At 36.1% G+C, this 246225-nt stretch overlaps 8 protein-coding genes across 30 annotated transcripts; 6 read left to right on the forward strand and 2 right to left on the reverse strand.

Moving 5' to 3' along the window:
* The first annotated feature begins 1483 nt into the window (after positions 1-1483).
* On the forward strand, positions 1484-87062 carry cadpsb (Ca2+-dependent activator protein for secretion b). Of its 16 annotated transcripts, XM_051896492.1 has the most exons (32): positions 1503-2343; positions 23626-23739; positions 26522-26854; positions 37800-37880; positions 38988-39221; positions 40443-40564; positions 49608-49719; positions 51201-51340; positions 51960-52026; positions 52224-52332; positions 52625-52837; positions 60478-60614; positions 61694-61881; positions 62237-62341; positions 63681-63782; positions 64494-64557; positions 64788-64911; positions 67153-67221; positions 68027-68059; positions 70140-70246; positions 70755-70784; positions 74093-74249; positions 74765-74906; positions 75906-76067; positions 78054-78209; positions 78344-78491; positions 79028-79102; positions 79198-79281; positions 79458-79490; positions 79581-79688; positions 84605-84709; positions 85740-87062. In XM_051896492.1, exons 1-32 carry the CDS (start codon positions 2005-2007, stop codon positions 85914-85916), a joined length of 4170 nt encoding a protein of 1389 aa, XP_051752452.1. In that variant the 5' UTR covers positions 1503-2004; the 3' UTR covers positions 85917-87062. The 16 variants fall into 16 exon arrangements, with proteins under 16 accessions (XP_051752462.1, XP_051752464.1, XP_051752467.1 ...); XM_051896502.1 differs by lacking the exon at positions 75906-76067 and having other exon boundaries at positions 1484-2343; XM_051896493.1 differs by lacking the exon at positions 70755-70784.
* Positions 87063-88072: 1010 nt separating this feature from the next.
* cplane2 (ciliogenesis and planar polarity effector 2) lies at positions 88073-93964 on the forward strand. Of its 4 annotated transcripts, none has more exons than XR_007930559.1 (8): positions 88075-88303; positions 88460-88612; positions 89684-89808; positions 89902-90038; positions 90195-90435; positions 90904-91002; positions 93240-93337; positions 93913-93964. XR_007930559.1 is itself a non-coding variant. In XM_051896529.1 (5 exons), exons 1-5 carry the CDS (start codon positions 88198-88200, stop codon positions 90231-90233), a joined length of 537 nt encoding a protein of 178 aa, XP_051752489.1. In that variant the 5' UTR covers positions 88073-88197; the 3' UTR covers positions 90234-90527. The 4 variants fall into 4 exon arrangements, 2 of the variants coding, with proteins under 2 accessions (XP_051752489.1, XP_051752488.1); XR_007930560.1 differs by having other exon boundaries at positions 90909-91002; XM_051896529.1 differs by lacking the exons at positions 90904-91002; positions 93240-93337; positions 93913-93964 and having other exon boundaries at positions 88073-88303; positions 90218-90527.
* LOC127514107 (heat shock protein beta-7-like) lies at positions 90791-91922 on the reverse strand. Of its 2 annotated transcripts, XM_051896537.1 has the most exons (3): positions 91406-91922; positions 91165-91281; positions 90797-90948 (listed from the first exon to the last, which is right to left on the reverse strand). In XM_051896537.1, the coding sequence occupies exons 1-3, from the start codon at positions 91424-91426 to the stop codon at positions 90811-90813; spliced, it is 276 nt and encodes a 91-aa protein (XP_051752497.1). In that variant the 5' UTR covers positions 91427-91922; the 3' UTR covers positions 90797-90810. The 2 variants fall into 2 exon arrangements, 1 of the variants encoding a protein (XP_051752497.1); XR_007930561.1 differs by having other exon boundaries at positions 90791-90990; positions 91165-91922.
* wdr82 (WD repeat domain 82) lies at positions 92101-96183 on the forward strand. The gene is made up of 9 exons (XM_051896525.1): positions 92101-92482; positions 93240-93337; positions 93913-93979; positions 94100-94199; positions 94277-94393; positions 94481-94636; positions 94726-94795; positions 94891-95033; positions 95244-96183. Exons 1-9 carry the CDS (start codon positions 92322-92324, stop codon positions 95271-95273), a joined length of 942 nt encoding a protein of 313 aa, XP_051752485.1. The 5' UTR covers positions 92101-92321; the 3' UTR covers positions 95274-96183.
* A 4700-nt stretch (positions 96184-100883) lies between these two features.
* LOC127514097 (twinfilin-2) lies at positions 100884-114654 on the forward strand. 2 transcript variants are annotated; one of them, XM_051896521.1, is made up of 9 exons: positions 100884-101251; positions 106237-106415; positions 107773-107868; positions 108648-108752; positions 108870-108884; positions 110309-110434; positions 110530-110680; positions 110785-110906; positions 113068-114654. In XM_051896521.1, the coding sequence occupies exons 1-9, from the start codon at positions 101155-101157 to the stop codon at positions 113233-113235; spliced, it is 1059 nt and encodes a 352-aa protein (XP_051752481.1). In that variant the 5' UTR covers positions 100884-101154; the 3' UTR covers positions 113236-114654. The 2 variants fall into 2 exon arrangements, with proteins under 2 accessions (XP_051752481.1, XP_051752482.1); XM_051896522.1 differs by lacking the exon at positions 108870-108884.
* Positions 114655-114965: 311 nt separating this feature from the next.
* Positions 114966-117893, forward strand: cish (cytokine inducible SH2-containing protein). 2 transcript variants are annotated; one of them, XM_051896530.1, is made up of 3 exons: positions 114966-115543; positions 116134-116291; positions 116787-117893. In XM_051896530.1, exons 1-3 carry the CDS (start codon positions 115524-115526, stop codon positions 117275-117277), a joined length of 669 nt encoding a protein of 222 aa, XP_051752490.1. In that variant the 5' UTR covers positions 114966-115523; the 3' UTR covers positions 117278-117893. The 2 variants fall into 2 exon arrangements, with proteins under 2 accessions (XP_051752490.1, XP_051752491.1); XM_051896531.1 differs by having other exon boundaries at positions 115016-115531.
* Positions 117894-119030: 1137 nt separating this feature from the next.
* Positions 119031-128157, reverse strand: hemk1 (HemK methyltransferase family member 1). The gene is made up of 12 exons (XM_051896524.1): positions 128036-128157; positions 127883-127961; positions 127585-127761; positions 127315-127406; positions 126429-126522; positions 126145-126276; positions 125986-126050; positions 125816-125865; positions 122581-122686; positions 122381-122476; positions 121538-121648; positions 119031-119834 (listed from the first exon to the last, which is right to left on the reverse strand). Exons 2-12 carry the CDS (start codon positions 127943-127945, stop codon positions 119792-119794), a joined length of 1029 nt encoding a protein of 342 aa, XP_051752484.1. The 5' UTR covers positions 127946-127961; positions 128036-128157; the 3' UTR covers positions 119031-119791.
* A 6150-nt stretch (positions 128158-134307) lies between these two features.
* srgap3 (SLIT-ROBO Rho GTPase activating protein 3) lies at positions 134308-225815 on the forward strand. 2 transcript variants are annotated; one of them, XM_051896917.1, is made up of 22 exons: positions 134308-134871; positions 160023-160200; positions 171490-171652; positions 179390-179452; positions 186608-186793; positions 191394-191522; positions 193763-193984; positions 194407-194508; positions 197923-198120; positions 198686-198770; positions 201529-201556; positions 203040-203142; positions 205004-205064; positions 205723-205800; positions 206727-206861; positions 207590-207695; positions 208414-208641; positions 210151-210224; positions 213900-214080; positions 216615-216764; positions 217015-217324; positions 220556-225815. In XM_051896917.1, exons 1-22 carry the CDS (start codon positions 134805-134807, stop codon positions 220991-220993), a joined length of 3285 nt encoding a protein of 1094 aa, XP_051752877.1. In that variant the 5' UTR covers positions 134308-134804; the 3' UTR covers positions 220994-225815. The 2 variants fall into 2 exon arrangements, with proteins under 2 accessions (XP_051752877.1, XP_051752878.1); XM_051896918.1 differs by lacking the exon at positions 203040-203142 and adding an exon at positions 203657-203687.
* The last annotated feature ends 20410 nt before the right edge of the window (positions 225816-246225 follow it).

Below are 246225 nucleotides of genomic sequence, written 5' to 3' on the forward strand. Positions count from 1 at the left end.
ATGGCAAACAGCTTGTGAAGACTATATGTCTTTAATGTAGAGTAAAAGTCAAAGTTTTATCCATGTTTAGCCAACTGTGCACAAACTACTGGAGGATGTCATATCTACTAAAAATTAAAGAGCTGCACAGATTTATATATATATAATTTTATTTTATTTTTATTTTTTTGATAGAATAATCTGTAAATCCTCCAGAAGCTTTTTCTACCTGACCTTTAAAATCACTTTCATTTGTGTAACCTAATATTCAGGTTGATATAGTCAATAAAAAGGGTGTTAATGGCAAAGAAGCACATTTTAGATTACTTTTAAATAGCGTTAAAAACAAAATGTATATGGGCCATTGACGGATAAGTTTTTTTAAAAGTGTCAAAAAATATAATGGAGATATAATCAATTTTGAAGTTTTATTCAATGTTAACAATGAGATTATGTGGTTTTTATAATCAATTAACACTGCTTTTGTCATTTATTATGAGATGGACAAAATTTGTCACCAAAAAAAGTCATTCAGTTTAACCAAAAATTTGGTTTTACCAAATGACTCTTTTGGTTATACCGAATGACAATATTTTCAAACAATGTTAACAGGCTGATAGGCTAGCAAAAGGACAATCAAACATTTTATATTTAGTACAAGTTTTTAAAATATTACAGCGTTTTCCATGTTTTATAGTGGTTGCGGGATATGCGTATGAGCAAATGAAAACATGAATTTTTCAAATAGTTAAGAGAGAGTTAGTTACTTTGCTTCACGACCATGTGGTCCTTTGCAGGCGTCTGAATGATGTCACATCCTGTCACATGATATTGATCGCATGACTTGATCCATAATACTCCGAATGAAATTCAATGAAATTCATTTTTCCGGACATTCTTTCTCACAACAAAGCAACGACTTCTACACATTTTAATACCATTTTGCACTATGTTGATATATGATGTTATAAAATCATGCCAGAATAAAAAATATATACATTTATTACATTTTAAGATATTTTAATCACAAATGAAATGGCTGAATTGGCCTTTGGATGGTTAAACCGAATGACCTTCTGAACCTTCAAAATCTTTAAATACCTTTATATGTATCAAAATATAATTAAAAACGTTTGGATTCAGTAAAAGAGATCAAGTTGTAATACCTTACATACTTTGGATGTCTTATCTTTGTTTACTATTATTATTGTCATTGACCCATAGGCCTATATATATAAAAAATCACACCATACACATGTATGTATGTATGGTGTGATTTTTTGTATGGTGTGAAGTATTCTTGTAATTTTGGTTTTATTGTGTTTATAGGGAAAGTCTGCTAATAAATAGTTGATGCATTTATTTATTTCTTCTAAAAAAGTTAAATGAGATATAAGAGACTATAAATATAGTCTAATAATTACATAAATATTTCAAATATTCGATTATGACTTATGAAATTTTTTACTATGTTTTTAGACTAAAAACAGTTCAATAAAGCAAGCAAGCATACATTTAAAATGAAATATGTCATGTGGTGATCTCATATGGCAAGTCCCTGCTTTGCGAGTGAAATACAGAGGTCAAATGAAATAACAGCACATTCTCGGTGTCATCCACCCTCACCATTTTTGCGACCGAAATGACCCGCTCTCTCAACCAGCACCGCGGACAGCGCCTGCGTCTCACGCGAGACTCAGCAGGAAGTGGCCATCATTCGCTCTTTTCATTGCGCGCGCCCCTCCCGTCCCCTTTCCTCTTCAGTCCCTCGCAATGACTGGCGAACGGAGGCACAGCACGGAACACGTATGCAGCAGCAGCATCTTTGCTCTGGTCGAGTGAAGAGATTGCAGTGTCTGCTTCCGCACCCGAAGTGTGTCAGGATATTAAAAATTCACCAACAGTCGAGCAGCCCTCTGAATGCCGAACACTACGTCAACAAACTGATACCTTTCCACGCCGTAAATATCCCATCGTGCGTTTAATTCGCTTGTACGGTTAGGCGAGCACTGCCCGAGAGCAAAAATGTTGGATCCATCCTCCAGCGAAGAGGAATCGGACGGGATAGTGGAAGAGGAAAGCCGAGAGGTGATGGCTCCTCAGTCCGGAGCCACTCGCATCTCCCCCAGCAGGACCAGCGAGAGCACCGATAGGCTCCAACCCACCAGCCGAGGCTCCAGCGCGCGACCATCCAGCCCGAGCCCGTCGGCCGCCAGCGAGCAAGACAAGGAGGACGTGGAGAAACTGCAGAGGGAAGAAGAGGAACGAAAGAAGAAGCTGCAACTCTATGTCTTTGTGATGCGATGCGTCGCCTATCCTTTCAACGCCAAGCAGCCTACCGACATGGCAAGGCGACAGCTGAAGGTAAGAGCACGAGGTGTCCGGGTCTCACCTTGAGAAAAACGTTATGCATCATATTGTTCCTTTTATGTCATGCCATTATCAACAAACATAGCTTTGAATCTCTTAAATATGTCAGGTGATATTACTCTTAAAGTGAGGGAACATTTGTAAAAAATCACCATATCCTTCACGGGACACCTATAAAATCACAGTCTTCATTGTCAGCTTGTTTTTAAAGCTCAGAAGGTCCTGTCGCGAGCCCCCAAACCCGAAGGAATTCGTGCACATTCGGTCAAATTCGGCCGCACGAGACGAGCTCTAATTATAGATATTCTTCAAGAGGTTGATGGACCAAAATAAAGCGGTGTCATTGCCGTAGTACAGTCATGTGACTCGTTCACATTGGAAGTCAGTGGTTGTGTGCAGTCTTGCGGCCATAGGATATTCAGTTCCGTTTGCGCCATCTCTCGCGCCACTCATTCATCTTCCAAGGTGACTTTTGGTGTAACAGATGCAAACGCTGAATCCACTGTTCAGAAGGTCGACAAACCATAACGAACGTATTTGTCATGTCACCTGGTGTTGGAAATACCTAATCGTATTTTTACGAGTTTCTCTTTCCTTTTTTTTTTTAGTTATTTCACGCAATTATTTAATTTAGGCATTTTTACTCAAAAGCCCGTTGATAAACAACAAGTCTGAATGAAATACAACAAATCTAACGTGTGTTTAGAAATTATCCTGAGAGTTTTATTTGCTGACAATTGACTTAAGGCTGGAAGAAACAAAAGAAACCTGTTATAGACTTCAGTTACTGCCATAAAAATGTTTCCTTGTTCAGAGAGGTGTCTTTCAGAGGTCCCATCCAATTTCCCTCAGTTATTGATCCAAGCTGATCCTTGACTATTTACAACATGCTCAGAAACCACCGTTAACAGCTATTACTGCTATAGTAAGTGACAAAAAGAAAAAAAAAAGCAGTGTTTTTGTCCAGTCTTATACTTACATTCATATTTGCTTCACTTTTAACTAAATTAGAAAAAAGCTAAAAGATTTTGATAAATAAACATTACAGTTATAGAAAGCCTGCTGTCAGTGTATGGATTTGACCTGACATTATTTTAGTGTTATTTTCATAGTATAAGAAAAAAAAAGTATATGAAGATTTAATTTGGGGCATATAGTAGGCTATGTGTAATATGTAAATATCACATTTTTAATAAAAAGCTATCTGACATTGTCACCGTAGCTGCAGATTTGGTTATGCAATATGGCTTAGTCAGATGAGAACACAATAGACTCACTGAAAAGCTGTGGAAGTATGAGTCCCATGTTGTCGTTCAATGCTAGGCAGCCTCACGTGAGGTTGAAGAGGTCTTTGTAGATGTAAAAGCTTTGATCAATAACATTGTATTGGAATACCTGCTGTTTGTCATTACAAGAAGTCAAAGCTCTGATCTTCACAATGCGTGCCGGTTCAGTTGAGTGAGTCAGGGCTGGTGGTATTTGGGTCATTACAATGAATTCCAGAGTTGAGTCACTGTTGGGGTCCTTTAGGTTCAATAGAATCATTGCAGTCAATCACTTCAGTGACTCAGAATCATCCATGTGAATCATCGACATGAAGGACGTCTATCAAGAGCAGGGTCGAAAGAATGGTATAACTCGTTTTTTTGTTGACTGCGTTTAAGACAGTACATTATGGTGAATGGTAAAGATCAGTGGCTTTATTAAAAAGCTTCTACATAGATTCATGCACCATATTGCACTATAGTAGTTTTAAGATTATCTATTCCCAATAGAATTCAAAAAGTAAATTAGTCAAAAATGGAACTCAATTAGTTGCTAAATGATGGCATTACGTTTGCTTGTTTACTCACTAAATATAAATGTGAAAATAAACTCATTGCATATGGGCCTAGATAACAGATGGGAAATTAGAAAAAAAGACCTTCATATGTATATATTAACTCTCATTTATTATACAAAATAACATACTAAAGGTAAAAACAATAGGTTCACACCATTAAAATGCATTTTTTTCTGAAGTGTCAGATGAAAAAGATAATTTCATATTAAAAAATAGCAAAAATTGGATACTCACATTAGCATATTGGGGTTAAGATATCACCACTAAAATCATAATTAAGTGTTTTTTTAATCTCTTTAGGCTGCACTAATTTATTTGCAGAAAGCTTAACTAGTAGTTTTATGAGTGCTTATTCAGCTAATGTGATATCAGAGGAGCTCAGGGGATTGAAGGTAATGGCTCCAGCATATGTCTCATTAAGTAATCACAGTTTTTCTATCATGAAGAAAATCAAATCTCCTTCATGCATTATTTCTTATATATATGGAGTAGCTTGATTTTCTTTCTCTGCTTTTTGACTGCAAAAGCAGGGAAACAATATGATCTTTATCAGGTTGATGCTCACATGTTGATTATAACGTTACCTAAAACGTTATGTAGTACTATAAAGACAATTTGGTCATGCAAGTTATTTTGTTGCTGGGAGAATGACAAGTACTGTGCTTCTATTCTTAGTCAGTATGAAAGTCCTTAAAGGGTCTATACTGTATGTAGAATTCAGAAACCCTTGTTATTAGCAACACCAGGGCCATTAAGTGAACTGCAGCCAGCAACTTATTGCTCACGCTCGCGATAGTAACAAACAAGAGACTGAATATGATTCAAGACCCCGATATACCCATGGCGTTTTTCGCTTAGAAGTGAAAAGAAGTTAAAAAATCCTTTGACGTAATATACTTTTAACGAACGTCCCAATGCTGTCCACGTTGCTGAGAGCGACGTGTAAATGAATATGTAAATATGTGCTGCACGCTTTCCTCTCAATAACAAAATAATTACACAACTAAAATAATAGTGGAGAGAAAACCGCTGTTTTAAGAAAGAATCTGATTGTAGCGATGTGGATATGTGTGCACCAGCACTGCAAGGTCAGGGAAAGTCTTGTTTTTTAAGTTTCGTTACAAGCTGTTCACACATTGACAATAAAAAAAAGTTAAAAGTCATTAAATTTGCTGTCAGTTTTACATTCATTTCTACTCTTGGGTGTCACTGAGTGTAGCTGCTAGCTAATAACAAAACTTATTAATTTTTTTTTTTTTGTTTATTCACAAAATACCTTGAAGCATCCGAGTATGTAGTGAATGTTTACTGTGGAAAGAAATCAAATCCAGAATTAGATTTAAAATCTTTGCTCTTCTAAAAAGCTGCCTTCCTAGCTTGGATGAGTTTTTCATTTAAGTTTGGTGCATCTGAAGGGCTTATCATGGTTCATGTCTCCAGCAAACTGCTTATTAGTCAGCTGTCCTCTGCTCAGTCAGTCCATTATAAAATTCAATAATGTTGAATGACAGCCTCATTGTTTCTATAGCGTGTGAATCACATTTCATTCTCTAAGTTTTTAGTCCAGGAGGTCACTTTTACTGTGGGTTTTGCCTTAGACTAATTTGTATGCTGTCAGCAGCATCTCCTGTACTCACCCTGTATCTGCTCTCGAGCCTCTGGTCTGGGCTGGCAGCCCTTGCTTGAACCCCAGATGATACAGGCACACGATAGAGATCTCTCAGCAGTTTTGTTCATGGGCCTTGGGGAGGATAGAATTTCAATTATCTGTATCCTTCCCGTGTTTGATTTCATCACTGATAGATGGTAGATGTCCCCCCATTTCAGCAGATAAGGTGGTCTCGTAACAAGGACACATCGTAAGGATGTAGAGGCCCTTACAGTCTCCAGACCCTCTAGCTTTTTGTTGCATCCATAAAATGAAACGTTAAGTTTTTCATCAGATCAGTACATACAGTGTGTACATCCCGCTGAAATATCACTCCTCGCCGAATAATACTGGTGGTGACAGCTTTCAAGGGCTCATTGTCTTTTACTTAGCTGGCTAAGCAAATCTTTGTGTCATTTCAGATGAACTTATCTGCAGATGAGGTCTCCTTTCCTACCCTTTTGTCCTTTAGCTTTATTTTGATCTTTCTCTTCTTCTGTGTTTTAACTAATTACCTGCTATTTTGGGTCACAATTACCTGTTCACGTAATAGGATGGGCTTTTAAAGGATATTAAAGGGGATTAAAGTCTGTGAAGTTTCAGCTCAAAATACCCCATCATTTATTATAGCTTGTCAAATTTGTCCCTATTTGGGTCTGAGCAAAAACACGCTGTTTTTGTGTGTGCCCCTTTAAATGCAAATGAGCTGCTGCTCCTGGCCCCCTTTCCAGAAGAGGGTGGAGCTTTTACAGCTTGCGCTTCAGTTGCTCAACAACAACAAAGCTGGAGAATCTCACGCAGCCAAAATGACAATTGTCAGTAATCGTGTTCAGCCTTACTGTTCAAATCGGAGTCGGACACTGATGGAGAGACTCAGGAAGAAGTTACAACTTTTAGAATGCAGCTGGACGTTTCTGAACGGTTAGTGGATAAATTTATGTAGTTGTTTTGGAGTTTATTCAACTCATTGACTAGCATGTGCCGTTATGTTAATCTTTTGTGCAAATCCAGCGTTGAATTGACCCTAGTTTGTGAAGCAGTCTGGCGTAAAATGATGACATGGCAACAACACTCTTCTACAACAACTCTTCCTCTTCTCTAAAGCAGCCCAACATGGCCTCGCCCCCTTTGTTGTGTGTTCCTGGGGGCAGGGAAATTTTGAGGTTTGTGATGTTACCAACCCGGGAGGAAGAGCGTTGTAGTCCCTAAAAAGTGATTTCTTTTAAAGAAATATCTCCCTTTGAATTGAACTTTGCGCATCGTAACTTTGCAGATGTTGTTTATGCTCAAGCAGCAACATTACACAATAACTAAAGTTAAAAAAGTGAAATCACAATCAAGGACCCCTTTATGGTTGGAATCTATTGTTATTATCAAATTTCAATAGGCCTACACTAATTTCAACTGTCATGTAAAGAAAAAATATTACATCATATATTGCATTTTAAAAATGGCACATACAATATATCTATAAATAAAACATAATAAATATTTATGATTAAATATGTACGGAGCCCCGCACATGACATGCAGGGAAAAAATATTAGGCTAAATCGTGTGCACGCTTTACTAAGTCGTTCCCTCAATTTACTAAATCATGCGCAGGATTTACTAATTCGTTCCATTGATTTATAAATGATGTGCACGATTTACTAATTCGTTCCCTCAATTTGTTAAATCATGCGCATGATTTAGCAAATCAACGGAATGAAATAGTAAATTATACTGCAAGTTACATCATTACGCCAGTAGGTGGTGACAAGTGATTGTTTTTATGGGTTACTTGAATCATTTTCACTCAAACAATTTGTTCAAACACGCTGACTGATTTAGGAACCAACCAGGTCTGATTCATTTAATTGTTCAATCAACCAATTCATTCAAAACACACAGGAATTACGCAACAGTAATTTTTCTGTGGATTTGTTCGCAACTTTTTTGTTTGGCATAGCAAAAATAAACGAAGTATCTACCAATGTTGTGTCTAAAATGGAAGTTTAAATGGAATAGTATTTACGTCTTGTTTACTGAACTGGTATATTAAAGCACAAAGCAGTATTAAGTGTGGAGGAAATGTCTTTGAAAGTATTTTGTAGAATAAAATAGTTCAATAAAATAATAAAAAATTGCATTAAATGGATAAATATGTCAATTTCTATTAGGTTCTACCATCCTTAAATTGAGTCAGGCTAAAGCTTATACACATCAGTCTTGAGAGGTTACACATTTGCATTGTCATGCGTTGGCGTGTGCATTTGCATGTGATACCACATGTTGACAGGTTTAGCTTGACTATTGTTTGTGTTGCACAGTCACACCTTGTAAAGGCTGTTGACCTTGTGAAAAACGGCACAAAGGGACTGCAGTGTTATACTGTCACTCACAGCTAGGCCATTTATCTATGTACAAGCCTTCAGTGGATGTGTATTTGAAATCTAAAACCAATGGCCCTGTTTAGGTGCACAGTGGGTCTACTGTTGCAGTGCAAGGAATCATACTGTATGCACATAAATGTGTAAAATGTAGCCTATCACTCACATTAGGTTATAAATGAATGGGATGGAAATATACTGAATTGCTGGTCTCAAATGTGATGCATCACCTAGAGAGTCTTTTATTAATGCAATGTCTGGTGTTCACACATTAAAATGAGGGTCTGTTTATTGTGTGCCTATCTTGGAGAAATAATGCCTGTCCCACATAAAAGGTTTTACAAACCTGTTAAATGTCTGCATTGCTGTAGGGCTTGCAAAAGGAGATAGTGAAAGATTTTTTCCCTTTATTACAAGAGGCAAGCACAAGAAAGATGGGTGAATGGGGAATGAACTCAATCAAACCCTGTGTTTCAGAGTATTTAGCACAATCAAACCCAATGAGAATGACCCTACAGGCTTTCTCTATGGTCTGAGAGCCCCACTGGGTTGGCCTGCTGGCCACATGATTTTATTCTTGTTCAGACAGGAAGGCAAATCAGAGTAGCTTTGTGTGATGGATGAAGTTACCATGCCTGTATCGAGTTGCCAGGCTCACAAATTCAGTTTCATTCTCCACTGATTTCCAATTGAGGTCTTTTTTACGGAGCGACGGTAGCTTGTAGTGTGTGAAACCTCTGCCGCAATCCCACACGCACGTGTTGAAAGACAGGTTAGTTTTCAAGGCAAAAGCAGAGCTTCTGGTCAGTGTGAAATATAAAACAAGAGGAGAGGATGAGACTGGAAAGCGAAAAACTTAGGATAGACAGCTATAAAAATGTCTGATGGAAATTTAACAAGACCAAATATTAATAAAACAAATTACTTGATCCATGTCCATTTGAAGTTCATGAAGATTTGCAACAACATATTTAATTTTAAAGCTTAAGCTGAAGTAACCATCTTTCATAAATCAACCATAAATCAAATTTGTAGAGCAGTGAAAACTGAAAAATACGAGGGAAGAAAAACATAAAAATCCCTCAAGAAAAAAATCAGATCCTTTTGGTCTGTGATGGGCTTTGAAATGAAAAACAAAATGTAAAACTGAATTTGCATTAATATGCCCAAATACATATTACTGTAAATTGCAAATTGAAGTGTTTTCTAGCAAAACAAGAATTCCAGGCAAATGTTGCACACATGAAACGCAGTCTGTAACATTAGTAATACAGTGTGGGTTGTGATTTTATGAGGGATTTCATTTAAAACAGGTCAGTGAGAATGGGAGAGATTAATGGATCCACATTATATTTGCTATTTTGGTTTCTGTGTATGTCAAATCACTGACAAATGTCTTTTATAGAACAGTTATGTAAGCAAATTCTGTTTTTTTCACAATGCTTGAAACAAGGCATTTGCTGTTGCAGTATGAACAGACACACCCCCATCTTTCCAAAGCCCCGCCCTCAAAAATTAATTAGAGATGGAGCATGAGAACGGCAGCACATCTCAGTGTTGTCTAAAACAACAGGAGGAAAATAGAATTCTCTCATGACAAACTAACAACTGACAACAGCTTATGAAAGTAAATATGGCATTTAATGAGAATGATCTGCTTCAACTATCACACTGTCAGATTCCTGCTTCTCATATATGGGCTGTCTGATCAATCACTTAAAATGATTGACAGGCAGAAAGCACCTCAATGTCTTCAGATTGGCTCAGAAAAGAATTTGACCTTTGACCTTTGATTTAATTCACAGGTGTGATCATTTTTGTCCATAAAAAAAAACATTAAAAATACCTTTAAATTCGACATGAAATGTAAGTTGCTTTTCTTTCCTATTGTGACATATATCTGAGTGTAATAGCCTAGAAAAAATGTAGAGCAGGACTTGATTTTGTCCATCAGAAATTGATTGGATCGTTGGACCATTGTGGTTTGCTATTGCTGTGATCTCATGTGAGTTACATTTTTATTTAAAATATTAATTTTGAAAAATAATTTAAAATAAACAGAAATGATTGTTTAATTCTAGTGCTTCATAATACAGAAAGGGGAATATTAAGGGTAGAGGAGAGACATAAGGGTCTCTAGTGAAGGGAACAGGTTGAGGACACAGCAATGACAGCGACACTAATAGAAAGAGAGTGGAGGTCAGACAGGAGATTAGGAGAGCCTGAGAGACGGCAGCGGTTATGGCAGCTGGATGGAGCAGGAGTTAGTTAGGAGAGGTTCCCGTGGAGATAAGAGGATGTTTGATTGAAAGGCCAGAGCTGGATCTCCTCAGATGAGATTTGGAGATTCTGAAATTACCTTATTAATATAACAGGGTAAGAGGGATGATATTTATCGGTTCATTAAGCACACTGAGAAAAAAGGACAGGTGAGGAGAGGAATAGAACGTGAGAGACTGGCAGATTCATTTTGTCAGAAGTAATAAACATCCAACTGGAAGGTCCTTAAACCTCCTTTAGCAGGTCATTCACATTTGAGTGTGAATTATTAAATAGTGGAATAAATGGTGGCTATTTTTAGTGCTGCTTTAATTAACTTATGACCCAGAGAGTAAATTTAGCCTAGCGCTCTTGAAATTATAAATTCAGATTTATGAATGATATTGATTCATCAATACATAGATAAATGGACACACACACACACACACACACAATATTCAAATACCTAATTAATTTAATTGTAATAATATACATGCATAGACATTTCAAAGACTTCTTGGTTAAAAGCCATTTCAGTGCAGTGTGAATGTGGACAGCAGAACATTTTATGCATCCATATTCATTAATCAAAGCTCGTTCTGAAATCTGTGTTTGAACTTTTGGATCAGTGTATTTACATTTCTAAATAGCCAGAGCAGTGTGTGTTTGAAAATGTTTGCTTTTGCTGAAAAAGTGTTGATTTTTGTTCATATTTTGAACTTTTGGAACAGTGTATTTGCATCTCTAAAGTGCCAGAGCAGTTTGTGTTTGAAAATGTTTGCTTTTGCTGAAAAAGTGTTGATTTTTGCTCATATTTTTAGGGGCATTGCAGTACGTGTGGAAGTCTGTATTTGTACGGGTTTGTACATGTGTGATTTTTCATGGCTATTTAAATAAGTGTTGCTCCGAGAGAAGTCTGAGAAAGACACTGTGATGAGGGACATCTGCTCAAGCTATTTCAGCACTTTTCTGTAAAGATAAAGAACAGAATTAGAGACCCAAGGATACCATAAAGTGCATTTACATAACAGAGATGATGCGACAGAATTCAGGAGAGGTGATGTTTTTTCTTTCACATCTTTATTTTGGTTATTGCAGATGATACCTAATTTGTAAAAGTTGTTGAAAGTATATTCATTATGTTGTTGTTTTATATGCTAAAGAAGATCATGAATGTGTATTCACACTTACCATATTTTAGGCACTATGGATAACTTACTTCGGCCCTAATAAAGCTCTTAATGAGACTTCTAATAATCACGGAAATAAAGTGTCCTAGCTATGATGATAAATTAGAGGCAAAACTTATGTGTAATTTATGTTGCTGGTTAGTACTAATTGGCTTCTCATATTTGTGCACTTTGAAAATAGGTGGCTCAATTAGGAGTAAGAGAAATAATAACAGCCCTAGTGAAGAAGCAAACCAAAAACTAAACTTTGAATTGGCGCACAAAGGAATATATTGAATTTTTTACTAAATAACAATGCAACTAAAAGTTGTGTTGTTCACCATATTGTATAGCGTTTAAAGGAATTATTTAATTATAAATTGTAAAATGTGTACATGTAAATTATATTATCTGCTAATGTGCTCACTAAAATGTTTAAAGAAAAAATGAAAAATGTTTATTATTAATCTTTAAGGCTGTTTGTAGATTCTGGACACAACTGACACAAGGGAGAGTTAATTAGCCAAGTGGGAACAGTTATTGGCTGTCTGATGCTAATAATCTCAAAACAGTCTGGCCAATATATATAGGTCCATCAATAGCCTTGAGCCAGAACAGTAGTTTAGATAAGTCTGCAGTTTTTTTCGCCTAGAGGCATGGAGAGTAGGATGAAAGGAAGTAGTATTAGCCAGAGTGGAGGAGGAGGATTGTGTCACAATCTAGTGTGATGAACAGCAGTAGCTACTAGTTGTTGTGGCACTACAGCCGTGTCTCTCTAGGAGAGCTGCCTGCACCCTTATTCTAAAGCATGTGAACGATTTTTCTCATGCCGTCGCTGCCACACACCCACTTGTGAACCAGAAAACACACACACTTTCTCTCCCTCCCTCCATCCCATCCAGCTTTTTCCATATCCTATAATCCATTAAGCAGCACTAGCACTCCTTCCTTTCACTCCCTGTCTCTCCCTCTTCCTGGCAGGCCGACATGACCTTCTGTTTTTCTCAAGGTCTCTATTTTGACTTTGAGCACGTGAAGAGAGCATCTATTACGTTTTAGCATGAAAGCTCCCTCTAATCCCCTTTCATCCCATGATTTTTAAGGGGGCAGCAGGAAAAGTGTTGGCCCATTTTGTGCCCTAGATGAGACAAGACATGGCCAAATGAGAAAGAAAAACACTTTTTAGCAACTTTGTAGTTGATCGCATAATTACTGTATAAGATGTGAATAGGACCTGGGTTCATATCCCGACATTATATATATATAGTACAGATTTGAGTTCTATTTTTGAATGGTTTAATAGCACTTCAATGAATGATAGCGTCATCAAATAATGTTATGCTAGCCAAACGATGCCAGGAAAACAAATGCTGCATTAATTGCGTTAAAATATTAGTTCACTTCTGAATAAAAATTTCCTGATAATTTACTCACCCCCATGTCATCCAAGATGTTCATGTCTTTCTTTCTTCAGTCAAAAAAAGAAATTAAGGTTTTTGAGGAAAACATTCCAGCATTTTTCTCCATATAGCAGACTTCAGTGGGGTACAACAGGTTGAAGGTCCGAATTGCAGTTTAAATGCAGCCTCAAAGTGCTCTACACAATCCTAGATGAGGAATAAGGGTCTTATCTAGCTAAACGATTGGTCATTTTCTAAAAAAAATAAAAATTTATATACTTTTTAACCACAAATGCTCGTCGTGCACTGCTTGTCCACGCATGACTTTCACGTTAGAAAGGTCATATGTGTCGTAGGTGAAAGTACAGATCCAGTGTCTACAAAATGAATGTGCAAAGACTAAGCCAAACGTCCTTTACAAAAAAAAAGTAAAACAACAATGTCGGATGATTTTAAAGTTGGCGGAGAAAAATGAGATGGAGTTTTTCGTCATACAGAGGTACTTCCGCCTACATCACGCGTGACCTTTTTAACGTGATTACGTCATGATTGGCGAATCGCAGAGCAGTGCAAGACGAGCATTTGTGGTTAAAAAGTATATAAATATTGACTTTTTTCTAGAAAATGACCGATCATTTCCTGGAATGTTTTCCACTAAAAACATAAATTTCTTCTCGAATAAAGAAAGAAAGACATGAACATCTTGGATGACATGGGGGAGAATAAATTTTAATTCTGAAGTGAACTAATCCTTTAAATATTTTTAACGTTTTAAATGAAAAATTAATCATTAATCACAAGCCTTAACGAGTTAATTTTGACATGCCTTATATATATATATATATATATATATATATATGAACCCAGGCACATGCATGTCGTTTTTGTCACAATCTGTTTGATCTGACCGCATCTTTCCTGTCAGGGTAGCATTAATTCTTCACAGGAGGAAGCCATCTTACAGAGTCTGTGTGTCACATGGCACAAGTTCTTATTTTTAGGATTAGTAGAGTTTCAGGCAAGTGCTTTCACCCACACACACGTTAGCTCTCTCTGAGACAGACACACACACGCCCATTAACTCTAATACTGAGCACGCTGTAGCTTTTCTTTCTGTCACACACTCTGTCTCATACCTAGATACCTCTCAGCTCACACAGAAGCACCAAAAGCCTTCTAAAGGCACTCTCTCTGTCTTTCCATCACATGAGACTTTTTGCTTTTCCCATCATTTCCCCCACTTTACTCCCTTACTCACTCTGAACATGTCCTTTTTTTCTCTCGCGCACTTCTGTCAGAGAAAAGGCTGGCTGTGGGCTCTGTCTTTTGGAAGTGTGATTAAAATGCTACGGTTTCAAAATTCATTGAAACGCTATAGACTACTCTATGTTCTGATGATAGATACTTCACCAGCGTCCAAATCCTACATCGCATAGTCTTATTGTGCTGTCAATACTACGCCGATAGAATGTTAGTGAGACAATGTGCGCACACAAAGAGACACATACACACATACCAGTCAAGGTCCAGGGATTGAATTAAACATATTTAAGAAGGCATTTTGGTGTGTGGTGAAGTTTTGTGTAAGCAAATGCAAAGTAATCCATTTGCATTTCCTCTAACATTACTGCTCTGAGACAGGCTTCTCCTGCTTGAGGCTTTATGTTTCTCCTAAAATTCTGTATGCTTGGGGTTGTTACAAAGGAATATTTTATTACAGTGTTTGCAAGGTAGCAAAAGAGCTGTTGTACTGGATGTTAGCACAGCTGTTACTGAGAGTAATTTTTGCTTTTATCAGTTCTATAAACAGTTCCTTTAACCGATTCGTTCAACTGATTCATTCAGTAACGAAACAAGTCGTTATGAATGAGTCATTGAATCATCCGCTCAACTAATTCAAAACACTGATTCATTCAGGAAGGAACAAAACACATCGCCGCATGTTGCTCTGTGATCATGTTTGTAAATATGTTCCTTGTTGAAACAAAAACAGGCAAAGTAACTGGAAATATCATGTCTAAAATGTAAGTTAATGTTAAGTATAAATGTTTATTGAACTGTTGTATAAACGCAATGTTACACTCTCAAGCGTGCTATTTTTCTGAATACCTGCTGTTTGAAATTTTCTTCCTTTTCTTCATCCTCTTATTTTAATAATACTTTTTTGACTCAATCAAGAGTTGTTTTGACGTTCAGTCATGCTGAAGGACACACATTCAAATGAATTCCAAAATGGAGATATTAGCATGCCTTTCAAACAGCACATATGAGGTGGCAAATGCTGGTTTGCACGGTTATTCATTTTTGATGTAATGTGCTTCTGGGGACTGCACAGTAGAGGGCCGGTCTCTGCCTTGTGGCTCAGAGACACCAAAACTAACCAGCTGCTATCTTCAGCACTGGCTTTGTGGGTTCATAGCCCCTCTGCGCTCCGAGCATCATACTAAACATAGAAAATGCCATGGAGGGACGCAGGGAGGGGAGAGGAGGAAAGAGTTGCGGGCTCCAGGACAATGCAGAACACTCTGTTCCCCTTTTGGCAGATCATTATCCCTGAGTTTCAGGGAGTCCGATCAAGCTGGGGAATGATTCGTTAGGACAGTTTTGCGATGCTGATGTTGATTGAACCCTGTATTAGGAGGGTTCATATTATTTGACGCTATTTGTGTGTATTGCTGCAGTACTGCTGGTTTCTTTCATTTATTCAAGGATATTGTTTCTGTAGTGTGGTGTTGGTTTTGTGTAGATGGTTTTCTATGTGCTTGTTTGCTTATTGTCCTGATTGTTAATTACATCCACTGCACAGCAAGCATTAAGAAAGTATGTTACATGACTCATTTGGTGTTTGATATGTGGATATTCTCAATGGCACACCATACAAATAGCATCATAAATATGACAAAATTAGTTTGTGTGTATTAAGTATGCAGTATCACATTATTTGTGTCTCTTAACCACACTATCTCATTCATTCATCCTCTTATATTATAGATGTGTGATTGTATAATACAACGTATGTCTTATGTCATAAATTTTAAATATCATTTTTATTTAATATTATATTAAAGGGATATTTCAAATATTTTGGCAGACTGTCAAAGTGAAAATGACTGTTAATTATTCATGTTACATATAGTGTGTTTGCAATGGGATAATGTCTGCATAAATTACTCTATTAAGTAGGATTAATATAATATAATATAATATAATACTTTCTCTCTTTAACAAGAAAGTGTAACCAAACATGGATAGCATGTTGACTTTCAACATGTTAAAAGAACTGCAGAATACTGTCAAAAGTCGATAAGATTTAAAAAAAAAAAAAAAATCATCAAATTAATTATTTTATTCCTCAATGATACATTAAATTGACCAGAAGTGATATACTTCTACACAGTTAAAAAAAAAAAAAAAATTCTTTATCTCATAAATACTTTTCTTTTAAACAGTATATTTATCTAAGTGTTCTGGAAAAAAGTTTCACGTTTTCCACAAACAATTTAAGCAGCTCAAGTTTCTTCAATGTAGATAATAATAAGAAATGTTTCTTGAGCACTGAATCAGCATATTAGAATGATTTCTGAAGGATCATGTGACACTGAAGTCTGAGTAATGGGCATGGCTGCTGAAAATTCAGCTTTGTTATCACAAGAATAAATTACATTTTAAAATATAGGCTATTAAAATAGAAAAAAAGTTATTTGAAATTGTAATAATATTTCTTAATATTACTGATTTTACTGTATTTTTTTTTTTATCAAATAAATGCAGCATTGGTGAGCATAAAAGACTATTTTAAAATTTTTTATAATTTTTAAAAAAATTTTTTTATTTAATTCTTGAATTTAGCGCACAATATCTCAGCAAAATCAAAATGCATTCATTTGTGTCTTTGTTTTAGATAAACTTTAAAAGAAAGTCTGAAGATCCATTTAAGTTGCACATGATGTATTTACAAATGATTACGATGAGAGTGTTATATTGAATTTGGGCTTTGTGTGTTATATTCAAATTTAGCCTCTTGTTCCATTTCATTTAGGTGTCTGGGTCTAAATTTAACAAACACCTCCATTTTTCTCTGCCCCATTCATGTTTTTTTTTTTCACCTACCCCTTTTTTGGTGCCAGGTTTGTATATAGGAAATTGAAACCCCAAATCCCAAAACAAATTTACATTGAGATAACTTAAAATTAAATTAAATTTTTACGAAAAAAATAATTAAGATGCGCAATTAAGATTGACTGCAAACGTGATACTTCCCCCTCTGTGGAGTAATACTGAAATCACTCGTCCATATTTCCTATCTCTCTCTCTCTTATGCATCATCTCTGGCCCACAGCAAAAGCTGCTGCACTCATGCAATTATCATAATTACTAACGACTCTGCAGTCTGCTGCTGAGTGTGCACACGCACACACTGAAAGAGTGCCTCATTTTCTTCTGCTGTTTCTTCATTCACACAAAAGAAAATGAACACTTTTGTTTTTCTTGCGAATGAAATGTAAATGACTCTATAAATAAGATACGGCTGCTGAAATTATAACGTTATAGCAGGAGAATGGATTCATCAGGTGAGGCTGAAGTAAAAAGCACTCTTGATAGTATTTCCAAAGAAAGAGTGTCTCGAGTCTGATTAGGTGAAGCTGAAAAAGACAATAAGTCAACAATGTTCAAACCCAGATGAACCATCTTTTATTTCTGTCTTGTTAGGTGATTCTGCCGAATTGCTCATTGGAGAAATCACTTGACTAGTGCAGTTTTCCACCCTGTGTTGACATATTTATTGAAGGAAGTTATGGCTAGATATATTCTTGCTTGTCGGTTGCAGAGGAGGAACATTCTTATTCTAGCTATTATTTATTTGGACAGTTGGACAATTTGGGAAAAAATTTAATTGCAATCTTATTGTTGTTGGGTTTAAAAAAAAAAAAATTTCGATCGTGATTTTAAAATGCAATATTTTTTTAAAGAGATCCAGGTTTGCTGTGCTTGTTTGTAGGGCAGCATTACTTAAAATTAACTTGCGTTCTCCCCCAGTAGTGACATATTGAGGTTGAAATATGTGTTTGACTGAATGTGTACAAATGAATCAGGTTGTTACAGGGCAATCATGATAAGAGGTATCCAGAGGGAATCAATGGGAATTCTACTTGGGAGGATGGGGGTGGAGGTACCATTAAAGTACTGGTGGATATTGGTCACTCCGCATCTAGGGGCTCAATAGAGAGAAATGTAAGGTTGCTTTGTACAGCCTAATGTAATTATATATATATATATATATATATATATATACACACATATATATATATATAAATGTTTATAATCTGTATTTTTAAACCTTTAAACACAAAAACACATAAAACACAGTTGTTATTTTAGTATTATCTATACACTATTGTAGTATTTGTTAATATTTTGAATAGGCTTTTATTTTTATATTTTCAGTTTAATTTTAGTTTAAAGGCTGTGGTATGAAGCAGGGCGGGGCCGAGAGCCTGGGACATTTTACTTAGCTGTTTTCATTTTGCTTATATGTCAAAGTCGTCCACTGCCACTCCTTTCGTTTTGTTGTTGTTTATTTTATGATTAAAGTTACGTTTAACTTTCACCGTCTCCTTCCCTGGAGGAGTTAAGCTTGATCACCTAAATTCACATTATTTTATTTCATTCTAATGAAATAGCTGCAAGTGCTGAATTACTACTCATACAGTTTACTTTATTTGACGAATTAAAATCGTGGGGTAATGCAGTGCTGTTTTACTTGGTCAGAACAATCATACTAAAAATCCTTTTGAGTGTGTTGAATGTTATGTTATAACATTACTCAGTGCATTTGCTCGCTTTGTGGCTGGTATGAGACACGTGTTGCACATTGCATTAACTAGATCGATATTATTTAGAATATCATATTAATAAAAGCTGGGTTACTTGTGTTGCTAAATGGCATGCAATTAATTTTAAAATATTGTATGGTGAAGAAAATGCTGCATTACCGTTACTAAAAATATTAAAGTTCTTTCTGATTTTGCTATGTTAGCTACTTGACAAACTAGTCTCTGTCTCTGAGGCATGGTAAAACCATGTTACTCACAGTAAGTCAAGAAAACAAGATTCAAACAATAAGACTAACCATGTTGAGCTATTTAACAATGATTAGTTTTCTGTCAATAAACAGTATCCAAACAGTTGCTCACCTGTCTGATAAAATACATAATATGTTAAAGCATCTTTGGTGTTTAGATGGTTTTTACGGAAATCGAGGGTAACGTGGATATGACGTCATTGACTTCATCGACGTAATCACACGGTTTGTTACACTGGTTAAAATACCTGATTTCTCTGGATTTAAACATTGTTGGAAACATTGTTTAGTCCTTATCTGTTAGTTTTGAAGCTATAGATATGTTAAAGTAGTTGACAGAACAGAACTGATGCATTTAAAATTTAGTATTATCTAGTATTAAAGTAGTATTATCTTTCTCTTCGAAACAGTGTGCCCTCCCTTTGATGTGCACCTTGTTTTCAGCTTCAAGTATTAAATATGTCAACACTGGGAAAGAAAATGAAGCCTGTAAACACTTACATTAGAATGTCTTCATCATGTATGGATGTTAGATACACATTCATATCATGCAGAGCACGTGCACACACACACACACACCCACACACACACACACACACACACACAGAAACTAGAGCTGTCAAGTTAGAGTGTTAACATACATCAACTCCGGTATGACTGTACCCGGCCTTCATAAAAACTATTCTGGAAATAAGAAAGAGAAAAGCACACTCTGAAATATTAAGGGCTGCAAGCTGTTCTTCAGGGTTATAGTATTCTCTGTACAGACAGTTCAGAAGGCCGATAAAGTCAACTGCTCTATGTGTGTGTGAAGAAGAGAGGACAGTAGCAGAGAGATGAACACACAGATGGTGCTGTGATGCCTCACAGGCACATGCTACTTTGTACTTTTCCACCTTCCTCCTACACACTTGCACACAGAAAACCCTGTTTCCTTTAGATTTTGTCACACTGGTGGTTTGAAGATGAACAGCAACATAACATCTTGTTAAACTTATTTTTTGGTATGTGTAGCAAGCCACCATATGCATGACAGCGCAATAGAGCACAATCGGAGATTTTGAATGTTTCAGTGAGATGATCAAAACAGTGATGTTAGCTAGATAAAAGGAATACAATAATGCATATCATTGTCCCATTCATTGTATCATTTTACACACTTTACAGTATATATAATAATATAGTATATGTAAGGGATAAGGTACAGTGTCATTTTTTTCTAATTATACTCTGACAAAATCATTAGGAGAGGAGGGGTGTTATATTTTGTGATAATGACTGGCTCACTGTAAACTCTTTTGCTTATTACACTGGTAAATAAAAAGCCATGAAATATTGATTTGAGTTTATTTTATTGTCTGAGAAGAAAGAGTGGAGGTGTACAAGAGACATGAAACTAGCACAGCTGTGTAGAACAAAAATTACCAGAGAATATGGTCCTGACTCCTTTTACAGTATGGACATTATACAAAAATGTTTGACCACAGAATAATCGACCAGTCAGAATGAAGTATTCCAAAGAGCCATGTAGTACATAAGCTATCAATGCTTTACAATAAAATAGTGGTTTTCAACTAGTGCACCTGCTCTGAGGACAGGGGTAAACAAAGCTAAATGCAAATAACAAAATTCAACATAGACAATTATCTTTTAAAATTTTTCAAAAGATCAACCCTTAAAAAACAGATATATAAACAAAAATATTTAAATATTTTGTTGTTGATGTCAAATGTAGTGTGTCCAAATGAAAAGAAAACACGACCCAGGCTACATTAAATACTGGTTTAACAAGGATGGCTTGTGCCGACCACAATGCGTTTGTGCTGTTAGTTATTGCCTCTGTTAATTGCACTGACATTACATGGGTATGTTTATGCACTTAATGGCTGTTCCCTCTTCGTATTAAGCAGCCTAATATAATATTTGGCCCAATGTGTGCTCCATTTGTTAGGCTGATAAATCACATTTTGCTGTTTGTGCATTTACAGAATTGAAATTTCCAATTCAAACTGTTGTGTCATAATTTTGCATATTGTTGGGCACTTCATGGTAATGTTAAAGGGATAGATAGTTCACACAAAAATGAAAATTCTGTCATTATTTACTCACCCTCATGAAGGTCATGTTTTTAGTGGAACACAAAAGTAAAACCAAAATTAAAAAAGTGCAACATCGCTGATTTTCAAGCCACTTTGTATTGTTACAATGTCAGTAGTATATGTAAATGAACAATGTTTACTTGTTCTCCGTGTAACTTGGATCTGAGATTTTTTTTTTTTTTTTTTGTCAACAAAAGACTTTTGACAGCTCCAGGGTGTTTGTGAAAACTGCAATTTCTTTCAGTTTTTCCCCTCCATTTGGCCTAAAACACTGTGTTCATGGTCATCCAGTTTGAAATGTTGACTACAAATCTGTTTTTCAGATTTTCTGTTGTGGCATTCTCTCCATATTTGCGATTCTTTGCAGCCTTTAGCCATTGCCTACAACGGGCTTGATCCTTCACTGGAAACCAAAACTAACTCACTCCCGCTAAACATTTACTCATTGAATTCTTGCACCCGTGAGCAATACAAGTCGACACCATTATGACTAAAAGTTTGCTATGAAGTATTTCCTACTAAAGCAAGGTGGTATTTGACTCTGGTAAGCGTATCCATAGCAGACTGGTAGGAGTGGCCTTGGATGGCAATATGCCCAGTGCATTATGGGTGTTGGAGTTTTTCTACATATTTGGCAAAAGGGAAGACAACAGCCTTTTTTTCTCTGTTTTCTCTAGTCAAGTAGCACTGATTTCAAATGTTCTTTCATCTTTCTACTGTATAGGCAGCCATGTTTTATTAAAAACCTATTTTGCCAGTGGTAAAGTACCCCTTTAAGACAGTGCTTTTAATTGAAGTAATAATATAATATAATGTATTTTAAAATTAGGGCTGCACGATTTATCGCAATTAGACCGCATGCGATTTGGCAAAGGCTGCGATTATTTTATGCGCAGCTTGTCAGAGCTGTTCGGCTCTGTGATCAGTAGTAAATGCTTCTCTATCTGAAAGTCAGAGGGCGCTCTTGTGCAGAAACTGTAAATATGCCCTGCAGTAGAAGTAGATAACACGCGTCATATCGCTGTAGCTGAATAAACAGAACACTGAAACGCTTTGATTGATTAAACATGACTAATAAACACATGACTGCCTTATTCTGTGTAAGAAGCCACATCATCTAACAGAAGGATGCTCAACTGTCATTATGAAGTGAGTTTGGAGTAAAAACATGTTATTAAATGTTGTCTTTTGTTGGACAAGATGATAATAAATGCCTGGAAAAGATGTCTGGAAAGATGTTGCTTTTTCAAATGTACATTATAAGTGACTCAAACTCGCAGTGCTTTAAGATGGATTAGCATTTGGAGCCATACTTCATTGATAAGCTGCACATAAAAAAACGCAGCCTTTGCGGTTTAAGCGATTTTTTATTTTTTATTTTCAAGATCCACCTAAAAATAAATATAATTTTAAAATGTATAAAATAATTTTTTTAATGGACTTTTCTTTTTTGTTTGCTTTTTTATAGTGAACAATTTTATTGTGTTGGTGCGACATTATATGCATTTTAAAATCTGTACCCTGAAGCAAAACCAGTTGATAACCACTGCCATAAAACACAGTGGCACTGTAACTGTCAGGGCTTTGCTCCTCTGCTTTTTATGAGGAGGAGGAGGAGGATACTGTTTGGTCTGCTCTTTTTCTCCTTCACAACACTTCTCTCATTCTGTTGCTTATTCGTTCATCACTCTGTCATTCTGTGCCCTGATGACATTCAGGGAGTGTGATGAATCACATCGGAAGAGAGAGAGAGAGAGAGAGAAAGAAGTAGAAGAGGCGTGCAGTGAGATATAAGATGTATTGTGCATGAAAAATTAACATATTTAACAAATATGAAGGATTTAAGTACACAATTTCTGTAAGGGAAAGTTAAAATTAGAGCGTGCAAGTGAGAGAATGAGTGTGAGAGAGATGTAGCTAGAGATATCTGGCTGTGAGAATAGAGAGAATGTGTGTTATTGAGTTTGAAGGTGGGTGTTTTTATTCTTAAAGCAGAAAGAGTATTTTTAAGCGTAGACTTGAGAAGAGACTATACTTGTGGGAGTGTTTTGGGAAAAACAAGGATGAATTAAATGTCTCTTGCTAAAAAAAAAGAAACCCACTGTGCTTTGTCATCTGTTTTTGAAAATCTCTAACCCTTTTCAGCAGCACATCATTTACTTTAGTCCTGAACCGCTATAGCTCAGGATCCATATCTGAATGTGCAAAAATCTGATAACAGATTCAACTGAGGAGACCATTTTAGATTGAGTCACTGATTAAAAAGCTCTCATTTATAATGTTGTATTATCTATAATAACTACAAATGAATGCATTGGTCTTGTGAAATATTTTTGCGGTTTTTTTTGCAATCACAAATCATCTGAATTTTGACATTGTTTTATTTTTTCATTTCTCCTTGTAGATCACCAAGCAGCAGCTGCAGACCACTAAGGACCGCTTTGAGTCTTTTCTCAAAGGAGACACGCAGATTGTGGCGGATGAGGCCTTCATCAACGCAGTTCAGAGCTATTTTGAGGTGAAGTATCAATGAAACAGTACAACAAAATTGACCCTTGTCCTGCTCAAGTAATCACCCATGGCATTATTGGTTGCTCAGCCTTTTTTTTTATTTTTTTTTTTTTTATAAAACATCCTTTTTAAACATCTTTGGTCTCAAACCTGTTGGAGAACTTTTTTTTTTTTTTTTTTTTTTTTTTTAATTAGACATGTTATGTTGCTGATGTCCCATCATTTCAAATAATGCTTTTATTTAGCAAGGATGCATTAAATTTATAATGTTACAAAAGATTTCCATTTGAAAATAAATGCTGTTCTTTTGATCTTTATATTCATTTAAAAATCCTGAAAAAATTTATCCATTCCCACAAAAATACTGAGCTTATTTAGATATTTAAATATTGAACTGTTTTCAACATTGATAATAATAAGATTTATTTTTTTATTTTTTTTTGTGAGCACCAAATCAACATATTAGAATGATTTCTGAAGGATCATATGACACTGAAGATGGGAGTAACGATGCTGAAAATTCAGTTTTGCCATAACAGGAATAAATTATATTTTTAAACATTAAAATAAAAAAATAAAAAAGTAGAAAACAGTTATTTTAAATTGTAATGATAATGACAATATCGCTCTTTTACTGTATTTTTGATCAAATAAATGCAGCCTTGCTTAGCCTAAGAGACTTTTAAAAAATATTAAAAAATCTTACCAACCCCAAACTTTTGAATGCTAGTGAATTAATCCATTTTCTGATTAGCTTAAAATGAGCAGATTATTCCCTTTTTGTGCCTACCAGAGCCTGCTATCACAATGACAATTGTGCTTTCCCAACAACACATATTTCATTGATATCTGACATCTATTTTATGCTTGCTTCCCAAAAACAGCACCTTTAAACTGAAATCTCTTACTGTTAAAACAATAGGTGATGTATTGAGACATTTAAGCAGCCAAGATAATCTAAGTGCTTTGCTATTAACATTTTTTCTGTGAATTCACCAAATTGTCCTCTATAGAATAGTGCACTGAATGAAAATGAGTTTGGTGTCTCTGTCCATGTGAGGTCGTGGCATGATAACCTCTCCTTCAGGCGATTACCTCGGGCTAATGATAGCAAACAACAATGATATCATGAACCGGCGCCTTACACTGTGTGTCCTGAAATGTTGCATAGCCAGTTGTAGTTACCACACTACAGATTAGTCAAAACATTTAAATCATTACATGCCTTCCTAAGTGAATTATCATGGAGATGAGAGAGCCTAAATAGCCCTTCAGGGCTCTCCTTAGCTAAAACGCATCTCAAACACAAGTGTTCACACATGCTTCGTGAAGAGATTGCTATTCTAATGGATTCAAGTATTGTGGTAAGGTCACTACATCAGTACATCCTGTTTCTGTGGTTTGGGCCTCTGTGAATGCTAATTACTTGTGCAATATGGCTGAAAGTGGTTATTAGAACACTTAAGACTGCCTCACATATGAAATCATTAATACAAATGCTTTGTGTTTAATTGTTATAGTTGTAAATAATGATTTCATGTAGCCAGTAGCAATTTCAAGATTCTCAAGTGTTGTATAATAGTGCTAACTGAGAAATGTTTAGAATTATAAATGTATACAGTACAAAAAAATAAATATGTATGTGTAATGTTTTCTATAGTGCTAACAAGTCCCAGTTTTACTCCTACTTCTGAAACCTCTGAAATTAGACTCAGGCTACTGTAATGTTTCAACTAGAAAAGTCATTGCAGAGCTTGTTTGCAGAACTGTTCGTTTCCAAATCAGTTTGTCATAGCAGGCCACAGAGAGAAGCTCACTGTAAACTGCAATCTGGATTGGGACCAGACAGCAATTTAAAGCTCTATTTGTCTTCTTGAATGGAGAACGATAGAAGGGCTTTTTAAATGGAACGAAGAAAAGCAGCTGCCAAGCGCACCAATTGTTGAGAAAAACATAAATCATGTTTTACTCTCACCTCTATAAAACCAGATTTGAAACACTGCGAATAGGAAAAGAGGAGGCAGTTGGAACTCAATAGCCATTTCGGTTGGACTAAAGAATAAAATCACAAATGTTCTCTTCCTTTACTCTGGTTTGAATTAGGAAATATCTTCTGAATAATTCAGAGGGAGAGAGAGAGCGAGAGGGAGCCCATAGGACTGCAACATTTTTGCCCACACTGATCCCATCATTTCAACGCAGTGAAATTTTACAGTTACCATTGCTTTCCATGGCTTTAATGGCATTGGTTATATTACTGCAGTATATCACTGTAGATGATGTTGTATCTATCACAGCATTGAATATTAAAGCAAAGCACTGAGGCATAATTTTCTCTAGCAGATTGAAGTGATTGAAAACAAAGTGAATGTTTTAAAGTCACCCAAGTGAAACTTTTTGAAGGGCAGAATTGTTTTCCTGTTTTTATCACCACCTCACCTTTAAAGGTCCAATGAAATGGCTTGCCGAGTGCAGAATTCTTTCTTATGTTAATCATATTTCCTATAGAAACAGGAGGTTTGGATGGGACATATCTATTTGCCAAGAGTCTTTAGTTATTTACTTACATTAGAGCCATATACCATACTTGGTAGTCAGAATCGCCAATATTTGTTTTTAAACATGTCTTGAAAAGAATAAACTTTAAATGTGTATATTTAACCACACACATATATATATTTGTATATTTAAAAGTGAATTAAGTCAATGTTTAGGTATAGATTACTTAAAAAAGGTTTTTAATATGTCTTGAATTATTTTTGCCTTCCCCTTGTCTGTATGACCCGCAGGTTTTTCTAAAGAGCGACCGTGTTGCTAAGATGGTCCAAACAGGAGGTTTATCAGCTCTGGACTGTCGTGAGGTGTTCAAGCGCCATATTGAGAAACGTGTCCGGAGCCTGCCTGAGATCGATGGTCTGAGCAAGGAGACCGTGCTGAGTTCCTGGATGGCTAAGTTTGACACCATCTACCGCGGAGATGAGGACCCGCGAAAGGCGCAGCAGCGCATGACAGCCAGCGCCGCTTCCGAGCTCATCCTAAGCAAAGACCAGCTCTACGAGATGTTCCAGCAGATCCTGGGGATCAAGAAGTTTGAGCACCAGCTGTTGTACCAGGCTTGCCAGGTGGGTGGGAAACATCAGAGCGAGTGGAGGTGCTATTTGAGTCACAATTTGACAATGAGATGCTAGGAAAATTGTTACAGCATTTTGGTTATATGAAAAATTTTTGGTTGTACATACAGTAAGAGGTCTGAGACTCTTTTTTTCCTTTGTTTTGCCATTCACACAAGTTGCGATCTAGCATTCCACTTTAATTGTTGGTTTATGTACAACATATGCATCAGAATGATGTTTGGCTGTTGCGACGCTCCTCGTTGTTTTGTGTTGTTCATATCAAGACTCCTGCATTCTGTTTCAAGTCTTTGCGCTTAATCTACTCTGAATGCAAATACACGTGTTGTGTTAACAGCCACTTACTGTTCACAGTGTAATGTTATGGTAAGATCCCCACTGTACCGAGATCTAAGTAAGGCAAAGATCCCTCATGACTACTTCAAACAACATAATATTTTTAGATCTAAAATGATATGTTCTTCTCAAGTGAAGGACGTGCTTGGTTTTATTGTCCTTGAGTTCATAATAAATCAAATTTCCCTGCCTTTCAGAAACTTCGATACTGGCACAGTTATAATATTTGTCTAGAAGTTCAGAAATTACTGTCTTTGGGGAATAAAAAGAGTAATAAAGAGAAATTTACATGTGTATCTGTATTCACACACTGCTGAACTGCAGAAAGTAAAATGGCTTCATCTCTTTGGTCGGAAGTTTTTATTACTGAGGTAGAGTTTTCTGGGGGTTTTTAAAGTCATGTTTGATTGTGGTTATGTAGTTGTGCAAAAGATATAATCGTTTTCATACAGCTTTTCCCGAACTCTACCCCGTCTTCCATTGTTTGGTCAAACAGGTAGTTCCACCACAAACTGTCACCATTGGCTGAACCAGAAGTTGACATGTCAGCACAGCATTTTCATTCTTTTAGAAGTTAAGGTGAAGTTGTTTCTTCACAAAAAACTGGGTTAGGAGAATATATTTTAACGCTAAAAAAATACATACGTCACCTTAAGACAGCATCGTTAAAAAGTATTTAGCCAAAAGGTACAGCAGTACGAAAACGCTTATTAAGCACTGGGCTTAAAAAAATGCAGACTCTTATAGTCTTCATATTTTAGCACATTTTCCTCAGCTATATTGAGAGAGATCTCATCTGAGCCTCCACCATTAAATCTCTCTCTTTCAAATGTGCTTTGAAGATGGCTAACCCACTTTTTCTTTTTCTACTTTTCCTGCTAGCTCAGACTTCAGGGTGGGGAATTAGCATACAGTCTCCCCATGTTCGTCACTCAGAAAGCCAAAAAACACAGCTATAGTTACAGAAAATCAGTTCTTGTCCATTTTGTTCTTAATGGATCTTATATCGCTCAGATGGGATGCTACAGAGCATTTACTTGGAGACTAAGTTTATTTCCTAATTAAACGTCCTCAGTTTGTAAAAATGGGCATATAGGCATTTGTCGAAAGCACTTAAGGGATCTATAACACGTTGAAAAATGCCTTCAGGGAAACGTGATGTAAGAAATCACTAATATATCAACCGGTCTTCTTGATGGACAGACAAACAGTCAGAGAGGGGAGGAGGGAAGTTCAGCATAAAATCTCTTCAGTCCTGGCAGTGTTCGTGTCAGTGTAGTCAAAACATCACAGTGCTGGCAGGGGCAAAATTGCTGCATCTGCCAGCAAATAAGCCCACAACCAGCATTTTTCACCATTTCTGTGTGACAAGTATACCTCCAAGCACTGTTTCTGTGACAAACAAACAATGTTTTGCCTCTGATTTTCTGCCAGTTTCACAGGCATTTTTTTTTATATTGTTGAATGCAGATGGTACATACACTTACAGGGATAGTTGAAAGTTCTGTCATCATTTAGTTACTCATGTGTTCATCACCCGTGCTTTTTTTTTTCTTCTGTGGAATATTATTTCACAGTATCACAGTTTTTTTTTTTTTATCAAATAAATGCAGCCTTGTTGAGCATAAGAGACATTAAAAACATTAAAAAGTGATCCTAAACTTTTGAGCAGCAGAGTACCTGGGACCTTATTTAATGATTGAAATTCATTAATAGGCTTAGTGGATACAAAATGAAAGCGTCATAAATCTATAGCTTCAGGATTTTGGCTTGTAAGAGATTATTTTACAGCATCCTCCAAGGCATATGCTTTCTGGTGTAGATGAAGAATTCCATGGCACAGCTAAAAGAGCTAATTTAAACCCACATTGGATATATCACAGGCGTACATTTGGGATGACTCAGAGGCTAGGGTGTCATATCATCCTGTTGGCTAGTTATGTTATGATCAAAAAGCCCTTGTAATTGCTTTGGGAGATCATCAATTAGCTGGTCGATCAGTACTGATTTATTCTAGCTTTGAAAAACTAATTTGATGAAAGGTTACTTGCGTTTTTTGATGATTTCAGAAATGTTACAACTTGCACTCTCTGCTGATCTCAAAGAAGGGCAAATGAGTTTCCGAGACGGCGTCAGAAACATGTTTACCATGAGTTTGTTTACACATTAAACAAGAATCGATCGGGCCTCTCCACATCAAACCAAGCAAATTTTGCTTTTGTAGAGTTACGAAAAGCCTCTCTCTTGCTCTTTCCCTTTATCCTCAGGAAGGACTCTGTTGTGTGGGTCGCAAGGCCATGTGTGGGAGGCGTTTTCTCTTGGCTGCCAAAAGATGCTTCATACACCACCTGCAGTGTATTTAATGAAAGCACAATCACACATAATTGGCAAAAATTGTCTGCCGCTCTGTGCATTCAGCTGGAGCAACTGCGCTGTTGACTGCCCTGAACATCATCGCAAATAAAAACAAGCGATCCATTGCATTAACTTCACAACCAGCCTTTTACTCTGGCACTGTTTTTAATTTTTCGGAGCTGAAATCATACAGTCATACCAAAAGTATTTTGACACATAAAATGTTACATCTACAAACAAATGATGCAAGACTCGATGCTAGTTTTTTTACTTTTATCATTTAAAACCAAACAATATTTGTTAACACTTTATAGTAAGTACATGTACACTGTAAAAAGAATTGTTGGTTTAACTTAAAAAAGAAAGTTATCTGGTTGCCTTAAAATTGAGTTCATTGAAATTAAAAATGTGAGTTAATACAATGAAGGCGATTGGTTTAATCAACAAAAACTCAAAATATTATGTTATTTAACCCAAAATAAATTATTAAAGTTGATTTGACTTTTGAATGTTGTGATAACAAATCATGAAAATAATATTACTCAGTACTTAAATGTATAATTACACTGTAACAAGGACACCTTAAAATAGTGTAACCCACTATATTTTAGTGTCCTTATTACACATGTAGCTACTATAGTAATATAACTATAAATTATGCATAATTACATGCAACTAACCCTAAACCAAACCCTAACACTATAGTAAGTACATGTAGTTAATTAATATTACTCAGTATTTAAACCTTGAAATAAAGTGTAAGCCAATTTTTTTTTGTCTTTGAAATGTGACTTTGTTTGATATTGTCTAATCTAATACAGTGGCAGACATACAGTACAAGTGTGGCTTAAATATTCAAACATTTTTGGGGTTACTGTGTGTTCAGATTTACTTCAGCAGCAAATATTGCAGGTCATTTGAATGCAGATAACCACCAACCTGAACGTTATTATAAGCCATTTGTGCATTAATAAACAGAAACCTTTTACAGGAAACCTGTCAAATTAGGATGGATGAGTATGAGTGTAGGATTGCTTTCTGATTATTTTGCCACGCAATGGTTAATGAACCATGGCGGGCAGTTGTGGCGGGAGTGTTTTGTCAAATAATGTTTGCAAACAAAGCAGCGGAGATTGCGTATTTAATGTTTGCCGGTGCCATAGCGACTGAGAGTCAACAAGTCTTACTATAACGCAGCGTTTCTATTAGTCATACAGATAACATGAAACTGCATTTTATGGGTAACATGTTGGTATTCAATTATCATAGAAGATATTTTTTGGATTACTTTTAAATATTACTGCTTGAATCACTTAGTGAAGTTAAATTGAAAATAGTGAATGTTCTGTGCACTGTAGTTAGTGCTAGCTCATAAACTGGTCCATTCACGCTCATCTCCCTGCAGTCACAAATAGATTTTCCCTGTGATGTACACCTCTGGTGCTCTCAAGAGTCACCTCATTGAATTACTGAATAGATTCATTCAGCCTTTCCTGTTTCTTCTCTCTCATTGTTGTCTGTTCTTTGTTGTTTAGAGGACATGTATAACTATGAATGTTGGCTTCCCTGACAGCTTAGAAAACGAATGTAAAGAACTGTCTGATGGTATTTACAATCTAGATAGATATTGGGGAAAAAAACTCATTATCTTGTTATATTTTTTTATTTTCTGCGATATACACTGCGTCTTGAATAGCTATATTTGGAAAGAATTAGTACTCTTTATTAGTTCTCTTTATACACTTTATAAGAACCAACTTGAACCTGTTTTCAGTAAATGTGAACTGAGTTTAAAAAATATTAAACAAAATAAAAAGATATATTGCAATAATACTATTATTGTAAAATAAAATAAAAATAATAAGAATAACAATAATATTATAGTACAACTGTAAAATTACAGTACCAATGTTTACGTCTTAATTTCTTAATTTCCAAAAATAAAAAAAGAGATTTTATTTTGGCAAATTACTGGAAAAAATATATATTTTTAAATTTTTTTGTGTGCTGCTGTTTCATCATTTACACACGTGCAGCTCATGATACAGCATTTTAGTGTCTCAGAACAAAGCCGTTCTGAGACAATGAAACACTTGTAGTGAAAACTGACGTAAGTTTATACAATAACAGTATGTTGTCTTTGCCAAGCCTACATACAGACTTCCTCTTTCTGAAGCTCCATTAATTTGTCAGGCCAATTGCTTTGCATTTAAAGCTCCTGTTCTCCTCCTCGAAAGCAATTGGAAAAGTTGATACAACCCATAGTCTAGCTGTCCAGTCCAGTCCAGCTGACCCAACAACAAAAGCAGTTTCTTAGCGTGTGTTAGAAACAGTAACAGTGCAAAAATAGAGAAAAAAGAGAGGTTGGTTCATTGCTGCCGGTGACAGGAGCTGATTATGTGCTCCACTAATCAACAGCTCAGAATGAACCAGCAGGGTTACAGCACACACACACACAGCAAATTATCATTCATATTTCTATGCTATCATGCACCGAAACGATCCATTTGTTCTATATAATAATGTGCATAATTGGTTGTCTTTATTCTCATTGTCCCTCAAAAGAAAGTGTCAGCCTCTGCCCTTTTTAAAAGAACAGTTCTGATGTTCTGTCCTTTCATTATTTTACAGTACATGACGAACTGTGCCATATTTGACTCTTAACTATTAAAATGGAAACCATCAGTCTGCGTATCTCTGTCTACGTGTCTCTTTTTTCTCTTTCTCACTTACTTTTCTTTCTGTCTTATAGGCATTTTACACAGTGCATGCTTGGCTGTAAACTTGTGTTTTTTTTTATTTAGTTTTTTGGTATTTGGCATTTTCGTCAAGGTGGTGTTGAGCATGGCAATGCAATGCCCACTACTGCATTTTTGCAGCTTGGTTTTAATAAAAGTGTCTTGCAGGATGTTTTTTTATATTACAATGACCTCTTATATGTCAAAAAATCAAGGAAATTTGATTTCTCAATTCATGACCCATTTAAATCTTTTATTTATTTTTCCACACGAACAACAAATCAGTAGGATTTTTGAGCACAAGCGTGGCAACCAGTGTCGCTTTCAGTGCCGCCTCCGTTCTGCCGCCTCTGTCCCATTGAAAACCAAATGTAAACCCTTTGTAATGGTGTACTGTGTAAAATGGCCTTTTTACACGGTACACCAAATCCTTCCTTTTTCTTCTTTTTTTGGTGTCTTCATTGCCTGTCTTAATACCCTGCTTTTGTTGACCACTGCAACATGTTTTCTAATCTAACCACACAAACACACACACACACACACACAAAACCTCTGTCACTTCCTATCTGCCAGATTGACCAGTAGATCAATAATAAAGTAGCCAAGATGTTCAGCCTTTCGAATATATCAGTGGACAGCCGAAGGTCATGCTGTAGGGTTTAGTCACATGACTCGATCTTGTGCTGTCTGCCCTATTACTTCACACAATGTCACAGATGTCACTCTCCCACATGCAGCAGAGGAACCTTGAAGGGAAGAGAGAGAGAGAGAATCAAGACAGGTGGAGAGGTGTTTGAGAGAGATGCCGTGAAGGAGTGTGGTGACAGCAGAAAATGGTGAGAAAGAGAGAGAGGAGGAAGAAACGAGCGAGGCTGCGAACACAGTCTGCCATCAGCAAATCTAAATGTGTGAATGCATTATTGATGCGGTGAGTCTCTGAGTTGCACTTGCTCCTTTTTGGTGAGGACTGAGGAATTGGGGTAACAGCTGTCGGGAGCTCCCTCTGCTGAGATGCCGTCTAACTCCATCAGATCACGGCACGGAAGCGAACGTTACCGTTTGAACCTTGTGCCTGTTGTGTTGGGATTCAGTGTCTTTTGAATTAAAGGGTCCAAACTAACCCAATAACAGTCCAACTCTTAAGAACCTTTGAATTTTATTTCAGTGTCCTGAGTTGGAGATTATACCAGACCTCTTTTTTCCTTCTTACTGCTTGCAATAGAGAACAACAATAGCAAAGAGAGCTTTTTAATTAATTACAGTGCCTTCATAAAGTATTTACCTAATTGAATTTTATTTCTGCTAAACCTTCAAATGTACACACATTGAAGTCCCTTTCTTAAAGGGTTAGTTCACCCAATAATGAAAATTATGTCATTAATTACTCACCCTCATGTCGTTCCAAACCCATAAGACCTTCGTTCATCTTCGGAACACAAATTAAGATATTATTGATAAAATCCGTTGGCTCAGTGAGGCCTCCATTGCCAGCAAGACACTTTCAGATGCCCAGAAAGCTACTAAAGACATATTTAAAACAGTTCATGTGAATACAGTGGTTCAACCTTAATGTTATGAAGCGACGAGAATACTTTTTGTGCGGCAAAAAAAACAAAATAACGACCTTATTCAACAATATCTAGTGATGGGTGATTTCAAAACACTGTTTCATGAAGCTTTGGCAGTTTGATAGACGCTCCAAACCACTGATTTGAAACAAAAGTTTTGTAAAGCTTCGAAGCTTCATGAAAACTAGATGATTGTTGAATAAAGTTGTTATTTAGTTTTTTTGGCACACAAAAAGTATTCTCGTTGCTTCATAACATTAAGGTTGAACCACTGAACTCACATGAACTGTTTTAAATATGTCTTTAGTAGCTTTCTGGACATCTGAAAGTGTTAATTATCTTGCTGGCAATAGAGGCCTCACTGAGCCATCAGATTTCATCAAAAATATCTTAATTTGTGTTCCGAAGATGAGCGAAGGTCTTACGGGTGTGGAATGACATGAGGGTGAGTAATTAATGACAGAATTTTCATTTCTGGGTGAACTAACCCTTTAAAACAATCCATACATTTTCATACAATCTTTGAATAAAAGGTAAACAAATTTGTCTTACTGGAGCACAAGACATGACTCAAGCTGTAAATATTTTATTTTATTTTATTTACCTGCATTTAAAATATACATTTGAATGTGAGATTGCATTATTAGATAGAAGATTTGGTGGTATTCTACCAAATAATGCAGTTGTCTCTCTAACCACAGGTCGCAACATAACAATTTTAAATGACATTAATTATTTATTGAACATTAATGCATTTTATGCTGCTTTTTAAGAGTAATAATTTACTTAAAGCTGTGCATTACAGTGATTTTAGCAAGGACTTCCCATGGCTTGTTGTTTTGTTATGCTTTGATGTGAAATGTCACACATGTATTAGTCATGTCACAATATGTATTAATATTAAACATATGCCCATAACATGGCCTTTACACCAGAGTTACAGCTGTTAAATGAAGAACTGAGGTAAATACACTAATGATGACCTCTATACAGACACCCGACCTCCATGTTTTATTTGTCATCTATTATTAAGGCCAAGCTTTTTGATGAAAGAGGTGTTTACCTCCAAACAGAACAAAAGCATGCAGAATAAATGAGGAAATTGAGCTAGTTTGTACTTGGATCTACCAGGCGATTCCTAAACCAGCATTTCAGTTGTGTTTGCAGATGTCTCCTGTAAATTATTTATAATGGCTTGTTTGTTAGCTACGTGCATAAAATGCTTGAGAACTATAGAGAGATAGTCATTTTGCATAAACTGAGAGCAGAGGTTGCCTGTTTCCAATTAATTATGGCACACCCTTCCACAGCTACTCTGACCCGAGCAGCCCGGAGAACAATGCGATCATGAAACCGGTCATTAGGTCATTGTACTGCTCCCAGTGTGCCATTAAAGTTCATTCTGGTATTTTTAGCTTCAAAAAAACCCATGTGAGAGAAACTTTTGAAGACCAAAGGAGTTATGATCAATAATTTAAACAAAAGCTTTTAGTCGAACACAATGCAGCTGAGAATTCTGCTCTGTACAACTAGAAATACAGACGTCCTCTTTTCGTTAGAATCGCAATGCCGTCTTTCACACTGTTCTGGGGGCTGCGCTAGCACAAATGCGCACACAAGAGGGTTGCTGTATTTGCTGAGCCATGCTTAATTAGAACACATCCCCTGGAGAGCAGGGCAGAAGATAGACAGGGCTCTGGGGACGAGGACTCAACTCTGCCCCATGTGACAGGGTTTCCCACTCCAGACTGACTGTCGCCATGGCAAGGGTTGCCTTGGTGCTGTCGCCCCTGGATTCTGTGTGGACAGGAGCAGGAGAGTGACAAAGACAGGAAGTGATGGCTTTGGATGGGGAGGCTTCAGATGTCATAACACACAAACAGACAGTGACACGCTCGCACACCCACACACATGCAACAGAGTTATCAGGGGTGAAGAGATTATTTCCTATTCCATCACATCAGATTTTCCTCTCCATAGGGGTTCTCCATCTTTCCCGGGGTCCTTGTGGATGTGAGATAGTTTATGCTTTACAACAGGATTTATGGCCATATATTTATGTATGAGAGGCTGTATATCTGAGCAGTGCAAAAATTGGTTACAGATGGAATATATTAGATTTTTTTTATTGATGCTATGTGTGGGCTACAGAATTCTGTGGAATTTGGGCACGAAACAAAAATAAAAAGATGTACATTTTGACATAACAGTTGGAAAAAAATGACAAATATGAATTAAAATTATTTGAATTAATTTAACTAATTTTGCTATTAATCTCTAATTTTATTCAAATTAACAGATCTTCAATTAATGTAACGGTAACTTGAACTAAACTTACTCTAATTTAAATTAAATTAACTAGAATTTTATTTATAGAAATGAACATAACCGCAAATGTTCCTTTAATCACTGAAAGTCACCATGAAATCAAAATTGACAATTCTTATTCTTTTATGGAATATTGAATATTATAAAACGGTTAGTTCCTGTCCTTGATTCCGATTGGTCAATAGCTGTGTTTTATTCATGATAAAATACGGCTATGACCGCTTCACCCAACGGTTCTGTGTATCACTACACAACACCCTTAGCATCCACTCTTAGCAACGTAAACTGTATGTTCTCAATTGATGTTGTTCATTGAAGCTTACTGTATTATGTAGAAGAGTGTTGTGAGAAAGAGATCGAGTGAGCGAGTTTATTACCTGCATTCAGATTTTGCATTTTCCTTCAGGTCAGTCCTATGTTCATAATAAAAAATCTGTTTAAATGTCCGATGTATTATCTTGTCCTTTTAACAGTTAAGGGGTGACTGACAGCGCTAGTCAAAGCATTTGTCAGTTGCGTCTTGTTCCTTGTTCACAACAATTCAGTCTTTTCAATGTAAAAGTCTTCGCTACTGACTGACACACTCATAAAGACAGCCTTTGCCGCCATCTAATGGTGTAATAATGTAACTTCTGTTGCTGTTCATGGTCAGGGACTATTTTTTCCGGCGGAAGGAAGGCTTTTAGAAAAAGTTTACTTCATGAAAGTTGCATTGATACATATTTCTGGCTTTAATATTTGTATTGTGTGGTAACCGTTTTATAAAAGCTTACTTACTTTTATAAGTAAGCAATAAGGTACTCGAGGCTAGTGCTGTATCGTGAATAAGTCACAGCTGAAGGGGTTGCAACGCCCTTCAGCCGTGACTTATTCACGATACAGCACAGCCTCTCGTACCTTATTGCTTACTTATAAATGATATTTTCATCTTTCACATCTTTTTTTTTTTAATTCATATGCCCCCATAATCTTTAATCAAATTACTTCCCCTTTGAACGAATGAATTTGACTGGATTGCTTTTGTAGTGTAGACACTCATGTGGCTGAATGTGTTTGAACAGCACAAAAGACCACCTTACTGACTTAATGCGTAAACACTATGGGAAGCGCGCTAGCCAGGCAGGATTTAAATGGGTGCAATTGGGAATGTGTCTCCCTCGTCTACTTGTGATTCGATCGACCAAAACGCATCTTAATACCAGGTGTAAACAAGGCCTCACATGAGATCACAGCAATAACAAACCACAACGATCCAGTCAATTCCCAATGGACAAAATCAAGTACCGTCCTACATTTTTTTTCTTGTTCGAGAAGCCATTTCACTTGGATATACATCATAATAGGAAAGAAATGACTATCACAAGTTTTGTTTCATGGCGACTTTAAAGTAATAAGGAACAGTTGCATTTCTGCTTTCAGGATGTGTGTGACCACTTATCTTTTCAAAGTGTGACCCCTGGTGACCCCAGTTATATCACATGTGGGGTGCAGGGAAGCTTTTACAGGGATCAGAACTGATTAGCTGCCTTCTGGAGATGTATAGGTTGGTATTAGTGTGTTGAGTTGTGAGGGCTGATGGTAACCAATGTAACTTTGTGTGTGTTTTTGCAGTTGGATAATCTGGACGAGCAAGCAGCTCAGATCAGGAGAGAACTGGATGGGCGTCTGCAGATGGCTGATCAGATTGCCCGGGTAAGTCTCATCATTTGATCACTTACACGTGGACAGAGATGCTCCGGAGGTGCTGTAAACAGAACTGGCATCCGTTCCAATGCAATTCAGCCAAATTCAGTATATGTATCCACATTCTCTTCATAATTCAAACCGGCTGACTGCGATTTTGCCAAGTAGGACCTGTTCCGTAAATGATATTTTTTGGGTTATACTGTTGAGTTTGTGAATTACAAAAAAGTTTTTGAATTTGAAATTCAGTTCAGACATTCCATATTCAGTTCAGTTTAGTTTTCTCTCATACAAGCTGATGGTAAGTAAAAACATCTTGAGATTAATACTAATCGTAAAGGAGTTTTATTTTATTATATTTTATTATATATTTTATTGTTCATTCATTTTATTTTTTATTTCACCAAGAATATTATTAATATTATTAATACTATTTATTAATATTTTTAACTAGCTGGTATTTTTATATCTTTATATCTTATATAAGCGTTAGTAATTTTGTTATATACTTTTGTCAATTTCGTGAGTTTTTTTAAATATTTTTATTTAGCTATATAATTAGAGTTTGAGTAATTTCAGTACTTAACATTATTATATATATATTTTTTATTTTATATATTTTTTTATTATATGTATTTATATTTTATTATTATTAACATTATTTTTAATTTTTGTTTTAAATTTAAGTTGTTCATCTTATATTTATATTTTATATATATTTTATTATTTTATTTTAACCCCTGTGCCAAATTCTCATAAAATAGTCATAAATAGTATCTCACACACGCATACACACACACACACACACACACTTATCAGACTAAAATCATAACAATATACCATTAACTGCTTTTTTGTGATATATTTTTTTTCCCACACAAACAATGACAAAAAATAACTTTAAATACTTTTTCAGTATGGTGGAAAAATCACCATGTAACTATTTGAACAACCTCTTCCTCTAAGCTTTGAGCTTGAAAGTCCTTTTCTATATTTTTTTATATTTTCAAAATACTAGTTCTTAATAGTGTTAATACCAGTGATCTTTTAAAATCGTTAATAACAATTATTAAAAATTGTATACATTTTGTTCTGCTATTTTTTTTACAACTTCAGGCTGGCAAATTCCCCAAGTTTGTGTCGAAGGAGATGGAGGCTATGTATATCGAGGAGCTGAAAAGCTCAGTCAACCAGCTGATGGCTAACCTGGAGAGCATGCCGGTTTCAAAGGGAGGAGAGTTCAAACTGCAGAAGCTAAAGAGGGGACACAACACCTCCATCATTGATATGGGGCAGGAAGATGAAAACCAGCTGTCCAAGTCTGATGTTGTGCTGTCTTTCACACTTGAGGTAAAAACTGTTCCAGCCTTCAGGCAGTGTATTAGTTTTGTGCTCAAGGGCAGGGTTCAGTATAGTATGCCTTTTCATCGGGCCCAGGGGATAAAGAGTGATTTTTAGTAGTGGCCATACGTTTGCTTCCATACTTTTGACTTTCTTTGGTGAAGGTTTGTGACATTTAACCTTACTTAGATGTTCTTGATGTTTCTCACACAATTAACCATTAAGTATAAAACATATAACCAAAATTGTGAGACAGTGGCAGATGCAAAAGGGGTGGAAGGATTGTTTGAGAAGCCCGTTTAGGAAACAGTAAGAATTTTTGGTTCTAGTGGCAAGTATGTTTTTTGGGTTTAGCTGTTGTTTTATCCATTGAAATGTACTGATTTGAACACTAATTACGGTAGTCAGTAGCCTGTGTTATATAGTCGAAAACAAATTGCAACTTTTTAACATTAAATATCAAGTAGCGCTTACTACCACAGATCGTAAATATCTTTTGGGAGTCTAAGGGTTTGCCTCTCATCATTTCGAATTAATGAACCCCCCTTAGTTTTGATAGATAATTTAAATGTGAAGTAATGACAAATTTAGCAACATTAGCAGCTGCAGCGTTAGTTTAACACATGCGTCTATGAGATTTTAATCTTTACTGAGTTTCCAGCCCTTCCTTTTGCATAAATTATAGATAGACTGCAGCCAGAAATGGCTGCAGCATATTAGAAAAAGGTTATACTGCATTTTTGATAAATGATTCCCGAGAACATTGAATGCCTCTGAGAAATCTCCCCTCTCAAGTCTGAGGTTTTGCTATAATTATACTATCTTGAGCTAGCTCATTTTCAGGGCAGTTGATTATAACATGGCATGGCTTTAGTAGTCACAGAGGCTGACAGAGCAGTGTTTTATGGATTTGATAGCCTGGCTTGTGTCTTTGGAGTCTATTTTGTTTTGAGGAGCTACGAGCTGGCAAATTTTATGGGTGCTCTGGGTGTGTGGATTGATTTTCGGTCCAGACGTAAACAGTGCTTATTCAATGAGTGTCAAGAGCAAGAAAGTTAATAAAATAAAAGTTTATAATGTGGTCAAAAGGTTGAGCTGGATCCTGATTGGCTGCTAATGACATGGTAAATGATAGCATCCAAGGTAACTTGTAACTGCTTATGTGAGTATTACAACACATACGAAATATGAAACACATATGAAATAAAACCAAATGTTCCTCCTATGTAGGTGGTGATTATGGAAGTTCAGGGGTTGAAGTCGCTGGCTCCCAACCGCATTGTGTACTGCACGATGGAGGTGGAGGGCGGGGAGAAGCTACAAACGGACCAGGCTGAAGCATCCAAACCAACGTAGGCCATTAATATTTAGATTCAAACAATTTTAATGATCATAATTAACATCTACAGTGCCATTTCAAAAGTTTGGGGCTGGAAAGATGTTTTTAAAAGAAGTCTCTTATGCTCACCAAGGCTGCATTTATTTGATCAAAAATACAGAAAAAACAGTAATATTGTGAAATATTATTACAATTAAGCATAACTGTTTTCTATTGTAATACATTATAGTGCTGTCAAACGTTTAATCACGATTAATCGCATCCAAAATAAAAGTTTGTGTTTACATAATATATGTGTGTGGATATTTATTATGTATATAATATAAATAATATAAATACACACACATACATGTATATATTTAAGAAATATTTACATGTAGGCCTATACGTGTATATATACATATATTTATATTTAATTTATATTATATATAAATATAAATATTTTATATATAAATATAATGTATTTTTTGTTAAAAATATACATGCATGTGTGTATTTATATATACATAATAAATATACACAGTACACACACACATATATTATGTAAACACAAACTTTTATTTTGGATCCGATTAATCGCAATTAATCGTTTGACAGCATTAAAGGATTAGTTCACTTTCAAATGAAAATTACCCCAAGCTTTACTCACCCTCAAGCCATCCTGATTTTCTTCTTTCTGATGAACACAATCGGAGATATATTAATAAATCCTGACACATCCAAGCTTTATAATGTCAGTGAGCGATACCAACGAGTATGAACTGAAGAAAGTGTCTCCATCCACATCCATCCATCATAAACATATTCCACACGGCTCCGGGGGGTTAATAAAGTCCTTCTGAAGCGTAGCGATGCGTTTGTGTAAAAAAAAAAAAATCCATATTTGAAGTAAAATATCTATCTTTCGCCAGACCGCATTCCGTATTCAACTTACAAAGAAAGTGTAAACTGGCGTTGCATCAGTTAAGATTTTTCCGTAAGTTGAATAGGGAAGGTGTAGGACGTAGCGCAAGTTTTTTGAACCGCGAGAGTTTTACACTTTCTTCGTAACTTGAATACGGAAGGCGGTCTGGCGGAAACTAGATATTTTACTTCACAACTTGTTAAATATGGATATTTTTTTACACAAACGCATCGCTTCGCTTCAGAAGGACTTTATTAACCCCCCAGAGCCGTGTGAAGTACGTCTATGATGGTTGAATGTGGATGGAGACACTTTCTTCAGCTCATACTTGTTGGTATCGCTCACTGCCATTATAAAGCTCGGATGCGTCAAGATATTTATTAATATATCTCTGATTATGTTCATCAGAAAGAAGAAAGTCATATACACCTAGGATGGCTTGAGGGTGAGTAAAGCTTGGGGTCATTTTAATTTGAAAGTAAACTAATCCTTTAACTTTAAAATGTAATTTATTGCTGTAATGGCAAAGCTGAATTTTCAGCATCATTACTCCAGTCTTCAGTGTCACATGACTCTTCAGAAATCATTCTAATATGCTGATTTGGTGCTCAACAAACATTTCTTACTATTATCAATGTTTAAAACACTTAATATTTTTGTGGAAACCATGATCATTTTTCAAGTTTCTTTGATGAATAGAAAGTTCAAAAGAACTTTTGTGACATAATAAATGTCTTCACTGTCACTTTTGTTAAATGTAATGCACCTTTACTAAATAAAAGTTTATTTTTTTATTTTTTTAAATCTTACAGACCCCAAACTTTTAAACCCTAGTGTGTGTTGTTAAAGTGTTACAGCCATGTGTTAAATTGCCTTTAAAATATGTGTACATGAATGCAGATATGGTTCTTTGAGTGGCTAGTGCCGATATCTGGGTGACCAAGGTGGACGGCATCAGCTTATTACTTATAATTAAGTTAAGCTTATTAATAAGCTACATTTTATTTACACGCTCTGCAGATTTCTTCTGAATGTATCTATAATTATTAGACAACTGTCATGGCTATACAAAATACAGTCTTTACCATTTTCAGCATGCATTAAATCCACGATATGGGACAGTTTTCTAGCAGTGCCGTTTCAGGTGCTGTGTCCTCCAACTAGATCTCTCTTATTTGGCCAGAGGCAGTTACTCAAGGGATGAGCACATGATGTGGTGCTATTTTTGGGCCCTACGTTCCATCATTGGATCAGATGCCAATTTATAACGAGCTAAAGAGTGAGAGGGAGCCTGGTAGAGCGAGAGAGAGTGAGAAAGAATCAGAGAATACAAGACACAGCCTCCATGTCCCCTCAGAAAAGTAATCAGCTGTGGAGAAACTGATTAGGAGTGCGTATCCCAGCGGAGGGGGGAGCAGGGAAAGAGAGAGCGAGCCTCCAGCACTGCCGAAGAATAATGACGTCACGTGAGAATTAGCATTTAGATTCTGTCATCACACACACGACAACCTTCACGTGTGTGTGTAAGTGAGAACTTGCACACATACACACCATATAGCATGTTTCATATACAAGGTCACCTTCTTGGCCCTCATAGGGAGGAAAACCTACAATGAAGCATCGTTTTCAAGGTCGTTTTCTTCTCCCTGTTTTATCCCTTTTTGCTTTCCATTCTTTCCTTACAAGGCTGGGAAATAAGGCAAAAAATATATATCTCAATATATTTTGACAGTATTCAATATACATTTTTCCACATAGCTTTTCACTGTTTGAATACAAGGAAGAATGTATTTGTTTATTAATTTATTTTGCACCAATATGTATCAATAAACATTAATATATACTTACATATATTTTACAATTATATTACACTATTTTTTATTTTTTTAAATGATAAGAATAATGCCATGTAGAGTCATTTTTAAGTGTAAATGAACTATTGAATCAGTTTGAATCTGTATATATTGATACTACTGATTCATTTGAACTGATTCACTAAATGAATCACAGATTAACTTTTTTTTTGCTACTGAAGTTCAAATTAGATGCTATTGAAACATTCACAATGTTGTTTTCTTTTACATCACCAACAAAATCATAAATTTATCATGAATATTCAGTATATCTCCCAGCTCTATTCCTCTTCCCATATCAGAGCTCCCCTGCTCCTCTTTTATTCTGCATCCACGATTCTGTTCCATTCTTTTCCTCTTTTTGTAACTTAAATTTTGCTTCTCGCTCTCTCTCTCTGTCTTCTTCTTCTTTCAACTGTAAAGCACTTAGCTCTTATAAAAGCCTTATGATTATGAGTCATAGAACTCCGTCTATATTCATGTATTCATGCTGTCACTGGCGGTTGGAAACGGAGAGAATTGGCTCATTTTGGCAAAGCATAACAGCGCTAATGGACACACAAGAATGTGTCACATCAAACAGACATGCTGAAGGAGAGAGATTAAGAGGAGGAGGAGATCGAGGAGAGCGAACGAGGCAGAATCAAAGAGAAAAGGAAATTTGACATTCGGATGTACTTCGAAAATGTTATTCAGTCAGCTGTTCAAGAATCAACATATCTTACGCTGTCCCAAAGGCGATCTCACACATACACACACGGTTCAGTCATGCATGGCCTTGTGCAGTGTCAGCAACCTCCCTGACACTCGCCGTTAGCACTGTTAGAATACTAACCCATCTGTATCCATGGAAACCATACATACACTTAACCAGAATCTAAACTTTTTTTCATTCATAAACATAAGACGTTTTATTGGTGCAAAAACCTGCTTTATATTGACTAAACATCTGCAATCCTGGTCAACCAGGTGCTAAATTCAGTGAAATAGAGCTCCAGTGTATTTAAATTAAGTCTTTGTAATAATTTTTAGTGCTAACAAGTCTCTTTTTTTCTATATACAGTAAATAAGGTTCACCCTCTATTATATAAATTATAGATTCTGCTTAATTCACAATATTTACATTTAACATTGTGCTGTTACTGTCTGCAGTAAGTACATTTCATAAAATTTGTGGATGTATTGCTCCATTACCTACTGTAATTTGCATAGTTCATTTTGTAAATCTGATGCTACAGCAATGCAGACAGCATGTGAAAATGATCAGCGCGTACAATTAATTCTTAGTGAATTCTTCCCTTTGTGTTATAAAATATTTAATATCCCTTGTAGGCCTTTAGAAGAATATAGTGGCAAACATTTGGCCAACACTTTTCCCTAAAACTCATATTTTCTCATGCAAATTGTGTTTGTTGCAAATAAAATAATGGCTGTTGGTCTCTATCCATCCTCAACCTCCCAGACGTTACATGATTATCGCCCCCTGGTGGTTATCAAGCAGATTAACGATTGTGTTCTCCCATCGTTCAGTCTGCATTTGTCACTTCTCTATGTGATAAATCACACTTCCCACCACACACATAGCAGTTTTTTTCCCCCTTCTTGCACTAGCTTTCCCTTTTTGCCCTCTTTTTCATCCCTTTTTCTCTGCCCCTTTTTCTTTCTGTATCATTTGACTACTGCCTCTGAAACGTGCAGCCTGTTTCCACGGCAGCAGATCATCACGTGTTCCGGTTTTACTAGGCCAACTCTACCCCTTACCCTTTGTGTGTGTGTGTGTGTGTGTGTGCAGGAGAGAGTGTATCCATGTTTTTCTAGGTGAACGTTTCTATACTGTTGCATCATATTGTTCTGAGATTGTGTCCATTTATTATTTATAATATCAATACTGATTGTATAAAGCATGGTGTGAGTCTTTTCTCACTCTTGCTGAGCACCGCTACAGTCTCTCGTACATGCATGAGTTATTATATTGCTCCCTTTATGACGGCTTTACACTACATACATATGGATTAGTGGCCATACAGCGGAGGAAAGCGTAAAGAGATTATAACAAGGGCGTTTTCTTCAAGGAAGCAAAGCAGGCAGTGATTCCTCAGAAAAATTTGGATGAAAAAATAATCAGTCGTACATAAAAATAAAATATTATGAAATATGAGATGTAAGTCAGTGACACTAGCAGATAAAGTTTTAGATGGATGCACCATCTCTTTAGCCTCAATAGCCGCTTTTCCACTGTCGGGCCAGTGCGAGCCAGGGCTTTCATCGGGCCAGGCTAGGCTAATAGCCCCAGACTTGTAGCACCAAGCCCAGAATCATGCTGCATTTCCACCGTCGGGCCAGAAGCTCTGCAGCGTTTCACTAAAACCCGCCCGTAACACTCCTCTCTGGAACAACGTCACACAAACCCATCATTTCACAAACAAATGGAAGTTTTATCAGAAAAATAATCAGAAAGAAATCACTGGAAACTAGCGAGATCGTAAAGTGAACATGATAAAAGCAGGCGTTTGTTGGCATTTTGTTGTTTACTTAAAGATTTAAAAACCCAAGCATCGATGTTTTACCAAACAATGAATTAATTTGTGTCAAGATTAAACATTTGTCACAAAAATAAAGTGGTATTTACTGTTATTTCACAAAGGAAAGAGGACACACGCACTTATTCAGTCATGTCTGTTTGTTTATTTGTAGTCATGGGACAGTATGTTTACATTACGTTTACAAAGAATGATAATTTCTACAAATTACCATTTGTTTTTACCAAAAAATACTAAGGCACAGTGTAGGGGGTAATGCATTACAAGTAACATGAGTTATGTAATCAGATTACTTTTTTGAAGTAACTAGTAAATACATTACTTTTAAAGTTACGTTTTCAAATAAGTAATGCAAATTACTTTGTTTTCACAATTATTGAAGGACATCTCTCTTTTCCCCATGTTGAGAGAAATTGGGAATAAGGTGCAGTTTGTGCGCTGTGAAAAAAATAAGGTTATTGTTGCTCTAGACTAAATGGGAGCATGCATTTACTTATCTCACATGCACAAAAAAATTCAGTAATTCTCAAAATGAATAAAAACTGAAATGCAAACTCAAAATATTACGCAAACCTGCAACAATTAAAGGGATAGTTCACACAAAAATGAAAATTTGATGTTTATCTGCTTACCCCCAGAGCATCCAAGATGTAGGTGACTTTATTTCTTCAGCAGAACACAAATGATGATTTTTAACTCCAACCGTTGCGGTCTGTCAGTCGCATAATGCTTGTCAATGGAAACTCCATCTATAAGAGTCAAAAAAACATGCACAGACAAATCCACATTAAACCCTGCGGCTCGTGACGACACATTGATGTCCTAAGACACGAAATCGGTTTGTGCAAGATCAGTTTGTGTGAGAAACCGAACAGTATTTATATCATTTTTCACCTCTAAAACACCACTATGTCCAACTGCCTTGCGCATCCGGTTGGTGAGGTCTGAAAACGCGTTCTGATGACGGAAGTGATGTCTCGCGCTTATACTTCAATGAGGGCGAGACATCACTTCCGTTATCAGAGCACGTTCAGACCTCACCAACCGGATGCGCAAGGCATCATTTGTGTTCTACTGAAGAAACAAAGTCACCTACATCTTGGATGCCCTGGGGGTAAGCAGATAAACATCATCATTCATTTTTGGGTGAACTATCCCTTTAAATGTTAAATAACACAAATATACTGTATGTATTTAATTTTACATTATTAACCAATGACAGCTGCTGACCTTCGATGATCCAGTTCAACCATACAGGCTTGCCGAAAGGTTGGGGACGTATTGAAAGGTTTCTCATTGGTGAAAGCAGCTTCTTGTTGGCAACTTCATTGGCCAATCAGCATTAACCATACATATACGTCATTCCTTTAGATTGGAAGAAGATGGCAGTAAGACATGGTGTGATGCTAAAAGTAAATATGTATTTTACAATTAGGGCTGTCGATTTTACATGTTAATTTAGTGCAATTAATTATGGAAAAAAATAATGTGTTAAAATGATTAACGCATTTAATGCACCCCTCCTCTGCTAAGAACTGTACGTCATCTTACATTGCATGCAGGGCAACAACTGACTTTGTGATGAAGCCTATTAGAATGCAGTTATATGCCCCTAAAATTCAAGATATTATATTTATATCATATGATGTAGTTAAGCACTATCACATGAGCAAGAGTGCTGTTTTTTTCCTGAATATCTGCACGATTACAAATGTGATATTGATTTTATACAACAGTTCAATAAACAAGAAATTAATATTGTTACATTTTAGACACAATATTGTCTGTTTTTGCTCTATTTCACCAACAAAAAATAGTTCCAACAAAGCCATAGCAGATGTATTGTGCATCTCTGAGCAGCACACATCAGTGTTTCATTACTGAATAAATGTGCTTTTTAACGAAACGAGTGAGTGAATGATTCAGTGACACATTCATTAAGACAGCCTGTGTCTCAATGTGCATACTATCCATCCTAAATACTATGTGACATTAGTAATTTTCAGTACTATTTAGGACGGATAGGGTGGATTGTATGCACATTTGGATGCAGGGACGGTTTCATTTGTTTCATTCCTGAATGAATCAGCCATTTGAATGAATGAATGACTAAATGACTCATTCATTAAGACAGTGACTTGCCATCACCTACTGGCGGTTTTAGTTTCATATTTAGATCATCATTTCATTTTTTTAATCATTTCAAATTTCAATATTCAGTTGTTTCTAAAACCCATTAATACCCGTTTAAAACTCATTAATCTCAGAGCATTATTTATGCATTCATGCCACCGCTCTGAACTAAACAGTCTGTGTAAATAAACCTGTACAGTAATTGCCACTTCAGATGCAGTTTCTGAAAAAAAAAAAAGTTAGATTAAAATGTTTACTCATTTGACAGCACTACTTACAATAGCTTGTTAAAATACAATCATCATTTATTATTTTGTTTGCATTATATCTTGCAGGATTAGTCATTATTTTATCGTTGTTGATGACAGACATGTTACAGAGAGACAAAAACACTGACTGTATTAATTTGTATCAAAGCCTTCAGAGTTGCCAATTTGTATAATTGTCCGTTTGTGAACAAATAAATGAATGTATGTGTATATGTATATGAATGAATAAATGTTTTATTGGATAAATTTGGATGTGTGTTTTATCAAACACACACACTAAACAGTTTTTACTCATATACAAACAGCAGTCTACATTTTTATTATTCTGTGGTGAATGATTTATGATCAACCTTGTCAGGCAAAACATTTAGGTCTTAGTTTACATGCACTTTTAGCGAAAGTACAGAAAAACATTGTAAATCTGCTGTATTACAAGTGAAACAGTAGCCTAGAAAGAACAAAAAAATTAATTTCAAACTTATGAACAGCTTGTGCAACTCTAACAGTGTTATTTAAGAGACATTTGTATCCTTCGAATAAAATTGTAATTTGATTATTTATATTGACTACGATTACTGATACACTATAAGACCAAATCACTATAAGGCCAAAACAATAACTGCAAATCAAAATTATCTATACGTCAGACAGTTTTTAGCAAAAACTCACAGATTAGACTAAAAAAAACAAATGCAGAGAGAGAACTTTGCCTCAGGTCTGCCACACGCCACTGATAATGAATGGGTAAAGAAAGAGTAAATAATGGTGGACTGCGAATGTGAACCCTCGAAATCTTCTTTAGGTTATTCATTTATTTATTTCTTTTCCAAATGTCAGACTTGTCTGTATTGTGGGAGAATCTCGTACGAGTAATCACCAGAGAATATCCTCGGCTGAATGCGTTATGTAGAAAACGTCAGATGATACACTTTACCCAGTGGTCTGTCTCTCATGCACTTGACATTCAGTATTAGATTTTTTACGACCTTATCAAATGATTTGTTAGTGAACGATTTCATCAGCCCTGCCGTGTAGCCGAATAGGACTGCAGAGATTGTTTTCCTCGCTGATCAAAGTAATACAATGAAAACAAGGGTTGCGAGATATCTCTGTGCGCAGTGCTAAAGTAATAAAGAGCGGCTGAGTGTCAAGGAGATCTATTATACCTGGAGAAAGCTATACGTTAACATCTCAATGGGAGTTGTTTGGCTGGCGCAAGAGCCCCTTGAAGTAATCCTTGGTGGTTGTACTTTTTGTGTTTTTTTTGTGTGTGAGATGCATGAAAATGAATGTAGAAAGTACATAGAAGGCTATCATCAAAGACATGAATGGTGTTTGTATGTATGTGTGTTCTCAGTTGGGGAACCCAAGGAGACTTCACCACCACACACCCCCTGCCAGCGGTCAAAGTGAAGCTCTTCACAGAGAGCACAGGGGTTCTTGCCCTGGAGGACAAGGAGCTGGGCCGGGTAACACTCAGTCCTTCTTTTCTTTCTGGTGGCTTTAGACATCTGTCGTTCTGTTTGGGTTTTTTTGGAGTTTGTATGAGGTTGTTATGGTGGAGTTGTAGAAGTGACGTCTTACTTTGTAACTTTTGCTTTATTTTCCTGCTGATTGATGCCTGTGAATCTCCAGTCTTGAAAATCCCTGTAAAATAAACGAGAAGTTTGGCTTTTAAGGTGAACCTCTGTTTTTCTTACAGAGGTTATATTCTCAAAGAATGAAACAGCCTTCCTTTTAATTCATGAGTTAGAATTTGAATTGAATTAACCATGCCCCTCCAGATGTTGAATTGTTGTAATAAAACAAATGATTAACCAAATGATAATTAGCTTTGGCTAATTATGCCTGTTCATTAATTATGCCATGATAAGAACAATACTGTCAAAACAATTAAACACTGGCATCAAAACAGATAATTTTGTCCACGAATGTCCAAATTTTTTTCCAGATTAATTTAAATACAAAATAAGCAACAAAATTCCAATCTACTGGTTATATAATATGTTCTGGGAAATGGCATGTTTTTCTACATAAAAGCTATGTTATTAAACATAATAGAGACATACATTACCGTTCAAAAATTTGGGTTAGTACATTTTTTTTCTTTTATGAAAAATGAATATGTTTATTATCTGATAGATAGATAGATTCTGCATTTTTAAATTCAGATTTAAATTGCAGTTGTCCTTTACGTTTGCAACCTTAATTAGAACTCATGAATTGGAATTTTAAAAAAAACATTCTACATTCAAGGACTCAGAGGTCCTCTAATTATGAAATTGTTAACATGATTTTTGACCTTGACTAATGCTGGATGTTTGGTACATGGTTTTTAAATGTGTCTGTGTCTTCATCAAGACTGAGGTAGGCAGGCATCTCTAAGCATTCAACTCTAGCTAAGAAATAGTTTAAGGCAACTTATCAGAGAGAGAAGAGCGAATAAAAAAGCACAAGAGACAATATGAGAGAAACTGGCTCTTCTCTGATAAGGTGCCAAGAGAAGAGCTGCACAACTCTCAGTACACAGAGGCTTGAGCCAAAATTAATTGAATGTTGAGAATTTCACTGAATGTTGAGAGCTGACTGGCAAAGTAATATGTCATTATCAGCTCACACCCAGACTCAGGGATATTTTCCCACACCCACACAACCTGTTTATCCGTTTACTGAATGCTTCATGTGTGAAAATGTCTTAGCGTTTCTAGGGCAGACACTGGCTATAGGATTACATGTTAAAGGGACAGTTCACCCAAGAATGAAAGTTTTGTCCTGAAAGAAGGTCATACGGGTTCGGAAAGACATTTGGGCAAGTAAATAATGACAAAATTTTCATTTTGGGTATGCTGTTCCTTTTACTGGTGAGTGCTTTGTCTCTCAGTCAGTGCTTGTTCAGTGTGGTCTGATGAGTTGTGATCATAATAAAGGTTCTCTCGTGTTGAATGATTAGGTGGTTCTTCACCCAACTCCAAACAGCCCAAAGCAGGCAGAACTCCACAAGATGACTGTGACCAAGGCCTGCCCCGATCAAGATCTGAAGATCAAACTTGCCGTCCGCATGGACAAGCCTCAGAACATGAAGGCTTGTGGGTAAGGGATTTTGTGGGTACAGGAATACTTCTCTGTAAAAGTCTTCTGTTCATATGGAGATTACATTCTAAAACAGTATCATACACATATAACGTCTTTTGTTTCATGATTAAATGAAACAAAAGTTTGGGGTCGTTAAGAAGTTTTTGAAAGAAGTGTCTTATGCTCACCAAGGCTACATTTATTTGATCAAAAATACAGTAAACCTGTAATATTGTGACATTATTGCAATTTAAAATAACTGTATATTTTAAAATGTAACTCATTTATTTGATGGTAAAGCTGGATTTTCAGCAGTGTTGCTTAATCCTTCAGAAATAATTTCTGTTAAAAAACAGTTTTGCTGCTTGATATTTTTGTGTAAACTGTAATTTTTTCAGGATTCTCTGATGAACAAAAAGTTTAAAAGAGCAGCATTTATTTGAAATAGATTATTTTTTTATTATAAATTCTTTATAAAAGTCTTTACTATCATTTTTGATCAATTTAATGCATCCTTGTTGAATAAAAGTAATAATTTCTTTAAAAAAATCTTATTGACCCCACACTTTTGAACGGTAGTGTATGAGTTTAAATTAATGAAGTAATATACTGATGAAGCCTGTGATTATTCCATCAGGTATTTATGGGCTGTTGGCAAAAATGTTTGGAAACGCTGGAAAAAGCGCTTCTTTGTCCTGGTCCAGGTATATCTTTTTATACATTAAAATTGTGAGTGAAGAATAGTTTGGTTTGACTTTGTAATTCCACGTGATACTCTGAAGTTCAGTGTTTTTAGTGTCTTGATGAACCATGTACAATTTTAGGTAGTGTATATGACACATATTTACCTAATGCTTTCATATTAAGCATTTTAATACTATATATTTCTCTTTTGCTATAGGTAAGTCAGTATACCTTTGCCATGTGCAGCTATCGAGAGAAGAAGTCAGAACCACAGGAGCTGCTGCAGTTAGATGGCTATACTGTGGACTACACTGACCCACAGCCAGGTAATACCCTCGCATTCACAGATTACTCTTTATTTACCACTCCTTAATGAAACTATTCTCAGTTTCTGGTTGTCAAACGTTAGTGGAATATGTCCATAGTAAATGTAAAAAAAAAAAAAACTACATCTTTGTTTACACCTGTGTGCACCTGACTTCATACATCTAGCATAATTTCAGATTTGCAGATGCTTTGAAATTTTGTTTATAATGCAGCTAAAGTGCATTTTTAAGTGTATCTTCCACTGACAAAATGAATGTACGTGAATTTGACATTTTTTTTCTGTGTGTGCAGGTCTGGATGGAGGCCGGGCTTTTTTCAATGCAGTGAAGGAGGGTGACACTGTGATCTTTGCCAGTGATGATGAGCAGGACCGCATCCTATGGGTGCAGGCCATGTATCGAGCTACTGGCCAATCACACAAACCTGTCCCGCCCACCCAGGTCCAGAAACTGAATTCTAAGAGCGGAGCTGCGGCACAGATGGACGCCCCCATCTCTCAGTTCTGTAAGTACACATACCAGTAAAGCATTTCATTACACTGTCAATCAGGATAAAAATTGACTGAAGCTGAGATGGCAAGTAAATTAAATACATAGCAAGGCTTGTTAATCTCCATCTTTATAAACCGGTGACGTTCTGTTATTTAGGCCCTCAACCACTTACTTACAGTGACATTGTTCTCATGACAACATGTCACAAAGCAGATAGTTATTAATAAATGAATTCAGGTTGTTGTCAGGTTGAGTTAGTAACTCATGATGTCATAGTGATGTCACCTTGCACTCTCAGCACACTGCACAAGTAGCAGGAAAAGGTAAGAGAAGTGTGTATAGTGGAGCAATGTGTTTATTTCAATGTCCATGTCTTCGTTTCTGCCCGTACGCAATCCTGATTAGCTTTAACAACCGCGTGTAAGAATTTTCAGCAAATTTAAAATAGTTAAAATAATTTAAATTGGTCAATTTTTTCTATAAAGATACCCAAAAATGAAAATTATGACATCTTTTACTCACCCTCATGTTGTTTAAAACTCTTTCTTCTGCAGAACACATACATTTTTGTCTGTTTCTCACACAAAGCTATTATATGGCTTCAGAAGATTTGGAAATTAAACTTGAACCCTGTTTATTTGCAGGCAAAACAGTTTTCATATTTTGTCCTTTTGTGTCCCACAGAAGAAAGAAAGTTCTAGGAGTTTGGAATGACATGAGAATCAGTAAATAATGACAGAATTTTCATTTTTGGGTGTACTGTGCCTTTAAGACTTAAATGGCAAATAAGATTCTGCCACAAATATTCTCATCAGTAATTGAAACACCTGTTTAAATTATATAAAAAAAATAGTACTTTACACTAATATCAAGTCACTTTGAAGCATCTAAATAATAATAGATCCTGCTATTCAGAACCTTGTCTTTTGGTGTGCACCTACTTCAGCATCTGTCCATAGCAATGTCTTATATCACAAAATGTCTCTTAACAGAATTTATACACTGTTAAAATAAGTTCAATAAAATATAGCTCATGTTTTAACCTCATACAAAATCTAAAGGTAGAGGTTCTGTGTTGTTTTTCCATTGATTTATTTGTCCTGTTTGTGAATGTTTCTTGTGGTCAGATGATTCCCTCACAAGTTCAGATGCCATTCAATTTTCTCACTATAAGACAGACCCTCTCCCCTCTGAAACATTATTACACTGTGTAAATGTTTCACCCTCCACCTTAACACACCCCAGGTGGTCTTGAATGGCACAGAGTAGTGGAATATAACATGCTGTACACACACCCACGAGCAAACATTCCTTTGCTGCAGAAGGTTTTCACAGATTCTAGAATACTATGAAGGTTCTAACAACAGATTTTTTCATATGTATATAGAATATACATCAATTACTCTGATTGAATACAGAGTACATGTATCATAATAACATGCAATGATTTAAGGTAATATTAAAAGGGAAATGGATACCCACGGGGAGTTTTGGTAACACTTTACAATAAGATTCACTTTACTTAATGCTTTAGTTATCATGGTCATTAATCTATGTTAATGTTAATTTAAATACACAGTTGTTCATTATTATTTCATGTTCATTCATTATACCTGACTATTGTTAATTCATACAACTGTTACTTAAAATGTATGTGTATGTAGAGATAAACATTAAAGGGTTAGTTCACCCAAAAATGAAATTTCTGTCATTAAGTACTCACCCTCATGTCGTCCCAAACCCGTAAGACTTTCTTTAGTCTTTTTTTCGGAATACAAATTAAGATATTTTTGATGAAATCCAAGGGTATCTGATCCACACGTAGGCAGCAGCGACATTGCACCTTTTGAGGTCCAGAAAGGTACTAAAGACATTGTTAAAACCGGCGACGTGACTGGTGGTCAGCATCAGCATCACACACATGCGTCGTGCTGCTCACGTGACCAGAGCCGGCCAATACTGAGCCGCCATTCAGACGTAAACACTAGGGATGCAACTAACGATTATTTTGATAATCGATTAGTTGGCCGATTATTTTTTCGATTAATCGGATAAAAATCCTTTTTTTTTTTTTTTTTTTTTATTGACAAAAAACACACTATTGCACATCCTGCCCAATGTACAAACAAATGTGCCAATTGAATGCTATGAAAACATACAGTGTTTAATTTATTAGACTATCTGTCATAATAAAGAGAGAACACAAATATTTTAGGAATTTATCAAAAACTTGTTTAAAACTAAAAATGTTATTGCCATTTATTAGGCAAATACTGAAACAACTAAAAAGTCATTTTTCACATATAATATCCAAAAAACAATAACAGTCTCTGTTATTGACTGTAATTGGGCATCTTAAAAAGAAAAAGACAACTATAAAGTGCTTTACTTTTTTTTCCTGCCTTTCTTGTAAAACAGTAAAATCGAAAATTCATGGATAACATCAATAATTATATTGTGTGAATTTGTAATATTTACAGATAAGGATATAGCCGTAGTATGAACGTTTTGCACAGTGGACGCACATGCATTTGCCAAAGCGCCTGACAGGGCAAGCCATTACGCTAATGAATTAGCTTAAAGCTTAAAATAAAGAATTCTCATGTTTTGGGCAGCTTGGATCACGTACCTTTCCTGCAGCTGCTCAATCTGTGTCCTTCAAGATTTTTAGATGCATTTTTGCCAATAGAAATGCGTTATTCGGTGCTGTAATTTGACGTGACTGGAAGAAGTTTTCAGTGCACGGTAGACAGACCTGACTAAACGAGAATCGTTGTCAATGATTTTCATTATCGATTATTATCAATTTTATCGAATAGTTGTTGCAGCCCTAATAAACAATGAAGCTCTGCAACAAAAATAGAGTAGCAGTATGACAGGGGACAGAGGAATTTGTTGAATAAAGTCATTATTTTTGTTCTGTTTTTGAGCACAAAATGTATTCTCGTCGCTTCATAACATTAAGGTTGAACCACTGTAGTCATGTCGCCGGGTTTAACAATGTCTTTAGTACCTTTCTGGACCTCAAAAGGTACAATGTCGTTGCTGCCTATGTGTGGATCAGAAACCCTCAGATTTCATCAAAAATATATTAATTTGTGTTCCGAAGACAAACAAAGGTCTTACAGGTTTGGGACGACATGAGGGTGTGTACTTAATGACAGAAATTTCATTTTTGGGTGAACTAACCCTTTTTACATGTAGATAAATACATGCTTAAAATGTATTGTTGATTTTATTTTTAATGAATATTTCAGCATATACTTTATTGTAAAGTGTTAGCGATGTTTTTGTACTTTTGAAAGCAATGACATTTCAGGGTAGGCTGACAGTCTGAATTTTTTTCATACTTTAAAATGTTAACTTTTAAATGGTGACTGGATTTATTCTGCAAGCAATTTATATGCTCATTTGTTTTTACCGGATTCAGTACCTTCATAGAATCATTTTAGAAGCTGATACTGGCATCAAATACACATTTGACCAGCATTCAAATATATGTCTGAAGGTAAGTGTATTTGCCAGTACAGTATTAGTAAATGTTCCAGTGATCTAGTTGAGTCTGATTTAGATTGTATCAGTGTTTGGCAATCCAGTGAGAATCCTGTCAAAATCAGCTGCAGCAGAGCACAACATAATACACCGAAATATAGTCTTCTTTCTTTCTTTCTTTCTTTCTTTCTTTCTTTCTTTCTTTCTTTCACTACTCGATCTGACCTCCCACCAGTTCAAACTGCACTATCATGTCGGTACAGGTCGTTGTATTTTACGTTGTGTTTTTTCTTCGTTCATGCTTTGCTTGTACCCTTCTTTAGTCCTGCAGCTGTAGTGGAGTCAGGGTTTTCGTGTCTGCTTTTTCCTTCAGCCTTGTTGCTAGTCTTTATGTTATTCTGGTTTGTCCCTTCTTACCCTGCTGTCTTCTAGCTGGACTCAAGGGTAAGTGCTAACCTGTTAGCTAGCACCAGTCAGATAATCCTAAAACCATTATCTGACCTATGCAACGTGCTCTCTTTATCCTTTTTCTCTCGTTCTTTTTCTCCTCCTTTCAAATCTCACTCCTCATGCTTTAGACCTAAGTAGATTATTTTACTTTTCCGTTGAACTTTTTTTGATGATGGTTAAAACTACAAACTTTCATTATTCTTGCCAGTTTAGGTTGCATGTAAATAATAGTGCTTATTATTTAGCTAAGTTAATATGGTTTATGATTTATTTGCATAATTGCCTTCTCTACATAAACATCACTAGCATCACAAGACCCCTCAGAGTAAAGTAAAAGATGGGGTTTGACTTGTTCTATTGGTTACATAAACTAAAGGATTTGGTGGCATTTCATTCTAAAAATGTGATTGCTAAACTTATGAGACAATTCAGAGTTTATTTTGTCACCTAAATGACAATGAATGTGTTTGGATTGACTGACTAAGTCAAGTTTGACAATCAATTCTGTCTACAGTAACAGCAGCAGTGAAGCACTGTACATTTTTTTGACTACTTGGACTTTACTCTCGAGGGTTCAGTTGCCTTTCAACTGATTTCTTTATTTTTGAATTTGAGCTTCACAAGAGTTGGCAAATATGTAAGTGGAGTATTCTGAATGCCAATGTGAAGGAGCAGGCACTGCCGTCCCTCCTCACCAAGAAATACTCCTAATTATCTTTCGTCCGGAGGAAATGGGCCTCTTTGAAGTAGTCCCTAAACCCAATGTAGAACTTAGCAAAGATATAGTTCATTATTTGCACCTGTGTGTGTTTGCCCTTATACTGCTTGAGTAGGTGAGCATTTTGATGTCATGTTATCCATTCAGATGCTGATGGAAAGACAAGTTCATTTTCTTCCTTTTTGATTATTCTCCATTCTTTTACAGAGAATGAATTAATTACTTTTTAGCCTTTGTTGGCTTCCTGCTAAAGCCGTGTATCTGCACTAGAACAGTAATGCTAGCCTGTTGGCATGCCACTGAAGTGGCTTGCTTGTCAGTGTGCTCAGCAAACCTTATGAATACACTGAAAATTTCTCCAGTATTGTCAACTTGCAAATGCTAAGAGAAAAATACGGAATGCTAATAGATAGGCAAGCGGAAAATGTTACTGCAGTTTTTTTTTCTTGCATGACATTGGAAAGCGCAGTGGAGTGTCTCACTGTGTTCCTGCATGTAAAAGACATCCATTTTCAATGAAATATCATACCTATGTAACCATTAAAAAAGCATTAGGAGTTATTTTATAGTAGTAAAATAATATTAATACCAGGGTAGGAAATGGTTCCTAGCTTATTAGTATCCCCATAAGTCCTAGTCTTATTTGAATGCAGCACAGTGGTTTGTGCATAAGCCGATTCAAAACTGTGGAATGTGGAAGTACATTATTTTAATTAATGTATAATTATGAAATGTAAAAATGCAAATGAATTAGGCACATCCTTTAATCCCATAGGTTTACCCTGTAATTAGGACACCTTTTCTTATTTCTTCCCTTCAGTTCCACGGTTCATATAGCTCACATAATCTGTTATGCAGTTTTACACTTCCTTTTTCTCATTTCTTTATTCTGAGTTGCTCAATTATAAGGCTTCTTTGCCATTCATTCTGATGTTTATTTTTTCTCAGTTTGTCCGTTGTCTATCCTAGCTCATTTCCTTACTGAGTTCTTCATTCCTACAATCCCGTGTCTTTTCCTGTGCCTCTATTCTTTCTTTTTTGTCCTCTCTTTTAGTTTAGTCTACGTCTTTATAATTGTAGCAATGTTTACTTGGCTAAAGGATAACAGAACTTGATACAAGTTCCTCTAATTAAGCAGATCCAGATAGTATTTATTTGTTTTTGCACTTTATTTTTAGCCATATGTATTCATAAAAAAGGTGTTTGATTATAGTTGTTATCTAGACACATGCCTTAATCATTGGTGTAGCACGATGCACATTCTTTCCTCACATTTTCTCTCATTAGAGCACCTCATCACTGCACAGATTTAGATTCTATCATTCTGTTTCTAGTACCGAATAAAAGTTATATATTAAAGTATAACTTAACGTTTCTTCTACTACTTTCTCAAGCATGTGCATAGAACTACATAAACTACATAGTAGTTTTGTCAAAAGTACTTCGGTACCAAGTCGGTACTGAAATGTTCAAAATGTGACGATAACAGCATTTCCCTCTAGCATTCTGAGCGCTGTTGAGTGGATTCTTAAACACCTCTGATTGGCCATTGTGTTCATGCGCTCAACAGATATCAAACGCTCCTGTGTGTATCTGTTTAACTGCTCAGTGAAAAACGTCAAACATTCTTGCGTCTAATTACATCATGTTTTTGAAGCGCTGATCATTGTAGCGAATCACAGACATGTCTGTTGAGCGTGTGAACACAGTGGTCAATCAGAGGTGTTTAAGAATCCACTCAACAGTGCTCAAAATGCTAGGGAAATGCTGGTATCTTCACATTTTTAAAATTTCAGTACCGACTTGATACCGAAGTCGGTACTTTTGACAACACTACTACATAGACTATATAGCTGATTTTGGTTACATTTAACCTATAACATTAAGCATATTAAAGAACCCATGAAATAAAAAATATTAAGCAGCACAACTGTTTTCAATAATAATAATAATAATAATAATAATAAGTGTTTCTTGAGTAGCAAATCAGCACATTAGAATGATTTCTAAAGGATCATGTGAGGCTGAAGACTGACAATTCAGCTTTGCATCACAGGAATAAATTACATTTTAAAATATATTAAATTAGGAAACTTTTTTAAATTACTGTTTTAACTGTTTTTTTGATCAAATAAATGTACCCTTGTTGAGCATAAGAGACTTCTTTTAGAAAACATTAAACCCCCAGACTTTTGAACGGTAGTGTATATGCTAGTAAATATTTAGACAAAAAAAAAAAAACTTGTAACAGTATTAATTCTTTTAAAGGAAAACAGAGCAAAAATATTCATGACTCATGCTGTACCGTACATATTTTTATCTAATCAAATGGTTCTCTAGAATGAAAAAGTAAATTGTGCTTGTCAGGCCATTTCATGGGGTCTTTAAATATTATCTTAGAGATAACTTTTGAGTACTTTTGTAGACTTAGTTGTTGCTGTTGCACTATTAAATCACATTAGAAAATACCAGGTTAGTTAATTATAATATATCAAAAATGAAACATATCACCCCTAATTTCTTTTTTGGCATTTGTACTTTTACAAGCACACAATCCATCTTCTTTCTTAAAACGAGTGACATTAATCAATTGCGAATGGCAGAATCTATTGTATTCATGTTAAAGAAACTACATTTGGAATTGCGCCACTTCCTCAAAGCCATCGGTGGCTTTTACGTTCCAAAGCTTTTGATTGAGAGAACAGGAAGAGACCACGCCCTGATCAGCTCATGCATGCACGTCCAGAATGAATGTGAGCTGAGGGTTATCACTCAGTTCCACATTTGCTAGGTCCGATTGAACTCTGCTTGACTTTTGCTGCAAGTTGACAATGTGAAAGCTCAATGTCCTTGATTTGCCATAAAGGGCTCATTCTAGGTGTTTAGTTTTTTTGTGGTGAGAGGAGAACAATTCATTCTCCTTGCTGTTTGCTAATTTCCTCTTCCTTGAACCCACCCCCTCTCCCTTCCTCTCCCATGAATGGCTGGAATAGATGCTGACAGAGCACAGAAGCACGGCATGGATGAGTTTATCTCAGCTAACCCATGTAGCTTTGATCATGCCTCATTGTTCGAGATGGTGCAGAGGCTCACGTTGGACCACAGGCTAAATGACAACTTTGCATGTCTGGTAAGTGGTGACTTTTTTTTTTCTGCTGACTTAAATGCTGTTTTCAGCAGTGATAATAAAAAGAAATGTTTCTTGAGCACCAAATCAATTTGTCGAGCACACATCCCTTTTTCACAGACATCCCTAGAAAGTTTGTAGTTCGGTCAGATATGGCAGTAGCATAGAGAGTAAAACGAGGAGCATATTACTAACGTTAACTGACGGTAAAGAGAGAAAGAGAGAGTGCTTGAACAGACAAATTCCCACAAAATTATGTCTAAATGCCTCTATAGGCAAATATCCTTGTGAAACATAATCGGTTATGTCTTAAGTGAACGTAAACAGTTGAAAAAGAAAATGCGTGTGTAACAGTATGTTGGTTACCTGCAGCTCTTAAAGTGACAGCAGCCTAATAAACCTACTGCTGTCTTTGTCCTCAATGTTAATCTAACAACAAAAGACAAAGAGAAAATCACTCACTGCTCTTGACTGGATGAGCCCTGCTGGAGCAGCTCTAAATATTTACTGTGCTATTAAATTAAAGATAAAATATGATAGAGCAATAATATGAAAAGTGAAAGTAACAGTAGCTCCAATACATTTTAACAGGCATAATTAGGCATGAAAAATAACTGAAGGAAATATCTATTTGCTAAGCCAACTAATTTGATTCATATTCTTTTGGTTTCTCTGCCCAATATTTTTAAAAATTAAAAACACAATGAATATACAGGCTCAGTACTCTGTAATGTCAAGTGCTAAAAATAAAAGTATCATTCTGGAAAAAGTGGTATTGGTGCATCCCTAAATTTAACATATTAGAATGATTTCTGAAGGATCATGTGACACTGAAGACTGGAGTAATGACTGAAAATCACAGGAATAAATTCCATTTTAAAATACATTAAACATTTATTATTGCACAATATTACTATTTTTACTGTATTTTTGAATAAATGCAGCCTTGGTGATCGCTTTTCAAAAACATTAAAAAAATATTACCATAAACTGTTATACGGTAGTGTTTATGCGGAGTTTCTACGGAGCCCCGCACATGACATGCAAGAAAAAAATTAAAACTGTCTTTCCTTTTTTTTTAGGGATGGTTTAGCCCAGGTCAGGTGTTTGTTCTGGATGAGTACTGTGCTCGGAATGGGGTGAGAGGATGCCATAGACATCTGTGTTATCTTGGCGACCTACTGGAGAGGGCGGATGCTGGGCACATGATTGACCCGACGCTGTTGCACTATAGCTTCGCGTTTTGTGCCTCCCATGTTCACGGCAACAGGTACAAGCTTGCATAAAGATATACTGCGTTACTGGGATTTTAGATGCTGGGAGAGATACAATCATGGAAGCAGGGTGAACGAGAGTGCAGAACTAAGGGCTCTTTGCAAGTCATCAGCATATTTTTGTACTTTTGCTTTAGCATTTATTATATTTTCCCCTGTGAATGTTCTTTATAATTTTGCCAAATTTTGTTTGATTTGTTGTGTCTTTTGTTCTCAATCATTTTTCATTTCTTTTCCACTTTCCAAACCTCAGCAGTATTCTTTCAGTCACTACACTTTCCATCCTCCTTTTTTTGTTATTTTAATTTCCAAATCTCATTGTGTTGCTCATTCATTACATGTTCCTGATAGTCAGAGGGGGTCTGAGTTACAGGGGGCTGGCTCAAAGTCAGGAGGGAAAAAGGAGTCTAAAAAAAAGAGGAAATGTAAAACACAGCTGGCCCTTGAAAGCATAAGGTAAGAGGGCTTATCAAGGATATATTCATATCAACAGCATCATATTTTACATTGTGCAATAGCAGCAAATGTATCTCACACAGAGTGAAATTGTTTAAACAGCTTAGGATATCTTAAATGTATACTGCAGTGCACCCCAAAATATTTTTTGAATCTCATCCTTATAAGTCTTAGTGGAACATGAGGCATTAAAGGGTTAGTTCGCCCAAAAATGAAAATTCTGTCATTAATTGCTCACCCTCATGTCGTTCCACACCCGTAAGACCTTCGTTCATCTTCAGAACACAAATTAAGATATTTTTGATAAAATTCGATGGCTCAGTGAGGCCTGCTTTGCCAGCAAGATAATTAACACTTTCATATGCCCAGAAAGCAACTAAAGACATATTTAAAACAGTTCATGTGAGTACAGTGGTTCAACCTTAATGTTATGAAGCGATAAGAATACTTTTTGTGCGCCAAAAAAACAAAATAACAACTTTATTCAACAATATCTAGTGATGGGCGATTTCAAAACACTACTTCATGAAGCTTCATAGAAATCGCCCATCACTAGATGTTGTTGAATAAAGTCGTTATTTTTTTTTTTTGGTGCACAAAAAGTATTCTTATCGCTTCATAACATTAAGGTTGAACCACCGTAGTCATCATTTTTTGGGTGAACTATTCCTTTAAAGTCATCATGATATTGCATAATGTGACATTTCTCTTCACAATAAGACCAAGATCCTGCATTAAGTAAATATTTAGGATCAATTTTGATTTCATTGAATTCATGCCTTAAAAAACTGTATGTACTTATACAGAATGTATAGTTTAGGTTTCTCTTCCCACTGACTTGTTGAAAGTATATTTATTATTGTGCTGCAGCTGGGTGTGTATTAAATATATTTTAATGCAATATGGTGCCCAAGTGGAGTTTTGTGACATCAATAGCTGTAAATTTAAAAAAAAAAAAATGGATTGGAAACAATGTCCCCCAAGAGTATCACAACAGGGTCCCATCTGCTGGGTACAAATACATTTAGAGCCAGTGTATTAGATTTAAGAAAGCCAGACATTGCTTCTGGTTAGATGTTCTTTCTGGGCTCAGTGTGCCAGGCCTGTATTTTATTGTTACAAGTGTGATATACTGCATACTGAAATGTTAATGTGCTTTGATTAGCTTTCACAGAAAATATACAGGGCTTTATAAAGCAATTATGTAGTATCATAATTAGTTGTAATAATAAATCAGTTCAAGACTTTCTTTTGATTTGTATTACTTTAGTCTTGGCTCAAAATTGATCTTTCTTCCTAATCAATTTGCAAATAATGGCATGTTTTGCTTGTAAAATAGGCCTGATGGTCTTGGAACAGTAACGGTGGAAGAAAAAGAACGCTTTGAGGAAATCAAAGAACGATTACGTGTCCTTCTGGAGAATCAGATCACGAACTTTAGGTGAGTATGTAGACGTAAGGCCTTTATTGAACATTTCACGACCTGTACTATAGCAGGAAGACTGCGTACATCAGTGGTTCTCTTGGTTTGTTTCAAGAACATCGAGTGCAATCCAACATCTCATTCAAATTTTAGTAGACAAAAATGTCCTTTAAAATCATACATTAAAAATTATATCACCATGGACTGGATAGGCCCAACAATATGCAAATTATTAGGCCGAGTAGGGAAATTGACAATTTTGTAAACACAAAAACAACAGCAGAGGTGATTTATTCGCTTAATGCATAGAACAAATGCTGGGCCAAATATTGTATTAGGCTGAATATGAGAAGTGCATTAAGAGCATAAACGTATCAATGTGATTTCAGCAACAGAGCTCAAATTATAGCCTGTGCAAATCAAACAAGACACTTGCATGTGGTTTCATTTTTCTCAGTGCGTTTTTTACCTTGTACAGATTTGTTTGTGGTTTTCAGCATTTGACGTCAGCCACAAAAGATATGGGAAGCATATTCTTTAAAGAGTTGCACTGTATTATTCACATTTAGCATTGTGTTTTTTTCCCTTGCTTCCATAACCCATTTTTGGTTCTCGGCCCACCAGTTAAGAACCGCTGATGTACACCGTTCTGTTTTTTCTCAACATTGCATCCAAAAATATAAGTGTATAGGATTTTCTACAGACACAATGCAATTTTTGTTGTTGTAGGTATTGCTTTCCGTTTGGTCGCCCTGAGGGAGCATTGAAAGCCACTCTGTCTTTGCTGGAGAGGGTAATGACAACATTGCTTATATTGATTCAGAGTAGCAGCAGTAGAAGGAAAAGAGAAGCAATTGATGGTATTTTGTTCAGTACCGCCTGCCTCTGTTTACTTGTTCTGCCATGCATCATTATTTCAAATTAAAAAAAAAAAGTTTTAAAAAGTATGACTCATTCATACCAGGACAACAACATTTATGTCACTCACAAGATAAAAAAATTTGGATTTGTGTTTTTTCACAGGTGCTTATGAAGGACATCGTGACCCCAGTGCCGCAGGAGGAAGTCAAGGCTGTCATTCGTAAATGCTTAGAGCAAGCAGCTCAAATTAACTACCAGCGCATCACTGACTACGCCAGAGTAGAAGGTGACTAGCATTACCCTCTTCTTTCACAGCGTTATGATTTTAAAGCACTTAACCATATGATTTGAACCAGCAGGGAACTTTTGTACTTTTTTCAACTTTTTTTACTCCGTTTCCATTCATTTTAATCAATTTAAAGCATAAACTGTGGTCCATATTTGAATAATGTGCTTTGAGTAAATCATCTGGTCTTCTACTTTCAGTTTGTGAAAGGAAAAGAAATTTAGGTTTGGGTAATTAAGCTTTTGTTTAAATTATAGATGTATTTTGATGGTTTGCAGTTAAGCACATACATGGGATTTTTTAATTTTTACAATTTCCCCCCCAAAAAATTACATAATGAAATGCCTGCTATTTTATTTTGTTTTATTTTATTTTACACCACAGCACATTCTTGAATTACGCAGCATCTGTCTTGTTTGAAATAATATACTTGTTTATTCTAAGGTCAATTACTGCTTTTGTTTCTTTCTCTGTTTTCAAGAAAAGTTTAAATGTCTTCTTGTCCATTCTCCTTTTGTGGACTTGTGTGTAAAAATGCATTCAAATCCACACAAAGAAGAGCTTCTGACCATTTCCTATGTGTTGCAATAACATAGAAGATTGGATATTGGACATTTTTCAGATGCTCTCCACACATTCTCTTTTCTATTATTATGGCTCATATCAGGATGATAAACGACATCAGGGTAGAGAAATGGTTACAGAGGAGGAAAAGGAACAAGGAAAATGAGTCAGTGAACAGAAAGGAATGCAGGAATGAGGACGAATCTTGCGGTGAAATAAATTAAGTATGAGGGAAGGAGCGCTTGAAGGGTGGAAGAGCCCATTAGAGGAAAACAGGTTGAGGGAAAGAGCGATGAGATGAGGAGGGAAGCGTCCATGAAACAATGCCAGGCTGGGCAACAAGCGTGAAAGAGGATTAAAAAGAAGCAAAAGATGGGCAATAAGGATGGGTTTATGCTTGTACAGGAGTAGAAGGCATTGTGGGCTGGTTTTGAGGAGGATGTTTGTGTTTAGATGTTTGAAGATATTTTTAAATCATCTCTCTGAATGAATGCTCAAATCATTGGTTCTGTCGCTTATTTCGAACAAGGTGACAAACCAATGATACAAATGGCACAAATGGCTGACAATCTTTTAGAACACAGTATCTGTTTACAAGTGTGCCTCTCTAATGGGCCATGACTGCTTGTTCCCTGATGAAATTAAGTGACACAATTTCCTTAAAAGAATAGCTCACCCAAATATGATTCTGTCATCAATTACTCCCCCTCATGTCATTTGAAATGCACATGGTTTTCTTTTCTTTAATGGAACACATATGAGATATTTCGCTCACTGTCTGCTGCCCTTTTCCATACAACAAAAGTGGCTGGCGTCTCTGAAAAGGTTTTGAAAAGCACAAAAACACAATAAAAGTAGCATAAAATCAGTCAGAATTTGAAATCCATGGAAGAAAGAAAAATATGTGTTTCAAGTGACAGAGTTTTGATTTTGGGTGAACAATACACTACTGTTCAAATGTTTGGGGTCGGTAAGATTTTTAAATGCTTTTGAAGGAAGTCTCTTATGGTCATTAATGGTGCATTTGTTTTAAAGGGATAGTTTACTCAAAAATGAGTTGGGGGGGGGGGGGGGCTTGATTACAAACATTCTTCCAAATATTGTCCTTTGTGTACAGCATAACAAAGAAATTTATATAGGTTTGGAACAACTCGAGGAGGAGGAGTAAACAGTGACAGAATTTTCATTTTTGAGTGTCTTCAGTGTCACATGTTCCTTCAAAAATCATTCTAATATGCTGATTTGTTAAAAACACTTGTGATGTTTCAAAAGAACAGCATTTATTTGAAATAGAATTTTTTGTAATGATACAAAAGTCTTTACTGTCACACTTGATCTATTTAAAGCGTCCTTGCTAAATAAAAGTATTAATTTCTTCCCAAAAAAAATAAACCTTTCTTACCCCAAACGTCTGAACAGTTGTGCACCTTTAAAAGTTTTCCACTTCCACTTTATACTTCATTTTTAGTATCTCTTAATGAGAATTTAAAGGTGATTGTGGTTTAAGGGTTTTAACCATTAAATCATGTTGTATTATCTAATCCTTTCCAAAAACTGATTTTATTTGTCTTTATGAGAACTTCCCTTAACACAAGACATCCCTTCACCATATCCAACCCTTGACCCCCTTTCCTCTGACCCCAAACTCTTGCATGCCGCAATCCTCTTTTTCTTCAGGAAAAAAGAGGGAAATGTATGATCATCCTGTCTACTCCTTGGCAACACAAGTGATGGATTTAACCATCCGTGAGTAACAACTCCTCACCCCTCATTATTTACCTCTTTCATCAACTCAACCCTCCATTTCGCATCCTTCTCTGAAGTTTTCTGTTTTGCCATTTTCATACAGATGACAGACACTGAGTAGAGAACGATACGTAATGTTCCGATTCCAATTTCTTTGGCAGCGATGTTCCATCTGTTTGTAATACGACATGACTGATGCATTCGTTCTGCTTCCTCTTGTTCATTTTTGGTTGAAGCTCCTGTTTGTGACTTGAATGCATTTTTACTTTGCTCGCTATTTTACTTTGTCTGAGTGTATATCGTTACTGTGGTGTGGTAGGTGGTTTCACTGGGGGGTTCCAGACACATCAACAGGTGACTGAGCTACCGGGAGAGCAGGAGTTAGTACACGTGTACGAGCTATAACTTATGTGTTCCAACATCACAAGTTTGTCTTGTTCGTGATTACTACAGCTGTGTTCAATTTGTCACGCAACCGAACAATGGCTATTGTCTCTTTGTTCAGTATGTTGTTCAGTTGCTACTTTGCTATGAGTTTTTGTTCTTGTCGTTCCAGGTAAATTTCTACATGTGTGTTTATTTGCCATTGTTTTTTTTTTATTATTCTATATCCAATACATATTAATTCATTGGAGAGCGACCAAGAGTGAAATTACCAGGGATTCTGCAGTGACTTTGGGCTAAAACATGCCACCTTGAGGAATAATTCTTTTTCCCTCCAGTTCTCCCTTCTCTCTCTCCCTTGTTTCTCCCTCTCTTTATGTTGCTCTGACTCTCTTTTCTCTTTCTCTCTCTCTCTCTCAAGTTGAGAAAACTCTAAAGGATCAGAAGGATCCAGGTGAAGCTATGTTTGACGTCATCCCCTGTCCCCTTCAACACATCCTGGCATATGCACATGACACGATTACAGAGATGACTTTTTTAGTCTGAAAGTCCTGTATACACCATGACACAAGGTCCTCCCTTGTGCACTTCTTTTTTTGTGAAGATAGTATTCTTCTATAAATATATGCACAAAATTTGGGTGAAAACTTATTTTGTGTTACATTGTGACTTTAGAAATTGAAGCTGAGCCTTTTAGCACCGCACAGTCTGCCTAATGGTGTTACATTATGCAGACTTACAAGAAGTAATACTATCTTTCACAAATATTTAGTGGCAGTTTTTTCAATGTGTTAAAATGTGAGTAGAGAATGATTTGCAAATGTTTCTCACTAAAGCACTGGGAATAAGATAACTGAAGTATATCTGAATCTTGACATCAATGGATTTTCTAAATAAGTGGTTCTCAACTGGTTTTGCTTCAGGATTTAGATGTTTAATTGGACACCAAGTGGTAAATCTAAAGTATCAAACAGTTTTTCATGTGAAAGTAAAACAAAAAATAGAATTTTATTAATATTACTCCAAAATATATGATCTTCAAACTTAAAAAATAAGTTTTTATTTGACTTTTTAGTTTTGAGGTTAAAATTATGCGAAATACTTGGTCTAATTTGGCTAGATTCGATCCAATAACAAATTAAGTTTCTTCTAAAGTGTCGTAGAGTTTGATTGGACGCAATACATTTGGCATCAACAACAAAATGGAAAGCCAGTTTGTTGCATTTAGCTGTGTTTTTTCCTATCAGAACCACAACCCACCAGTTGAGGACCACTTTTCTAAATCACCATCCATTTAAGAGATATTTCGCATCTTTAATTCCCAGTCCTGGTTTTAGAAATTTGACATTTTGGACACATTGAAATTAGATAAAGTATGAAATTTGGATAATGATAATCATAGATTATCATTAGATCCATTGTCATTACTTTATCATGTTGTGTTGATGACATCATGGCCTTAGGAAGAGTTAGAATGAGCTTCTATCAGATATTAATGGTTCAGAGTGTAGTAAATTTCAGTATAGTTCCCCACAACCCCATTAATAACCCACAAATTTAACAGACTGATAAATCAATGGCATAAAAGTGAACATTTCACACTCTAGACACCAAGATTAAAGAGTCAGACAAAATGATAAATAAGTAATGTCCTTCAAGACTGAAGTAGCATTTCAGTCAATAAATTAAAGATTTTTTTTTCTCCTTCAGTGGAGACCTCAGCATTGCTGAGTTGGTCGGTATTTTACTTTATTTCTTTAGCTTTTTTTTCTTCTTTTGGTTTTCTGTCTTATTCATTTCATCTTGTTCAGACAAAAGTTGATTATATGTTAAAATCAGAAACACTATTGTGTGTCCTGATGTCCTCATTTCATCAAAGTCTTGCATATGTCTGACAATCCGATCTGCTCTTTCTCTCATATGTTGGCCTTAAATGAAATGTCCTACTAATTAATAGTAATATACCGAGATAGATAAAAATACAGTATTAGTATTAAATGTATATGCAGTGGGGTATAAAAGTCTGTGTCCACATTAAATATCTAGAATTCAAACCTGGAATTAAAGTTTTAGGGTTTAGGAAATGTTATGATGTGAAATAAACATGGCAAAAATTATTTCTTCTGTTCCAGTTTTGTAGAAATTTAAGGGTCAGATGTTTTTGCTATGTTGATATCATTTGTAATGATGAAATGTATATTAAATCAGAAAAATGCAAAAAAGAACCGCTTGTGGTCTCAAGACTTTTGAACCCCAATTTAGTTGAAAGCTTTTTTTTTTTTGCCTCAAAGATTACAAATAACTGATTTAGAGGAGCATTCTAGTGTCTCTGACATCAGTTAGGCATCTTTTCTTGAAGTGTTATGAGTGTCATCAACAGTGTTGTCATTTCTGCATGCTCAGTTAGGTATTTATGACCTTAGCTTCTTCAGACTGCATTGTAGTGCTCATGACATCACAGAGTCATAGAATAAATATATTAATCAACCACTGTAATATTAATTGTCCCTCTTCTCCCCACCATTCTGCTCCAGAGAATGTAGCTAACCTAGCTACGCCTGCTAAAAAACTGGAGCATGTCATCCGCCTGGCGGAGTTAGTCATTGAGGTTCTACATCAGAACCAGGACCACCACGCAGAGGTGAGTCTGGACTCACTTTCTCTTTCCCTTACATTCACTCTCTTTTTTCTTTATCTGGAATAAAATAGGGTTGATTTAAAAGGACCAGTGGCTCCTCTGTTTCAAAAAAGGCAGCTGTGCAGTTTGCACAGTGCAATTTGTATTAGTGTAAATTAGTGAAACAGCAAGAGTTCACTCTCCCGTGAGATCCAGGTCTCTAAACCACTTTCCCTGGATCTATACTCTAAAGAAAGCCTCAGAATACAGATTGTTTCTGTGTTCTGAATGTTAGATAGATTCCTTTGGAATGCCTATGAAAAAAATCTAAGGAAAACTGAAGATGCATTATAAACAGTGAGCCAAGTACGTGTTTCAGCCGTAATGATAATAATTGACCTGTTTCAACAGTTACTACTCTAAGAACAAATGCATAATTGGCATTATCCGAGATGCAATTTAAAGTATTAGTAAATCCATGGTCTTCCTGAGATTTATAGATTTACTCTATCTTTCTGAATATGCTTAACAGGCTGCGGTCACAAGTACAGGAGACCAATCGGTACAGTATCATGTTTCTTTTTTTCTTAAGTTGTCATCACATAGTGTACCTTTTCCCTCAAGCATGTCGATTCACGCAGTTAAGGGCTTTTCTGTTATGTCTGGGTGGATGGGGCAAGGCGATGCTTAAAGAACATGATGGAATTGACATAAAGTGTTTAGCTTTGGTCTCTTTTTTGGATTTCTGGGAAATGAAATATCTCCCCCCACACACACTGATCAAAATGCACAAATGAGCAAAATATTTGAGTTTAAGCACTTTATCTTAAAGACATTATGATAGAACCATCTGTAAATCATACTGTTAACATTTGTGAAACTACAATGCTAGAACTTCATTGCTGCCCAACTGGTGGCATCATACTATATAACTATATGAAGCTCATTTCAACCTTAAAGTAAAAATATCTCCCAATTGTGACTTTAAATCTCACCATTGCGACTTTGTTTCTCATTATTGTGACTTTATAATTCACAACGTGACTTTAAATCTCGCAAATGTGACTTTTTTTTATCCAAAAGTTTTGGAAAAAAATTGTTTATAATCAACACTTTGCACATACATCACTCTCTACATGTTCATGTTTTTCCTCACCATTCACTCCATGGTGTTGTTGCAGGGAAAAGAGGTATGTGGTTAAAATGAATGCAATGAAAAAAGCCCCTTACTGGCTTGTGCATGAGCTATGAAGGATTCCCTTCCCCTGTAATGTCCCATTCCTCACAACGTGAGGGAATGTATTGCCGCGTCCGACGTGGGTTTGTCTCAATTCCTCAGCATTGTGCCTGTCAAGTCTCCCTTCAAACTTCTTGAAAGGCTTGCGTCCCCCACTGGCGAGGTCAATGCTCAATGATTCCTTTGCTTCCAGGGGGGAATGTTTACCCACCTGCCACACTAGTTGTGCCACCCTAACCTTTCCCAATTAGACGTGTTCCCTTCTGCTAGTGTACTTGAACTAGAGGTCTTCTCAGGTCCTAAGATCTGTACCCGACCCAAATCAATTCTTTTCTGAACCCGATGTGCATAAATTCATTTTTTAAAAAGGAAAACCTGACCGAAACAGACCTGATGAAATCGAGAAAAATCAGAGTTCGACGCGACCTGATGACAATTTCCTGTCAAACCCAACTTAGAACCGAATGTAATAGGCAGCAACGTCTACACATGCCCGCAGCTCTGCATGCCAGTGGCAAGTACTTACTTTTTCAACCTGGTTTGACACAGGTAAAAATCAGAGACAACAAATAAGAAACACCACGACAGGTGTAGATTTAAAAATATTACCATCTTCCAACTTTATGTAGATGAAATTCATTCTCCGATCTGTTTATGTTAGTTACATTGTTAAGCCATGTTGCCAGATAATGTAGACTATACTTATATCCAAAATGTGGGAGAATATGTTTTCTGTGTATGAAAATATACAGTTATGGTTTAATTTTTGTTAATTTGATTTACTTTATCAACTGCATTTAGATAGTTTTGTGTAATTGATATCTGGCAACAGTACAAAGTTTTCCACTTGGGTGAGGAATGAAAATTTGTTAAACGAATGAAACAAATAATGGAAAGTTGGCAATTTTTTAAACAAATTAGGTTCTTCTCTGGTCCATACTGAAAAAGCACATTTATTGAAAATTACTCAAGACCAGAGACTACTACTATCAGACGTTACCCGTGTCCAAGGCACTCTCCAAAGTTTTAGACCCAAACCTGCTCAGGTCTTGGGTCGGACGTTGAGTTTTCTGATTGAAGTGGATCCGTGAAGACCTCTAATTTGGACTTAACAACCCCACGAAATGACCAAACCAATGTCATAACATAGCCCTCTTCCCAGGACCACTCTTGCTGATTTTAATTTACAGTAAAGTTTTTTTTTTTTTTTTTTAGGTTCAATCAGTATGTTAATGTTAACACCTACCCAGCGCTCCCAGATTAGCAAGAAGGGCCTTGGGGAAGGATTCATGAGTTGCTTGGATTTGGTGTCTCTTATCGCTCTTTTCCCCACTTTTTTAATCGTCTGTCTGGTTAAGCTCAGCCATATGCATTGCCCTGCTATACTAGCAAATGCTATATTAAATGCTAATGTTATGACCCAAGTAGCTTTTTCAAGAGTTAATTATGAAGCATGCAGGTAAGTGCTATGGTAAGTCTGGTGTTAGAGCTTGCTATCCCTTTGTAGCAGAGCGGATTTGGGGGAAATGTTTCGGGGCTCTTTGAAGCTGTGGGTTTAGAGGGGTAAAAAAGGACGTAGCATGCAACCAAAGGGAAGGATTAAGCCTCTTAAAAAGGCTGATCAGATCCCTGAATGGGTTTATCACTGGTCGGTTGTTTTAATTAGAAGAAAAGCGTTTTATGCCAAGACTGCAAGTAAGCCTGATTGATCCAAGAAACTCCTGCTCAATACCTCACTACAGGCCCAAAATTTATGGTCACTTTAAGAGATTAAAGAAGAAATATTCGTCAAACCATATTACTTTGCCAAGTAAAGAAGCCTGCTGCTTGCTTGCAGTCTTTGGCGTATCAGGGACGGCAATGTTGCATGATCGCAAGACACATCCCCATCCCGACGGTAGGGATGCAGTGATGTGAACGGTTGAACTACATCTTCCATTTGGAGGGCAAAAGCATGCAGGGATTTCTACCTCACTTGCATGAGAACTGCACCTCCTCTGGCATCTTGACTCCACTGGGAATTGACCTGATATAGGAAAACTTGAATGACCTCTGGTCACAAATATACGAACATTTGCAACACAAGATTTATGGTGTATTGCCATTATTTAGATTTGAATGACAGGCCCTCTTATTAAAGGAGTTTCTCTTATTTTGATTAACATGTTTAATTCAGAGGGCCTCAGAATTCTTGAGATATGCAGCTTTTTATGGAATATTCATACATTTCTTCTTATGGTGAAATGTTTTTCACGATGTTTAGACTTCGTTTTAAAGATATATAGTAGAATTTTCTGTGTTGCAAATTTACAAATGGTTTAATGTAAGTCCAGTTTCAAAGTCCATAATGCTAAACTTTTTACCTCAACCCTTTACCCTTGTAAACTGGTTACTTGAATGCCTTATCTATTTAATTAACATTATGACCTCGAACACTAAAGCAAAATATGAAGCTCTTATGGCTCAAATGAAGGGCCATTAAAAATGATTTACAAAGTGAATGTGTGAAATTTCATATGGCGGACTCTTAACCAGTTTACAGTCTTTTTCTTGCCTGAGCTTATCTTATACACTTATGATTTCTAATTCTCTGCTTCTTTTTCCATTTTTTCTTCCTTTCCTGAACTATCAAGGCCTTTGCATGGTGGTCAGACCTGATGGTGGAACACGCTGAGAACTTCCTGTCGCTCTACGGTGTCGATATGGATGCTGCTCTTGAGATCCAGTCTCCTGAGAGCTGGGACAGTTTCCCACTCTTTCAACTTCTAAATGATTTCCTCCGTGCCGACTGTAAGCACTTCTGCCATCACTTGTGGTGCTTTTCCGCTGCATGGTGCGGCTCGCTTAAATAGTACCACCGAGGTTGAGGTTCCAAGCGAGGCATACCGAACCTAAAAAACGTGACAAGCAAACACTGCAGATCACTGATTGGTCAAAGAGAATTGTTACTTAAAGCATCATTGGATTTGCGACACGAGACACCAAACCCGCTAGCAGCATTATAATTTGTTTGCATGACGAGGTGCAGACGTTCCTCTCGTTGGTAGCCGAGGAGCGGATCCATGGCAGTAGAGGCGGCACAACTATAACAATCAGTCTATAATCCCACGCACTTTGGAGTGGTACTAACTGGAGTAGAAAAGCAAAGCGAGCCTAGTCGTACCACACAGTGGAAAAGCGCCATTGGTTAAGAGATCTGAAAGTAAAAGTATTATAATTCTGGTTAAATTGGCTATTATAATGTAAAAGTTGGGTATGTTCTTTTCAAAATTGTCATAACTTGGTATTTTCTCCTGTTTTTACAGATCACCTGTGTAATGGAAAGTTTCACAAACATCTGCAGGACCTGTACGCCCCTCTTGTGGTGCGATATGTGGATCTTATGGAGTCCTCCATCGCTCAGTCCATTCACAGGGGATTTGAGCGGGAGTCATGGGAACCTGTAAAGTAAGACACCACTTTCTCAACAATGTGTGCAGTGACCGGGAGCCAGGGCCTTTCAGGACAAAAACATCACCAAAAAAATCAAATATACATGAGATAGCAGGTGCAGGCATATCCTCATCCTTTGACGGATATTGTTCTCTGCAAAATCTATGCAGTTAATTGAATGAAACCGTTCAGTATCCAGTTAGATTTCTCAGGTAAAGTCTAACACCAGTTTGTTTACACAATTGGAACCATTATAATTCATTTTTCTAAAGAGAGTGACCTCCTTAACCATGCCTTACATGAGAAAGCTGCTGAACATCAGAGGAAGTTCACCAAATCCACAATCTATCAGAATAATCTTCAGTCAGTGTCTTGCCGGTTTCCATCTTTTTTTTTTGTGAACTAACCCTCATATTGTGTGCTTAAAAAAATGCTTTTTATGTCCTAATCAATCGTTCTGTCATGCTTGATTTTGGTTTGCATGTTGATTTTAATGATTTTGAACCAGATCCCAGTGAACAGATAACAAAATTTAGATGACCTGCTATCTTTAGAAAAGATACAGCCTACTCAAATATTCCCAGCCTAACACAATACTCTTCTGTCAGTTAAGCTGATGCCCCTTGAGAAATATGTCAGTATGGTTTCCCTCATTTGTTTGCTGTCTGTTTGTATGTGTAAAAACCCCACCATCGTCCTATAATATTTCAAGCTGCTGTTCGTTCTTGCTGTGGAAAAATTCAGCTTTTACTTCCTTTTTATATAAGTGTGCTGTTGTCTATATTATTGACCACATGTTTCTTTCTACTCAGGTCTTCTGTTTAAATGTGCTATAGATTCCCTCCATACATTTAATGACCAGTTTTTATGTGTCTGCTCTTTATGTGTAAAGATGGTCTTTTCCATTTCTCAGTTTCTATTTTTGTACTGTATGTCTTACATTGCTTATTTGCAGCATTCCACACTGCCACTGTTATGGAATTTTTTTGTTTCTTTTTTTGTCTGTTTCTGCAGGAGTTTAACAAGTAATCTGCCCAATGTGAATCTACCAAATGTGAACCTCCAAATTCCCAAAGTACCAAATCTTCCCGTGCCAGTAGCAGGACTATCTGTTAACCTTCCACAAATGCCTAGCTTTTCCACTCCGTCCTGGATGGCTGCTATTTATGACTCTGAGTGTGTATTCAATGCATTTACCTGAGATCTGATGCATTTAAAAGTCTTCTTGGCATGAAAATGTTTTGAGTGGGGTTAGTTAACTTATCGCCATATAAGCATTATTGCACTGCAAGATATTTGCTAAATTTGACAATAGTTAAATGACGTTCAGACCATGGCTGTGTATAAGATAACTACAAGTCAAGATGACTTGTCTCTAGAATCATTCTCATGTCAAGTAGCCTGCAAAGGGTTCCTGACAGGCTTATGTGATTTTGTTATTTGAAATGAGAACTGAAAAGCTCTTCATTTTCCTCAATGTGCATGCCATTGAGGTTAGTCTGTGGTGGTGAGATCTGGATTGCAACCCAAACCTACAGTCAAGCCGATGTTTCTTATTCAAATACAATTCTATACATTCCATACAATATAGCAAGTACTATAGATGGCCTTAAAGCTAAGACACATTGACTGACAGCTATTTATTTTTGACTAAAACTGTAAGTAAACAACTCATTATGGAATACAGTTCTTTTTGATATCATGGGGTCTTTAAGTTTAGTTATCCCTCTCATTCCTCCTCTTAGTATTCAGTTAGGCTATTAGAAAAAGTGTCATTGTAGTCAATATTTAGCTACTATTTTATTCTCTTTTAGCAAGTGATTGATGTTGATTCTTTATTCAGAACTACTGGTAGAATTACCAGAATTTCAATGTTCCTCGAGAATAGCTGAGACAAAAAGGTGTTCTAAAAAGTTAAAAGACATCGGGTTTTGTTTTGTGTGGAAGGTACCAGTGGGTGTGGGTTGGTGGAACTCCCTGCCTGGTCGTAGCTCTGTCACTGCGTTGGTAGCTGATGCTCTGAAGTAGGCGTTACTTCAGTGTAGCTGGCATCCAGGGCAGTAGAAACTAACACCCAAAGAGTTCAAACATCAGAGTGGGCTTCTTTTTCAACAAATACACTAGAACGGCATCACATTTACAGTTGATCACCAAATCATACCCATTTTAATAAGGAAATTAAAATTTCGAGCTCACTTCATACTCTACATTTCTTGAACCTAACCAATTCCAAAATAGCAGCATGATTCACTCTTATGTTTTAACTCTTCCCTGGCCCTTACGACACATCTTTCTACTCAGGATGGCAGCGTCCTCAGAGTCGACTGCATGGTGTGTTTTGATCTTGGGAGCTCCTTTAGTTTTGGTGGGCATGGGTGGTGAGAGAGAGCCTTTACCTACTTTAATACTTTGGCTTAAATGTATAGTTCACCCAAAAGTGAAAAATCACTAACTCAGTTCATGTCATTCCAAACCTGTCTGATTTTCTTTCACACATTTTTTTTGTTGTTGTTTTTTGTCCACACAATGAAAACTCAATGTTTTGGACCCCATTGACTTTCATTATATGGACAAAAACATTCTTCAAAATGTCTTTTGTCTTCCAAGGAATTTGAAATGACATGGGGGTGAAAAAATGATACAGAATTTCCATTTTTGGGTTAAACTTTCTTTAAGAATTATATTGTATATTTGAGAAGTCTTTAACGTTAACTCCAAGGAGTAATGATTCTCCTACTGGGTAACCAAGATCTTAAGATGGCTTCACCTTAAAGCACCATCTTGCTTACCATCTGTTAGTTTGCAGCTGAACCTGTGTAAGCCTTCTCTCGCCATGACATTCCCAGACCCCTCTCCTTTAGAGCAAGTTGACAGAGCAAACTATGCATGAATTTAGGTCAGTCCTACAAGGTTTAATAACCACGCAAAAATGCAAGGTTATTGATGTGTTTTGTAAACACACCTTATCTTTTATTTTGCCATGCACTGATTGTGCAATCACATTCATAAACTACTCATTCCATTTCTGAGGGTCAAACTTTAGGACTGCCAGTTGGTGTATGGCTAAAATAAAGCGATCTTAAAAGCTTAGAGCCTCTGCATCTTCCTTAATACCTGAATATCTTGAACACTTGACATCTAATGTCTTATTATACCTGGCAGCAATGGCTCGGGAACATCAGAAGATTTGTTTTGGAAGTTGGATGCCCTACAGACCTTCATCAGGGACCTACATTGGCCGGAAGAAGAGTTTGCCAAACACCTGGATAACCGTATGAAGCTCATGTCAAGTGACATGATTGAGACAAGCGTTAAACGGTAAAATAGTATCTTGTAACTAAACAGACTCAAAATGATTGATGGTACACGTGAATATTTGAAACATATTTTAAATATGAATGAAATTTAATGCAAGATGACTCTTTTATTTCACACCCTTTGCTGGTCAACAGCACCAGGGGAGCGTTTGAATCGAAGCTGACCAAAAGCAGCCGTTCCACAGACTTCCGCATCCCACTGTCCTTATGCACCATGTTTAATGTGATGGTGGACGCCAAGGACCAGTCTGCCAAACTGTGTGCAATGGAAATGGGCCAGGAGGTAATTGGCAGAACTTTTTCTGATTGTTGTGATAGACAAAAGCTTTATCTATGTTGGTACTTTCACACATCATCCTCAGGAATGCCAGAAACTTTTTCTGAGATTTAATAACATTATACAGTCGTTAATGAGAATACTTTCATAGAATTGGAAGTGTGTAAAGAATATGTTCTTTTCCAAAAGAGTTTTGTATAATATATCAAAAAGCTGTGAGAGAAATAATATTATATACATATTTTGATCTCCATTAATTACAAGTTCATGTTTGGTCAACCTTGTTAGTATTTATTTTGCAAGACTGCATATTTTAATGAGTAAACCAGTATATTTAGTATATTTATATTTTGACATACAAGCATGAATTTGGTCATAGGCATCTGCATCTTCATAATAAATCTGAATTTGACCATACTTTCTATTTCTATATAGAATTATCTTTGGTTTAAACAGCTGTGCAGTGAACACAAGCTACAGCTGTCTTTATATATGCACTGTATAAGCTTGTCTAAGTATTTAAACCTGTCTCCACCTTTTAGAAACAGTACCACTCTCAAATCGATGAACTTATTGAAGAGAGTGTAAAAGACATGATTTCTCTTTTGGTGGCAAAGGTACGTTTTGAGAAAATGGCTGACATTACTGGATTGGTATAAGTCTAGTTGAATGGTTTGGTCATTGAGTTATTGGTTTTGTGCCACCTTATCAGTTTGTGGCCATTCTGGAGAGCGTACTTGCCAAGATCTCCAGGTATGATGAGGGAACCCTCTTCTCCTCCTTCCTCTCCTTCACGGTAAGAATGATCTCTTATCCTATTTTCAATATCAAAGTAATTTTTGTTTATGTATTTCTTTATTTCAATATGACAGTGGTACTGAGATTTACTGAAAATTTCTTTAGGTGTTAAACTTATTTAAGAGGAGCAAAAAATTCTTATTGCACCTTGAAGGAACTTTTTATTCATTTCAGGTGAAAGCAGCATCAAAATATGTGGAAGTCCCTGTGAGTATTAAAAATTCACTGATATTTCTTCCAAATCTTTCCAAATCCATTTAATGCAAAACTAACTTTTTCTCTTTCCGACTCCCACAGAAACCAGGGATGGATGTTGCGGATGGCTATGTGACCTTTGTCCGTCACTCTCAGGACATTCTGAGAGATAAGGTCAATGAGGAGGTGTATATAGAGAGATTATTTGATGTAAGTAAGATGCCGTAGCCTCCGTGCCTAACAAAGGAGGGCCCATCCAAAATGTGGCAAAACAGTGGGGCATATGAGGGATAAGTCACATTTTGAGTGCCGAGCCTGGAGACCTTACATCCAGACGCATAAGGCCAATCATGACCTGAAGCTTTCAGTCAGCTCCCTAATGTCTCGTTGCTGTGACTTCCTGTTCCAGCTCTCTGTGCTCTGGTGTTTCATTAGCCACGATGCATTGGACCTTTTTGTGCTCTGGTGTTGTGTTAGCTAATGTGCGTTGGGCTTTATGCTCACAGCAGTTTCTTGTTTAAGAGGCAAAGTGTCACCAAGTGGATTATTTATAAGACAGTGCTCTCAAAAGAGTGAAATTTATTTAAAACCCAAAAATGTGACATTACACACTTAGTTTTTTTTTTTTTTTTAAACATACATACATATATATATATATATATATATTATCAACATCGCTGACACAAAAACAGCATAGAGAAATAAGAGGGCAGATTTTTAAATTGGGCTGTCAATACATACTGAAATATTCATTTATGTAATTATAAAACACGTTATTAAAGGGATAGTTCACCCAAAAATAAAAATTCTGTCATCATTTACTCACCCTCAAGTTGTTCTAAATCTGTATGAGTTTCTTTGTTCTGTTGAACACAAAAGAAGATATTTTGAAGAACGTTGGTAACCAAATGGTTTCTGGACACCATTGACTTCCATAGTATTTTTTCATACCATGGAAGTCAGTAGGGACCAGCAACTGTTTGGTTAACGTTCTTCAAAATATCTTTGCGTTCAACAGAACAAAGAAACTCATACGGGTTTAAAACAACATGAGGGTGAGTAAATGATGACAGAATTTTCCTTTTTTGGGTGAACTATCCCTTTAATAAAAATTATTTATTATATAATAACAATTTTACCCATATGGTAATAAGGGATTTTCAAACCATCAAAGCAATTCAAGCTTATAATATCAGTTTTGTGTTTTTTGCAACTCCAGAAAACCAATTCCCCACTGCTTTAATTAACTTTATTTGGAGACTTTTCTCAGCAAATATTAATATGCAGCTAAATCAATGAATGTTATTAATTTGATTAAAATTTGTAATTGATTGACAGCACTAATTTTAAATACCAACTCTCAAAGGGTATAAGAGAGCACTGTTCGATTTAGAAAAATAATCCTTTGTGATTTTGTGAACATGTGTCTTCGTTACACAATGGCATATATGTGTGTTTATATATTTTAATAAGAAATGTAACAGATGTGTGGACCAGTGGTTGTTTTGAATACGTGAGTGTGTCTGAGGGTTTGTCAGCATTTTTATTATTATTATTATTTAAATTTCTGTTTTGTTTCTAGTATAAATGTGTGTGTGAACATTTGTATCATACCATACTGTAATAAGAAGTGTGTATCAGAATATTGTGGGGAAAAAAGTGTGTGTGTGTGAGTGTCAGTTTGACTGTTAGGAAGTGTATTACGTAACTTTTTGCTGCTTTACTTGCTTGTGTTTGGAACATTTGTGACACACATCTTATGCATGCCTGTTGGATCTGCCTTTTTTATTTAAAATTTAGTGCTTGTTATGTGTATTATGTTTTTTTTTTTTTTCTCACCAAGTTTGTAATAATGCATCTAACATCCAACCTGAAAGACTCACACTGAATCAGGCATGATTCCTCTGGTTTTTGCTCTATAGTTTCAGTCTGGCCCTGTTAAAACGTCTTCTCAAGAATTCTGTCCAAACTAATCATCATCAGTGAAAGGCTTAGAGGCATGAAATCAAAAGCAGTTATTAAAATAGTAAAATCTAGAATGGCAGCTGCCATGTAATAATAATTGTTACTGAACATTTTAATGGCAAGAACAGAATGGCAGATAGAAACATGCAGGTTTCTGAATGTAATGATTCACTGAGTCATTCCAGTTCAGTTAATTCTTGCTTGGACATTTGTGTCAAACAGACTGAAACTGTGGAACTTCGTAAGATTCAGTGTGGTCTTATGAGGTCAGTTGTCAAAAGGCATATTCAGCTGAGGGCTGTTCGTCAAAAATAATTTCCAGGATTGACTAGTCACTGTTAATTGCTAATTCAACTATTAAACTTGCATTCAAGGTTAGATTTTTGAACAAACCACTTACCCAAAGTTTTCAATTTTAAAACATACGTGACTGAAAGTGTACGTAACTTAAAGCATACGTAAACATAATTTGTACTGCACTGTAAAAATAGATTTTTCAAAGTTGTAAATAAATATTATTACAGTACGTTTTACAAGAAAATCCTATTTTAGTAATTCAGTGTATTACTTGCAGTTTCTTTGTAATTATTTGTGAAATGAGCAATTTCTGAGTGAAACATGTTTCAACGTAAATCCTATGCTAAATTTTTTCAGTGTATGGACATGAATGATACTTCAAATTGCGTGGCTTGTTGGTGAAAAATTGGGACTAGAACATCAACGGGATCAACAACCCTCCATCTTACAAGCTGAATATATCTCTCTCAGCATTATGGTCTGAATAGGGAACTGTGGTGTTTTTTTGTTTTGTTTTTTTTAATATGCAACTTGTTTTACAGATTGTGGTTGCATGCAACTACATTTCTTTATGTCTGTTATATCATTTTCATTACATTTTCCCTCTCTAAACACTTTGTACTCACGTTATCCTAACCCTAAGACAGCATCCTGACTCATTCTGCATTCCTTCTAGGACAAAGTGGAACTTATCTCTAAATGTCCTGATGTTTGATCACATTCTGTCGAGTGGCATGAGTTCTAATCAAATAATCTTCCTGTGTACATCTTCTAGCATGACCCACCTCCTAAAAATCCCCACTCATGCACAAACACACACAGCTCTCAGCCCTGTACACTCACCTGCACTCTCTGCATGCACTGCACGCTCCAACCAGTCACCTCTTTGAAGTGGACAGGCCAAAACAGAAATCGCCGATCAAACCATCAAATGACCCTAATACAACAAGAAATCTGATGTAATCCACATAATTAATCACATATCAAGCAATCATATTTATAATACTTATGAAATTAAACATGAATTGGCAAGCTCTTGAGAACTGATTATAGCCCACTTCAAAACTCACAGATTGATCTGTTCACATACAGTAGGATACAGCACTTCCTCTTCTAGATGGTAGTTTACATCATTCATTGAACCACACATGTGCTGTTCTCTTTGAACTACAAAGCATTTAGGTCATTCTGAATATGCATGGTTCTCAGATTTAGAGATTTTCATAAAGATAAATATGGTTTAAGATAACAGTACAACACTTTTGCCTGCAAGTGCCGTATTCTCACTTTTTTATTAGTTTGTTTCTGAGAATTTTGATTGTGATTGCATTTAATTTTTTTTGCATCTTGGGGAGTTGCTTTTGGGTTCTAGGGTGATTTTCAAACTTTTAACTTCAGTGTCATTCATACATAAGTGCTGTTTTATAACAGTAAATATGATTAATGGTATGGAAGCTTGTTTCTGCAAAGAAATAAAAAAAAAGGTAATTGCGACTTTTTATCTCACAATTCTGAGTGATATAAAGTCAGAATTGCGTGATATAAAGTCAGAATTGTGAGTCATAAGGTCAGAATTGCGTGATATAAAGTCAGAATTGCGAGTCATTGAGTCAGAATTGTGTGATATAAAGTCAGAATTGCGTGATATAAAGTCAGAATTGCGAGGTATAAAGTCAGAATTGCGAGGTATAAAGTCAGAATTGTGATATAAAGTCAGAATTGCGTGATATAAAGTCAGAATTGTGTGATATAGTCAGAATTGCGAGGCTTAAAGCCAGAATTGCATGATATAAAGTCAGAATTGCGAGGTATAAAGTCAGAATTGCATGATATAAAGTCAGAATTGCGAGGTATAAAGTCAGAATTGCATGATATAAAGTCAGAATTGCGAGGTATAAAGTCAGAATTGCATGATATAAAGTCAGAATTGTGATATAAAGTCAGAATTGCGAGCTATAAAGTCAGAATTGTGTGATATAGTCAGAATTGCGAGGCTTAAAGTCAGAATTGCGAATCATAAAGTCAGAATTGCGTGATATAAAGTCAGAATTGCGAGTCAGAATTGCGAGTCAGAATTGCGAGTTATAAAGTCAGAATTGCGAGATATAAACTCGCAATTCTAAGGAAAAAAAGCCAGAATTGCGAATTCCACGATTCTGACTTTATAAGATGCAACTGCGAGTTTATCGTGCAATTCTGACTTTACTTTAATTCTGACACAATTGTGTAAATATCTCGCAATTCTGAGAAAAAGAATTGTGAGAAGTCAGAATTTTGTGATTAAAAACTCCATAAACCATAAAAAGTAATAATTGTCTTTTTTTTTTTTTTTTTATTTAGTGGCGGAAACAAGCTTCCATGTAATGGTGAAAGGAGGAAAGCATTGGATTTAATGTTTTTTTTTTTTTTTGGCTTTTAAAAGCTAAAGACTTTTGATTTGAATAAGGCTTTTATTTAAGCTTATGTCAGATAATCAGATTTTTATTAAGTCGTTTGAACCTTAGGTTACGGGCTAAGATGTAAATGTAGGGCAGATTAAGTAATTGTTTTATATTAATTATGCAGTTTCCTAATGCATGATTTATTTTTTCAGATGGTCGTACTGCTGGCTCTTGAAATTAATTTCAAATTGTCTGACTAACCTTGGTTCTAAGTGAGGGTGTGATCTTGTAAATGTTGGTATCAGGTGTGTGTGTGTGTGTATGAATGGTGTGCGTAAGTTTGTGTTTTGTAAGATTACTTATGTCTGCCTGTGTGGCTGTTACTGTATGTCTTAATGTATGTCTACACATGCTGGTCTTTTGCATGCGTTTGTTTGTCTGTCTGTGTTTTGCTGGAGAATGCTGTGTTTTTGTGCTTTGCAGCAATGGTATACAGCCACTATGAATCTGCTGGCGACCTGGCTGACTGAGCGCATGGACCAACAGCTTCATGTCTATCAACTCAAAATCCTCATCAGGATTGTAAAGGTATTTCTTTCTAACTTACATGGAAGTGTTTATGCTCTGAAGCTGGAGTCATATGATTCTAACCACATCGTCTTGTTCTAGATTTCAATCTGTGATTCAGGTCTTGCTTAGGGATGCGCAATATTGTTCTCATATCATTTATTGGCCGCGTTTTTTAATTTAGGTCTATTGGATTTCCCTATATTATATTAGATATTAAATTATGCATGCTCATTTACCATGTTTTTACATTTAGATTACCTTTGCTGCCATCTCGCTGAAGTTAAGCTTAATATTAACTTAATAACACTGCAAATCTCAACATGCAACATCCATTTTGCATACTGTACATTACAGTATTGTGCTTCCTAAATTCACTTTCAGCTTTTAAAATTATTGATTTGAAATTAATTTAGACAAAATTGTACAGCATATATGTGCAATATGAGGCAAAATTGGTACCATATAGTTTATTATATGGTACCATATAATAAACTATATGGTACCCGTTTTTTTTTTATTATTATTATTATTTAATTTAGGTCTATTGGAAATTCACTAGGTTATATTAAATATTAAATTATGCATGCTCATTTACCATATTTTTAAATGACCTCTAACACTCAAAGTTAAGCTCAGTAGTAGTAATTTAATAACATTGCAAATCTCAACATAAACATCCATTTTTCATGCAGTACATTATAATGTTGTGCTTCCTAAATTCACTTGCAGCATTTAAAATGATTTATTCGAAATTAATTTAGAAACAGTATCTGTACCATATTGTTTTTTACTGAGTTTTAAATTTAGGTCTATTGAATATGCATTATATTATATTAGAAATCAAATTATGCATGCTCATTTCCTCCATTTTTAGATGCTGTCGTCTAAGTTAATTTTTCATACTGTGCATTATAATGTTGTGCTTCCTAAATTCACTTGCAGCATTTAAAATGATTTATTTTAAAGGAATTAATTTAGAAAAAATAGTATAGAATTTTAATATCAGCTATTTATTGGTATTGTCGGCTGATATCTCTCATTCTTGTAGAAAAAATACCGAGATTTTAGGCTGCAAGGCGTTCTTGACTCTACACTGAACAGCAAGTCGTACGATACGGTACGGAACCGGCTGACTCTGGAGGAAGCCACCGCCTCTGTCAGGGAGGGGGGCATGCAGGGCATCTCGATGAAGGACAGCGACGAGGAAGACGAGGAGGACGATTAGAGCATCGAGCCATCCGGTGCCACCCACCACCCTGAACCTGACCCATCTATCCAATCCAACCCTACCCTACCCTACCCCAACACTTTAAACTTAGCCTGATAACGTAAGATGCATGTAACAACTCTGATTACCCAGTTAGCCACTCTAGGATTTTCCCCTATCAGCTCGAATTGCCCACAAACGAAGCTAAAAAAAACAATAAAAATCAAATAATTGTACTAAAGAGTAAAAAGAACGTTGCAAAGACCATGATTGGCAATTTTAGCTGTGTCATATCATAATAAAGAACAACAAACTAGCACCAATTTTTCAACTCATTTATTTGAGGAATTTGTTTCTATGTGTTCCTAAGCAATATGGAGTACCATTTGTTTGATAATGTCGAGTGAGATTATTAGGTGTGTCCCTGTCCAATGCGATAACATATATGGCGCTTCTTTGACGTACTCTTACATACATTAATGGTACATTGTTGTGAAGATGAGTGTATGGACCCTTTTCTTTGTCTTGTCTGTTTTCAAAGTGGATGCCAACTGCTTCAAAACTAAAAATGAACCTCTGTATTTAAGTTCAAAACTGTTAACTGTAATTGTCTTCTGTGTCTGCACACTTCCATTGTACTTTTTCCTTATTTGTGTCGAGGCTCTGTGGCCCTATGTTGCAAATATCCAACTAGCCATTGTCTCACAGGCATCTTAAAATGAAAATGAATTGGTATTCTAGAAATGCAATATTGTCATACCTCCATTTTGATATCTCATTGGAGACGTCTTTTAATTAGATGTCAGAAATGACAACAAAAACGGCTATATTTTTGGTTCAGTTTCACTTTTACAGAGGATCTCTCTATCTCTCTCTTTTTTAAGTTTATATGTCCAGTTAAAGTCATTCTCTTTATGTAGATCTGTTGAAATTGCTACGTGCCATTTTTGGGGTCTCACTATTGTTTTTGTATATATGATGCTGTACATTGCATTCTGAGCCATTGCTGCATGCCTGTGGGATCCACCTTCTCCAAAAGCTTTTTTGTTTTTCTGTGTCAATTAGCTGGTGGATTAATTCTTGCGTTTGCCTTATCAAAGCCAACAGTTGTAATATGCAAGAGCTGTGGCCTCTCAATAAAGATAACATGATGTACTAATTTAACTGTAGAATATGTTTCTTTGTTTTCAGATGTTGCCCTTAAATTCAGGTTTGAGAGTCTGAATGCAATATTTGCATTCAATATTCAGTGACCCATTTCATTAGACAATATTAGCCTACTAATTGGCCCCCTTTTTATTGCCTTTTTTCCTATCACATATTTTAGTAAAAATTTAATCGTAGATTAGTATCATTCCAAAGCTTAAATGCTCAAAATTCATGTGAACTGAAATTTACTGCATTATTTTATCATTTAATCTTTTAATGTCTAATTTTGACAAAACATACCGTTGGAGAGCTCTAAAAAGGTTCCATATAAGTTGACTGTTCTGTGATAGAAGTGACAATTTGTGACAAGAGAATGCGTCTAAATAAATAAAAATCAATGGAATGTGTGTGTCACCCGGTGGCTATTTTTGGTAGGCTATGGACGTTATTATTCAGAGTACGACGAGTATGAAAGCGAGGCTGTTATGGATAGACTTGCCGTGTTTTCAATGGCATCGGCTGTAAAAAGCTGTAGATCACTTGGAAATATATTTTGCCATGTTTAGTCAGCAGAACAATCCAAAAAACATCAAATAACAGTACAAACCACTGATGAGATAAATGTCTATCCCTTACTGCCTCGCTTCATTAGAAAAAAGATGGCGCCAAACAAACGAACTTCAATTTTTTTTTTTCAACTTCAAATTTGGAACACTTGGTTAGACATATTGCTTTGATTTTATATTATTTTATAGTATATAAATAGTAATTTAATATAGTAATTTTTGAACTATATATTTGTATAAAATGTTTTTAAATTAATTTTACAATATATATTTTGTATAAAATAAAAATGTTACAGTTTTTAAGCTTTCTTTTTTCTCCCACTTCTGTATTCCAAAGTATTCATGAATAACCATTTAAAGTAGGACAGTGCATTTTCACGTCTGTATTTAAAAAGGGACAGTTAATGGGTTAAATTAAATGTACTTTTAAGTTTTTCCCCCCGAGTAGCCTCTCTGGATAATGGACTTTTATTTTGACGTATTTTATCTTGGCACTTAACCTAGTTGGCTTCACGTTCGCGCAGATAAAAGTTATTTGATATGACATATAAAGCGCAATAGTCTCTTCATTTATCTAATTTAAAATGTCTATCCCACCTGGATCTATAATCGTGTCGGACTGGCACCGCTGTGCAGACAGCAGAGAGTTTTTCAGCAAAATACTGCATAAGAAGAGGCGGCGAAAGTTTGGTAAGGATGATTACCATGGATACAGCAGTTAGGCATCACTGTATCTTAGCTCTGGTTTTTCTTATTTTGTTCATTTGGGGGGGAAAAACATAAAAAAGAATGATTGTCAGTATATGAACTTCTTTATAAATTACGTGGTTTTCATATATTGTGAAGGGCTCTTGGAGGCGCCGATGATGCCTCCTCATATGAATGTGGACATCGTTCGCTACAAGGTTCTTATTTCGGGTAAAACTGGAGTCGGGAAGAGCGCTCTTGCTGCCCGTCTCGCTGGCCTAGATCTCCCCAAAATGCATTATGAGACCACAGGTAAACAAACCAACACATTTAAAGCAGTTTTATAATTGTAAAAAGTTTTTTTTCTCCTCAATAAATTCATAGTACTTGTAATAAATACGTTTAAAATGATCTATACACCATATGAGTAATCCATAAAAAGCGGTTCTTTTCAACTTGGTGCGGGTCGCCATAGATATACATACATAGATACCTGCTGTTTCTATATATAGCTTCGTCTCATTTCGAAGGCTGCGTCCTCCGGAAGTCGCAACTTGCATATTGAGGAGGTCTCATTTAAGAAAAGTAACCGTTAGATTGCAAAGTAAGAAAGAAGTGACAGTATTTTACACCTCACGAATAATAACAGTTATTACGGTTACTTTTCTTAAATAAGACATCCTTGATGACATATGCAGCCTTCAAATGCGACCCTCCGGAAGAACGCAGCCTCCGAAATGAGACGAAAGTTTACGTAAACCGTACCGCCATATTGGAACGGTCAAAGTCCTTGAACACTCGAGAGCTATATGAATATATCTGCAATAGACTTAAGCAGATGATTTTGCTAATCTAACATAATACAAACAGACGAAGTCGTCATTAAAAAGTTACCATAGTTTATGCAATATTGAGTTAATACATAAAAAAAAAAAAAAAAAAAAACACAAACCAACACATTTTGTGAAAGGTCATCGCATTTCTTCGGGAATTTTAATCTCAGTGGTTTTTGCAATGTTGTGGCATCATTGGTTCTTACTGTGAGTGATGACACGCTGACTGTTCTAAGATGGCGGGCGGGCGCGCCGACGTGTCTGGAGCAGTTGAATGTGGTTTCTATGTATGCATAATATCTATGGCCTCCTCATGGTGGCCTTAAATTGACCGGCTACATAACACACCTTTTGTTATGAGATTCTTTTAGTGGTGGATTAAATTAATAATGGATGATGACAAATATGCTTGCTACAGTATTTGAATGTCTACAATGGCATTGGTAATAGAAAGCCTTTGAGTTACGCTGCTTTCCATCCACACCAATAGGTGTCAGTGCGCATCAATAAAAGAACATCAGTGATCATTGTCTGTCATTGATTCCTGTAGGAATAGAGACAACAGTGGTCTTCTGGCCTGTAAGACTAAAGGACACTGGGCGTGTGCTGTTTTTCCGCTTTGAGCTTTGGGAATGTGGGGAAAGTGCCATGCGAAGATTTGACCACATGTTACCGGTCAGCATCTCCAGCACTTAAGCTACAAATTCTGTTTCACATTTTAATATAGGCTGTGATTTTTAATATATGGTGTCAATCTTCTCTCTTCAGTCATGTAAGGAACAGGTGGATGCCATTCTTTTCCTGTTCTCCTTCACTGATCGTGGCTCCTTTGATGATCTTTCAAACCAGATATCACGGATCACAGAATCTTTAGATCGAGTGGTTAAATTGGTGGTTGGCACCAAGTATCCTTCAGCTTTAGCATCTGTACTCAGGCCTGGTTTCACAGATAGGCTCACAGATTATTGTATCTCAATGATACTAAAACAACATTGATGTGTTGTTATAACAGCATAATAGTATATTGTCGTGTGATATTGTCATGGCCCTTAACAGTGCAGATTTGACTTATTTATGCACACAGACGTGACGGAGAGTGATGTAACACATTTTCAAGAGGTGTGGGGTCTTCCGGTCTTCCGAGTGGGAGGTGATGTGAGTGCGGGGCTTGGTGAAGTAGCGCCCCTCCTAAATTCCCTTGCAGAAAACCTGTGGCACCAGGACTGTATGGCTGCTTCATCAGTCTCCATCTCCCCACAGGCTGCTGTCAGAGAAACAGGCTCAGAGATCATTGTATAGCTTGTACGTGTATTGTAGATCAGTTTCAAATGTATTGGTCAGTATAAGGCAAAATTTATTTATGCTGCTATGGAAATACACTGAATACCCAATTACTTAAATGCCTATAAGTTTATTAGCCATTTCAGTCCAGTGACAAGTACAAATATCCGTGAGTCAAGAAATAGTCTTTTAAATGATGAACAATAATAATAATAATAAAAAAGTCTCAAATGAGTCTGCTTATTGTTTAAGTACGGCTGCAACAAAAATATTGTTATATGCATATATTCATAGGCCTCAGATTATACACATTGAAGTCAAAAACCTTGTAATTACAACAATTTAAAGGGGAAAACAGACTCAAGTTCCGAAAATGCTCAGACATACATCCATGCATTAGGTCTTCACTTCTTTGATTGAATCTGTGATTACTGGGCCTTTTGCTGTGTGTTTTTGAGCTTTAATACTCAACAAACCATCTTTCCCTAGAGAAGATGTGACTGACATTGGATCCACATCAGCAGGGAATTGGCACTTCTGACAAACAGTGTCCATAATTGTGCCATCTGATGCCAACTGATTTATAAGGTAGGGAAATGGAAAAGAAAATAAAATAAATTAAACCAATCATAAGAACTTCAGAACAAAATAATATAAAAACATGCCAAGAGATTTCAATCCTATCCGATTTTTAAAAGAAAATGCCTTACAGCAAAAACTTCTTTTGCCATTACAGTTTATTTTGCTTACCTTTTCTGCACAGACTTGTATTGAATTATTGGTGGAGGTTACAATAACTTCTTCTGGTGCAAACTCACTTACATTCACTGTGAATATATAAATATCTCCAACAGTGCAAATTTCCCCCTTTGAAAAACAGATTCATGGTTAGTTCTTTATTAAGTTCGTATTAATATGTTCATTGTGTTAGAACGAGTTATCTGCAGAGGTCTACAGACACAATACTTAAAAGATTTTTAACAAAACTTACCTTTGAATCACCGCTTGCCATTGTAGATTTGTTTGGTTAGAAAGGAAACAAAGATAAGGACACTTAATCCAGCTCTTTAGTTCACTTCAAAAGATTTTGCCTGCTTTGTAATCTGTAAGTTTTTGATGCTCATTTTCTCAGTGTAATTGTCTAGATAGAACAATGCAGTGCTTACTTTTATACCACTGGCTGGTTTTGGGTGAGGCTTGTATGATGTCTATGTGCAGAATGTATCATATAATAGAAGAGTAGATTCATCTTGTAGGATGATAATAATATCCTCTGTCTGTTCAGCACTGCATTTATTTAAAATGGTCTGTTGGAGAACACCTTAGAAATTTGGGACAAAAAAAGTATAATTGAGAACTAAATGCCATGTTGATTGATTACAAATATGTGATTTGATCATGATTTAATAAAAACAAGACTCGACCTAGCAACAAATACAAATTAACAACAGAGAGCTGATGTGAAATTCCACATCCGCATTACAGCTGTCATATCAATAATAAATAACCAAAAGTTCCCTTGTCGTTTTTCGTGTACGTGATGGAAAGTTAATATAAGAGGGTAGAGTAAACAGACCCCTAACTAACTTAGAAATCTTTCCCTCGCTTCGACATTCAACTCAACTCGATATGGGACTTTTATTCTAAAACGCTCGCAGGTGTGGTGGCCATTTTGTAAACCGCATTACTACCTCTAGCTTCATCTCGTCTTCCGTAATCCAGTTCATTGACGAATTTTGTCGGCGGGCTTTTTTAACGTGACAGAAATGCACATCTGAAAACTATTTTCATTTAAAAAATAACATCACGACACACTCGCAACCCACAGCACTGATTAACCAGATCTAGATCTACTCGCTGTTTTTAATTTGACGATCCCCAACGCCTGGCCAGGCAGAAAGGCCACAATGAAACTCACAGACAATGTGCTGCGGAGTTTTAGGGTTGCGAAGGTTTTCCGAGAGAATTCGGACAAAATCAACTGCTTTGACTTCAGTTCAAACGGCGAAACTGTAATATCGAGTAGCGACGATGACTCGATTGTCTTATACGATTGCCAGGAGGGAAAGTAAGTCGCAAATGAATATGATATTCCTACAACTGTCTGGTGGTGTTCCGTTTCGTTCTTAACTGGGGGTTTAAAACACTGATCTTGGTTACAGGCGCATTACGAGACATGTGAAAGATTAAGATCGACTACTTCCGTAATAAGAAATGAGATTTATGGATTTTACTGTTCATAGCGAGTGTTGCGGTTTGAATGTGTTTATGTACAGTAGGTATGTCCGATTCGTGAATGAATCTTTTGAGTCGGATCTTTTTAATGAATCAGTTGAACCGGTTCACTGACTTACCATTTTTATTATCATGAGGTTTACTAAAACCTACTAAAATCTTTCATATGCATTTAGTATTGTTTATTAAAAATGCTAATTATATTTAAATTCTAAGTTAATTTGTAATAAAAACCGTTGTTAATAACGCTGGTATGGTTTAATCGGAATGATTTAATGTAAAATGCCAATCTCGTATGTCAAGGACCATGTAATAACGTAAAGAATCGCTGATCCTTTAACCGGATCTTTTCGAAATGAACATTTCGAAAGAACCGATTCGCTTAAACGAATCGAAATACAGTCCAAGTAGAGGTCGCATGCTAACCATTAGCATCCACGCCTCTTTCTGATATAATTGCCCGCCTTGTGAGTGTAAAGTCAAATATATTGTTTTTAAGGTGAAGTGTTCCGTGTATATACACAGACATTTCATGTAACGTCATCTAAGCAAGCAGATTAACTTATTTACTCTTCTGTCCTTTATATCAGACCCAAACGGACGCTTTACAGTAAGAAGTATGGTGTGGATCTCATCAGATACACCCATGCCGCCAACACTGTCGTCTACAGCTCTAACAAGATTGATGGTAGGACTTTATAAACTCAAAGTATGATGTTGTTTTTCAGTTCCTATGCCTTTCAGGGTTGTCACGATGTGGATAAAACGTTATCCAGATGTTTATGCAGAAGAAGGTTGTTCAGTATACATTTTTTTACATATTATGACAGCAGTGTCCAGCAATGTGATATGCTTCACCCAAAAGTACATAATTGTTGTCAAATTTTAATTTTTATATTTGTTGTATAATAGCGTGCAGTTATATGACTTCATATTAGAGAGATTAATGGCATGTTTGTAAATGAATTTGTCGTTATTCATTCTTTTATTTTTATGTTGGGTTAGTGGTTTCCTCCTGCTGTTTGTGTGAGGCTGTCTACCTGTGCCTGCTCTGGGTTGAGGTAGTTGTTTGTACAGTTTTTAGGGTCTGTTATTCTGCCCTGTTAAGGAGCTAACTGTACAGACTACTGCCTTGCCCAGGGTTGAGCCCGTTCATCTGACACCGTATACCTTACGTTTTACATATTCACTTATATAATCTTGTTTTTGTAGCTTTACTTTGATATTTGACATTTTCTTCTCACTACCAATGTGGTTCAACAGATACTATACGATACCTGTCCCTACATGACAATAAGTACATTCGCTACTTTCCTGGACACAATAAGAGGTGAGGATCTGTGACATTAAATTATGTCTGTTCTTGGTTTCATACGTTTTTTTTTTTTTTTTTTTTTCTAATTGTTTATAGGCATTTGAGTTATAGTACTCATTTTTAATGCCATTTCAGGGTTGTTGCTCTGTCTATGTCTCCTGTTGATGACACATTCATTTCTGGCTCACTTGATAAAACTATTCGTCTGTGGGACCTTCGCTCACCTAACTGTCAGGTAAGCAGTATTTTTATTTTGGGTTGGTGTTTTTCTTCTTAGTCTATCTTTGATTCTAATCTTGGTTGTGTTCACAGGGCCTCATGCACCTGCAAGGGAAACCTGTGTGTTCTTTTGATCCTGAGGGGTTGATTTTTGCTGCGGGAGTGAACTCCGAGATGGTCAAACTTTATGATCTACGGTCCTTTGATAAGGTAACACTATAAAACTGCATTTAAAAAGCAGAAATGATATGACTTTTAAAATGATAAAAATTAATACATTTGTATCTCCTACCTCAGGGCCCATTCGCCACATTTAAACTACAATATGAGCGAACATGTGAGTGGACGGGTCTCAAGTTCAGCAATGACGGAAAGCTCATTCTGGTCTCCACCAATGGAGGAACGCTCAGAGTGCTGGATGCTTTCAAAGGAGCCGTTCTCCACTCGTTTGGGGTGAGAAAATAATTGAGTTTTTTTTATTTAGTTTTGTCCAAGTTTGTGTTTAAGTGTCTCATGGAGTGTGTCCCTCTTCTTTACTGCAGGGCTATAACAACAGTAAAGGTGTCATTCTGGAGGCTTCTTTCACACCAGACTCTCAGTTCATCATGATCGGTAAGTCTTCACCAACGCTCCTCAACGGATTGAGAAAGGACTAGAGATTAGTTTACAGAGGGTGATGCCTGTCTCCTCAACATATGGATTTTCAGGATCAGAAGATGGGAAGATCCATGTGTGGAATGCTGAGAGTGGGATGAAAGTAGCACTTCTTGATGGGAAGCACACTGGTCCTGTCACCTGTCTGCAGTTTAACCCCAAATTCATGACCTTTGCCAGTGCCTGCTCTAACATGGTAAGGCTTAACCATCAGGTAGAAACTTATCTGATATATTTGTTATAGCCCAGCCCAAATGTAATATGTGCACCGTTTCACATTTTCTGCACTGGTTTTAGGGGAAATTTGCCAAAAAAATAATTTGGTTATAACTGTATAAATACTGCAGTGGTCACTGCACCAGTTTACAATAATCTGATATGTCCATCTAAAATCTCACTTCCACAGGCGTTCTGGTTACCCACGATTGATGACTGATTGGCAGCTGTCAGAAGTGTCGTGTTCTTCCAGCAGGTGGCAGCATTAACCCTTCTCTTGGCACACATGGGTTTGCTCACCCTAGGACTTTTGGACTGTAAATAGATTGGCCTTGATGCCAAGTTGTATTTCTTTGTTCATTTTATATCTGTATCATTAAACTTTTTTTGTAAAACATTGTAAAGTAATTTGTTAACATTTGTTTTGTTTGAGATTGCAACAAAGTTCTTGATAAAATTGGCTTGTGCAAGAGGTGATGAAAAACTTTTCTGCAGAACTGATCTTAGCTAATCAAACTATAGCAGAACTCAGCATATGTAGATTTCGTATCTTGTGCGGTCTGAAGAAATGTCAATGAAACATTTTTAAAATAAACATGTCAATTACAATACAACTGTCTAAAGATATGGTTTTGAAGCCTTTCCAACATTTAATGTTCATAGCTTGATGTTTGTATCTTAATATACTTGTGTGTGTGAGTGAAAATTGCTTTTATGCCATTCTTTTTCAGGTTTTTATAATAATACCAGCATTCTTGTGAATTGCTCATAAAACAGAAATCTGATAACCAATATCCATTGACCACCCTTCTCTCAAGTTTGATTTTATTTTGTTCAAGTTACTTTGCACTTATTGAGGAAATAGTTGTCTACTCTAGTTTTTTGGGGGGAAATGGGAGAATGTGAGTTACTTCAATGTTTCAAATGAAGATTGTGCAGTGGCAGCTATCTGTTCTCTTTAATCCATTAAATATTTCCAGAGGTTACTTTGCAATCCATATGAGTATTTTTCATTAGCTTTCTTAGTTTAGTTGTCAGAATGACCAACATGGGCACTTCAATGCCGCAGGGTTTAGTTTTATTAACAGGCTTCAACTGTTAATTTTTTTTTTTTTTTTTTTTTAAGAAAATCACATTAAAACTGCCCTCAGAACTGTTTAAAATGACTATTGTTATTGTTTTCTGCTACGTTTTAAATTCCTTTTATGTATAGAATGTTTATCTTTGTCCCAAACTATGAAATCCATCATAATATAATTTTTAAATGTTTTTAAAACTGAAAATATACTCAAAAAGTGAAATAAGCAGTTTTTATTTTTGTATGAATAATGTTTGCACCAATAAAGAGTTTTAAAAAAGTGTGTACAAAACAGTTACAAAAGAACTAGCTGTGTCAGTGAACCCCAAGCTTGAGATGTGTGAAGAAAAGGTAACTATTACTTGTAAAACAATATATTTAATTTGTCGTTGACAATCAAGCTGTAATCTTGTCAAATTGATCAAAAAGTGAAATATTTAATTGTGTATATTTAGGATACATAACATGAATTTATCATTGCAAGACGATGATTTGGCCTTATTCAAAGTACAATGTGGTAAAAATGTGGTAAAAATTACTTTTTAGACAAAAATATAAGGGATTGATAAGTGATACAGATGTCAAATATTGTCATTACCTCAGCCTTTGTATTAGAAACACCCTTAGGCAGTGGTTTAGTTTGTAATTTAATGCCAAGGTAACAACTCTAAGGATAGTGTTGTAAATGTTTATAATTTTTTTAATGAAAATGTCTAGATACGATCTTAACCATGTGAAGCCAGTGAACTGTATAATGTTTTATAATTTTACAATAGGCTACATGCAGCGATACCAGAAAGAGACTAGTTATAAAATGTACGAATTACGTCAGCATATGAGTTTGTCGCTTTGAACAGTAATCTCGCTGAATAAAGGACGACTTTACAGCATCATGCCGTCAATTAACACAGAAAATGATTTTGCCTGATTTTAAAAAGTTAGTTAAACTAGAACGTTATTTGTACAAAAAATATTAGAAACAAAAAAATCATGAATGAGTGTGAAATTGTCGTTATGGTGGTAAGATGCTGACCAATGACGTCACAGCAAAGTACATCATTCAGTTATGCAGTTCCTTACCTGCCCAATAGAGGGTGGTACGAGATTTGAATTGAGTCTAGTTTGGGGGAATGAATTGATCCTAAATACATTACTTTCAAATCCAAATCAAATTAAAGCTGCAAGCAGTGCTGAAAGGGCCCTCGCACCTGGGGCCACCACCACCCGGTGGCCTTAGGAAAACAGTGAATAGTGGGTGACATGCAAAGTTTCATGAGTTTTTCGAGCATGTTTAGGCCCTCAAAAATGCGATTCATTTTGGAGAAGAATAATAATTGACTGAGCAATTACAATAGGGTCCTCACACCACCGGTGCTCGGATCCTAAAAATAACCTTCTGGGAACCAAAAACTAACATTCTGGAAATGTTATAAGAACATTACATTAACGTTAGAATAACGTTATACAAACCAAAAACTAACATTCTGTGAACGTTAGATTAACGTTAGAATAACGTTCTGAGAATATTAAGAAAACTTTCCTGGCTAACCATACGTTAGATTAACGTTAGAATAACGTTATACAAACCAAAAACTAACGTTCTGGGAATGTTAGATTAACGTTCTGGGAACGTTAGATTAATGTTAGAATAACGTTATGTATACCAAAAACTAATGTTCTGGGAACATTAGATTAACATTAGAATAGCGTTCTGGGAACCAAAAACTAACATTCTGGGAATGTTAGATTAATGTTAGAATAACGTTATACAAACCAAAAACTAACGTTTTGGGAACGTTAGATTAACGTTAGAATAATGTTCTGGGAATGTTTGATTAATGTTAGAATAAAGTTATACAAACCAAAAAGTAACGTTCTGGGAACGTTAGAATAACGTTAGAATAATGTTAGAATAACGTTATACAAACCAAAAACTAATGTTCTGGGAACGTTAGATTATTGTTAGAATAATGTTATAAGAACGTTAGATTAATTTTTTTGGGAACGTTAGAATAATATTCTGGGAACGTTAGATTAATGTTAGAATAACGTTATACAAACCAAAAACTAACATTCTGGGAACGTTAGATTAATGTTAGAATAACATTATACAAACCAAAAACTAACATTCTGGGAATGTTAGATTAATGTTAGAATAACGTTATACAAACCAAAAACTAATGTTCTGGGAACGTTAGAGTAACGTTCTGGTAACGTTAGATTAACATTAGAATAACGTTCTGGGAACGTTAGAATAATGTTAGAATAACGTTACACAAACCAAAAATTAATGTTCTGGGAATGTTAGATTAACGTTAGAATAACTTTCTGGGAACGTTAGATTAATGTTAGAATAACGTTATACAAACCAAAAACTAACGTTTTGGGAACGTTAGATTAACGTTAGAATAACATTCTGGGAATGTTAGATTAATGTTAGAATAGCGTTACACAAACCAAAATGTAACGTTCTGGGAATGTTACATTAACGTTAGAATAACGTTCTGGGAACGTTAGATTAATATTAGAATAACGTTATACAAACCAAAAACTAACGTTTTGGGAACGTTAGATTAACGTTAGAATAACGTTCTGGGAACGTTAGATTAATATTAGAATAACGTTATACAAACCAAAAACTAACGTTTTGGGAACGTTAGATTAACGTTAGAATAATGTTCTGGGAACCAAAAACTAACATTCTAGGAACGTTAGATTAACGTTCTGGGAATGTTAGATTAATGTTAGAATAGCGTTACACAAACCAAAATGTAGCGTTCTGGGAATGTTAGATTAACATTAGAATAACATTCTGGGAACATTAGATTAATATTAGAATAACGTTATACAAACCAAAAACTAACGTTCTAGGAACGTTAGATTAACGTTAGAATAACGTTAGAATAACGTTCTGGGAATGTTAGATTAACTTTAGAATAACATTATACAAACCAAAAACTAGCGTTCTGGGAACGTTACATTAACGTTAGAATAACATTCTGGGAACGTTAGATTAACTTTAGAATAACGTTATACAAACCAAAAACTAATGTTCTGGGAATGTTAGATTAACGTTAGAATAACATTATGAGAACGTTAGATTAATTTTAGAATAATGTTATACAAACATTAGTCACATAGTCATGCAATGCTTATGTTGTTAACATTAACAATTTGAGAACAAAGTATAACAACAATAATAATTTGCACGGTTTGATGTGATATCCGCTAAGCGATCGTTATATTTAATCACCATTGGCAGCGCGATTTATTGTAGGCTAATGCTTCTTTCCTCAGTTGGTCAGAACAAAAGTGGCAGACATGTTACTTACTTGTTCAGACATTTTCTGGTGAAAATTCTTACTTTGATCATACTTCCAAGACGTTGAATCTGTGATTCCGAAGTATAGTATCCACCGATGTGTTGACTGACAGCAAACATTAGATTCGTCCGCGCTGAGGAGCTGTGCCGATGCACAACCCACATAAAGATGATAATTCCGCATATAACTGCAGTTGCAGGTTTCAAACAGAGATGGCGACAAAGAGGCAAAACTTATGGACAGCAGCTTTAAGAAAACTTTCCTGGCTAACGAAAAAAACAAACCAAAACAAACCAAAAAAAGCAGTGATGAATGGGCCCTTGCACCCTGGCTTACCGCCACCCGGTGGCCTTAGGACAGCTGAACAGTGGGCGATATTCATTTAAGGGGATAAATAGAGGAGAAATATGGCAAAGTCATTTTGATGCACAACAGTACCTGCTGCCAGCAGGTGGCGCATTGACTATCACTGAATATTGCCAAGTAGATGTCTTCAGGCCAGGACTATTATCAAATGTGAAGTTTGGAGCAGATTGAACATTGTATGCTGAGTTACAACAACTTCTTGTTTCGTGGCGTTAATCGCATACATTAGCACTTGTGCCAAGTGTTGCATGATTTAACGTGTTTCTAGCATGTTTGGTACTTCATGGCATATTTAAATGTGTTTCTGGGAGTGAATTATTGTGCAAAGCATGCCACTTCCTGTTGTCAGCAGGTGGCGCTATGACTAACTGAATATTAACATAGAGATGTCTTCAGGCCAGGACTCTTATCACACATGTGAAGTTTGGGGCAGATCAAACACTGTATGCCTGAGTTACAACAGCTTCCTCTTTCATGGCGAAACATCAGACTTTGTCAGGCCGCCACAGACTTGCCCTTCAGTGAAAACTCAAGATCTTTGCAATGTAACATCGCTAAGGCCTTAAGATTAGACTGACCATATATGACCTTGATCTGATTAAAGTTCTAGGAGTTAATCAAAGTGTAAAACATGCCATTTCCTGTTGCCAGCAGGTGGCGCTATGACTGTAACTGAATATTGCATTGTAGATGTCTTCAGGTCAGGACTCTAATGAATCATGTGAAGTTTGGGGCAGATGGGACATTGTGTGCCCAAGTTACAACAACTTCCTGTTTCATGGCGAAACATCGAAATTCGTCAGGCCGCCACGGACATCGAGCATGTTTAGGCCCTCAAAAATGCGGTTCATTTCGGAGAAGAAGAAGAATTGACTGAGCAATTACAATAGGGTCCTCACACCACCGGTGCTCGGGCCCTAAAGATTTAAACGACTGGCCCCGGACCTGTGCTGGGGGATGGTCAGGCTGTTACCCGAGGCCAGACAGTGTGCCTGCTAAATTTGGGGCAAGAGGTATCGGGTTCCTTCTGCAAGCACACACGATCCTGTCCTAGTTACAGGAGCCTTCTCTCACACATTTGCTGCTCTCACATGCCCTCTAACTTGGATAGCACACAGTCTCTCAAACACCAAACTCTTCCATCATAAACTCTTACTGCTGCTTGTATATCGTTTAGTTTCTGATAGGTTAACACACAAATCTGGCACTGACCATTGCTTGAAGATAGTTTGTAAAAAGAAGATCTTCCAGGTGACCTGACCTGTGCGTCCAGCTTCATCCGACTTCAGAAGGATCCTTGGCGGGTAGGAATTAAGGCACCACACTGACCCGCCATGTTTCTGGTTCTGGTGGTTACAGAGGAGCTGAGGGAGTTCCTGGCCCGGGCACGAAGTGGAACCGGTCGCCTCATCCAGGTGTTGATCAGAGACGGTGAGTGAGCAGGGGGTCTGAGGGGTTCACTCAGTTCAAAGGGAATTTAATGAATTAGAAAGGTGAAGGTGCCAATATTAGTATCTTGAGAACAAAACAAATCCAACAGTAATGCTAGTGCACATTTGTTGACCAATAAACCACGTTCACATTCATTTTTTTAACTAATTTCTAACCGCCTGTAGATCAACTCTTAATGAATCTTAACCATCCTAATCTTAATGAGTCCTAGAAAATACTAGCATTCATTGGGATAAAATGTTCCAATAGTATTCCTGGTCTTGTCAACACACTAACATACCATTGTATCATGGTACACTGAGGGTGTCAGATTGTGAATACAATGATTCCAAATGATTACCATATTAATGCAATGCCGATTTCAACAAATACTACATTATATATATTCAAAAATCATAGTATAACCATAGTACCTTGTCCAAAAAACATGGTTGTATCATGGTACTTTTTAATACCTTCTGTTAGTGGAAGATCAATGTTTCAGTCAGTCAATGGCTTTAATTTTCACTTCCTAAATGTTCAAGAACCCTACAGGAGAATTAAAATGATCATAAATCAAAATGGTGTAAATATGTAACAATATTTTCCTTCATATGATTCAACTAGTGGCAATTAATCTGTTAAAATAGAAATACACTCAGACCATTAGATTAATTAAAATTATGAATTCATGTAGGCTACTGTCAATGAATACTTTATTGATATTTACTTAAATTCATATAGTATCACATTATCCACTGACTCTGTTCCTTAGAGTTTACAGTAATTTATTTTAATGTTATATTAATCAATAATTTGTTGTGTTGTAATGCTTCTTTGTAGGTGTTTATTTGTTGTTGTTTTACCGCCCAGGCATCAGCTGACATGAGGAAATAGGACCAAAACACATTTCACAATGTATTTTGATTCTGCATTCACATGTTGCTGTTGGTCAGATGACACGCCATTTGACGTCGAACCTGAATGGTTCTCGAGGGCTTAACTGTGCAGAGGTCATGGAACGATAAACTGTTCTCTGTTGCAATAAAAGCGCATGTGTGAGCATGGGTTTGCGTACGAGGCCGAGTGTCAGGTACTGTTGAAATGTTAGCTCACTATCAGATGACGAGATCCAGTTGCTGGGAAGGAAAGGGCAAAACACTATCAAATTTGAGTGAAGTCACTCTGTTATTACCTAACATGACTTCTTGATGTGTGTAGGCCTACGTACTCTCACAAAGCTCCGACGGAATAAAACAGAATGCGTTCTTCGACAGTTTGTGACTGAAGTTGCCTATTAAACCGTTCAAAAGTTCGCGCGATTTTTTTTTACGGAAAGAAAAGGACACATTAAACTGATCAAAAGTGACAGTAAAGACATTATAATGTTACAAAAGATTTCTGTTTTAAATATGCTAACGTTCTATTCGTCAAACTATCCTGAAAAAAAAAAATGATCACGGTTTCCACAAACATAATAAGCAGCAACTGTTTTCAACATTGATAATAGGCCTAATAAGACATGTTTCTTGAGAAAATCAGCATATTAGAATGATTTCTGAAGGATAATGTGATACTCAAGACTGGAGTTAATAGCGACTAAAAAATCAGACTTGCCATCACAGGAATAAATTAGATTTTGAAATATATTGAAATAGAAACACTTATTTTAAATTGTAATAATATTTCACAATATTACTATTTTTATCGTATTTTTTATCAAATAAATGCAGCGTTGGTAAGCAGAAGAGATTTCTTTCAAAAACATTAAAAATCATAGGCCTACTGACCCCGAACTTTTGAACAGTATAAAAGCCATAGAAGTGCAAATTTCTAGAAGCAAATTATTTGGTGATTGTACCATTGAGTTTACATTAGCTTACTATTAGCGATATAATAACCTTGTGTAACATTTAGCATGAAACTGCGCAATTATGTTGGACAGTTTTGTCCAGGATACATGATGGTTGCTAATAGGCTACATAAGATTTCTTGTCAGGTAGCCTGCGTAGCCATATTGGACAACTCCAGCTGTTCTGACACCTAATGGCTGCCTAGTCACAGGTGGATGATGCAATTTAGGCTGGTTGTTGCTATATGTCTCTTCTACTGTCTGTTTGACGCCTGGGCCGTATGAACACGTCTGGATCTGAATAGATCGGGTTGTTTTGGGTTCACAGGCTGCCTTTGAGTCTCACAGAGATGATATTTCAGGAAACATAAAACAGGTCAACACAGTTTTGGATCTTTCTGGCGACCAAGTCACATGTGTATCCCACCTCTTATTGGTGGGTAGAGCAGACCACATGGTCAGGTGCCAGTCAGTGTTCATGGTGATAGAAAAACATCGAAGCCATAGCTTTGTGGGCACTGTGCCGACATACGGTTTAGAAACTATGTGTGATATTCTTTGAAATGAATGTACTTGAATGACTCAGGGAGGAAGACATGTTTATCTTTTCATAATGACACATATATGTGTGCAAACAGCTTTCTGTACGTGTGTTGTTAAGGGGTGAGTAAAAGGCTGATGGAAAGTATGTGTCTGTGCTGATAGTTGGAATGTGTGCAACCTCAGAATAGCAGCTGCTGCAAAAGACCATCAGGAAATCCCCCTCCAAGGTCATTTGGACTAGTGACATGCATGTGGGTGGATGATGTTTGCATTAGATGTGGTTAGCTGTTTTTGACGGTGTGCTCATTAAAGGTTTATTTCAGTTAGGTGCAAAATCTTTCAATCACTCTGCACAACCTTTAGATGTTTTAATCCACCGGCCTTGACTGTGATTGCACTCGTCTAACCTGTTACAGCAGGAATGTTTCATTCAGTATACAGCAGTCCAACCAACAGCTTTGTCAATACTAAAATACACTTTGAATCACTTCTCCTCTACATAAAGTAATAGACAGATTGTTTTTTAATAAAGCCTCTTTTAGGACCATTTACCCATGGTTTACCCCCCCCCCCCCTCCCCCCCTCCAAAAAAAAAAAAGTTCAAATGTTTGGGGCCAGTAAGATTTGTTTAAATGGTTTTAGTATCTTATGATCACCAAGGCAGCATTTATTTAATCAAAAATACAGTAAAAATATTACAATTTTTAAAATGTAATTTATTCCTGTTATGGCAAAACTTAATTGCCATTGCCATACTCTTCAAGTAAACAGTTCACAACTTTTGATTTTGTTGTGAGCTGTCATCTGTTACATAACATTCACCCAAGAAAATTCAAAAACCTATTCAAAAAATAAAAATATACTTAAAAATGTTTAACATTTACACAATAGGTTTTTAAACAAAAACTGCATCATCTGTTAGATTAGCACTTTTATGTCTGTGTACAAAGAAAAGCTGAGGACAGCAGGGAGGGAAGTGAACAGATGTACTGGTAAGTAGATTATTGATGTGATAAGAGATGCGTACTGAGAACCATAGCTGTTAATCTGAGTATTGACGCCTGAAAGCAGAGGGCGGGGCTCTGGAGGACGTGCACCAGCACAGTGCACTATTCTCAAGGAATGATAAAGAGGGTGGGAAGAAAGATGACCCATTAGAAAAGATGAAGCCTTCCAGTGCTTCAGTACAGAGGGTGTTCTGGCTGTATGTTTCAGTGTGATGTGATCAGTGTGAAGTTTGTAAACTGAGACAATAGACCAAAGGACATGAAGAACCAGTAGGATCAGGTGTAACATCTGTAACATTAAATGTGCTTACATCAGTGCTATTACCTTCCTGTTTTTCATGTGGGTGTGTGTTTTTGTGTTGCTTAACTGTCTGATGGGTGAATACGGTCATGAAAAAACAGGAAATTATTGAAAGATCTAATTATTTACTATATTAAAATGGTTACCAGTGGATTCTTACTGGAGTATTGTTTGAAAACCTGTGTCTTACAAGTGTTACAGAGAATTTATAAAGCCCAGAGTCTCATAAATATGAACACTACTTTTTATATGGGCATGAACTGTTTCTTAGAACTGTTGTGATGAGCATTTTATGACGCCAATTAAGTTTTTCATAGCAAAAGGCCCTTAAAATCACATCTGATTGTTATCATTCTCAGTGGAACTCTAATCTTTGTGTAACTTTGCTGTGTCTTTAATTATTTTATGATATATTTGCAAATGTTGCCACTAAAATTTTATTCAAAATACCATCAGCCACTGTGAATAGTGTGCACTTTTGGAGTACACACATTATTCATGCAAATGACAGCAAGAGCATACTAAATTCATTCAAATTATATACTCCCCAAGGAGACATGACGATGAAAAAAAAAAAAAAAGAGATCAGAGAAAAAATATAATTAATTAAATTATTCAATAACACTTGCAAAATTTTGCATTCCCTCAAGAAACTTTTGCTCACAAAACTTTCAGGTTCTCTCGAAAAGTATTGCATTCCCTTGAGAAACTGCTTTGTTCGCTCACAAAGCACTGAAAAATAGTATGTTATAAAATTATATTATATTATATCTGAAATAAAAATATCAGCAGTATCTAAGTGACCATATTCCAATGACCAATTTTATCAAAAACAAAGTGTATGATTTAATATACACTAAATATGTTTCAGTTCATTAAAGATTATATGATTATCAGTTCATTGTTGACAAGAATATATTGTGTTATCAGACATCTCCCCAGTACTGGATTGTTTGATACACTATATATAGGCTATGACTGAAGATTAAATTGATGTGTATTATTGTGTATGTGTCTCTAGGTGAACTAAACAGCATGTGCTATATTGGGTGTAAGATACAAGGTGTGTCATACTCTTTTTATAGCAGGATGTAGATAATGGATAATATTTCACTTATTTGTTATCAGCAGTAGGCCATTACTCAAGGCCAGCCTTGTAAACACATTTAGATTGATCTATTTGATGCGATATAAATTACGCAACAGTTTTTTTCTGGATAGTTGTGTGCAATGTTGGTTGCATGAGGTTTGTAATGAGAGAGCTTTTTTATGTGTGTTTCAGAGCAGCTGGTGCTGGGGGCATATAGAGAACCGCGTCAAAACTGGGAAAAAGACTATGACCACTTCCTGCTCCCCCTGCTGGACCCTCTCGAGCCCTGCTACATTTTATACCGGTTGGACTCTAAGAACGCTCAAGGCTATGAGTGGCTCTTCATCTCCTGGTCACCTGACCAGTCTCCTGTAGGTTTTAACATCCAGACATGATGTAAAGCTTGTGACCTGATTAGCAGGAATAGCTTATGCAGTTGTTCATATAGAAGCTTACATTCAAAAATAATAAAGGTTCTATTTATAGAATAAAAAACAGATTTATAGTTGGTGAACCTAAGAAAAAGAACCGATGGATAACCTTTATTATTTTTAAATAGAACAATCAAAACATGGTTCTTTGGACCTTGGCTTTTAAGCACCCTTCTAGTAACCAGTTATAACACCATCACTCTTAAGACAAAAATGGGGATATATAAAGGACCCTATAGGGTTCTTGGGCCTCATTTATAAAATATTGTGTAGAAACCATCCTACATTTGATCTAAGATCATTTCTCAAATGTGTGTACGTGTGATTCAGAGAAAATGAATGTACGCACAAAAACCATGCATAGATTATACCAGATGTGAAAACTATTTTTGCATAATAGGCCATTTTATAGCCTATAGATTGGCCGACATAATTTACAAGTGTGGAACCACACTTTGCATACTAAATAATTTAACTTTTATGCTGTGTAATTAATTGTGCTAACAGGGTTTTATTATTATTCCATTATTAGATTTTCAAATACTTGCAGTACTCCGACTCTGCCACAAGGAAATAGTGTGTATGCCTGCTTAGAACCTGATGTGGCGCTGGTTTTCCCACGTCAAAGACCTATTTTATAAATCAGCGTGGATTTTAGCGTACGCACACTCTAAGATAAAATCTGTGCGTATTCACGTTTTACAAATGAGGCCCCAGGACTCAATTTTAAAGAACCTTTTATGCCAAAAAGGAGAAATGTTTTAAATGACTGCATAATACTTTTACATGTTTATTTCTGTTTTTTTATCTTGATAAATTATGTTTGTTTTCATAAAATTTGATTAACACTAAAAATAAATTAAAACAAAATCCATAATATAGCTGCAAGCAGCGATGACGGGCCCAAGCCCTGGCGCCATCGTCACCACGGAGGCTTTAGGGAGACTGTGCATGACAGGCAATATGCATTTAAACTGGGTGAATACTGGGTGAATGTAAAAGGATTATGTCAAGATTTGAGACTCTTCCTGTTTGTCATTACTTCAAAATCCATAAAATGATGGGAACCTCTAAAAGTTTCTATATATATCAAACTCCTGACAGAACCCTTTAATGTTCTATATAGAACCTTTTCTTCTAAGAGTGTAGCATCCACAACAAACTAGCAACTGCATAAATATGTATTAAAAAACAATTTTAGAAACTGAACAAAAACTTCATTGTGGTTAGAGCTGTGAGTGTTTATTTTGTTACTGTTTATTTATTTCACAAAGAAAGCATTAACCTTTTTCTACAGGTCCGACAAAAGATGCTGTATGCTGCCACTCGTGCCACAGTTAAGAAAGAGTTTGGTGGTGGACACGTCAAAGATGATATGTTCGGCACAGTTGAGGTACTAGTATACACAGGAATATCAAGAACAAGAAATATTTGAGGGTAGTAAAATGGGCAAATGGTTTTCTCTATACTCTCCAGATTTACAAAGGGAGCTTTATCTATCATTTTCAATATTTTTTATTAATTTTAATTATTATTATTATTATATTCACTTCTACTAATTTTATATATGGACTATAGTTAATTTGTTTCTACAATTTTGCCTCTGTGAAGTCCTAATAGTTATAAAGTTATAATGAGGGATCTGCTGATAAATGGACTCAGTCCACCTGTCATCTGTCTTCAGCTGTCAATCAAATACCCTGAAGCTGTATTATTTACAGTTGAAAAAGTTTGCAGAGTCGACCACCTTGTGCCTTAATTTAGAAACTGGACACTTTGGGCTGTTGGCAGTGTTCTTGGAAATGATTTCCAGTAATGGTCAACACAGAGAAGACTAAATATATACTCTACATTCATACAATATTGAACAAACAACAACAAAGTGTTACGGGAGGAAGTTGTAAATATAGCTAAGAATCTATTAATATTTTTTACATATTGAAAGGACCAAATTTAGGTTGTCTAAGAATTATTCTGTTATTAATTAATTAAATTAAGTGTTTATCATTTTTAATCAATTAATAATAAACCACACTGGTGAAAACAAATATCAGAGAAATTAAAAAAAGGAATTCTATTACTTCTAACAAATTGAAATAATTGCTAAATTAATATAAAAAATACACGTAAAATTTGTGAGTCAATTTTTTTGTCTTTTTCCCCCATCACCAGGAGGACATTTGTCTTCAGGGCTACCTGCGACATGTGACTTCATGTTCTGCACCAGCACCCTTGACTGCGGCCGAGCAGGAGCTACAGCGAATCAAAATCACAGAGGTGAAAAACGACTGCAGAGTGCAGACATCCATCTAAAATCATAATTATAGTATACATCCATGAATTACTTCAGCTCTTTGTTTTAATATATTCTGTGTTCAATCTTTATGGTTGCAGGGCAGAGTTAAACAGGTGAGCACTGTCGGTATTGTGTAAAACACAATACTGTGTGTATGTGTGCTAATTGTATGCTGATTGTACACAACAGTGTTCTTTAAAATTTATTAAATTTATCAAATCCTTAAATTAATTATTATATTACCAAAGACTTTTGAATCTTTTTGACTGCAACATACATGTGCAGTAAGAATATAATCTTCTTAAAGAAACTTTTTTACGAACATTAAAGGGATAGTTCACCCAAAAATTAAAATTCTGTCATCATTTACTCACTCTCATGTTGTTCCAAACCCATAAGACTTTTGTTCATCTTTGGAACACAAATGAAGATATTTTTCATGAAATCCGAACGATTTCTGTCCCTCTATTGACAGCTACGCAACTGACACTTTGACGCTTCAAAAAGTTCATAAAGAGATTGTAAAACTATTGAATGAATTGAGTGATTTTCTGAAGCAACATGATCACTTTATATGATGAACAGTTTGAATTTAGGCTTTTATTCACATATACAAATTGATCAGCGAATATAAACAGAAGCTTAACCAAACCTCATTGGTTCTTGTGGAAGCTCAAACGTAGAGCGTAACATATGAGAATGAACCTCATTGGTATTCGCATGTCAAGTGAACACGCTTGAACTTTTACCACAACTGATGTGTGCGTTGATGAATGTTTATGTGGATAAAAGCCTAAATTCAATCTGTTCATCATAAGCGTTCGTTTCTCTTCAGAAAATTTGGACTAAACCACTCAATTCATATGGATTTTTTTTACGATCTCTTTATGAAGTTTTTGAAGCGTCAAAGTGGTAGTTGCTTAGCTGTCAATGGAGGGACAGAAATCGCTCAGAATTGTTCCAAAGATGAACGAAAGTCTTATGGGTTTGGAACGACATGAGGGTGAGTAAATGATGGCAGAATTTTCATTTTTGGGTGAAATAACCCTTTAAGTTTTGTTTTTTTATTATTGGCATTGTCACACTATCTTCATGACAATAAACACATTTGAAATGTTTCTTTAATGTAAGGCATCTGGATATTTTACTTTAGTTTTTATTGTAATTTTCAATTGTGATTTTCACTATTTTCTACACTAAAACATTTTAAATCAGGATAAAATAAAGATAATTGAAATGTCATGAAAATAACATGTTCTTGATAGGTTTTGTGTGATCCACCCATATGGACATTGTCATCTACACTCATCCAGCATGTTAAAGCTTTTCTTTTCTTTATACTCTTATCCACCATCTCTCACCCTCATAAACAAATTTATCCAAACAACAGAACTGGCATATAATAAGTCTACCAAGACAGAGTCCAGGTTAGCTCATTGGAATTGTTTGGGAAAATGTTTTTAATAGATTGACAGGAACTGTTTAGATCATAATTTACAATGCTGGAATCCAAAATTGGTTGTGTCTTTGTCTGTAGGTGAAAACTGAGATCAGTGTGGACCCCAAACATCAGACTCTGCAGGGTCTTGCCTTCCCGTTACAGGCTGAGGCCAAACGTGCTCTAAAGCAGCTCGCAGAGAGACGCATTAACTACATTCAACTAGTACGACACAGGAACACACATTTATATTTACAATATGTTCTTACCAGATACTTTCTTTCCAAACTTACTAGATATTTTTTTGTTTCTATATATAGAAGTTAGATACAGAGAAGGAAACAATTGAACTCGTGCACACCAGCCCGACAGACATCCGTGATCTACCCTGCCGGATCCCCCTGGATACACCCAGATACCACTTCTTCCTTTACAAACATTCACATGAGGGAGACTACCTCGAGTCTGTGGGTTAGTCACTCCGTCCTCCATTCCTTATACGTATCTCATCTATATCAATCTGTGTAACTGTTATGCAAATCTATTTACATGTATTCCTCTATCACTCTCCATAGTGTTCATATACTCCATGCCAGGATACAGCTGCAGCATTAAGGAAAGGATGCTGTATTCCAGCTGTAAGAGTCGACTTCTGGAAGAAGTAGAGAGGGACTTCCACTTAGAAGTGGCTAAAAAGGTAAAAACACACTCAGTCACACTTCTCACATGTTCATTTTGATTTTTCTCCCAACATGAGATATTAAAGCCCAGAACTTTGTTTAAAGTCAACATGAAATTAAAGGTACACTATGCAACTTTTGGGCCTCTAGCAGTTAAAAAACAAAACTGCATGCATTTTGCGGAAGAACATTGTTTTGGTTGTGCTTCGTCTCTGCGTCACTGTGCAGATAAATATGGTAATCTTACTCCTCATAAAACATTTACTACTAGGCTTAAGAGATATAACAAGTTTAGATGGAAAGGATCTCAAGCTGACTAGCTGAACAGACATGGTACTTCATTGAAAATAACTTCTAGCACAGCGCTACAAAAACCATAATGAAATGACCCTTCGCAATAGCCAATGCTTTACTATTAACTCTGTTAGAGAGCTACATATGACAATTTATCTTTTGAATAAAATACCTTACCTTGCTTTTACAACTCTTCTAATCTCTCCGTTCTTGCCATCTTCAAAAAGCCAAGCCAATGTTGATTCTGGTTTTATTACGAGCTCTGCCATGTTCTCTTTTAGCCAGCAGACTCTCCTCTCTACAGCGTTTTTTAAAAACAGGTGATTCCCTGACAGTTCGAGATTTAGATGCTCCATGTCAACCTTTCTCGCTCGTTGTGACAACTAACCTATGCCACTCCCACACCAAACACGTGTCAAAGTAGCTGGAGCAACAGATATGACTAGACGCACTGGCGAGTGACACATGAATGCAATTTCCTGTGAAAACCATCCCGAGAGGTCTAAAATCTGTGGGGCATCTGTGGGGCATCTGTGGGGCATCCTCAAACGGAAGGTGGAGGAGCGCAAGGTCTCTAACATCCACCAGCTCCGTGATGTCGTCATGGAGAAGTGGAAGAGGACTCCAGTGGCAACCTGTGAAGCTCTGGTGAACTCCATGCCCAAGAAGGTTAAGGCAGTGCTGGAAAATAATGGTGGCCACACAAAATATTGACACTTTGGGCCCAATTTGGACATTTTCACTTAGGGGTGTACTCACTTTTGTGGCCAGCGGTTTAGACATTAATGGCTGTGTGTTGAGTTATTTTGAGGGGACAGCAAATTTACACTGTTATACAAGCTGTACACAATCACTACTTTACATTGTAGCAAAGTGTCATTTCTTCAGTGTTGTCACATGAAAAGATATAATAAAATATTTACAAAAATGTGAGGGGTGTACTCACTTCTGTGAGATACTGTAAATACTTATAATAGGCTTACCATGTGAATCTGAGTAAGACAAAAACACGTTTTGTAAGAGGGATTTGTGATGTATTGTTAATTTTGAACAAAAAAAGTTATATATTGTACCTTTAAACTTGACCTATTTACTTGCTGAATATTCCTAGTCATATTGTACACAATTTATCAGTGCACATTAAAAAAAATAAAATTAAAAAAAATATGATAAATGTATTTTTAGATTTCATATGTATTTTTCATATTTTATATATATTTTTATTTTATATATCTGTTCCTTTTAGAAATATTAGGGCTTTTCATACTGCACATAACCCAGGGTTATCGTCATTCTAAAACCCGCTTTTAACCCTGGGTAAAGGAATATTTCACACAGAAGCAGGGTTAGCACTGCTTTTGATGTGTTAACCCCACATTGCAAACTTGTACAGTGTGAAATGATGAGGGGGGATGAGGGGGGTCCATTCAGTACAAACTCGATAGCATAATCAGCAATATATGAGGATGCAAATTCGTAAACAGACTTGAGTTTACCTTTTTGTAAACAGACTGACGTTTGTCCAATCAATGACATTGATGCCACAAATATGCAAATAAGAATGTTAACCCAGGGTTTAGGGATACGCAGTCTGAAACAGCAGTGTATGAATACCCAGTATTAATTGTTAACCCTGGGTAAATTATGAGCAGTGTGAAATGTGAAACAAGATAACCCAGGATTTTTTTTTTGTTGTTTGTTTGTTTGTTTTGTTACCCAGGGTTTAGAATGACCCCAGGATTAACTATTTCAAAGTGTGCAAAGCCCTAATATGGACAAAAATGCATTGTGAATGTCTTTTCGGACAATTTATATACAGTTATACTAAATTTTTTTTTTCTTCTGTTTTTTATTTTTTTTGTGTGTTTGTAAATGTGTCTTCAGTTGGAGATAGATAGTGGAGAGGAGCTGACAGAGGAATATCTGTATGATGAGGTCCATCCTAAGCAGCATGCCCATAAGCAAGCGTTCGCCAAACCTCGTGGTCCTGCTGGGAAGAGGGGAAACAAACGTCTAATAAAAGGAGGGGGAGAGAATGGTGGAAACAGCTAGGAAGGACAGAGAGTGAGAGAGAGAGACAAATGAACTTCAGTAGTACCCTAAATGTTCCACAGTTCCATTTTTCCACCTGTTTGCAGGCTAATTTGTGCATCCTGCAGTTAGAGTGAAAAAAAAAATGGAATTCTGTGCTCAGTTGTTGTTAATTTTGATTTTTTTTTTTTTTTTTTTTTTTTTTTTTACTTTCTTTGGCTTGTATTTAATCAATGTTATCAGATGCTTATTCATTTGGTGTGTTAATGTGCATATATTTAAGAGAAAAACTCAGGAATTAATTTTGTCTCTGTAAAATTTTCTGAGCATATTTTTGTTACATAATCTCGTACATGCATACACATTCAACTCAACAAAATTTTAAGCATATTAAAAGTGTTTATTGTAAAGATGGTAGATCGCTCTTATTTTAAGTGTTTTTTAAAAGTCTAGAAAAGAAGTTTTGTCCAAGAAGCTTTTTTTTTTTTTTAAACTGAAGAAACTGTCACAAGTCCAAGAACCTACAGCCATTTCATAGAAAAAGGCACATTTAAATATACTGTACATGTATATATCAGAACCAAATGTGACAAGCAGACAGAATGTTATACTTGGCATTTTTGTGTCAAACATCAACATTTTTCCAGCATTGAAAATATGAATGTCTAATTGTGTGAATAGTTCAACAACTAGCAATTGAAATGTTTAAAGTCATCATGGTAAGCAGAAGGTAAAGTTGTATCTAAACAAAAACATGTTTAATTGGTTTAGTGAATTTTATTTATGGTTGCCCTGGACTTTGTTGACATGGATCATTTATATTTATTTATTTATTTTATTTTTTTGTTTGTCAGTGATTAGAGTGAAAGGTCATACACAAGATAAAATATGTAATGAAAATACATTTTAACAATCAGTAAATGAAAATCTAAGCCCTCTCTTGCATTGTTTATGAATATACTGGTGCATAAATAAAAACAACTTTCACTGAGTGGTGGTAATTATTATTTGGTAAATCAAGATCTTTTGATAAATTAAGTAAAATCACAAAAGAAAAGAGGGCATCCATGCAAAATACTGCAATTTACAATGCGATACCCCTTAGAGCCTCTAGATGGCAGTAAAAACAAGCGTTCAGAATAAATTCTCCGTCAGAAACACTAATAAATCAAGTGCCTACTAAAATATATCAGTTTTGGGGAAGTTCCACATACACAAAGAAGAAATGGTCAGGGTCCAAGCCAAATTTCATTCACTTTCTCCAGGACATCAAGGACTACATCACTTGTTTGGAGAACATTGTCAATAAAAAAGCAAAAGAGACTTGTAATATTTTTTTAATGACTATAATTTTTGATTAATGAATGGATGTTCTGTACACTCTGGCATTTTTCTGTACATTTCTGTATACTTTGATTTGTTAATAAATAATAAAAATGACTAGAATATATCAATCGCTAAGATGAATATATATATATGCACAAAATATCACAATGTTTTAACGAAAGGGCCTATTTAAATGTTTAAATTTCACATTTAAAATAAATATTTTTTCCGGGGTCCCAAGAGTTTATGTCTTTTTTGAGAAACTCATTTCAGCAGTAAACAAATGGTTAATTCGGTGACCGCTAGAGGGGGCGGGGCCTCAGCGAATGGGAGGGACCTGATTGGCTTAACTCAGGGCAGGCGCTCAGTTTTCCTGGAAAGTTCTTGGAACGCTTGACGTGCGGTTTCTCGAGAAACGCCGTTTTCATACTCAAACGTCAATCACAAACATCAGGAAGCAATTTCCGACCATCATCATAATAAAACTCCCAAATGAGTCATTCAAGGATCATTCCAGTGCTAGTTCATTACTCACGAGACTGCTGTATGCTTGAATGAGAAAGTAGAGGGGATTGATTCTGTGGGTTCACAGAGCTGTACTGCCGATGGCGTCAGAGGCGCTAAACAAGGGGGGAGTTCTCAGAAAACCCGTTCTGGGAAGTCAGACGAACTGAACAAGCCAAACCCTGGAGTGTTCCTCTTCTTGTTCAGTTTTAGTGCACGAGCTGAACAGAAACGCCGCTCGTTGTCGAGAACCATGTTCGTCTTATCTACTCGCATAGTTTGTTAAACAAATCCGTCGCGCACTTATATGACAAACGGCGATAGACTCCTGACCCTGTTGTACAACCTTCCTAGGGTTGACAAATATCATTATTGAGCTGTTTATCATCGGTCAAGGAAGACCATATTATTTTTCAAGCCCGAGTATAACCTCAGGAACAAAGAAACTTTAAGGAATCCGGCAAGATATCATCTTCACAATGATTCTGTGCGTTCAAGGGTGAGTTTTAGCGGCTCATCTTTCTTAAAATATCACAACAAAAAAGAGAATATTTATATCTAATAGTTCATTAAATACCACACATTCTTGCTGATGGCGCTAAGCATCCTGTTAAAGACATATAAATTATCTTATTGTATTAGTAAAAAATAGTGAAACATCAGGCAGGTTACAGTCTTCTGATATTTAAAGCTGTCTGCAATAATTCGTATAAATAATTTTGTTAATAGTACCATTATAACATACATAATATGTGGCATTGCTATACATAAGGTAACAGGGCAATTTCATACTATATTTGTCTTTCTCACGATCTCTATGCTTCTGAGAACTGAAACTGTTGAAATTCATGATGGCTCAGAATTACCATAAAAAAATTGAACGAAATTAAAAAGCTGAATAAGCAATTTCTGAAAACGTATGTGTATTTTTTTGTATTTCTGTGCACATTTGAACAGACAGTAATTGGTTCTAAGACAAATATTGTTTAAAAAAACACATATGTGCCTTTAGTATTTTAATAGGTTTTATTTTTGAGAGGATTGTAAACTTTTAAGTCATTAAAATAATTTTAACTTTTTTTTTTCCAGCCCAAGAGCTCATTTGCCTGATACCTCGGATCCAACGGGCCGGTTTCCGGTGGTGACTTTCTCTTCTCCTCGCTGCATTCACACGACCGTTACCTTATGGGACCCTAGCAAAGATTTCAGAGCCATCTCTGAAAATTTCTCCTATCTGGATGCCTCAGGTAAGATCACAATTCTAATTATTACATCTATGTTATTGTTGTTATTATTATTGCAATTAGGATTCATTCATAAATCCACAAATAATTCAAGGGTCATTCTGTAAAACTGGTGCCTTTTCCATTATGATTTTCAAAGTAAGATTTTTATCAGACAATGTGTCTACTCTCAAGCTAATATATATTACATATACATACATACATACATACATACATACACACAGATAGAATTATGCTTTCAGAAAGGTCAATTTTGATAGCTAAAAAAAAGACCTTTATGAAAGCATAATTCTATCTGTGTGTATGTATGTGTAAAGCATAATTATCAAAATGTGTATACAGCAATGAGAAGCTGGACATCTTTTTTTTTTTTTTTTTTTTTTAGAGGCACCCATTTTCTAGAATGACTTATTATGTTGTTGTTTTTAACTGAAATTATAATTTTTCTATCCATTAAAGTCTCCAGTAATAACTAATTTCAATAATCCTTTTTTCCAGGTTGGTACTGGGGTGCCATCTCTGCCAGTGAGGCCCACTCTGTCCTACAGGGGGCATCGGAGGGTACTTTCCTGATACGGGACAGCAGCCACCCTCTCTATATGTTGACACTGTCCGTTAAAACCGGTCGCGGGCCTACAAATGTACGCATCGAGTACAGTCTCGGACGTTTCCGTCTGGACTCCAGTTCCCCAGCCAGATCTCGCCTGCAGTCCTTCCCCGACATCCCCAGCCTCGTGCAGCACTATGTGGGCTCCAGGAGCAAAGAGGAGGGGGAAAAGACTGAGGAGTCTGATCCCATAATTTCGCCAACACCCAAGGAATGTGCGGTGTTGCTAAAACTCAAAAAGCCTATCCATCGTCCTCAAGCCTTTCCTTCTTTGCAACATCTCACTCGCTTGGTAATCAACAAAAACACACAGAGCACAGAGCGCCTGCCTCTACCGAGACCGTTACTTCAGTATCTTCAGGATTACCCTTTCCAGCTCTGATGTCGCCATGGAAACGCACACCACGGCCAATCACGAGGTGGATGCTGATGTGTTAAAGGAGGCAGTTAAATGCACAGCCCCAACAAGAGGTTTGGGGTCGAAAAGCAGTGTTAACCACTTGAAGAGTGACTCGTTTCTGGAGCAAGTTTTTGATGGTCAGCAAATAGATACTTTGTTTATACCCAAGTGGGACTGAGTCAAACCATGTCCAGAAATTGACTCAAGAAGAAGCAAGTCGTGACTTAACCTTCATGTCATACTGTTAAAAGTGTGACAGGTTAAATCACAGGCTTGAAGTTAATGTTCATGAAACTTTTGTACGGGTCACGTGACCCCTTTAGAAACGGTTTGAAAAGAGATCACACAGCTTGTCTGAAACTCTGAGCTAACGAGAAGCACATACGTAGCTTGGTCTTCAGCACTCTATAAAGGCGAGCTTAGTCACTGCGCTGCCTTGACTGGAATTGTTTCTTTCCTTGAAAGTGAAATGCAGTGAATTTTTTTTTTTTTTTGACTAAAGATTTACATATTTTTTCTATGCCCACAATGTGGAGTTTGTATGTATTTATGGATGAAAAATCCTTTCATTTTATAATAAAAGTGACAATCAAATTTACTTGATGTCATAATGTTTTATCAAACATTTCAAATTTGTGTCATTTGCCACTTCTGAGAATAATTATAAGAATTATTTATAGAAGAGTATAATTATGGAAAATGCATGGCATGGGGGAAAAAGCCTAGAATGATGAGGGCAGGTGCTGATTAACCTTGGCAGAGAATAAATTGGACCTTTTCGCAGAATGAAACATCCAGAATGCAGACGTGATCCACAGAATCAAACAATCTGACTCACTCCTCTTCTAAGTACTGGCTTTCCAGTAAGACTATCAAACAAGGTCATTCAGAACTGTAATCTCAGAATAATAGGATTATTAGACGAACAAATGTGCATGAAATTGCTGTGCAATTTAGTTAATTTCAGGACAAAATTAGTGTTATACAAGATTATTAGATGGCATTCTGATTGCATCCTGATCCACGGCCATAATTGTTTGACAGCTGAACACTATGTCCAAGAAAAGATGAAAATTTATGTGTATTTACATTATTATGTAATTAATTGAAAAGAAATATTTTACATATTTAATTAAGTTTTTTTAATCTTCTATTTGTGTTTTATAAATGAAAATAAGCCTTGATGAAATATTTTAATTAAAATGTTTTATAAATAAATTTAACAATATGGGATTTTTAAATACTTGCAGTTTATTAATGAATAAGCATTTTAATCAATACATTGTTGCACTTTTTATGTTACAGGCAGAGCTTTGGTTATTTTAAATGCCTACAATTTTGAGGTGTGCTGAAATGAATGTATAGAAAAGAAAGCTGAGAAATAACAAAACATTAATAATGAGAAGTGAAAAACATATATGGGAACATAAATATCCTATTTTTCTCATAGTGAATCTTTCTTACTGCGCACCGTGATTAGGACTTCCCAGAAACCAAGGCAGAGCTTTCTCTGAAACTCGATCTCAGTGCTGCGCAAGCTTACATAAATTTGCTGGTGACATAAACATGTAAATAATCTTTATGTGCAATAATACATGGAAGAACAGCATTAAAAAGGGTGATCAATAAGAATCATTTTAACAGTTGCACTGCAAAAGGTTCTTATTTAATGATCTAATCGATAAAATTGCCATAGGTGCAAGTATTAATTTATCAGCATAAAGACAACAAAAGGTATTAAAAAAATATTTTATTCATTATGGCATTGCATGTCTACAAGAACAATAAATATATAATGACTCTGCAATATTTTATACACATTACTAAAACAGAGAAGAGAGGCAGTGCATGTAAAATTTGGTTTCACTTGTTCAAAGACAAGAACAGACCGATTTGGTGTATACTTGTATACATTGTGGTAGTGGAGCATGTCAGGTTTGTCTGTCTGTCTGTCTTTGTGGGCTAGCTGAGCGAGCGAGGTAGCGGCAATGGGCCAGCTGTTTCGCAGAATGAGCGCATTACTTCCAGGGAGAGACTAGCGCAGGGTTGGGAGGGGGAGTTCTTAGAAAAGGCCTCAATAATTACCTTCAGCCTACTGCACCCTGACACTTGCACAGTGAGCACAAACTCACAATCAATGCAATCTCACCACAACAAACCACAGCCACACACACACACGCTTACCAATTAAAAGGAAAGTGAACATAGAAACTATAACAACAGTAGGTTACAGCACAAAACAAATAGAAACCCGTAGTCTGCGAATTTCAGGAAGTAGATTCTTGGTAGGATTGGCAGGTTTTTAACTCAGTGCATGCTGGGAACAGGCGGGACAGTGAGGAGACTGGCAGTGTGCCACCTTCAATTTGACTAAAGGCATTTTAAATGGGGAATTGCTTATGGTAAAAACTCTAGCTGTACTTAGTATGCTGTCATACCAGCCATGCGATCATCTCCCTGCAGTCTTTCCCAATGTATTTTTCTCTGTCCTTTATTTCAGTCATTCTCTCCTTTCTTCTGTAAAATGCAAAATCGTGGCCTGTAAAATAAAATAAAAAAAAAAGTACTGTGTTTATCAGTATACTGTAAACATGTGATAAGGTTGACTCAGCATCCAGAGATAACAGGGCACTTGAGTTGCCTACTGAGGTTGCATCAGTTTTATTTACAAGAGTCAGTTTTGGTATGTGTGTGTGTGTGCGCATATATAAAAAAAATTTAAAATATACATTTATACATACAAATATATAATATATATAATATATTATATATATATAATTTTTTTTTTTTTTTTTTTTCTTCACACACAGGCCACTTTATCAGGTACACTTGTTCAACTGCATGCATTAAGCCATGGTCAAGACGAATGAAGTTGAAACTGAGCATCAGAATGGGGAAGAAAGGTGATTTAAAGTGACTTTGAACGTGGCATGGTTGTTGATGCCAGACGGTCTGGTTTGAGTATTTCAGAAACTGCTGATCTACTGGGATTTTCACGCACAACCATCACTAGGGTTTACAGAGAATGGTCTAGAAAAGAGAAAATATCCAGTGAGCAGCAGTTCTGCGGACGAAAATGTCTTGTTGCTGCCAGAGGTCAGAGGAGAATGGCCAGACTGTTTTAAGCTGATATAGAAAGGCTCAATAACCACTCGTCACGACCGAGGTATGCAGAAGAGCATCTCTGAACACACAACATGTCGAACCTTGAAGCAGATGGGCTACAGCAGCAGAAGACCAGACTGGGTGCCACTCCTGTCAGCAAAGAACAGGAAACTGAGGATACAATTTGCCTGGTCTGAGAGTCTCGATTTCTGCTGCGACATTCAGATGGTAGGGTCAGAATTTGGCTTAAACAACGCAAAAGCATGGATCCATCCTGCCTTGTATCAACGGTTCAGGCTGCTGGTGGTGTAATGGTGTGGGGGATTTATTCTTGGCACACTTTGGGCCACTTAGTACCAATTGAGCATCGTTTAAACGGCACAGCCAACCTGAGTATTGATGCTGACCATGTCCTTTTGTGACCACAGTGAACCATCTTCTGATGGCTACTTCCAGCAGGATAACGCACCATGTCACAAAGCTCAAATCATTTCAAACTGGTATCTTGAACATGACATTGAGTTTACTATACTCAAATGTGGTGGAATGGGAGATTTGCATCATGAATATGCAGCTGACAAAATCAGCAGCAACTGCATGATGCTATCATGTCAATATGGACCAAAATCTCTGAGGAATGTTTCCAGCACCTTGTTGAATATGCCACAAAGAAATAAGGCAGTTTTGAAGGCAAAAGGGTGTATATACACACACACACACACACACACAAATATATATATATTATTTCTTAATTAATTAAAAAAAAAAATCTATTTTAGCTATGCATAACTAGTTAAAATATATTTCACTATTAAGACACGCCATGCTTAAAAAATAAAAAAAAAATGATTTTTTTTTTTTCCTCAGGGTTTTTCTTTCACGGGAACACTGAACAATAATATTTAGTTTTAACAATCCACAAAAGACAAATACCCAAGTACATATTTGCTATTTGCTGTTGAGCAAGTAACTACTCTGTAACATGGACTCTAAGAACAAACATTCACAGAATTAAAATGTATTACTTCTGGGGGAAAAAATTCCACACATCTGACAGACATTTGTAGCAGAGCTTCATTGAAATCAAGGAAACAACAACAAAACAAAGGACAGGTCATGTTAACAGAAGAACCTGACCTGTTGGTGAGGTCACAGTGGGTTTCCAAATAAAGCAACCCCGGCATCATATCCTTGATCAACTGCTGAATGACTGGAGGATGGCATGGGGCAACTTCGAGGTAAACACGCCTGGGCAGACAAAAGCATTTAAAAGCAAGAAAAGGTTGGGTGGACAGGATGCTTTACCACGTAAACAATCTCGCAAGCATTAGTCATGAAGAATAGTACGTCTGAGACGGAAAACCTGAAAGCTAATGCTAGGATAACCCCGTTCAATAGAGGTTCTTAGTATCTATGAAAGGACAGCATGTGTCATTTCTGCGAAAGAAACAAATCTTGACTGGACACATAATAAGAAACCCTCAAGGAAATCTGAAACTCCATATAGATCACTGGAAGTTCACAGCATGCACTAACGAGAAAAACTACACATGCAATGCTCTCCAGTCCATACAAGTTTATTACTCATCCGTTCGATGAAATACTTACTGAATTTGTCATTTTACAGGCATGGAACCTTACACAAGACAGGTTTTGCAACTGTCGTCACCAAAAGCTAATTGTGCTTTTGTGTATGCATGTGCATATGTATGTGTGTGTGTCTTGGGAGTGATGAGGGTGGGGAGGAGTACTGGGAGAACGATCTGGTCCCTGGAATACTGTTATCTACTGAACTACAAAGAACTGTGTATCACTCAGTTCCCTGAAGCATTTAAGATATGCTGGGAAAGCTTCTTAGCACGATTATTCCATACTATTTATACTACATTTGGCCACTCACACAAGACTTTTCAAAAGAGAACCAGACACTCTGCCAAACCACATATGATGGCTTCAGACAAACACACACTTCTCACTTACCCTCGCTTTTTTAAGAGCTTAGAACCCAGACCTAAAATTGAGCGAATCACAGACAGCCCGTCCAAACCCCCGTCCAATGCGGCGTGGTCTTCAAACCTTCCAGGGAAGAGATGGGGCCGTTTAAAAGGTTACATGAGGAATTTTCAAGCACACGTCAAAGGTTAAAGCACATGTTGAGTGTGTCCGCATGTTGGCCTAACCTGAATATCTCTGTTTGTAAAGTCTTCATGTCCTGGCTGAGCAAGTAGGGAGGGTTGCTCACAATAAAGTCAACAGGGTCACATTCGCTCAGTATCGCATCTGCATCTGGGAATACAAAACACATTTTGTTCTCTTGTTGTCATATGTAAAACACATATTTGTACTGATGTGGCTATATAACTATATTAGAAAATATCATTTATATGGAAATTCAAAGCTTGAAACTAAACAACAATGTTGGCCAATGAGGAAAATAATTACATTAATGTTGAATTACATGCTTGTAATGTCTGGAATATATTCAGTTCAACAGTTCACATCAAACACTATCATAATATACATACATAAACAGTAAAGTTTGGGGTCAGTAAGATTTTTTAAAGAAATTAATATTCAGCAAGGATACAACATTTATAATGTTATAAGGGATTTAAAAAGATCAGCAGCATATTAGAATGCTTTCTGAAGGATCATGTGACACTGAAGACAGCAGTAATTCTGCTGAAAATTAATCTTTGCCATCACATGAGTAAATTACATTTTAAAATATCTTAAAACAGAAAAGTTTAAAATAGTTATTTTAAATAGTAATATTTCACAATATTACTGCTTTTTGTTCAAAAACATTTAAAAATCTTCCTATTACCGACCCTAAACTTTTGAGCGGTAGTGCAAATATTATTTATAAATAATATAATCTGTGTTAGGTTCCATTTGTATATACAGTACTAAAACGGTATTTGATTTTTTTCATATAAAGTAGTGGCCAAAAGTGATGTTTGGAGGAGATTGGTATTTAATGACCAAATAAACCATCAAAATATGAGAAATATATTTTAAATATGAGGGAAGAGCAACACACTAAACTTGGTATTTATCTAACAAAATTATTTTACGATGCAAAAAATGCTCACAGCAAAGAGCATTCATTGACAACATAATCGGTAATTAATATTTTGTTGGTTCTCTCTTGTTTTTGCATGCGTTCATAATTTTTTTGCATGACAGCCTGACCAAAAGTTATGTCCGCACAATTTGGCATGTTTCATTGCATTATCACAAATAAAACAATTGACTCGAAGCACAACTACACAATATGCTTACAAAATCTTTAACAAATTTTTAATAAATTAATGAAGGGTGAAGATGTAAGTTTTGGCCACTACTGTATATACTGTACACACATCCATATGATATATTACTTATACAATAGGCTAATTATAAACACTGCCAAAACAAATACATTTGTGTTAATGATCCATGAAACTCCTGAAAAGCCTCCATTTATGTTTGCTAGCTCAATAAAAACAACACTTGCAAAGATCTTTAACTAACATTTCTGCAGAAGTACCTTCATTTATTCAGTCATTGAAGTGCAGCGAATAAAGAGAAAACAAGTTCATCTCAGAGCCTAATAATAGTAATGTGGGTAGGTCACAGAGTTAAAAAATCTGATATTTAGCATTCAGGAGGGCTGTTTTTAATGCCATCTAGTGGGAAGAGAGGCACAAGCTTTAACAGGAAAAGCCCAATAAATCCCTGGAATTAGCTGAACATTTCCATGTCACTACCTTAGAGGCCCTTCTAGGATTTGGGCTGAACCGTCTGGCTTGATCCCTCAAAGTCTCGATTATCTACTAGCACACAAGTCGCACTAATACTAAATCAATTATGAATGTTATGACAAGGTCCACAATGAATCTTTGCACTTTTAAGTTTTTTCACGGATTGTGGGTGAAAAAATTTTGTGGCATGGATTTATGGGATGATAGAAATGGAGCTTATTACCGGCAGCTGTAAGCATGATGAAATTAGCCAAGATATTTAGTAAACAAACATACAAGGAGAGTGGGATGCATAGAATGGATGACTGACATTCAAGTTCTACAGAAATCCGTGGAGTTTTCTGTGGATTTCTGAGCTGTGAATTACGTGCAGGTCTACTTGGGACTCATGCACTGGTCAGTCATAACAAACAGACATTGGGACAATTAAAAATGCCAGTTACTCCCTCATGCTGCATTTTCCCTCCATTTATTAATCACTAATTTGCAAAGAAACAGGAAAAATAATGAAAATAACATGTAATGCACATCTAGTCTTGATCTGAATTTAAAAGGGTAGTTCACCCAAAAATTAAAATTCTGTTATTAATTACTCACCCTCATGTCGTTCCAAACCTGTAAGACCTTCGTTCATCTTCGGAAGGCAAATAAAGATCTTTTTGATGTAATCTGATCGATTTCTGTCCCTCCATTGACAGCTGCGCAACTACCACTTTGACGCTTCAAAAAGTTCATAAAGAGATCGTGAAACTAATCCATATGAATTGAGCGGTTTAGTCAAAATTTTCTGAAGAGACTCGATCGCTTTATGTGATGAACAGATTGAATTTAGGCTTTTATTCACATATAAACATTGATTAGCAAACAAACAGAAGCTCAACCGAACTTGCTTGATGCGCGAGAACAAACCTCTTGAGGAAGCTCAAACGTGCTGCGTAACATGAGAATGAACCTCATTGGTTCTCACATATCAAGCAAGCATGCTTGCACTTCTGTTTACCACAACTGATGTGTGTGATGATGAATGTTTATTTGTGAATAAAAGCCTAAATTAAATCTGTTCAGTGTATAAAGTGATCATGTCTCTTCAGAAAATTTGGACTAAACCATATATACCATGTAATAATTATAACCAGATATAATTATGGATATTTTTCTTACAAAAATGCATCGCTTTGCTTCAGAAGGCCTTTATTAACCCCCTGGAGCCGTATGGATTACTTTAATGATGGATGAATGCACTTTTTTGGGCTTCAAATAAATGGCACCATTCACTACTATTATAAAGCTTGGAAGAGCTAGAATATTTTTTAAATGTAACTCCGCCTGTTTTTGGCTGAAAGAAGAACGTCACATACACCAAGGATGGCTTAAAATTATGGGATAATTTTCATTTTTGGGTGAACTATCCCTTTAAGTTTGCAATAAAATGTTCTTATGACATTTTGCATTCATAAGTTATGTTAAAAGCAGCTAAAAATTAATCACCAGATAACAGTCAGTGACGTAAAATAGACAAGTTGCCCAGAAATGACGTTTGTTTGTTGTGTGCTGACCAAAAATTGCCACTTTCACAGAATGTCAGTCTTACAATAATAACTAACTGATATGACTAGGCATTGCGGAGTGGGATTTTTTTTTTTTTTTATGTCATTTCCATCATTCTTACCCTTAATCACATCTAAATGGTGAACATTTAGTCTGTCCTGCAGACCAAGTCTGGAACAAACAAAAGAGGATAACAATACACAATAGTCAACATAATGAATCATCAAGTAATAAAGATCCATATATGGACGCTTTATATAGTTGAATGTGAACAAAGGTGCTGGTAGTCACCTGTTTGCATTTTCCGTTGTAAGACATACTGCTGTCTGGCTTTGATCCAAAGCAAATACCCTGAGCTTAAAGAATCATGGGTACAGATGTTACAGATGACATGCTACATTACTCAGAAGAGCAAGATAAATAATTAGGAGAAAGACACTGAGTGCAAACCTGTGGAATGCTGCGTAGTAAACTAAGAGAGATGGCTCCAGATCCACAGCCCACTTCCAGACCTCGTAAATCAGTCCTGTGTGATTCCTCCTGTATCAACCGGAGGTCCTCTAGAACCAGACTAACCAGCTCCTAGATGCACACAAACCAGCGGGTCCAAACAGAAATAAATGTTTTCAAACACACAGTCTGTGTTTATCCAAAAAGTCACGTCCATTTGAAGTCCACGGTCAGTTTGTTGCAAAATTCGAACACGTGCTAAGAAGGTCACTGAAATTTTTCACCTCTGTTTCAGGACGGGGTATGAACACGGGACGCTTCATCTTCAGGGTCAGGTCTCTGAAGTCCCATTCCTCAATCACATACTGTACAGGCATCCTAAAAAAATTTGCACACAGGCTTGATGAAGATCAATAGGCAATCTATCTTCTCAGAGGCTTTTATAAATTGTTTTCTGTGATTACATGCATAAGATTCTTTTTCAATAATCAGCTACTTTTAACCAGATAATGTCAGTTCCAAATCTACCAAAAAACATGTTTTATGTTTTGGGAATTTAAAGAAATATTGTATTAAATGTGTTAATTTAACACTTTACAATAAGGTTCTATATGTTAACATTAACTAAATTAGTTAACATGAACTAAAAATGAAAAATACTTCTAAAGTAATCTTAATCTTAAGTAACCTGTAATCTTAATGTTAATTTCAACATTTAATAATGCATTATCAAAATCAAAAGTTAATATTATTTAATGGACATGAGCTAACAATGAAGTGTTGTATTTTTATTAACTAACGTTAACAAAGATTAATAACTGTACAAAATGTATTGCTCATTGCTCGATGTTAATGCATTAACTAACCTAAATTAATGGGATTATTTTTCATTGTATTATCTGCATTGTATTGCCATTAATATCGGCCATTGAAAAAACATACTGATTGACCACTAGTTTTGTCCTCCACTGGACATAAGTAAGCAATAATCAGTGGGTGGAATAAGTTAAAACTCCTCGGAAATGGTTTAGTGTTAATCTTAAAGAGTAAATGAATAACAAATAACAATTCAAAATAACTTTAATGAAGTTCCGTGAAGGCCTTCTCGTGTGCGTACGGGGTCTTATTCATTAAAAAAGTCGTAGTGAGTAAAAATGTAAAATGTAGTACCTTGTTAGGCGTCTAGAGCATAATTTCCACACTCTTTCTATTTCCCTGTCAGTCAGGGTGTCTCTCAGCCTTTTCCTCGGCACACGTTCCAGCTTTCAACAAAGAAAGACAAGGACACGGTGTCATGAAAAGGGAAAGAGTAAATTTCTCTTAAACAGTTATTTTACACTTTGTAACAACACTCTCTAAATGCCTCCACACATTTTTTGTTTGGATGTTTGGAACTTTTACAATGTATCAAAAAATACATGGGGTGAGAGAGAAACTCACAGTTTTTTCGCCAAGTACATGAGATATTATATATTGACTAGAGAGGAGAGGCTCCGAGATGCCGTGCAGCGTAAAGTGTCGAGCCCAGAGTCTGACCGCCTGCTCTGCTGTGATACTACAGTCTGCTGGAGGAGCAACAGTGCCCTCTGCTGCACTTGACGACAACCTCACAACACTCTGCAAAAACCATCAACAGCACATTATTGCCAGTCACACAGTACACATTTTTTGTTAGCCTATATGATTATTTTATTATTATAATAATTATCGTTAAATACATAGGAGGTCAGGCACTTACTCTCTGTTTTGACACTCCACTGTATCTGTGCATTAATCGAAACCAACTGGTCTTGAACATCATCGTTCTGTACTGTAAGCTAATTAAGCAAACCGTAAACGTCGAGTCCCCATGAACCGAAAGTTGCAACCTTTACTTCAGTGAAATAGTTACCTAAAGAAATAATATAACCTGCATGTGTTTTAGCTCTTGATGGATACAAGTAACATCGGATACCATGTGCTCCGAATGTCCGAATCGTTCTTTTGAGTCGGATCTTTTGAATCGGTTCATCGGGGCAACAAAATTATTCATTTGAATAGTTCGTTCACAAATCTGACTGAATCGGCCTTGTTTTTGGTTTTAATTACAGAATTAAAACTACAGTGAATAAACATAAATAATATACATAAATAAAATGAAACAGTGACAAACTAAGATATAAATAAAGTTAAATAAAAATAAAAATATGAAATAATGTTTACAAACAGAAGTACATTTAGAGCTTTCTTATTTTTAAAAACATAACATTGTATTTATTCCTAAAATTACTTTTGTCATGGATGTCAGATTCCACTTTGATGACGTAATTCACTGAATCGGTTTAAATGAACCGAGTCGCGTACATGAAGCGGAAATCCTGCCACTAGTGCGCAATGAATGCTCTTACATATTTCAAAATAAAAGCCATAATAATAATGTAATACGACAACCAAACATAAGGAACAATCCTTTTCCTTGAAACGCAATATTTTGTTTATTGTGTTTATGATAAACTCGAAATTAATTGTGTTAAACTGGATGTAGTACGTTTAAACTTTATCTCAAACCGTGTGATTTTTGACAATACCACTTGAGGGCGCATTAACTTCATATTCAAAGAGTTACATTTAGGGGGTTATGACTGTGTACTTTAACTTTAAAAAAAACTTTTTTTTTTTATAATGTGTTTACAAAGAAATGTTAATAACTTTGGGACACATCTTTTCCTGATTATGTCTCTTTTCCTGGTTAATTTAAATTACTTTTGGTATTTCATAATATACTGATAACAATTTCTACTTTATTCAGCTATTAGTATTGTTGGTGTACATCTTGGAAATACAGTTTTAGTTCATGCATATTATCCAATATTTTGAAAACAAACTTCAAAGGCAGAAGTTCTGAAAAGACTTGTTGTCTGCAGTGTGAGCTGGAGAAGAGAGATCACGTGAGGAGAGACTGGATTGGGGGATGGAGAGCTGGTGCTGTCAGCCAGATGGGACTGATTGTTATTGTGTGCTGCAGGGGTTGCAGTGTGTAACCTCAGTTTAGTTGTAAGCAGCACCACAAATGATTTCAACCAAAAGTACCCTGAAACACTGTCTCTCAGATTGAGCACTCCTTATATGAATAAACAGGGATGAGTTAATAAAAGTCAGACTGAAACATGTGGAAGTGAAAGTAAGAGGACTGACAGGAACGGAAAGCTATAAGGGAGGTTAAAGTACAATACAGAAGGAAGGAAAATGCCAAAGTATTAAAAGAAAACAAGACATAAAGAGGTTTTTAGACACATTTTTGTCCTTGAAGCAAATCTGTGATAACAGCTCACAGTGTGTGTGTAATTAAGGGAAACTGGTGATTCCTGCCAGGAGGAGTGAGTCTGCACTGGTTTGATGGCTTCTGGTAGTCTACAGTTCAATTCAGACAATTTACAATTCAAAGAAACTGCAATAAATGCTACTGTTTGTCAGACCTAAATGACTGGCTCGAAGTTAACCACAACCTTAACTGCAAAGTATTGTAAGAGCAGGGGTTTTCAAGATTTTTGATTAAAGGGATAGTTCACCCAAAAGTGAAAATTTGATGTTTATCTGCTTACCCCCAGGACATCCAAGATGTAGGTGACTTTGTTTCTTCAGTAGAACACAAATGATGATTTTAACTCCAACCGTTGCGGTCTGTCAGTCGTATAATGCTTGTCAATGGGAACTCCATCTATAAGATCTCGCGTGTATATGTCAATGAGTGCGAGCGATCACTTCTAGCATCAGAGTGCATTCAGACCTCACACACCGGATGCCGTACTGAAGAAACAAAGTCACCTACATCTTGGATGCCCTAGGGGGTAAGCAGATAAACATAAAATTTTCATTTTTGGGTGAACTATCCCTTTAAGATTTTGTTTTAAAAGCTCATTTATACTGTAAGAAAAAGCTATTATATTATAAAGACAATATGTTGTTTTGCAAACTGCAAATAATTATTTTTATATCATTACTGTAATGAAGCCAGGACAACATTTTAAATATTGTTTTTTTTTTTTTGACCCACTATTAGATATGTAAAGTTTTCAATTCAATATAAATTTATAAGCATAACACTTTTTATAATATCTAAATATTGTTCCAGAGCTGTTTAACTTTGACAGCCCTAAAATACATTTTAATGCTTAAAAATGTAAACATTTTGTAAACATACAGTGTAAATAAAAAGATTATTGGAGTACCTTGGAGTATCTTTTACAATAAAATACTATTTCATTTTTTTCTATGTCAACATGTCATGTTTAATTCAATGTGCCATTTCTTTGTAATTGTCTGTGAAATTTTACTAATGTGAAATTTACTAACTAATGGTTTTGCTACACCATTGTTTTCAGTGTACTGTCAGTTGTGGCATGTCAGTTTATAGATGTCATATCTGATATTGTGGGCACCACTAACCACCACCAACTCATCTCTAGTCTTTTATATCAATCCATCTCTCTTTCTTGTGCCATTTGTCTATCACACTTTTTCAAGTTAAGATGCATAATGCAGATTTTAGATAAGGCCTTGTGAGCAGAAAGTGTTCCACGTGTACTGGTAACATGATGCTGATTTTTGTTTAGATTTTTAAAAAATTCATACCATGAACTGATATTCTTCTTTATCCCAAGTTTTATTTATGGTATAACCCAAGTTTTATTATGCTTCTTGTTTTTTTTTTAAGTTTTAGAAGGGGAAGAGCTGGAGTTTAAAAAAATGAGAGTCTGAAATTGGCCGGAGACATTTCCAGATGCCATTTCCCCATCATTTCCACTGTCTCCTTCTAATAAAAAGTGGCAAAAGGCCAAAAGGAAAAGATATGCTAGTTCTTTTACACAATTTACAATTATATCAATGCCAGAGCATTAAACTGATATTGTTCATAATATTTTTGTCTTTTGCTAATTTGACAGAAATAATCTAACCTGAAATCATTGCACAATGACAGGGAATATCCCATTGCAGCTGAGTGCCAGATGTGGATGATAAAAGAATTGTAGGTATATGCAGGAAATATTTAGGATTTCTAACCTGCTCCTTGGCATTATACTTTGGCTATAGTTGTGACTGTAACATTTCTGTAGGATTTTGCCTTGTTTCCACTTGGTATGTGTTGCAGTGAATATGAGCAGCTGAAGGTAAGATTTCATCTTAATCCTCTAATTTCTTTAAGATAAATTAGTAGCAGATATTATAATCGAAAGAAAACATAAAACTGTACATGCAAACATTTTTCTAAGCTTCTTAATGTGTCCAAATTTCATTCATCTTCAGACGCCTAATACCCTGGCATTGGTCCAGACACAGTCCTCTATGGCACATATATTCACAGCAGTGACTCATTCTGGTGTTTTGAGCCTCTCTGAGGAAGCTCTCTTTCTCTCTGTGTAATTCTTCAAGCTGAAATACTGAGAAGAACTTCACAATGCTGCTTTGTCCCTCAAAAACACTGAAGTCATAGTTTCCCAGGCTGCTGCCCCCTGAGATGCCTAGAAGTGATGAAGCGAGAGGAGGGGCACAGAGCTTGGTAAATTGCTTGGTAATTTTGTTGCCTTGAACAAAATGGTACAAAACATTATTGTGCCTCTGTAGGGATGTTCATTACCCTAGTATAGCCCATTATGTTCTATAAAATGTTCCCCTGCCTCCTTCACATTGATAAAGGGTAGGACAAAATCAATCAATCAATCAATCAGTCAGTCAGTCAGTCAGTCAGTCTGTCTGTCTGTCTGTCTGTCTGTCTGTCTATCTATCTATCTATCTATCTATTATCAATCAATCAATCAGTCTATCTATCTATCTATCTATCTATCTATCTATCTATCTATCCTGTTTAACTGTCTGTCGTTCTAGCTAATGCTTGTTGGAACCATCTATCTGTCCATCTGTCTGTCCATCCATCCATCCATCCATCCATCCATCCATCCATCCGTCTGTCTGTCTGTAGATATCTATTGTTCATTCTATCTATCCATTGTTCATTCTATCTATCTATCTATCTATCTATCTATCTATCTATCTATCTATCTATCTATCTATCTATCTATCTATCTATCTATCTATCTATCATCTGTTCTGTTGTTTGTTGTATCTGTCTATCTATAACCTTTAAGGCCTTGCTACAATTCAAATTCAGGAATTGAATTGGAATTTAAAAGCATTCTCAAATAAAGTCTGGATGGTATACAGTTCTGCTTTGGTAGTGATAGTTATTATTTGCCTTCCTTGATTCTTCAAAACACAAAAATATGACCATACATATGGTGGCATTGATTATGAATCATTCAAAGATCAATAATTAAGTTCACCTGAAGGCTGCATATTGATATCATAAAAATTCTATTTTCACATCAGAAATGCAAACATATACTGTTTGCATATATAAATTCCTGAGGTATGCTTGTGAAAGTGTGCTTTGAAAAGGTCAAGTGTCTTGTATATCAAACACTGCTCAAGATACCCATATTGGTTGGCTTCAGAATCACTTAACTTTTTTTGCTTGTATGGAATAGTTCAGTGACAATATTAATGGTATGTTAGTGACACGCACAACCCACATATACTGCAGAGTAATGCAGCAAAAGATGCTTTGCTGAAAAAATTACAACATAACAGGTGAGATATAGGCCCTATGTATTTCTCACTATGTATTTTTTGTGCAAAAGCTATTTGACTGTATTGGAAGGCTCTGATGCCCATATAGCTATTGATTTTGTAACTGGATTCTAAGCTCACATCTTATGTAGTATTTTTCAGTGTCACTCAGACCACGACCCATTTCACTAAGAGCTTTTTTCCTGCTCTGCAAGATCACAGATAAAATGGCATGATGACAGAGCTATGATGTGGGTCTCTGAGACCGCAGGTTTGAACACCTCGCTGACAGGAACTGTCAGACCACCATTTCACTTCTCAGAACATCAAATCTATGAACATCTCTGACATCTGAATGAACAGAGCTTTTGTCATGCTCATTGCTTTTGGACATTTTTCTAAACTCATCTTGAGCACTCAAGGTTATAGATGCAAAACAAATTAGATGTTAGATTAATACTTCCAAATGCATTAACACATCATATTATGCAAATCAAACTAATTATGAAACACCCACAGAATTTTTAAAAAAACTTGAGAGTGAATTGAACATCTGTGCTGTTTGTTCCCTTAAAACATTTCCCTTCATGCTTCATTTTAGACCTCACAATGTCCTCATGAACAGAATGAATGGAGTGTTAAGTGGTTTAGCAATTAATAAAACTCATATTCTCCATTGTCCAGGTAACTACCACCATTTTAACTACATTCCTGACTAAATTGACAAATGCAATGCTATGTAGTTAACAAGAGATACTGGTGATTGATAGTATCTCTTCCCCGAAGAATCTTTCACTCAATTTCTACATACTTCAAGCTATTCATCTTTGCATTATGAAATGCATTTCACCCTCATGTTGTATAAAGCCCTTATTTGTGTAAATATTTCTGAATGACCATCGTCCAGTGCCTGTTTCCTATATGGCTGTGCTCAAGTTAGGTCTCTCCTCTGCCTTTACAAGAAAGGTATGAATTAAAAGTCAAATTTAACCATATAAGTCAAATTTAACCATATAAGTAGGACAATGTACAGTTAGCTGGTCATTATTGCAGAATAAACACTCAAATCAGTATTTCATGTTCATTTATTTATTTGGTAAGTAGTATGATTAATATACAACCTACTGGTTATTATTGTAAAATAATCCCTCTTCTGGATTATACAACACCACTATCACTCTGAAAGGGTTTTGCAATAATAACTTTGCAATAATGACCAATTAACTGTAGGCCTATATGTATTTATTGTCATTTGTCGCAATGATGCATTTATTGCCTGTCTTATAGGTCATTGTGTGAAGTGTTGGTACTCACAGCCCTATTCAATCTTTTGTGTGTACAACTTCATATTTTAGTTATGAGAAATGGGACAAAATACAAACACGCTGATACCTCTGAGGAAAATGATACCTTGAGCTAAACACATTGGCTTCAGAGAATGGAAGTGTAAACGAAACGCCCTGTATGTGAGAGTGCGTGTTTGTGTGTGTGCCCTGGGAGGGGTGCATATGGAACTGATTGGATTGGTTGAGGGAGAGAATTCGACAATAGGAGGAGTCACATACGACGCTCGGGCGCTATTCTGTTCTTTGCTTTGCCTGCTGAGATTCTAATGCAACAGAGCCCAATCAAGATTATGCCATCTCAACTCTTCCTTTCAGAGCACGCGGACATGAGGACCACATAAACGGCATGGACACAGACACAACGCCGCATCGTTCATACCGAAACCTCTTCTTGTAGGTAGGAATTGTATTTTCTTCAGTCACTTCAGATGGCAGATCTTGAGCAAGGAGGAGCAGCCTCTCCCCGAGCCCAGCAGCTCTTCTAAACGCGAGGGTTCGGATCTGAGAAAGCGCAGGTGTGCCCGGGGTGCTTTCTTTCAGCTGCTTCTTTCTGAAGGGGAAAGTATCAGGATTACCAGCCGATGTAAATTCAAGGACACTTCTGATAGTAACTGGTGAGGAAGAAGGGAAAAAGCTGCAAACTGTGACAGTCGGGGGCTCGCGCGAAAGGCTCAACATATCACTGGATTCTACATTTATACCTCAAGAAAAATGTCATCTCAGACGAAAATTAAGAAAGACAAGGAGATCATTGCGGAGTATGAAACGCAAGTGAAAGGTATGTAGGCTTGTCTTTTATGAATCAACCCGAGGAGTTGAGATGAACATCATCTCACTTGGCCTGTATAGCGAGATACTTGGATGATCCGATTCTTAACCTGCTTTTCTAAATAAACAAAGATTACTTTGTTTTGCTCGATTGTGTAAAAATTCAAGCATTTTTAACAATTATTCCTTTAAAATTAGCAGCTATTTTTTGTTACTATAGGCTAGTAATCATCCATGTTTTTAATTTAGTATATTTAGGCTATTAAACTAGTAGGCTACTTATTTATTTGATGCTAGTAGTCTTATTCCAGTCTTCACTCTATTCTGTTAGTTATTAGTTTTTCCAATACATACTACCTATTCTTTTTCTACTAGGCGTCACTATAGTCAGATGTAACTAGTCTATTGTTATTGGTAGTAATATTTGGATCTGTGGTTCTGATATCAACTATTCACTTCCAACTAGTACTGCATGTTTCCAATAGTTGTGGTGCGTATTGCATTCGTGCTAATGATTATTCATTAATTCCTGGTTTGATGTATTAGATATTTCCTAGCTATAATAACTTTACCAAGACTAGTATCGACTTTACTAGTACTTATTTATTAGATAATAGTACTTGTTAGACACTAGAATAAATTTAAGTTGCTGCTAGTAACTATAAAGTAGCCATTCTAGTCATAATGTAATAACTACTGAGATAAGAAATGTTATAGTAGCATTTGTGATAAATTCTAGTGTCACATAAATAGGAAAGCAATGAAGTCCATGCAGCGACAAGACATGATTTTGTCTTACTCTGGTTTCTTACTGCCAGTTTTTACCCAAATGTCTGACTTGGTGTTTGTCTGGCAGAAGTTGCATTGTGCAGTAGTTGGGTGGGATGTCCTTGCTGTTTTGTAGCCATCTGTCCTTTCCTCGTGTCAAAAATGTGTCCAACAGTAACAACATTAGTAACTTTGTTTCTGTTGACATGGGGTGTTGTGCATCCAGAGGAATGGTTTAATATATTCAAATGTGTTTTATTGTAGTGACTCATGCTCTGTTGCACATAAATTCCTGCTATTAATGGTCTGCACATGAAGTGTTTGTGCATACATTGTGTTTTGGTGGAAAACTAGAAGGTTGGGTGAGGGTTTTTGTTGCTGGGTAGAATGGTGTATTGTAGTGTCATGCTCTCTGCACAGATGGGTGGAACATCAAGGCGACTAGCGAGCTCGGTTAATTCTTCTCCTTTGTTTACAATTTACTTTTGGCAGATCTAGTATTGAAAGGAGATCAACAAAGATCATTAATACATCAATATATAATCACTGTGAATGCAGAGCCTGTGTAGGGAGGGAGAAGTATTGTAGTGACCAAGTGAGGATGTTTAGATGGTGATCTGTTGTTGTAAACAAGATGCACAGATGTTATATATTGTTCCCTCCTATTTACAAGAATCTTTCCAGCTCAGTGAACTCCAATGACAGTTTGTGTTTGACTAAATGTGTCCATTCACAAAGTATTTTAACAGCTGTAGTGTCTGTAGTGTATATTTGTTGTTTGTCAGACCTAGCTTGTCAGTGTTTAGAAACGAACTAGGTTTGGTTTGAAAGGGCGTTGCAAAAGCAGTTCATTGATTGGCTACTCGACAATGACGGTGAAGGTTCAAAGGACTCTAGCCATTGAAATGAGAAGGATGGATAATTTGTAAACCTCAGAGAAAGGGAGGATAATAACTGAGATTAGTCATTAATTATTAATGGTTAATAGTATTTACACTTTACCAGTTAGCATCCATTTAAAATGAGTTTGCGTTTGCAGCAGAGCAGGGTTTCTCTCAGTTTGCTTTATTAATATTCAACATTTAAAACTGTGCTGAATTGCCAGGGATTAAGTGCAATGTGATGCACACTGAATCTGCAGTGGGATTTACAAAGTCTGTTTCTCCACCAAAGGATCCCTTCACACTAAACGTCTCTGATGTGATTCTCGCTTGAGTAGCTTTTGTTAAAAGAGAGTCTTGCCCCTCAGTGTTTAAGAAGGCCACATGGCTCTCAAGCATAGAGGGGCCCGTCCCATACTTTGGATTTACATAACTGTTGTGATCTATAATACTGCCACTCTCTTCTTGAACAAATGCCATTAACATTAAAATGTGGACCAGCCCTACCCCCATCTGAAATGAAATGGTACCCAAGAATTTTGAAAATGCCAGAATATATAAATGAATCCAGCTAGACTTGCTTACATTAGTCGTAATGATATATTTTTAGTTAATAGTAATAATGAAAATACAAATAATAACAATAATAATGACATATTTTGCTTTGTTCCAGGTATTGTTCTGGTACTGTATTTGCTTTTGGTAACACTTTTGGTTAGGTGATCTTCAAATTCAGAAGGTCACAGACCATAGTCAGTCTTTGTCAAGAGGTGATCTGGTGGTTACACAAGGGAGATGTAGTCTAGAATAGTAATGAGCTTTATCTTCAATCATTGGGAGTTTGAGCAGCAAGCTACGAATGTCACAGAGTGTCTTGTTAATGGCAGACAGACCCCCATGACACAGACCTATGTTGGGGCTCTGTTAGCTGATGGAGACACTTTTTTTCTGTAACCACAGTTATTTACCATAGGAGATTGAATGGATAAAAAAACACCAACAATATAATCTTGATGTGGTCAAAATCATTTAGCTCATATTGATACATTTGTTTGCATTTGGTGAATGAGATCCAAATATAAGTGTGCCTTCAGTTAAAGAGATGAACAGCTCTGGAGCCATTAACACAAGCTGCCCTACTGTCTGGCACCTCTGTTGATGTAAACCCAAGAGAACGATAGTGAAGTAAAACGTGTTAAGTGAAGATCCAGCTGGTGAGCTGGTGAAAGGGCGGATATATATAATCATAATAGAACATTTCACCTACATTATGTACGAAAAGGTGGTTGAGAACAGCTAAGCAACTTTTAAAAATATTCTGAATAATTGAAGTCACAATGAATTATGTAAGAATGAAGATTGAAAAGATGAAGAGTAAAGCAAAATCAAGAACAAAAAAGAGAATGAGTAAAAAAGAAAGAGGCAGGGTTGAGCGGAGAGAATGAGATGTTTTTGCCTTGATCTTTAAGACATATAAGAGGTCTTTGTACAATTAAAACATCCTGCAAGTTTCATAGCTTAAAGGATTAGTCCACTTTCAAATACAAATTTCCTGATAATTTACTCACCCCCATGTCATCCAAGATGTCCATGTCATTCTTTCTTCAGTCGAAAAGAAATTAAGGTTTTTGATGAAAACATTCCAGGATTATTCTCCTTATAGTGGACTTCAATTGGCCCCAAACGGTCAAAATTTCAGTTTCAGTGCAGCTTCAAAGGGCTCTACGCGATCCCAGACGAGGAATAAGGGTCTTATCTAGCGAAACGGTTGGTCATTTTCTAAAAAAAATTAAAAATTATATACGTTTTAACCATAGACGCTCGTCTTGAGCTAGCTCTCTTCTTTTTCTTCTCTATTAGAATTCCGGCAGTGTAGACGCTGCTAAGTGTATTACTGCCCTCCACAGGTCAAAGTTTGAACTAAATTGTCATATAATACAATATGCTAGTGCAAGTATATAACACTTTGCTACAATGTAAAGTAGTGAGTGTACAGCTTGTATAACAGTGTAAATTTGCTGTCCCCTCAAAATAACTTAACACACAGCCATTAATGTCTAAACTGCTGGCCATTTAAGATTTTGAAGGAACAATATAAGGGAGATATACAGTGTATAGTAAAGGGATCCAAAGTTTTGATTTTGGGGTTCTTAAAGGAATAGTTCACCCAAAAATGATACTTTTGTCATTACGTACTCATATCATTTTGACACATCATTTTCCATTTTTGATTATTGAATATTATTAATCAAGATTAGTGAATAACAACTTAAATGTTGGTCCTCAAACAAAGATATCACATGAGGGTGATTAAATGATAAAAGAATTATCATTTCTTGTAACTTTGCCACTTGTATAACCCTAGGGGCCACAAATGCTAACTACTCACTTCAGTTCTTTCATGATTTCACATTGGTAATGATATTCAGTCCAATTTTAGTCCTCATCAACGCATACTACACAGTCAAATCACCATGTGAATAACAGAACAGTAATCACCACATTATCCTGATAACTTCCGTCTCTAGCGAATCCAGCCAGGTAGCAATAACTCACACCATGACACAAGCGATTTAAATCTGCATTTCATTACGAGCTTCTTGAAACGGCCATAAAGAGACCCAACCATCGCAAACCAATCACTGTGCAAAAAACTAGCATAATATGCATGCTGGTAAAATCTCCTGTTAGGATGATAAACAATCCTTACAAGCAGCTGAGAGTAAATTAGCATAAACCCGCCCACTCCCTGCTCATGCATGTTTTCCATGTGGAACCTTGCTTAATTAAACAGAAGCATTGCGCCCCTGACACATGCACATGCAAATTGCATAATTAATGTTTAGAAATTCACAGGAGCCTTTCAAGCTGTCAAGATGAGTACAGAAGAGGGTCAAATGCAAATTCAGTAAATGTACTATTTACATATATTCAACAATCAAATTATCTCACTCATCCAGACCAGATGAGATCACACTATTGTGTGTGTCATAATTTCTTGAAACCAAAAAATTAAGGTGCCACTATTAAAGGTTCCTACATTTGTTTTGGGGGTCTCCTATAACAGGTTTACATGGATCCAAGGTCCAAAAAAACCCTTACATTTTTTCATAATATACATTGCACATCACCTCATTTCCCAAAGAGTTTGAAAACGGTTTGTTCGAAGTGTCAGTCTCTCTTAACCCGAGAGCTTACTCTGCTCTGATTGGTCAGTTGTCCCTGCCTGTTGTAATTGGTCTACCACTTACAGCGCGCGTCAGAAACGAAGCACCTATTACCATATCTGAATTTCAGCTCCAGGGGCTTCCTCAGCGTTTGATACACAGTGATATGAACAATGGCGTTGGTTTTTCTGTATCCATATAATGACAATAAGTTTATTTGTCATGCACTTTGATCTTTGCAGACATTTTACATTCACAAACAGCTATATTACTGCATGAAATGTAATATTCGAAAAAGCATAATAGGGGAACTTTAAAAAGGCACAAATAGTGCTAATTTCAGTAACTGTTGTGACAAGGCTCTTTAAAGGAATAATTCTTGTAAAATTATTTTTTCCCCATCGTTTATGTTGTTCCAACTCTGTTTGATATTTTTTATTCTTCTGTGAGGAGATGATTGGCCAGAATGTCAGAGGTCTAAGCTGTTCTTTGAAAGTCGATGTTGATTGTACTTCTAAGCCCCAAAAAGTACAAAAAGAAACATAAAAGCATCAGGAAGGTAGTCAACAGGAAACACACACTATAAGTCCTCTGAAACCATAAAAGAGCTTTCTCTGTGGAATTCATTTGTTTAAAATCTTTCATCCTAAAATCACATTCATGATCGCAGACAATAGCCGAATTTCCACTGTCGGGCTAAAAGCGAGAGTGCTAGTGTGTGCCTGGACCATTCACATTTCCAGGGCTTGATTGGGCCTCATCGGGGCTTCCTTGGGGCCAACAGTCAGGGGTTTTTAGCCTGCTGAATACCTTGGTCCAAAGCAGGCCAACTTGGGCTTGAGGATATTTTTGTTTTGTCAATTTTGTCAATATTTTTCTAAATGTGTAAGCCTTTGGTCTTAAAAGCCTTAATGAAGTTCCTGTGATCGCAAATAAATGGAAGCAGGTACAACCGAATAGATATGTGTTCTCTTTTTATGTGAAATGGTAAATACCAGTTTGATTCAGCCATGATTGATGTGCAGTCCTGACACAAACTAATAAATTACTGTCACTGTAACATTTTTTATTGTAAAACATTGTCAGATGTTGATGCTGGAGTCTTAAGTCTTTAAGTAAAGACCAAACATTCGCTTCTGTCATGTTCATTTTGCGCTATAGCTAGTTTTCAGTCAGCTGGTGAAATGGTGAGGTTGTGTGAAGTCGTTCTATGGAGGCGTGTTAAGGGCAGGTTTTACGGTAGTGCTGCAGGGCTGCTGGCCCGAAAGTGGAAACGCAACTTGATTTTTGCCTCATGCTTGAGGTCCGAGGCTATTGAGGTCCAGGCACATTGTTAGCCCTGGCTCGCACTGGCCTTGAGATGCTTCACTCCAGATTCAACATTTAATGACAAATGCTGTTGGTTCTCATGTGTCTAGTGTCCACAAAGAATCAATTTGCACAAGCTCCTTTTGGAGTTTAACAGCCCCTGGTTACTGTCTGTTTTGTTGTATGGAAAGTATGGAGAGCAGCTTGGACATTCTGCTAAACACTTACTTTTGTGATACACAGAAGAAAATATATACAGATTTGGAATGACATGAGGCTGAGGTTTCCTTTTTGACTATTTTGTTCCTTTAAAGTCTGTTAGAAGGTTTACTTTCGGTGATTCATGAGATATAAAACTAGTAATATGTGTTTGAAAAAACAAAGGAAAGATTCTGTGTTTACTATATTGCAGAGTTTTTCAATCATGGTTGTTTTACCCAGCAAAGTTTTTGGTCATTCTGGTGCCAGTTAATTGTTTTATTTATCCCTGTGTTCATTGATAACAGTATCAATGAACATGGGGATAAATAAAACAATTAATTGGCACCAGAATTTTAACCTTGTTTTAGAATTTTTATTTAATTTGGCACCATTTTTTAACCTTGTTGGAGAGTATTGCAAGACAAAACTATAATAGGGAATTTAATTGTGTAAGAAAATTTGAAATGTGATAAAGCTAGTTTCATGTCAATGCGGAAATACTTTACCACAAGTTTTACCAGTTTCTTTTTAATGTTTAGTTCTTTGTCTGAGGTTTTCTCAAACTTCCTAGCATTTTTTTTTCCTAGTAATTCAAAACATTTAAAGTTGAAAGCATGTATGTACTCAAAAAACAGGTTTAGCTTGATAAAACAGGTTTAGCTTCATCTCAGTTACTCGTTGGTGCCAAGGAAACTTTGTTATATTTCCAAAGAATGTTAGATTCTTTCTAGAGTTGAAAATGCATGTGGATGTTGATGGATTGGTAGTTGACTTCAATAAAATGAAGTATAATTGGCCCTGATGAAACATGATTTTAGGGGGCATTTGCATGAGATGCGTTATTGCCTTCAAAAATTGCTAGAACAAGTGCAAGGGAATAGAACAGACTTAAAATGGAACAGTTATGGCAGGATGCTCAAACATTTGTGATAGGACACAATGGCCATAGCATATAGAGATAATGCTTTAAAGGGGATCGTTGAAAGCTTTGTAAATACAAGAAAACAGATAAACTAGTAGACCTAGTCTTTTATTGTAACACAACTGTTAAACATCTGCCGTGATTGTCTGTTTTTTCTTTCCCTTTTGTTTTAAATTCTTTTCATCATATGTGGCTTGATAATTGGTCTACCTGCTTTAAATCTGGGTTGTAGACCCCGCTTGACCATACATCACACTGCAGGAATGTAAATGACAGGTTAATGTGATACAGGCCGAGTGGCCAGGAGTGATTCATGGTCCTACCACACACAAACACACTCACAGGCGAACACACCACTCAATAGTTTGTGCAGGGCTGCTTAGTGCCGCACAGTTATGTGATTCATAGAATGCCCTTCCCATTCACTCTCAATGCAGTGACTATTGCCATAGCAACTAATATTCAATCAAAGCCTTGCAAGAATGTCCATTGGACCAAACTGACACTAACCAATATTTTTAAAAATGACTTGTTTTGTAACCTAATCTAGTTAGTCTGATTCATATTCATATTAAAATATTTTTAATAAATTATTGTTTTGAATATATTATATGTTATTTTTTATATTGTGTTTAAAATCCAATTATTGTTTGGATTTATCATGTGTATGTTGCTGTGTTTAGTAATTCTGTACACATACTATATACACTGTGAATTCTGAAAGTTTTTTTTCATGGGTGCTTTGGGTGCATACATTTATGAATTATATGGACTCCTTATATAATTTGGTTGTTTGGTGTTCTTTTAAAATCTCCAAGTGTCCTTTTTTTTGGAAAGACACCTAAATTTACCTTGAAAAAAGCTGAATCACACTTCAATTTGATGGTTTACTTTGCTGGATATAGCAAACGATGACAAAATGAATGTGTTAAACAAGATAAATGGTGTATTCTTAATTTCACGATAAGGGTGTCATTAATCGCGATTAATCGCACTCCTTTGTGAGATTAATCGTGATTAATCACACCCTTATCGCGAAATACCGAAATATCGATGAATTGCACAAAAGGGTCGCACAAAATTTTTTACTCTATTGACAGCCCTAAATTCATTTATACTTCAATTGATTCATCACACTGAACTAGCCAAAAAGGTGATTAAAAAAGGAAATAGTGATCATTTAGAGGACTGGACATAGTGTATACATTTTGCAAATTATAACCCAAAATCTTGATATTAGTTAAAGTAAAACGGACACATTATTCATCAGCTTGAAATTGCCTCAGACTCTTGATTTCTTATCCACTGGTTGCTTATTAACAAACAGTTTTAAGACCCAGCGGATGAGCGCTGGGCCAAGGGCCCCAGAAGGACCAGGGGGCTGTGCACCTCACCTCCGTCCAAGCTGTTCAGCTGCCACACAGCTTTATTTGCATTTAAATAGAGAGGCTCCAAGTGGAGAAATAGCTGGAGCTGTAGAATTGGACTTTTTAGTCTTTCCCTTCACGTAGAGGAGTGAGGAATGGGAGGGTGGTTAAGGCTGTTTCCGGCTTGTCCTCTCTCCTTTTCAGGCTTGTCATAATCAGAGTGTCAGTACAGGGAGTGTGTTATGTAATGGGTCAGGATTTGGCAGCGGGGGTTTGCCAGCTTCCCATCGCCTCTTTCAGTAGCAAGGCAGGACAGTCCAAATGCCTCCTGTAACACCCCAAGACAGGACGTTATTAGTAGTGGTTTTATTTTACATGTGAAATGTCCCAGTGATTTTGAATTTGACTGGCAAAAAACTGTACATGGAGATACTTTGTTTTCCTGGTGGCTTAGTTCTATGCATGTCCATGATCTCTGTCACAGTTTTGCGTAAAAATACAGTCTAGTGCATTTTTTAAAACTCAGTTAACATGAAGTCTGACAAACTATAAAGTGAAAAATGTCCCCCCCCCCAAAAAAATTGAGCCTGCTAAAAGTGCGCCGGAAGGACTGCCTTTTTTGCGTAGCTTGCTGTTTAAAAATCATTTGGCACTTACCAGACTGGCAGCTCCAATAGTAATAAAAAAGATTTATCTTGAACTCTGTCTTGGAAACTATGTATAAACCTCTAACATTTTAGTAATCAACTAAAAAAGGAATTTATACCTGTATGATATTATGCTGTACCCACATTGGACCAGTGGTTTGGAAAATGGATGGATGGATGGATGGATAGATGATTCAGCTGCGGGCACCATCTTCTGGTGAGACGCGGGAGTTCATTCAGTGCGACCCTTACAGTGCATTATGGGTATTCTGCTGTTGAGTGTACACCGGTTGTACAATCATTATTGCGGTGCATAATGGGATTGAATAAATGTACTCGATAATGTCCACCACTAAAAATGGCTGTTCCCTTAAATAGTGCTCTATTTAAGGGTATTGGGGGCAATTTTGATAACAGCCCTAGAAACTTTCAAACAAATGTTGGGCAGGTTGGAGCTAAACTCTATAGGACATTTGGCCCTCCAGAAACAGGATTGGACACCCCATGGGTTATGGTTTATCTGAAATAGTTTAATGGGGGTTATACGCAACAACTTCCATATTCTGTAAAACAGGTTGCGTCATTTCCAGTTCAAGTCTTTTGTATGTGCTTTGTTAAATATAGAGTTGTTTTACTCAAGATCTTCAGAGGAGCTATTCAAGATGAGCATAACCGATGTCCATTGCAAATGCACTAAAAGTTAACTAAAAGTTTTTATTTTTCTTCCTTTCACTAACATTCGGATATTAAAATTGAATGCCAACAATAAAAATAACTAGCTAGGTTAGCTGATTACCTTAAAAGTCCATTCATACTTTCTCTGACAAGCAGATGCGATGAGTCCTGTTTCCTGTTTGTTCATGTGACGTTTGACATAGTGCCTATTTAAATGGTATAGGGGGAAGAAAAACCCTTCAAACTGCAATTCAAGTAATAATAGCACAGCAGTGTCAGTCGACAACCAGGCAAAAGAACACTGAAGAAAATTTGTGTCGACTTTATCAAAGTACCAATTTAAAAGATAAACACTTAGAAAACACAGTGTGCAATTATGCAATTCTGGTTGTGGAAATTTGATTTGCTTCCCAACGTATATTTCAAAGATTTGCATATTGTGTTAACCTTGTAAACTCCCCCACTGTAAAAAATTACATAAAGCCAAAATGAAACTGCAAATTTCTTTCCATTTTTGTGTGCAGTTTGCATCAGATGGTTGTGAACAGACGGTGGGTGGTCTGTGGGTGTGCTGTCTGAGTCTGGCATGACCATATTCAGGCCCTCTCTTTATAATTGCATTGATAAAGCCAAAGACGCATGACAAGAAATTCAAGTTTTTGTTTCATTTACATACTTCAGTACTTCTTTAAATTACTGATTGTGGTAATATATGTTGGTCATGTGGTCTGAGCTTTGTTTTTAGGGCTTGAGTTTGGTTTCTTTTTCTGTCATTTTCCATGAGTTTCCTCCTCTGTGATCTGAGTTAAGGAGAGAGCAGGTGGTTTGTGTTTTTGGCAGGGGTCCTTGGTTTTAAAACCTCAGCAATGGCTGGGGCTCAGGATCTGCTTTATATCGAGTGCTCACTGGAAAGATATGGCCCCAAATGATCACTGATAAGCTCTACACAGCCTGAAGCTAGACATAATGGTGCTCAAATGTTAATTGTGTAATTGTGTTAGCCAGCTGACCAGATAAGACTGGATAAATAAGCATATTTGTCAGTTATGTCATTTGGGGTTCCAAATAAATATACATTAATAAACATCCATAGACTAGGGTGAGGTTTTGTGGGCTTTCTGTCATGGTTACTGCTAATGGATGTATTTTCACACCTTGTAGGCTTTGGTTCATGCTTTGTCAGTTTTCCTGTGTCAAAAAGGTTCTTTAATGGCAGACTGAACTTCTTTTGGACTGCTTATTATCACCCTTCAGACACCGTTACTGATACTATTGAGTTACTGCAGTCTTGATCATCTTCAGAATGAAGAAAGCCAAAGGCAGGGATGGTTTGTGTTCTCCAAGAACTTCTATAGCTTCCGTTTGAAATCAGTTGAAACCCTATAGTTACAGCCAGATGACCTTGAAGAAAGTTATTTTAGACCTTGAAGCAAAGCTTATCTATATCCTCAAAGTATTTTTTGTATTGTACAAAAAAAATCGGACAACTTACTATACTTTCATCTTATCTTTTTGCCGATTTCCATTGAATAAATGCATTTACATAGCAGAACTCATTTCATCTTAAGTGTACATTGAAAATGGGCATAATTAATAAATGACAGTTTATGAAGCTTGTTATTTCTTTCAATGTGTTCATTGATGAAGGAATAGTTAACAGAAAAATTCATTCCAAAAATATCTAAATTTACTCACCTCCATAGTCTTTGATGAAGGAAAATAAAACCATCATATGGAATTCAAATGAAATTAGGAAATTTATCAGAATGTCCAGCCTGTGTTGAAGAGGATGGCAATTCAGACTGTCACTCCAAAAAATGTCCCTTCAAAACATCTTAAAGGGATAGTTCACCCAAAAATGAAAATTCTGTCATTATTTACTCACCATCAAAATGTTCCAAACCTGTATGAATTTTTTTCTTCTGTTCAGCAGAAGAAAGAAATTCATACAGTTTTGGAAAAACTTGAGGGTGAGTAAATGATGACAGAATTAATTTTTGGGTGAACTATCCCTTTAAGGGGTTTATAGGAAGTCTTACAGTGATAAATGAGGAGCAGCACATATGCCTCATTAAATAGAGCTCATTAATGACAACTGAAGCAGAGTTGCATGTCATGGCACTTAAAAAAATAGCTGATGCCCAGCGTAAGTGTTACTGATAATCATTTTAATTACTGCTTGGCTCTTTCTCCTTAGTTGCATTATTGACTGGACTGCTTTAGTTTTTAAATGTATGTATTGACAAACATGGCAGCAGATTTTAGTTTAAGTTAAAGTTCACTGCAGAATTTTCTGTCAAACCCATTTTGTAAGGCAATTTGTGAATCGACCTCTTTGTTCCTCTTTGTAGAACTGTTGATAATATAAAGCCAGACTGATGCAGAAAGGGAGCTATTTTTACATGGCAGCTTTCTGGAATCTCTGAGGTAGTCTGCATTCTGAAGGACATATTAATCGTATCCTGAATCATTCCATTGTGGTGAATTGCCCCACTGTGCTAGACTGCCTGTTAGCAGCATATGTCATGATACATATGAATTCTGTCCAAGTCCAAACCTTACTGTAGTGAATGATTTGGTTTGCTTCAGGTTTCCGATTTCACACTGTACAAAAGTACACAAAAATGGTGGTGAATTTGCATTTAAAGGGTTAGTTCACCCAAAAATGAAAATTCTGTCATTAATTACTCACCCTCATGTTGTTCTACACCCCTAAGATCTTCGTTCATCTTCGGAACACAAATTAAATTGATGAAATTCGATTGCTCAGTGAGGCCTCTATTAAGAGCAATGCTAAAAACATATTTAAAACAGTTCATGTGAGTACAGTGGTTCTACCTTTATATTATAAAGCGACGAGAATACTTTTTGTGCACCAAAAAAACAAAATAACGACTTTTCAACAATATCTAGTGATGGCCGATTTCAAAACACTAAACAAATTTTCAGATTTTGATGCATTATAGCTTACATAAAAAGATCTGGATTTGTGTGGACCGCCAATGGTGTTAAAGTTCTTTGTCTTTACCCAGACTCTCTTAACCAGCAACTGACATGCAAATGAGCACTGCAATTTTGACATTTTGTATAGCCAGGGGAAAAAAAGGCTAAAAATTGGTTTCACACAAGAGGTAGCCAGGAACAAAAGAGGTCAGATGATTGTCTTGTCATGTTGCCTTGTGTAAATGTGCACGTGTCAACATCTCGGCGCCCTCCATCTCTCCTCAGACCTTTTCCCGGGAGAATACCCGTGCGTTGCCTTAGAGACAGCGTACAGTCATTTTTCTCTGTGAGTGGGACTGGCGAGGAGACAGCTGTGATTGAAGGCATGGCTCTAAAAGGGACATGTCTTGAATTCTCTATAAGCAGCCAGATCATATAACATGGACACAGGATGCTGATGGTAATACTTCAGCTAGGGAGGAGAAATCAATGCGTTAAATAGATGGGAAGCTGGATGGTGGTGTGTTTGTGTGCGTGCGTCTGTTTCTGTGTGTGTTCATGTATTTAGTGTGTGTTTGTTTTGGATTTGTCTGCTTGGACAGAAGGACAGAATTACATTATCTTCTTCCTGGACAGTGATATTGCTGCAGTATTGTCTCATGTACCCAATTTCAGTTAATTGATGTCTCAGGCACTCTGCATCAGCCATGTAGTGCAGATGTTAAATAGACTTTCCATGTGGAGTTAGAAAGACATTTGCACAAGTTCATGTTGTGAATAGGCTAGGCAATCTAAAGGTTGGCCGAGACTGCTTTTGCTGAAGATGACAATGCTGCAATTTGGAAATAACCTGGAACACTTTAAAATTAAAGTCTGTTTTTTACATTTATGTTGTTTTTGCCATCACTTTAGTCTTTACAATGTCATTATAATGTTGTGATGCCTAATTTTACTAATAGCAACTGATTTATATAATTTTTTTATTTTATTTGTTTATTTGACAAAATAATATAGAAATTTAATATCAGCCATTTATGGGTCATGAATATTATTATTGGTAATATTACAAAATATTAAGCAGCAAAACTGTTTTCAACATTGATAGTAGTAAGAAATGGTTTTTGAGCACCAAATCAGCATAATAGATGGATTTCCGAAGGAACATATGCCACTGAAAACTGGAGTAAATTCAGCTTAATTATTACAATTTACTATTATTAAAATAGAAACACTTCATTTAATATTTCACAGTATTAGAATTTTTACTGTATTTTTGATCAAATAAATGCAGCCTTGGTGAGCATAAGAGGCTTCTTTCAAACACATTAAAAAAGTCTTACCGACCTCAAACTTTTGTCCTGCATTGTAAATGCTCTGATTATGATCCTGAATAAAAAGCAAATAATATTAGTGTTTTTACATTGTAGTTGTGTTTCTAGCTAATTCTGTACTCCATGATAGCCGGATAGTTATGATCTAGCGGTCTGCCCTCATATAACCCCCCATCAAAGGTTGTTCGCTCTGAAGAATGATGCCACTTAAATGATTTGAGGCATTATGGGGAAATGGTATCATATAAATGCCATCATGGCAGCTGAATATAATGTACATCAGTCCATTATAAACATATAAACATAAATCTGTGGCCTTTTAAAGTGGCTCTAAGAGTTCTGTTCGGCTGATGATGGACTGCAAAGTCTGTTACAGTTAGGAAGATGGTTTAAAGCTCAAATGTCACCCATAGTTCTATTCTCTGGAGTGCTGGACCTTTTACATAAGAAAGGTCCATATCTCGCACCCTACGTCTGTTCTCACCTTTTCTTATATTGGGTTAATCAGTTAACTAATGGGCTCCTAAGGTCAGGTTTGCTGTCATTATGAATGGGCGTTAATAGAACCGATGGGGGGCTTTATCAGATTCAGTTTGAAGTTAATTGCCTGCGGCGTGTGTTATGTAACCTTCGGTGTGAACTCTGCAAAACTGCTGCAGTGGACTTGCTTTACAGATGGCTGGAGAAGAGGGGTGCTGAAAGGTGAACAAGGAATTGAAAGAGAACACTGTAAATGATTTAAATATTGTATAAATATATAACTCATGCCCACTCATACATTTTGTAGTTGGGCTCTTATTGGTAAGGAATGAGAAGTGACTGGAAAAGATGCTGATTCAGCTACTGTTTGCTACAAGCTGTATGCATACTGTATAATGCATTGGTGTAGAATTGCTGAATAATATGGATTACACAGTTTTTCCAAGGTGTCTTTGGTTAAATTAATTATTTAAATGAACTGTGCCCTCTGCAATGAGGTCAAAGGTTCTTGAAAGGTAGTAACCGAAGAGAGCACTTTGTAATGTTTAAGAACAAATGATGATGTGCTGCTACTGTGGATTTTTTTGGTCATGGTACTGTGGTATTGCTGTAGCCATTTGGACATACCATGGTAATGCTATGTTTTTTGAAAGAATTTAAGTGGATATTAAGGATTGGGAGGCAGGCCTGGTTCTTGGCAAATATAGAAGGGTGGGCTGGCAGAAGGTGGCAATTTATCTTATTTTCACTTTAAATTAAATGCTACCATTTTCACTTTTCTACTGTCCAGTGACAATTTGGAAAGAAAATGTGATGGAAGCCTGCTTTTTCTATAATAACGAACTCGACTTTAACGAGCAAGTGCCGTTTCCCACAGAACCTGTTTTCTCATTCCACTATATGGTGTATTGGTTAGCATTAAAGAGTTAGTTCACCCAAAAATGTGTAATTAATTACTCACCCTCATGTCGTTCCAAACCTTTGAGACTTTTGTTCATCTTCGAAACACAAATTAAGATATTTTTAATAAAATCTGAGTGATTTCTGTCCCTCCATTGACAGCTATGCAGCTACCACTTTGATGCTTCAAAAAGTTCATAAAGAGATCGTAAAGCTAATCCATATGAATTGAGTGGTTTAGTCCAAATTTTCTGAAGAGACACGGTTGTTTTATACACTGAACAAATTTAATTTAGGCTTTTATTCACATATAAACATTCATCAAGGCACACATCAGTTATTATAAATGGAAGCTCTTGATGTGCAAGAACCATTGAGGTTCATTCTCGTGTTTTACGTGGGATGTTTGAGTTTCCTCAAGAACCAATGAGGTTTGTTCTCGTGCAACAAGCAGGTTCGGTTGAGCTTCTGTTCATGTTCGCTGATCAATGTTTATATATAAATAAAACCCAAAATGTAATGTTTATCATATAAAGCGATCATGTCTCTTCAGAAAATTTGGACTAAACTGCTCAATTCATATGGATTAGCTTTAAGATATCTTTATGAACTTTTTGAAGCGTCAAAGTGGTAGTTGCTTAGCTGTCAATGTAGAGTACAGAACTGGTTCAGATTTTATTAAAATAACTTAATTTGTGTTCTGAAGATGAACGAAAGTCGTACGGGTTTGGAACGACATGAGGGTGAGTAATTAATGACAGAATTTTCATTTTTGGGTGAACTAACCCTTTAATGTGTATTGGATAGCATTATCTGTCTTATAGCCTGGACAGTCAATGTCAGCGGAAAAGGAAATTTGTTTCAAAATAAGAACAAGTTATTACATTTTGTTAAAGACCAACTATTTTTCTTTCTAATGTGCATTAAATACAGGAGTCAATTTGGATGTTCCTTTGGACTTATGAAAAAATGAAAAAAGCAGGTCATTGTCATTGTCATTGTCGTAGACATTATAACTTATATTTGAGGGAAAATGAATGAAAACTGATCCATGACTTAAATGAAGCAAGACATGTATTAATGTAACATAATGCTTTTGAAGTGTACAAATGAATCATGTCTTTACATGCTTTTTAGAATACAGTGACAAACAGACAATCACTAAATAACACCCTTTCTTATCTACTGGAATATTTCCTCTGACTGGATTTCACTCCTCTCTTTGTCCAAGGCAAGTGTTTGCCCTTTTCCAGCACAGAGAGTGTCTCATTGACACAGTAGCATCTGAGTCACTGTGTATCTGAAGAGGATAATCACTGTGTGTAATGAGCGAGAGACTGAGAGATATGTGGATGAGTAGCACCCATGATAAAAAGATAGACACTCTTTAATCGAATCTAATAATACACAAATCCACTAGTGGAATGATTTGGAGACAGTGAGGGTTAGAAGGCAGCAGAGACTCAAAGACGGGCTTGTCTGAGAAAATAAATGCATTATACACGCAAAGACCAGAAATGGAGAGCTTTCAGTGTCATGTAAAGACCACGTCACTGGTATTGTGTTGCAGTAAAACTCTAAGTGCTTATTACTTGGTGGGACCATTTGGTATTGATTTATTTAGCATGAAAAGGGCCTGAGTCTCCAATTCACCATTGTAAAGAGGTGAATTGAATGAACTTTTGTGCAAACGTGCATGGAAGAATTTAGCTTGTTACTGTGAGGGTTTTCTGAGATGATGCTGTATTTGGGAAAATTTCTCATTGTGTCACAAGCACAACATGACTTGGCCTTTCTTGACTCTTTTGAGATTGTGTTGCTGCTGGAAAAATATCATAGACTTACATTTTAGAAGGAATCCGAGCCATATTTGGGGACCAGAATATCATAGCATTGTGGGTGGACTCTTTTGACTCTGTTAAGTGCTTGGTAGGGTCTTCTGGATGCTAACAACCACCCATAACACCCTAGAAACATTCTAAAAACCACTCAGAACACCTTAGCAACTGCATGGCAACACCTTGGCAACCATCCAGAGTAGGGCTGTGTGATTAATTGATATTGTAATAAAATCGGGATGTGAGAGCACGATTTTTCCGCCAACCCCCTATTGTGCAATCTGAATACAGCATGCAAATCTAGCGTGAGAAAAGAACAGAGCGGGTTTACCGTTACCACATGGAAGAAAGCACAGAAACGGGAGGTGAATTCAGGGCAGGATAAGGACTTGTCCAAAAAAAATCAACATCCGTGGTTTGGGAATATTTTGTATTCAGGAAAGATGATGTATCATATATAGAGCCAGGTAATTTGCAAGACCTGTCAAACTATCATTGCGGCAACCGAGTAGGGGCCATTCACACAGAATGCGTTTTTCTGGTTAAAAACATGAGACGCAGGTCTAGAGACATGTTTTTTTAAAAGTTGAACTTATTTTATCTTGAACGCTGTGTAGAACGCCTTGTCATGCACAAGATGCTGCAAAAGACATGAGACGCGAGTGCAGCGGTTAAAGACATCCATCTAGCGCGTTTACAATGGCTCATTCCGAACCAGATGAACAAAAATCCATGATGCTGGCATTTGCGAACTGCACAACATATGAAGTATGTTCTAAAAGGCATAAAGAAAAAACAGATGCTTTCACTTAACATTTAGTATGTGTGTAAGGAAATATTGTTTCAAAATCATGATTAAAATTGAAATAGCAATATTGATCAAAAAATTGTGATAGAATTTTTTTGTTTTTTTTTGTTTTTTGGTATTTGCATGAGAAACTTACGTTTTCTTCAGAAATTGCTAAAATCTTGCTGTGCTATTTAGACAACTGAGGAACAAACAACTTTATTGTTCCCAGATGGAATCTGTAGACAGCTGAATTTTGGAGAAAAACTGTTGAATGCATTTAAGCATGGTTAAATGTGTTAAACAGAACTGAGAATACTGCAGTCTTGATGACATCTGAAAGCATGATCAAATTAGCCATGATATTTAATAAATGAACAGACTGAACAAACTGTGTATGGTGGGTGTACAAATTCTGCAGAAATCCAGGGAGCTTTATGAAAAATCGTGGATTACATAACTCTTCAAATCTGGGAGAAAATACAAACTATTTCAAATCCATTACCTGCAGTTTTAAGTGGTGTACTTAATTTTTCCAGACTGCTGTTTTGTTCTTTTTTTTTCTTTGGAATTAACTAGATTGCTGACTGTTCTCCAGCTAAGACGTTGGACCAAATACTTATGTACAAATGAGACAATTAAAAAAGTTACCAAAATTTGTTATGCAATCAGTTAATTGAGCTGATTAATTAGCCAAGTTTTGGTGCTTTTTTTCCACTCAACAGTACCGTGTACTAAAGAAATGAATACTTTTATTCAGCAAGGATTCATTAAATTAATCAAAAGTGACAGTAAAGACATGTTTAATGTTACAGAAGAATCCTAAAAAAAAAATCACATTTTCCACAAAAATATTAAGCAGCACAACTGTTCTTGAGCACCAAATCAGCATATTAGAATGATTTGAAGACTGAAGAAATGTCTGCTGAAAATTCAGCTATGCCGCCACAGAAATAAATTACACTTTAAAATATATTAAAATAGAAACCAGTTATAATATTTCATAATTATTACTGTTTTATAGGGTTTTTTTTAATCAAATAAATACTGCCTTTCTGAGCATAAGAGACCACCAGTGTTCTGCAGAACCACAGCTCTAGACCAACACCTACTGAGAGCACATCTTGTGAGTTTTAATTACAAAGAACATTTCTGGAATCTCTATAACACCCTTTTTAAGTCCCCCTTAGACAAATGGACCCAAGGCTCACATGGAAATGGTTTGGGGGGAGGGGAAGTAAATGACGCACAGTATATAGGATAATTGATAGTATCTCGATAGATAGTATCTGTTAGAAAACCTTTAAATTAAAGGTTAAGCTTGTTGCCTGTATAATTAGATGACCTTTTGTGTATTTTTGTCTCTTCACCCTACTTTTCATATACTCTATAATAGGGATCCATCATCTCTATTTGTTCAGATGGCTTAGTCATCATGTATTGCTAAAATAAGAGACAGGCTATTTATTTTCATTGAAATCAGATGGTCTCAACTCGTGTGTTTGTTTTTAAAGTGTAATTCAGGGGTACGTCGACCATTGTGTGACAAAATCGTTCAGCTATTTGCATGCAGAGGTGGTGACACAGTTCGGTCTCATTAGATGAGGGTATTCCAGAGAAATCCTTCTGTTAAGTAATTCCTTGTTTCTAAAGTAACCAGTTCACAGTGTTATACAGGGGCCGAAGGGACATCAGGCCAAAATTCACAGCATTCCTCCTCCGAGAGCAGCTATGAGTTCCAGACATCAAGTGAAGCCACAGAGTGATCGCAGCACACTTGGAATCCTCTTTCTTGTGAATAATTCTGTGATTGCTCAGGGTCTCTGAGAAGCTCACTTACAATGTGACCTATTTTTCGGCTCTCGCACTGCTGCAGGTTTTTAAACCTGCTCCTTTTACGAGAGTATTTCAAAAAAGTCCTGCCTGCCATTCATGCGAAACGGTGTCAGATGTTTCTGGGGCGTTCCTCTAGGCTCTCTTGTTTTGTCACACGAATACACGCTGAGAAAAGAGTTTGTGGAAAAGCAGAGAGAAAAAACGAAAAACAGAAAAAGCAGACGTTTTCAGCGAGTCTCAGTGAATGGTATCAACACGCTAGGGGTTGGTTAAGTTTTTTTTCTTCAATACGTACGCTAACTCTAAATAGGGCCCACATGGGTTTTAACCGCAAATAGTGCCAGCAGGCAGTAGCCCTCATTTCTAAAGGAAGAGCCAGGTTCGGTGGTTAACCGAAGATTGTAATGCTGCACCGCAGTTCGTCAACCCAGCACAATATAACAGGAAAAAAGAACGCTCTCCCATTTTAACACTACAACAGTCTTTGCAGTTGAACGTAATTGTTCTCTTGTAGAGGCTAGAGCTACACGATATAACAAAATAAAATATTATAAAATATAAACGCTTAGTGCGTTTGTGAAATCACGTAGACTGTGATTTATTTAAATAAATATATTCGCTACTGGCTCCAGAGTGGCAGTGTAGCCCATGATGCAGTGCTTCTGTGAGCTGCAGAGTTTGCCCATTTGCCTGCAAACCGTCAAAATAAAAGCTTGATGGTTTAACGTTTGAAAATTTAAGAAATTATTAGTTTTGTAATTTTACAGTTGTACTATAAAATTACAATTATTTAAAAAAAAAAATCGATTTCTTATTTTACAGTAGGGTGGAATGGGGTAAAAGGCGCATTTGATTTTATTCTCTAAACCACTAAATGTCCCAAAAACTCACTGCAGTACTTTCCTAAACATCCGCGTTTCACGATGCACATAGAAATGTGGATGATTCTTGATGCAATCATGGGCAGCAACGCAAAGTTGATTCTGTGCTAATTTGATCTACTATTTAATGTTTCTATAAGTAGCAACTGAGAATTGCTAAAATTATTGAATATATTTTGAGACAAAGGTCTTGTTAATGATTTTCAGTTTTTCGATTAACTTAAAGGGGTCATGAATTGAGAAATTAACTTTTCCTTGAGCTTTTGATATATAAGAGGTCTTTGTACAATAAGAATATCCTGTAAGTTTCAGAACTGAAAACTTCCTTGTTAGTCCAATAAAAGCTTTTAATCACTGGCGTGTTAGTGAGATGAGGAGGAGAGAAGAGTGATACAGGACTAAAATTAACATTATCTTTCAAAGTATCCTAATGCTAGGAATATGGTTATTTATTTTCAACAATGTGAATGTCTCAGTTGAGCATTATTTATTTGTATTCGGTACATTTCACTGTGGATTCTTTGGTAAATCAATCGCATTTTGGCTCAGGCTTTGCAAACAGACATTTACAAAATGGACTCCACAGCATGTAAGTAAATGTGTTAATTCTAATGCCTGATCTGATATGTAATGATTCATGTGCAGTCAGATGTTCTTTGTCTATGTGTCAGTAAATCAAACCAGTGACTAAACGGTCAACTTCACATTGTTTCTCTTAGTAGGATGAAAATAATCTGTTATTTAAATGGTAATTAAATTATGTATAGAAAGCGATCAAAGAACGCTCCCTTTACAATCACTGGAGCTGTCAATCAAACAGTGCGAGTTCATCAGTGACTAAGTTCTGGACTCACGCCAAAATTACTTCTCTTAGTTACATCGCATTTGCACTGTTAGTTATGTTGAAAGCATTCATTAGTGTGCAGAAATTGAGCTGCAATGACGAGATCACTGCTTTCATGCGTTCAACAAGATGTCTGTGATCGAATACAATGTTCATCACTGCAGCCTTTCATGCCATAGATAATAATGTAATGCTATGAACAGCACTTTTAGTGATTAGTTAACCTTGAGAGCTGTAATAGAAAAAACGTGCTAAAAGTTTTAGAGCAAATAATACTCCGGTATGTCATATGCAAATATGTTAGCCAATCACAGCAGTGGGCGTTTACAGTGATGTCTCACAGCAGACACGCCCCTTAAAACGGAGCGTTCAAATCAGAGGGCTAAAATCAGGGTAGGAAAAATGCCTTTTATTTCTAAATTGACAATTTTTTATGTAAAAAGCATACTAATATTATAAATGCACCCCAGGAAACATTATAATGTTGAATATGTAAAAGAATGGTATTTGAGGTAAAAAGCGTCCTTGCTGTTGGGGCTAAAGGCACGATAATTAACATAATGATAAATATCTGTTTTTTTTTTTTTTCATATCACAATATATATCACAGAAAAAGTATTGTGAAACCCTATTTGTAGCTCAGAAGTGTTGTTATATATGCGAAAAAGCCCACAGAGCACAATTATTTGACACTCTTGACAGCTTGACTGGGTTAGCTCTGAGGTGTTGCTTCATGTTAGCAGCGGATCAGAATTTTCGACCTGAGCAGCTTTACTCAAGTCGATCAATATCGCAGTGGATTTGTTTTATTTCCATAAAGCTTTCTACCTTAAGTTGTGTTTGATTTTGAGCTTTCTTTTGTGTCAGGCTTGATTTACTTCATCAAGCTACTATTTCTGTTGTTTAATTGTTCTATTAACCTTAGTGCAGGGAACTGAAATAATGAATTTTTTCCTCAAAGGAAGTCTTTGAAGCAATAGAGGCCTCTTTGAAATGACACATGAAAGAAGCTTTGCTTTAACACTGTAGAAACTGGCTGCCTAAGGGACACGACTTACTGTACAACCTACATGTACTTCGCTGTTGTGTTAGTATAATTCTCGCTTTTCTCTCTCTCAGCGCTGAGGGAACAGCTTGTCAGTTCAAGAACACACTCTGTTTGTGGCAGGAAACATTTCTTTGCAATTAACTATAAGTCAGGGATTTTTCTGTGAAAACAGGCTTTGTTCTTAAATATTAGTTTCTCTAAATAGCAGCAAGTGCTACACATAGAGAAGGCAACTGGTAACCTTTTCATTAATTCTTTGAGAAACTCTTGGATTAAGTATATTGCATTATTGCTTTATAATTAAATTCATTTTACAAGTTTTTTCAATAGCATTTTCAGCCATTGAAATGTCTGTTGTTTTGTTCTGTTTGTCTACTGTTCTCTCTCTCTCTCTCTCTCTCTCTCTCTCTCTCTATCTATCTATCTATCTATCTATCTATCTATCTAATGTTTATGTTCGAGTATGTGTGTGTATATTTATAATACATATGTATATGCATGTGTTTTATATTAAAACAAAAAAAAAAATCTAGTTAATCCAGGAAACTAATCTAACTAATCAACTAGTGTATTGTTGGATGACTACTTCAAAATTCTTATCCTCACATGTGGATGTTTGATAAGGAACAGCTATACAGCTGTAGCCTAAAGCTTAGATCATGACTAGTGTTGTCACGGTACCAAAATTCCAGTAGTCGGTACCAATACCATAAAAATTTTACGGTTCTCTGTACCAATTTCGGTACCACAGCAAAATCTGTTGGAACTATTTTACTATTGGCTAGCCTATTTTAAAAACATATTAAATATGATGGTAATCATACATATAAATATTTGGAGCATGTGTGTGTATGTTTGTGTATGTATATATACCTCATTGAAATACATTTTGAAATATAAAAAATTAAATAAAAAAATTCTCAAACATCCATTTTGTAACAGACGTGCGTGGTTATTTTAGGTATTCCTTCAGTTAAACGACACACTGCAGCCTGTAAAACCATGAAATAAATATCGGTAAATAATGGTAACCTAAATAATAAGAAAGTTAAGTATTATTTAAAAAAAAATGTTCGTTTTTTTATTTCCACACAAAGATGCGCCATATAGCCTACCGCTGGGAGGGATGTGAGACATGAGCAGGAAAGAGACCATCTCTTTAATAATATCTTCATGTTATCTCCTGATGTTACAAGCAACTGACACTTGTTGTGAAAGGTCTGAAGAGCTTGTTTTATCTTCAGACATTCAGGCTATGTTTGATTTTGCGCTGCCAGAGAAAGCAAAAGTAAAAATCACCGGAGTATGTGAAACGCGCTATACAAATAAAATTGACGCGCCTTACAAAGTCTAATAACAAGCACAAACTGTGTTAAATAGAAATTGACGTGCAAGCAAAAGGGTTTCTGTTCTACTGTGTTTTTTTTTTTTTTTTTTACTTTACCACAGTAAAGTATATAACGAATAGCCTATAATGGGCCTAAAAGCGAACGAAAGGAAGAAATGTTTATAATCCCCTGAGTGAGTGAAGATTTGGGAAAAGAAACAGATTCCATGTTCAGTGGAATAACTAATGGAATACTGTTAAATTCTCTGATAATCGGGTGACCAGATCGCGATTCACAAAAAAATGTTTCCATGGCTGCGATGTCACATTTAAATGCTAACCTATTATTTCTTTTGTAAACAAAGCTTTGTGCTTAACTCGTGTCATATTCACGTTAAAAAATACTGGCACAGCCCTATCAGTGGGTACCGAATATACCCGGATTCTCGGTACTACAGAAATGTGGGTTTCGTCACATTTTCAAAATTTCAGTACCGACTTGGTACCGAAGTACCGGTACTTTTGACAACACTAATCATGACAAAACAAGTGTGGATTTCAGTCTCATCCATTTTTTATTAAAGGGCAAAGCACAGGTCTGACTTGGTGTGCTCAATATATTTGAAAATTCTCCATTTCCCTTTACCAATTTGCATACAAATTTCCTATTAAGTGGTAGATTATTTTTCTTCAGATCTATATTGGATGGATATATACTCTGGGATGATGTATTTTGTATTTTTCCACACACACACCCTGCAAAGTTTTGGGAGTAACCTAAATAATTGTTCCATGTGTGTAAGGAATACAAAAGCGCTTCCAATATTCGTATCCAGTAGTCATGAATGACTGGAATAATCGTGGAAATTTTTGGGTCAATAGCTGAATGGATTAAATCATAGATTCAGCCAATGTGAGAAGAGAAAGTCCATCTGAACCTAACTACTTTTGTTTTGGTTGAGAGTTGTGCTGAGTCAAACTAATGTGTTTATGTGTACTCTGTTGCTCAGAGATCCGTAATCAGTTGGTGGAGCAGTTTAAGTGCCTGGAGCAGCAATCAGAGGCTCGGATCCAGCTGTTGCAGGACCTGCAGGAATTTTTTCGGCGCAAGGCCGAGATTCAACTGGAGTACTCTCGCAGTCTGGAGAAACTGGCCGAGAGGTTCTCATCAAAGATTCGTGGCCCAAGGTGAGGATTATTTGATTATCAGTATGATTAGTTCAACCAAAAATTTAATTTCTGTCATTATTTATTGTTTTCCTTGGAACACAAAATAAGAAATACCTGATACATCTTTTAGCAGGTCTTGCCCCCCTTGAAAAATGACTTAAATTTCAGCCTGTTTCTTATACAAAGATATTATATGGCTTGAGAAGACTTGAAATAAAGCAAAAAAGTTGTATGTACTAGGGTTGTCACCATCATTTCAGTAGTCTGTACCATTTTCAGTACCAGAGCAAAAACTTTTGAATTAAGTGCTTTAAAAAATGTTGTCCCTTTTTGTCTCATCCATTGGTTATCACAGTCATTCATTGCAATTTCTTATTCAATCGCACATTAAAATACGGTTGTCAATCCAGAAACTTTGAAGTGTACTTATCATCATGAAAAATTCTCATTATAATAAAATAAGCTGCCTTAATTGTACAATGAACCTCTTATTTACATCGTGTTTACACTTTGTTGGTCATCATGAAAAGATTCGCGAGTGTGCGGCTCACACTGAACAAAACAAAACCAGCGGCTGATTGGCCATTGCGTTCATGCGCTCAATAGATATGATTGAGTTTGGCTACAATGCTCAGTGCTTGTAAAAACACGCTGTAACTAGAAACCTTTGACACTCAGAGCGCTCAAACAGACACGAAAGAGAGTGTTTGAAAGCAGTGGGTACCAAATATATAAACAGTACTACCGGTACTGCAGAAATGCTGTTACTGTCAACTTTTTTTTTTTTAGTACGGACTGGTACTGGTAATACTGGTATGTTTGACAACCCTAGTATGGACTATGCGTTTTTGGTCCTTGTTTGAGCTTGAAAGCCATGGCCACTATGAACTGTATGAAAAAGAGCTGCATTAAAGTTTCTTTTAAAAAATCACTATTTAGTGCTTGATGGAAAAAAAAAAATCACACCATAAAAGTTTAAAAAATTATGATTTTAAGTACAGGATGACAGAACTTTCATTTTTTGGTGAACTGTTCCTTTAATTGTGCATGCCAGATTATGTCTCCTCTTCATTTCTCCGTCTGTTTCACCATTTGTCTCAGTGCTCCTTCAATCAGAGCAGAAATAGCTGCTGGTGAATTTTAAATCTCTCTCCTGCTGCTGGATATAATCGTCCTTCAGACAAGGGTTGCTCCTCATTCTCTACTTTCTGCAAAGTTTAAAGAAGTTGTTAAATGCCTGTAGCATTTTACGCATTAGGATGTTATCTTTGGCTGTTAATTTAAATTAAATACCCTTTTGAATTAAGTGTTTCCTCAAAAGAAAACTTACTTTTGCTTCAACTAATCCAAGATAGCCAGCTCATTCCTCCAATTAATTGACCCTTTGCTAACCCAACCTTAAAAATGTTGCTCTACCTGAGCAACTGGTCTTATCAGACAAGTTTTCCTTCAAGTTGTCCACCCAAAAATGAAAATTTTGTCATTTACCCATGCTCATGTCATTTCAAACCTGTATGACTGACATTCTTTTGTGCAACACAAAAGAAGATTGCAAAATGTCTTTTTACTGATCAATGCTTTTTCGGACACACTGACTTTCATTGTATGGACAAAAATAGTTGAAACATTGTTCAGAATATCCTCTTTTGTGTGAGTTTTTGTGAGAGATATTGGGGGAACTATCCCTTTAAGACTATGGAAAATTTAGTTTGAATATTTTTAAACAACATTTTATAGAATATAAATGTTATAATAGGTTGATTCTGGTGACTGTAATGGCAAAAGTAACTTATTTGGAATACCATAGTATATGTGTTATAGATGCGTTTCAGCAATGCAGTAAACAGCTACAGTTTTTGCTTGCATGCAAGGCATCAGGGGTGATTATTGGCTCATGTGGCATCAAGCCAACAATGGATTCTGAGTCTGCAGTAAAACTTCTGCTAACAAGACCTCAGTTGGTCATAGTGGAATGTGAAAAATAAAGGATTCTACCAATGCTATAGCTCTGATTTGGCCATAGAAACAGATTGTGACAGCTTGAGATAGAGGTCATCTTTTTCTGGGAATGAGACAAAAATGAACTTATCGATTTCAAGAGGTGAAAAACTCTTTTAGATTAGAGTTGGATTGTGTGTATGTACTGGTTGTATCATGAATGTAGGTAGGTTTGTTTTGTGAGTGTATTGCAGCAGGATTGGCGGGGTTTAATTAATAGCAGCTGGTGGAGGAGGGCCGTCTGCTGCTTGCTCCCGGGGCCAGTCTCACTGCACCATTGACTACATTACTGCAGACAACAATGAGGAACGGCAGCGCCAATGGCTGCTGCTCTCTTGGCCCTGCGTCTGGCCTTGTCATTCTCTAGTTGTTTCTGTTTTTGTAATTCATTTCCCCCCCTTCCTCTTTTCTTTGATATTTTGTCAGCTTTTGGGTTCTGGTTTTGCTGATGCAAGCCTCACCGCAAGCTGAGCTGACTCATGCTAAGAAACAAGTACACACAAATGCAGACACAAACAAATGCATACATCGACAACAAACTTTTGTCTTTTAAGAGGAGAGATGGACTTGTTCAAATCAGAATCAGTTTTATGGTCTCTTCACAAAAAAAAAATGCAGGAGTATGCAGGAACAAGGAACATGCAGGATGTGTCAGTCAGTGCGAGTACCCCACTGAGTTATTTTTTCATGGCTTATTTCACTTAATAAATAATGTTTTAACATTATGCACGTCCTGCTCATTATTCCTCATTCATGCATGTTTCTTTATCATTCTAAAGTGTCAATAACCTTAAAAGGGTTAGATCACCCAAAAATTAAATTTCTGTCATTAATTACTCACCCTCATGTTGTTCCAAACCCATAAGACCTTCGTTCATCTTCGTAACACAATTTTTGATGAAATTCTAGTTTTTTTTTTTTTTTTATCTCCCATTGAAATTACCACATTCAAGGTCCAGAAAAGTAGTAAAGACATCGTTAAAAAAGTCTATGTGACTACAGTGGTTTAACCTTAATGTAATGAAGCGACGAGAACACTTTTTGTGTGCAAAAACAAAACAAAAATAATGACTTTATTCAAAAAGTGTTCTTGTCGCTTCATAACATTAAGGTTGAACCACTGTAGTCACGTTGACTATTTCAACCATGTCTTTACTACTTTTCTGGACCTTGAATGTGGTAATTACGTTGCTTTCTATGGGCGATAAAAAACGTCTTGGATTTCATCAAAAATATCTTAATTTGTGTTCTGAAGATGAACGAAGGTCTTGCAGGTTTGGAACGACATGAGAGTGAGTAATTAATGACAGAAATTTCATTTTTGGGTAAACTAACCTTTTAAGTAGCACTGTGCTACGCATATATATTATCATACTGTGATATAGATGATTTAGCAAAATTCTATGCATTTTATATTGTCACCACCATTTATATCATCATAGCGCACAGCCCAAGTATAATATATATATATAAATATATATATATATATATATATATATATATATATATATATAATATTTCATATTCATGAAATTATATTTCAATGATATATTTCATATTCATGAAATTAAACAATTAACTATGTAAAACTATGTAAAAAATACCAATCATACTGTTTTGTGGTCATTATAAAAAAACCTGAATTTCATGATTTGCAAATCAGAATCAAGTATTCCATTCAGGAGTGCTGTGTAATAAATAATATACTTAATGCACAATTATATCTTCTACTTCTCTGCTTTGACTGCCCACAGCAACCAAATGTAGCTAAGGTATTTCCTTCAGTAATTTTTTTCATTAACTTTCTTCACTGACAAGTAAGATTTAACAGGTTTTTCGATATTAAACATATAAAATTATTTCATCTACAAATATGTAATACCAATTTGCTCATCTCTTTATTTATACAGGTAAAAATCCCTGCATAAAAAACGCTATGTAGTTCTACACAGACCATGACATGTCTAGAGGAAATAAGACGGTGTCTACAATAGTATCATTATTGGCCGTTAGTGTGTTTGTGTCTGTGTGTGTGTTTTAAGTCAATAAATACTTCTCCCTATCTCTACAAAGCAGACTTGTCATCCATGCTGGGCTTTACCATTCAGAACAAACTCTGCATGATTGTGTGTGTATTTGCACACGTTTAGCTTTCTTTTTACCCCTATTTCCTGTTCTTATCTTGCCTCGTTCTCTGGCCTGCATGTGTTGTTATTGCAGTCTCATTTGATGCGTATTGGTGCTGAGACTTGCAACACACAGTACCTGAATACTAATCCAACATGCTCTGCAGTTCAGCCCTGTCTCTATGCATTAAACCAGGCATAGATTACTTCTAAAGTATACATGAATGAGGGTCGAGGCTTCTGCATTTATTTTGCAGGGTATAGCTTAGCTATTGGAAATTAATGTAAACTAAATGACCTCTAGGTTGTTTTGCTAGGCTGAAATGACAAGAAAGGCCATTGCCAACGCAAGTTTTTTAATGCAAAGATGAGAAAGCATTGGAGAGAATTAATTGAGGCCGTAAGGTGTGATGTTTGCATGCATTCACAAAGCGAATATTTAAATTTTTCCATGTTGCTTAGGACAAAACACAGTACTACTGTTTGTACCAGTGAATCGACCCAAAAAAGAGGGAAATACATTCTTCTGTATGAAACATTCCATTATCCAGAAGGTCTGCCAGATGTTTCAATGAATGCATTACATGGATATTTCTATATTAATCAGAGTTGAAAACTTTTGTGCTGTTGCAGTGACATGAATTATAATTCAATGAGTTGATTTAATTGCATTTAAGTAATTCAGAATTACCAGAGGACACATCTTAAGTACTTCCTGTAGAGGAACATGAATATTCCAGTATTCCAAAAGCTATTGAGCTTATAAACCAGAATATAGGAAAATTAAGTGCAAGTATGTTCCCTTGATTATGTGATAGGCTTATTTAATCAGTGCTAATTTACATAGATCTCATGTAATGTTACTCACTATGGCCAGTTTATTAATCCATACAACATATTAACCCAAAAGTAATTTACATTAAATATTTTATACATGCTGATCATAGCGATGTGGTGTTTATTAATTCAGTATTAATTCATAATGTCATTAATATATGAATCCATACATATGTTATAATGCCTATGGGGCAATCAGTGTAGCATCTAGACCTTCAATGGTGATGTCAGCGTACTGTTTGCATACTAATTGGTCTTCATACTTATACTTATTTATTCATCTATAGCTGCCTTTACATAGCAAAGATGCATTACGTGAACTGAAGCATTATGTGAAAATTTGAAACCAGACTTATTTGATTATTATGATTTTAGATTATTAAATATTTAGCCATCGCCCTAACATTTGAGATTGTAAACAAAGCAGGTCCTTATGAGTATTGTGCGAAAGTGATGATGCTTTGGGCTAAGATGCAGTTCTGGTGTAGATGTGGCAGCATGCAGACTCGATTTGCTGCAGCCTATTGGACAGAAGCCTGAAATCAAACTGCCCTGCAGTACGTTTCTGCTGCATTCCGCTCCTTGCACGGCAGCACCTGCCTTCCACCTCCGGCCTTCATTCACTCACTGCCAAGCCTCTCAGAGAGCATGCCAAGGCCCTTGGGATCGTATGTGCTTGGAAAGTCAATCTCTCAGACTTAGACATTAAAGGATTAGTTCATCCATAGATGAAAAATCATTTACTCATACCCATGGCATTCCAAATGCGTATGACTTTTCAAAATGAGATATTTTGAATAATTTACTGGTCTTTTCCATGCAATTACTGGTGCTTTCAAGTTTCAAAAAGGATGCAAAAGCCCCATAAAGTACATTAAAAGTTGTTCATATTTCAACCCTTCTCAAGTCATACGGTAGCTCTGGCCAACAGACTGAAACTTAAGTTCTTATTCACGATTATTTTCCCCTCCATTGGTCCGTTAAAGTTGTGATGAATCGGAAGTAGTGATTTTTTTCTTCTGTATTGACGTATATCCGATTGCAAAGCGTTACCAAAGAAGGAAAAAAAATGTAGGTTGGGACTTGGTTGTAGGTTGTATCCATCAATTGTTAATTGGATTTTGAGATGTTGGTAATGAATGGGAACTTGTGGTTGATTGTGGAGGGTCGGGGTTTAAGATGACTAAATGATTGGAGAAGTCCAGCATAAATCATCAGAGAGAAGTCTGTCGAGTTAATTGAAACATTATGAGGTCAAAAATTGGCATGATTCGCTCAAAATGAAAAAAAGATCTACAGTATAACTTGTGTTTACAAAATAGAAAGGGTGAATGAGCCATCACTACTTCTTTAAAGAGAATTATATTTCCCATGAATAATGGTTTAAATTTTGGTTTGTTTCTCACACAAAGCTATAATTTGACTTCAAAAGGGAGCATGAGAATGAGAAACAGAATGATGTTTTCCATGAAAAATGACTTAAATTTTGGTCTGTTTCTCACACATAGCTATAATTTGACTTCGTAAGGGGAACATGGATTTTTTTGAAAGATAATTTTTATGATATTTGTTGTTTTTGAGTTTGACAGCCCAGTCTTAATTCACTTTATTATATATTTATGTATAAATGATTGATAAGTGGCCAGAATATTCTTCAAAAAAAATCATATTTAGTGTTTTTGACTGAAGAAAGAGAGTCAAATGGGTTTGGAATGACTTGAAGGTGAGTAAATGATGATAGAATTCACTATTCCTTTAAAGTTGAGTGCAAATTAAACGTTCAGATCTTTTGCTTTTGGTTCCCTGAATATGGCTAATAATGTAAGATTAATGAGGTCAGAATCATCAGCAATGAGCTTTTGAGCTAATCCTTGTCCTACCATTCACTGCTTTGTGGAAATTCTCTGCTCTCTCTCTCTCTCTTTCCCAGCCCTCTCATGGGGCTACAGCTGGGAGCAATCATACATTGGTGGCCTCATTTTGCGTGTTTGTGGATTGGGGGGTGTTATTGGGGGGATTGGTGGACCGGCAAAAAATGTGCAATGTATTGAAGTTTACTTAAAAGGCGGAAATACATTTGAACTGGGGAGCGTATGTCCCTGTTTCTCTTTCCACTATGGTTCCTGATTTGGCACTTGATTCCTTCCCCTGCTTTTCCGTCAGGAGATAAGCTTGAGCAAGTCACACCAGACTGGATTAAAGCTCTTTGATAAAGCTGTATCGAGCTTGGCTCAAAAAAAAAAAAAAACCAACACTTTCTTGAATGAATATTGTGGCAGGCGGTGAGTGCGATTTGTATGATTATGTTTTATGGCTTGTGCAGCTATAATGAAGCTAAGTGTGAAGTGATTTTGAACCCCACTCATCCTCTGTGTGGGTGTTTTTGAGTACAATACGGATAACTTCTTAGCATAGGATTAGAGATCTTTAGATCTCTTGCATAGCCTTAAAGGTTAGAAAAGACACAATAATTCACACTCAAAATGTATCACCCTTTTGTCTGTGTACATATTACATATGCATACTTTGATGCTTCTGCACATTTACTACACACATAAGCACTTCATATCCATGAGTTAAACACATACTGTATATCCCTTATGAAAAGGTACTGTACCATGATACAGTGATGGTACCTCCACAGAAACCACACTTGCTCATTCTCACGCAGTCATTACTCTTTTTTAAGTTTTTCTGACTCACCAGAGCTGTGAAATACTGAAGTCTGAGAGGGTTTGTGAGAGTTGTTTACAGGGATCCAATATGTGGAGATTAAGAAAAACATGATGCTCAGTTCTGACTGGAAACCTCTGAGGATCAGTCCGTTTTGTGGATCAATGGCAGCCATGCACTCGATTGAAGCTGCTTATCATGAGTGTTTTTGTATTTATGCTTGAGTAACTGCAATATACCTGGTATAATTAGTGTCTAGAGTGATGTGAAACAATGAAAGCCTTATCTTTTAGTTTTTTCAAAGACTTTTTTATCAAAAACATTGTCATTATTTACTCACTTTCATCTTGTTCCAAATCCATATGAATGTTTCTCTTCTGTAGAACACGTGATGGTGAGTGAATGATGTTGGAATATTGGAAAACTTGTGTTTGCTACATTTTTGGTCATACTGCCAATGTACAAAATAGTTAAACAAATCTATGCAACTCAACAAAAAATGGGGAAAACAGTGCACAACAGTTTACAATCAAACCCACAAACCAAAACCATGAACTATCACTCAACTCAGATGTACTTAATTTAAAAAAATGCTCAAATGCTTACTGAAAAAAAACAGGTATTTTGAAGCAAACTGTTATTTTGCAGTTGTTATTGAACATCACAGGCAAGTGTTTACAGCCAAGATATGATAAGAACTTTATTTAAATAGTGTTATTGTGCCAGAGGCTTTCTGGGGACTAAACTGGCCCACAAAAAGGATATCACCAAATTCCAGAAGCCCTTCTCTCCTGTCACAAACAATCACGGCACAACACGACGTGTAGCTCGCCCAAGGTGGCGGTCATGTGGTAAAACAGCTGACTATTTTTATAAGCTCAAGAGGGCTTTCCATTGGCATATAAATATTTTATTTAAGGTTACATAAGAAGAAAATCATATGTATGGTTTCTGCACAGATTTGTGTTTCTGTAGTTGTGTTAGAGTTTGTGTTCATTGTAGGCATGAGAATCTAATAATTCCGTCCTTAACGAAGTCCCTAACGATTCTGTTTATGATTTTTCTGAGGACACAATGAGCATCATGACTTGAAGTTAATTCAGTTAAACAGTTTAGTGAATCAAGAAACCACTATGTGCGATACAGTGAGTTAGTCGTTAGCCTTATTTAAACTGATAACTAATGAGCAGACTGATTCATGAGTCTTTTTAACTTGTTCATTTTAACAGAACCGGCTCAGTAGCCTCATGAAAATAATTTGTTTTTGTGCTTACTTTTGTTTAAATGGAACAAGCAGATTTAGAACCAGTTTTTGATCTCCAACCCTAGCTGGATGTGCATCATCTCTGCCCATACACTTTTTAACTGCACACGCCTTAAAAAAAACATATATCAAGTATATAAGAGTATATAAGAGCCTCAGCATTGCACTCTTGTTTCAAAGGCTTTGAAATTAGATTGAGAGTTCTATGTGATCTTTGGCCCTTTGTATGGATTGTAGACCATGAACAGTGGAAAAAAAGCAATTGGAGAAATGTGATTATGAATCATATGATCCTTTTTTCAGACCTTGATTGTAGAGTCAGAGCTGTGCTTTTGATCTATTTTCTGAATACTGGAAAAAAATTTTTTAAATGAGAATTAAAAAAAAAAAAAGAGCAAGAGAATGTCTTTCTGCATTTTTGTATGAAATAAGTTGCTTTCTAATCTACTGTAGAGATCTACCCTATGGCCTAGTGCTACAATTGTCAGTTTCAAAAGCAGGGCCAAAAAATCTTTATAATTTTGCACAGCCACACTTTGAGCTACATTCTTATTTCCTTGATGTGGCAAATGTGTGATCTCTCACATTGCATTAAACTCTTTCCTCTTCTTCTTCCTCATATAAAGTTTATCTTTAAGAGGAAGCTATGCATGAACAGATAGCACTGGTTATTGAGTGTGTCTGACAGTGTGAACTGAACTGGAATGCATTTGTGTTTTGCAAGTGACATGATATTCTCATTTTTTTTTTTTTTCCACAGCAGTGCGGATCAGTTATTTCCAAATCAGCAAACTTTAAACTTTTTTTGTTTGTTTGTTTGTTTGTTTTTTGGATATGTGCGATGGCAAAACTGAATTTTCAGCAGCCATTACTCCAGTCTTAAGTCTCACATGATCCCTCATAAATCTTTCTAATATTAAGATTTAGTGGTCAAGAAAATTTTTCAGTATTGAAAAGGTTTGATAAAATGAGGTTAAAGTAAAATTAACTGCTTAAAACATGTCAAAATATTACACAATGTCTCTATCACTTGACTACATTCTGTGGCATTAGTGTCACCAAACAGAATTTAAAAAAAATAATGGCTGCTTTCAAACAGGTTGTCCAAACAGCTGTTTGCACTTACTTTTGGAGGGACTTTAACATACATAGTACTTATAGATGTGAGATGTCTTTATATATTAAGCTATGGGGTGTTTGTTTTGGTAAGCTTGGCATACCCCAAAGATGGGGTATTAATAGGGTGCTGGTTGGCATATGCTTTTTTGTTTACTGTTTATCCTTATTTGAGGGCAGATTACAGGGCTAATAACATTCGCCACATGCAGCAGGGAGATATACATTCCTCATTAGCAGCGATTAGCATTTCACTAACTCTTGCAAGAGGCCACACTTTGATGTTCTCCCCCTAGTCCAAATACTCTCTGAAGTAATTGCCTTTGCTCCTCGTGTCGTTTATCCAAAGCCTCATCCTGCTATCTCTTGGCTTTTCAATGCTCTCCACTCAGTTATTTATTTTTTGCACTCTTGTTCTTGAGCTTGTTGATTGGTTAAGGAGATAGGACTAAGGATGGAAGTGAAGGGTTAGCACAGAACACAAGCTTATGGTCCCCAAAGCTGATTAATTTCAAGCTAGGACGATTTCTGTCTCAGCATCATTATGTTTAGCAGTGTTAAGGTATTAAGTGATCAGTGTACTGTCAGGTGTGTGTATGTGTGGTGTAGGAGACTGAATGGATAAAGTAAGATTGTGTTTATATTGTAAATGTAAAAGTATACTATTTATTTTTCCAAGTGATCAGGCTTACTCAAGATCAGATTTTCAACTAGTGGACAGTAAAGCAGGCAGAATAAAGCCTGATGATTGAAATATCATTGGTTGTGGATTCCTATGACTTGAACTAGTAGGAACACCCTAGTAATGCCCTAGCAACTACCCAGAACACCCTAGCAACTGCACAGGAATGTGCTTACAAACACTAAGCTCACTATAGCATAATGGTGATGAGTTTTGTATGTTTATGTTAATGGTAAAATAAGGAGAATCACATCATTTTAAATGTATGTCTCCAACAGTGGAAAATATCTGTGGTTGACTGGCTGCCAAAACACAATTTTTGCTGACAAAGTCACTAATAGTAATTTAATATGACTGTATTTGTTAGTTTTTCAGAAAATGACAGCTGTAAACAAAAGTTATGTGCTCAGAATAGGAGAATATTTTACAGGCATTGTGGATTTTGCCTGACAATCTGACAATTATCGGAGAACGAGACAAAATATAGAGAGAGAATGAGTCAAACATTTCAGCGGGAAGGGAAGAAATGCAAAAAACAAAACAAAACAAAAAACAAGCCAACCAACTTATAACATTATTTAACATTATTATCCCTTTCTCTGTCCTTCTAGGAAAGAACAACACCTTCTCTCGTCAGTAAACTGCTGGTATCTGGTTTTGAACCAGACTCGAAGAGAAAGTAGAGATCACGCCACTCTTAATGACATCTACATCAACAATGTCATCGTTCGCCTGGCTCAGATCAGCGAGGATGTCATCCGGCTCTTCAAAAAGGTCTGTATCTTTGACACCCTTCTTCTTTTCACACATCTATTTAAATACCATCTTTCAGCTAATAGAAGTCATGTGTTAATCCTTACTTGCTTACTTCCTTTTTTATCCATTTTTTTGTAAAAATGTCTTAGCGCTTAATAGTCTAATCAAATAAGTCATATGCATTGCATTGTGGGATACAGTATTGCATCTACATTGCTCTGTTGTAGACTGCGTTGGTTTTGATTGGATATACATTGGTAACACTTTATTTTGAGTCCACTTTAGACATTCTACTAACTATACGTAACTTTGCAACTACATGTCAAGTACCAGTTATTTGAGTATTATTAGACTGTCTGCTAACACTTTATTTTGATGGTCCCCCAACAGACATTCTGCTGATTATAAGTATCTTTGCAAGTATGTCAACTTATTCTACTAACCCTAACCCTTACCCAACAGTCTACTAATAATACTACTATAATGAGAGTTAGTTGACATGTAGTTGCAAATTAATGAGAGTTAGTTGACATAGTTGCAAAATTATTTATAGTTAGTAGAATGTCTAAAGTGGACTATCAAAATAAAAAGTATCCATACATGGGTATACATTCATGCAAACAATTTTTTTTGGTCCATTGTCACTGAATGTTCATTTTTAGGAGTGCACTAGTATATACAAACCCGATTCCAAAAAAGTTGGGACACTGTACAAATTGTGAATAAAAAAGGAATGCAATGATGTGGAAGTTTCAAATTTCAATATTTTATTCAGAATACAACATAGATGACATATCAAATGTTTAAACTGAGAAAATGTATCATTTTAAGGGAAAAATAAGTTGATTTTAAATTTCATGGCATCAACACATCTCAAAAAAGTTGGGACAAGGCCACGTTTACCACTGTGTGGCATCCCCTCTTCTTTTTATAACAGTCTGCAAACGTCTAGGGACTGAGGAGACAAGTTGCTCAAGTTTAGGAATAGGAATGTTGTTCCATTCTTGTCTAATACAGGCTTCTAGTTGCTCAACTGTCTTAGGTCTTCTTTGTCGCATCTTCCTCTTTATGATGCGCCAAATGTTTTCTACGGGTGAAAGATCTGGACTGCAGGCTGGCCATTTCAGTACCCAGATCCTTTTTCTACGCAGCCATGATGTTGTAATTGATGCAGTATGTGGTCTGGCATTGTCATGTTGGAAAATGCAAGATCTTCCCTGAAAGAGACGACGTCTGGATGGGAGCATATGTTGTTCTAGAACTTGGATATACCTTTCAGCATTGATGGTGCCTTTCCAGATGTGTAAGCTGCCCATGCCACACGCACTCATGCAACCCCATACCATGAGAGATGCAGGCTTCTGAACTGAGCGCTGATAACAACTTGGGTTGTCCTTGTCCTCTTTAGTCCGGATGACATGGCATCCCAATTTTCCGAAAAGAACTTGATGAAATGAGCCTTGGGCCAGAGAAAACGCCTGCGCTTCTGGATCACGTTTAGATATGGCTTCTTTTTTGAACTATAGAGTTTTAGCAGGCAACGGCGAATGGCACAGTGGATTGTGTTCACCGACAATGTTTTCTGGATGTATTCCTGAGCCCATGTTGTGATTTCCATTACAGTAGCATTCCTGTATGTGATGCAGTACCGTCTAAGGGCCCGAAGATCACGGGCATCCAGTATGGTTTTCCGGCCTTGACCCTTACGCACAGAGATTGTTCCAGATTCTCTGAATCTTTGGATGATATTATGCACTGTAGATGATGATAACTTCAAACTCTTTGCAATTTTTCTCTGAGAAACTCCTTTCTGATATTGCTCCACTATTTTTCGCCGCAGCATTGGGGTAATTGGTGATCCTCTGCCCATCTTGACTTCTGAGAGACACTGCCACTCTGAGAGGCTCTTTTTATACCCAATCATGTTGCCAATTGACCTAATAAGTTGCAAATTGGTCCTCCAGCTGTTCCTTATATGTACATTTAACTTTTCCGGCCTCTTATTGCTACCTGTCCCAACTTTTTTGGAATGTGTAGCTCTCATGAAATCCAAAATGAGCCAATATTTGGCATGACATTTCAAAATGTCTCACTTTCAACATTTGATATGTTATCTATATTCTATTGTGAATAAAATATAAGTTTATGAGATTTGTAAATTATTGCATTCCTTTTTTATTCACAATTTGTATAGTGTCCAAACTTTTTTGGAATCGGGTTTGTAGAAACTAAACTAAATGCCTCAAAACTTTTTTTTTTAGCAGTAGATGTACTAGTAACATTGAACCTCTCCAAACGTGGGAAATCGTAACACCCTCCGCTGCTCCAAAATCGTTATGTATTCTTTCGCACAGCTAGGTGACTTCATACATTTGCATGCATTTTCTTGGCAGACATTTTTCTTAGCACAGCAACGTCTACCTCCTACCTTCTTGCTTAACTGCCGTGATTTTCAGGCCGCGGTTTTAAACGCCTGCAGACGGTGTATACGGATGGTATGCAACAAAATGAATGGACATGTCTAAATGCATGCTGTCTCACAGTGTGACTACAGCCTATTTATGCACATCCTCTCCGAGTTAAAGTCATACTGTGGTGAGGAGTGCCGCCACTGGCTGTATTCTCCATGGTGTGACTTCTGGGCTATATGAGTTGGAACGCTGTCAACACATAGCCCGGATTCCTGTGGTGAAATCCAAACACTACTAGCGTGTTTACACCTGGCTGCTTTTCCTGTAGGTGAGGCCCTGTGCTTCCAGCCACCATTCATAGGAGTGTGGTTCAGTGAGGTGACTGTGAACCAATAAAACACACCGAGAGCACCTTGGGAAACTGTTAATTGCCTGCAGTGAGTGTACTCAAGGTCACCTGTATGAATGTATGCTTGAATGCTGCTGTGATGTGACAGGCTCAGTTCAGTCATATTTATAATTAGGACTGAGTATCATTATAAATTTTATCCAATTTGATTGACAAGCTTTCAGTGCGATTCATATTACAATTCAGTTTGATTCAGTTTTGAGTATTTGAGCATATTTCAGTTATGAAATGCCTATTTTGCTTATTAAAAACGGAAAATTCTCTCACAGCTAATACTTGTAATAATACAGGGAACCTTAAAAATGAATATAGTATGATCACCATTAATTTAAAACAAATATCAACAATAATGAATAATAATATTAAAAACAAAAAAAAATGATATGTGGATATAAATTGAAGACACTTTTAAATTGCATTTCTAGTGTAAAACTATTATAACTAGTCAAATTATTATAAAATCATAAACTCAGAAACTTCACTTTAATTTTGTGATTCATTAAAAGGACTGGCTCAAAAGAGTCATTTGTTCATGAATGGAACATCACTGGTTGAGTTGTACAGTGTGTTTTTGATTCACCGAAATGAATCGATTTGAAAGAGTTAATCAGAAAATAGTACACAGTCATGTTTACAACACTAGCAATAAATATTCTGTGGTATTTCAGTTCAAATTCATCAATCACTTAGTTGAAGCTTATTTCAAAACCAGAATGAACAGTTTTTTTCTATTAACATTTTTGTATATTGTTGAGGCTTATGGTAATATTATTAAATGTCAGTCTGTGATTCAGGACATTTTTGTTTACTTTTGGTATCCTTGTACAGTTGGATCACTCCTTGATGTCCAATGTAAAATATGGGTCCTGAAGCCAGAGCAGTTGAGAATCACCAGTCTAGCAACATCTGCCATCTGGAATGATAATGAATAGCCTTCCTTACATCCTTAAGCTCTTATTTGAACCTTTTCTTTAATTATGTGTTTGGGACATTCAGTAGCAGTAAACACTGACAGCAGTTTTGTCTACATCAAAGGAATCCAGCACACATTGAGATGAGAAACCTACACCTGAGGTCAGCGAAACATTTCACTGGTGAGGATAGATGAATGGATGAGGATGAATGAGCAGCAGAGACAGCTGGGAAACATGTACTGTAGCTTGACAGCATTTTGAACGGTCGTACACTACCAGTGGCAAAATACTGCAGTGTGTCAGTGGCTTTGGCTCTTTCATAATGTTGCATCAGAGGTTTCCACTGAGAGCTTTTGCCATATATTCTCTGCTCTTAATGTGATGTATCCAATAATACTTATTCTCGATCCCCATGGGCCGTTTAATAATGCCTGATTTGGCTCAACAAAAGCATGAATTTGCAATGGGTTTTGTGGGAAAGATATAATGTTGTATCTTGTTATGCAGTTTTCCAGTTGTGATTATTTTATGCTTTTTTTCGCTGAATGTATGAGCTAGGCATTTATCTGAAATATTAGATTTTTTTTTATCATTTCATTTATTTTATTTTATTTTTTTTTACATTTAGATGACATTTGCTGTCACTCATGTAAATCTATAAAAACTTTAATAATAATAATACATCTTTAAAAACACTAATAAAACATTCTTAAATGTAATCTTTAGCAAATTTTAAACTTAATATACATTTTTCATACTGTATATGTTATAGTTGTAATGCCTAAATTCACTTGTAGCAAATCTTAGATTTTATTTTTCAATTGACTTTTTTTTTTTTTTTTTTTACTTTTTTACTATTTTACAATTTACAAATGACTCCATATTTATTGGTTTTATGCAATAACATGAAATTACTTATTTTTAAATATTTAATTTTAATATTGTACATCCCTCAATATGAACATTTCTCATCAAATTCTTTAAAAAAAATATTCTGAGCTATACTATCCATGTTAATTTTATATTTCTGTACTCTACTATATATCAATAATTGTCTAATTAAACAATTTTTTTTTAAGTTGCTACTTTTATAAAACATAACTAAGAACTCAAATAAGTCTCCTGAGCAGAGAGAGAGCAACCTCTGGGGAACATTATTTAGCAGTTTCACCTGTTGTTGTTGGTTTGTGTGTTTATGATTTGCTTGATGACTTATTTTATTCAGCCATTTCATCTCTTTTCTTTCAAATGCTGTGCTATGTGGAATCTACATGTTACCTAAAGACAAAATCAATACATATGCATGAAATATTGTGAGATGCTTATCGCATTAGCGTGGATGACTAGATTTGTAAATTGGTTTCAGGGATAAGCGTGAATGTGAATGTACACATTCATGTGTAGAGAGAGATTATTTTTGATCCCTAAGCACAGGCCTGACTATACTCATGCTGTAGCCTTTATTGATCGCTGAGAATTACGGTCCATTATGCTTTACGAACATAAAAGGGCTTTGGAGGGCTACTGAGGTAATTCATTCAAGTAGACTGGGATCATGCTCACTCGCTATTTGACTCGCTATTTGACAGCTCTCTGCCATGGCGACATTTCTAATTTTCCTTATAAGTTTTTTAAGTTTAAGTTTTTCCATCTAATATTAATATTTTATTTTATTTCAACTTTATTTCAATTACCAAAAATTATTTAATAACACTGCTCTTGGACAGTTGTTACTTAAATGGGTGTTTTACACACTATTTGATAACATTTTGTTATTTTATGTTTTGTTTTCTTTATGTATTGTGCATTTTGTCATCTGATTTTTTTTTTTTCTTGATTAAGCATCAGAGAAAATGCATGATTCCTACACACAGCTGTTGAACTGTTGAAATGAAAGGTGATGCTGTACCTGTAGATTCTGTGCGGCATAGGAGTTTTACCAGACATTTTGTGTGTGTGTGTGTGTGTGTGTGTGAATATGTCTGTCTGGGACAGTCTCTGTCTTTTGTGCCTAATGAAAAAACTTGTGCTTGCAGTAAACAATTTCCAGCTTCCCTGGAGTTCTTGCCCTCTTGTTTCTGCCAGATTGTCTCGCTTACTTTAGAGTTAAATGCATATTCTCTCCATAACAGCTGCAGGTGTGTTTGTTTGTGTGTGTGTGTGTAAGCAGGAGTAGCTTAGCTGTGTGGGAGGAGGTACAAAATGTTTTTCTCCTCTCCTAGAGTTGTCTTCTTTCCCGTTAACTTGTTTATAGCATTATTAAATTATTATTTTACCACAGGAACGCATAAGCAGTTTTCAGTGTCACATTCTTCATGTGTCAGAATCAGCCTGGTCCCTGTCTGAACTACTGTTTACAAAAACACAGGAAATAATGCTGCAGAGGTTGTTTGAAAAGGATTGTATCAAATGATCGATCGATTGAAAACATGAGCCTTTTTGGCATTTTGCGGCAATATGGGTCGGTCACCATACAATGAGAAACATGAAGCCAACAGCCTGATGTTGGTCGAACTTCAAATTAAATAGTCAAAATCCAGTCAGTCATTACGAAACCCTAAATTTTCATAGTCACCTTTGTCAAACCAAGCTGCTGTTATTAGCTGTATATATTAGTGATTGTATTATATTAGTATGCAGTGTGCTTTATTTAGTAATAGGTATTTAATCTGAATATACATACATAAATTCTTACTGCAAACAGTATACTGTATTACCTTCTGCAGAAATATATATTAGAGTATTAGTAGTATAAAAGTATGCTATTCTAAACACATTCAAGCAAGAAAAACCATAGAAACCATAGAAAAACGTGAAAAAAAAGATAATCTTTCATTAAGACCATTTGTAATGTGTTCTTTTAGCTTGCCTTTTGGATGGTAGTCAAGTATGTTTGTGACAGGTTTCTGGCAGGTTATAAAAAAGAACAGGTATTTGTGCTACATTTGACCAATCTACAAAAAGGGGAAAACATCTTTAATATGACACCATGATAAATCATGCAAGTTTTTAACTGAATGAGTGGAATGTGTAATTTTTTTGTTGTTGGTATTTTTAAAGGGGACCTATTATGCTGCTTTTCACAAGATGTAATATGGTGTCTGTGAAGTTTCAGCTCAAAATACCTCACAGATCATTTATTATAGCTTGCCAAATTTGCCCCTATTTGGGTGTGAGCAAAAACAGGCCGTTTTTGTGTGTCCCTTTAAATGCAAATGATCTTCTGCTCCTGGCCCGCTTTCCAAAAGTGGGCGGAGCTTTAACAGCTTGCGCTTCGGTTGTTCAACAACAACAAAGCTGGAGAATAGTAACGGTACGTCAGTAACGGTGTTCAGCCTTACATTGTTCAAACCGGAGTCGGACACTGATGGAGAGACTCAGGAAGCAGTTACAACTTTTAGAATGCATCTGGACATTTCTGAATGGTTAGTGGATAAATTTATGTAGTTGCTGTGGAGTTGATTCAACTCATCGACTAGCATGTGCCGACATGTTAACCTTTTGTGCAAATCCAGCGTTGAATTGACGCTCATTTGTGAAGCAGTTCGGCGTAAAATGACGGCATGGCAACAGCATTCTACTACATCAACTCTTCCTCTTCTCTAAAGCAGCCCAACACGGTCTAAATAGTGTTCTGTGATCGTCTATGCATCTAAAGACAGAACAGTTAGCATGCTTTGCTCGAACTTTTGCCATGGCATTAGAACTGGTACACCGTTGTCGCTTGCGGAAAAACAATGGCGCCGCCGTGGGTGGAAACGTGCAGATTAAGGCGTGGTAATATTATAATAAGATCCCCTTTGTACGTCACTAGAGGAGCAAAATCTGAGTGGTTAATTTTTTACATGCTTGCCAAAACAAAGTTACTGGGTTGTCCTTTTTCACGTTTTCTGGGTTGGTAGATACACCGTGGACCCGATTATAGCACTTAAACACGGAAAAAGTCAGATTTTCATGCCCTTTAAATAAATTCTTTTTTACAATGAGTTTGACTAATTTGTGACCCATTTTGTATTTGCAGAGTAAAGATATTGGCATTCAGATGCACGAGGAGCTGGTGAAAGTGACGAACGAGCTGTACACTGTGAGTATAATGTCTCTCGATCTCTCTCTCTTTATTTTTCCTTCTCTCTATTTTTCTCGCTCTCCCTCTGAATGGAGCTCTCACCCGCTGTGTCCTACCATGCACCATGGAAACGCTGACTCTCCGGCCAAGAACAAAAACAGTTTGGCTGTGCGACAGTTTGGCGAAGAAAGAAACTGTTGCTTCACATAGTTTTCTATTAAAGGATGGGAAACTGAATGATGGGAAATGATGGGAAAATAGTTGATTGGTAGAGACGCCTGTTCCACGCCTTTTTAAGCTTCATAGTAGTCACTTCTTCAATCACTTCCACATTGCATTTTAATTTCAGTATCTGGGTCATTAGGAGCTGAAATTTTTCTTTGATTCCATTGCTTTCGTTTCTCTTATGTCAACATTTTCTCATCAACCAAGATGCATGCTCTTTCTTTTTTCATTCTGGATGAAATCCAAACTACCTCTGCAGAGGAGCCGGCTGAGATTAATGTTGTCACCCATGACAGGACATCAGAGAAGATTCTTCTTCATCGCTTGACCTATTCCAGATGTCCCCTTTGCATCTTTATGCAGGTGGCGTAGTAAAATGTCTCACCCGTGTCCCTGAATGGAACTAGCTACAGTATAGCTCATATGATTATTCTCCTCTTTTGACTGCGGCTGTAAATCACAATGTCAAACAAGTCTAAACTGTGAATGTACTCCACCTACCATAAAAGATCTGAAACTATAAAACACAGTCCTGAAGCCATTCTTAAAATACTTAGCACAGACATGATACTTATGAATCAGGGAGACACCGTTTCTTTCTTTAAAATGTTGAAAGGCACACATATGCGGTTTGGGATCCGCTGCTCTGACGCTGATGTGTCTCAAGGTCACTGACAGGGAGTGTAATGTATCACTGGAGAGGACATGGAGGAGGATCATTATCCTTTCCCTGCCACCTTTTCTCTTTCCTCTCTTTTCCTCAAATAGAGCCTTGTCATGATACCAAATCCCTGCAGAAAGATCTAAATTATTATGTTCTGCATCATTGTGGTCACGAAATATTTAGTATGTAGTTTTTCTACTAAGTAGACACAGAAATGTGGGCTTTTGGCTGCATTATTAGAATATAGGCTGTGTGCAGTTTTATTATTACTTTTTGGTTGATTATGTATATATATGATGATATTTTGATGTGTATTTACAGTCAAACCAAAAATTATTATTTTTTTTTAATTTTTGATATATTTTTACTAGTGGGTGCAGGACACTATAGTTCATTAATGTACATGAGGATAGCAAAAGAAAGTAAAATTTTACATATTATACCTAAAAATTCTTCATACAGTGGACTACCAGTAAAATTGATGATAAATTTGGAACCAAAAATTATTCAGACACTTTGACCTGACCATGTTTTGCTTAAATGTTATCTAACATAGTTAAGATTATTTTTTTCTGACAGTTTATCTCTGAGATCTTGTCGTATTTTTTTTTTTTTTTTTTTTTTTTACAATTTTTTTAAACTATAGTGAATAAACTGTATTAATGAATGAAATGTTCAAGGTGTCTGAATAAATTTTGGTTTGACTGTATATGTATATATACAATGTTCTGTCAAGAAACTCTAGATGGCGCAGGCTGATAGATCCTTAAAGGTAGGGTAGGTCATTTTCGACTGCTGCAGATTAATTTCGGTGTTGATAGTGTTGCCATTGAAGTGTATAAATTTGAGTCACAAACTGCTCTGAGTATTACGTCATGGGGTTTCCATCTCTTCCAAATTACGGTAGTTATGGTGTGAACACAGCATAAGGTTGTTGTTTTGGTTCAGGAGGAACTGTAAAACGTGGCTGCTGTTTTGTATGCGATGCTTGAGACTGCTGTTGTCTTAACTCTGCAACTAGGTGTGCAATTATTTTTCAGGAAAAATATTTTTTCTTGACCGTATTACAGTTCCATCTCACTTCACCAAATTACTTCAGCTATTTCAAAGGGCCTTGCAGCCTGGTACAGCAAACAAACCAACACCAACACAGACATTGACCAAGGAAATAAATATAATGAACAATAGAATTTTTTAAAAATACAGTTTGACCATATATAATTTCATATTTGGTCACTTTGAGGTTATTGGCATATGCCAATAACAGCACTCGATTGCCCTTGTGACAGCCTTGTCGATGTCAGTAGATGCACATTTCCTTTTTTTAAATATGGTTTAAAATAAATGTTCAATTCAGAAATGTAGCATTTTTTATTTAAAATATATATACATTTTAAATACATTTTAAATGTCAGTGTCTACTCATTTAAAATCCCATATAATGTAGGTTGACAACTATCCAGTAGACTGAGTATTATGCTAAACAGTGTTATAAATATTAAAAATCTTGTCACACTTTGCAAAACTCTACATTAAATTCACTTGATAGAGCAAATTGTCTTGCTTATGATCAACTGTTTTTGAAATACAGCTTGACAATAACAATATAAGAGAGTCTGCACTAGAAGCTTTAAGTATTGATCCTTCTGCCTCTCTTCTGTGGTTTGAGTTATGTGTTCTGAATGTAGAATAATAAATATGAATGTAAAGCTTCTGCAGTCCCAATGTGCAATGTAATTTCTGCATTGGTTGATTTCTGCATTGGTTTTTGTGTATTAGGGTGATCAATGGTTCTCTTTCTTGGGTATTAAATGCGCAACTTCTATGTATTGTGTCAATCAGACTGAATGCCAAAATGATGCATTTATTTCTTTTTAGTTCCATCTGAGATGCTTGAAGAAGTGAAAGTAGTGTTTGCTGTTTTTGTAATTTAAAGTACTGTGAATTTTGCACATTTATGAAACATAAAAGCTCAGCAACTTTTTGCCAGGGAACAGGCCTGTAATAAATGAGAGCTGAAGTGCATTGGAATATTGGTTGTGTACTGGATTTGAGAACAGAAATCCTTTTGCCTAAATGATGGCATATAATGGCATTATAAATTCTGCTGCTTTAAGGAAATTATTCTATAGCGCAGTGCCCTTGCTCAACTGCACTTTATTAAACATGCATCTATGCATAAAAATTTGGTGTTGACTTTGGGAGCCCCTCCCCAAAGACAGACATGTGAATTTTATGTGAAAGACAAGTTGGAATTGCAGGCCTTAAGACATTTTTTCTCTTACATTTTCAGCAAGGTTGCAGCTCTTTCCTCTGTTATGGTATGGTACACAGGAGAAATCATAATATGTTGATTGCATAAATTGAAGTCCCACCTTTCCTTCCTATTCTGTTACATTCTGAACTCATTCTCGTGCAGAGTCTTAAAGGCTTCGGCCTGTGCACAGTGCGGACCATCAATCTGAAATGATGAATGAGTCAGTGCTAACCAGTTGAACCTCATTCTCCTCGTCGATCACAAGGACTTACAAAAGACAGTCTGTCTTTGGCCAGTTGACAGGGAAATAGTTTACTTGGAATGTCTCAGAGTTTTCAACAGTGTTTAAGAGGTTGAAATGGTAGCAGATTGGGTGTGTACCACTGTACAAAAGCATTTAGATGTGCTCCAGGCAGTTTGTGTGGAAATGGAAGTTGTATATAAATCATTGCATGTTAGTTTAAGGTCTCTGGCTAATGCTCAAATACTGAGCTAATGCGGCTTAGCAAAAGGAGACTATCCTTGCACAGCTCTCGGACAAACCTAAGTGGCCACAAAACCTCAAGGCAGTGGTGCTAGATGTGAGAATAATGTTTTGTCAGTTTTATAACCCAAGAATTGTGAGAATGTACTTCATGTGGTAACAACATATAAATTAATTGTTGTTTTAAGGCAAAAATATGGCTTTTTATTAAACGGTTTCATCGGCGCCAGAATTGTTTTATATAATTTAATTTAATTTCATTAAAAATTGCAATATATATATATATACAGAGAAACCATATTTAGCTTGTTGTAACCATGAAGAGGAGTTATCCATGAGGTTACTATGATCTTACTAAAAAATACCACAGTTATTTTGCAAGAACTGCTACAAACTTTCATCAGGGCTGTACCAGAACAGAGTTTGCAATCATATTAAGAGTCATTTATGAGACATTTTAGATTTTATTTAAATATTTTCCCTAATCATAACAACAGGATTGTGTGTACACCAGAATTACATGTATTTAAAGAGATCCCAGATCTGTATCTAATGTCAGCTTTGCCCTAGCGTTGTTCTTTACAGCTTAGGTCATCTCACCTCAACATGCCTGTTTATGTTTTGATGCTGGAGGTTTGCCAGCCATGTCCATCAAACCTGCTTGTAAACATGTTCTCTTTGAGGGGTATGAGCTGATGGGTGACAGCTTTGGGAGGAGCTGTGTGCTAACCTAGATTTTTGCCGGCACCACAGTTCATAGATCCTTTCAAATTTACTCGCCAACTCAGTATTTTTATTCACGATTTCAGCATGCCTGCAGTTTCAAGAATGTCACTGTGAGTGTTGTGGTCTTATTGAGTTTGTAAAGGGATTTTAACCTCTTTGTCATTGAACATTATAAAATTATGTTTTTAAATTCTGATGGATCAGTTGTAAGGTATATTATTTTAACGTGATGTTACATACATGCTGATGTCAGCAAGGTTTCATATGTAATGATTTTACCCTCTGTCAACCTTCATCATTTACACAACTGCATGTGAAACAGCAGAGTACACTGTCTAAAAATCGGTTAGCTTGAAGACATTTCTCACATCTGTGTATGTTTACTAGACCCTGTTAAAAGGGCTAGTGATCTGTCCTGGGGCCAGACACAGCTAGCACTTCTCTGAGAAACGTCCTTTGCATCCTCTACCTAATGAGCTTGAGGAAACAGCTTTTTCCATCAGGGAATACTAGGGACGCTGGGCCTGGATGCTGTGTAACGGTTAATGACTGGAACTTGTTATATTAGTTCAAGGCAAATGGTGTAGGCGTATTGAATTTAGAACATTCAACATGGCTTCACCATGGTCTACATGTGTATGTCTACATTTTGAAGTATCTGTGACTGAAATAGTCCAAATATTGTGGTTGATCTTATAAAATGTATTAATCTTACATAAACTACCGCTCAGATTTTTTTGACAGTAAAGACATTTATGATGTTACAAAAGAGTTCAGTTTCAAATAAATGCTGTTCTTTAAACTTTTAGATATCAAAGAATCTTAAGTAAAAAAAATTAAGTATTGTGGTTTCCACAAAAATATTAAGCAGCACAACTGTTTTCAACATTGATAATAGTACGAAATGTTTCTTGAGCAGCAAATCAGCATATTAGAATGATTTCTGAAGGATCATGTGACACTGAAGAGTGGAGTAATGATGCTGAAAATTCAGCTTTGCCATTACAGGAATAAATGACATTTTTAAAATGTATTAAAAAAAGTACAGACCCAAGCTTTTGAACCGTAGTGTATATCATATAGCTAAAATGTGATATTTGTAATTTTTTCATGTAAAATTATTTTTTTCTATCCATTTAATGTTCAGAGACAAGTAATAGAATAGGAGAGTAATAATTTGGTCATGATTTGATCATGATTTGTTTGTTTTTTTTGTTCAATTTCATCTAACATTTTTGATTATATTAAACCATAAATCATATGCTCTAAAATTTTATTTTTGGGTAATAAATGTACATATAATTGGGCATCATTATAGTAATTTTAATCAGTTACTGAATTCAGTAAATGATACATTGAATTTGCATTTTTAGATTGCTACACTCATAATAAGTCATTCGCAGTTTGACTTGTGCTCCACGGAAGAAAGAAAATTTTACAATTATGGTGTAAATAAAGTCAGAATTTAAATTTTGGGTGAACTTTTCCTTCAAGTAAGCCATTCAAGGTTAACTTTCCAAAAAAGTGTAAACACTGTGGTGCTTTTGAGCAATTTTACATCATCTTTTGGCTTAACCACCCTCTACATTTTGAGACAATACTGTCTGTTTGTCCAAATAATGGAAGATGGGAGAAAGCCTGGTCATGAACAATCAATATTTTTGCCATTTAATTTCATATTGTACCAGTAGTAGCACTGAGACATTTAATCTTTAAATCACAGAGGAAAGAGCTCTACAAAAAATGCATAGTGCCATCGTGCGGATGCACTTGATGACCTCCTCTGGAATGAGCCGATGATCTGTGTGTGTAAAGTTAGAGTGTAATAGCTGAGTGTGTATGTACATTAATGTCAGGGTCAGTGCAGATGAGCAGACTGTGGACGCCTGCAGGCTGGCTGATTTAATAAGCATTTTATTGAAAACACCGTCTGACATGCATCTGCCGGCTATAAGGAGAGGAATAAAGCAGGGCAATGGTGCAGAGAACCCCACCCCTCCACCCCCTTCACTTGCTCTGTTCTATTGTTTGAGAGAGAGAGGATAATGGGGTTGAATAGCAGACTGGGTCACACCAATCAGGCATGAGGTAAAACAGTTTGGATTGTTGCAAACACCTCTGTCATACAGGGAGCTCTGTTGTTAGAGTCAGCAAAATGTGCGGTTTTGTTTGAATCAGCTTTGTGTTTCATACACACTTCCTTCAGAATCTCATTGTCCTTACATTGCCCCCTCCTTCAGCCTCTGTCATTGAGTGGAAGGCTTGGACTTGTGGTGGAAAGAGGCAGGATTATGGTATTTCTGCCAAGTCCATACTCATATGCATATTCATGAGAAGGCCTACTCTGTAGAGCTGACGGGAATACATCTGATCCTCCGCAACTGACAACTGCACAGCTTCCCTGGAATTAAACTAGTCTGGAGATCATTTCAAGGCAGTGTCAGGATTGAGTTGTTTTGTATTACTGTAGAAAAGTATAATTTTTTTTCAATGTTAGTTACTTTCTTCTATCCCGGTTGTAATTATTTGGAAATGTGAATAAAATTTGGCAGTACAATGGAAGATGATCAGTGAATAATGACTCAATTTTCAGCCTGCTTATCTATTTTTTAAATTATATTTTCTTTTAAATTGCATTTGTGGATTAGGATTTTGGACCAGTGAGATTTCAGAGTGGGCGGGGCTACCAAGTGGAACACAGCAGAAATTAAATCTATCTGCACTTGTCATTTTCACAGCAAGATTGTATAACTAGTATGTGTGTACAGTATGTATGATTCTGTTAGACTAGTCTTTACAGTATTTTATATCCTACAGGTGATGAAGACTTATCACATGTACCACACGGAGAGCATCAGCGCAGAAAGCAAGCTGAAGGAGGCTGAGAAACAAGAGGAGAAGCAATTTAGCAAATCTGGAGACCTTAATGTCAACCTCCTGCGCCATGAGGACCGACCCCAGCGTCGCAGCTCGGTCAGGAAGATTGAGAAGATGAAGGAGAAGGTGAGATTACTCTCATGAGCCAGCGGCCGAGCTCATAATGCTTGGCAGAGTGACTCATAAAGCCACACTGTTTTTATTAAACCACAGGGCCGCTGGAGCCTAGCATCACATTCATTCTATCTCCCGACACTCTCAAGAAGGATTGTGACCCTTTAAGAGAAATGTTTATCTTATTTCAAGTGGTGTATATATTCTGTGCACAATAGAGGATAAAGCTTACTGTTTGTTGCTCCTTGACTTTGAGAGCCACCATGGTAGGAAGTGAAAGCCAATTTTTATATCACATCATCTTGGCCGATTTTCTAAAGTCTTTTTTCTATTCAAAGTGACTTTCAGTACACTTAATAGATAGACAGTCCCGCTGGAAGAACCTTGGGTTAAGAACCCTTGTTCTTGGTTAAGAGCTCAAGTTCAAAATGGTGACTCCTCTTTGCGAGAATCAAACCAGAAACCTTCCAAAAGCATACCTTGAACTTCGCATCAAAGTAAATGCTGTCCCACACAAATGCATCTCTGTAAGTGCTCTGAATTTGAGTAGCTTATAACGTGCATTATTATTATTATTATTATTATTATTATTATTATAGCTTTTCTGTAGCTCAAACAGCAGAACATGGTGCTAGCAGCGCCAAGGTTATGGGTTTGATTCCCATAGAAAAGAAAGAACTGATGAAAAAGTAGGACTAGGCGATAAAACGGTATCGATATTTACCAGGTGGCGACAAGTGACTGTTAAAAAATGTATTTGACATTGAATCTTCATTCAACAGATTCTTTCAAATACACTGATTCATCCAGTTATGAAACAAGTGTATTTATAAGTTAGTCATTGAATCATATATCCAAACAGTTAAAAAAAAAAAAAAAATTAATTCAAATAAATCAAAAAATTTAAAATAGACTGCAGCAATTAATATTTTGTCGGAACCTTTAGTAATAAATTACGTTATTTTGTTTAGTTGTCATTCAGAATCATGATCTTAGTTTGACAAAACAAAAAAGTTTCTCAATTTATCCAGAATTGTGCAGCTCTAAGTTTCTTTAACGCTGATTTATTTAATCTTTATATAAAATATAAGAAAGATTTGTTTACATTTTATTTTTTTTATTTAAAATTATTTGTTTGCCTTAATTAAAAATGCATTGGTTAAATTCAACCTTTTTTTCTACTGTCCTTTTTTTGAAAAAAGTTTATTAATTTTTTTTCAATAATTATCGATACCGAACAATATGAAACATTATATCGTCATAAATTTTTTAGCTGTATCGCCCAGCCCTATGAAAAAGTAAATATAATAAAGAAATAAATATTTATTATATGTATATACACACATATATATATATATATATATATAATCACAAAAAACACAAAAAAAATTCACCAAATTGTGCAGCCCTACAAACAAGTACAGCACACCTGGAGATTTGGTAATCACATTTTTAAATCTGAATTTCAAATTTTATTAGAAAAATTCCAATTAGATTTGTTTCCCAAATCATGCAGCCCTATCCTGAAATATTGCAAAATACATTTATACCAGCAATCCTACCGTCTTCCTAGTTACCTTCTCATCGGCTCTTAAAAGCAATGTAGGCACAAAGCTTTGAATGAACCTGGTGGATGGGTTTATAAAAATGAATGTGGGCTGAGCTTTATCTAAGAATGGACAATGAGGTCAGTAAGACTGTAGACAGCCTGGAGACTGAATGGCTGACTACTCATACAAACCAGATTCAACATTTCAGGTCAGTGACTTCAGCTGTAAATCATCTAATTCATGCTAATTCATAGCTGGTGATATGCAATCATGGGAAGCTAACTCATAATGACTGTGCCTACACAAAAATAAAATTATAAATGAACATACATAATATTGTGCTTTTCACATGAGACGTTTTTCATGTGAATGAATTCTGTTCCTATAGCTATCCAGCTAGCTCTCTCTCTCTCACTTTTGCTCTTTGTGCCGCTTTCTTTCTCCCTCTGCTGTTCTCTCTCTCTCTCTCTCTCTCTCTCTCTCTCTCTCTCTCCCTCCCTTCCTCCCCTTTCAGGCTGCAATGCGTAGAGATGTTGGCATGAAAGCCACTCAGGCTCACACTATTTATAACCATGGTAGCCATGGATGCTCTGTGTTTCTCTCTGCAGCCTGACCTGATTCTGCTGGCTTGCAGACTCTATCGTGATCTAAGCCCACCTGCAAACCTAAACGGCCTTGATGGACTATCAATTACTAATGTGCAGTTTGATCATGTGGAAATACATTTTGAATTGCACTGAAAAAATCCAGTTGTAGATTAGAATAATTGAAAGTTGATAATGATGAGAATTGTGCAGCCCTAATAATATATATATATATATATATATATATATATATATTTTTTTTTTTTTTAAATGTGAATATTACAAAACAATTATGACAAAACAAAACACACTGCATAATTTATTCAGTTTATATCCTGGGAACATAAACACCACCATTATTACAGGTAGTATTTAAACTTACAAGAGATTACCATAATACAAACCCTGCTAAAATGATTAAAAGGCCTTGTTTGAACTATATGATCTTTGTTGTCTTGTAAGTAGTAAATGACTGCTTAAGTTTAAATAACAGTTTGCACTCATATTGCTCCTGTCATATTTGCTTTCATAACATACTCGCATAACAGTGATTGTTTAATCACCGTCAACCTCAACTCATTTGATCAGTATTCGAGCATTTGTAGTTACATGTTCTAATCACTGGTGTTTGTTCTTCGTTTAAGGATTTTGTTTTGTCAATACAATTATGTAGCAGTCAGCTGTTATTAATGGTACTAGAGCAGCTGTCTGCTTTGAGTGCTCAAGCTTTTTGATGAAAAATTCAGCAGGACCCAGCTGGAGCTCATAAGCAGATGAGACTCGGTCTGTATGCCCTGTTTCAATGCACCACAGTGTTATTTTAGTATCATTGATATACTATTATAGTTTTTGCTAATGTTTTGTTTGATTGTTAAATGCCTATATATTTTTATTATTTTTACGCTTTAGTTTTAGTTAACAATAATAACCCCAATTCACTGAAAATTGTCATATTATATATACACTGTATATTATTATTCATTCTCTCAGAATGTGCACTTTTTATACCTATTTGTTGTTCTGTGATTTTTACATACTATTAAAAGTTGCAGGCTGGTCAAACCAAAAAAAAATCAGACATTTTTGATGTTTTTGATATATTTTTACTAGTGGGTGCAGGACACTATAGTTCGTTTATTTAAGTGAGGATAGCAAAATAAAGTAAACTGTGACATATTATACCCAAAAATTCTTCATACAGTCGACTACCAGTAAAACTGATAAAAATTTGGAACCAAAAATTATTCAGACACTTTGACCTGACCATGTTTTGCTTAAGTGTTATCTGACATAATTAAGATTCATTTTTTCTGACACAGTTTAGATGTTGTCATATTTTTTACCTTTTTTTTTTTTAAACTATAGTGAATAAACTGTATTAATGAATGAAATGTTCAAGGTGTCTGAATAAATTTTGGTTTGACTGTACACTTTCCACTTAAAAAAAAAGTTCAAGGTTATTTATTGTGAGTTATATCTGTACACTCCAAAAGATATGGTCTGTTGTGTCTTTTTGAGTATAATATTAACTAATAATTTCGATGTAGTGGAGACTGGGGCTAGTTTTCTCAATGAAAGTTGTCACAAGGGCTATATATATTTAGCGCAAACAGTAATGGATTCGATTACCAGATAAAGCAACAACTGATAAAATGTGTACCTTGAATGCAACGTAAGTTACTTTGGATAAAAGTGTCTGCTATATACAGTACATGAATGTAAAAGTACATTTTTCAAAGTCAAAGGTGGTTTTGTCTGTTGATTTTAAACACAATAATGTTTTTGCAAATTCTATCCTACAAATAAATAAAAAAAAGGATAGAAAATGGAAAATTCATCATATTTTTATTATAGCCCCTGGGTAAACATGGTAAGACTTTGTTAAACCACTCATTCAGGGAAGAGTCCTCTGTTTTGTGAAGCTACACTTAACCCAAAAAAGTTGCATTGTGGTCTTGTCACAACAAGCCCCAATCACCCCTATTGCTGAAAACAACCAGTATTGGGGAAAGTTACTTTTAAAAGCAATGTGTTACAATATTATGTTACTTTCTAAAAACATAATTGCATTACTTAGTTACTTTTTATGATAAGTAATGCGTTATGTTACATTGCGTTACAAAAGTTATATTTTCCGCAAATGTAAAGGCATTTTCACACCAAAACTGAAATTATGAGAAAATGCCTGTTCACACTTAGTCTAGAACTACAGTATCCGTCATGTTTACACAGCGCAGACAAAACCTCTACACATTTCTCCTGATTTCTCTCTACATGGGGACAGGAGAGGTGTCAGTCAATAAATAGGAAAACAAAGTAACTTGCGTAACTTGTTTTAATAAGTAACTAAAATATTTTGTTGTAAATTTAAAAGTAATGCATTACTTTACTAGTTACTTGAAAAAGTAATCTGATTACGTAAAAACAACTGTTTATTATATTAACTGATTTCTTCTCCATTTTGTTTCCTTCTTCCAGAGGCAAGCCAAGTATTCCGAGAACAAACTGAAATGCACAAAAGCCCGCAACGACTATTTATTGAACCTGGCAGCCACCAACGCCGTCGTGGCAAAATATTACATCCATGATGTTTCGGATATGATTGATGTGAGTATGCACAATGAGGCATGCGTTTGTTTGTGTGTGTATCAGCTGGGATTTAAACAGTTGAACTGATGAGGGCTCTGCTCCATCTGTTTCTCTTTGCATTGTGGGTGAAGTGTCTGCTTGTTAATATGGTTTGCCTCATTTCTTTTCTCTAAATGTTTGCTTTGCATTTGCTAGAATGTCATTTTTATTGAATTGGATTTGTGTACTGATTTTATTCCTCACTCCCTCTGGTATTTGTGTTTTTATTGAATTATTAATCACCATTACTGTAACCTTCTAATCTGTTTTGCAGCTTCATTCAGCTTCACAAAGGAAGATTACAACTATTATTCTGCCAAACCAGAATGATTTTTTGTCAGATCTATAACAAGAAAATGGAATTACTAGCTTAATTACACATAAACCTATTTTCTGCACTTAATTCACAAAATATTGTTGCATATACAACAACAGGCTGGCAGTGGCAATGGTATCAAAAATATGCTGAGACTGGAGTGTTGATGTGAAGTTTACTGAAATATTTCCCCTCCTGGCTCGTCTCTGCTGTCTCTGTCATGTTAGCATTAGAACGCATACTGTAGATAAACCAAACCTCTGTGATTTTTGCTGAGAGATGCAAAGAGTGTCACATTGCTGTCCATCAGTACGCCCTGATATCCTGAAGCAATTTAAGGAAATACAAACCCACACACACACTTGTACTTCTGATAACTGCAAAAAGGCAGAGAGGAAACATAAGCTATTATAGATAACATTTAAGCCAAGATATATGCAAACTAATGCAGTCACATACTCTATACATATCTTTGTAGTAACTGTTTTGTTAGGGAATGTTGTTAATCAGACAATAAACCTGTAGGCTTTTTCTATACTTTTTAAGTTTTATTTCTAAACAGGTGTTAATCTCTAAGACAGTTAACAGATTGAAGTTGTAAGAACTCTGTAAAGGCCTCTCAGTTAGGTTGTTGACAAAGGTTTACCTTTAAAACCACTAATTGGTAAAAACCACCTAACCAAAACTCACAAACTCTCACACCCACCACTGGGTATATAGAAATTCATGTGGTACTTGTGGCCTGTCGTGGTGAATTAAGATACCAGGTTACTTTGTACTTTGCCAAGTTACCTTATACCAGAAATTTACGGTTTGCTAGCTGATCCGAAAAATTTGAATGACCACAACTCATAGTACTGGTGCTTCAAAGAAACCAGGAGGGCTTTTACATATCTTCTATTAAAGAGATAGTTTCAAATCTAGAACCATATGTTAATTTAATTTATTTTTAAGAGTGCAGGGTCAGAAGTAGGGCAGGTCTGTCATGCCTAATAGTTTTCAGAGAGACTGACAGTGAACCGAAGGTAAACAGGTTTATTCAAACAGATTCATCATGGCAAAACTTGCTAACCCCAATACACAGTAGAAAATTAGTGGTTTTCTGCTTTAGACTGAAATATGTTTGCCTCAGAGCAAATAGCGGTTTCAACATTACTGATGGACACAATAAATACCTTTGAAATGTCTGTATTTACTTCTATTTATGGTTACGATCTATGGTTATTTGCAAATACTGTGAATAAGCACCATTGCTGTTATTAGACCAATAATGTCTAAGTACAGATCTAAACTTGGGGATATTACTAGATTTTTACAAATGTACACCTCCTCTCCTGTAGCTTTGTAATGCTAAACAGAGTGTGCCAAAGGCTATGACTGTGTAGTGTTTGCACTCAAACCCTTTTGAGCATAATATATGGATTTGCAGTCCAATAGAGCGGTAACTGCCTCATCGCAATGACTCACAGAGGTTTAAAGTTTCCCTCAAGCAATTTTAAACTTGCTCCACGTTGCTAAAAGAGGTTAGTTGCACATTTGTTGCATGTTTAAACTAATTAGCTAAGATATCCCACTGCGCTTGTTCTTCTAATTATAGATACTGACGATCTCGATTCTCCGCAGGATGAAATTCACTCATTTAGATCAAGTCGTTTTAATGACAATACCATCCACTGAGATACAGGAGATGCTACCTGTCTTACAGTTCATCTTGCCAGAGTGAAATGTGACATCTCAAGACTGATAAAAATAGGCATCACCATGGAAACATTTTGACAAATAAAGTTTCATTTATACTGTCTTCTTAGGAAGAAAGATCGGATTGGTGTTCATCTAAATGTCATGTAGGCTTGCTGTGAGATATTTTATCTCTCAACTTTGATTTTTCTTCTTCTTTCCACAGTGCTGTGATCTCGGATATCATGCTAGCTTGGCGCGCACATTAAGGACGTATCTGTCTGCTGAGTATAACTTGGAGACATCGCGCCATGAGGGTCTGGACATTATTGAGAATGCAGTAGACAACCTGGACCCTCGCAGCGACAAGCACAAGATCATGGACATGTACAATCAGGTGTTTTGCCCACCCATGCGCTTTGAGTTTCTGCCGCACATGGGAGATGAGGTATCTAGCCTTCAACTTACCCAAAAAAATCTTATTAATGGAACAGTTTGCCCGAAAATGAAAATTCTGTCATCATTTTCGCACCCTCATGCGGTTCCAAACTGTATGACTTTGAATTCTTAAAGATTATCCTTCACTTCATTTCAATATGAAGAAATATTAAAAAATACCATAAAACAATCATTACAGTGGTCCATATCACCTGTGCACTATTGTGCCAACTATATATTAGATTTGCATAAAAAATAGATACAATTTGAGTCATTATTGGGTTTGGAACAACATGAGGGTAAGTGATGACAGAATATTCATTTTTCGCTGAGCTGTTCCTTTAAGAATAATAAAAAACTAAATGTGTAGTGAAGATCTAAGACATGTCAACGCATAAATGTATGACAGATATCAACTTCTGTGCATCTCAGGTGTGCCAGGTGAGTGCCCAGCAGCCCGTGCAGACCGAACTTCTGATGCGTTACCACCAACTGCAGTCCCGCTTGGCTACACTCAAGATTGAAAACGAAGAGGTAAGAATCATCACAGTTACTACATTCTACATTTTATCATGGACATTATCATGCTATTCACTTCTCAATAATAATGATTCACTTTCAGCGTCAGATGCCACACTTACAGACCGTTCACTGACTGTGATGCATATTGCATACTACAATAAGGTTTTACAAAATTGCTAGCTCTAATCTGATTGACTGGCTTTATCCAGTTTCCAAAAAGTCTGGGTGTGCAGGTCTTTATCACTCTGCTGGGAAACAAAGTTATGGTACGGTAACCTTACCGATACCGTGCCAAGCAGTTACACTGAATGCTTCAGTAAAAGATCTAGTCAATTTAATTTGGGGTTTTTATAGTTCAAGGCATTGAATCTTGAGAGGTTTTCAGAGTTTTTAGAGCACAACTGTGTATTCCACTTTGTTCTTAAAGTTATTAATGATTTCAGCTTTCAGCCCACCTCCAAACATACAAAAAAAATTGGTTGGCTGATTTACAGTGTCAATCAGATGACCCTGTCTAAGTGTGCTGCTCTTTGTCAGAACACGCTACAAAGTGGTCCCATACATCGAACCTATAAGACGAAACTATTGAAACATGAAAATCCTAATTGACCCTATTATCTTAGATCATTGTGATTCATCAGTTCACATTAAGCTGTGGTCAAATGAGTGAAATTTCACTGCCTTAAAGATTCTGTCTACACTCTACTGTCAATAGCGTAGAGATGTATGAAGCACGGCTCACACAGAAGTCACTTTCAGACCAAACAGCTTTCTGTTAGTCAGTGTGGCAAATTATCAAAATCTGCATGGGGAAATCTATTGCCCACACTCGAAATTCCTGATCACATAGATTCCTGTTGAAATATAGTTTCCTTGTGAAAATTCAAAGAACAAAAGTAAATGTAACCGCACCTTTATTCCGAAAATTTAAAATTTGTGCTGTCAAATCGATTAATTACATCTAACATAAAAGTTTGTGATTACATAATATGTGTGTGTATATATATTATTATATTTATAATAAATGTGTGTGTGTATACACACATATATTTATACATATATAAATATGTGTGTATATGCACATATATACACACAGACACACACATATAATATAAATATAATAATATATACACACGTATTATGTAAACACAAACTTATGTTAGAAGCAATTAATCGTGATTAATTGATTTGACAACACCATAAAAATGTGTCTTTATTAATTTTTGGGCTGATGTCATCAAGCCCTCTTATAATTTTCAATTCTGCCACTTCAAGCACTTGACATCACATTTTAGAAGTAAAATAGGTTGCGAACTCTACTTCCTGTTGACTTTAACTCCTGCTGTTGCATCCAAATGCTATGGAAACTGTTCAGTTTTATTTACACCTGCTCACTGGAAAGATTCATCAGCTTCTTTAGTGTGAGTCACAGCTCTGCAGAAAGCCCAACTTCCTCTCTCACACGAGTCTTTAGCACTCAAAGAGCCCTTGGCTTTACTCGCATACATTTTGTTCTGCCGTTTTTAAAGCACTCAAGAGAATACTTCAGCCTAGCAATCAAACTCATTGCAATTTAGTCCATCTTTCCTGGGAACTGAGTGTATTTTTAGCATTCTCATCTGTTAATGGTGTGTTTCTTTTGGGATGGAACGGTTATCTCCATGTTTGGTCTTCAGTGAGGGTAATTCTTTGTCTTGGGAGAACGAATACAACTCAGACGCATTACCAACCAACTAAGTGTATGCAGGTGCTAATGGACTTTATAATAGCTCCCGTCTGTGTGTATTGATGACTTCATCTTGCCCTTATCACTTTATGTCTTATAACCAGCTAGTAATGGATGATTTTGTGTCATATGGGAAATGTGCCACATTAATCTGTGAGGGCCGGGGGCCAATTTACACACCGGTCACTACAGCATTTAGACAATCCTTGATTTCATTCATTGATGGGAGTGATCTTTGGTCTCGGGGTCGAATGGAATCCAGTCCTGAAGAAATCATTGGGATCTCTTGAGGGTATAGAGGTTTAGGAAGTTTTCAAGCTATATACTACTGTACATGCTCAAAAGTTGCTTGTGGTTTGGCTGTTGTCGTTTATCTTCAAAATAGGGATCAAATTTGGTTCCGATATTTGAGCCCGCACATAGTCTGGGCCGTTGCTCAGTTTTGAGGTTTTAAAGGTTTTACCTGCATAAGCATTTAAATAGGCTCCAACACACTGTGGGCTTATACTGTATCATAGTGACACATAGATGCTATTGCAGAAATAAGGTTGAAGCTCATTGTACACTTTTTTTTCTTCCTGTGATTTGTTTTCTCAACCAGTGTACACATATTTTGGGTCTTTCAATATTCTTAAGCTCATATTGTGGGTTTGAATATATCACAGTGCCATGTACCTGTTATTGCAAACAATAAGCAATTTTTTTCCAACCACAATGGGTACAGAAAATGTTATTTTAAAGTATTATAAAAGTTCCCATAAGTAAAGATTTCTTTTGCCCTGATGGCTTGATCAGGCCATTATATTATTTTGTTTTTTTCTTGCTCTGCCAGCATTATAACAACAACATAAAAATATCTATTTTACCAACATTTTTTATGTGTCAGAAAATGTTTTATAGCATAATAATATTTTTCATTAGAAACTTACTAAGCCTCTTTCTATCTGAAAAAAATAAAATGAAAAGGAATCTACATCTCACAATGTTTTCTGATTTATTTCTTATTTTAAACTTTTTATTTTTTGCTTGTAGACTGAAACAGTCTTCCATATCTAACTCCATGACTGCTATAAATTCATAAACAGACTTTTGCTGGAAAACTATGGCATATGGTGTGAAGCATTACTGATTTAGGTATAATTTTAAAATTACTCTAACTGATGCTTCCAAGACTAACTAATTCCTTTATATTTACGTCACTGTCAGGTGTCCAGAAATATGCACTACCGTTCAAAGGTTTGGGGTCAGTAAGATTTTATGTTTTTGAAAGAAGTCCCTTATGCTCACCAAAGCTTTATTTGCTTAAAATTGCCGTAAAACAGTAATATTGTGAAATTAGTACAAATTGAAAATAACTATTTTCTATTTTAATATTTTGTAATGTAATTTATTCCTGTAACAGCAAAGCTGAGTTTTCAGCATCATTACTCCAGTCTTCAATCTCACATGATACTTCAGAAATCATTCTAATATGATGATTTGGTGCTTAAGAAACATTTCTTGTCAAAGTTAAAAACAGTTTTAATATGTTTTTGCATTTTTTTTTTTTAGGATTCTATGATGAATAGAAAGATGAAAAGAACAGCATTCAGTCTTTACTGCCACTTTTGATCAATTTACAACTCTAATGTAACTTATATTCTAAAAGTTCATACTCGTCTCTTTTTCACCTTACTGAGTCCCTGCTATGTTTTAATTAGGTACGCAAAACCCTGGATGCCACCATGCAGACCTTACAAGACATGCTGACAGTTGAGGACTTTGATGTGTCAGACGCCTTCCAGCACAGCCGATCCACAGAGTCCATTAAATCCGTGGCTTCCGAGAGCTACATGAGCAAGTTAAACATTGCTAAGAGACGAGCCAATCAGCAGGAGACAGAAGTCTTTTACTTCACTGTGAGTGGCCTTTTTTTCCTCAGACCATATAAGCACTGGGCCCACCAGTACCGTTTTTATTTGTAGGCCGTTTTTATATGACATATAATGATATATGCTATTAATTGTGATTTAAGTTAATTGTGACATATGTAATTAATTCAGTTTTTATTTGATTGGCATTTCTAAGTATTAGTTATTTCAGACATAAGATGGCAAAACCCGATATCTTCCATTTATAAGATGAAGTCCTGGTCCTCAAGATCTCTGGACTATCAGTAGATCTTTTAATACATGGTTCTCATCAGAATTGTCTCTGCAAACACTGATATGAAAGTCTACTCAGCCTGTCCTATCTATCTATCCAAACTCAGTCATCACATATGAATCTGCAAAACATTCGTGACAAGGCCCATGCCTCACCGATGAGACGGAAATTAAATACTCCTATCGGAACAGATTGAATTTGCAGCGTGCAAAGTACAGCGAAATCTGTTCTTTGTTGCCCACAGCACACATCACTCCCCAGTTTTAGTCACATCCTATTAAAATCATTAGCTCACTGATGCCTTCATCTGTGTCGCAGAAATTCAAGGAGTACCTGAACGGCAGTAACCTCATCATTAAGCTGCAGGCCAAGCATGACCTGCTGAAACAGACTCTGGGGGAAGGTGAGTCGTCTGTTTATTAAATAAGTTTCTCTCTGCTTTCTGGAAATGCTGAGCGTCAGCTAAGCCTCTGGCACCTAATTGCAACTTTGGTCACTGTTGGATACAAAATTGAAAGTTGTAACTGCACAGCGAGCTCAAGTATTTTATATCTAATGAATGGTTCTCGACTAATTGGACAAGTCATACAGAAGTGAGATCCAAAAGTTTAAGACCACTACTGAAAATTCTTCTATTTTGCATCTACTTGTCTTATTGAAAGCTGGTAGAACTGAGGCCCTGTTTACACTAGTGCGGTTTCATTTTAAAACGGCGTTTTAAAATGAAAACGAACTTCGTCTACACTGGCGTTTCCACAGCATTTCAGAAACAGCCTCCGTCTACACTACACGACTATGTCACATGACCGTTCATGCACACTGGGCATGCGCATAGAAGTGTAAACAGTTTCCTCTTGCGCATGTACGTAGCTGCAGTATTAAAAAATTAGTTTAACTGCACAATGGCTGCTAAAAATGACAACAAAGCCAGTGAAGATTGAAGTTCAGTCTCCGTTATTGTTTACACGGTCGTCAAGGATACGCAGAGTGAACGTGGGCAGCCACACCATCGTTTTCAAAAGTGTCCCTTTTGGTCCGTTTATACTGAAATGCAACCCTGGCATTTTCAAACTAAAATGGAGACTGCAGCATTTTCAAAAGTCTTCGTTTTCGAATTTTGAAAACGCCGGTGTAGTGTAAACGACAGGCCATTCTCAGCATGGTGCGGAGATCTCTCTCTGCTCCCCTCCTGGACCTGCGAGGACACCAGTGTGCATTCACAAGTAAAGAGACATTTAACAGTGGCGAGGCTTCAGGTGTGCCTCATTATGAAATGATTGATTTAAAAAAAATTCCCAGATTTTCACTGTGATCCCAGCCTTCACTGTGTTGAGCCTTCAAGGTATGACCATGTTATCACAATGCCACAGTGGAATCTAGTGGCAGACGAATATCCCAATATCTGAAAGGTTAATAAAGGTCTATTGTTGGATATAGAGCTTTAAACTACACGTTTAAGCAAAATAGTGGGTAATTTTCAACCTCATGTTTACAGTATGTACCACACCTATATCCCACAGTGTATCAATTTAGACCTAGTTTGTTAATAAAAATGGGAATTAAAGAATTAAAACAAGCATTGGATATGAAGAATTCAATTAAGTGATTTAACAAAAAAGCTAGACAGCCATTGTATATGTATTAGTGTAAACACGCTTCCTATATGTTTTTACAAACTGAAGGATAAGTATTTTCATGTAGCTGAAAATTACCTTAAATATTCCTTTAAGTCTGATCCCTTTTGTTATCAGATGATTATAGAGACCGTGCTTTCATGGCCACATTTCCCATAAGGCCTCTTGTCACTTCGGTTACGGGCAGTTTACGCCCAATCAATCAGCTAGTGGCACCAGGGGGGGAATTTCGGCAGCTGCCTGTGCGGCAGCTCATAATCTAATGACGGCACGCTGTGGGACGCCCCAGCTGAGTCCAGCTATCCACGTATATGATAGCTGACCAGTCCTGCCCTCTTCCCCTCACCAGACTGTGTGCTCAATTACACTTCACCTCTTCGTCTGAGTAAAACCAGACACTCGAGGCTAGCCAAGGTGTGTGTGTCAGTGCGTATGCTGCATATACATGAGTTTATCACATATGGTTGCAGCAGGTACCGCCCATGTTTTTAAATTATTCACCTAATTGATCCTCAATCCATTAAGCCAATTAGCTTGGCACATCTAATTCTCTCCATTAATGTTATCAAGGGTTGCCATGGTGCCAGCCACCTGGCTTAAATGCTCACTCTTATCATTTAAATGAGTAATGTAGAAGAATAAACGATCTCTGTTTGAGAATGTCCTGTATGTAAACCAGATCCTCCCTAACTGCTATCCAGAAACGTGTTTGGAAAGGATTCAGAGTCTTTTTTTAACCCCTCAGCTGGCAGGACAAAAGCTTTTCAGTTTTTGGAATGATTTTAGAGGGCAAAGCAAAGGCACACGGGAACCACTCCATTTGATATGCAGATTTAGTGAAATGAAATGATTTGAGGGGCCACTTCACATCACTAAAGTACCCATGGAGAAACATTAGTGGTTCCACCTCATTACATGGCGATTCAGAATTGGAAAAACTTGGTCTGTATTATGTGCATGTGCTCTTGAGATGTTAATTTTGGGCCTTTTTTTTCATTTTTTTTTTTTTTCCAAACTGACATTTAAGTAGTTTGGTAGTTTAACATTCTTGCATTATCTGGGATTTTTGTGACCTTCCTTTGTGGGCGTGTATATTTTTCATCATTTGTAATGTTTTGATACCAGGGAACCCTTTTGGGCGCACTGAATATTGGGACAAAGAACTTAGTGAGCTGTCACAGATATCGCTCAGTGTCACCAGTGTGAAATGAATCTCTTGATGCACACCCACTCTTTACACACCCTCATACACACAAATACAAACACACACACTCATTTAGTCTCTTTTAGTTCCCTTCTGTGACCGTCTGACACCCCGCAGGGTCCTTCCGAGGTTTCTACGGTGACCAGTGCTCCTCTTTGTCTCAAGCGCAGTGTGGCTGCTCACCCATTCATCTTGCCTTCAATAGTGCTGGCCACTCTCACGATAGCCCTCAGTACACTCTGACCGAGTTTTAGAACCCAGTGCGTGAGATCATACTAATAATGACATTTCTGACTCCTCCCTCTTTCCTCTCTCACTTTCAGGAGAAAGGGCCGAATGTGGAACTACAAGGTAAGAGAGTTCTGATGATGATGGAATTCCCACTTTTTAGAAACAAAATAAAGGTTCTTAATTGGCATCTATGATTCAATGAAGAACCTTTAACATCCTTGGAACCTTTACATTGCACAAAAGATCCTTTATAGTGGAAAAAGGTTCCTAAAATTATTAAAATAGTCTTAAAACTAAGAAACACATGGTTCTTTTTAAGAACTTTTAACTGAAAGAAACCCAAAATGGCATCACTGTGAAAACTCCCTTTTGGAACCTTTATTTTTAAGATTAAAGATGTACTCTTTTACCACAATATCTGTTTTTGTCCAATTATATGGTCTCAAAACTTGTCAGGCCATGGGGTCATTAAAGAATAAGATCCCGTCATTATTATACTTCTCATTCATATTCATGATCCATATCCATAGTTATTGTTTTTAATGAAAAAAACAGTTAATTTATCACAATCACAAATCTTTTTATGGCATTTTTATACTAAATAGAGATAAAAACTTTATTTATCAGTCCATTTTCTGCAGGTTCAGCTGATAAAACAACCTCTAAATCACATAACAGGCTAGGGTAAAAGCAAGAGAGGAAAAACAAAACTTTTTTGATATTGCTCAGCGGTCAAAAGGGGACTTGACCTCAAGCTGTCACTGGCAGGGGCTCAACTCATGCTGGGTTATCCAGAATGTCCTTTGACAGTCGGAGAATGCTGAGAATAGAGCCTTCCTGGTAAACAGATGCAGACCTGTTCTGACCTCTCAGTTGGATGACATCTATCAGTGTTGCCATTGATAATCATATGCCCTTTACTTAAATTTTTAAATGAAACCTACACTACACAATTACGCAAATGTAGCTTGGCCGGCATATATGTTGTTGCAGCGACCTATGAAACTGTGCTTGCGTATCTGATAGCATTTGCATTCACGTGTTTCAGACCTAAACAATAAAATGAATAGGTATTTGGTCAAGCTCTATGACACAATGTCTATACTTAATCATGCAAAGATTCTCTAATTCAGCTGAAAACATCCCCATCTCTGTTAATGATTAGTCACGTAAGCAAATATAGACAACAGCATGCGCTATGCCCTCAGGTTTACAACCAAAGTACAGAGCCATGTCATGTTTGACTTTGATTGCATTTACCAGTCTGTCACAACAGCAATTATGTTTCCATAGCTAAATGTTTCAATAAGATCCCAATTCAGTGCTGCTATAGGGAATAGAAAACTCCCTGCAGTTGTTATCGGTTAATTTGAGGTCAAAAGCATTAGGATGTAATTACGATCTTTTAAAGAACAACAATTAATGCCTGTTGCTTATTTAAACCCTTCATTATCGGCTGTTTCCTCTGCTAAGACATAAGAGTTAATGGCACGATTGTGTAGATTGGAAAGGGTTGGGCTAAATAGAGTTAAGGTCTTTGATATATGTGATTCAAAGGGAATTTTGTGTGTTTTTGTTCCATCTAACCATCTCCATTCCTCAGACCCCCAACCCTTCCCCCGAAACCACAGAAATTGCGGAAACCAAGGCCTCGTTCCATCTATAACCATAAGCTGTTTAATGGCAATATGGAGAGTTTCATTAAGGTACCCACTGACTTTGGTGCTAACAGTGCCCTCTGGTGGGCTGGAGGGATAGCTAAACCTCTGGCTATCTTTTCTGACTGACTCATGCACTTACACCCTCTATTTGCTTCTGTTAATTTCCGTCTTTCGCCAGGTGGCGATGATGCAGATGATAAGGGTGGCAGCTGATGCCCTCCTGCCTAAATAGAGACTCTGCAGGGCCCATTAGTTATTAAGCAACTGCCCTGATGCTTAATTTACACAATTAAGTGGTCGATTACCCCTTAAACTTAAACTATTTTGAAAAGACATTTTAAATAGCAGAGGAAAAAATTAACTGAAGGGCATCACGTTCTCCATACGTCTCCCTTTACTGCATCTCAAGCCATTCCAGCAGCTGTCCTAATGCTATTCCACCCAGTCACCACGACGACACTGTCGTCTCCATGGCGATTCTGTCGTCCCTTCCTCTCTAACTGTGATTTTCTCACCTCTTTCACTCCTCTGCTCTGCTCTACACTGCTTTGTGTCCTAGGGGAAGACGGAATGCTCGTACCCGCAATCAGGTACTGTAGAATAGGGCCAGCCATGGACTGTCTTTACCTTTCAGATAAGGCTGTAATACATTTGCTTAGACAAATGGCTTGTCATTGTTTCTTTTCACAAAAGTTCAAAGAGAAATTCTAACGAGCTTTCTGTAGCGACCTAGGATGAGTTGCTACTAGCAGCCTTGGCTGAACTTTTAATCATTTTTTCTATTGTGTAATGCTCTCGAGGACAGACATGCATAATGCTTTGCTTTATTCTCTACTAAAACAACCAAAAAAGACTTCTTTTTATAGTTTTGTGGATATATTACTTGTTTTTGAAGCATTTAGAAAATTGTTACTTTCTTAAAGGTGCACCAAGCAGTTTTTCCATTCTTAAAATTTTTCTAATGATACGCAAATATATTTGTTTTGTCAAACTTTTATGTTAGATTCGATAATATATATATATATATACACACACAAACCTTTATGTTAGATGCGATTAATTGTGATTATACAGTGTGTGTGTATATATATATATATATATATATATATACACATACATACACAAACTTTTATGTTAGATTCAATAATATATATATATATTAATATATTAATATATCGCATTAATAATATATTAATGCGATTAATCGTGATTATTCTATTTAACAGCACCTAAAAAAAAAAGCACTATACACAATTGAATTAAAATAATGTCTACTAACATGAGCATTAGCCTTGAGAAAGCTGTTTTAATTCAACATATTCATATTCCACAAGAAAGCATGTCCAATAATTATGGAATTACGGAAAAAAAGCAAGTAGTTTTTAGCTGGTCATGTGATCTCAAAATAGAGGCCTAATGATGTGACCTGCTCCATGTAAAATACAGCATGTTTTATTAGGTTTATTATGATTGTATATGATATTAAACATAATTTTCTTAGTAGTACTTTTTATTTTTTTTAATGAGGGAAAAACGTGCAGGTGCACCTTTTAATGGGATAGTTCACCTAAAAAAACACTTATGTCATAATTTACTCACAATGTATGATTTTCTTCTGCAGAGCACAAAAGAAAATATTTTGAAAAATGTTTTTTTTTTTTTTTTGTCTATACAATGAAAGTTAATTCGGTCCAATGTTGTTTGACTTTGACTTACATTGTATGTACAAAACTGTCTTTTAAAATGTTATATTTTGTTTTCCATGGAAGAAAAATTTTTTCAGGTTTGGGATGACATGAGAGTGAGTAAATGAGGACAGAATTGCCATATTTTGGTGAACTATCCCTTTAAATCTCAGCCACAGCTTTAAAACTGGTGCCATTTCGTAATGATTGTTGTCTTTCAGGATTCAGGTCAACCCATTCCTCTGGTGGTGGAGAGCTGTATTCGATACATTAATCTATATGGTAAGCGGTTCAAGGAAAGGTCACTAATTGATTGCAGATAAACATGCTGACTCAGAAGCTACTGGAAACCATTAGAGAGCTCTCCAAAAACAACACAGCCCCTTATCATTCAGTGAGCGCTCGACACTCTGAACCACAGAGAGACACAGATGCTAATTTAAATAAGGAGGACTCATCTGTTGTAAGTTTTAGTGATCCCGTGATGCTTTCGAAAAAGTTCCATATAAAAGTCCATCTGTCAGGGTGAAGCTGAAGTCAGTGAATTTAGAGAATGACATCGGTTTGGCTGCTAAATATGCTGTGGATAGATGATTTATTATTCTGCTAGAGACTATAAATGTTTATGGATGTCAAGGCAGAAAATAATAATGCTATAAACTCTCAATTCTCTGTGCTGGCTCAAAGATTGCTAACAGGAACCTAATCTACTCTTTCTGTGAGATTATTGCTTTAAGATCACAGGCGTTCCCTCAGGATCTAGAGAAATCTCAGAAAATGATTGGAACCTCTTTAACAAAACTCATATGTGCCAAAATAAAGGATCCCTTAGGGAAATGTTGCAATTTCTTCTGTGCGCATCTTGTTTTAACTTGAGATAATGCAATATCATGCCTTGACAAGTTTGCGACTCATGTTTCTATTTATTTTCCTGTGCCAGGGCTGCAACAACAAGGCATATTCCGAGTTCCTGGATCTCAGGTGGAAGTCAATGATATTAAAAATTCATTTGAAAGAGGTTAGTCCCCTAGAGATGAACTGTAATTATTTTTCAGTTCTTTTTTCTTTTTCTTTTTTTGTACTTTTTTAAACTGTGAATGTCGTCGCTGAGCAGAGGGTGTAAATAACATCATAAAATTACATTTGAAAGCAGGTTTCAATTTACCAAAGCTTTAATGTTAAACAAATTGATTCTACATTTAGCTTGGGTTTGCAGATACATGTGCCTGGTTTTGAAATTGACAAATGGTGTCAGAAACAGAGAGTCTGTCATTTCTAAGGCTTACCGTCATTGAAATCTTTCTATTGCACTGAAACATTCACTACCTAGACTTTCCCAGAATGCACCGTTGAAACCCCTGAGTGTGGGCTGTTCGCTATATTCTCCTGTTTTGTAATTCAATAAATTGTAAGAACACGTACAAGATCACACTGAAAAACAATAGCAGGAAAATCACAAAAAAAATTACAATATTCCCCTTCTCACATAAAGGTCTAAATCAGATTTTAACAGTAGAAAAGAAAAAAAGACAAAAGCATTGCAAGAAAATAAATGTAAAAAAAAAAAGGAATAATTCATCAGATATGGAGGACAACCGCATATTTCATCTACAAGAGATATGCAAGATAAACAAATGATACCAGAAGAATATCAGTCATAAAAATTATACAGTGATCTTGTTGATAAATAGCTATGTTTTAATGCGCAACCTTGTCACTGGTAATTTAATCATCAGTATCCTAATATTAAGTGGATCAAGGTGTCTGCTAGTGCCCAAATTTGTGTTCATGTTCAACTGATTCACATCATAGGGACCTTAGAAGTGGAATGAGACAAATCTCTATTTGAAGATATGCATGTATTCATTAAGTGACTTATTGCATAGTTAAAGTCTAAATTTAATTGTTAATATACTGTATTTGATTTATTTATTGTTCTTTCAGGTGAGGATCCACTGGTTGATGATCAGAGCGATCAGGACATCAACTCAGTGGCGGGTGTTCTCAAGCTGTATTTCAGAGGGCTGGAAAACCCCTTGTTCCCCAAGGAGCGCTTCCTGGATATGATCTCCACCATCAGTGAGTGTTGCATCAGCTGCAGGATAGGTCGAAATGTCACTGGAGTGATTCAATCTGATATTACTCCACAGATATCTTGTTATTTGTTGTGTGTTCTTATTGGCACTTGGCTTCATCTTTGCAACCTGACAAAGCAATTAGTTAACATAGTAGAAATTAATGTTTTTATTAATCAAGGATGCATTAAATTGATCAAAAGTGACAGTAAAGATATTTATAATGTTAGAATATATATATATATATATATATATATATATATATATATATATATATATAATTTCCAATAAATGCTTCTTTTGAACTTTTCAGAAAATCCTGAAAAAAATTATCACTGCTTCAATAAAAACATTAAGCATTGCAACTGTTTTCCACATTGATAATAATATGAAACATTTCTTCAGTTCAGCTTATTAAAATGATTTCTGAAGGATCATGTGACACTGAAGACTGGAGTAATGGCTGCTGAAAATTCTGCTTTGCCATCACACAAATACATTGAATTTTACAATATATTAAAATGGAAAAGAGTTATAATAATATTTTACAATATTGCTGTTTTTACTGTATTTTTGTAAAAAAAAAAAAAATGCAGCCTTGGTGAGAATCTTCTTTCAAAAACATTTTTAAAAAATCATGGCGACCCCAAAGCTTTGAGCAGTTTGTAAATTTTGAATGTGGAGCTGTAGGTTGTTTTATTTGAATGTTGGTTTGTCGGTTGCTTGTTTCAGAGCTTGAATCATCTGCTGAAAGAGCCCACCACATCCAGCAGATCATCGTCACCCTTCCTCGCACCATCATCATTGTCATGAGATACCTGTTTGCTTTTCTCAATCAGTAAGTGACCGTTTTGTGTGGCATACTTTCAACCAGCTGATCCACAATCACACACACATACATTCTCAAAAGTGGGATGCTAAACTGTAATTTTACCTCACTGCCTTCACAGCGTCTCTGTCTTTAGACTGTAAATCTCGTAGTAAATCTCCATTTATATGAATAGCAGCAGTCACAAGCAAAGACATTCATTATATTTACAAAGAGCTATTCAACAGCCCCCACTGTTCTTGTCTAATTTATGACCACGTCTGTCAAGGAGTGCTTTAGCGGATATTTACGCCAGAAGAAAACCATCAGTCTGTACTGTACTATACCTGTCCTTTTCTCCTGGCTTTTTATTGATGCTTCCTGTCCTCACCCTCCCCCAGACCAAACAGAGAATTTGATTTCACATCATGAGTTTTCCCTCTGACTTCTTTCCCCCTTTCATTTGCTGTCGGTGCCCGCAGCTCTTGCAGCTGTGACTCATTCGAACTTAACTTCTTCAGTCAAGAGAGTTCCCAATGAGAGATGAGCTCTCTTCTGTTGAAAGATAATTCACTGTACATGAAGATGAATTCTCCGGAATAAAGTTATGAATGAATGTATTGAAATAGACAGCAGGGATAAGAGAGAACATTTTTGGAAGTTTGTACTTTCTGCAGTATTACGTCACCTTTAAGAACATAAGGACATGTAAAGCTTTTTCACTATCTTTGTCTCTTCATCTTTCTAGTCTGTCCCAGTACAGTGATGAGAACATGATGGACCCATATAACCTTGCAATCTGTTTTGGACCCACTCTGATGCCCATCCCAGAGGGTCAGGATCCTGTGGCCTGCCAGGCTCATGTTAATGAGGTCATTAAGACCATCATCATCCACCATGAGGTCATCTTCCCCAGCCCGCGAGAGCTGGACGGCCCTGTCTATGAGAAATGCATGACTGGAGGAGAGGAGTACTGGTGAGCTCGAAGATTTTAACTGGATTTTGTTGTTACTGAGGAATGTCATAATTTCTCTTTTAGAGCCAGTTGTGGCTTAAACTGAGCTCTCTACTCCAAATGAATGGGGAGTTTAGCAATCAGGTCATATAAAGTGGAGTACCTTTGGAAGACTATTGCTAAAAGCAATATTTCTACTTATAAAACAGATGGCTATAAACCCTATAATTTTTTATAAAAAAATGTTTGTAGCATTACCAAGGTACAGTGTTGGTATCAGATGGAAATACCATATGGTTCTTTGATATATACTGTATTATTGTTCTAAAAGATTACCAGATTAATATACCATAGTTTTCACATGGTATTCTAGGATACTTGGTGGAAATTTTTGCTTTGATTATATTTAGTAATAAATGTTAAAAATTGTTGTTCAAAAGTTTGGGGGTTGAAAAGATTTTTTTAATATTGAAATTAGATTTTTATGTTCACCAAGGCTTCATTTTGTGATTGGAAATACAATAAAAACTGTAATATTATTGTGAAATATTATTACAATTTGAAATATTTTAAAATGTAATTTATTCCTGTGATGGCAAAGCTGAATTTTCAGCATCATTACTCCAGTCTTCAGTGTCACATGATCCTTCAGAAATCATTCTAATATACTGATTTGGTGCTCAAGAAACATTTCTTACTATTATCAGTGTTGAAACCTGCTTAATATTTTTGTGGAAAATTTTATACATTTTTTCCATGATTCAGAAGAACAGTATTTATTTGAAATTGAAATAGAATTAATGCATCCTAGCTAAACAAAAATATTAATTTCTTTCAAAAAAAGAAAACCTTATGAACTATGTATTTATGGAATGTGCTGTTTTAAAAGCAATAAGCACTTGATACTCTTTGTTACCCGTTTTTTTTTTTTTTTTTTTTTTTGTTATCCAATTTTTCTCTGCTATATTCTTACGTCGTGCCTAACAACAACTGTTCACACAGAACACATTTTTCCATTACACTGTGCTACTTTCCATTGTTTCTCTATGTAAACATGCTCTAGACAAACATGTTTGACCGTTGCGCTGGCATCTCACGTCTTTTGCAGCATCTTGCGCATGACATTGCGTTCTAAGTATGAGGCTCTTAAGTTAAAAGAAGTTCAACTTTAAAAAACATGTTTCAAGAGCTTTCCTTTTTTCCCCATTGACCTGCATCTTGTGTTTTTAAAAGAAAAAAACGTGTTTTGTGTGAACCAGCCCTTAACCATGGTTAAATCACTGTAATGCAGTCTCTTGTGGCGTATTGATTTAAAGTTGCCATGAAATCAAAATTTGACTCTTGTGGCTTTTAGTCCTCTATGCTCGTCAAACCATTTCATGGAGTCTTTAATATTGATTATTGTTGGAGTGACATTGCAAAACTATAATTGCCATGGTTTTTTCAATGCTGGCATTATCACATGTGCAGTTATTGTGTTTACTGTGCTTTTAAACATCACTTTCTCTTTGTGTTTGTAAATTCACACAGTGACAGCCCTCACAGTGAACCAGGCACCATTGATGAAGCAGACAACTGCACCGAACCACACACAAGCGATGATGGTACAGGAATTTTGGCATTCATTCATTGCTTTATACACAGTCTAATCATTGTCTCTTATTGCAGGATGTTGTGTTCAGTTCTATTGTATAAGAGACCACAAATAACCAGAAGCAGAAATCAGCATTTGAGGTTTTTAGTTTACTTAGTCAATAGAAGTACAGTCAGATGTTTATGCTAGCCTTTGGAGTGAAAGGAATAAAAATGTCCACATATTGCTTCTTAAAAAACTGAAAAATTGTTTTGCCTTGTGTATTTTAAAGATGATGTGCTGATTAGTATTGCTGTGTTATGCTCTGGCTGACCTTTCTAAGCTTTCAGGCTTGTGTGTGTGCGTGTGTGTGTGTGCGCGTGCGTGCGTGTGTGAGCGCGTGCGCGCGTGCGTGTGTGTGTGTGTGTGTGTGTGCACATGTATGTCAACCACCTAATTGACATCAGATGTCAAAACTGGCATTGAAACATCTTGGTCAAATTCAGTTTCATCTAAAAAAAAAAAGAGACAAAAAGAAACAACAATATTATTCATACAACCACAGCCAATATGAGACAAAAAATTTCTGAATCTGTATTTGTGTCGTGTTTTTCAGTAAAACATCTAACCAACCATAAAACAAAAATGCTTCATACACCAGGTTGTGTTGTTTTGTGGATATAATGATTGACATCTAGTTCAACCAATCAGAGTGGTGACCTTTAAGCAGTGTGCATCCTTATTGGCCGGTGTGCTATGAGGAGATAAGAAAGATGAAAACTGGCAGCACAGATTCATAAAGGGTTATGCGAGTTTCCAGGTCTTAAAAAAATGTCATTCTCTCTGCTTTTTTCCTCTCTCCCTTCCTCTCCCCAGCCTCAGCCTCTTCATTTCTGACATGATAACATTGTCTAGCAACGTTTCCGTTGCTATATTAAATGAAGAAGCAGACGGAAATATCTCTTTCGGCCCAGTTTCAGCAATCTTCGCGCTTCATCTCTCTCTTCCAGCCCCTGGTTTTATTTGCTTAATTGCCTCCTCCTTTGGCTTTTATCACTTTGTTTTTCTTCTCTCCTGCTTTCTTGCACGCTCTTTGTTCAGGGTGAGTAAACAGGTCTCACGGGGCTTCCTGCGCCTGCTCCCTTCATTTACTGATTGATGGAGCTGCACTCGCTCGCTAACCCAAAACACCAGCCACATCGCTGATACAATCTCTCGCATACAGCTTGCTGCTCATTTAAGAAGTCATTCCGTTTTTTTCAGTTTCACTAAAACGGTTCACCCCTCAACTAATGAATTAAGAGTGGGTCTTTTTTTAACACTAAAAATAGAGCATGGTTGGTTTTTCCATTTAAAGGTGCTCTTTTTTCCACTTAAAGGTGCAGTAAGTGATTTCTGAGACACTGTTTATATTTGAAATCAACCCAAACAGACACACCCCTCCCTTCATTGCTCCGCCCCCTAAAATGCACGAACACGCAATCCAAGAGTGGACGTCTCTTTATCATAGCTGAAGCAAAGAAAAACAAATGAAAATGTTTATACAAGAGTATAAACAAGCAAGAGTTGGTTGTTAGTTTCCAGCAGCACACCAACTTAAGACAAACAATGACACTCAAAACTGTCCTGTTACTATAGCTAACATTACAACAACTGCATATCTTGGTTCTGTGAAACATAGCAAAACATAGCAGTGTTACTCACGTATAAAACAGAAACATCGCAACCTCAGCATCTGTTTTTAGGCCTTCCTGCTTTGGTCTCTCCAGCACTGGAAAACTTTTCTAATTTTAACGCAGGTCCTAAAGCTCTTGCCTGATCATAACACTTCTTTTTCCAGTGATATTCCTCTGACCTTTTTTCTTTTTGCAAGTAGGGTTAGGGGAAGCTATTTTGATTAAAAATTATGATGGCACATGGATTTTAAGAAAACAATGTGCATGGATAAATTATTTATAATAAATACTGCAATATTCGATTAAAAAAAACAAGAATCATCCATTTTGATTTCATGGTGACTTTAAAATGGAGTACATTCAGATATAAGTGACCTAGCGGGCTATCTATTTTTTGCGCTGCCTTTTTTTATTTAGTTAAAATGTGCAAGGCGCCTGCAAGTCTGTTATGCTGCTTGCAAACTGGTTCTTGTTATCATATTATTTTTATTTATCATCATAATCATAAACACACTGGTTTGTAGCTCAAATAGTTTCGCAGTTTTACTTATCATTCTTCTAGTTATTTACCTATAGCGCTTAATGAATCAGAAGTCCAGCACCTTTACAGGAAATGGCTTAATTCTGCATTAAAAAATAAGGTGGATTATAAAAGACTATTTTATTTAGCTGTTTGCCCCCTCATAATGGCCACCAAATTGAGATTGTATGACCAGCCGTGTCTTGCAATTTCGAATTTAACAAACGCATACTTCAGGATAAATTACCCTTCCCTCTGGAGCTCATCAGCTACAGCCTGCCTTATGCATGACTTCAGGACTGTTTGAAGTCACATGCTTTAGCTCCAAAACAGCGTTATCTCAACTTTCCCTGTAACCCTCGACACATGCTGAGAAACCGCAATCAGACTCTGAGCCTTCAATCCAGCCAATCAGGTGCAGTCACAATGGAAACAATCAGACAACATACAAAACTGCAAAGGCTGATTTTCTTTCTCTCTCCATTTCCATTCTTCCGCTTTCCTTCCACTTCTGTGCCATGCCTGCATTTAATTTCACCCCTGGGTGGATACCCTAATGAAACTGATTGTTTTTTTTTTTTAGTCGACTTGGAGATTTCTGCCAAGCTCTGATTTGCTCTGTATATCTCCTTAACCCTGAATGACCCCACTGTCTGTTTGCCCCTGGCAGTGTCTGGGGGGGTGAAGCGTGAACTGATCTGTGGTCATATGATGGCAGTGGTCACGTTAAATGGAAACTGGGTGGCAGATTTGATTGGATTTAGATAAAGTCCACTTTGCATTTTTAGTAGCCCATCTGTATTAGAAATGTGCCTGTTTCTTTGTGGTCCCGATGGGGTAACAGATGAGATCATATCCTCTGACGTGTAAGATTATAATGTGATGAATGTAATATTGCATTGCAGTGATTTTTTTTTTTTTTTCTCTCTCGTTCGTTTGTGTATTTTCTTGTTCAAAAGTTAGGTTGTTTTGTTTTGATTTTGTTTGTTTTTTGTGTAGAAGTGGCATTTTGCATTGCAGTGTTCCATGTTTTTGTTTGTTTAGTTGGTTGTTGTTTTTGTTTCTAGTTTGTATTTTTTTTGTTTCGATTTTTGTCTCGTATTGTTGTTTTCGGAGATTTACGGCAATAAATCTATGGACTTAACAATAGTTTTTGTGTAGAAAAGTGACATTTTGTCAATCTGTTGGTTTCTGTTTCTGCCCCACCCAGTCAAAAGTCATTGACATAACTGTATTTTTAAATAAATAAATATAAATGTGTGTGTTCAGTGTCATGCAGTAGTTTTGAGTTTGGTCTGGACAGACGAATTACTTGTCGTTGGAAGCTGGACATGTGTGAGTGTATGAGTGTATGTGTGTGTGTTTTTGCTGAGAACCAGCTGGGAGCATGACAGATTTGAGTCTGTTGCAGTGCTTTGAAGCTCTCTGAAAATTTGTTGACATAACTCTCTGAGCAAACATGCTAATGAGCCCTAGTTTCACTGTTCCTCTCTCTTTCATACACACACAGAGGTGGAGCAGATTGAAGCCATTGCAAAGTTTGACTACATGGGTCGGACTCCTCGAGAGCTGTCCTTCAAAAAAGGCGCGTCCCTTTTGCTGTATCATCGTGCATCTGAGGACTGGTGGGAGGGCAGACACAACGGGGTTGATGGCCTCATACCCCACCAGTATATAGTAGTACAAGACCTGTAAGTATCTATACTAAATATTTATTTTCTATAAAATTTTATTTTATAATATTTGGACATGAGTGGTACTTCACTGCAGCTTGTTGAAGAGTGACCTAATCTTACTTTTTTTCAAGTAAGACTTGCAATGTTTGCATTAGAAGTGAAAAAATTGGTGTAAAAGTCCTATAGGAACCTGAGCCATATTTAAGCTCAAGATTATCATTGAGTCTGTGGACTTGCATCAGTAAGTAACCACCTAGCAACCTACATGCAACATGCTAAAAATAAACAGAACACCTTAGCAAGTTGCATCAACCACATTTTCATCAGAAAAAATTACTATTGTGTACTGGCACTAGTTACAGGACAATTCGATGCATGTTGCCTTGTGAAAGTGTTGCCATCTGGCCTGAGTTCATACCTTAATAGCTCAAGTGAGAATCAAATAGTTCCTGCCATTAACACTTTACACTTTAATTAAAATTTAACAGCACTGAGTGGCAGTTAAAGAATGCTCTTATGTCTTTGGCAGGGGCCTTTACACTATATAAGCCTAATTGTGTGTCTGAAGTACCAAGCATTAGCAGTGCCCTAATGTGCTAGGCATGCATTTATGTCAAAGCCTGTTGTGTGCAGTGGGACATGACATGCTTCACTAAGGTTAAAGTGAGCTGAAAGAAGGACGATCTTCTCTTTTACTTTTTATTGAGATGACATGAAAGTAAAAAAAGTTGATTGCAGTGTCCTTGAGTTGGTCACATTTATATCAACGGCTGATATTAACTGCCCTACCACTGTTTCAGTAATTACTAAAATGATGACATGCTCATTATCTCTTTGTATGGTTTAACTGATGTCAGTTTGATGAATGAGTTTATTAAAAGGGTCAGGCCAAGTCCCATTCCTAATATTGCAAGATTTGACAGCAGCAAATAAGTAAAATTGAGGTTGCTAAAATGAAAAGAAGATGGACACAACCGGTTGCTGGTTACACTGCAGTAGGGCTGGGTGGAATGACCAAAATCTTTTATCACAATAGTTATTTTTGCCTTAAAATGCCTTTAATACAACATAACCATAATTATAATAATAATAATTCCTTACATTTATATAGCGCTTTTCTGGGTACTCAAAGCGGTTTACATATGGAAGGGGGAATCTCCTCAACCACCACCAATGTGCAGCATCCACCTGGATGATGCGACGGCAGCCATATTGCGCCAGAACACCCACCACACGACAGCTTATTGGTGGAGAGCAAACAGAGTGATGAAGCAAATCAGTATATATGGGGATGATTAGCCATGATGGACAGAGGCCAATGGGCAAATTTGGCCAGGATGTTGGGGTTACACCCCTACTCTTTTCAAAGGACATCCTGGGATTTTTAATGACCACAGAGAGTCAGGACCTCGGTTTAACGTCTCATCCTAAGGACGGTGGTTTTTGACAGTATAGTGTCCCCATCACTATACTGGGGTGTTAGGACCCACACATACCACAGGGTGAGCACCCCCTGCTGGCCTCACTAACACCTCTTCCAGCAGCAACCGTAGTTTTCCCTGGAGGTCTCCCATCCAGGTACTAACCAGGCTCAGCCCTGCTTAGCTTCAGTGGGCAACCAGTCTTGGGCTACAGGGTGAATGGCTGCTGGCCATATAATGTTTATATTCAGTAATCTAGTGACTTAAATACTTAAAAAATCTAATGAATTATTGTGTTTGAATGGGAGCAAATCGCCGAATCCATGTTCAAACATCTAGTGAAAAGCCGTACCAGAAAAATGTATGGTGTTGGATTGGATCAGGTTTCTGCTAATGGCAATGGTTTTAAAAAATTAAGTGTTCGACAAGCACGTACTTCAGTCCTGTGTTTAAAAGGCAATCAGTAAACAGGATTGCATAATAAAACACTTGGGCTGAAGACTTTTCTGAGACATTTTTTCCCATGAATGTGACGTTCAACAGCTTCAGATTACCAAACACCTTCTGCTGTCGTCTCCCATGAGAACTGTAAAAGCAGCCTGAGAACATGCTGTGAAACTGTGATCAGTAGATGTTTGCTTGCTGTGGGCTGAATGAGACATGAAGTGAGAGTGATGTAGGTGCTGCTGGGATTGAAAAATAAGAAACCAGAGGCTTGTTTCTTTGCCAGCTTTATGTACATTTTTTGTGTGTGTGAGAGACAGTTTAGCTGGAGAACATTAAGACTATATAACTCTACCAATCATAAGTTTGGGGTCAGTATGATTTTTAAAAAAAATAAATTAATACTTTTATTCAGCAAGGACACATTAAATTGATCAAAAGTGACAGTAAGGACTAAAAAAAAAATGCTGTTTTTTTATTAAGCAGCACAACTATTTTCAACATTGATAATGAGAAATGCTTCTTGAGCACCAAATCAGCATATAGGAATGTTTTCTGAACATTTTCTTATTTTAATTATTTTGGTCTATTTGTTAGCCAATCAAATCACACCTCTAGCACCCCTTCACAGACCATCAGTGGTCTGCAGAGTAACCGGAAAGATGTTTATCTCTTTCTCTTTAGGGATGATGCGTTCTCTGATAGTCTGAGTCAGAAGGCTGACAGCGAGGCCAGCAGTGGACCTTTACTGGACGATAAAACCTCATCCAAAAATGATCTGCAGTCCCCTTGTGAACCTTCGCATGATTACAACTTTGGCGGGGTCATGGGCCGGTCAGTGGCTGATTATGCAGAATTCTGCTTGTATTTATTCCACATATTTTCATCCTCAGGAAAAAAAAAGTGTTTAATCTTATCCTATTTCTCCTTGCAGCTTACTTAATCATCTCTTAAGGCTTGTTTGTGACATGAATATTTAACAAACATTTTCAGATTGTACAGTGTTTGCAGTCTGCTTTAAGCTAAAACACAATGCGACTGTCTGTATATAAGCTTTTTACAATCTCATTGTGTGTTTATGCAGGGTTAGACTGCGTTCGGATGGGTCTGCCATTCCTCGACGCCGCAGTGGGACTGACTCTCACAGTCCTCCCCGAGACACACCACCACGGGCCGCCGCCTGCCCCAGCAGCCCCCACAAGGTGGCGGTCACTAGGGGCCACATAGAGAGTCCTGAGAAGAGACGTTTGGGAACCTTTGGCAGTGCAGGGAGCATTAACTACCCTGAGAGGAAGGTCTATCCTGAAGGTCACCCGCTCAGGCCTGTTCCAGGAGCAACAAGACACAGCAGCCTTGGGGACCACAAGTCCTTGGAGGCTGAGGCTTTAGCAGAGGTGAGTGAGTGCACATTTTTAGATTCTCATTCAAATTCACAGTATTGTAGGGCAACACAATGTTATTTTAGTATCATTGAGATACTATTATAGTTTTTATTAATATTTTGAATTAGATTTTATCTTTGTATTTTCCGTTTTCTTTTTAGTTTCAGTTAAAGTTTTAGCAATTTTGTTGTTTTTGTCATTTTTTTTATAAGGGTTTTTTTTTTTTTTTATATATATAATATAAATATGTCTATATCAATTTTATTTGTTTTATTTTATTTTTTTCCATAGGTCATAAAGTTACTAAATGAAAATGGGAAATGTTGCAAATCTAGCTCAAATAAAATATTTTATTTTTATATTTTACGTTTATTTAACGTATATTTTAGTTTATTCCATTTCATTTTATTGTTTTACTTTATTTTTAGTGTCTTTTTACACATTACATGTAGTTTTTTATATATATATATATATATATATATATATATATATATAATGTGTGAAAACATTGTGAAAATTAAATTGAGTGAAAAAAACTGCCGTATTTGAGGTATCATTCAAGTCAAGGCTTACACGGCAAAGTTTTAATTTTTTTTATACAATCTTATATAAATTACTCTGATACACTATTGTGATTTCAATGTTAAATTTAATATTAATATTAAATATTACCATTGTTTACATTTTTTTTAAACATAAATCTCTATTCTAGAGATGTATGAGATCTATAAGATCAAACATTCAAATATTTTCACTAAGTGTACCATAAATCCTCTTATATTTTGTACCCTTTTAAATCAAAGCTCAAAAGGATTCAAAAGGACTTTTAAGTTGTAGTCATGAAAGCTTTTTGGTCTTTCTCTTGAGCCTTGTGATTAGCCAAGAATTCTGTGTGCCTGAAGAAGCTGGCAAGATTTAGTCCAGCAGAAACAAAGAGCTGGCACTAAAGGCAGATATCAGCATGAACGGGATAGGCTGGCACTGATCCATCTTTTTCATTTGCACATGGTTAAATAATGAAGTCTGTGGCACACAGAACAGTTAATGATCTTTTGTAATGGCCCCTTTGTGTCTACGCTTACCTAATGAAAAGAAAATGGCTTATGTGAATACAAAAATCAGAATGAAGGCATGATGGATATTGTTGGAGAGAAATGTGTTGTTTTGTATATTGATAATGCATTATAAGCACAGACTACATGATCTAAATAACATTACTGCTTGATGTTTAGTTTGTGGGATGTGTTTAGGAGTGTGTGTGGGGTTATTGATGACATCTGCTCGGTAATAAGACCTTGCAAGGTACTTTTTTTTTGTGCGTGAGCATGTGTCTTCATGAGCCTTTTATCTTCTGAGCATTAAACTTTTATGGCATGCTCAGCTGCAAGACAGAACGGAGATGGTCGGTCTTGAAAGAGGAATGGAAAGCAGTGAGTTTATAGTCTATCAGGATAGCAGCTACACTGTGTGTATATCAAACATAATCTGCCTTCGTGATATACTAGACCTCTCCGGAAGAAAGTACGATGAATCCCCAGGAAAGATGAGAGATTTCGAAGGGCATATAGCTCCATAAATACTTTCTGTGCAGAAAAACGACAAATTGAAGTTATCGATCATTTTCTCACAGCGTGGTTCTTATTAGTGGTGCTAGAGGATTTAAACAAATCTCTAATGCTTGACTTTGCTATTTTAGAAATACTGCTCCCACTTTATATTAGGTGTCTTTAACTACTATGTACTAACATTTAAATTAATCATTTGATACAATGCACTTATTATGTATATACATGTTTTTACATTGTACTTATATTATTATAATTGCCTGCATTCTGTAATTACAGCTATATTGTTGACCCTTCCCTTCCCTTTTAACCCACCTTTAAACGTCTCTAACCTTACCCGTATCCCACCTCAATAACAGCAACTGTTTTGCAAAACATCAACACACTAAGTACATTCCACTTATTTTTTGATGTCAGTACATAGAAGTTAAAGACACCTAATACGAAGTGTAACCGAAATACTTGACAAGACAAATGAATCCAGTTAATGAGTACACATCATTTAGAGAGCTATTTTCAACATAATGCCATTTTAAATTATGAATATATAGATCTTTGTTCAGTGTTAATCTCGCCATTAAAAATTACAGACAAAATTGTAAGTTAATAAAGGGATTATTCTTTTATTTTTATCAACTCTATAATTAGACAAATGTTCATGACAATAGATAAACAATTTTCATTAAAAAAAAAACTAGGTTATGAATAAAATGATTAAACATTGTTTCATTTTAAATATTATTTTCATTGAATAAAATTAGATGCCATTTTAGAGTAAAATGAAATTTCCTGTCATGTATTAAAGGTGCAGTGTGTAAATTTTAGCGGCATCTAGCGGTGAGGTTGCGAATTGCAATATAAAGAATCTACGGTGGCCAACACTGGACAAAGATGTCATCTTCTGAGACAGAAGAGAGTAGCCAGTCAAGCAAATGTGCTCTGTAGAGCAGTTTGTCCATTTAGGGCTACTGTAGAAACATGCCGGAGCAAAATGGCGACTTAACATGTAAGGGGACCCGCTGTGTATGTAGATAGAAATGGCTCATTGTAAGGTAATAAAAACATAACGGTTCATTATGTAAGGTCTTTATACAACACTGAAAACATAGATATGTATATTATATTGCATTTCTGTCAATAGATCCTCCTAAAATGTACACATTGCACCTTTAATAAAAATAACAGAACATTTTTAATAAAGCCCACAATAATTTAAATTAAAAAATAAAAATGACTAAATTCACTCAATTTTTTTGTCATTAATTTATTTTTCAACAGTTTTAATTAAAACATACTGTTGACAAAAACTAGGTAACTAGGTAATGAACAAAATGCCTAAATTTGGTTTAATTTTAAATGTTATTTTCATCAGCTAAAATTAGATGCCATTTTACTGTAAAGTGAAAAATTATTAAATTCAGTCAATATTTTGTCATTCATTTCTTTTTCAACAATTCTGATTAAAACATACTGTTCAGCTAGGTTTTGAAAAAAATGCTTGAACATTTGGTTTAATTTTAAATGTTATTTTCTTCAAATAAAATTAGATGCCATTTTGAGTAAAATGAAAAAAAGGTTTTGTAATTAATTTCTTTTTAAAGAATATTTTCATCAAAAGAAAAAAATATGACTAAAACAAAATCAACAGTGTAAAAAGTGAACAATATTTTTGTTACAGGACATTGAGAAGACAATGAACACTGCACTTCATGAGCTCCGTGAATTGGAACGCCAGAACACGGCCAAACAAGCTCCCGACGTAGTTCTGGATACGTTAGAACCGCTCAAAAACCCTGTGAGCTCAGAGCCAGCGAGCCCCTTACACACCATCATGATCCGAGACCCGGACGCGGCCCTGAGGCGCAGCAGCAGCTCCACCTCCGAGATGATGACAACCTTTAAACCGGCGCTGTCCGCCCGATTGGCCGGAGCCCAGCTCAGACCTCCACCTATGAGACCCGTGCGACCCCCGCCCACACAGCATCGCTCCAGCAGCTCCAGCTCCTCTGGGGTGGGAAGCCCTGCCGTGACCCCCACAGAGAAGATCTTTCCAAACAACGCAAGCAATGCTGCAGCTTCCTCCGCAAACTCGGGCGAGAAACCTGGAACCATGTAGCCCGTGATGCGATGAAGCTACCTGTGCTGGTGAGGGCAAACCGGGGCATGATGCTCCAGGAAGGAAGTTCAGGAGTGCTTTTTATTTCATTTTCAATTGTAATTTTTTGAGCCTAGAAGAGTGCAAAGCTGAAGCCTAGTGGTCGGCACACGTGCTCTGAGCTTGTTTGTGGATAATATGAGTTGAAACTGGCTCAGGTGATCTCCTCATTCCATTCTGTTCTTCCCATAATTTCCTGTCCTCTCTATGAAAGAGACAAAAAAGCCTAAAAAACAAGAAAAAGAAAGACTTTTCTAAGGTAAATTTCATGCAACAGAGCTGCATTATATAAAGTATGATAAAAAAAACAAAAGTTTTTTTAATTATTATTAATTTTACCTCAGAATTAATATTAAGTTGTCCTTTTTGGCCTTCTTATTCTTATGTGAACTTTATTTAGAGCAAGATTAAACACATTTGTTTCTCTGCACTGGTTGGCCAGAAGAGTTCTGTAATTCAGGAGTGAAGAATCTCTCATTGGAGGACTGTTCTAAGATAACCGACAAGTTCCTCCCTCAAGAACTGGACTGTACATATAATAGAACCAAACGGTCACTCAAAGACTGTCTAACATGGCCAGCTACCTTTGAGCTGTTGTAAATAGAGATATACTGTACTTGAACTTGTAATGCCTTTCGTTTGTAGAATAAGCGATATACATCTAAGTAACGACATAGCCGAGCTGTATACATATATGAGATGCAGAAAACCAATATACCAACTAATTGTAAGAAACCTGTGGTAAAATGTAGTTTTACTTGTATATAAATTTTGGGTAGATTCTTTTTTCAAGTGTCAATCTTCTACAGCCGAGGACATGACCAGGCAGGGAGACTAGAATGGCAAAAGCTTTTACAACCAATAAGCAAACAAATCATGAATCAGTAGTCAGTCTGAGCCATTAATATAAATATTAGTTTGGGGAGTGTTCTTTTTTCCCCCCCTTTTTTGGATCACATTAGTTTCCTAATACAAAAAGCAGTTCTTCATGCTGAATTTACACATTTAAATGCATCATTCTATAAATTTACATGGCTTTAGGGTATTCCCATGAGCTCCCTCCACGTTATTGCAAACATCCATCAATTACATATTACATTTTTGTATCCCGTAATATATACTTCAACTTATTATATGAATATTAAAACTTACTAAAATAACCAGATGGTACACAAGTGACCAAAGTGTTGGTGACCTCAAAAGAGTGAATCAAACAATGTGTCCATGTCATATTTTGATGAGAATTTGTCGTGAAAATGTGATTAACTCGCATGACAAAAAAAAAAAAATCATAATATAAAAAATCCTTAAAATAGGTCTCATATTCAAAATATATTTTCATATTTCTTTCTTTTGTTTTGGGATGATCCGGACATATTTTAGAGAGATCCCCCTCCCCCCCACAATTTTTTTCCTTGTATATTAAATATACTATGCGAAGTACAGCATTCAGTGTAATAAATGCTACATTTATAAATCCATAACGCACTCTCTCTGGTGAGGTTCACATCCCTCCAACCAATCTAAATATTTAACATCCTAAAAATATGCCTCATTTTCTTATGCAAAATATATTTTTATATTTTTTTCTCTTGGCTTTGGGATAATCCGGACATCTAATTGTGATATTCACCCAAAAACAGTCTTGTTTATGTCAGATATATGGTGCAAAGTACATCGCATTTCCCAGTGTAATGAATGATACATTTGTAAATCCATACCACACTCTCTCTGGTGAGGTACAGACCCCTCCTCCCAATTTAAATATTCAATAGCCTAGAGAAACCAGCTCCAACAAGAGAAGCTTCACTGCCCCCAATCTGTCATATCATCTCCGGTTCATCTTCAGTGGTACCCCTCCTCCCTGAGCTGTGCTTGAAGAGGGAATACCCAGTCGTGAACAAAATTTGCCCGACTGACCTAGATATCCACTTAAATACACTGAACCCAAAGCTTTAATCTCATCTTCCCTGATTTTACATTTACAGTTTGCCTTAGGATTTGCCACTTCACGCAGTCCAATCAGAGTGACCGTATGTGAGAGCTTGTGTAGCTTGAAAAAAATATGAATTACATAAAAATAGACTGATTACTAAAACAGTACTGTTACAACGCACAAAAAATATTCCTTTATTTGCATTTGAAGTCATGCTTGAGCTGTTGCATCATCTGTCCGCGTTAGTCTTACATTTCTCGTTGATGCCATACTGATTTACGCTTGCGTTAGGAGCATAAAAAATTAAAAATCACTTCCGAGACTCCATGTCCTGTTGCTGCCATCTCGAATTTCCTTTAATGAATGATTTTGCTAAGACTGGTAATTAGCTTCTGTCTGAATTCCTAAGCTTTGTAGTAGCATGAGCCTGTTGTCCGCATGTGAGGGAGACCGACGTGCACGTGCTTCTCTTTACCAATAAGCAACACTGTTCAAAGACTAATAGTGGTGCCTTTCCCTAGATACAAAGTACTAAATGCATTAGCCTTCAGCCACAAGGGGGCGAAGGGAAACCGGGTTCGTAGCTGCAAGGATTAGGCTCATCTCAGGAAGTGATTTTAATTTTGTTCTTATATCTTACCGTATCACTTCCCAATAGGCACCATTTAAACATACTATATGTGTAAAGACTATTATTTACAATTATTTCTGGATGTTCATTTGAATTCAGTCATGATCACACTTCTGCATAATTTCACCTGGATGGATGAGGGCGTAATTCTATTTACAGTAAAGAAAACATGCAGAATATTGCAATGCATAATTCATAATCCAATGTATAAAACAGACTTTTTTGGGTCATCATTCTGTGATTTGAAGTACAGGGTTCCCATAGAAAACCTGGAATCTTAATAATGAGATTTCCAGGCCTCGAAAGTCGTTAACATGAAAGTCATTAAAAAATATGGAAATTTCTATAGTGAATACAGGCATGCACTTTCCTTGTTCTCAGCATGAAAATAATTGATTGGCTAGAAATAAAATTCTATAGAAATTTTTAAAGAAGTATAAAAAATAAAAAATGTGGTGTTGTTAATAATAATAATAATAATACATCCTCATCCAGTAATCATGAATGAATTTACTTTAAAATCCCCCTGTGGTGAAAATCAAGATTTTATTGTTGTTTTATGTCTATGTGGTGTCTTTAATATGCTTTAAGACAAACCATATGCAAATTCATTCAAGTCTACACCATTGCTGAGTATTTTCTCTTTAAAACTGCAATGATCCAAAGACAATTTCAAAAACGCGGTTTGAAATCACCGGTGTTTCTGATGTCACAAACTACCTTGTAACCAATCACGTCAAGGTGTGATCGTCAACAAGTGGATATCTGAGCTGGTGTGAGTAGAGGCGGAGCTTATTTGCATATTCATAAAACCACGTGAGGCAAGGGTGTAGAGTTACATTCAAGCTATTTTAAGGCATGAAGATTTTTTTTCAAGGAAAAAAAAAAACAAAAACGTTTAAATATGTAATTTTATTGATCAAAGATTAGTTTCAAGGGATAAATTGACTACAGTTTTGACTACAGGTGGATTTTAAAAAAACAATAATGATAAAAAAATGTGTGGGAACCCTGTACCCTGAAGCACTGAAGTCTTGTTTAGTGTGGATTTACCAGACAAACCTTTCTCTACATATAAGGGCTAAGACAAATACTGCCCTTTGGTGGCCTTATTTGGCCTATCCCCGCTCATAGTCTCCCTCTGTTGGTCAGTGCTGGTATTGCCCATTCATTGACAAAGAATGTGCAGGAAAAATTCAAATTGTTGGCAGACTTGAAGCTTTTTGGTACAAATGTGAAATTGTTACCACATTTCTCAAAGTTTCTCATACGTTCTACGGAATATCTTTTCTTAGTGTCATTGTAGGCATTCTTAACTTTAGCTTGCACTAGCAGCCATGCACCAAAGGTTCACATAAATCAGTGTACGTTGAGAAATTCACACCCTTGGATTTTCATACACTGTCTTTACTCGTGCTGTAATCATGCCTTTGAGTGTTATGAATTTAAATACTTGAGTATCAGACTTCTGCTCGTTCTGCTGGGAAAATCAGTGCATTACTTTCTCACATATCTGTTGTACAGCTCATCTAGTATACATAGTGTACAGTAGCGCTTATGTAACGAGCCGATGTTTGATAATAAATGATATCAAGTTTACAGAAACTGCCATCCGTAACATACTAAAATAGTCATGGCCTTTTAATTCATGTTGTGTCATTCATCTCTGTTTATCTCTCCTCTGCCAGTGAACTCGAGGCTGTGCTGTGAAAAACGTACACTTTTGCTGTTAAGTTAAAACTTCTACCCAAGCTAATGCATTGCAGTATTTAAGACCGTGTTGGTCTGATAATAGGATGTTGTATGGTACTTGCACGATTTCTAAGGCACTTGGTGCATCCCTGTACTTAATAGACTGTATGTGATGTTACTGGAAGTATGTTTTGGGAATGTATGCTACATTGGGAGTGTATTGTACGTATGCCACAGTGGGTGTTTATTGTATGTACGCTAAGATAACAGAAAAAAAATAGGCTTTCTCCTTCTCTGGACACGATGTTCAACAGGACAAAAGTGCCGTCTGTCTGTAGTAGTGGGTTGTGAAAACTGTCGTTTGGGTTTTTTTCCTCCTCTAAACACTTTTTGTCTAGTGATGCTGTTCTTAAATGAGTGTTTGAATGGTTGGATTACCCCCCTGTGATGTTATCCTACACCATCCCACTGTTTGGATGTGAACCATTCTTAAGTCCAAATAAATACATTTTTTTTTAACCTTATATTCAATTGTTGTCATTTTTTCATTTTAGTTGAAATATATTGGTTGAAGCCCATGTTATATGCTTGTATTCATAATGCAACACATAATATCACACTTGCTTAGTTCTGTTTTAAAACTTACAATATCATGCTTGAATAATTTGAATAAACACATTCTTATTACTATATTCCTAAATAATTAAAACATTATAACATTTTAAAATAATAATTATTGTAAGGTATTTATTTTAAGAAACTATATATATATATATATATATATATATATATATATATATATATATATATATACATATATATTACCTTCTCACATATATATAATAATTACAGTATTTTTGTTCCATTTTCAATCAAATTTTATACTTAATTATGTGTGCTTAATTGACACAAATAGGTGTCATTAATGTAATATATATATATTACATTAATGACACCTATTTGTGTAACTCTTCAAACTTTTTTTTTTTTTTTTTCAACACTGAATCTAATACTATGCATATTTAACTATTCAAAATGTGTATTGGTCAATCTCAGGCAACTTTATTTAATTTTTTACAAGGTTTCAAAGCAGAAGATGGATGCATGTTTTCTCAGTCCTGTTACCAAAACTTGTGTGCCATTTAAAAAGCAAGTTTAAAAGCATGTCAATTCCTTTGTATTCACCTCAAGAAAGTGTTATTTTAAAGAAATGGTTGGCTATTTGTTCAAATAATTGATATTTGTGACTAAAAAATCACTTTATATTAAGGCAAGGTGTATTTTACTAAAAAATGCAAAATCATTTTTTTTTTTTCATTTAAAAGAAGACAGAAGCTTCAAGTTTATCATTTTTTAAATAATTTAATTCATTTAACAATAAATTATGGACCAAACAAAACTGATAAAAACAGTTGTTTAACTTAACTAATACAACTAATACAATTTAGTAACAGGAATGAACACTGGGTAACAGGAATGAGTGTCCATATGTGTGTGTGAGATTGAGATGGAGAGTACATGGCTGTGTGTGCATGTGTGATTTCTGGGTTTAAGTATGTAAGTATGAATAGCTGTACTATGTGCTAGTACAACTTCACAGTGAAGGAAGTGGAAAGAGAAAGAAGGAGAGAGAGGAAAAGAGAGAGGGAGGGAGAGAGAGGGAAGGAAAGACAAAAGGGGGGAAAAAGGGTTGCGGCCGCGGGTATGTTTCACTCCTTCCCTTGCAGCTTGCCATGGGTGGGTGTTTCTGGCACTTGCATACGGGTTCTCTCCATCTTCTACAAAAGATAAGGAAGACAAAGACAAAAAGTTTAAGTCTTTTCGTGGTGGACTGGCTCCCTGCAAGTATGGTATTCACACTGTAAAACTAATCCTAAAAATCTACAATTTAAGTAATTTCATCTGTAAAACTCATAAAACAGGTGAATAGTATTATATCAAACAATATTCACACTATTAAATCAACAAAACAGAGGACTCTACTCCTGTTACTTTTACTCACTCCTGTTATTTTTGAGTAACAGGACTGCAAGTAACAGGGATGAGTTTTTAAGCAAAAAATTATCAAATACATGACAAATTGCCATATGGCATAATAGCATGAGGACACTAAGCAAATTCTAGTAACTTACCTAAAGTTAATATTTTTAAACAAATAACATCTAAGAAATAATTTAGGTAACAGGTCAGTACATTGAGATTGATCTCAGTCATAGGTACAATTTCATCAAATATACAGAAATTAAAATGAGAGGACTTACTTTTGGTGTTCTCATGGTCTGCATAAGATCCAGATGATGCAGTTTCCTGTTGAAAATGTATCTGGTGGCATGTTCCAAGTTTTTTAGAGGGGGCAATGTGTGAGGGTAACAGGACTGAGTGAAAACCTGGGGACATGACTAAAATGTGTATTTTATATAACATATTATGGATTTCTTATGAAATTTCTTTTTGTTTAGCATAGATGGTATATGGAGTCACAACAATGAAAAAAAAAAAACATTTCTGAAAGATTTTAATTATTATATTTCATGATAAAGTTAAGGTTTAGATAGCGGGGACATGTAACAAATGCCAAGCTATTTTTTTTGTGTGCGTTCTCAGTAGTTTTTAATAATGTTTAAATGATGTATTTTACACTTGCAGTTAGATTAATGTTCAGGACACTTTGCTTAATAATAATAATAATAATATAGAGTTAATTTTCATGCATATTTATACATACAATGTCCTGGGGACAGAAATGTCACCCATTCGGTGGAATGGCTCACATATATTAGTAAACTAAATTAGTTAACATGAACTAACAATGAAAAATACTTCTTGACTTTTAGTTAATGTTAATTTCAGCATTTACTAATACATTATTAAACTCAAAAGCCACATCTGTTAATATTATTTAATGGACCTGAGCTGACATGAACTAACAATGAACAGTTGTATTTTTACTAACTAATGTAAACAAAGATTAATAAATACTGTAACAAATGTAATGATCATTGTTAGTTAATGGAAGTTAATGCATTAACTAACGTTATCTAATGGGACATTATTGTAAAATTCCACCATTTTTTTTTTTAAACCAAACCTGGACATGTTTTCGTGAGAATCCCCAATTTATTTACTGAAATGTACAGTGCGCTTGTATCAGTGTAAGATACACCTAATTGCAGTACTGAGTCCGGCCACTAGATGGCAGGAGAAGATGGGCTCTGGATGGTAGTCGAACGATCATAAAGTCTTTGAAATACAGACTTTTTTGTATCGGTTATTTGTGACACCAAATGTGGCCAAAACTGAGGTAATAAATGGAAACCATTAAGCCCGCAGTGAGTCTGATGTCTTTCAAAGTGCATTTTGATTTTCTCTGAGTGCAATAGCGAGATACTCGCCAATCAATTATTCATTTGTCATAATGCTACACAATATAGGCAGCCAATCAGGCGTGGAGTGTAGATAAACAAAATCCCATTTGTTACACCTGAGGGACTCTTAATAAACAAGACGTAAACATGAAAAATATTATCACTCTCTCTCCTTTCAGTCACTTCATTAATTACTTAATTCCAACATGCTTCCCTCTTCCCTGTTTTGAAGACATTGTGAAGACAGTTCATAACGTCACACTTTTGTAACACTTACTGTTAAAAAAACCTGCAGTCAAAATGTCACTTAGAATATTAAATTTATTAGACATTCATAATATAAATTAGAATAGTAGGATAACTATTACATAACGCTGTCAAAGAGCATATCACCTTTGGCATGTTTTTGTAATGTGTTTGTAATGCCATCATGAATAATGCAGGGGTTAGAGTACTGTTTCTCTGATGTTTAAGAGTAGGTAACTCATCTTCCATGATATATGTTTATGTTTTCCTCATATTGCTGTCTTGCACTCGATCCTTTCATAGCTAAAAAATAAAAGCGTTTCCTCTCTGTTGTTGTGATTGTAAAGTATGAAGTGTTATGACAGCAGGACTTGGTAAGGTGGATAAATGTTCAAAGCCACCAAGAACCTTTCAAAACAATGTGAACTGACATTCAAGATCAACACACGACACCAGGGAAGAATAGTACAGCCTCACAATACAGCCTTATGTATAATGCATTTCCGTCTACTGAATATGCAACAGCGCTAATTTCAGAATGATCAAAACAGCTCCAACCTAGATTGCTTTTTACGAAGCAAGGAATGAAAAGAACCAATTTAATTTAAATGGTATAAATATGGCTGTTTTTTTCTACGTTTAAGGTTTAAATTGGCTAAATTTTCCTCTACATTCATAATGACATATTCAATCGCTGGAGGGGGCGTGGCTAGATCTAGATCTCATTAATGCTGTCATTGACAGTTTCATATATTAATTTCTTTTGATTCATTGATAATGAATTTCTACCAAAAGATGCTAAAATACTTTATTTTTTATTAAAAGTCCCATTTAGATTTAATTCATAAATGAATTAGCCATTCTATATCATCTCTATGCATTGATACACAGGATGTGTGTGTGTGTCTGTGTGTGTGTGTGTGTGTGTGTGTGTACGAACCAAGTTTTGAAAATGAAACGCGCAGTATCACACTCTGAGTGACAGGATTGGCTCCAGGACAGGTTAGTAAAAAAGCAGGATGGATAAACTTCAGGTGCCATTCACACCTCTCCTTCACCTGACATATAGAGTGTTACACTTATCAGATTTGACAGCTTTAACTCTGCACAGAATCAACACTCAAGGCTATGAAACCAAGAGATTCAGCCCAGTGATAATATGATGGCTGCCCTCTGACAACTCGAAATTCTGAGCAGCTTTCTATAAACATTTTGACTAGATCCGTGATCTGTAAAACAAACCAGCATTTAGACTGCAGAGCACCATGCCAGAGCTAGTGAACAGAGCCAATTTTATTTTTTCTATAGTTTGAATGAAACAAGTAAAATGACTGTTTGTTTAGGCCTATTATGTTTGTGCTATTATTATTGTGGGCAAAAGTGATGTTATTTTGGCTAAATTAAATGTCTCATTCTACTGAGTTTTAACTGTGGTGTTGTCATGACAATCAATGTGAGTTTTTCTGAATCAACTATGTGTAGGCTTACATCCTTTTCCAGGGTTGTGGTTTCTGCTTGTAGAGGAAGTTTGTTTTCGCGCAATTGCAAGTTTGCATCTCGCAATTCTGAAAAAAGTCAGAATTGTGAGAAAAAAGTCAGAATTGCGAGATATAAATTCGAATTTTCTCACAATTCTGACTTTTTCTCGCAATTGCTAGTTTATATCTTGCAATTCTGACTTCTTTTCTCAGAAATGCGAGATATAAACTCGCAATTGCAAGTTATAAAGTCAGAATTGTGATATAAACTCGCAATTCTGAGAAAAAAAGTTTAGATCTTTTTGCGAGTTTATGTCTCACAATTCTGACTTTATAACTCGCATTTGCGAGTTTATATCTCGCATTTTTGACTTTATAACTTAACGCAATTCTGAGAAAAAATCAGAATTGCGAGATGTAAACTCACAATTGCGAGAAAAAAAGTCAGAATTGTGAGATAAAAAGTCGCAATTACCTTTTTATTTTTTTATTTAGTGGTGGACACAAGGTTCCATACACTTTCCTACAGTTGAACGCGCCTTCAAAAAGGCTTAACCGTGAGCACGGATAGATGCGTATCTAGTGGACTTTTTTTTCAACCGCTTCAATCACAAATTAAAGTAGGCTACATTTACTGCACACATAATGTCCTATCCCGACGCAACGCCACAACAAGATTCCAGTGAAAAGCAATCTGTCTGTCAACATTGACAGAATATTTAACCCCTAACTCAGGGGTGTCCAAACTTGGTCCTGGAGGGCCACTGTCCTGCAGAGTTTAGAGCTTGCCTCAGGTCGGCGCACAGAAAAGCGTTTGAAAATGCATTGTAAATGTTGGTCTATATCAAAATTGCAATAAAACAATCAAGTGAACTATTCACCCATTGTTTTAAACATATGTTAGTCGTGTGATCCACATGCAGTGGCAGGCACACAAGCAGCACTTTCTACTCAATAAATCTGGATGCATCCAGGTTATTTAAGCAATTTATAGCTACACTTTGGGGTTTGAGTGTAATGTAGATTAACTAGAATTATTTAATGCTATTTTTCCATCAATAATCCATCAGCTATAATAAGATGGCCTGGTTTAAACCAACATTGTTAATCTGTATACAACTGGGGACCTGAAAGAGGATGTTGTGAAAGTTTCTCTAATTTGGCTTTTTCTCTGCGATGTTAAGCAAGCAAATGAGCACATTCACCGTAATTAAAATTAATTGTTAGTGTTTATGTCAGAACAGGAAATGTTACGATAATGTCTTTCACTGTCTTAATGCCTCTCATTCTTACTTTATTGGGGCAAATGAACTGCTGGCAGTTACTGTGGTAATGGAAAACCCTTGAGGAAAATTGCCATCAGAATTGCATAATTTACTATCATTATAAAATCTGTTTGCTCAATATAATGAAGAAAAAAAATATCAGATTGAGAAATCCAAAGACTAAAATTATAGCTGTATGTGATGGACAGTGTGTTTTGTTTGTTTGAGGAAAAAAAAAGAGTCAGTGCCTATGATTTCTCCGGTCGGGTATAACAGTATTAGTTCTGGTATTATAATGCATAACGCATTTCCTGTGTATATTCAGTGTTTAAATACTGTGTGATCATTGGGACTATACAAAAAACAATTTCATGAATATCACATGTTTGTCTTATTATTTTTGTCCCCCCTAGAAAAGCTAGGAGATTACATATTCTACTCAGCCATAGTCTTCTAATGGGAGCTGCTTCATTTTTATATGAGCCAGGGCCTTGGGAACATAACTATTTCCAGAGAAAAGATAATTTACACATCTCTTCATCATTGTCTATTGATATACATTTATGTTCTGTCATGTTTATGGGATCTGGCTACGTCTTTAGATTCCAAGTTCAGAGAAGGGCAAGAAACACAAAAGAGAAGAAGAAAAAGTGGAATGCAGAAGGAATTTAGACTCCGATTTAACATTCATTTTGTACTGATGTATTGATTGATTGTGTTGGCCGGCTGGTGATAGACTGTAAGGTGAAAATGTGTGTTAATTAATAACTCACTTGAGTCAAGACAAAGCAAACCACTCTGAAAGTTTATTGGCGGGATATCAAAAATGGCATGCAAAAAGTCTGTAAATGTGTTATTGTAGGCAAAAGTAGAACCGAGATAAGAGAAAAGATAGATTGTCATTGCAATGCATGTGAACTTAGATCAGTGTGAGATACAGTGTGAGAAGAGCAGTAAATTTCTTTATTATTATTCATCAGTCCAACTCTTCACTATAAAATAACTTGGTGAGAGTTACGTTATCATGACCATGACAGCTATAATCATATAATGGAACAAAGTCTCTTGGTTTGAGAGCCGTTGATTATTGCTTCTCTTGTTCATCTTTACTGAGGCAAATCGGGAATGAATAATTTTTTTTCATTGCCACATTTAAATGGATCAAAATGCATGGAAAATGGATTTTCAAATGTCCCATTGTTCTCATAGACCTTCCATGAAGCTTTCACAAATATGTCATTTCTGTTGTGCAGTTACAGTAAGTTAAAGGGATAGTTTACCCATAACGAAAATTTGCAGTTAATTTACTCACACTCAGGCCATCCAAGGTTTTCTTCAGTAGAACAGTAAAGAAGATTTTTAGCTGAAGCTGTGGTCCTTGGTGATTAATATAATGCAAGTCAATGGCTACCGTCACTTTGAGAGAGAAAAAAAACAACAACATCCCCCCCCCCAAAAAAAAAACAAACATACAAAAAAAAAAAAAAATAGCAACACAGGCTAATTGGAAAAACTTAGGCTACCTGTGTCGACATTTTTGCAAAACGCAAAATACGTACCATATCATTGCAGTTTCTAACAGAAATGGACACTAGAGGCAGTAAAGCACTTTTAATCGTTTTCAGGGCCAGATTGGATTAATAAAGACTTTTTTTCACGCGGCTTCTTGCACAATTATGTTATGACCAAAAAAACACTGTTTACCATAGTGCATGATTTGAAAACGAATATATTTTGGTGTTTGCATCACTTAGGCCTACTCAGCTCCATGTTAAGTTTTACTAGTGCAATAAGCTTTCGCGGTAGCTCAGCTGGTACAGAATAGTACTTGCGATGCGGAAAGCTCGAGTACGAATCCCGTGGAAAAACAAGTCACAATAAAGAAAAGTTCAAAAACAAGCTAAAATGCCATGGTTACGACTGCTTTTTTATATCACATTTGCTTTTGTTAACACTATCGGGTAGGTTTAGGGTTTAGTGTAGGTGTAGGTGTACGCTATTAAACGTGATGGAGCATAAGCTTTTAGCGCCACTTACTGGACATTTCAATTCAGAACTGCGGTGATAGGCTACGTAAAAACTCCTGCGTAATAAAACGTACCATATTCATGTTCATCTGTTCCGGAAAAAACTAAACACGCTTTTAGCGCCACTCACTGGACATTTTAGTTTGAAACTGTTGCGAAATGAGCACGACGCGACGTATTTTGCGTTTTGTAAAAATGTTTACACATGTACGTTTTTCTAATGAGCCTAAAACACATATAGGCAAAACAAAATTAATACCCGTGGCTCCTGACGATTCATTGAGGTCTTATGAAGTGAAACAATTGGCCTGTGGAAGAAACTTTATAGTTTCCATAGCACTCTGGAGTGCTTTTTTTCTGCAAGGCAAAGAAAATGATAACAACATTACATTAGGGTGAGTAAATGATGACAGAATTTTTTATTTTTGGGTGAAATATTACCTTAAATTTTCTAAGTCATCATACAAAGTATTATTAATTAGAATTCTGTATTCTCACCAACACATTAGTCTGTCATTTCAGCATCCCTAATTCAAACCTTTATAAGGACCTGCAGGAAGTTGTGATGCTGTCACACTGCAGCTACCATGGTAACAGCTCCTATATGCTTGCTTGTGCATTGTGCTAATGCTGGGGCAATCAGTCTGAATTAGTGCAGTTTGGCAGATGGCTCACTGCGCTGTTTTCCACGTGCACTCAACGGATCGATACAGCACCTCATTACAGAACCCAAAGCAAGAGACAGATCACACACCAGATAAAGGTAAAGCAGATTCCAGGGAGGGCTTATATCAATGATGATCAAATACTTTGAGTGGTGGTGGTTTGATTTCAGACAGTGGACAGCTTTTCGAAAGAACTTGCTTGTCCATACTTAAAGCTGAACTTAACGCACTTAACAGTAAGCTCACACTGGTTTAGGAAGAAAATGCGTGCCAAGAACAGCAGCAGTTACTTGACTTGTACTTCATCATTACATACTGAAGTATTCATTTTTAACTGAATACTTGATCTTGTTCAGTTGGTTTTCCAAGAAGAAAAAAAAAAATCTCTTTAGAACCTAATTTAATTTAAAAAGTACATATTTATATTTGGATCATTTTTGGTCTCATGAACATGTTATTTGTTACTCGGAAAGTCGTTTTGACCCCCCCCCCCCCAATACACGTGTTTGTGTGTGTGTGTGTGTGTGTGTGTGTGTATAGGTCAAATCCTAATAAGAGGGAACAGTTGTAGTCCATAAACAGTCCAAAAATGTCCAAATGTTATATAACGAATGTCTACAGAATTTATGGATTTATTTTATTTAAATGTTGGACCCTTACAAGATGTCTTTACAAGGTGATTACATAATTTAAATGAGTAAAACGCTTCCATCTAACAGTCTAATTATAAAACTAAGTAAATTATGTTAATATTTGAGCATAAATGTGGGGGAAAAATACTTTTAAGTATGCCTGTTTGCTGTTTAAATGCGTTTATGAGAAAGTACCCAACGCTTTTTCTGTCCTGTGGTAAATGTCAATGTAAACCTGAAAGGCAAATTAGCACTTTACTGGTCTTGGCAGCATTATAAGTGACTGCTGAGGGGTTTAATTGCAGTGTATTTTAAACCATAAAAGGAAACACTATGTCTGTACTTTGCACCCTTCTGTGCACTTATACCATGAGCAAAGTTTCATAGCAGGTGATAGGCTACCAATTCCTGCAAAACTGCTTCTAAAAAGTATTTTTGCCATTCTGAAGGGGCCATTGAGTTTACTTGTCAAAAGCAGTCTGTCTATATGCTGGTGAAGTCTGGAGACAGCAAGCCTTTAATTCTGTACATTTCTCTCCAAGGGAGAACACAGTCAGCCGTAGACTAACTGTCTGAGCAAAGGCTCTCTGTTCTCTCTGAGTGGGCATCAGGGGCTATAGGGACGTGCTCTGGGAGCAGAGAGAGCACTTTGGACCATACCCATAATCCAGCAGTAATCTGTTCTTAAATGCTAGGCTCTGGCTAAAGGAGATGAGGGGTGACAGAGAGCGATTCACAGCAATAAACAGGAATCGGGCTTTGGAAAATATTGACGGCTATTGAGCTTCAGAAGGAAGGGTTTCCCCCTTTTTTTTTTTTTTTTTTGCTGACTGAATGTGAGGGTCAGTTAACACAAAAATCATTTGAAGGAATGTATGAAGTTAGTTAATGCTAAAATATTCCTCTTTTACAAAGCATTTGTGAAATGTTGTCAGCATGGGCCGCAAGCATCATTTTATGTTAAAGGTAGGGTAGGCTTTTTTTTTCTTTATAGACACTTTTTGTTATACTGGTTGAAACTCATTCTGATAGCATAAGTGGTCATTAAAATGTACATAAATCTTCTGTGGAAGTCTCAAGACCAAAAAATGTTCCTCCAATCATTGCATTCAGTCCTGCCTGTCAACATATGTATTTCCATACCTCCGTGCACCCTGCTCGCGCAGACATCTTACGCATTAGCGCGTATACAGAGTTGTGGACAGTCACCAAGCACCAAAAACAAACAGTGGCCACCTTTTACAGTTCCCCCTGAACAAAAACAACGAACTTATGCTGTGTTCACACCATGTTGTAACCATAATTACGAGATGGCAACCTGTGATGTTCTACCTAGAGCTGTTCACGTCCTCAGACACTTATTTATGCATTTCTATAACACTGTCAACGGCAAAATGAATCTGCAGCAGTCAGGTGGTACAAGTCAGTCCTCTGTAAGTTATGTTCATTATTATTGTAATATTATGTGCTTTCTTTGAGACATGAAGTAATTTAACGCTGTCTCACACCACTTTGCAGACTCTGCTGTGTGCGCTCATGTGTTTTGGAGGAGGCGTGGCTTTGAAGAGCGCTTTGAAGGAAGGGTGTGATCTCATGCTTTCAAAGCTAGCTTGCTATTGCTAGCCTTTCTGAAATTGCCTACCCAACCTTTAACTTTATTCCTCCTTTGAGGTAAATAAGAATATTTTGCCAATATTTGTGTTTTGTAGTTTTTAGAGTTGTTTTTTGGAACAGAGCTACAGGATGTTCTGGTATTTTAAGATGACAGAGGCACAGATATAAATATGCATTGCATGATTTTTTGAATGTTTAAAAACAATTGAATATTTTCCGTGCAGCCATAAAATATGGCAGGCCAAGAATTTTTGCCAGCCGCATTTGTGATGCTGCCCATGTTTACAAATAAGTACCAGAGGACATTGGATCTTAGCTATTGCAAATTGTACCTATAAGCAGCTCCAGGGAGCCAAATTACACACTGTTGCAGCTAATGAAAATGCATGGAAGAGCACACTGTGAGGCTGAATGAGGAAAACAAAACATGTTTGGGGTATTTAATAGATATCATCCTTGTGATTTTTTTTCTCTGTATCTTTGTTTTGAAATGCTGCACGTTAACATACCTTACCTTAATTAGTTACAAAACATGCAGTGTGTCCACATAGTGTACCACTTAAACTAGTGAGTGGATGAAACAGACAAGAGAGTGAAAGCAAGCAAGAGTAAAAGAGTGTGTTTGCATTTACCCCTGCTATATAGCCTTCAGTCAGTGAAGAAAACCTGGAACAGTTGGTAATGCAATTGGATGACTCACCTAATGGTTTGTCGTATTAAGCTGATCTCTCTGTAGGAGACATTAAAAAGCAAGATTACAGACAAATGCTGTATTATGTGCTGATTGATCTGACATTTAAGAATTTTACAAGTGAGCCTCAAAAGTCTTGTTACCATAAGGAACTGACAGGTAGCATATGAGTGCAGAGCTGGTCATTTCCTGTTGCCCTTTGTCCTTCAAATGAACACCACTGAAATTCGTCTCCATGTAATTTGTTTTAACTATCATGATGTGACATAAAACAGACAAGGACCTGAGTCATACAATTGCTTTGATATTCAAATACAGTAATTTCAAATTACTTGTATAATGTACATTTATTTTATAATTGTCTGTGTGCTTTTGTGCTGGATTTTCATACTGGATTCAGTCTTGAACTTGAATTGGGGTACAAATATACAAAACTCTTAATTCTTCATAAGAAATTTTTTTGACTTTCTCTTTTTCAACACCAGAATTAAAGACAAAACAGGTTAATTCTGGGTTGAAACTGTTATTTTTGTCTGCCTTACAATAGAAAAACATCTCTGACAACATTTACTGCTTTCTAAGAATACTAATGAGTTCTTACAGGATTAATGACTCTATTATTCTACAGTTAGTTAGTGAAATAAATGTGGGGGTAAGGTTAAGCAATAGCCTAATTGCTCAGTTAACATCCAATTTAAAACTCTGTGTTTAGAGGTTAAGAGCTCATGCAGAAGCCAGAGATGACTTTGTGCTCTGAATGGACAAGAGAAGAGCTACAGAACTGTAAAGGCCAAACCATCTTCCACAAACATTTATGATTTGTTTTTACAAGAATCTTGCTATTATACTCTAAAGAAATGCTGAAAAAAAGTGTCATTCGTATTCTTCTCAGCATGCATTGGGGAATGAAAAATGAATAGAATTTGACAGTTTTATTTATAGTGCTTTTCTTGATTTTGTTGTCATGAATAGTGACTTGATCTTGACCCCTTTTGCATGGAAAGTCCAGGAAGTCTGTATGAAAGAAAAAAGAGAAAGCAATCTGTTAGCATTCCCATTCATCTCAATGCGCTTGCTCAAAGACCCCTCAAAATGCACGACTTGAAATCTACCATCTTTGGTCATAAATTCCTGTGACTAATCTGGAGCCGCAGGTAAACAACTTGACATTTTTAAGTTCAGCCAAGACATATTTAAAATAATCAATGAAACGAGTTCAAAAAGCTCATGAAAACTGCCACAAATACCTTTTCTTTTTTTCTTTTTTCTTTTTTTTTTAAATGCACCATTACAAATTTGTTTATTTTATCATTTTCCATATTTGGAATAAATAATCAGGCTTATATTTCTTTACAGAAAGTGTTTTGATTATTATGATTTGGTTTTATTATTTCTGTTGTCTGTAATATGGTTGCTGTGTAGTTTATATTTAGCAGCTGCATATCTGTGTACAGTCAGAGCGCCTAAAAGCAGGTGTCAGTAAGCGCTTACATTTCTTCCCAGATCCGACAGGCTGTCTGAGAGCTGCGCTTATATAATCTCCTCACATCCTCACATCTGTACATATGAATTCTGAACAGTTTCAGGGAGGAGATGTTTATATGTTAATGGCAGTGCTGAAGGGGAGATTTGAGAAAATGATAACTTATTTTTGGTTGTTTATAGCAGTGGGTCATGACCCAAAAATGTATTGCAGTCACTGTTTGTTCTGACAGCAGGGAAAACAATTCTGCACTAATACTATGCAAATAACAGAATGCAACCTAGCAAATAATCGTATATAGTTACGGTAGAAAAATAAATATGCTTATCAACTTTTAAAAGGGAGTTTAAAACGCTTCCCACACCTTTTGTTGTTGGCGTCAAGGCCGTGTGTCCAATCAAGCATTATTCTGGCGCCAATTCAGCTAGCCAAATTGGGCAGATGGCAACATGGAATGTTGCTTGATATCCCCTCATTCTCAAAAACTATGAACAAAACTATGGAAGGTAAAAGAAAGTATGACTCAGACTATATTAAATACGGGGTCACATCCATCAAGGATAAACATGAGTCACCGCTCTAATGTAAAATCTGAAGCAAAACATTTTGAGAACCACTGGTTTATAGTCTGATAAAAGCATTATGAATTCACATGATCAGTATTATTGTCTCCATTGCATTATGTAGCAAATTCAAAATCCTTATCACTGTTCTACCATAATTTATCACCTGAGATGTGCTGTTTTTATTTACAATGTAATAAATTTTTTATTGATACCATACACATTATGCTATAATACTTGGTATAATTTGCATTAATAGAATAAAACTTATATAAAAATGCATTTTAGAGTGTCAGAGTCTATTCAGCAAAATATGTTTTGTATATCTGCATTTAGGTAATTTTTCATTTCATAGGCACTGCTTTGCTATAACAGAATATTTGGCTGCCTTTTTGATTGAAACCCAAGCTATAGCAGCCTCACGGACGAGATTGCTGTGTGACGGCGTGTTTAGTAATTGAACGTCATCCTGTTCCAAACTCGATTGCTGCTTGGAGTGGAACAGCTCTGAATAGTTTAATATCACCTTCTGAGCCCAAGGCAATGAATGTCTGGTTGACAAAGAATCTGGTTACCTTCAACATCTAGCTATTCTCTCTCTCTGTGTGTGTGTGTGTGTGTGTGTGTGTGTGTGTGTGTGTGTGTGTGTGTGTGTGAAAGAGAGAGCATCTTTGTATGCAAATAATTGCTTTTGCAGGTAACAACCTGTTTTGTGATCTAATGTCTTTCAGAACCTGAGAAATTTTATATCCTTATTTGTTTATGACCATATGTCTCTGTCAATGTTCACGAGTCTTCTTGTTTGTTTGATCTGGACCCAAAAGTAGTTAATTAACGAAACCCAGGTGTTTCTCTAACTTCCAATTCTTCTAAAACAAGGAAAACAAATGATATCTCCCACAGAAACAGAAACTAAGTGAGCAAAGAATTATCTTGCCGTCTAAATCCTTCTCTTTCTAAAAGCAGGTCTCTCACTGTGCCAGAGTTAAAGAGATTGAGCGCTGAAGATGTATTGGCTTATCCTCAGGTATTTAATCAGTCAGACTAATGAAATGAATTGAGCCAGAGAGAACTGATTGTCTGTGACATTTACAAGTCCCCTGAGAGCATGTGCATGTGTTTGTGAATTGACCTCCATAATTATTCTTCAACAATCACAGGACAAGAAATAAAACTGGGACTTTTTGCTATTTAAATCATCAGTGTGATTCTATCTATGTTCACTTAAAAGGATAGATGGATCAAAAGTGATCATTCTGGCTTCATTTTCTCCAAACCTGAATGATTTTCTTTCTCCGTGGACCACAAAATAGATGTTATGAAGGAGGCTTTTTTTTATTTTTATAATAACTAAAAGTGAATGGTGACCATGGCCTGACAAACTAAAAAAATAACTAAAAAGCATCATTTAAGTATTATAAAAGTGTTTTATATGAATTTAGTGAATAGTTTGTGCTCAAAGTTTGTCCTGAACAATTTTTTTTTTGCCAATTTGTGTCATTTTCCTCCTCACTTCAATTGAAGACATCAGGGTCATACCATTGGCAGGGCTTTTGCTCTTCCAGATGCTCCACAACCAAGACTGACAATCATTTATAGATGTAAGTAAACATATAGTTAAAAGCCTCTGTCTTATATGCTTTCATATTTAATGATCCTGAGCCAGAGATGGACAGTCACCAGTCAAACATTAACATTGCTTTTTATATCAGTGCATTGCTGCAATTGTACAAATTATTATTTTATCCAATATACCAGTATCAGATAAGCATGTGTGTATGGATTTTATCCACTGTAAGGAGCTTAAAACTGGGCTAGAAAGAAGGACTGGTGCAATTGTCAAAGACTAACGGCTGAGGAAATGGTTCATCAGATAAAATAATATTTTTCAGTTTTGTATATGTCCTTGTGTGTGTGTGCTTCACGTCATCCGACAGAACTTCAATTATTACCCTGTCGGATTTGATCAGACCAGTGAATGTGATCAAATCTTGCTGGGTTCAAGCCCTGTGTTTAGAAAGGGAAATAGAAATTAAGCTGAGTACACTGAAAAGGAGAGTTCCCCAAAGGTTCCATCTCACTGACTGTTTTGCAAGTAAAAATCAGAGCGAGATTAAGCATGTGTATGCATAATTAGGAACTAATATGTGCATTAGCGGCACTGCAACTGGGTGTTATTTACCATTGAGTGGGGAAAACAAATGGGCTGCAAAACTTTTCTATTCTGTTCAAATTTTAAATATTAACACATTAATGTTATTAAATAGAATAAAGATTTTTTCTCTCGCATTTATAAATGTATTTAACTCCCAAATTTAATACTATTCAATGCAATTCAGTCTTTGCACATTTAGATACTGTTTTTCTCCCCATTATTCAATTATAATAGCCCTTTACCAAGATTTTATTCAGTCTGCAATTTTCAAGTCATAACACATCTTTTTTTCATTTGAATTCAAGTCTGGGCTCTGCCTGTGTCATTTCAGAATATTTCATTTTCTTTTTTTTCCAGGCCATTTCTTTATAGTATTTACTTTTTGCTTAAGGTCATTGTCCTTCTGGAAAATAAATCTTAAGTGATATAAAACATATTCTCTTCAAGGATTTGGATCTGGCTCTATGCATATTCCCCTTAATTGTCTCCATCAAATTTTCCAGTTTCTTAAAAGAAACCCTATGGTACAGGCCTTATGCTTCCTCAACCATTCTTGATTGATGATAGGGAAGGTGTTACTTGGTCAACACAGTGCTTAGCATTCAGGCCAAGGAGCACAAATTTAGTTTCATCACTTTCAAATGCTTTACATTGCTTCTAGATCACTGCAGTACTGTTGGCGTTTCTCATAATTGGCCTTCTTTCAGCCACTCTCCCAAAGAGGCCAACAAATGAAGTGTTGAAAAGATTGTTGTTGGACAGTTTCTGCTGTTTCATCCAAGCTGGTCTTTGGTCACCACTCTTACAATTGCCCTACCTGTTTGGTTGTCCAATTTGGTAGGAGAGCCTGATTAAAGACTGAGTTGTTTTATAAATATTTTATACGTGGACTTCACAATGCCAAGAAAAGCATGATGGTTTTTCAAACATTGTCCAGATTTATCTGAAAGTTCCAAGTGCAGCTTGGTCTCAATGAAAGCAGCATTGATCTGACCTGATCTGATGCTTTAATTGAGACACCTCACAAAGGCATTGATATTTGTTGTGTAATCAACCAATCGAATGTGTACCCTTCTAAATAGTGTCTTACGTGATTGTTATTAGATAGTTCTTTGTGATTTCATCTAGAAAGACACCTCACCAAATTAAACAATGTGGGTTAATCAATGGCGGTTATAAAGCCTGGGATAGGTGCAAGATCTTGAAATTCTATTAATCTCTATAGAAATATATCAAACAGAGAATTGGATCAAAATGCCACTTTTTAATCTTTTTAATAATAATAGAGTCCCAGCGTGTGTAGTGTACAGTTTGAATCAGCCATTCTTTCTTTCTTTCTTTCTTTTTTCTTTGGGGCCTTTCTCAGTATCACATTTGCCTTAAATGGAGTGTCTATTTACACTATGTGCAAATAACGTCCCCTGTTGGCTAACGCTATTTACACTAGCTCCACCCACCAATGTCTGGTTGGGCCACTCAGGTTTGAAAAAAAGATGCACAAAAAACGTCTTCAGTGGCGCAGCAGTAGCGATTAAGTCTTGCAGACCTGGCTTTTAACACGATCAACGCGGGTTCAAATCCACCTTTTGCTGAACTCACATTTATTTTCAATAAAAATTAAAATAATGTTCTATAAGTGGAAATAAACTGCGAACGAGTGTTTAATATAATGTTAAATGTTAAAAGTGTTATTGGGTAGGGTTAGGGGAAGGTGTAGGGAGGGTTTTTATTCTTCCAATAAGGCAGCATCCATTTAATAATTTGAATAAATATAATCATTTACACTTTATAATATTTTTGCATCCTTGAGGTTGAGGAGATTCCCCCTTCCGTATGTAAAGCGCTTTGAGTACCCAGAAAAGCACTATATAAATGTAAGGATTTATTATTATTATTATTATTATTATTATTATTATTAATGTACAAAAATACTGAGGTGCAAGTTTTATCTGCCAATATAAAGTATAAATAGCATCTAATTACAATTTAGGCTAATCTTGTCGCAAAGAACCGATACTTTTACATGGTATAAATAGAATCTATCGCTATTTTCACCTAGTGTAAATAGCATATCACTAAGAAAATGCTGCTATTGTCACTTAGTGTAAATAGCATCTATTGCTATTTGCATTTTTTTTTTTTTCTTGTTTTACAGCTAAATGGCAATTAGGTAGTCAATAAAGTGCTACTTGCATTTGAAAAAACTTGCACTTTTTTGATTTAGATAAATGAAGAAAGCTTAGTTAAATGCCCATTGTGGATATTGAATTACAGATTTTATGGTCCAGTTGTAGCTCTGCCAAGACATACAATGCTGAAAGCCCCTTCTGTACCATCACAGGTGTTTCCGTGGTGCTCATCAATGTATGTCACACAACCAAATCTAAAGTGAATCCTGGTGGACATGGTCTGATGATCGGAGAACCCCCATTTAATGATATCCACCTTGAGGACAAAATGGGTTTATTATTTTCGAAAAGGTTTTCATGTATCTTGGCAGTTAAGACTGCAGTCTTACTTTGCTATCCATTACATTTTGCCCACACATGCATCCCACAAAGAGAGGCACCAGTAGACACTGGAGAATAACCTCTTTCATGTTTAAGTCATTTGGAACATATTCCTGTATACCTAGACTTGTCAGTCAGCCTCGTTTGTAATTATATTCATGTAAAATAAGCAGCTGAAAAGTGCAATTGAACCTCAAGGTAGCATCAACATGTGTGTTTTAATTTTCCATACTCTTGGAGCACTTAGGTTTGATGAGGTTGGCTATCCAAGTCAAGCCTAGGTAATCAGTTACATATGCGTGTGATTTACTCATATAGTGGTATAGCAAAAATGTGTTTTTTACTGCAATACTGTATGAAACTCTCTTAATTTTGGGATATTTTGTTAAGAACAATATTATTAAAGAAAAATATTCAGTTTAATAGAGCAATGGGACCCTGTCCTACACACTGTTTTGTTCACAATTGTATGTTTACTTCATGAAAGTGAACGTCTTTGGTCTTCTTTTCTTGCAAAAGAAGTTCCCGTTCACATGAATTCTCTTTATATGGTACAGTATGCCTAACCTTTCAGCAAACATACAGAACAGATTTATCTTAAAACCCCAGATTGTATTCACATATACTTTTTTATTTATTTTCCATAGCCTTGACATTCAGAGACAAGATAGAGGAACTATGTATGTTATTCCAGAGAACTTGAGGTGCATGACTGTGGAACTGACTTATTCATTCAGTCTCACACCTGGCTATGATCACTGATTTGGTTTAGTGACACTATGAGTCCTGTGGAGCCTCACTTTCACTGTCAAAATATTTACAATAGAGCAGTGTATATCAACAATAGCATTATTAAAAAGCAACTATAAAGATTAATATTAAGGATTAATATTAGGATTACAATTTGGCTTCTTGACCCCTTCAAATATTTCATAATATTAGGATACCATAGCCATAAATTATTCTCCACTGTTTTGTGGAATAAATCAAAGGATCAAGATCATGCCAGACTAAAAAACATCTAACAATTAATTTCCTTAATTATGACAGTATTTAGCTCTGAGGCCATTTTAATATAATTCAACAAATATACAAATTATAAAAAAACCCCCCAAAAAAACATTTATATCTAAAACATATAATTTATTTGTTAATTAAAATATTTCAATTTTAAAGCAATCATATTGTATTTTAATTTAACCCTTTCAGACATAGAGGTCAGTAGTGGACAGCTATTCAAAAAGCATTTTCTTGTGTATGCATGGGTTTTGATAGGCACAGTTGCACATCAACCTCTACAGTGGACATTAGTGAATCATCCTATACACTGCCACCAAGTGGCAAGACGTTGTATTTGGATTTTTTTTTTCTCTCCTAACCAAGATGGCCGACGGTTAGTCAGAAATGCCAAGTTGCTCCAGGATATCAATCCATTCCTTCTATCCTAGGAGTCTCTTGCAGGAAAAAAAATGCTGTATTATCATCTAAGGAGTCACATTATTGTTAAATTGTCCAAGTATTGATTTTAGATTGGGAGGAAATTCCGATTAATTATCTGTCCACTAAATTGGACATCATAGCTATATTTCAGCTAAAATTCATAATATTACAGTGACTGTTGTTCTTAAAAATACTTAATCTGCAGTAACTTTTTTTGGCTGTAAATAAATGTATTTGTGTTAATAGAATGTAATTTGCATTTACATCAAAAAAGTAATGTGATTACATAATGTACGTTTCTTATAATGCGTTACTTGTTACATCAAAAAGTAATCTGATTACTTTATGCATGTTACTTGTAATGCGTTACTCCCAGTGCTGCTCATTTGAGATGAGATTGAAAACACCTGATTGCTAGTTTTTCCAGTCTGAAAACATCAATAGGTCTAGTGATGTATATTTCAGTTGAATTTCCCAGAGAGGAGAGCTATGGTAGAAATGTGCCAGTTTTGAACATAATTGGAATTATTAGCTAATAAGGGTAAATCAGCGTACTCTGGAGGGAGCATGAGCGTTTTCTACATAGTCTGAGTTGGGTTTCCACAGAGTTGTACCAGAGTTAGAGATCTTTTATTAAATCACGTCCTCATGTTCGGATATCAAAGACACGCAAAGATCGACTTTTATGAAGTTCTTCGTCTGCTGGTCGAAAGGGAACAAACTCAATTGCATTTGCAATAACTGAAGTTGTATTATATATTTTTTGTATAGCCTATGTTTTATAGTTTTCACATGATTTA

The sequence above is a fragment of the Ctenopharyngodon idella genome, chromosome 6 (assembly GCF_019924925.1).
Source record: "Ctenopharyngodon idella isolate HZGC_01 chromosome 6, HZGC01, whole genome shotgun sequence".
Classification (NCBI taxonomy): domain Eukaryota; kingdom Metazoa; phylum Chordata; class Actinopteri; order Cypriniformes; family Xenocyprididae; genus Ctenopharyngodon; species Ctenopharyngodon idella.

What these genes read in the sequence shown, in the direction of transcription:
- wdr82 (XM_051896525.1), top strand. Translation starts at nt 92,322, where the DNA reads ATGAAACTCACAGACAATGTGCTGCGGAGTTTTAGGGTTGCGAAGGTT. An exon ending in ATCTACGGTCCTTTGATAAG is followed by an intron (nt 94,394 to 94,480) that starts GTAACACTATAA and finishes CTCCTACCTCAG; the next exon opens with GGCCCATTCGCCACATTTAA. An exon ending in CCAGTGCCTGCTCTAACATG is followed by an intron (nt 95,034 to 95,243) that starts GTAAGGCTTAAC and finishes TCACTTCCACAG; the next exon opens with GCGTTCTGGTTACCCACGAT.
- cadpsb (XM_051896492.1), top strand. Translation starts at nt 2,005, where the DNA reads ATGTTGGATCCATCCTCCAGCGAAGAGGAATCGGACGGGATAGTGGAA. An exon ending in CTACACTGACCCACAGCCAG is followed by an intron (nt 52,333 to 52,624) that starts GTAATACCCTCG and finishes CTGTGTGTGCAG; the next exon opens with GTCTGGATGGAGGCCGGGCT. An exon ending in CAAGTACAGGAGACCAATCG is followed by an intron (nt 70,785 to 74,092) that starts GTACAGTATCAT and finishes TGAACTATCAAG; the next exon opens with GCCTTTGCATGGTGGTCAGA.
- cish (XM_051896530.1), top strand. Translation starts at nt 115,524, where the DNA reads ATGATTCTGTGCGTTCAAGG. An exon ending in ATGATTCTGTGCGTTCAAGG is followed by an intron (nt 115,544 to 116,133) that starts GTGAGTTTTAGC and finishes TTTTTTTTCCAG; the next exon opens with CCCAAGAGCTCATTTGCCTG. An exon ending in CTCCTATCTGGATGCCTCAG is followed by an intron (nt 116,292 to 116,786) that starts GTAAGATCACAA and finishes CCTTTTTTCCAG; the next exon opens with GTTGGTACTGGGGTGCCATC.
- hemk1 (XM_051896524.1), bottom strand. Translation starts at nt 127,945, where the DNA reads ATGATGTTCAAGACCAGTTGGTTTCGATTAATGCACAGATACAGTGGA. An exon ending in ATGTACTTGGCGAAAAAACT is followed by an intron (nt 127,407 to 127,584) that starts GTGAGTTTCTCT and finishes CTTTGTTGAAAG; the next exon opens with CTGGAACGTGTGCCGAGGAA. An exon ending in AAGCTCTTAAAAAAGCGAGG is followed by an intron (nt 121,649 to 122,380) that starts GTAAGTGAGAAG and finishes TTGTCTGCCCAG; the next exon opens with GCGTGTTTACCTCGAAGTTG.
- cplane2 (XM_051896528.1), top strand. Translation starts at nt 88,198, where the DNA reads ATGTCTATCCCACCTGGATCTATAATCGTGTCGGACTGGCACCGCTGT. An exon ending in AATGCATTATGAGACCACAG is followed by an intron (nt 88,613 to 89,683) that starts GTAAACAAACCA and finishes TGATTCCTGTAG; the next exon opens with GAATAGAGACAACAGTGGTC. An exon ending in AAATTGGTGGTTGGCACCAA is followed by an intron (nt 90,039 to 90,194) that starts GTATCCTTCAGC and finishes TTAACAGTGCAG; the next exon opens with ATTTGACTTATTTATGCACA.
- LOC127514107 (XM_051896537.1), bottom strand. Translation starts at nt 91,426, where the DNA reads ATGGCAAGCGGTGATTCAAAG. An exon ending in TGGCAAGCGGTGATTCAAAG is followed by an intron (nt 91,282 to 91,405) that starts GTAAGTTTTGTT and finishes TGTTTTTCAAAG; the next exon opens with GGGGAAATTTGCACTGTTGG. An exon ending in TACAAGTCTGTGCAGAAAAG is followed by an intron (nt 90,949 to 91,164) that starts GTAAGCAAAATA and finishes GTTTGTCAGAAG; the next exon opens with TGCCAATTCCCTGCTGATGT.
- LOC127514097 (XM_051896521.1), top strand. Translation starts at nt 101,155, where the DNA reads ATGTTTCTGGTTCTGGTGGTTACAGAGGAGCTGAGGGAGTTCCTGGCC. An exon ending in ATATGTTCGGCACAGTTGAG is followed by an intron (nt 107,869 to 108,647) that starts GTACTAGTATAC and finishes CCCCATCACCAG; the next exon opens with GAGGACATTTGTCTTCAGGG. An exon ending in GCATTAACTACATTCAACTA is followed by an intron (nt 110,435 to 110,529) that starts GTACGACACAGG and finishes TTCTATATATAG; the next exon opens with AAGTTAGATACAGAGAAGGA.
- srgap3 (XM_051896917.1), top strand. Translation starts at nt 134,805, where the DNA reads ATGTCATCTCAGACGAAAATTAAGAAAGACAAGGAGATCATTGCGGAG. An exon ending in GCCGAATGTGGAACTACAAG is followed by an intron (nt 201,557 to 203,039) that starts GTAAGAGAGTTC and finishes TCCATTCCTCAG; the next exon opens with ACCCCCAACCCTTCCCCCGA. An exon ending in GGATATGATCTCCACCATCA is followed by an intron (nt 206,862 to 207,589) that starts GTGAGTGTTGCA and finishes TGCTTGTTTCAG; the next exon opens with AGCTTGAATCATCTGCTGAA.